Genomic DNA, 206641 nt, shown 5'->3' with positions numbered 1-206641 from the left:
TATTATTATTATTATTTGTATAGTACTTTTCTACAAAGTGCTTCACAGTGTCAGTAGAAGCCACAGATTAAAGTTAAGTATGCCTGTTCAACAACGATACTACTACTACTACTGATGATATTATTCGTATAGTACTTTTCTACAAAGTGCTTCACAGTGTCAATAGAAGCCACAGATTAAAGTTAAGTATGCCTGTTCAAACATACAGACACATTAATGGACATTAAATCAACAGTACGGTCAGAAATTCATTCCAACATACACACTTCCATACACGCAAATAGTTGTAAAGTATAGCCCAAAGCAAAGAGGGAAATTAAGGGAAAGCTTATAAAAATGTGTTTTCAGCAGTTGTTTTAAACAAATATCAGAATAGGTCGACCTGACAGAGGCTAAGCGAGGCTGTTCCAAAGGAGGACTCTGCTGACTCTGTCAAACAAGAACCTTGGATTTTGTTTATCATTATTAACCAAACCAGCAACATAAGATGTGCTCGCATATTTTATGAGTTAGTTTAGTGAGGAGGAAGTACAAAAGTTTCCAAGTATTTACGTTACAGAACATCGTAAAAAATAGCATTGACTTCCATCCAAATTCAGTCAGTGTAGAGTTTAATATTATTAGCACTAGCAAAGCCAAGCAAAGGCATGCCAGTAGAAAACAGATGGAAACATCAAGACATCAAAACACAAAATTCCACACTGACATACCTGTGAAAGGAACTTCCTTTTCAGTGGTTTTCATCATGCCCTTAACTGAAGAGATTTCTAAGGAAGAAAGTTTATTTGGGTTTGACGTGTATGTTATTTTTCCATAAAGTGCAAACAAAAATAAGAACGAGGAACAAGGAAAGAGGGCTGTTATCAGGAAGAAAAAATGGAAAATGTATTATTTCCCAGCTGTGTGTTTTTGGCTTTACACAATTAATTTCAAACAGATTTTATTTTAGAGAATTTAGACACTCAAGCAGATCAGAGGTTTTTTGTTTTGGCTTTTCTTGTCACATTTTGGAGCACTGCCACTGAAACCATGCATGACTTCACAACAACCTGTGTCACGTGCTTAAGAGAATTCTTAATGACACATAAACTAAATTCCCGATCAGGTAGCTTTATATTCTCATGTTTCTAAACCAGCAAGCAACTAGGCCATCTCACATGCCATAACATGCAGCCAACGACATTCTACTGAATCAGGCCTCCTGAGTTTTATGGAGTGTCATTTTCCAGAGAAGGGAGGAGCGTTATGTAATCAACTGCCTTCAAATGAAAGGACAAAAAAAAAAAACTAAGCCTTTAGCATTTATGCTCTTTATGTTTTGCTGTTTCTTTTTTGCTCCTTATGTGCTTCCTATGAAATCCCCTCGTTTGGGTTTGTTAGTACTTCTTTTGCTATAGCAGAGCTGATTGCACACATGTACAAGTGGCCAACAACCCTTTGATTTTTCACAATAAAAGAAAAACATTCGTTTAGCATATTATTCTCCACTTTCCACTATATATGTTTGCAATTTGTAATTCTCCATATATTTGATGTTTGGTTCATAAACACAGTGGGTCTTTTATACAACAGTATAGTCTTTCCTACCAGATTCCCAAATAATATAAGATGTCCTTCAGCCTAGCTTTTGCACCCAACTTTTGTTCACAAAATTAATTAAACATATTTACTTTCCATATTGCAAATGCTGCTGATTTCACTGTTTCATGAGAAAAGAAATAAAAGTTTGCTCACATTGTTCGACCATGCAGGAGCTGTTTTCTGGGAGTTAACAGGTTCATCAGTTCTTATTTCTTATGCAAGAAGAACCTACCTGTTTGTTCATAGTTGAAAACTTATTATGCAGGAGCCTATTATTGAAGCTGCTCTGTCAAGCCATATATCTTAGAAATGATCAAGTTTCACAGCTGTATCTACTTTCATGTAAAAAGGAAACAAAAAGTCCAAAGATATGCGTATTTGTTAGTCATTTTAATTCCATAGTTTCAAATGAACAAATAGATATCGGAAATCTTTAACTGTACAAAAAGGTTATTGTACATAAACTGAATAAAGGCAAGAGGTCCAGAGAGTTTACAGAAACAACAGCTTCAAGGTGGGTATGAAAAAGAAAAAAGTCCAAAATCATCAGTGTGAACGTGACATACATTTAAAAATAAATCTTAAAGAATGCTCAATTCTTTAAAATCCATAAATAATAAACAGGGCATAGACGATAATGTCAAATTCAAAACAGTTAAAAAAGTAAAAGTGTTTTAAGCACTTTATTTTACATCTGCCAATTTTGTGGTCCCAGTCATTTTCTCTTACATAAATGGCAATGATTCACACATTGGGTAGACAAAGGCCTCTGCCTTTTCATGACAAAACTGGAGCTCAATGCCAGGTCAAAGTAATTATATGGTTGATTTGTAAAATACCTTGTGACTCCAATGTGTCATAATTACGACTGTGATTCGTTTCTAAAGAAGTGGTTATTTATCTTCACATTTAGGGGATGGTGATGCTCAAACAAGACAATGTGGAAAATATTGAAAATTAAAACAAACTGGGTAACACGAGTCCATACTTTTACATTTACAAAATATATAAACTGCTCGCGGATCACCTATCGCAAGTATCTCGAGAAAAGGTCATTTTACTCTGAACTGTTACATTACAATAAAAACAAAACAAAAAAAATAAAGACTTTGAAATGCTGTTTTCAATCTGGAACTACACAGAAGCTGGAACGAAGCAATTTCAAAGCCTGACTTCATACGAAAGCTTTACATCCAGCTTCATCTGCATGCTTAATGACAAACATAATTGCTGTAGTTTTGTGGGTTTTATGTTACAATGTTCAAAATCCATTTTTACTTACCAAGAGGACCTTAAAGATCCTGGAGATCTTATTTTCTAATTTTGCAACTGATTTTTGGGAAGCTAGCGCCATCTGCTGAACAAAGAAGAAATTTCTCTTCTCAATGGGTACGCCGATTGTCTTAAAAAGCCACTCGAATCATTTTAACAGGTCACAAAACATCTTCAACAACAAATAAAATGTCAGTGATGAAGTTTTGTTTTTTTTCCTCAGAGGTGCGATTGGTACAAGCATCATGGCAATCAGATTTCAGCATAGTTAGTAAACTGTGCACTGCTCTCGAAACGGTAACATTGTCTCTGTGCAGTTGGCAACAAAGTAAAGACCAAGCATAACTTCAATTTCTTACACAAACAAAATCTTCAAAACACCTCTGAGATTACATGCTTGTAAATTTAAATAATTTATCAAAAGCAGCACATACTTAACAGACAACTCTTCCGTGAGCTCATAAACAGCATACATGGCACTAATGCATGTTACGGGCATACATAACGAACTCAGTTAATCACATTTTACCATCTAATGTTTAGATTTCGTGATTTCTAAACAGAGCTGAATATCTGTTAGTGTCATAAATTGGTTATAGACTTCATCATCATGGTCCCATACAAGCTTTTGCCATCTTATGAGCCTTTTGCACAGTTCAAAGGTCTAAGCATCTAGAATTCAAGATAAAGTGATTCCCAAACCCCAGTCTTCATGTTGTCTTTCCACATGTTGAATGCAGTCACACTGCTATCATAGATGCCCGTCTTCTTCACATAATACATCCAAACACTAACATGCTATAACTACTGTCTAGTGTTTTCCAGTAGCAATAGATCTGAGAGATTTGTCATTGCTCAGCAATCGTATCAAGCAAAAAGAGAACGTTTTAATCTGACTTTCATCTCAGAAATCTATTATTCAGAAGTGATCTCTTGCGACTCCAGTACTGAACATTTATCATCATTAAACTGTGAAAAACCACCCAGAGGCTTCCCACAAGAGGTCTTCTCAAGGAGCAGTCCATTTCATTTTGTGGGTAATGGGCTGAAACCCTTCATGTCCAGATCTCAGTTGGAACCATGGCTTCCTTTGTCCCAACAGAGGGCATGAGATTTTGCTCAGACAGGAAGTCCAGAGGAAATTGCACTAGGAAGCCACGGATTTTGCGCAGCTCCTCCTGAGCTCGGGCAAGATCAGTCTGGGCCAAACCTGGCTTGGACTGGTACTGCTCCAACTCCGACATATTTCTAACAAGGGATGAAGGAAGGCAGCGAAACACCTGCAACCAAACATATGCCTCATTAACTTAAGTCCAGGTTTGTGGCAGTCTATCTGAGTGGACCGTGAGATTATAGTTAACTGTTCTGTCCACGAGTTTCTCTCAGAGTGAAAGACAAACTCATGGGCAGTTACAAAATGGGCCGAGGTAGTGCTGTGTTCAGATAAAACTTTAGCTAAAATATGGTCTGTGCTGAGTTTAAAACATGGTTTATCTCTGAATTATCTCTTTCTTAAAGGCACAAACTCAAAATGATTACCTGCCATTCACTAAACTGAAAGTTTTGTTTCCACATGTGAAATTTTAACGTTCGCTCTACCTTCTCGTAAATGGTGGCGTTGCGGCCAGCTGTTGTCATCCACACCTCCTTGTAGAAACGGTCACTGATGGGGTCAGAAAGGTCAATGCTGGTGTCAGAGTGTCCTCCAAGAATAGTTCTGTTCAGAAGGGAAAGACAGATAGAGAAAATGTTTTAGTGATTACAGAAATCATCGGGCATAAAAAAAAAAGTACTTATCAGCCACTTTGTAGGGTCAATCTACTGAACTGCTTATTATCGCAAATATCTAATTGGGCAGTCACAGGGCAGCAACACTTTGTATTTAGGCATGTAAGCCTGCTGAAGCTCAAAATTAACATCAGAAAGGGAAGAAAGGTCATTTATGTGACTTTAAAAGTGGGATGGTTGTTGGCAACAGCCAGGCTGTTCTGAGTATTTCAGATGTTGCTAATCTACTGGGATTATTCCATAAAACCACATCTAGGGCTTACAGAGAATGGTCCAAAAAAGGAAAAATATACAGCTGACTGGCAGTTCTCTGGGGCTGTACATGCCAGAGGTCAGAGGAGTAAGGCAAGACTATTTAAAGCTGATAGCAAGGCAACCATCTCTCAGGCAATTCAAATAACCACTAGTTATAACCAAGGTATCTAGAAGAGCATCTCTGAACACACACAACACATCAAACCGTGAAACAGATGGGCTACAGTTCACACAGGCTCACCAAAATTGATTCATCTTGCCTTCTATCAACAACTCAAAAAACTACTGGTAGTGTAGTTATCTGTGTGATATTTTCGTGCCCCTCTTTGTGCCCCGTAGTATAAACTGGGCAGTGTTTCACTGAGCCTGACGGCTTCCACGAAGACCGTTCCCCATGTCACAAAGCTGAAATCATCTCAAACTGACTTAATTATACTTAAATGGCTTCCACAGTTACCAGATCTCAATCCTATGGGATTGGAATAGGATTAAAAAACAATTCTGGAAAAACTGAGTGATGTGATCATATTAATATAGACCAAAATCCATGATTAATACACCCAGCACCTTGTTAAATCTATGTCAGCTCTAAGGCGAAATTGAGTCCATCCCAGTACTAGCAATGTGTTCCTAACAAGGCAGCTGGTGAGTGTATTTCTTTTGCATTCATTCTTTCTTTGTTGTTTCAAAGCCACATGTACATTAGCTGTTATTTACATGTAAGCATGTAGTGGGATTTTCGGCATGATAAACAAAAATTTCAATATATAAAATGTCAAGCACTTAAAAAATAACAACATATCACAAAATAGCAATGTGCTTTTAACGTTGTCTTGCTATCTCACACACACATACAAACAGACAAGCACCTGAAGCATTCGAGGCGCAGTTGAAGAGCGTAATGCCCAGCTTCATACTCCTCTCCATCCATTACTGAGGGAACCTTTTCGGAGTCTTCAACGATCACTGCCACCTCGCTGTCACGTTTACCCAGCATACTTCTGTCATTGATGTTCGCAGAGCCTGCAACAGACACACAGAGCTGGTTAAATGTAGTCTATGACTTGAGCTAACTTCTGCTGTTGGTATGTAACCCTGTTTTTTTTATTATTTTGACAGAGTCAAAGTGGCGGTATCCTGCTAGGGACTGATTTACATATACTGTCATCAACAATAACTTTTCACCTTATTTACATTGATTTGTATATACAAGAGAACAGATTTAAAGAGAGAAAAGAAGAGGAATATTAATAAGAAGACATGAAGTCCTTTTCCTTTTGTCGAAATGGTGAGCTGCACTTTATACACCAGCAGGTGGCACAACAGAGCAACGTACCACTCCACACACATTGACACAACAGCATTATTATGCAAATTTATAAGCCATCCACATGGTGATAAAACGAGGAAATAGAACCAGATTTTTAGCATTATCACATTTTGATGGTGTCGAGCCAGAGAAGCCAGTTTCTTCAAATAGTAGCTGGTGAAAACAGCATAAGAAGCGAAAGTGACAGAAGGTGAGATGAGAGAAAGACTAACCAATGATGACTGTATTGTCGTCAGCGATGAGCATCTTGCTGTGGACGTAGATGAGCTCTGTGACGAGGCGTCCCGCTAGCTCAGCATGAGTCCGAAGTCCAGCAAAGGAGATGTAGTTCATCCACTGATCGCCCACTGGGAAATAGAAGAGATCAAAGCTAGAATTTAGATAATATTAAGGCGGCGGGTGAATCTGAATGAATATCAGAAGTTTGTCAGGTTTCAGAATACTTAATTTTATGGCTTATCTCTCAACTTACTCTCCTTTTTCAACTGGGAGATGATAGAGTACTCTCCTCTGATCATGGTTCTGTGGGAACAAGAGATTAAATCTCACCACAGCGCATGTAAACGTCACATGAGAAAATCCTAGTTTTGTGATGTGTTTTCTCATTTCCCTTCCCCCTTCCTCTTTCAATAAGTTCAATACAAAGTTCAATACAACATTCAATTCTTCTGAAAAAGTCATGTGATCTACCTGTAGTTAAAGTGCATGACAGCCTGGATGGCATTCCCTCCACCAGTGGTGATGTCTCCCTCAAACCCAGGCAGCAGAGGGGTGACCACATACACCCGGTATTTCTTACGCTCTCTGTACGCAAACATACATGATTTGTAGACTTAGGCCCAGAAGCATATGCATTACATTTTACATCTTCATTACAGTAAATGGAGTGGTTCTTATATGGCACTTTTCTACTCATCTGAGCACTCAAAGCACTTTACACAACTTGTGCATTCACCCATTCACACAAGCACATTTTTCTAAGTGCTTTATAGCTAACAGTCACACACATTCATACTCCGATGGATGCATCACCACCAACCTTCCGATCAGTAGATGACCTGCTCTACCACCTGAGCTACAGCCACCCTAGTACAATCAAAACCACTTCTTAAACAAACAAGCTGCTTCAGTAAAGGGAAGTACTTGTGTGCTCTGATGATCCTTTCAATGATAGCATCTCCAATCTTGTTGTAGACCGTCCTGTTGTCAGCACAACTAATGAAAAACTGATTCTGAGTGAGACAGAGAAAAGAAAGGGAGGAATGACACAAACCCAAAGTGCAAAAGCAACAACAGTTATAGCTCCCAGGTTTTGATTCCCCCTCAAATAATTATAGTTCTATGTTTCTGACTTAATAACTTTAATTTCACAATGTGAGAAAGCATTTTGGCTGACATATAATAAAAGGAGTCATCTCTGTACTGGGAATATTAACACATTTCAGAAGAGACGTGTTGTTTTGCATCAAAGTCAAACATCAATGCTTTGATAATAAAGTTTGAATATCAGCTTCAAAATGCAGCATTTCTCTTTTATTTTTATATCTGACTCTCTCTGTTATTTTACCTCTATGTAGATGTAGTGCTTGCTCTTGGCGATGACTTGGATGTAGGCATTGTGGATGGACTCCTCGTGGTATTTTATGCCTGCCGACCAGTCTGCAGATGACCGTAACACCTTTTACACACAGACACAGAGTACAAATGTGTGTGTTGATTCATTTAATGTTTCACACATACAGTTGTGTTTAGAAGTTTACACACACTAATCATAGCTGTGGATGTCATGGGCTTGTAAAAAATTGCAGCTACCCTCATGGACAAGCCAAATTCCTTCTAGAGAAAAGTTTTTTGGTTTTATGGACAGAGCAGACAAAGATTGAGCTGATGGACTACAATGGCAAGAGATCTGTTTGGGGGACTGCGCCAATTCTGCCAAAAAGACCACTTAAATATCCAATCAGAATTATGTCAGAAGTTTATTGACAGCTATCAAGTGTCTGGTAGAGGTGCAACTTGCTGAAGTGTCAGTGGGGATATATGCATATGTTTGAGTCTGTTTGTATATAGGGCTGTGCGATATGACCAAAATCTCAAATCCCGATATTAAGACATCTATCATCCGATAACGATATAAATCACAAAAATTTAACATTTTCTATAAATTCTGTGAATTTCGGTCAGCTCGACTTGCGTGAAGTGTTTCCAGCTGGGCGTCGCGTACCTGGAGTCAAGTGTTTTAACTGATGCGTGAAACATTTTTAGACATAAGTTGTAATGGCTGCCGTTTTCTTTGTGAGTATTTATTACACGGCGTGCTGCGGGGAAAAGCCTGTTCTAACGTTTGAGTCTAAGGTTTATTTTTTAGCACCTGACGGCTCTTTTTTGCTTCTCATCCGTAAACACTCTGCATCTTTCACGTGATTCAGTTTATTTTGAAAAGTCTCAACAGGATCTTGAGCTTTATTGTGAAAGGTTTATGTGGAACAAGCGGACACGCGGTGGTTTTACCGTCGTTGTTGCTAACGACAACGCATAAAAACAAACGCTTGTCTGTCTGTAGTGTGGTTATATTAAATATAAGAGAAAGTGAGAACTTTGAGAAATTAATATAGCCACTACAGTGACCATCAAAACAATGAAAAAATATTGCCGTAAACAGTTTATTTTGCGACACCACGAAACAAACGATAGTGTAAAATGAAACGATAGATGTTTTATCGTTATATCGAACAGCCCTATTTGTATACTTTTAACCCTGTGGGAATTACAAAAATCCAAAATAAATTCAAAATTGTGCAATCAAATTTTTTTAAAGTCATTGAAGATGTATGTTGTACAGTAATTCCACCCTGGAAAAGGAACTGTTCAAAGAAATCATTAAAAGCCATTATGATGGACAATGATGTGTTTGTAAACTTCTGACCGCAACTGAGAACTACATGCAAGAAAAATAATGGGATTTCCAACTGTGGTTCTCACAATATTCCTGATCAAGTACAGTTTACATATTTTGTCAATGGTTAAAATATATAGTTAAAGTTAACTAATTAAGCATATGAGTAAGTTAAATGTATACTAATAGACATAAATGGAAAGCTTGCACATTATGTTCTTAGAGATGTCCCTTCAGAAAAATGGCTAACAAAATAAACGACATAAACAAACACAAGTAATGGAGTCATGATGGTTTGTCCACTTCTTATGTTAGGCAACAATTTCTCTCAGAGGTCGGTTCCTTTTGGGTAAAAACCCTTGAGTATCAACCACAAGACAAGCTTTGTGGTTATATAACTTTCTGGCCCATAGACAGTTGATTTTTTTTTATCATTTGTTTGCATTATGTACATGTTTTGGCTTGTTTTTTTTTCAGTTTGTACTTCATATAAATATGACATTCACAATATGCTTTCTTTTATGCCTGAAATGTTGCCTTACCTGAACTTTAGCATTGACACATTCAGGAACTTGGTATCTGAGCTCATTGGCAGTGGAGTGAGATTTAGGCAGCAGGAATGGATAAGACAGGGAGCGATACTTTGGCTTCATGATCTGCAGAAAAGACATGTGGAGAATTTAGGCGGGAGAGGATAAATACAGTCTCTATGGAGGAAGCATTCTTTTTTGGAAAAGAGTATAAACAGGGGGAAAAAGTTGGTGGCATGGAAAGCCTGAGGACCACGATGAGGATTACATTATATTTTCCATCTCTCCTATGATTCAGTGAGGTTACTGTTTTATCCTGCTTTTTATGAAAGTGAGTCATGATTTGAAGTTAACACCATCTTTCCACAACTTATAATAATAATTAAAGTATTTAATTATTAACTAACAAACCACTAAACTCTGGCTATAAATTCCCAGTTAAAGAAGTTAAATTTTAAGCTTTGCTCCTGCTCTACAACTCTTTGTGTTTTTGGCCAAAGTACATTGCGTGCCTTAGTGAAGTTCCAACGCTGAATAAAGTGTCTTGCCACATCCCGGGCAGCTCTACCATGAACCACTGAGGCAATGTCATGCCAGGGCATTCTGGAAGTGGTGTACCTGTCGATGAAGTCTGCAAAAAGAGGAACACATCCAAAAAGGATTCTTTAGATTAAGGACTTAAAAATGTAAAAGAAAAGAATGGCTGCAAAAATATGGAGAAATATACAGTGATAAAAAATAAATAGTGAGACCAGCTGAAACAGTAAGAAGACATAATGTACAGTGAGGTCAGATATTTTAGTGGAGAGGGTTTGAGTGAAAAAAGTGGAACAAATGTTGCCAATGTGACTCAGATCGACTCTATTTAGTTTTCCAGATGATTATATGTTTCCATCAAACTGCTGGGTGTGTCCATGTGTGTGACCGACCATCAAAAGGTTTCTCCAGCTGGATCCAGTCCTTGTACACAAAGTTGCAGTAGTCCTTTCCATGCCAAAAGCGAGTGTTTCCTTGTAATTCTCCCACACCTGTCTTCAGGCTTCGTACCGAACCGCTTCCTACACATGTGCACATATACAGAATAAATGAATCTACAGCCTTTAAAATATCGACTTTTACTTTAAAAGTAAAACCTTTTACAACGCGCCTCTCATTCACTCACATTCACATTCTCACCCACACAAACACCCCCGCTGTCGTGAGAGGTGGGGTAACAGAGCATCTCACTGCCAAAATAGCAAAGCACGATTTTTTTTTTCTCTGCCTTAACATACCTGCGCTATCAACACTGCTGACACTGTCCACATGCTGCAGAGTGTGTTTGTGCCTCAGTGTGCGCAGACTGAAGCGAGCCATCCTGTTGCGACCGATTCCCTTCAGCTTAGGTAAATCCGCTGGATCACTGGGCGGTGTCCCTCGTCCATTGCTCCGAGAGACGCCATCAACAGAGGACAAGTCCTTACTGGATGGAGTGTTGGTGGAGCTAGCCTAGGAACATGAAAAGGATCTATAACTGCTGTTTTTTACCTTAAACTATAAGGTTATAATGGACACAGCAGTTTTAATAGGTGCTGTTGATTCATGCTCCATTACATTGCCTAGGGGTGTTGCTAATATTTAATAGAGCCAAATAAGGTTTATAAGAAAAGGTTGAAGTCACAAGCTAGAGAGACATTTGCTTTTATGTGGATATTTGCAATGTGTTTTTTTTTTTTTGTTTTTTTTTTGTCCAGCCAAAAGTGGAACAATTCAAAAGGTTTCATTTGCTTTCTGGTCTGAATGGCGTTCTCCAAAGTGGAAACTGTCATCACAGGTATTAACAACACATAAAGACTTATTCTCAATGATGTAAATCATGTGGAGAGTCCAAAGTGTCAATGCAGTTGGAAAGGTGATTAAAAAAAATAGATACTTGATATTATGAAACTTCTTGCTGGTAGCAGCTCTGTAGCTGTAATGCTGTATGAGAGTTACAGAGAATAAATATTTTATGGTCAGCAGAGCATAATGCGATTGAGTACTTGTGTATAGGAATTCAGTTCAATAAAATTAAGAGGTTGCCAGCTTGCATTGTTATACTTCATTCCCCACATGCAGCTGTGTGTAAATAGAGTACTTTTCTCAGTCTGCTGTCATCTGAACGTGTCACACTTCCCACATCCGTCAGCCGATGCTCTCTGTCGTCCCAGCGCCCATACGCCAGGTCAATACCGCCCACAAAGGCCACTGATTGGTCAATAACTACGATCTTCTCATGATGTGCCCACAGATAGACAGAGGAGGAGACGTGATCCGGATGACGCATCACCTGGAGCATAAACACACAGCACATATGCAGTACGCTTGTATACATTGTAATATGAACAAAAATCTATTATTTTATTTATTCTCACGGTTAATCTGGTCCTGGCTATGATATTGAATAATTTGGGAAATGTGGCACTGCATTGTTTATCACACCTTAATATCATGTCACTTACCTTAATATTCGGGTTCAGGTGCAAAAGAGTTCTTTTGCTGTAGCCTGAGTTGATGCCCAGAGCGAGCTCCACCTCTTTATACAACATTACAAAAATTCGGACTCCCTGTTGCTGTGGCAAAGGGCACATAAATGTGGTTATTCTCCAAAAGTCTGTTTCTATTCATCTATAAAAGCAATGGGAGCAGATAAGGATGTGGAATATGTGCACTTAAAGTCACAAATTCCAGTAACACTCATTTCTTTGGCTACGATAAAAAGGCCTTTAATTCATACCATATACAGATATAGACAGGATGTACTCTTATGTTCAGTTCATTATGAGAAGTTTAGTAAATATAAACCTTGTGAATACTGGTTTCTCTGGTCTGATGTGTATTTCTTAATGAATAATGCTGGCAGTCTAATGTGTACGTACTGCTTTGCGTTTGAGGATGCAGTCAAGCCTCCACCTGTTTCCTTCTACAACAGGTCTTTTAAGGAAGATCTCTGGACTCAGCCTGACAAAACAAGAGCGACAGAGAGGAATAAAATTCAACACTAAAGAAGGACAATAAGACAATAAGACGGGCGAACAGATGAATAAATGATGCATTCCCACTCATTAAGACAGATTAAAAGTAATGTTTGCCTTCACCAGTCAGAGCTCGCGGCACATGTCCTCATAGAGTATGACAGACATGACATAATGATATAGTCTCATGAGTCATTCACATTGGCATCCTGAGCTTACATGTCTACAATACCATTGGCTCATACTGCACAGGGTGACACCTCATTGGTTAAGACCATAAGCCTAGTGATTACTGCTTTGGAACACAGGGATTTCAGCCACGTCCAAACAGTGGTGCATTTGGCTGTGTGGGATCATAAACTATTATATTTTAAATTACAATGTCAAGAATATTACACCTCTGTTAGCAGAGACAAATAAGCTGGAAAACTTATTTGATTTGAAAAAATGTAACAGGTAATGGGCAATTTTTTTTCCATGCAAACTAACCAAGCTGGTTGAAACTGAGATAAGATTTCCATCTTTGTAGCATACGTTTCCAGGATACTGTAACACCCCTGGGATATAATGCAATATAGGATGTCATACTGACTAACGTATCACAAGAGAAAGAAAGAAAGATTTCAGTTTTATTTTCATATATTAATTTTCATATATTTTCATCTAATTATTTATCTATCTTTTTATAGAGTGCTGGGACAGACTGGCAATCTGTCCTGGATGTTCCATGTACCAGGGTGCCTCTAACGCCATGACATGGATGAATAGATGGATTTAGCTACACATATATTTGATAGCCGATAATAAAAATATAATATGTAATAATTTTTCAGGTGATGATAGACAAGACAGGGATAAAAGGGGTGGGGCAGAAGGATAAACTGATATGGAGATTGTATCTTTGTGTCACTGTATTTCTTTGCCCGAAGCAAGGAGATAATAATTAAAGTTAACAACATGTCATGGCTCTATATTACAGACTTGTTGGTTATACATAATGTAATGTTTAACTGCATTTATTACTCTCACAGGTACCAACTTATCAATCTGTTGTTTCGTTCCTTAGAAGCAGCTCAAAAAAACCATTACTATTAATCTGTATATTATCTTTATCTAGTTCAGAGCCATCAATTGCTATGGAAACATCACCCAGACCGGAGTTTCTTCATGTTCAGGAGACGTGGATATGCACTTTAAAATATATAGGTACTATTATTTTATAGATGTATTAACTGTGTTTCCAAGCAGCTAGGCAGCTGCTGAGGGCCTCAGTGAGGGCAAAACAAAGAATGTTGAGTAGTTGTGTCAATATGGTGCAAACATTTCCACTGGGCCTGACCTTTAAAGTTTAAAGCAAAACAAGAAGACTTCAGCATATAGTGGGAGTGGAAAATCTATGACATTACTCTGGTACTGATGCAAAAAAAATATGTTCTTTCCTCCAAAAATGTACCAGTTCTTAACCAAAATAACAACTTCAAAAAGTAATTCTCTAGCATGTTAGTAGGCTAACACAGAGAATGAAACATGAAGCTGTGGACTGACCTGTTTCTTGTGGCTTTTGTTATAACAATGTCTTTTTAGCAAGGTAGATGCCACAAACTATGCTAATCCAAGGTTCACTGCAGAGGGTCAAATCAGAATGTGTCAACGGCTTAATTACTAAGCAACAGACAAACCAATCAAATCAGGTCAATTAGGATTTTTCAGTAAAGGAACTCGAAACACCAAGAAACAGCTTTTTCCCCTCAGCTATGGCCTCCATCAACCTCACCCAACCTCACCACATGCTAAAAAACTTGCACTGATAACAACTTTCAAGGGTCTCATTCCACCCTATATAATATTATATATTATTATATTTATATTATCGTCTATTTGATGGTTTTTAGCATTTGTGTTGGGTTTTTGTTTTTTTCTGATCGACATAGAGAAATAACTTATTTTCTGTAAGAATTTAAAATAGTTTCGCTGTCCTTACTTTTCCTCCATAGTTTGCATACATCACACATTTTAACTGCTTGCATAAAAAAATCACTGCATTCAGTGTATCATGTGCATTCTTTAGAAGTACTGTTTACTCAGCTGTTTACTAACTTAATTTAAACAGTTTCCACAGTACTTCTCATAAAGTGCACCCATAATGTATACCTTTTTCTCCCTCACTGAATATCATTGATTGCTTTTCTGCATATTCATGGTTTTGTAGTTTCTCCATCTAGCTATAAACCTCGTCTCTCTCGCATGAACAGGCTCTTACTTGAATCAGAAATCTAGAGCCCCTTAAGCCAGTTTACATCTTTGTATTTCATTACCTAACAATGCCCGAGTTAAGCTCAGATTACTCACGGAGGGCTAGACTGAGATAAATATGGTTTGCAATAAACGGCCCCAGTAAAGGCCGTTCATAGCACTGGCACATTTTTCTCTGTTATTTTATGTCTGCGGGATTATTAGTCTATCAGGTTTGGATGTTACGGTTGTAAAGTGCATGCAAACGGGGCACACGTATAAGACTTTTACTGTTAACTTGTTTACTCTGGGCTTTCACACTTCAGTGCTGACAGCAAACACTACTTAATCACATAATTTGGCATCCTGTATGTTTACACAAAAGACACTAGAACTCACCACCAGTCAGTGATGAAGATTTCCTCTTTAGCCTCCTCCAAAGCATCAGCCACATCCTCCATGTAGGTCTTTCCATTCACATACCTGCAAAGATATATCGCAGTCACACTTGGGAGAACATTTTGTCACTTGAGCTTGGGATGATACACACATACATATGAAAAAATAAAATAGTTCACGTTGTGTGATATTTAAAAAACAAACAAACAAACACACACACAAGCTGAATGATGGCGCCTTTCAGTTCATTGACCCGACTGTCATTGCACTTTCACAGCCTTACAAACTTAAGTCTACACCCATAGACATGTCACCATGATGTAACCGTCTTTAAACATTCTCAGCTTTCACCTCCCAACACGTTTTATCCTTCCGACTGCATGCTGAGTACATAGACAATGTAATGACTTTATCACACTGATGATTCAGTCTCGCAGAAAGTGCCAGCTGAGGGGGAGAGAATGCAGATAAAGAACAGCACAGCCAGAAGAGAGCGAGTCCAATACATTTCCATAGTTACCAGTGAAAGACTAACAAATAGAATATGTCCTGAAGATTTGCCTAATTTGAGTTTTTCTTTTTAATTTACTGTATCTTTCCCCAGAATGTGTAGGTTTCTTGTAATAAGAAGCCATAAATCATTTTTCTAAATAACACATTTGGTTACAGTTGCATTTTTCCAAATCCAATATGTATAATAGATACAACACATCTTAAATGTATAACATTGCATTTGTCCGTTCCACAGACACAAATGTTTCAGTTTGAAACTGATGCAAACATTGTTGGAATCAAGCATTTCTAATCCCACACAAACTTCCCGACAAAACAAGCGCAGCCAGCTGTGTTCTCTCCCAGTGTAGTTACCATTTGGCAGGGATGTTTTCCTGTTCTTGTGCAAAAGATCCAAAGCGGTGATCTCGGAGGAAAGCCTTCCCATGATTCCTCACGAAGCTTTCAATGCTCTGACCCCACCAGCGTGCGTGTCTGTAACTGCTGCACTTAAACACAAGGGTCCTGCCGGTGGGATATTTATAGATACAAACATAACCAGAGGAAAACAACATTATACAAAGCCTAAGTGAGAGCGAGGCAGTCGTATCGTTTCATATGTATATATATGCACATTAGTTGATCAAGGCAGAGGTATCTGTTGTCTTTCTGAGCGATATGAGACCTAGTCAGTAATTCCTAAAATAAAAGCAGCACTGGTTAAGAGTCTTGGATTTGTGGTTTTTCGGCCCACCCATGATTGTTTTGGTTAATATTTTTCTTTTTGCTACGATCTGATGAAGAGTTCATCTTCTGGTCCAGGTATTATTCATCACACTGATTTTATCTTGAGAACGTCTCAGAGGGGATTCACTTTTTAACTTGTATCTAGATAGTTAAGCCTTGAAATTTCAGTAAGGCTTCATTCAAAACATAAGCAGTAGTATATGATCTCTCTGGGTAATCTGCTGCAAAGATCAACTGTTCAACCATAACAAACACAGATACACACACACACACCTGGAGAGGCTATCAATCCGGACTCCGTGTTTGGTCTCCGTGTCTTTGGAGTCCATCTTGATGGTGAACTCTTTATCCACCAGCAAGACGAAGGAGATGGCTCCCGTGTCTGGCTTCATGTACAGCAAGAATGAGTCTTTCACCACAAGCCAGCTACAACACACACAAAGGGGTGATCGCAATTAGCGACATGGACATTAATGACTTCTGTGTAGATGTAAAGTTTTGCAGCTTTCTGCTGACTGCTGTGGACCATTTCTTATGTTTCTCGTTTGGAGGAAAGGGTGTAGGAAGAAAATCATCATGAGGATGTAGGTGGACGGGCAGAGCGTTTTAAACGTGTGGGATTATTTTTGTGTTGCGTTTAAAGAAATAACAACAACATAAACTGATCACATCGTAATTTGGATGATGTAAAGTAAAAGAGAAAGACAAAGTCAGATGTGAGTTAATACCACTGCCGTCAGACTGAGACTTTCTTATGAATATAGAAAAAATGAAAAATGTCACATGACAGCAAAAATGAACGCCTATTATTATGTTTGTAAATGTGTAATGCACAGTTGTGTAATAGATGTTCACTATTCTTTGACACCCACACTCTGACAGCTCCCTGCCAGGAATTTGAGAATGAATGTTCAAGAAATCCTCCTTCTTGCGTTTACCATAAGACATTCTGCTGTTGATCAACAGCCTGAGCAACTCCTACATGTCACCATGTTTCTCGCCTTCCAAAATAAACTGCACGGTATATCCAAACTGCTGGCTTAGACAACTTAATTACAAGAAAAAAACAACTAGTTAACACTGCAGCTAAAGCAGTGGGATTGACTAGAAGATGCACAGAGAGAAATAAATTGGACAGACAGAGATAGCTGGAGAAAAACTGCAACATTCACACACCGTTTGGACCAGCGATAGCAGGCCTGGCTCTGACCACAGCAGTTCATTCCAGGGATACGATGTCCGCCTGAGCGTTTATAAATCATCCCTTCCCTGGAGGAGGGAGAATAACTGGTGAATATTTTCCAAAAACTGTATCATGGGGCTTAAGAAGAGTGTAATAGAAGATTGCAAGTTTAAAATAAATACACCTAAGGAAAGAACAACTTTGACATGGGATATTTGACCCTGATCCCCAGAGATATAGGCACTAAGAAAATGCTCACAGTCCTTTGGGCCCTAAGTCATGAATGAAACTCATCTGGCTGACGTCAATGAACTCCATCTGTGTAAAGAGGGCAAGCACAAACAAGAGACTTCACATGATGATTCTTGCATAGACAGACACACCACTCATTGTGTAATATATCATCATGGGAACTAGAAGCTGTTAGTCCACATACGTAGAGTTAATATGACTCATCTTAAATTGTGTGTTGTCATTTCTTATAATAACTTTAAATGCATAACAGCAAGTTTTCTGCCTAAAATATGTTTTAAGTATGAAGGAGTTATTTACGGCATAAAGACAATTTCACTTCACTTTATAAGAAAAAAGCAAAACAGGCTTTGCCAAATTCCACAATAAAGGTACTGAATTAAAACATGTAGAAAAAGACTAATAATTATTTGCTTTTATTGTACATTATCTACAGTGGCTAATAGAAATGAGGCATAAACACAAGTGGTATAACACTATGTTTAAGTGTGACCCTTTGGAGTGTTTCGTATTTACTCACAGTATGGTGATATTTTCGGTACATGGCCATCCTCAGCAGCTTGTTCAAATAGTCTTCTAGCTGTCTCTGTGGGAACACAAACACTATATTTGGACACTGACAAAGCCCATGCATATAAACACCGACATGTGCAAAACAATGTGAAACAGTAGTTTAGAGGATAGATTTGCTGGCAAGGAGTTAAGTGCCATGGCAACAAGTGAGTGCCAGGAGAGCTCCTTGCAATAAAGTTGAAATATCACAAGAATCAATTTCATGGCCCTGAAAACAAGGCCACAGGGGACAAAGACAGTGCTCCAACATACCTTCCTGCTGGAGACCTGCTCATCTCGCACTAGCTCCTCTCCTCCTCCCCTTGGCAGGGAGGGCATCTCTCTCACTTCACTCTTCCTCACCGTCTTTCTCCTCACGGTGTGGCTGAAAAACAGAATGTGGGAAATGTAATACTTTATCATTTAAATATAAACAAGTTTAAAGACAGAATATCCTTGGTCCTTAAAGTATAAGATAGAAGAAAGAACAAAGGTCCCGAGCTTTAAAAACACTGTTTAAGTGGCGGATCAGAAAAAAAAAATCTGTATATTTCACAGGTGTGTCAGACTTTAGAGAATGCCGAATTTTAAGCCTATTGTTTACTCCAAAAAATAATCTATGATTATAAGAGACTGCACCAAAAACGTGAATGTGAAAAGTTCATAAATTTCAGTTGCACTGAAGGACAGTATGTCAACACTTAGAATCAGAGTCAGAAAGGGTTTTATTGCCAAATGTTGAGCAGGTTTACAACATTAGGAAATTGCTGTGGTACTTAGTGCAAACATACTGTCATATAACGCTTAAATAGACATAAAAATAAGAATTAAAAGTGCTAAGTAGATAGATATATTATAGATAGATACTTAGCATTCAAGCTAAAAAAAAAAAACATCTCCCTGTTGGCAATAAATTTGTTGCTTTTACATCTGTGGTTATGAGAAGAAAAGTGCTGATTATATCCTCTACATAAAGTAAATACAATACTCTCTTGATCGATTAAGTATACTAGTATGACGATTGTGTCTATGCATTTGGTTAAGTATACTTTTGTCACATCATGGACATATATCTCCCATTTAAGGACAAAAAACTTAAGGTAAAACAAGCACTTAGGTCCATGTGAGACTGCAAATTTATCTTTTACTGTATAGAGTGCGTGCCAACCTGCGTGATGGCAGTGGTATCCTCATGAAGGTTTTGTACGTCCTCAGCTCTCTGTGCAGCTCCATGAAATGCTTCTCCTTCCTCTTAACCACCCAGGTAAATTCCCCATGTTTCAGCTCAATCTTAAAAACTGCTGGCAGAGACTACAGAAACATGCACATGCTTAACACCTGTAATCATGGCAATGTCACCAATAACATTAAAAATGTTCAACATTTAATAAAAAAGAAAAACAAGCGATACAATGGAAAATGGAAAAATCTGTGGCATAAGTAAACAGCAAACGCAACAATCAGAACCATATGGTTTATAGAGAGGTGTGTACAGTACCTTGTTGACACTCCTTTGGTGTGACGCATTGAAGCGGTCCTGTGCAGTGGTGAACCTCTCCACCTCCAGGATTCGGGCAGTAATGGGTACAGTGGGGAGGTACACTTTGGCATTGGCTTCTTTAAAGCCCACTGTGGCATACACTGCTGAAAATGGGATACGACAGTCCCCTGGGACAGAGACGAGGCGGGTGTTTAGTGTGATCTTTCTGCTTGTACATGTAGGAGTTGCTCAGGCTGTAGGAGCGAGTAGGATGCATCAGTGAAAACTCAGCCTTTGTTCAAGACCGTTGTAGTTCGTGAGTTTGCAGTGTTAGGGCAAATGTTACTGTATATTTTCTGGTAAAGTTTGCAAGACTTCAAAAGTGCAACCATCCACCCTCATGTGCTGGCACCATTAGATAGTGGTTTGGAACCTCCATGTAGTAAGTTGCTTTTTTGACTAATTGAATTATGTTAATACAATGTGATCCCACTTTGAATTAGTTTGACGGTCATTAAATTAGTAGAGGTCTTGAGAACAGGATCGTTACAGACTTTTTTTTTTGCGCATGTATATTTAAGCTCATATTCTGACTAATAACATTTAATAGTGAGGTAACTGACTTGACCACTTGCTTTTGAACTCTGCTACTTTGCTAGGTCTTCCTCCTCTTCAGCTCACTTTAAGGCAGTGGTTCTTAACCTTGTTGGAGGTACCGAACCCCACCAGTTTCATATGCGCAGTCACTGAACCCCTCTTTAGTGAAAAATAAAATGTGATTTTTTTCAAATTCAAGACATAGATATGTTTTTTACTGGTGCACAAAATGAGCCGTGCATGTCATGGCGGAGGCTCTGCCGAACCCCTAGGGTTTGATCGAACCCAGGTTAACCCCTTCTCTTCCTCTCCCGACTCCTACAGTATCTGCTATTTGCCACAGTTCTTCTCTTGGCACCCTATCATATATTTTCTGTGGATCCACAAACACACAGAGCAACTCCTTTGACCCTTCTCTGTACCTCTCCATCAACTCTCCATATAAAATAAATATTGCATATGTAGTGGTCTCTTTGCATGAACCCATAATCCTTGATTGGCATCTCTATTCTTAACCTAGCTTCATCAACTTTATCCCTCTGTAGTTGCCACAGCTCAGCACGGCACCCTTGTTTTTGAAAATCTGTATCAGTACACTTCTTCTCTGTTCTTTGGGCATCCTCTCACTCTGTGGTAAACAATCTGGCTAAAAAGTCCACCGCCCTCTCTCCTATACCTTTCCATACCTCCATAGATCTTCTCAACACACTCTTCACTCATTAGTAACCTTAATCATCCTAACCTGCTGCACATCCTTTCCAATCTCTTTGACACAGCCAATCAATACAAACATTTGTGCTTCCTTATTTTTCTTAGTACTTCAAATACAAGTAATATCAACCAGCCTCTGCCACCTCTCTCTTTCTCTGTTGTACTGCCAGTACCTGTGTCTACGTTCTTTATCTCCCTGACCCACTTTTTCTTAGCATACTTTGAACTTTTTCCTGTACTTCCTCATTCCACCACCAAGTCTCCTGGTTTTCTGAGGATACAACAAACACCTTCTCTTTTGAGTTTCTCTCACCACTTTAGCTAGCACTTCATTCGCTTCCTTCTACTTGATTTCCAGAGTCATCCTACAGACTACCATTCTATGCTGCCTAGCTACATTCTCATCTAACACCACCTACACCACATTTGCTGAGTGTCCATCAGACTAGCTGAGCCCACAATTAGTAGGTTATGTCAATATTTTCTTCTTGCTTTTGAGATTTCTTTACAAGAAATTATTGTAATACTGTAAATTTTGAGAGCAACAGGTACATAATAAGTAATTACAATAGGTAAGCACATATATTTCCTCATTTCCATAAACTTACCTATGTTGTTTCCATCATAATCCACATCTTCTCCCTCCCCTATGTCCAGCTCTCGGGTATCCAAGCTTTCCACCAGATCTGCCATCTTGATACCGTCGTGTATGTCTTGAGCAGCTCTGCTGTCAGAATCTACAGAGTTCACCAGGTTGAGGTTACTGGTAGCAGTCTGAGCCTTACTCCTCATGCTTAGCAGTCAAACCCTGGAGCAGGGCACACCTAGAAGAGAGATCGGATGTATGACCATTTCCTGGGAGTATATGTACTCCCACAGAGCAGGACAGTCTTGTGACATTTAATCTTCCAGTGACCTTACTGTGACTTTCCTTTTTATCATGTGAATCAGATAAGAACTGCAAGGAATACAAACTCTTTAACAAATATGCCCCAAAACAGACACATATAATGTAGATGTGTATTTCAGCTTGTGCTGAAAATCAACAGAAAGGTAAATAAATGTATTCTTATTTACCAACAGCTAAGCTTTAGAAGAAGCGTAAATCATGTCCAAGTGCACACCAATTTATCTTAGTGTCTTAGCAGCTTTTGAGCACCGCAGGTAGACATTTACTGTTCACTTCTCTCCTGAACTCCTCTGAATAAAATAATGATAATAAATAATTATTTAGACTCACTCTATAAGACCTGTGTCCACTAATTTTCAGTGCAGTTCTTGTGTTATTTGGCATACACCAGCCTCTTCTAAGCCCTTCATACCTAACCCTTTCCAATGAGCTTTCAGTGAACAACTGAGGGGTCAGAGGTTCCTTTTTCTTAAAGACATGATTTTCACATACTCTTAATCTACTAGAGAGTTTTTTTATTGTCTGTCACTTCATTTGTCCTCCACCCGTCCAGTTTCCTAGATTTTCTAAGAACACATCACACATGCAGTGTTATATGACTGACATGGCTAATATCTCTTTGGGAATCACATTATTGCTGCAGAAATACTCCTTTATTCCGGTCTAATTATGACATCCTTTGCATTTTTCATAGATTCAACTAAAATATGGGACCACATCATGTATTTTTGTGACATACTGGTAGTAAGAAAGTGCCAAACGATACAATTAAAAATATATAAATATAAAGAAATACAAAGAAATGAGAGGCAGACTTCTGCACAGTACCATATCTATACTTTTACTGTATGTGCATTCCTACTCACAGCACTATTTAGTCACCTCTAATGACCTTTTTGGAAGAGTCAACATTTGTGATGTTTCTCCATCTGTTTATTATACAACCTGCTGGTCACCTGCTGGTCACTACTCCTGGAGACTATAAAAAATGTCGTTTTTATATTTTAATGAAGCATACGCACAACAAATTACCTCATTTTTCAGCATACATAAGATTGTGTATTTTGAATGGGGGTTTTTTTTCAGGAAGGGGTATAGCACTTAAACTATTATTGTTTTTTCTTTAACCTCCTAAGACCCGAACTCTTCCACAGCATGCATTTTTAATTTCTCTTTGATATTTGGGCATATTGGGGCCCGATGAATGTAAAAAAAAAAAAAGAATTACCAGCTATGAGAGCCACATATGAGGATATTCGTTTAAAATTTTGATAGAACAGTAGCAGCATAATGTCCTCGTAAGTGTATATCAGGCCCTTGTAGAGCAAAATTGAGTATTTTGGTCTAAATAACCCAAAATGTGATGTCCACATATGTGGAACTTGTAAAGTTCTGCCTGAATTAGTTCAATGGGACCAATAAGTTAATGTAGAAAAAAAAAAAACACCCTTCCACTCCCTAAACCACTCCTTTAAAAAATTCATGCCAAATAAAACATGTGTAGTCATGTTGTGGTTTGTGACTTCAGAGACTTTGTGAGTACAAATCAACTTTGAATCAGACACAATCATCAAATGAAAAAAAATCAGCTGATGCCTTTCATTCTATCAAAATCAGAAAATATGCTCATATTTTTAAATTATTGGTCACTTATCATATATTGGTCATATATGATACACTTGCACACTACTCTGCGCAGAAAAAAAATATGTAATTCACTGAGTGGGCTACAAACAAATATTTTCTATTAAAATGTTCCTTAAATAAAGCGAAACAAAATACACTTAATTATCAAAAGCAGGCAAACCAGATTTTTATGTAAAAATTTGTGGAAATTGATGATTTTTGTGATAAATATACAAAAGCTCAAAATCTGCTGAAGTCAAAGGCAGTGCAGTTCAAAAACAGGTAGGTTTTGGTAGACTATAAAAATATAGTATAGAATAGTATTAAAGACTAATAAATAGTTTAGACTAATAATTATGTAGATATTGTGCTCAGGTCTCTCTTTTACTTTCAACTTTACCTCAATACAGAGAGTTCTGACACAGTTTTGTGTACCAAACAATTATTGAGACACCAAAACCTGCTAAACCCGTCACAAACATTATTTCTCACGTTTGCTACACTTTGCTTCACTGTAAATCCAATATTTGCTCTTAAGGTATAAAATATCTTCCTTTATATTTCTAGATAGAAACAAAAGTACTTGGTTGTTTTTAAAAATGATCTTCACTAGAATGTGATACAGTTTTCTCAAGAGCTTTGTAAGAAGGCCTGTTAGTTTCAGACAACAGATGCCCCTGCCATAAAAAAGACAAGAAAATGTGTTGACATTTTTTTTTTTTTTTTTTGATTAAGGGCAGGTAAAAAGTCATCATTAATCTGAAAAACATCCAGACAGAAAACCTGATTTGGTTTTACAGAAACAAAGAGACAGCAGTTAAACAACAATGACTGAAAAACAATCAAAATAAAATTTCAAACAGAAGAAAATAGGACAGAATCTGTTTTGCCTATGTCTTTTCATGATTCAGCAGTGTTGGTAACAACACTCAAAACACACACGCCCAGAGAAACAGAATAACGTCAACTGGTTCTTTAGAGCATGTGAGAAAAAAATGAAACCACTTCCTGCATTTCATTAAAAAAAAAGAAAAGAAAGAAACTGTGTATGCGTCTTTTTAATTTCCCACAATTAACTGCAGTTTAGCATTAGGCTGACACCTATGTGGTCAAGTTTGAAAGAGGAAATGATCTTCTGACTAGCACCAAATTCTTCCAGAGCAAAAACTACTTAAAATGACATGAGCACGTACGCTAAGAGATAAAGAGTTGACAGTAAACATTCCCACTCCAGAGAACAAGAGCCAACATGCTCGAAGCATCAAAAGAGTCACCAACTGCCTCAAATGACTGTTTGTCTGCTTGGTTTCTGTTGTCCTTGTGAACGTTTATTCGCTCCATTTATTCATAAAAGTGCATGAATGAGTTTTGATTAGTTTCCTATTTAAAATAAAGCTATTCCTATTAAAAATAATTTATTTGATATTTGGGTTTGATTTGGTTCAGTTTGGTTACTATAGCTACTTAAATTTTCATTGACTGTCACATTGTCACGTCTGCTGTGACAGATGTGTGGAGTGGAGAGAGAGTGTGGACCCAAATGCTGACGCAGAAAGTGATGGACTTAAAGTGAGCTTTTATTACAGCCAAGCAAAATACAAACAAAAGCAAAGGAGAGAATGACTAAGCTAAAAAAGAAAACTAAAAACAAGTATAAAGAAACTAAAGACCTGAGAACCTGGGGCTTGGAGAAGTGGAACATGGAGAACTGCGGTGAGTGACACACAGACGATCCAGCAGCAAAAAGAGGAAGACAAAGGGCTTAAATACACAGAGAGATAATGAAGGAATGAGACACAGGAGGAGAGCACAGCTGGTGTGTAATCCCATATGAGGCCAGGAGAAGGCAAAACTGAAAACACTAACATAGGACGCAAGATTGTCAAAGTCAAACAGGAAACAACAGACATTCACAAAGACACAGACTTGACACTGAGGCCTGGAGACACGAATGACTGGAGAGACACAGGAGATGCACAAACATAGATGACATTAAACGTGGAACACGGGAAGGCTTAGTAACAGAAACCTACAGACTAGAAACTAAGGATATAACACACACAGAGAACAATAAGAAGAACCAAACCCATGAATAACACTAACTCAAAGAATACAAATTAATCAAAAAACACAGCACTGGATCACAGACCCAGTATCTTGACACACATAGCCCCAATATTCATTTGAACGCACATTACTACGCAAAGCATGTTAACTGAGTCAGCACTGGCTATAAAAAGCTCACTTTGCATGGCTTCATTCTGCACAAAGCAACAGTGTGGAATGAGAAATAGCCCACCGACATGAATGGTTTTACATCTACAAAGCATCGACTATAGATAAGTGTATAGTGTAAACTGTGCCCACTGTTTCACGATTATTGTAAACACAATAAAATTCCTTGTTAAAAAGTAATTGCTCCCTGTGTTAAATCATGAATTAACCACATTTTTTTGGAAAGCTAGGTTCAGTTTCACTAACCACATCCAGCTATGGTTACTGTCAGTCCTGTTGAATTAAGAAATTACTTATATACAACTTGTCTGACCAAATGTAGTATGCTAAAAGATCAACACCAACAAATGGACAAAACTATGAACAATAATGAACCTTCCCAGGAAAGGCTGGCCAACCAAAATTATTCCAAGAGTGCATCAATGACTCATCCTGTAGGTCACAAATTGCCATATTTGATTAACCACAAATTCTGCTCTCTATCAGAAAATCCTGAAGGAGAATGTCCGGCCATCGGTTCATGCCCCGAAGCTATAGCATACTTGGGTTATACTGCAGAATAATATTCCTAAATACACCAGGAAGGAAAAAGAAAATAAAGGTTTTGGAATGGCCAAGTCAAACCCCAGACTTAAAGCTGATAAAACAGCACATTCACACTCATAAACCAGCGGGGATAAATGAAAGCATTTCTGTCAAGTAGAGTGGCCAAAATTCCTCAACTGTGAGGTGGAGGACTCATTGCCAGTTACAAAAATTTATGACCGTACTTCTTGCTACCAGGAATGGCACAACCAGCTATTCAATTTGAGAGACAAACTACATTTACTGGGTTATCTTTGTTTAACATTAAAATTTGTTTCATCACAAAACTTTAAGTGTGGGAAATGTACAAAACAAATGAATCAGGAAGGGGCAAATACCTTTTTCACAGCACTGTATATCTGTTAGAAAGTAGTACTTTTTTATGATTAAATATTTTATGCTGCCTATAGCTGTATTTCCTGCTCTGAGAATGCCCATGACTTCCCAAAAACCTTGACCCACAGAGAGATTAACGAGAATGTCAAAAAGTGTGTGTGTAGACTGAGATGTAAAAAGCACAGTCTGTGTTATCTGTGTCTACAATATGCAACCTGAGAGTTATCTCTCTACTCCATTGTAATAAAAAAAATTGCCAACTTCCTGCTTCCTGTCCTGTTGTCATGGTGATAGCTTGAGCAGCTAGAGCTGCTTATATATAAATATCAACAGAAGTGCACCCGCCTCTCCCTTCGTGTGCTAGCATCCCTCTTAAATGTCAATTAGTGGGAGTGTGTCAGAGAGTCAGAAAAAAAAGAGGAATTACAAGTAAAGTTGCCGCTCATCAATCTTTTCAATGAGACACATGGGAAATTTGATCTCTCACCATGTGACACAAAGTCATTAAATACATATCGCTTTACTTGCCATGGAAGAATCAGCTGTCTTGCATTCTAAAAGGGGCTAAATCCATTACTGGGGATGTGAAATTTAAAGTAATTTTTAACTAAAGATTTTCTGATATACGTGTATATCCCACATAGCAAAATTGGTATGGCCTGGATCTGTCAGAAGTGCCAACTTCATGCCAGATCCAGGCCAGACTTGTTTTCAATTAGCCTGGGCCACAAAAACCAAACCACAATCGGGCCAGATGTGGCATGCCATCACATAAACAGTGCCAGCATTGCGAGACCTGGCCATATCTGGATGACATACCACTTACCATGACACCAGTCAGCCAGCAGATCCAGGCCAGACCCGTCTGCTATGTGGGATTGTCAGCTACAGCTTGCTTGGTCTGTAATACTTCGTCAGATAAAGTTCTCCAATGAAGAATTTGTCTCACCTTCTGGAAAAGGGCTGCAGAGCATCTGAACCAACATATAGCAAAATTCTTCCCAGTTGTGTGGAATAAATAATTGGACATTTTTGGGGGAAAATACACTTGTTATTAGAGATATGATGCCACACTCGAGTCAGTCGTAATGATCCACAGAGGTGTTACATGCATGACAGTTTGCCTTTTTATAAGTGCCTCTATCCAACACTACCAACGCCGCCATGTCTAATGACCAATTTCAAGCTGAGACTTGGAGAGGTTACTACTCTAGCTAAAAGGCAGCCAAGACAACGCATGGTTCTGATAATCCAAGCTAAATGGCCAGCAGATTCATGTTCAATAAGTACCGTAATAGTTAGATTAATAATTTATTAAAATTAATAAATCGATAAGCTACAAACTGAGAGTGTTATGAGAAAGTGGTACTAATAGTTAGCTATTTAATCCGTTATCAATACTGTACTATTGATTCATTCACAGAGCAACAATGGTTCATTTTTCTCTACTGTGTGCACACGTTGCATTTACAATCCCTAATTTGGTCCCATAAAGTTTGCTCAAATATACAAATCTATGACTTACTTCTCTCTGTGGTTTTACAACAAGCAAAAATGAGATATTTATGAGCGTTTTTGCACCAGAGCCTCTGGCAGCCCTGTTCCTGTAACAGTGCAACGACCCAAGGGACACATGGGAAAGAAGACAAGGTCACAGCGGACGTGTATCTGCAACCAGAAAAAATATATATATCTGCATCCCATATCAGTTCTGTGGCTGCTGGTGTCCCAAATCAAGTTCAGCCAAGAAGTATATATTTTGTACATTTTGCAGCTAAAAGTTTGGCTCACACCTAAAATTTTGCGGAAAGACAAATCAACATAGATACTTGCCTTTTACATATAACTACAAATAAGATACTTTCGAGCAAATCGTGTTGAGTGCCCTTTTCAGATTACAGTTTTGAGGTCTATACAGTGCATAAGTTCTTATAAAAGAAACAGAAAGCAGCGAGACCTTATTTTCTAAGGTGTCTCACATCTGGAAACATGATTCTAATTTACACAGCAACGTGCTGTTTTGGATGGGAGCTCACACTGCAGTGGTTACTTCTGGGAAATGGGTTGTGTTCTCGGCATGAAGCTTAAACCAAATCCTAAATATTTTGAACAGAGCCGTCTGTTCAAATATGCTAAAAGGAAAATATTCTGCTGCTTCAGGGCATCCTGTTGGCAAAAGGGACTTAGATATGCAACACAAACATTTTTTAAACCATCAAAAGAGATTTCATGCACCAGTTCTAAAATCTTGTGTTTTCACTTCTCCATTGTATCTCAAAGTCATCACCTTTTAAGGTGTCTAACAGCTTTAAAGAAGCAAAAAGATGCTTTAATAATAGCTCATTAAACTTTAAATCTTCAACAGCGAATGCTACTTGCATTAGTGACTCTTAACTGCACTTTTTTTTACATTATAGGTCAAGCAAAGACAATATAAAGCCATTACACTGTGTTTTCAGGGCGGCCACATACACATACACTGCTAAACACATCAAAAGACAAAAATACAGTGCAGCACTTCTCTCTGACACATTCACTAATTACGCTCAGTGCAATCAATGCATCCTCTGTTTTTGCACAAAAAACAAAAATGTCATGCAAAAACACGTTCATCTAATGTCTACCAAATTTTAAAAAAGATTAATAATAATCATCATCATCATCATCATCATCATGATATAATTTTTTGCACATTTTTGTTGTATTTATGAAGATTTCTGAGCAGCATGAAATTAAAAATGAATAAAAGTTGCTATTCAACCCTTTGTTTAGACAGATTTCCCGTTTATGGTCTGTGCCATTGCATTGTGGTAGAAAACAGATTATTGTTTTGTAGATTACGATAAAGAAATAAAATAATCAGCATAAAAACATCAGTATATTATCTAGCCTCAAACACATTGGAGATTGTGGAAAATCACCTTCTCAGGCAGACTAAGATATGACATATGACACACGCTGATTATATGTTTTTGACACAATAACAAACTCTATGACTACGATCATCACTGCTTATTTACAATTTTACTGTAAAAACTTTTCTTAATCACCTCTAGAACAGACTCTGATGCCTGCATATATGTGTTGATAAAAAAAAATTCAATTGAATCCAGAAGCACTACTTAAAAACACATTTCTACCAGTTGACCTCAGCATATTTGTCCACCTTAAATTGGCATCCAGTACTCCTACTTTTCTCCCTCTATAATAAATCCGCTTGCAATACATGTTTTAAAGTGTCAAATCATTGAAAGGAACACTGGAGGCGGACTGAACATGTCAACCTCAGCAGAGGTGCTGTCACTGATTATCCATTAAGTGTGAGGAAAAATAGGTAGTTTGTGAAATGTACCGTCTATCCTGGATTCCTGTGCGATAGCCAGTCTGACATTTATGAAGTGCTGTGGCAAACACAGTGATCGACTGAAACTTTTTTAAACATACAATGCATGTAAACGGCATTTTTGCATTAGAGACTACAAGTCACACGCCATGGTACGTATATAGCAGCGCAACAAAGGTAACATAAATGTAGCTTGGCATTTATAGACTGAGCAGTGCCAAGCTCCTCGTGGCACAGATGGTACAAAGATAGAGAGAAGAAGGGAGGGAGGGAAGCAATGAGAGAGGTCTGTGACACCTCTTTTTCTCTGCCCACACTAAAGCTGCCTATTATCTAATCCTTCACACCATGGATAGGGGGATTGGGATGGTCAGAGCGGCAGAGAAAGCAAGACATACAGTAGATGCCAGAAAAAGAGAGCGAGCAATCGTCATCATTGCCAGAGTGTCGTTCGGCCGATGGTAACACAAGGCATCATTGTACTGAGGGAGTGAGAGAACTGCTCCCTCTCTGTTTCAGCCAAGCCTGATTCGGCTCGACCAGTGTGGCCAAGTCAGAGGCTGGAAACTACTAAAGTTTAACTTGCGCCAGACCACTGAAGTGACTCATGATTACAGCGGTAGGAAAAAAGTATAGAGGATCTCTGAGTTCTTGAATTGAAGGGTTGGTGCAAGCAAAATATAATTTAGTGCTTTAGAAAGGAAGCATTATGTTCAAAAATAGACACAATATGAATGCAAACATCTTAGGTGCAGATGTGCTGTACTGTATGATGTAGTATGAGTGTCAAATGGCCCAGTGAACGCGGGGAAATGTACACCGTGGAGAACAGCAGCGACAGGTTGGTCTCCTGGTTCATTTCAAATACATTGAAATAGCTCGTCTACAGACTTGCTCCTGAAAAGTCGATGAAAACTGATAATTTGGAAAATAATATACTCTATAATGCTTTAATTATACATATAGATATATTTTAAATCGTAGTTGGAAAGCCCAAAAGAATATTTGTGGGCTTTTTGATGGTGGCACATTGTCTGGCATTACACAAGCCAGAAGTTCACATCTGGATTTAATTTGTAGTACTAAATCTGAGAACCTTGCTAACAACACTGATCCCCCCCTGTCCCTTCTAGGCAGCAAACTGCAATGATGCAAAACTTATTATGCTACTTTTTTACTTTAAAGGAATGGTGGGTGGTTATAGCAAAGATCATACCCAAGAAATCTTCAGCTCAGTATTTTTCTTACTGTCCAACAAATACTTAATAACAAATATATCACACAGCAAGCGCAGCAAGAAAACACATAGACTTAGGTCGATAAACTTAAACGCATCCATTTAAAGCCTCAGGCAGGAATAACAGTAATAAGGTTTACTGTTTGATCATGCTGGCACCACAACAAAAAGTATTGAGGTCACTGAATCCCAGAGGTCAGTATCCAGTATATCTGTTGCAAAGACAACAGAAGAACTGCAGAGGGGAGGAGGCTGGTTTTCTATGGGCGAACAGCAGGAAAAAAAATATCTGCAGTCTTCCCATGACATTCCAGCTGCAGCAACCAGTTTTCCCACAAGGCATGAGAAAGGGGACATCAGGACAACACACAACCAGACATGCACACAGGCACACCTGTGAAGTCTTATGCAACAGGTAAAACATTATTTGTCACAGCATTACACTGGTACAAAGTAAACAACAAAAAGATCAGGAGATTCATCTTCACGCCTCACTATAGCACCCACTCTTTACATTTTACACTTTACTTGTGACTAAATCTTAGTACAGCATATATCATTTTGTGACAAGGAACAGAAACAGTCAAATGCACATTAACCACGTATTTGCTCTGCTGCAGCTCAAAAAGAACTAATCCAACTTGTTCAGCAGTACTCCAGTATAATCCACTGTACATTTCTTGTCCATGATTCCAGTGATAACCCAAAACCAAAGAGTGTCACAGATACTTATCTCCCAAAGCCCCTGGACGCAAATAGAACAGAGCAGACACAAAAACAAACAGAGAGTCAGAGGGACACATTACCAACCTGCTCTTTCTGTGGACGTGCAGTCCACATGTTGCTTAGTCTGATCCACTTGTCTTTACTCAATGTAGGGCAAAACTAAAGCAACTAAGACGCCTAAGCAGACAAAGAATTGCACAGCAGCAGCAGCGGCGGTGGCAGACAGCTCCTTCTAGTCTGCACTAATGTAAGTGTGGTTGGGAAAAAAAAACTAACAGTGAACTCTCTCCAACTCCTCAGGAAGGGAGGGGTCACACAAACTCTAGGCCAATCACAAAAAGAGACTCTTCTCATAGCCTTTTCTCATTGGATAAAAAATAGTGCTGGACTTGTGCTGAAGTAGGAGGAGTACACTTGGGAAATTATTTGACACTGACTCTGCCTATTATCTCATCACTTCTCACTTTTACTCATTCTCTGTTATTTGTTTATTTTTCTTGCTTTCCATTATTTATAGCTCATCTCTCTGTGTATCATTGCACATGTCACTTGGGTTTTATACTAAATATTTAAAAATAAGAAGAAGAAAAAAAGAAAAATAGTTAGGCGTTTGATTTGGCTGTGTCTTCACTTAAACTTGGTGTATAAATACAAATTATACTCCGTATATTTTGCCTTCAGACTAAAAGGAAAGCGATCTCTTCTTCCATCTAGTGGAATAATTGATGTACTGCACCTCTGTGCAGGCCGAGCACAGCCAGTAGTTATCGAGAGTGTATATTATGGGTTTGATAGGGACTTTAACCTGAAATCGACCACACCCTGGAAACACTTTCTCAGTTAACATTGCAGATTAAAATGTAACCACAAACCTTTACCACATTTACCACGTGCACTTGACACATGAAGGATGATAAATGTGCTTCATTTTCAAATAAAAATAGATGAGAACTGTCTTTTTCTAAATAAATAACACACATTTCAACACTACTAAAAAGAAACGCATCTGAGAAATTAAACCGATCCCGACACTAAAATAAAAACATGACATAACAGGTAATACAACCAGTTTTGCTGTTAACTCGTGTTGTCTTTGAAACAATCCAATTTTGTCCATGTAAATAGTGAGTCAGTCTGTTATTTGGCATTACTTCAGTTGTTATGGGCACACCAAACCACGACGTTTGACTGTGCAGTACAAATGTCTAAAGTTGTGCTTTAGACCATTGTACAAATACACACTTGCATATGTAAACACACGCATCCAATGGTCTGTACACACATCTATATCAAATGATGACAGATACATACCGGAAACCTTCAAAGCACGGCTGTCCCGAAAGCTAACGACAGCAAGATCAGTCTTTCTCAAGTCATTTCTAACTAACCGGCTTCGTCTCCTCGCTTAAACACACACACACATCATAATTCAGTGGTCATAAACGGTGTCAGCTGGTAAGCACTGAGCAAAGGGCAGAGAGATAACAGCAATTGAAACATGAGAATCTCATCTGTGCAGGAAAAACAGAACTATGCTGCCAGTCAAAGGTGTGATTTTTGCCATTTTATTTTTGTTTTCGCTTAAGACAACAGGAAAATAATCTGTTAAATCTTAATTATATGTCATTAAAATGGTGATAAGCCTCTCACTCTTATCGAGGCAATCCTAACCTACCCTAGTAGAGTAATTATGTAATTAGTTTAGAGCAACCAGTTCAATGGGGCCTGGGTCGGAAAAGCTGCACTGTGGTGATTGGTCTGCCTTCCATCCACCTTTTTGGGCGTTTGCACACATACATATACATACTCACTGCATTTCTTATACTGCTGACTTACACACTCCATTGTTAGTTAGTAGAGCAGAGATGACAGAACGTGCCCAGAAATTATCACATGGTGAAGGGGAAGTTATGTTGTTGGGCTTTTTGTGACAAGCCCCACAAGTTTGGAGGTCATTTTGGTTCCAATAGACAACTTATACAAATGTGATTTGGCAACTTGAAGTCCATTCATAGTGTATATTGATCTACAACCCAAAATAAATAAATAAAGACAGAATGCAATGGTTTACAATTTACTTGTTTCCTATATTTAACTGAATATAGTAAACTGAGAGATATTACTTATTTATCTATACATCTATTTTCTTAACCATTTAAGAAGTAGCAATTAAGTATAAGCTTTAAATTGTTTTTGCAAAGTAGGTTTGTAGGTGAGATTGTTGTAAAGTAACACATGTTTATTCAAATTCATGTATTCTTAGATTCTGAACATTTCAGTGAAGAAATAGGTGTTATTTTGTTGTGGGAAATGGTATAATGTACATTGTTGTCCAAACTAGAGAATGTTTATACAGCACTGAACATATCAGGGGGTATATTTTTAATGGCAATCTGAAAAGGCACAAGATCGTTATCAATTATTCTGTTAGTGTTACCTGCATTTTTGTTTTGTTTTTTGTATTTTAATTTAAGGCAGAATGGCCAATTATCGTGCCAGTTCTTAGGGCAACATATGATATATTGTGAAAGTTAAATAGGTAATGGGCAACCAGAAAAGAAAGTGTCTTTTTCTGCTTTGTGCAAAGGGGTCATTCATTATAATCCATATTTCTAGGGCGCATGACAATTTGAGACCTCAGCAGAAGCTGCTTCCAGGCCCTTGGTTGATGAGCTAAGAGGTGGAAAACGGGCGGAGCAAGCCTATGTGGAGACTTGAAAATTGGATCACGCGACAACTCTGGATCATGGGTGGGAAATGGAATTTATTATGTTAGTTTCAGTTAGGTTTTGGCGCGTTCTAACCCTTTTTGTGTCTTTGTGGGCTGATCAGCCACTATTTAAGTTTCCCTTTTGTCTCATTTAGGTAGGTCAGTGTTTGTTGCCAGCTTTTGAGTAGAGTTCTGTTACTTTGACCTCTTTTATGGGCCCAATATTTATTTTATTTTTATTTATTTTATTTTTTGTATAATTTAACCAAGTTTGTTTTATGGACTTTAACCTGTGCCTGACTTTCATTGTCTTCTCGGCCCATCACATCATAAAACAGAGAGAGTCGAATTATTCTCCAAATGCAAATGAGGGATACTCTTTCTCATTGGCTGGTGGTAAACACCAAAAGGCATAATTGCTTAAAATGCTGAAACCGCTACCAATCACTGTAACAGTACCGGTAGGTGGTGTTGCAGCATCACACTCAGAGCAGACCTCCACACCACAACCACTTCACTTGGGTAAGATGTTTTGCGCACCGGGAATCATGATCCACACACTGGATATGCACCATAACTACAGGAGCAGAACAGAAGTCTGGTGTTAAGGTGGATTTTTTCATCGGTCTTGACTGATATTTCTTCTTTGACCATTTGGACTCTTAGATTTATTATTCTATTGACAATGCATCGTTCTTTCGTGGTGTTTGTGAGTTTTATTAAACTGTCTCCCTTCTGTCAGACAGTGATTGTTTTCACGCTAGTTGTTATTTGCCCGTTTGTGTTTGGCTGAGTTTGAGCGCCACTGTCATTTGCAGGACAGATGTTTTTTTGCTGCTGCCGCATCATTATGACCCTGAGTCTGACTCACCATCACATGCTGCCAGATGCAACTCGTCAACCGATCCAATATTTTGCTTTTTATTTTGTGCAAACGCGGGGACTTGCTGCCGCTGATGGGGACTCTTTGGAGCTTCTTAGCGCATGAAGGACCTCAGGTTTCTGGTGGGTTTCACAAATTTTTTTTTTAAAGATGGAGAAGATAAGATGCGCTTAAATATTAGATTTTTAAATACTAGATCTGTTTTTATTTTCTGTCATATCCGTTTTTATTGGAGTACACATCCCCAAAAATTTCGGCTGGCGATTTATAACTTGCGAATATCCGGATGTAATGCATTTTGTAACCATCACTCCTACTCTTCAGGTACTTTTGGAACACTTTAGTGTGCGTTATGAAGATGGAGTGGATAATTCGGATCGATCTGAGATGGCCTCATATTTCTGTTATAGTCTGTTCAACACCGTCGATTTCGTATTTGATCTTCAAAGTAAAGAAGCGTTAGGCTACACAGGATTGCTTGCACCACTAAGGATATTACTTGTGTTCACGCCTGATCTCCTCCGTTACACGTTTTTCTTAACTCCGGAAATCAAACAATGAATAACGCAGGTGAGTGCGGCATCGAGGGGCATGAGGAGTCCCAGATCCAGGGTGACATCAGCAGTCAGGGTCAGGTGCGGCCGGGAGAATAACCCAGAGGCAACAATGCCCTCCTGGCCCAGCCAACTGGAGTCCCTCCACCATAACTGCACCTGGGAGGAGACCAACAATACCATAAGCAAAGCTGACCCTTCCCCGCCCCCTCTCAATTATTATTCAATTCCTCTCCTAACGGCCATCACCGTCGCCTGCACACTGCTGTTTCTGATAGGGGTGGCCGGGAATGTTATGACCATTTTGGTGGTCAGCAAGTACCGGGACATGCGCACGACCACCAATCTGTACCTGTGCAGCATGGCGGTATCAGATCTACTCATTTTCCTTTGCATGCCACTTGACCTCTACCGCATGTGGAGATACAGGCCCTGGCGCTTTGGAGACGCGCTCTGCAAACTCTTTCAGTTTGTGTCTGAATCAAGCACTTACTCCACCATCCTCAGCATCACCGCCCTGTCAGTAGAGCGCTACCTGGCGATCTGTTTCCCATTGCGCGCCAAGGCTCTGGTAACCAAAAGGCGCGTACGAGCCTTGATTTGTCTGTTATGGACAGTGTCCCTTTTGAGCGCAGGCCCTGTGTTTGTCATGGTGGGAGTAGAGCAGGACACCATGGGGCCACTAAACTTCAGTTCGTGGATGAATGAGTCTAACTTATTCCTGGAGGCTGAGGACACCCGAGAGTGTAAGATGACGCACTATGCTGTGCAATCCGGTCTGATGGGGGCCATGGTGTGGCTGAGCTCCGTTTTCTTCTTCATGCCCGTGTTCTGTCTGACAGTGCTCTACGGCCTGATAGGCCGTCGGCTGTGGCAAAGGCACCGAGAGACGAACATGAGCAACCGCGTGTCTCACAGGGACAAGAGCAACAGGCAGACCATAAAGATGCTGGGTAAGTTTCCAGAACGCGCAAATTATGCAAAAATTCTAAAGTTCTTACATGATTCGAGTTTGAGTTGTCGACACATGAAAGACACCTTAGGGCTTTAAACTGTGTTCATATTAAAGTGATATCAGTTCAAATTTCCAAATAAAGATATATATGTTTAGGAAAATGTTAATCAGCACCTCCTTTGACTAACCCCTGTCCCTTTTTATGTTTTTTTCTTCCAAAAGTGGTTGTTGTGCTGGCCTTTGTCCTGTGTTGGTTGCCTTTCCATGTGGGTCGCTACTTGCAGTTCCGCTCTCTGGATGCTCCTTCCCCGTTGCTGTCGTTGTTATCCGAGTACTGTAGCTTGGTGTCAGTGGTTCTCTTTTACTTGAGCGCTGCCATCAATCCCATCCTCTATAACACCATGTCGTGGAAATACCGGGGTGCAGCGGCGCGCCTCTTCGGCCTGACCGACAGCCTGCCGCCACGGGGTCGCACAGCGAGCACTGTGAAGGGAGATGGCTCAAACGGCTGGACAGAGTCTACAATCAGCTTTTGAATGCATGGCCTAAATGGCTGGCGTAATGAATAAAGCTATTAGTCGTGGATCTACATTACTCACGTAAAGGCCATAATTTCTGTCAGGGCGATGCGAAGTTGTGGTGAGCACTTGCCTTTATTTGACTGGAATCAAAAAGGATTATTAAAAAAGCACGAGCCATAAACGCTCCACATGCATAAAACACTTTCTTTTAAATACGATTTGCTCAGTTACTTGTCTTGTTCAGTTATTTCAGCAAGTGCCACACACTATTCAACACTATTATCACTGGTGAAGTGCAAAAGTCACTGGCCTGAAATGCTTACAGGATATAAATCAAAAACAGACACGAACGCCTGTGTGCTCACATATAAATGTCACGCACATCTACAAATGCCTTATACTGCATTTATATTCTGGATGACAAAGAAAGCACTGTAGAATTTGTGGCACAGCTCTGTACTCATTAAGACAGAGGCAGAGGTGCAGTGTGTATGTGCATGTGTGTGGAAGAGATTTTTGCATGTGCTATGCAGGCCAAGTGTCATGCTTTTGGGTATGCTTTTAGTCACGTTACATGAAGATGTTGTGGGCTACTGTTATAAGTTGTCAAAATTCCCAGTGGGCACTTTTATATTCAAATCAATGCTGTGTTTGGGATCAATGGGGTGAGTCAACAGTCCCTGTGAGTATTCTTGTGAATCTTTGTGGTGCACAGCCTTTGCTTATTTTTTTTTTTTTTTTTTTTTTTTGTGATTGTGAGACAATTTATATTTCCAAAATATGTATCAGTCTCTGATCTTGTCGAATGTATTTCACTGTTAAATGATCAGCACTGTTTAATCTGTAGGACCATCAGAAATGTGTATTAGGGGGTGTGTGTGGTGGGGGTCCTATAAGGAGGCATCTCAAAAGGTTTTTACAGGTCTCATGACTCTGCAAGTTTAGGTCTGGTGCATACACAAAGAAAGCTGCCTGTTAATGTATAAATAAACATGTTAGCAGTCACTTTCTGGGCCATGTGAACTGTGCACCATTTTCCAGCAGTGTTATCCACATGTTTTCAGTCACCAGCTATAGTTACATATGTTGCACTGATTGACCATACAATGCTATCTTTTGCTGTGGCTGTAAACACAAAACGTTATTATAAATTTGTCTAATTTACCAATAGCAATCATGCTTTTTGCAGCCATATTTATGGCAACAAAAACATTCATTTTCACTAGTCCTGCTTCTATACAAGTAGCCTCCACTGTAAGCTACCCCAAGGCTTCACAGTTATCTTTAGCAGACATGGTTTTCCACTGACAAATGAGAGAAGTGAGTTCTCACACGACGTAAACTGTATAATATGTGTCTTCTTTTTCTCATTTAACAACTTACTAAAGCCTGGAAGATGAAAAGTATTCATGGGTGATTAAACAGCAGATCATGGCATGTAAAGTGATTTTAAATGTTCTCCAGTCTGATGAAGTGCTACAACAATGTATAAGAAAGTTTTAAAATAGATTTTCCTTTGAGCTTGTGTAAGATAACGCAACAGGTGGAAATGTAAAAGTGGTACATTTTGTAAAGTGATTTGTAAAGAGCCTTGTCGAAAAGATCTTTGCTATAATTTGTATATAGATGCTTTGTAATGCAGTACACTCAGGTGGTTTACGCAGTCCAAATCACCACAGCAGCTTCCTTGATTTAAAACATGGCCTCATGACTTTGAAGAATGTATCTCTTAAATGAATGTTTATGACCATATACTGATAACATGACATGCTTTTATCAATCCATACTTATTAACAGTCAAAATTTATTGCTTTTTTTTTTTTTAAATCTATGTGACTATCTTCACTTAGTTAATGTGTATGTCTATGATAATGTCTTGTAAAAGAAACAAAAAGTTTCCTCCTCTTTTGTACACAGTATTCATATTCTTTGTGTAACCGACTCGACAGTCAGAAAGTTGTCCTCAGCAGATATGAGATGCAAACTGCAATTGGGGTTATTAAACCAACAAACACCAGTAAACACCTTCTCAGTCACATTAAAAAATAACAAAAGATAACAATAGGGTATGCAGTCGTTTCTCCATGTGGCCCAGCAGTACCCCACTATATAATGTTGCCTCAAAGAGGTTTAACAGTGGCCACAGGGACACTGCAATGTGCCTCTCCCATCTAAGCTGACAGGATTTTCTTGGTGCCACCAGGCTCCATTATATCACATTAGATAGCTTATAAGACAGCAGGTGCTGCCAATATGAAGCAGACCTCAAAAGAGCACTCATTCATCACTAAATTCACCTCAGGTACTTGATCAAAACACTTACAGGGGAGGGCAGCAAAAGCCTTTGAGTGCAAAAATGTTCAGCAGATTGAAAATTAGAATGACTATGAAAGGTAATGAAGGATTCACAGGGAATTAAAGCTCAAAGTTGAGTTGGTAACTCACAGGAGAAGTGGGTGGATGAAAGGTGGAGAGAAGAAGAGATCTGAAACACAAAAGTCCACATGAAATACATCAGTTGAAATGGACAATAAAACACAAGGTGAAAGAGAAGAGGCTCAAACAGTGAGTCAGAAATCATAAGAGCTTGTTTAAATGAAGGTTGTGAGTGTGGATAAATGAACATTACACAATTAGGATGAGAGTGGAATTAAATAAGTATTTTTAAAAATGCAGCACCTTTTTTTATTATTATTTTGATACCAGTTCAGACAAGCTAATGTTTGCTGGTATACCAACACGCTGACTGCTTACAAGTACACTCACAGGGGTGGACCAAAAATGAAGTCATCTGCGAATGGGATAGTGCAGATGGTTCAGACCAGGACAAACGCAGCTATATTTTTTCATCAGTCTCCTGATGATGACAAAAAGAATCCTCCAAGAAGCATTCGTTCAAATAAGATTAGGCATCTGTGTCCACACTAGTGGCGCCTAAAGTTATTGTCAATCTCCTTCATCCTGGTTGGGACAAGCACCCTGTGTCTGTGCTAAATTTTACATTTAATTCGATAGTCAAGTGAAAACATTAAAGGCATCATTATAAACATCAGTCTGTACAAAAAACCCCAGCCTGCACTGTTTTTTGTTTATACAAAAACAATTGCTTAAAAATTTAAGTCTAAATAGTTCAGTATAGACTTTTGAACATGAAATGAATATGAAATGAAATAGTACATAACCCTATCAGTGTATTAGCAGTCTGGACTGTTAATTATTAAGCTATCAATTTTGACCCAAACATTTGAAAGCCACAAAGTGACATTTTTGGTTTTGTTTCTCGGGAATCTTTGAAAAAAGGTTCCTGCATCAAAAATGTCAAAACTGGAACACCCGACAGTGAAATCCTACCACTTCCTGTCACTTGACTTATACCATATTAACCTATAAAACAGTATTGTTCAACAAAAGCTACTACAGTGCACTTAAAAAAAAGGATTTGTAGTTTGACTAGGAAAATAAATGTTTGATTTTCTTTCATAAATGTAATCTATGGTCAGTTTCTACCTCTTAAGACAAAAAGACTAATGTTCCTCTGATGGCCTTGGATTGCCTGTGATTGAGGAATATTGAGCTTGCAGTGCTGCAGTTTCTGTCCGGCTGCCTTCAGGGCCAGCAGGGCATAAAGTCTGTGATTTAGTCTTGTCACAGCTTTCTGGTTAAACAGTATCAAGGCCACCAGAGAGTAAATCTCAACATGACAAACCTTCACAGACACACATTTACACTCACCTCAAATCCTTGAACCCTAAGTGACGAATTAAAGGCAAAAACTATTATATTAATGATTTGCGGTGAAATTTCAAATGAATTACGGTGCTCTTAAGATGAGCTCTCCAGCTGAGTAATTCTAATTTAAACCCCAATATTATAAATATTGATTATCAGTCCTCTATGTTTACAACAGTACACAAAGATGATGCAGATGAAATGACAATAATGACCCTCTTATTAAATCTGAAAAATACAAATCAATACTGCCACAGAGAATGTCAGAAGTGTGTTTATACTTGTTTCTCCACCATATATTGATGTATTCAGCTGGTTTGGGAAGTCCTATCCAAAACAAGAACAAACCAACAAACTGCAGAGCATCATTGTGTTGAAGCGTAATGTTGACATTCAATAAACAGTGCAATTAAAGACAGAAAAAAATTAAAACATTTATTGGGCATAAATATATTATATATACGCTACCGATACAGTTACGTCTTACATACATAGGGTAGTATTTGCAAAATCTATACATTAAAATTGATATGGCAGTTTCTTTTATATAATGCATATGAAATTGTCTAACATTTACAATACAAGAAGAAATGCATGAATTTCTTTTTTTTCCTCAATTCGTAGACCATGACAACGTTGGAATGTTTATTTTTTTAATTGTGAGGTAAAAATATGTTTCTGTTTTTGTCTTACTTAAAAAATAGTTAAATACCTGTGAGTCTCTGCATGTTTGTCAAATCGCCAATCTCTCAGTCAAAATCTCTACATGTACAAAACATTAAAAAAAAAAAAAAACTGATCAGAAGGCACAGACGTGGGGTTGCTGGGCAAAACATTGTCTCTCACTCTTGACATACCCGCCAAATGTACAGGACCTGCAGGGTGGTGAGTAGGGAGGCTGGGGTTCTATAAAATCACCTGTATTTGGGGGGGGAAAACGCAAAAAAAACCAACAATGCACATCAAGGGAGTACCCTGCCCACAAACACAATGCCTTTTTGTTAACACTGTGCTAACCTTGGACTATTTAACACTAGCATAACTGGCCTGACAATGACCATACACAAAGCAAACCTCTGCTCTTCCACTGGGGAATTAAGGCTTAAAAATGGGTAGTGTTGGGCAACATAACATCAGGAGTTTAAGGAAAGGACACCTCACAAGTCACCTGTCAATTACAATGCAACAGGCAGACACAAAATGAACACATCAGACAAAGGCACCATACTCCCTATAAACTTTCCTTTCTTTGTGGCTGTACTGTGCATTCTGCAAAGCGCAGAACTGCGCCCCAGTAATGCCAATGTCACAGTGATGCCAATAACAGAATAATGCCAATAAAAGTAACAGACAGTGTTGGCAGTAGAGTTTGGAATAGAGCAAAGGATCGCGTTTCCTATCGCTCATATTTACCTCATCAAGCCTAATGCTTGGCATTAAAAAGTGCTTCAACTCTGTTAGTCATAATGAATTTACCATCTTCCTCTATAGCTCTATAGATATCTCTGTATATCATCTCTTAGCAATGTACGGACACAAAAAAGCTCACTACTGTTATACCAGCACAAGCCTGAAAAAGGATTTATCAATATTATTATTTTCATCATCTGCCGGAAACCATTGTATGATTGTTTTTGCTTTCTATACCTTTCAGTGTGAAATCAGGTTGTGTAAAAATTAAAAAAACGGAAAAAAAAACTCCACCGAAAGGGGCTACACATTTCATAATGGCACATTTTGCTTTACAAAACAAAACAATAAAAGATAATATGAAAAGAAGAAATATCACAGATCAAGTTAATGTTTTTTTTTTCCTTTAGAAAGAATAATGATAATAGTCGTAATGCTGTGTCGCTGCAGAAGAACATCACAGAACCCTTTAGACGATTCAAAACGCAACAACTAGTGGACATAAAAAGTTTGCACTTTGGCATTAAAACAGTAAAAATAGATATCAGAAGCTTCATTATAACACTAATCAGAACAAAAGCCAAAGGCAGCAACATTTATCCCAAAACAGATGACTTGAATTGACCATAAGACCTGGCTTGCTACATGTTTCTCTAAGCGTTTCAAGAACTGCTCGCCTGTGCACAGCCAAAACAGGAAATGTAAAAAATAAAATAAAATAAAATAAAAATACATAGGCAATTTGGTTAAATGTTTGAAACGGCAATGATAACTGCAATTCATGGACTGATGAGCTACAGGTTCCCAACAGCTGTAAGAAAAATACTTAAAGGGTTACTGAGATAAGGAATGCTGGCCTTAATCATACAATCTAACATACATCCATTAAAACAAAAGAAAAAAAAAAACATGCTACAAGAAAAAATTAGTATATAACTACACTTGTCTCTTAATCTTTTAACAATAAATAAATGAAGATTGCACTGTAATTGGCATGTAAAGTACTGTATGCAAATATATAGTATAAATAAAACCTAGAAAAGAACTCTACCTTTACTTTCCCACCAACTTTGGCAAAGGTTTTTTTAAGCTAGTAAACCACTTTACTTACTTACACATACAGGAGCAAGGCACAGCACAGACAGAGCACAAGATACAGCATCCAAAATGAGAGAACAAAGGGAAGGAAGAGAGAAAAGAAGAAGAAAAGAGGCTAAAATGATAAATTATCATGATGACAGCATAGGGATGACAAGATTAGATCTCCCCTCTGTGAGGCCTTATCCCTGAGGTACATTACAGGCTGCCAATCAGAGCTAATCATTACCTCCGTCTCCCATCCAATCCCTTTTACTCCCTGCACCCCATCCGACAAACGTGGACATGTCACACATTAATTACGCAGGTCAGGGTGATTTCTTTGGATTATCGGGGCATGTATTGGGTTGTACCTTGGCTTTGTTGGTTCGGGTTGGGGTTAAAAAGGGTTTTGGGGACTTTGGGTGGGAGGTGAGGGGCTGTTATGTGTGTTAGAATGCCCTGTTCTGATGAGTTGTGTCCTGTCAAAGGCTTGTTTGGTTAGTGAACATTAGTTCAAGTCCTCAGAGAACATGTCCGTCTGAGGAGAGACCACAGACTTGCTACTGCTCTGATTACATATCAATAAAGCACCTTTTAATAGAGAGAGAGAGAAGAGAGGGAAAGTGAGAGTGTTGCATGGGCAGACAGATGGGATGGATCGAAAGCAAGAGAAAAGTGGCCAGAGCAAAAAGGGTAATTACAGATAATCACGGGTGGGAAATGAGAAAAGAGGAGAATAGACTTTAAATGCATCAATTGACAGGCTAGCCGGAAGGAAAAACAGCTTTAGCATTGCTCTGGCTGGCTAATTCTTAGTGGGGGCTAAAGCACAAGCTAACTCCTAATGGCTTTCCTAGTTAACACCCATACAGCTCTGAGAAGGCCGGTTAGCTGGCAGACTGTTAGCACCTCTGGGTCTGTGGAGCTACGTACATATCGCTAGTAAAGCTACAGATAAATAGGCTGGAGCAATGGTATTTGAGATGGTAGAATAAAGAAGAACTGACCAATGGCCCAAAATATGCTCAGCCCAGCCCTTTCCTTGTCTGCTGCAGCTGATCACAATCACAGCCCGGCTCCCCAAAGCCAGTTTAAGCCTCACAAACCAATACCTTCAAGGGCTCATATTCTGAACCAAGACAAGTGTTTAAGGGCTCCTTCAACTAAATGTGCAAGCTGCTGAGCTGACCTCAGAGCTGCTGTCTATGAGCACCTAGAGTCCACTATTCCCCCTTTTACACTGTACTTCAGACCTTACATTGCCATCACTTATATTACATCAATTTATAGCATCATAGTATTTGCTATAATATACATATCTATATATAGAGTTCATATATTAGATTACTGGTTTTCCATTCTTTTGTAGATATAATAAAATCAAAGGATAGCAGCATCTTAAACCATACATGGATTGCATCACTTTGGTAGCTGAAAGAGTGAATGAGTGAATGTAAAAAGCTAAGCAGATATGTGATTTACTTCTTAGGATGAAATGTCTTTCTCATTGTCATTGCATGAGTGTAATTGGATATGTGTGCATGGTTATGCATGTAAGTCTGCACCTTTGTCTGTGCACTGGGTATTTGTCAGTCTGCATGTGAGAACGGGTGCAGATTATGTGAAATGTCTGACAGCCTGTAGAGTTGTAACAAACTGGGTAAGTAAGAACAACTAAAGCTTTGAAGGCCTACATTGGAATATGGCTGAATGAATAAAGACTACAGCAAAAAAAAATGCAAATTAAACACTGAAAAATAAACCAAAAAAGCAAGGCAATGACCATCAAGAAATATATGTTCTCTAAGTGAATATGTTTTAAAAGGATACAAAATAAAAACATGCAAGTCAGTCTGGAGAGCAACTGTTTTGCTCACAGCTATTTTAAGGCTTGATTATCAGCTTTCTTTCCCAAACGAGGTACAGCTCAGACAAGACTTCCCTCGACAGAAATCCTTAACAAATGAGACGGACAATGATATGAAGACAACAGAGACGGAGAGGGGAAAAAGTCCAAAGTGAGTGAAGGCAAAAGACAACAGGAACAAGGTGGGAAAAGCCTGAATCAAAAAATAACCAAAAAAAAATCATAGATAGCGTTGAATGTACATCTCAAGTGTTTGTTTTGATTTCATTCGGTTCTTTCATAGATGTTTTTTAAAGTTTTTTTTTCTGCGATTTTGCTTTCTCTTTCTATCCTATAATTAAAAATTCCCTCACTTCATGAAGAAGTACTGTAGCAAGCAGGCCATGAGGATGGAGAAGCCTGCAAACACACACACAATCAGCGCCGCAAAGCGCTCGTCGCTCGAGATCAGGCCCGCTCCTTTGCCTGCTTCCACGGCACACTGCTCTCCTGATGATGCTGCCTCCTGGCGACGCAGCGTGAACAAAGAGGAAGGGCTCAGTGGTCCACACAGCTCCTGGCACGTATCCTGGCAACGGCGGCAGGCACCCACACGGAAACGGTAGTCTGTGTTGCTCTGGAGACCGGAGATTTGAAACACACCCTCCTCTCCCTTGAAAACCTTTGAAGGGAGGAAAGAGGTGAAAAAAGTTTTACAGCTGACTTGGATAAGAAAGACATTTTAACAAAGTAATAAGATAAGCGCAAAGGACGCAGATTTTCATCCAACTAAAAAGCATAACATGCTCCTGAGTGAAATCCTTTTAGCTAGAAAACAGACATGCATGCTCACGTAAACTCATATTTTATTCAAAGAACACAGAAAAACACAAAATAAATTAGATGTTTAAACTGTGAAAAGTTTGAGAAATTTGGAATTTAATGGTAGCAACATTTAATCCTCTTTTACCAACTTAGTAGATTTGTTGCTCAATTTTTGGGAGAGGAATGTTCTTCTATCATTCTTATTTGATAAGTTTCTAGGTGTGCAACAGTCCTCATTAAGGTCTTCTTTGGCGTATTTTGTTTCTCATGATGTGCCAGACGTTTTCAGCTGGTGAAAGGTCTGGTGAAGAGGCAGGCCAGTTCAGCACCCGGACTCTTCTACAAGAAGCTGTCCAGGAGACATCTTTTTAATGACTACCCTTAAAAAGATGTCTCCTGGATGGGAGCACATGTTGCTCTAAAACCTATATATACACCTTTCAGCATTAATGTTGTCTTTCCAGATGAGCGAAGTGCCAGTTTCCCTAGGCATTATTGGGCTCCCATACCCTCAGGCATACAGGATTTTGAACTAAGCGCTGATAACAAGCCAAATGGTCCCCCTCTTCTGTAGTGTGGAGGACGTATCATTCAAGTTTCCCGAAAAGAATTTCAAATTTGTCCTCCCACAGAACAGTTTTCTACTTTCATGTTAACAACATTTTTACATTTTGCTTTTTCTTTACATGATAGAGTTTTAATCTGCATTGGAACTGTGTTCACAATGATTTCTGGAAGAGATCCTGAGCCCTTACAGTGTAATTGGTTTTACTGCAGGGCTGCTTGATAGCCGAAAGATCACAGGCATTCGATACTGATTTTTGGTGTTTTCCCATACACATCGAGATTCTCCAGATTCTCAGAATCATTTCAAGATATTACGTACTGTAGATGATGGGATACGATTTGATGATGCAGGGTTTTTTTGTTTTGTTTTGTTTTGTTTTGTTTTTTTTTTTTTGGGGGGGGGGGGGGGGGGGGGTACTCGCAGACTCCACCTAGCTTTGCTTCTGAGAAACTCTGCCCCTCTAAGATGTCATGTTACTGACATTTTGCCAATAAACCTAACTAGTTGCAAAATGTTCCTCCAGCTGTTTCTTTTTAGCACCACTTACTTTTTTCGGTCTTTTGCTATCTCCACCCAACTCTTTTGAGACCCGTTGCTGCCATCAACATCAAAATGAACTAATATTTTTTGATGAAATAGTAAAATGTCTCAGTTTAAAATTTCATGTCTCCTATGTTCTATTGTGATTAAAAAACATGTTTAGGACATTTAAATGACCGCCTTGTGTTTTTCTTTGCATTTTACAGGGTAGAGTTTCTTTGGATTTGAACTTGTAGAAAGGTAAGTGGTGTTTGTGTCAAGGGAGAAATGTGTGTAGACAAAAAACACCATTTTATTTTTAGTGCTGCAGTGGAAGAAATGTTTTGATAAAGGTGCACTGAACTGTGTTAGTGCTGTTAGACTCTCAAACTGACAAGAGGTAAATATAACTCTGAGTGCATTTACTGGTTTTCTCAGAAAGAAATAAAAAAACCCAACAAAAATAAGGAAAAACAACCCCTCCAAAAAAGAACACAAAATGTTAAAAGCAGCATCCGATAACATATGTCTGCAAACATAAAGCAGCATCACATATCCACACAGCACAGGTTTTATCTACTTATGAGAGTCTGCAGTTCTTCTCACCAACCATTCTGTAATTCAATAACAGAAGTTGAAATGGCCCTGAAGACAAATAACTTTTTGTCTGCCCGCCTGCCCACCGCTGCAGCTGTGAGCAATCAAATCCTATATTTCCAGGTGCAGCAGACTCTTCCTGAGATACTTCTGTTTTGTAATTTTTATTAAAAGTATTTAATACCTCTCAGCAGGGGGGATGTATATGAGAGAAGTGTTCACACATGGGTATTTTACTCTTCCATCAAATGTCAAAAGAAACTTGAATGAATTAATTCCAGCAGTTTTCTAGCGTTTAGATGAACTGGACAGCTCTTATGTCTACACATATAAGACCCGTTTACATGTGTGTGTTACAAACCTGTTTGTATTCTGACTCACGTCCCACCAGCACCTGGAGCACATAGCTCACAGGGTCCCCCCTCATTGGTGGAATAGTTTCCCATGTTATCTCACACATGTTCCCCTCCAGCTGGTGCACTCTGGGAGCTGTTGGAATTAATAATAACAAATCATTATCTCGTATACATGACAGGATATCGTTAAAAGACGCTTGCAAACAGATGAAGAGTATAATTAGAACACCATCTCTTCAAGTCAAGAAATGGTGGTTATCATTTTACAACATTTAAAATGTTGTAAACAGTAAAGTGTAGATAAACTCACAGTTCAGTGATTTGCCAAACACTTAAAGCCTATATTTAACTGAAAACATTAAGAAGATAACTTATCCAGAGCTGAAACTTGATTCAGCATATAGAAAAAGTTGGACAGGGGAAAATACTAATAAAACTGGGTATAAAAGAGCATACCCAAGAAGGTTCATTCTTCCGTGTAACAGTGCAGCAAAACACTTATGATTGAAGAACAACATTTTTCGATATGGAATTGCAACGACTTTGGGGATATTATAATGTATAATAGAAAAAATACATCATATAAATGTAAGGCTTATCTTAGGGCCAATGTTCATTTAGGATGAACTAAAACAAAGCAGAGGAAACAACTGAAATCTTGTATCAATCAAAAATAGGAAACCCGAGAAACATATGTATGAATATAAATAGTGAACATCAGCTACAACAAAGTGAGTCATGAAATTCATTTTGTTTTTCAGTTGTAACATTTGTTATGCACTGCAATCAAATCCTTGGGGATTAATGTCATTTTACACTGTAAATTATAGTTGTCATTTTGACTGCAATAAACTGCTGCATTAAATACAAAACATATTTTACTAACTGCTTTGATAACCAAGTATCTATATGTTGATTCATCTCAACATCGCCTGCTTTTTATAGTTTCAAATGAATGCCTGACCCTTTTAGATGGCGTACACTGCTATGAGCTTTACGGAAGCTATTCGGTCCCTCGAGTGGGTTTATGGATATATCAATGCTATGCGGCACAGCTACCATCATACTTTGTAGATATATCCAGAGAGGTTACCCCTTACTGCAATTATTGGAGCTGTAATAAGCCACCCCCTCTCTTACAGTAACAATCAGATGCTGGAGGCAATAATCAGGCAGGCGACAGTAAACATCATCACTAACAGCCAAAAACAGATGCATTTGTTGCATGTGTGAAGCTTGATTTAATCCACGTAGAAGTGGCAAACATTACTGTATGCATGGATACTCATGCACTGGTGTGTTTGCGTTGCTCTGCCATCATATGTGAAATTGAGCTGACACTGGTGGACTGGTAGGACATCTTCACATGATCTGACCCCTGAAGATATTTAAAGTTAGATTTACCTAAATAGAGGACTGTGTGTTTAAATGTATCTGATAATTCCCCACTAATACTCAAGAGTTGGGAATTGTAATCGGAAGATTGCCGGTTCGAGCCCTGGCTTGGACAGTCTCGGTCGTTGTGTCCTTGGGCGAGACACTTCACCCGTTGCCTACTGGTGGTGGTCAGAGGGCCCGGTGGCGCCAGTGTCCGGCAGCCTCGCCTCTGTCAGTGCGCCCCAGGGTGGCTGTGGCTACAATGTAGTTTGCCATCACCTGTGTGTGAATGTGTGGATGACTGGATGTGTAAAGCGCTTTGGGGTCCTTAGGGACTAGTAAAGCGCTATATAAAAACAGGCCATTTACCATTTACTAATATCCCTATGGCACAACTGTACGATCTGAAAAGGCAGTTGGTATATAGCTAGTGATAAAGACAGGACTTCTTTGTGTGAAATGTGTTTGTGCACAAAGACATTTTCTCCGCTTCGGTTTACCTTTCAGGGCAGGGGGTATAGACTTGGTGGTGCAGAAAGTATGCGTGTCAGAAAAAGGACCCTCCCCAGCATCACTGATGGCCTGTATTCTGAAGCTGTAGCTACTGGACTCGGTCAATCGCTGAACCTTGTAGGTGTGGCTGGGACCACGGTAGATTGTCACAAACCTAAACAGGGAACATAATGAAGAAGGAGAAATAAACAATAAGATGTAAATCTAAAAAAAATTTAAAAAAGGAAGGACGGTTCAATGTGACAGAGGGAGCACTGACAGGCCTAGGCATGAAGGATCACTCCATCAGAGATAAAGGAGAAATGGTGAAGGGAAGTGAAGGTGATGGTGTTATGAATGGGTATAAGAAGGGAAGAGTTGTGTTGAGAGAAAAACATGGTTAAACATCCATCCATCTAATTCAAGGTCGTTGGAGGCTGGAGCCGATCCCAGCTGTCAAGGCAGGTTACAGCCTGATCATGTTGCCATCTTATTGCAGAGCACGGTCAAACAAGAACAGTAAAAAATAAGGCACAAACACTTAGATACTCACTAATCACTAACTTAGTTATAAGGACTGATAGACCATGTTTGTGACTTGATATAGTTTAACTCAGCACAGCAGGCGTCACAAGAAAAATGATGAACAGCTCAGCGGTGAATGTGAATATTTTAACACAATTATATGTTAACCTGAGGTAAGATTAAGTTCAGAAATAAAATGTGGGGACCTTGAAAAGCAAGAGGAGCAGCAGAAGAAAAGAAAGCACCTTAAAAAAAAAGATAGAGATGATTGATGAACACGCAGGACAAACAGTGGCAGGCTATAGTCACAAATCTGATGAAAATGAGCACCAAAAGCATTCCTGGCTGGCTCGATGGACAGATTCATGGAGTGGGAGAGATAAAAGCAGGAAAAGTCTGGGAGATAAGTGAATGTGAGCCGAAGAGGGGTTATTTATCTCAGCAATCAGCTTTGCAGCAAAATAAGGTAGATGTCTAGGTGGCAAAGGAAGCCATGAAGCAGAGGAATGAGAAAAGACAGACAAAGGTAAATGGTTAATGAACAAGAGAAGAGGCAGTAATAGAAGAGTAAAGTCGCCAGAGGATGCAAGGGAGAGAGAAGTTAAAGCAGAAGGATAGGTGATTGAGAATTAAAGGAGATGATGATAACGTTGAAGAGAGAAAGGAGAGTGCAAGACAAAGAGGAGAGGAGAGAGGTCACGGTTTAGTAGAAAGCTATAACTCCAGATGAGCTCTTTATGTAGCTGCACTACAGAAGTGATGTGTTTCTCTCGCTGATATATGATGTTATTAAACCCTGGCCTTACTGGTGGGCCATACAGTTAACACGTGCAGCGATCAACTGCATGGCTTAAAAAAAAACAAAACAACTAATACATTAACTTTTCTATCATCAGGAGCTATGACCTCTTCGCAGTCGACCAGACATAAATGGTAAGATATCAAAATAATTAACATTTAGCACAGCACAAACAAGCAATAAATACCCTTGCACAAAAAAAAACACTAGGACATAGTTAATGAGATGAATTGCCCTGGTGCTGAGCCAAAAAGCTGACCAATTAACTACAACATGGCACAGCAGAGGGCAGGATGAGAGAGGTCAGAATGTAATGAAACAATCTGTTATTGTTCTACTGCAGGCGTCGTCGTGTAAGAAGAATAAAGCCCTTGAACTACACTGCCCCGTGTTGTCATGGCATTCTCGCAACTCTCAGATTTGACACAAGGCATGTCAGTGGGTAACATGGATGAGAAATGAATGGAGTACAGGAAACAAGTGAAAATAAAAAGCCCTGACTCAGGGAGGACAGCGCATGAGCAACAAGTCTGCAAACAGGGAGATAAGAAAAAGAAAAATTAGCCTGAGCAAGCAAGGGAAAGGAGGATGGGAAGGTACAAGGATGAAAAATAAATAATGGCAACAATAATGGGAACCGAAGAAAAACACTTTCTTTATCATCATAAAATAGAGAAATGCTTGGGTTTACTGAAAAATAAAGGAAGGGTAAAAAATGCCAATGCAGGGGAAATAATTCCTGAAAGGAAGCACACATTCATTGTCAGAATCTCCACATTCGCAGTCACCTGTCTGACAATAAAACCCGATTAATAAACATGAATTAAATCAGAGGACAGCAAGAGACAGAGGAGGGGAGGAGTCAATGTCAAAAACATAAGTGTAATATCAGAAATGAGATTTGCACAGATTATTGCTGGCTATTCAATATGTTTGTTTACAAAGCTAAATACTTCAAGATTTCATTAGTTCCCTGCTTTCAAAGTGCCCTTCCAATCTCGCTTATTATGTCAGCAGTGAAGCTTCTGGTTGCCATGGCTAACTCCTTCATACTAAAAAATAAAAACCCTTCTAATTCATTTTAACAGAGTGTGATGAGAAAGAAAAGAGGAAAGCGGAGCAGCGTAGGAAGAGTGCCCTGTAAATCTTCTACGTCCATTCTTAATTTTATATGCCTTTGCACACAAATACACAGTGTACAAGAAACTGGGATGCACCACTAACCACTTATACCACCTTTTTTAAAAACACTTTTAAAATATAAATGCCAGTGATCGCAAGGTACCGTCCCCACACTGCTCCCCGAGAGCTGCACTGGTGGCTGCCCACTGCCTCACTGGGTGAATGGGTCAAATGCAGAAGAGTATTTTCCCTACGGGTACTAACACATACACATTCTGTCATTTAAATGAGCCACTCCTCATCCCTAAGTCTATAGCATAAACACTTGGGGGGAAAAAAAGACAAATTAACCTTTAGTTTAGTTGCCAACTATGTTTAATACTCCAACTCCTATAACTTCATCGGGTGCATACAGACAAATGCATAATATACCTAACTGCATCCAAGCGTGATTACAAAGAAAGAAAAATGTACATAAATATGCACAAACATTACTGTGGCAGTTAGAAAAGGGTAAACAAAACTGTGAAAGCTGTTTGCATTTGGTATGGCAGAGAGCGATCGCATACCTCTATGTTTGTTTATGTGTATGTGTGTCACAGAAGCTAACAGACCACAGCCTGCCAGTTAGGGACCCATCTGTCAGTTGAGGTACCCATTCCAAGGGTGTCAAGGTGCCAGCTTGATACAGCCAAACCTTAATTCAAACACTGATAAGGGCCAACCAGAAGGATAAAGGAGGGAGTGAAACAAACTGACAGTTGGGCAGACGGGCTTGTGCGATGCATTGCAGATACTCTTAGCTCTAGCTACTTGCAAAAATTCCCTCCTCCTGAACTTTTTTTGCCCCCAGATGTGTATTTGACTCCCTGTCCATGATTATTTTCCATCCTCTCCTCCTCAGTCTGCTAACACTCTCTTTCCATTTCTCTTTTTATCACTGCTGTCTGACCAGTCAATTCAATGAAGGCTTGATTGTTGGGGGCTGCATCCCTGCTGTGTCCAGCTCCACTCAACATGACTACTCCCAGGTACATCTAGTTACTGCACACAGAGAAAAAGGCACAGATCCCCACAAGTACCTTTAATGTTAAATGCACACACTCCCTCGGCTCCCCTCAGCTGCTCTGGTTTTGTCCTCCTAGTATTTGTGTGTTCTTCTCAATGATGTGCATATTTTTAACCTGGGTTCTAATTTGATCAATTGACTAGTTATAGGGTGAGAAGTCCTCTGAGGGCAACATCATAGTTTCAATCCCTTGTTACACATGAGGTTCCATAGATAAACGCAGACTATCATTCGGTCTATTGCTGTCATAGAGACAGGATTAGTAGGTTAATTTGGTGTTCCACTTTTTGTTTATAAATGGGTAAATATGAGCTTCGAGTCCAAGATTTTAATGTGTTGTTTAAATAAGCTGGACTCAGCCTATTCCCTCAAGTAAACAATGATGATGGAGCAGTATAAACTGGTCCGTGTATACTCCACCTGTGGTTCTTGTCCTCCATCTGTAGTGTGTAGACCATGTCATCAGCAAGCAGAGCACGTGTGTGGCTGGTGTTTTCGCCCCACTTGAGCTTCAGGCTTTGAGGGCCAGCCGCTGAGCATTCGAGTGGGGGCGGCGGTGGCGGGAGAGGGCGTGTCCTCACGATCAGTGGTAAACTGTTGGGACTGGAGCCAATGGCATTCACTGCCTGGATCTGCACACTAAAAATCATGGGAGAGAGCGAGAAAGAGATAGAATTTATTTGTTGAATATTGCGCTGTAAAAATGTTTATTATTATTTTATTATTTATCATCTTATATTGATTGGATATTTGTGGAAATGTGTCTCAATCACAAGCCAAAGTACGCGACCGTGAAAGTGCTGTACCATGCAACCTTGAATGCTCTCTGTGTATTTGCAGACCTATCTGTCCAATGCTGGACACTAATGTGGTATATTAGTTTTGACCTTGGATGTTTGTGGATCCTTTTGCCTGTTACCATTCTCCTACGTACTCTGCATGATAAGCCTTAAATTTGTCAGACTTCCTGGTCCACATTTTCCCTAAATGTGTACCAAGTTAGGCAACTGCTATCACTGCTACAGGGTGTTTTAGAAGATTTGTGCTAAAGAGAGAACTTACATGCTACAATGTATTCCCTAAAACATAATTATAAAGATTATAAATGACAGAGAAACATCATTTTAAGCACATGCATTTGAACTCGTATGCCAAAAATATATGGACTCAACTGGACACACAGACACACACAGATCAGCTGCTAATTAAAGAGAATTGGGAGAAATGGATTTCTGTTTTTCAAACTCCCCTGCCGCCTTTCTTCCAGGAAGCCCCCTCTGTTCTTCGCGGTTTTCCTGTCAGTGTCTGATCAGCTTATTAGCATCAATATCAGAGGCCCTCAGCTAGTTGGTATCTTTCTTCTGACATTTAACCACTGATTCTTTGTAACTGCAACCTTTCATTATAATTCATGTAGCTTAGGTAAACATTTGTGTGTTTGTGTCTGTGAGGTAAAGGGCAACATGTATCTATCCAGTGGATAATTAAGGATATGGATAAAAGATAATAAGAGATTGTGAACAACGTAAAGATAAGGCTTAGCTTTTGATGATAGGTGGGGCTACATTTAGATATGATGAGAGTGAACGTGAATGTTTATTTGTTAGTCCTGTGATGGACAGGCAACCTCTCCATGTTGTACCATAACAAACTTTCATCTTAGGCCCAGAACAGATGCAGTTTATTTATTTATTTTTAATTTATGATTTTTTTTTTACACTGTCAAGAGAAAAAAACTAGGGGACAAGCAATTGAACAATCTTGAGACTATAATTTCACCAGAGCAAGAACCTCTGACTAGTAAATTATTTAAATCTCACCTCAATGACTCCAAGAAAATCACTAAAGTGAAAATACACATCTAATTTTAGAGGACAAATTGAACTCTCTCCTTTACTTGAAGTTCAGGTTGACATTGTTGATAATACAGAATGCACCTTCTTTGCACTGCAGCTTTACTTAATGTGTATTCTGTATTATAGCTATGTGGACACACAAAAGCTCCCACAGATTCTCTCAAATGCACACAAACACACGCACAGGCTCGCACATGTTCTGTCTCACTGGCAGCCATTATGCAACAGAGGACAGTGACACCGGGTCAAAAACAACCTCAGAATGAAAACAATGGTGGGAGATCACCCTGCCTCCCTGTTTGTCTTTTTTAATTAGAATTCAAAGAACTTGCTGCACAATCATATGCATGCTCACAAACACACTTACAAGCAATCACAGACAAGCGGGATCACAACAACGCTGGGCATAAAGATGATTAAGTGGCTGTTTACTGCTACTTGAGTACAACATGTTTGAAATCCAAGCTCATGCAATCATCAAACATTTTACCCCTATTTAAATACAGAATGTGTATAAAAAAAAATAGATGTAGCCTGCTTGTCTGTATGAAAAGAAGCCAATGCAGAAGCTGTAAAACCTGCATTCTCCAAATGGCCAAAGGAGACAGATTGTGTAAAATGAGCTAATGAACCCACTTCTTACACCCAATTTATGCTTCAGTGGGAAATTTACATCATAGCCTAAGACGTAACTGTAAACCCCTCTGAATCCAGTGCCGTAATCTCCAACATAACTTGACGTTAACCTCCCGACAAATCTAACTGTCCTCTATTCTCACTACTTTTCTGCTGTGATTTTTGAATTTATCAGTGATAAAATAGCAATCATCCCCCCAGTATAATAGATAATTATAGGATCACTATAACGAATTATAAATATTCGTAGAAGGATATCAATGAAACTATTGGAACTGATGTGAGGGAAGGTACAAAGAAGTGGAAAAATTAGAGCGCCAAATATGTTTGCACCAGCATTTTATTTCTTTTTATATGGGCTGGCACCGCATATGAAAAAATGGGACACAACCACACGGTAATTAACATGTAATGCACCACACACAAGCATAAATGCTTTGGTTTAGCTAGCATTACCTGTATTCACTGTCTGGCTGCAGGCCTGTGACAAGGTGACTTGTCCCTGAATCCACAGTGATGGTTTGGTCGTCCAGGGTGATGACGTAGGAGGTAATCTCGGCCCCGTTACAGTTTGGCTCCTCCCACTTCAGGTGGAGGCAGGTAGACGGGGAGTGGCCCGTCTCTGAGGAGCTCGGGAGATCCAGGGGGGTAAGGGATGATACCTGGTCAGGATTTGTAGCTGGGGTCTGGAAACTGCTCTGCTCACTATATGGACCAGCACCCGCCTGATTGACCGCCTGAGTGGGAGACACAGAAACACAGAGGGGATGAGAGAGATTGAAGAGGGGGGGAAACTGCTGTGATTGATAGTGCTGAGATAGATCCTGGTGATAGAACACAGGTGAGGAGAGGGATAAAAAGAAAGGGATAAGTGAGGACTAAAACCAAGACAGATGATGATTAACAATAATAAGGGAAGAAGATAAATATGAAGGGATTTATTAATAAGCACAGGACAAAGAGCAAGACAAAGTTAAATGGGAGCATTAATCCTTTACTTGTGCTGTCAAACACATTAATATTCAGCTCAAGTATCCACTATTAAATGCCTTTCAATCGCTCGTTGTAATAGTCTCCTTCATTGCCTCTTACAGACTTCAAGAGGAGGAAGGAAGGACAAAATTGGCATTTTATATACATCTTGTCCATTCGGAAAGCTTGAACTAAAAATAAAAAATGTAGATAAATTGCTTCCTTCCATCCATTTGTGAACCTTGTAATAGTTACATGTAAAAAGCAATATTAATGGATTAAATGTACTTAGCACATCCAAGCAGATGAGCAGTGTTTGTTTTCTTGTAAAAATGCACTGTAGCCACTTTCCAAAAACAACCAAGCACCATTCACGAGTAGATACCAAGGAGAAGGAATCTACAATTTGTACTTATATATAAATCATTGACGGTTTATCTCAGCATTAAACTATCTAGATAACTCTGGGTCCAGCAAGAAAAGTTATACTTCAGTAGTTTCTCGGATTTATTCTCAGCTGTCAAATTTATTTTGCAGAGGCTAGAAAAACACATAGAAACTGATTTAACTTATCCTTACATTGGCGTCCCCCCATTCAAAGCATTCTCATAAAACAACTGCGTGTCAGGTTGTGCAGATTTGAAACACTGCTACAGAAGATGAACCAGTACAAGTTCATTCAGGTATAGAACGTATGGAGTCACACAGAGTTCAACCAAGTCAGCGCCTCTGGTGTGATCCATTCCTGCAATCTTCTTAAGGTGTACAGATATGAACACACAGGCGTACACTTCTAGTGCACAGAGACAAAGAGAAATCACATACATGTAGAAAAGCAATTATTAGGACAGTAGGTTGACCTTGGATTGTCAACCTATGAACTATTAACCGATTATAAATAATCCTATAAAGATGTGAGCCATAAAGTATGTTGTTATTGGATTCATAGCTTCAGAGGGTACAAGACAGAAAGGGAGTAAGGGAGAGAGTTAGACAAACAGAAGGAGAAGGAGAAAGACGGCACTTATTTATGCACCACATTAAGGGTCAGAATACAAATTGAATCAATGACCATCAATCTTTCCCTGGAGTCTGAGTGTTTGTGTTGCAGCATCTTGGTTTCGTGTTTCCAGGCTGAATTTTTGTCACGCTCACAATTCAGTTATTTCTTTTGTTTCTGGAAGTGCTTATGTTCCATACACTAGTACGTCCTTCTTTTCTCATTGTCAGTTTAACTATGCATGGCTTCAACATAAGTGAATGTTGTATGCCTATGTTCATCTAAATCCACCGTAGGGATATCTAGTAGTGTGTGCACTACCTGTAGCCTGCAGCAGTAATTTGTGGCAGATGTCAAATCTGACAGTTCACACTGCGTGGCAGATCCGCAGTAGATGAGCTCCATGGGTTCATCTTCCCTCGCCCACTCCAAACGATATTCAGAGATGTCTGTACCCGAACCCTCGGGGCTCTGCAACAGAAACACAAAATCAGCTCAATGGAATTAACAGATACCTGAAAGTTAATGGATTCAGGTCTTGTTTTGCAAACCCAAAATGAAAAACAAGATTATTTTTTTTCCATCTAAACTTAAGTCTATTGAGGTAGGTAAGTATTTGGACCCACATTTATTGTCATTTAACCTTGGTAAATCACCACAGCAGATTTGAAATCAAATGGTCAAGATCTGATTAAAGTGCAGACTTAATTCAAAGGTTTTAACAAAAGTACAGCATTAACTGTTTAGAAATTACAGCCATTATAACCATGCATAGTCTGATAGTTATACCATGGTTGCATAGTTACTGGCCAGGTGAGGCCTGTTCCTTAATTTTCCAATGACAAATTAGGTATATAAATCAAAAGTGTGCAACCTTCATTTGGTATATTTTCAGTGGAATATGTGGAGTATGGGGACCAAAAAATGATGAATGTGACTATTAGACTGAAAAACAAAAAAAGATACCCTTTAAAGTGATAGGAAAAAAACTTTAGGAGTGGCCAAATCAGCAAGCTGGTATATTCTTATGAAGGAATGAGCCTGCTAAGCAACACCAAAAGATGACTTTTTATTTTAGAAAAAACAGTAAAAGGAATGCTAGAGCTCTTTAGCAGTGTTAAAAAATGTGACCTGTCTTTTTATATTTGCTTGTCTGTTTTTTGTTCCTTCCATACATTGTTTATTTCCTTTGATAAATGCAGCTGTGTTTTTGGTTTGCCTCACCTCCCAGTTGAGCGTTACACAGGTGTTACTGGTGAGTGTGATTATGGGAACTCCACACTGGGCAGGAGGACCCGCTGCAGTCGTCACCTCTGTAGGCTCAGAGTATGGTCCGTACTAAGGGAGACACAGATCGATTGACACAAAATAAATGAGAAAGTTGAATCATTTAGACAGTAAAAAAGTTTACAAAAGCTGAAAATCTAATTCTAATCCCAAACTGAAAAGCTGTGAAATATAGACACAGTCATCTTGTTCAATAAGCAACAGTGCTGAGGTTTTGGCGCCATCTAATTCACTTTCAGGTGACCGGATAATCAAAACAATCAAATCTTATAATATTAAGTTAATTTTCTAGGGCACACTGATCCAACTTCTCAGTGTCTGTGTCTACACCTACGGTTTTAAGTTGAATTTTCTGCTTGTTGCTTAATATTGGATGTGTATTAAGAGCTCCCAAGTTCGTGTGCTCAATATGCAGAGCAAATTTCAAAGCCATAAGTAAACAAACGCTATTTAATTCAATATTTCATGCTTATCTGTTATAAAACATCCCTTCTTTTATAGGCTGACCTATTGAAGTGGCTGGATCAAGCTTCAAAAGGTTTCAGCTACGATTTTCTGTTGTTCTTTAATGGATTTTATGGTGAATTACCAGATCGTCATGGCTTTCATTTATTTATTTTCATTTTTATTATTGATCACACTCTTGCTTTGAAAAGCCAGACAGTTTCTCACCCCAGCCTCATTGGCAGCCCTCAGTCTGAAGCTATATGTTGCACCAGGAAGCAAACTAGCGACAGTGCACTGTAGCTCCGAGCCATGATACACCTCCGTTGGCTTGGCGTCTCCCTCACTCATCTCCAGACTGTACACACACTCCTCACACACTCCCTCAGGGGAGTCTAAGAAGATCAAATAAGAGAGAGCGATAAGACGAAACATTTACAGTGAAACTAACCACAATACATGAATTGTGATGAAAATACACAATACATATGTCACGATATCTTGTTATACATAAATTCTTAATGATGTATTCAGTATTTCACAAGCTTTTTATACTGCTTACAGATTAATACACAGGATATATTTTGAATACTTTCTAGGGGTTTTTCCCCATAAACCTGGTGTTATTCTGTGCTTGCAGAAAGATGAAAGTAATAAATAATGGTGACAGTGGGGAAAACCCTCCAATATTTTATGCTTGACCTTCAGCTCGAGCCAGTAATTGCAGCTGCAGCAGTGCCTGAATGTGAGCTGATTAGAGACATGACCAGCTGTATTAAACTGGTAAAAGAAAGAACTTCCTCAGCATGGCAGGCTGGAAGACCTTTTCCTGCCAAGAGATAACAGTACTAATCTGCAATAATAGGCTGACATTAGGAGAGTTAAGTCAAATATGAGGCTAGGTTAGGCATTTAATGAGCTAAATTAGGGCTCAATTAGGTTGAAACGTGGTTGACTCAGCTTACATTAGAATTGGCCAGGGAAACATATTAAACGGCCAGAAGGTGATTTAGCTGCCTTATACGAAAATAATTCAAATATATTCTAGTAAATAAAAGTAAACAGCGTGCGCGTACGCCTGAACTCACCCCATTCTAACTGCACCTCCTTGTGTTTGGCTTTACCCACAATCCTTGGCGGCTGGCAGGGCCCTGGTGGGACACTTAATGTACGGACTGGAACAATAACAGTGCACTTAAAGAGCAAAAAATAAAAGGAACAAAAGACAATTACAGATAGGCTTAATTATTGGTGTACATGTATAATTTTAGGAAAGATTACTGAAAAGATTGTTTGACAACAACAACTATATTTTTCAGTGCAAAATATCTTTTGAAATTCCCATCATTATAGATTCCCATCACTTAGATTATAGAATATTGCTATTTTTGTATTATTGTTATGCAGATGACATACAACTGTACATATTAGTGTAACCTCAGACTGACAGTTTACAACACTCACTCAAATAAATTGACTAAAATTTATTATTGGACGTGCAAAAACTTCACACAACTGAACTTAGATGGGCCTGAAATTGGCCCCATTGCCTTAAAGAAAAAAGAAACATATGTATATATATATATATGTATATCTATGTGTGTGTGTGTATTGCTGAAATTTGTGTATGCATGCATGTATGTGACTCTTACTGGGCTGTGTCCTCCGGTGGTGATACTACACACACGTAGGCGATAAACAGTCCCTGGTCTCAGTCGCTCACACACACACTGTGTTGCCGGACCACTGTACGCTACTTCCCATTGGTTTGCTGCACACACACACACACACACACACACACACATACACACATAACAAGGAATTACACAACTTGTCATATTCATGAGCTAAAGCACATACACATAATCAGCTGCTGTTTTGTACGTATTTGTGCAGTTTCCAGAAACAGAATCCCACTGACAACGCTTTGTTTCTGTTCTGCTGTTGATGGATTGCGTATGCCTGTGAAATATAATACTCTCCCTGTGAAGCAGCACTATGCCGTGCAAATATAGGCCTTGTTTACATCACGGCGTAAATTTCCTAGCAGAAGTGTATTGTGATTCTGTAATGCATAATACTATGTTATCTTTAAAGACTGAATGTACCTAAAAGTGATGTTTGAATAAACCTAATATGGCAGAGTCATTCATTTCAATGACCACATTTCTTTAAGAAGAAAAAGGTTTTAAAAGGTCTGTCTTGATATCACAGGACAGTGTAAATACAAGCTAGATAAAATCATCCAGATGACTTTTTAGGTCAATTCTATTGACAAAAGAACAAAGGCTTTTGATATTCTCTTCTTTTGTACACTGACACTCAACAGCAATCTTTTACTATAGATTGAAAGGAACTAGACAAGATTAGGTTTCCTGTAGGGCAGGCGTGAGCAACGCTGTGTGCATCAATATCTTAATTTGATGCTAAGAAAGACTCAATTATGGCTATGGAAGAGAAAAAGGTCTGTCCTAAGGTGCTGGAAAATCTTTCATGGTATGTTTGAATAGATACAGTGACAGATAGATATAACACAGGTACCTTCAGAACATCCCTCTGAGATCTCAAGCAGGTACGTAAGAGCTTCTGATCCCCCATTGTCCATTGGAGGATCTGTCAAAACAATTGATGAACTGATTTTAGTTTGGAATATTATTGCACATAAACAATATTTCAATTCGCAGGAGACAACATGTAGAAAATAATTGTTATTATTTTTAGTTACTTTAGTTAGCTAAATTATTTTATCTGGGACATTAATATCAATACCAAAAATCTATCTGTTGCAGTCTTACGTATTTTTTGCAATTTTTCTGAAAGTGTGAAACACACTAACAGCAAACAGTGTCAGGATTCAGTTTGATCTTTGTTTCTGTACGAAGGTATGACTTTTTTGGTTTGGACTGTGGTCCAGGGAAGGTTGCACACATGTAGTCTTGGCTTGGATAATGCTGAAAAGTCTGTACCAAATCAATTTTGTATGAAAGCATCTCAATGAGTATCTGTATGTATATGATATGATATATGCGCATGCATGTGTGCCTCTTTACCCCATGTGACAGTAAATCCATAGGGTGTTGCCTCTGTGACACAGGGTGCAGATGGAGGGCCCGGTTTGTCTGGATTGGTGGTGCAAACCAAAACTTCACTTGGACTGCTCTTTCCCTCCATGTTTGATGCTATGAGCTGCAGGAAGAGAGGTGGACAAAAGGGACAATTAGAGACACAGCGCACGTAACAAAGGTACAAAGACAAAGAGTGTAGTGGGGGATCAGAAATCGAGAATAGGTTGATAGAAAGGCCTAAATTACGCTCAGTGACTGAACAGGCGACAACATGCTGCAAGGCCAAACTGTACTAGCCCAGGGCTCGCAAAATCGCTAGCCCGACGTCCCGGGGCTAGCGATTTCTCCAGTCGGGCTACCAAAATCTATCTCTGCCCTGCCCGTCGGGCTATCTTATGCCGGGCTCACACTGTGGGATTTTGTCAGTCGCGCGATTCAGCTCCTGCTCAAACTGTACGATTGACTCGCAGGGGTTAAAAGTTCGTAGGTCACGATGCAGGTCTCACACTATACCGCCCGATGCTCTGATGCGACCCGAGTGCTCACACTGTGCGTCCATAAAATGAAGGTTATAACAGAAATTCTGTCGCTCGCTCTCCCTCTCTGTCTTTCACTCACACAGACACACACCACCGCCATCAACTTTGCTAAATTGCTAATGAAAAACATGATCAGGCAGCTGTGATTGAGCAGCAATGTCTATCCAACTATTTTCACAGTTGTTGTGGTCGTGATAATTTTGTGAGGCCACATCGAAAAGGCTCGGATGAGCTTTCCAAAGTTCTACAAATGCCTCCATCGCTTGTGTCCAGATCACACGCTGCACTGCCGTGCTGCGCCGTCTTTTTCGCTGACATTTGTGTTTGCGCGTGCGCAGTGTGAGAAACTGCGGCGACACCCTCACGACCAAGCGATTGATGATCGGGAGCTGGTCGTGAGGTGTTAATCGCTTCTCGTTACCCCACGTATACTACACGATGCACGACGCACGACGAAGGCCAAAATCGGGCCGATCGCCAAAACGGTCGCACGACTCAAAAGTCGGCTCAAAATGGGCCAAAAATCGCACAGTGTGAGCCCGGCAATAGGAAGGAAAAAGATATGTCAATGCTTTTGCATTCTTTCAGAAATGTATCTGGGTAATTATGTCATTGGCATCGGTGAGCCAGAATTTGCGCTTGTTTTTTGCTTTCACTTTGCAATCGCGCGAACTGTGTATAGAGAGCGACAGTACTGATTGGTGAGTGATGATAATTTGCGCACCAATTCCTCTGACATCGTCTTATCAATCGTTAGCTTACTATGCAAACATGACAAGTGAAATCTCCCGCAGCTTAAACATGTGAGAGGTTGATCGCAGAGAATCGCTGAGTGTTATGTGTAAAAGCAGCAGGATATATATTTTAGTTCTGCTGAGCCAAATAAGACAGGTCAGGGTGAAGAAGTGACAGCCAAAGAAAAGCTTACCACAAAACGGAAAAGTTATGACAAATCAGACTATAAGGCAAAAAGAAAGTGCAGCTTTATGGTTTCATGGACAAAAGAATTTCTGTGGCTGCAATATGACGAGCTAAATAACCAGGGCTGCACATAAGTGGTCCGCAGGTGCGCATTCGCTGTCAAAATAAAAAACGTGCACAAGATAAGAAGTTGCAACGCGTGTTTGCGTACATAAGATTTTCTGGAGGAGGACAGACATTTGTTTAGAACTCTTAAAGATGTCGAAGAACCTCCTTTAAGCAATTACTTTGGTGTTCCTCCACCTCCAAAGAAATGTCAGAAGGAGTCCGAACCACAAAAGAAGCACGTATTCTCGGAAAAGTGGTTGCAGGAGGTGAGCTGGCTTCAAACAAATGATGAACGCACAGAGATGTGGTGCAGAATGTGCTGTGAAAATCCCACTCTAGCGGACAAAAACAGCCTTTTATATGGACGCAAACGCGCGTTGCAACTTCTTATCTTGTGCGCGTCTTTTATTTTGACAGCGAATGCGCACATGCGGACCACTTATGTGCACCCGTGTAAATGTTCTGCCGGGTGTGTTGTTGGTTTTCCCTCGATTTCTGAGTCGACAAGCGCCTTTGTTACTGGGACCAGTAATTTTAAGAAAGGCCCCCATTAGAACCCATGAGAAATGCATTATTGCTCAGTCTGCAATATCTTTCCCAGAACCAACACCAATTGCAAATAACATACTAAAAATAAACCTGAGACATCTGTTTAGATCAGCGTACTATGTTGCAAAGAGTGAACTACCACTGGCACAATTTAGCAGTCTTTGCAAACTTCAAAAAGCAAATGGCCTCGATCTTGGTTCCACTTGCCTCTTACCCGTGACTTCAGTGGAAATTTCAAATTCAGGATCTGACACAGACTGATTCATGTCCTACACAGTTCTTACAAGTTCATAGAAATTTCTGTTCAATTAGAACCAAGTATTTGAGTTGATGATTGTAATTTTTATACAATGTTGTAATTTGTGTTTTTTTGATTGTTTTATTTCCTTTACAATATTATACTTTAATGTATAATATTGTAAAGGAAACAAAACAGGAAACAAAGCATCAATGAAAAAAATTGCTCTCTTTTTTTATTCGGGCTACTTAAATTTATTTTGGGCTACCAAAAACTGAAGAGTCCCTGCCCGAAGGGCTACCAGGGATTTTGAAATTTTGCGAGCCCTGTAGCCTGGGTTCAATTCCAACCCAAGGCCCTTTGCTGCACATCATCACTGCTCCCATTCTCCCTGCTTTCCTTTCTCTTTTTACTTAAATTTGTCTAATACTGGTCAGAAAAATCCAAAAAATAGATAAAGGATGAAATGAAGGGGAAGAGAAAAAGAGGAAAGAAGAAAAGGCGAAAAGAATATAGACAGAGTGGAAAACCGAGAAAAGAGCCACAGCAAGCCAAGCAGAGACACACAAAAGAATTTCTGAAAACGTAAATCAATTGTCGTGATAAATAGGAGCCATTAGTCTCTGCCCCTTTACGTGTTGTTGTTTTGGCTTCTCTGCCTTCTTCTCTTTTCTATTATCTAATTCTGTCACTACATCCAATAGATAATTTTGCTTTGTTACATTATGTCTACACCAAATGGATAGCACAGGGAAAGCAGAAAGACTTGACTCTTTGTGTGTATTCATGTGTTTTGTGTTTTCGAAGATGCAAAGCTTTATCAAACAATGTGCATGAGGCAAGGTAGAAAAACCCAAAATAAACACAAACTCACCTGATGAGGTACGTGCAAGAGGATTTTGATAGATTTGTACAATTTCCTCAAATTATGAACAGGCACACAAACCACAGCTGAATGTTGTGTACTTGACAAATGGTTAGTGATTTGCAGTGTTTGACAACTCGTTAAACTATAGCCAAAATGACATATTTTGCATATTCTCTCTTAGTAAAAAAGCTTCTGATTTTCAATAAGTGGGACACAAGTGCAGAAACCAAAACACAAATGCTTACCCTGAATTTATACTGTGTACTCCTCTTCAGGCCTTGTACAGTACAGGTCAAGTTTTCTCCAGTGTACTTTGGATGAAAGTCTGTTCCCTGTGGGAGGTACAGTGTTTGATTCTCTCAGGGTGCATTAGGATCAGCATAAATTATTGAGTCTATGGACGCAATAAATGCTGACTTTTAGCTCACATTTTATTGTATATAGATATATATGGATACAGTAGAAAGAGAGCAGAGAACCTGTGGGAACATATAGTGTGGTTTCTTTTATATGTACAGTACTGTGGATTTTTAGGCAGGTGTGGAAAAATGCTGTAAACAAAGAATGCTGTACATCAGGGGTCCCCAATCCCAGTCCACGAGGGCCAGTGTCACTGCAGGTTTTAGATCTCACCCTGGGTCAACACACCTGAATCACATGATTAGTTCATTACCAGGCCTCTGGAGAACTTCAAGACATGTTGAGAAGGTAATTTATCCATTTAAATCAGCTGTGATGGATCAAGGACACATCTAAAACCTGCAGGGATACCGGCCCTCGTGGACTGGGATTGGGGACCCCTGCTGTACATGCTCAGAGTTTATGTCTGTATTGCATATTTGGATTTACGGCTGTGCATCAGTGGCACTTACCCTAAATCTTTTTCATGAGATTATGAATATAAGCTTCGATATTCCTTTATACTGTCTTTTTCATTTGTTATTTTCATGTGTATATCCGTAACTTTCAAACTGAGATTTTTTTAGTCTTCGGTTGACTGACTGCTGTACTACAACACACCCTGATGCTGATTTATAAAACTCGTAAACTGGGCACAAACTAACAAACAGACAAAAGATGTTCTAGTTTCTTCGAGGTCTGTTTTTAATGTAAAGAAAAATAAAAGTTACAAATGTTTTTGTACATGGACGGTACTCACGCTGTTGTCCTCCTGGATCTCAAGTGTGTATTTGAGCTGCTCCACATTGGGACTGCCCTCAGGACGCCCCCACTCCAGGGTCACCCAGGACACCCCTGCCCTGACAAGCCGTGGTGCCAGAGGCAGAGCAGGCAGGGTGCCCATGGTGATATACACCACCTCTGAACTGAAGCCACTGCCGGAAAAAGAAATTTCCAATTTAAGCTTTCCTTCAAAACGCTGAAGAAATGATTGTCATGGGTTTCAATTTCAGCTGAGATGGAAATGAAGTGAAAAGGACACTGACAGAAGTGCTTTGGTGATTAATCACAGAGGTGCGTGGGGTTGTGAGCGAAGACGTTACATGAGTTCTGAAGAGGATGTTAAACAGAGAAAAAAGGAGTGCATAGGGAGGATGGATGATTTGTAGCGGGGGGAAAAATATTCAAGTTAGAATAAAAGCAAGTAACCCAGCTTCAAATCTGCCAAACTGAAGGATGCATTAAAGCTGTTTTGAGTTCGTTCACAGAGCTAATATCTCCTCCCTCACTCTCAGTCCCCTCTATGACCTCTCTGCTCCCTTTCGCCCTAATAACTGCAGGCGAGATGGTCCACGCTATAATGACAAGAGGAGGCAAGAGAAGAGTGGAAATAGAGGGAAATGGGAAAAGAGGAAGTCTATTCTTCTGTATGTAACTGATGTTACATGGAGAATAGCAGTTCGGTGCATGCCTGCTGCCGTAGCGGTATACAATGAAGAACAACAACAAAAAAACATGCAATATGCCTCCCACAACACTGTATTCATGCAAGTGTGCGTATATAAAACGTATATATACATTCAATAACAGAACTTTACCTTCTGCCCATGTCGTTGTGTGCAGCCAACCTGAATGTGTAGTCACAGGCGGGGGAGAGTCGTGTGACCTTATAGTGCCTCTGGTTCCCAAAGTAACATTCTCTGAAAACGCTGTTCTTCTTTCCCTGCAGAGAAGACGTATACAGAAAAGACATAAAGACAAGAACGGACATTAGGATTGATAAGCTCACCTACAACAAAATGTTAAATGTGAAGAAAAAAAATAGCACGACAAAGTAAAGAAGTATAAATAGAAGATGGGAAGAAAAGCCAGATATTCATTGCAAGAGCATAATTCACAGTTTTATTCCATCTTGTCTGAAGAGCCCAATGTTGACATGTGTTTAGGGACACTGGTGATAGGTGTAAGGGCTGCTTTGAGGTAAGGGTAGAGCATGACAGATGACAGACTTACCTCATCCCACTCGAGCAGGTAGTTTGTAATTTTGGATCCGTTGTCACCCGGGGGCTACGGGTGACAGTGAAATGGACCGAGGGAAGCAGACAAGAGAGAAGAGAGAGATTGAGAGATTAGCTAAGGATAAAAGACTCTGACAATGAGACAGACAGAATACCGGCTGTGTTTTTATGATTGGCCTTATATCCTGTCTGGGTGACTGATGTCACTCTTTATGAATGACAGTGTGTAAGGATATAAAAAAAAATACTAAAATAACAGGTCAGAGAGGACACAGGGGTGCATTCTAGTTGTGCAACTACTTATGGCGATCGTGGCTCAAGAGCTGGGAGTTCGCCTTGTTATCGGAAGGTTGCCGGTTCGAGCCCTGGCTTGGACAGTCTCGGTCGTTGTGTCCTTGGACAAGACACTCTACCCGTTGCCTACTGGTGGTGGTCAGAGGGCCCGGTGGTGCCAATGTCCAGCAGCCTCGCCTCTGTCAGTGCGCCCCAGGGTGGCTGTGGCTACAACGTAGCTTGCCATCACCAGTGTGTGAATGGGTGGATGAATGGATGTGTAAAGTGCTTTGGGGTCCTTAGGGACTAATAAAGCGCTATATAAATACAGGCCATTTACTTGTCGGTGCTGCACGGCTGATGCACTCAAACTATTAACGCATCGGAGTTGTAATATACTTATACTACTATTTAAAAAATCATTAAATGTGTCACAATGACAAATCAATGTGATGTTTCTTTGGAGTGAAAATACTTCATGGAGGAGTATCTGGACAAGAAGATGTCTGTAGCTGTACCTTCCACTGTAGGGTGAGGCTGGTCTTGGCACGATTCGTGAGTTTTGGCGGTGACGGGACATCAGGGACCGTGGATTCTGTGGTAAACGAGCCGGCCTCTGAACACGAGCCTCGAACCAAATTGTACATTGCCGACACCCTGATACAGAAAGACAAATGAAACAAACAGTTAAAGGATGTTTTTATGCAACATTTCAGTGATTCCCGGACCCCCATATGCTGCAACACACAAGTAGTTAAATATTAAAAGGATTGAGGCCTTACCGTACGTGGTAGTCTGTAGCTGGCCTGAGATCTTTCAGATGATACTCCAATTCTTCACCACTGAAACATAGACAAGAGTCACCAGTGTCCTTTGGATGACCTTAAGGATTAAATTTGGACGCTGTATTTTTTTCCCCCCAACTTCTATGTTTCCTACCTGTATATGAGGCGATATTTCCCATCTCTTCCCTTATCTGAGAGAGATACCTCATAGGAGCAAGACACAGGTATCCCGTTACTATGCCTGTTCACCAGCCCTGCTGGGGGAGCCCAGGACAGCCGTGCAGTCCGTGCCTGAATATTGGAAACCTTCAGGACACAAAGGAATACACATAGTTATAGCCGCATTGCTAGTGAAGTCAATAACAGGTAGTTAAAAGCCGCTGTACAAATGACTGTTGGATTTGCATACAATGTTACCAATAGTAGTCATTAAAGGCAATATTTTAAACCACAACATCTTGTGGTTTAAATGCCTGTTTGAAAAGAAGCTGAATCCATCCATCCAGGTGAATTTATGCTGTTTATATAACTCTATGTGTACATTTGCAACAGACTACTGCATTCATCATAAACGCTTTAAGTTACAGGACATCGAACATGCATCATGCATCAGCACTGAAAAAATAGACAGTGTCACAAGGAAACCTCCGAATTATTTTACATTTCCTTTTTTTATTACTTCTCATTCTCAACTATAATAAACTTGATCAGTTTATAAGTCACCTGAGGTTTTAAGCATAGATAAATCACTACTACTGGACATCAATTAAAAGTCTATTTCATGTATTTCTCAGCATCTCCATCTGTAGTTATACTAAATTTCCTCTTTGTATCATCACTCAGTTCTCAGTCTCAAGCCGTGGCGTAAACTCAAAGATGTTAAATGGGCCGCTTGCACAGCATGCTGACCAAACTGTTTTAACTTGGAATGAGCAGTTCCTCTCTAGTAAACCACGTCTGCACGGAAGCAGCTCATTCATTCAATCACATTCCCCTCAGGGAAGGAAAAAAGCTATTACAGAGTGTGTAGCTTGGGTGAGCAGATGCTGCCCTCAGGTGGCCAGCATTAGCACAGCTTAAATTATAATTACTCTCCCTGCTGCTCAAGCCCCCCAAAAAACGTTGAAAATGAGGAATGCGCTGCATATACAAGTCAGTATAGATATTATTCTAAACGTAAGCATTTCATTTTCATGTGACTCAAAGAGACCAAATAAACATACGGAAAAGTCATCACTGCTTAAGCCAGCTGTGACTGCATCGGACAGGGAGGTGATTGATGAGAGCGGTTTGAATGTGTGTGTGCGTGCAGTTGTGGGAAGAGGTATGCCAACCTGTGGTTTTTCGATTGCAGACAGCATGTCTTGAACACGCTTCCCCTCTGAATCATGATCTGAAGAGAAAGACAGACAAAAAGACTTATTTATCAAGAATGACATAATAAATATTCCATCATAAAAGAGAGGCTCTGTGTATAAACTGAGGTGAGAATTCCCAAGGGCATTTTTCACCACGTGTCAGGCCATAATTACAATCTTTGAAAACTGTTTCTACCTTTCTTAATGGCAGTTTGATTGCCAGTGAAAATTCTAACTTTCAAATCAGATCCACATTGTCTCATTTTCAGCCATGCAGCCAATCAGAACATTTTCAGCTCCCAGATGTTACTGTCAAATGTAGAAATCGAGGGCTCATTATTACACAAGGTCGGCCAAGGTTTGCGTTTAAATGGGGGAATTAAGGTTGAAAATGTCACCAAAAACCATTTGCATTCCCTAATCAACTGTAATGTTTTCTGTGGCATTTTCAGTCCAGCAAATAATTCAACCATCTGTGGAAAAACGAAACAAAAATAGCCCAAAACACAATAAAAACCCCCATCAATTCTTTAGAAATTCTGTTGCCAAATGGTGTGTGATGCAACACTTGTTTTCTTCAGTAAGTGCCTATTTCATCTCATCAAGTCGTTACACAGCTGCCGGGGAGGAGGAGAGAAAAAACCTAAATGCATTCCACAGAAAGGATTACTCATAAATTTCTGACCTATGAAACAATATGGGGATCACCAAAACAAACAAACAAATAAATAAATAAACATGACTCATATTCCACAATGGCTACTCTGCTTTGTACATAAAAACTGATGATGGTTTTTAGATTAAACAGTTCATAGAAATAATAATTCTAATCATTATGATGCACCATTTTCACATCAACTACATCTACATCTGTGAGTAATTGTTCCCAGGAAGGTCTGACATCAGTTTGGCTGTTTTTGTAGCCCAGCTCGTTGACTTTATTGCGCGACTTCTGCTGAATACATGTGTATATGATGACTGTGTTTCGTGCATTTTTTAAAACGTAGTTAAACAGATTTAGCTCGGAAGTGACATATGTGGATATGAGATCGAGAAAAACTCTGATTCTCCATCTTGTCCATCAAGGACAAAAATAACGACTACATACGCTTATTTACATAGGAGAAAAAGGACATTAATCTGTATAAAAAAAACATGGCTCATGTGATATTAATATGAAAAGTAATTTTGAAGCTTAGAATTAGACAGTTCCCATGTAGCTATTTTGACAATCAATTATTCATTAAATCATTTATTAAGCAGAAATGACAAAAGCACATTTCCCATTTATTAGAACTGAGCTTTTGCAGTTTTTCCTCTATTACAAATCAAAGTTATTTAGATTTTCATGTAGAATATGAAGCTGTCTCTAACAGATAGCGGGAAACATTTTTCAATGACTTCTTTCATTTCTTAAATAAAATCTGTTCAAAATAATTATAATGAGAATATTTGTAACCCACAAGAAGATAAAGGCTACTTAGTAAGCATTTCAGGGTGTGAGTGGAGCAGTTGTTTTTACTGTCCCTTCTGAGTGTGTCACTGGTTCTGCACAGCCTCTTTGAAAGTGAGCAGCACAAACACATGCATGTAAAAAACTGGTCCACCGACACATGTAAAGGTGATTTAGTAGACGCTCGAGGTTGTTATGAGGGTGAGCGCAAGTGAATGTGTGCGCACACGTGTGGGAACTTCCCACTCCCCCACCGCTGCCGCCCACCCCCACCCCGTGTGATCCCCGAAGTTGAGGTTTTTCCTGATTGAAGGGGGATCTGCTTTCTCCATTTCAGTGTGACCACTCGAGATCACACAGGATGTCTCTATGAATCTTTGCGTGAAGGTAAGCAACAGCAAGACCTGCATGAAACCAAGATTGATTGATGCTCGTGCTACAGGAGCGAGGAAACTGTCAAACATGCGAGCATGCGTGCATGCACGTGAATGGAGACCTTACACACAAGCGCAGTATATTTGTGTAAAACGCAGTTTGGGTTTCAAAGATCGATGTATATTTGGCACAAATGATGGAGTGTGCATGTGCGTGTGTGCATGTATGTCAGTTCCTCTGACGGGTTATGGAGGAGAGCGCCCTAATGTGCCTGGGGTACACTTATGAGTCATGGCAACAGTGATGTCATGGAAGCACAACCTCTACTTGCCCTCCCTGTGTGTGAGAAAAAAAGGGCAAGAGCAAAAGAGAGACTGTGTGTGTGCGTCTCAGTATTAGGTCATGGGAGATTGCTGATGGGCAGTGGGGGGGAAGTTTAAGCTACTGTTTGTACATGTGTGTGTTGGGGCTGGCAGCACGGATAGAGTTCAACAGATGCACTGCTAGACACATTAGCTCATTAGTGCTCTTTTCTCTTCTTTTTTTATACATACACTTATCTTTCCATTCTTCCATTGGGACAAAACTGAACTTTTTCTCTTTTATGGAGTTACAGCACAGCTCCAGACATGAAGAGCTCCATCAAACAGGCTGACCCAGCTTATCGGATCAGCCGTTGAGTGAAAAAAAGACAGGGGTATGGCCTGCTCAGTGATTTTGCCCCACATTTACAGTACTGGTCTCATGTAACCAAGAGCATAACGTTAAGAGGTGGTCTCAACAAATTCAACTTCTGGCATAAGAAGAGAACTTTTTTAATATTTCAGAAAATGTGTAATAACGTTTGAAAAACACTACTTCTTTACCTCACCACTGAGTGTTATGACTGGCGGTCGTTGGCGAGTCCATCTGCTTAAGTGTTTAATACCGAGATGAACCAGGAGATGATGCTGACGGCTGAAATCTGAAACTGAACCTCTACTCTGTGTTACTCCACACCCTCCTGTGTCCTTACTGTTCCTCTCTCTTCTGTTTTTGGCGCTGCCCACGCACCATAACTTCCTATTCTCGTCTGACCTCACATCCCGTCTGTGTCTGACCGACTGTGTTTGATTACCGAGAACAGCCAGACGGAGCACAACGGACAGCAGGAAGAAGAGGAATAAGGGAAAATGATGGGGGGGGGGGGGGACCAGGCGACGGGCAGATTTTATAGGAAGAAAGTGAGACACTAAAAGACAGAGTGCAAAGAGAGGGGAAAGGATGGGAAAGATGAGTCTGGGTAAGAGATTAGGTATAAAAACACAAGGAAATTGAGAGACAAAGAGCAAGCCAGGGATCAACGGAGAGGAGGACAAAGGGGGGATGAAAGTTGAAAGAGGGAAAAAGGATTAGGATGATGTCAGGAAAGGATTACAGAAACTTTACTGACGTCATCAGTAGGTGCAGAGCAGATGCACACCACTGATCTCAACAGCCGGATAAATAAAGTAATGACTCACTCACAAATCCAGGTTGGCTTTTCCTAAAAGTTACAAAAATACAACAGGAGTATATAGTGTATGACATATTTTTATTTTGTTATAACAGCGCTCTGTAGTGGTATGAGACATTCTACAGAAACAATGATAATGTAGGTATGTTATTAAAATAACTAACTGTGATCATCGTCTGGATTTCTTTTGTTTGTTTGTTTGTTTTTGGTCCAATCTGAATATTTTCCCCCTTTATTAATAAGAATAGTAAAAAACAAAGAAACAGTTGAATCATTAATTGCATCATTTTTGCCTGTGAAGCAGACAAAAGGCATTGACAGTTTCTTCCAGATGCTGGCAATATGCCTCCTAGGGAGATTAATAACCACTCGCATACCTTCTTCTCATGGTGCAACATGTCTTTCTGGCACAACAGCAACTGCAAACTACTAGGAACGATGGAGACCTGGAGTAAATTGATGTAATAAACAGGAAACTATTTTAGCTTAAAAGGTCTGTTAAGTCATAAACGTAGGAGAGAAGACAGTCACGCTAAGAAAGTGACCACCAGAATTCCCACCTGGTGGAAATGGCCTAAATTCTTGGTTAGTCTCATCATTTTATTCTGACTAACAAAACCTCAGATTAGTCTAAGCAGTTCTAAGCTTCATGACTGGATGTTTCTTTCTTAAATATATTGAAGTCAACTTAAAAGCAAAGAGTAAGCTTGACTCTCTTCATTCCTGTCTTTGCGCTCTAAATTGTACCGGCTTTCTCCCTCCATGTTTACAGCATTTTCCTAAATGTTTAAATGTTACACATCCAGAGACTTCAAAATTAGTTATGTCACTTGCAAAGAGCGTTTCAATAAAGTGTGAGTCACTTTGACATTGAGGAGATTGCATTCCTCCTGCATGACGGCCTGTGGCTCGTAGACACAGTCTGTCTGCACTGGGACAGAAAAAGACCTTTAAGGCCCGGAGAAAAAAAATGTGAAAAATGTGGCAACGGCCGCTCACTCAGCCCCCACTCCACACAGTACTGGGCCACAGGGTGCGTGTGGTGTGTCGCCCAAAAGGAACAAAGTGAGCTATGATACCCATCTTTAGAAGCCTCTAATCAGAGAGAACAAAGCAAAGCGATGGACACTCAATCTGTAGCAGGGAGAGGTGTGGAAATCAGAGAAAGACCAGAAGGGAAGGAGTGGGTTCAGAAGTGAGAGAGGAGAGGAAAGAGGCAAATAGAGGTAGAGAGGGGCATAGACCTCAGATTCCACACTATTATCATCTACTGCATAGCAAGCATTCCATCTGTTCAACAGCTGGGCTACACACACTAGCACACACACACACACACACACACACAAAGTGGAGAAGTTGTTGGGACATGCCTGAATTTGTGGTTGTCATGGTGAAGTTTGGTTCTCATGGCCAGAGCCCTTATGGTTTATAAAAGGGATTAGAAAAGGACAGACGGACAGAGGGACTGGTCCAGAGTAACGTGGAAAAGTTGGAGAGTAAAAACGAAAAAGGCAGCAAATAAGGTGAGTTGAAAGGAAAGAAGCAGGAAGTATATTCAAGAATCAAATATCACAACACAGACGAAGTGACACTTGCAAATAAGAATCTTGATTATGACTCACTTTCTCTAGTAACCTGCTTAATGGACTTCACAAAAATAAGAATAGGATAAGGAGTCATCCTTGGGAAGAATTTGGTTACTACTGCTGGATGTCTGCATACACAACCTAATTTCTTGGTCATTAATAACTGTTTAGTAAGAGTGCATGTAAATGATAAAGGCTATGCAAATGAATGGTAAGCTACCAGACCATAAAAATCATATATAAAAGCTCATGTGTTGCAAATATTGGAATACAAAGGCCTTCTTATACTCTTATACTCAAAATTACTTTTTTTTGACTCCCTTTACTAACTTGTTATCTCTTAATATGCATGCATGCATGCCAATGTAGACACAGTGACCTTCTCCACTGCAACCCTCTCACTAAGGAAGAAAATGAACACTTCAACTGCCAGCTGACACAAAAAAGTCTATCCACGTTTTCATACCATTTGCACATGCATGCACATGTGTTTATAAAAGAATGTACGTGCTGTGAGTGACAAAGCAACCTGGCTAAACAGTGAGGGATTATGGGGGACGCGTTTCTCAGAACCCTGACCCCATTCGACCCTGCTCAGCCAAAAAAAAAAAAAAAAAAAAGTTTGAGGGAGTGAGTGCAGACTGGCAGACAGCGGGAAGGAATTATACAATCAACAGATAGCATGGCTGGTTAAAAACAGGAACAGTGACAAAAAGGCAAACAACAAAGTGGTAGAACATTAGGTGGATAAAAGAAGGGATAGTTGGAGACTAATCAATGTAATGTCTCCCTTACTGCAAAGGCAAATTAAAAACAAATAGCTCAATTTAAATTTAAATGCCTTAGGCTGTTGTTAGGCTCTTTTTAGTAATGACAAAAATTGTCTGTGCATACTGTGCATGCATTTGATGACACCAATAAGTACATTAATAAGGAAGGTGATAGCTGTCCATGCTCCAATATCAGTCATTTGTATAGTTTTACTTTAATCTGATGGTTTTCTGTGACTCATTTCCCAAAAGCAATTTGTGTAAACAAACTGGCAACATCCATTAAAAAAAAAAACAACAACAACAACAACTCACTAAATCCCAGTCTATTTGTGAATTACTGGAGGTTTCATGTGTGTGAAGTTCAAAAATGAAATTTTAGGTTATGATGAAACGTTAAAATTATCCCAAGATTCCCAAATGGCCTTTTTCATGTGTTTCATGTTGGTTTGTTAAATCATGCCTCTTCATCCACATATTTTTTTTAAAGAAGCCCTTTTAGATTTATTATTTCGTAAGACATGGTCGAAGAAATTCAAAACCTACCAAGCAAAACTACAGGTAGCCACACTGGCCTGCAGTTCCTCAACTGGCCACTTGAGGTCAAACACAAATCAATCCCTTAAGACAGGGGTGTCAAACTCAAATACACAGTGGGCCAAAATTCAAAACTGGAACAAAGTCGCGGGCTAACATTAATATTTATTGAAAAAAAATCTTCCTCCAGATATAAGAATGAATCTTTTCTTATGGACTCAAATACGTTTTGCTGGAAAACTGAATATGGAACAAGCAAAGCTTAATACTAAACAATATATATATTAGCTGTATAATACCAGTAGGCCAGCTCTAATAGTAATTTGGTATGGCTTCGCGGGCCAAATGTAATTAGGCTGCGGGCCAAATTTGGCCTGCGGGCCAGAGTTTGACACCTATGCCCTAAGACCAGGGGTCAAAGTTTACACAATTACAGACATGTCTGCTCTAACAGAGAGATGGAAGCCAACACAGGTGACTGTAATTGTGTGTCTTGTGTCTTGTGTGTCTTCTAACTGTGCTCATTTCAGAGCTCTTGAAAGTGTTTGTAGCGTTGGGACTTTTTGAAACAATTTTAAATGCATTTGTCTTATGAGTGGCTGATTGTACAAACACCTACAGTCTGGTCTTCAGTTTTGGTGGGTGAGATGCAGAGTTTGTATATTATTAAGTACTTAACAGCAGGTTTCTGTGTTTAACTAGTGCTGCCAGACGGTGTGTTCGCTTGCTAACCAACCTTGCTTTCATCGTATATGGATTGCTGCTTTATACTCTGCATTTTTAGCTTTAATTATTACGTTTAAGTTTCCTGGGTAAGTGGTATAAAGGCCACCTGAGTGACATAAAATGGAAAAAAACATCTAAAGGGAAGTAGCGCCAGGTCTTTTCCTTTTCTAAAACTGACGACCAAGGACACTAAATTACTTAGCAAGTTTAAATCAACTATAATTTCGTTTTTCTAAGCAAGACTTGCACAAGTCTGGTCAGTGTAGAATGACTAGGTGCTATAGTTTATCACCTGTATCACAAGATTCATTCAACTGAATGGTGAAATATCTGGTGTACCCATTGTGACTAACAAGAATACCCTCCCCTTCTAATCCCATTAGTCCTGTTACACGATATTAGCGGGAAAGACATTCCTCTGCTGGTAAAGCCATCCCACACTCGCTTTCTGTTTTCTGTACATATCTCCTTTTGACTCTTATTTCCAGTTTCCAGTTTCTGTCATTTATTTTTCAACTCTCTCATTTTTTTTTCTTGTGCATTTTCTGTTTTTATTATCTCAACTTTCACCTTCTAGTCTCTTTCTTCCACCTCTCTGGCCTCCAGGTTGCCCTACAAACATGGCCGTATTTGGGTTTGTGGGAAGGGGTAGGAGTTTTTCTGTGTGTCTGTGGGAGGGTGGGGGCCTGAGATTATTGCCATGGCAACTCACAAAAACAATCCAGTAAGGAAAGGCTGGGTGTGTTCACACATTTTCAGACCCACTTCTGCAATCACAGCAGGAGAAGCTGGAAGGAGCTGGATGGTTAACATACATAATTGATGATTCACGACTGGACTCGGTCAAAGGACACACAAGCTTATAAAACCTTACAAAACACTGCAGTACATGTCTCATTTTACCAGTACTAGTGCTATGAATTTCTCACTAATTGGCATTTTAACTTAATTAGATAGGATGGCTACATAGTGCAGTGGTTTATATTTGTCTAACAAGAGAAAGAGTCCTGGGACTTGCATCAGGGGTAAAATTCTGGTGAATGGAACAAGGAAAAAGTCAAAAGAAGCTTTTTATGTAAGAAAAAATTAGTTAAACGGAATTAAACACACTTTCATTCTATTCAGTGCTGTTAGATGATCTGTAACTTCTAGCTTATGGTGGAAATATTAATAAAAATAAGTTAAGTAAACTTTTGCAAAGGACATTGCTAATAGTTTGCCTTATTAACTCTCTCTACTAGTGTTTCTTGTAATAAATGTTTTATCATTTAAATTATGCTATAATTCTAACTTCTCGTACAGTTTACTTAAAAAATAGCCATGCTTTGACTTCGCCGAGACAGTAATATCTGAAGGTCAAGTGAAAATGCTTACTTGAGTGAATTTTCCATGCAAAGTGAAGTGGCCATGATAAATCTCAGTCGCTACTGTTGATACTTTTCTAACCTGAAAAATGCATGGCGAAAGTCTGAAAAAGGAGGCCACCGTAGAACATGTAAGGAGAATATTTTTCAAGTAAATATTTTAGAAATGTTCTTCAGTTATGAAGCAAAGAAATTGTTACACTCATGCTTTTTTGCTTTTAAAACATCTTTCTTGGAACACTGTCGTGATTGGTAGCCTATAAAAATCTCTAATAATCTTATATTTGTTAAGATAACTATGCCATGAAAGTCAACTTAAATCCCAATGCCACTCACATGTAATTTATTTTTAAAGTGAAAACAAATCACTCCACATCATAGAGAAGGTGGGTTTCCATACCTCTCATACCTTAAGATAACAGACCACTTCCATATCTATGACTGTGAACCCTTCTTATTTTCCACACCTCATTCACAGAGACGACATAGTGGACAAAGCAGCCACTGCACACATCTGGTTTCTCCTGCTTTCACAGTGCTCGGCAGTGACGTAGAAACAAAGATGGAGGAGCTGAGGGAACTGGTCCATCTGTTTCTGCTGAAATCCCAGTTTTTTTTTTTGAGTGAGAGACAGGATCTGTGGTGGTGATGATGCAGAAGCAAGATGGAGGAACAGAAGGGACGGAGCCCACATCTGTTTCTGCTCAGCAAGCAGCTCAGTTCTGAGGAAAAGGGCCTGTAGAGCTGGCTTTACTAGAGAATGGACGCTCTGCTGGCCAAGTAAGCCTGCTGCCTTGCTGGCACTGGGGCAACAGCCACACACACACACACACATAAAGCAAGGGCATCAAGGGCAAAGCGTAGGCGGCTATGTGTGGTGTGTGTGTGTGTGGTATTCTGGATTGGACTTGACTTGGATGCATCTGGCCAAGGAGCAACTTTGTCGGAATGTTTGTACTCTGCTCTTTAACTTTGCGCCTCTCTGTCTTTCCATCTCTGCCTTCTCTGCGATAAAGAGAACCTTGCATCCATCTCTGTCCTCTCTCATCTGTCCTTCAAATCCAGCATTCCACCCCCTTTCTCGCCGTTTGCCCCCCTATCCTCTGGAGCCTCGTGGTCTGATTGTTTTACAGGAAGCCCAGTCACGGGGTGTTTGAGCATATGTGTGGTTGTGTGTTGGTGTGCGAGTGTGTTGTGTGATATATCCAGCTGACTCAGCCTGATCTCCAGCCCTGTACTGAGACCCTGGTAGACCAAACAACAAATGACACGCTGACATGCTCCTATCTGTCAAGAGTGTTATGGTTGTTTGGGTTGTACAGTATGTGGCACATGAAACTATGAATCCCATAAGCTGAGATGTTGATCTCACTTCCCTTTTCATCCTGTGGCTGATTTTAGCTAATTCCCTCTAGTGTGTGCGCGCACACGTGTGTGTGTACTGTAAGCTGTGCAATCTCCCTTTGTTGCAGCGCAATAAGATGTTTGGTTTTGGTTTGCATTTGCAGGTGTCAACTTGCATGTGTACAGATGTGTTAGCTCTTTAGTGTGTACGTGTTTGAATGAGTTGAATTAAAATCTTTTTTTCTCCTTTTTTTTCCTTTTCTAAATTATTATAATGACTATTATTGTGAAAAAATGTTAAAAGGAATTGTTTCCATACTAATTAAGTCCAGTGTACACGTTTGATTGTGTTATGTGGACATTTTCCTGGATGGAGTTGGTGGTGCTGTTACATTTTTTTAAAGATCATTTTTCAGTGCTGTGAGCAACAAAAACAAAATTCCAGTCACCAACATTGCATGGATGTGGAAAACAAACTCAATATTCAATGCAATATTCTGACAGTAAATTTATATTCCTAACATGGTTCTTTGAAACACCGCACCTGCCTAATGCCGGGCTCACACTGTGCGATTTTTTCAGTCGCGCGATTCAGCTCCTGCTCAAACTGTACGATTGACTCGCAGGGGTTAGAAGTTCGTAGGTCACGATGCAGGGTCTCACACTATACGGCCCGATGCTCTGATGCGACCCGAGTGCTCACACTGTGCGTCCATAAAATGAAGGTTATAACAGAAATTCTGTCGCTCGCTCTCCCTCTCTGTCTTTCACTCACACAGACACGCACACCACCGCCATCAACTTTGCTAAATTGCTAATGAAAAACATTGATCAGGCAGCTGTGATTGAGCAGCAATGTCTATCCAACTATTTTCACGGTTGTTGTGGTCGTGATAATTTTGTGAGGCCACATCGAAAAGGCTCGGATGAGCTTTCCAAAGTTCTACAAGTGCCTCCATCGCTTGTGTCCAGATCACACTGCGCCGTCTTTTTCGCTGACATTTGTGTTTGCGCGTGCGCAGTGTGAGCAGCTGCGGTGACACCCTCGCGACCAAGCGATTGATGATCGGGAGCTGGTCGTAAGGTGTTAATCGCTTCTCGTTACCCCACGTATACTACACGATGCACGACGTACGATGAAGGCCAAAATCGGGCCGATCGCCAAAACGGTCGCACGACTCAAAAATAAGCATAAGCAATGCTGCAGATCTGTGTTTGTTAAATGAACTAACCAATGGTAGTGGTCACCTCAGCAGACAACGTCTCCCCCCCAAAAAAAATTGGCTCAGAAACACTAACAAAGGATTCAAGTTGTTGACCCAGCCTCTGAACTCCCCAATTCCCAATCTGATCAAGCATGTGTAGGATGTAACTTATCTGTCTAAAACAGGAGTGTCAAACATAAGGGCTTGGAGGCAAAATCATCCCCAGCAAAGACATCCAGTGTGGCCTGGTGGACGACTTTGGAAAAGCATACATTTTTGGACTCTGTTTTTAGAATTTGTACAGCTTTTTGTACTGATAAAGACCTATCCAAAGCCATTCATACTACATACCAAAGGAGCTAAGTAATAGATAAAAAATTTAATGAGAGCAACGTTCCTGTTTTTCATTGTCTACAATAGAAATTTGGTTTAAAAAAAAAAAAAATAAAGTCATCAATAAACAAAAACTTTTTTATAAATATGAGAAACTCTGGGCAGTGAGCTATCGGAACCTTCTCTGCAATTTCACACATGCAAATTGTAAAACTACACATTTAATTACAATACATGTGTAAAAAAAACACACTTGTAATAACAAATTGTAATTTACTTGTGTAGAAAAACTGAGATGTGCTGCTGAAATTGCACTTTCTCATTTTATGTTAAGATATCTCAAGGATTAAATGAGTATATAAATATCTTTACACTGACAGAAAGTGGAGTTTTGCTCATCTAGCCCACTTAAAATCAAAATGGATTACATGTGGCACAAAATGTAAAATAAATTCGACATCCCAGATCTGTTCTGAAGGCGCCCCCTTCCCTTTCCTTAAGTGATCCAGTGTTCACTCCCTGACAAGCCAGAGCTGTTTTGCCATGACAAAAGAAGCCCACATAATATTGGGCAAGTGGTTTTAATGTTGTGCCTGATCAGCATCTCCACACCAAACCCAGCTGGAAGATCCCTGTGATCCTGCACCATGCTGTGAGTGACTAAGCCAAAGTTTTATGGGGAGGGTAAATTTAAAAGAGCCTGACAAGTACAGTCAATCAATTTATGTCTCACTTTATGTTTCTGTCATCACCTTCACAAACATCACTTTGTGTGTGTGTGTGTGCATAAATGAAATATTCTGTCATTTTTAACAGCTCAGACATTCATCTTATGCCTCAAAAGACCTGCCATTAAAGAAGAACCGCATGTGTATGTGTGCCTTAATGTCTTTGCACATGTGCTGACGTTCATGTGTGTCTGAGCGATAAGGCTTAGCTGCGGTATCTAAATCTCAGCGCTCAAAGGTCTCCTTCATCTCAAGCAGGGCTCTGCAGGTATGTGACTCCACCCTCCCCCATCTCTCTCACCCCTCTCTCAACCATCCCCCCCACGGCTAAGCCTTCACCAACAAGGCCGGTATTGTAGCAAGGGTAAAATGATAGCGCTCAGAGACAGATTCAGCTATGTGCTTACCCAGACAACCCTTACCCCCTTTCTCCACCTCCCCGCCCACACTCCCCTATCCCTTCACCTCGGTGAGGCTGCATTCATCCATTCATTTCTTTCTGTGTGACAAAAAAAAGGGGACAGTGATAGAAAGAGAGGCGCAAAGGTTGTTTTATTTGATTTAATTGAATGCAGAGGGGCACTGAGGTTAAAGAGGACAAAGTAAGTCACACAGAGCAAGACAGAAATGTCACAGAGAACACTAATTATTCACATATAAAAGATGATCTTGTTGCATGGTGACATGTCTATTATTTGGAAAATAAAGAGACTGCAGTGACATTTTCTGTTGAGCAGATATTTAAACTTCAAAATGCTCACATTGAGACTGTCTCCTTTCTTTTGATTTGGAGTCTCGGATCTTGCCATAAGCGGATACACTGAAATATGATATTTTGATTTAACTCTTTTATACTTGTCTGTATGTCTGTGATGCAGGTTTGTGTCAGGGCTCATTCGTGTCAACATCTGTGTTTAATGTTACTTATTGAGTGTCATTTTTTTTTCTATTTGAAACTATTTGAACTATATCGATGTATACATTTAAGACAGAAAAATATTCATTGACAGTGGGTACTAGTCTCTCTCACGCCCTTGTGTTTGTGCAAGTCCTACCTTGTGTGTGTGTGTCTGGTTCACTGTTTCGCGGACTGCTGCGGAGCCGTCTCTCTGGCTTCTTCCCTCCTGGACTGCCAACTCCACCACCAGACCCCGCTGACCCGAGCGTTGGGCCGTGTGATTTGTTGCTGCATCCCAAAAAAACACAACAGAATTCGTTGTATTTACATAAAAGACATAAAACAAGAAGTATATAAATCATACACCCTTTGCTCAGTTGCAACCAAAAACTGCAGTGACCAAATGAGCTGTTCACCTTTCTCTTCAGTAAAAACACTAAACTAAATAAGGTGTGGAAAATAGAAAAAAAGAAAGAAAAAAATTCCTAGCAAAAGATTCCTTCACATGAGCTGTTTTCACACATGGGCAAAGTCTACAGAACAAGGTTGTGTTTGTGTTTATGGATTTTCACACTAATATTGGGTGTACTTTTTGCAGCTGAGGTTAACACATGATGCCTATGTAATCCCTTTGAATGCTTCAAATAACTGTGTGCTCTAACTTTGTATTATGAAAGGTGTGGGGTAGAGTTCACTTATTTGGACATTTGCAGCTGCAGCATGTAATTACTAGCACTCAGGCGTACATGTGAAAACAGGTCCATTCTTATTCCAAATGAACAGCTAACACATTAAAATTTTACACAGCTTAGTTAACAGATTTTTATATTACCTACATATAATGACATAAAAAATGAAATGAATATATAAATCATCAACATCGTGCCTTCAGAAGTCTAACCATTAATGAGTTGGCTAATCTTAAAGCGCATCTCATAAATGATGATCACCTGTATCCATTGTGTGCTGGCCCAAGGCTGCCCTTATAGGGAGTAGAGGGAGGAGAATTGACTCGATTCTGTCTCGGTTCCTTTAACTTTTTAGGTTGTGGCTTACTGTATGTATCCTCCCTCCCTATGAAGTTTGACATCCCATAAACTGGGATGATTTCTGCAAGGAAGAAGAGCGTAGAAAATATTTCATGTTAAATTTCGTACCGTGCAGATTGTGTGGCGCATATTCGTAACTGAATTTGAACTCAATGTCAAAATCTGATTTGTTTTTTTTGTTTTTTTGCTTTCTTTTTTGTTTTTGCAGATGGCCTGTGTTCAGTCAGCACGAGTACCTGGATCGCCGTACATGGGGGGAAGGTGGTGTTGGTAGTACTGATGGGGAGGCAGCTCCCCGGGGCTGACGGGAGGATAGAAAGAGTGAGAGTTGGGGATGAAGTGAGGGTGAGGCAGGTATGGCGGCAGGTGATGTGTGGGGGAGAGAGCTGGAGAGTAGGAGGGAGGGTAGCACTCCGGAGACTGGGGGGTCACAACCACTCGGCGGACCCCTGTGGTATCTTCCAGCACCTGTGGGAGAGAGGAGAAAAGCTAAGTATGGGTTCACAGAACATAAAATTTTTAAAAAGCCTAAAAGACTAAGAAATGTGCGTCTGTGCGCCTGAATTTTACTACCTACAAATCACGCAAGACTTGAAAAGTGCACACTGCCTTTGACTGCTTTATATACCGTTGAGTAAAGGTTCCTCAGATAGCGCTGGCTTTAATTTAAGTCAAGTGATTCAGAGAACTGAGTGAATTGCCCATCATGCCAAGAGTACTTCACTGCCCATTATTTTACAAGAGCAGGTGCTCTGTCTGTTAAATGGTGGATATTTAATAAAAGAATTAACTTCATGATTTATCTGACAGCTGAGCGTGTACCAACAGGATGTGCGGTCCCTTAAAGCAATGAAAAACAAATGCTGTAACGTGTCCTTAGATGGCCTGCACATTTTTCTGGCAACAAGCTTCAGAGAACTGCCTGAAATTAGCATAGATTCCAAACATGTATTCATTTTCACTCGGACACAGATACAGACACACACATTCCAACTATTCAGATACTTTCACAGGGCTGCATTCCAAGAAGAGAGCAAACACACACTCCCTGCAGCGAGGGGGAAGTCATCTGCTGGTCCCTAACAACAACAACACCGCACACTGTCTCTCACGCACACACATACACTAAATAACACCACCGTGAAATCCCCACACAAACTGAGAAGCAACAGACACCACACAAAAAAAGATGGTGCGGAATGAAAGAGGGTCGGGAGGGGAGGAAGAGAGTTACAAAACTAATCTGATGTGAGAATAACCTTGAGAGGGAGCAAATAGATGCAGAGGAGGAGGCCCGCTCTCTGCCCTTTCATCCCCTCTGCTGCACATGAAAAAACGATGTGTTTACAGAAAAACAAGGGCAAAGTCTCTGCAGGAGTATATGCAGACCAGGCCTACACGCACACATTTATTGGCAAGGACACGCACATTCCAAATATGAAACACCCACAAACACACATGGCATCACATTGCAGGCATTAGTGAAAACTCCCAGAGGACACACATACACATGAGCACTTTAGACACATAAGACACAACTACTTCAACACACTACTGTCCACCACAGCAGTGCTCTTTCTCCTTTCACCCCTTCGTGCAACCCTAATCCCCCCTTCCAAAAAAAATTTTGCCCAATGAATGCCTGTCTCCCGTATCATGCTTGTTTATCTAACAGTGACAGTGTTTCCCGCTCAGGCTTGGCTCAGTCCCTACTCACACACAACCACACACACACAAACACACACCCACGGTGAGCCAATGACCCGACCTCCGTTGGGTAAGAGCACAATCTTGCCAATAGACAAACCACAGGATTTTTTTGAAATCTTGTGAGGATAGTTTATTGACTTCTTTTCCCCTTCTTTTTCTCATTGTCCTGGTGTTGTTATCTAATAGAGAAAGTGCATACACTGTTCCTGTAGAGGACTCAAATATTAATTGAACCTAAAACTCCAAATTCAGCAAGTACTGCTTGGTGCTCTGTTGGGTCAAGAAGACCAGCGTGGTTGCTTCTCTACGACAGACAGAATAAGTGACTTTTGTGGGGGTCGAGCACAGGCTAAAAAAAAACATCATCTGCATCCTTTACTAATGACTACTAGACCCACTTCTGATAGCTGTTCAATAAAACACTATACAAGTACAAATTGCTTAGTCTATCAACCGGCCAGTGCATAGAAATATGCTATGCTGCTATATTCTCTAGTTTTGGACTCTAACGCAACTACTTTTTACTGTTAACGCATGAGTTTGATTTGATTTACTTCCATTTACAGCATCATAACAATTTTCCAGTGACAAGAACCAACATGCTGAAACAGTCTTCAGGCAGACTAATTGAGTGAACTGAAAAAAATAAATGAACACTGGGTAAATTTACCTTAAAATATATTAAATTAAGAAATATCTGCATTTTTATTACTTAAAGAAGCCTCTTTTTGGTGGAGAAATGAGAAACACTAGCTAATTTACTGTAGTCGTGCATGCTCATACTCCATGCACAAGTCTCCCCCTGAGTCCGTTTTTTTTTTTTCCTTTACTCAAACTCTCCCACACAACCCAAACACGATAAACATAAAAAATACGTCAAAGAGTATCAAACTGAGGAAAAATACACACACAAAATAAACTAACCTGTGAGATGTAGCCTGGGGGGACGTGGATGGGAGGGATCGACCCATTTGGGGACATCATGGGAACCTCAGCAGGACCTGTGAGGAAGGAGAAGAATTATTTACTCAACCAGGCAACTAATGCTTAGATAAATTCTCATTTACATTCATCAGTTGGCAGTTCACATGCGAGGACATAAAGTAGACAGATACGCTGAAGGTTGGGCTGTGTTATTTTATATTAAGCACTATAGTTACTTAGTCCCACAGTATGAAGATACTAGGAAATAAAGGTAATTAACCACTTAAAAATAAGAGTCTCTTCCCTTCAAATCTGCTTGTATAATCTCAAACAGCTCACACATAAATATAAGCAAGCCTTTTCCTTGTCACTGGCTATTCAGCAGTACTATTATGATAATTATAGGTATAAAAAATAAGGGTACATGGCTGCTTACTGAGAAATGAGGTTTCTACACTGAAGGAGAAGTATGCGAATCTAAATAGAATTAGCAGACTGAAAATGATGTTGACTTTTCCACTGTCTAAATACCCCCCTCCAAAAAAAAGTCTCCCCGTCTCCCTCTTCCTCTGTCTTTCTGTGATGGAGGTCTGCGCCTGTTAAAGTCATTGGGACCCCGTCGGGACAGCTGGAAGCAGACCTAGCCTCAGAATAAATCACACTGCACAGAGGCCTTCACTACCTCCAAGCACACATGCTACTATGAAGACACATTAACATTTTTTTCCCAAGTTGACAACACTTACATACTTGTTGACTATTCTAAAATCTAGTCTCCATTAAAGGGCTATTTTTTATCTTTTCAGCTGCTTTACCCTCTACCTCCATACTTCACAGACTGTTTTCAGGGATTTCTCCTCTTTCCCCAGCTTCTGTTATTACTCACATCCTTTCTTCCCTCCAATATTACTCATTTGATCCTTGCCTTCCTTACTAAGTTTATCCTTTCCATACTTCATCAATGTTCTTTATCATCTTTTCTCCGTCCTTCACATCAGCCCTCCATTACTCACCCACTTTACTGACCTCTCATCAGCCAAACAAACAGGTAACAGTACAGTAAACATACACCCACCTACACACAGAAATACAACCTGAGCAAAGTCTGAAATGTGGATTAATGTGTGTGTGTGTGTGTCTGTTTGTGTGTGCGGTGAGTAGGTCACAGGTATGAAGAGACAGGCCTCTTTCAGTCTAGTCTGCTCCCCTACCATGGAGACTAGAACTGCATATGAAAGTCTCCATTGAATAGAAGGTCATAGCACGGGGAAACACACACAGAGCTGCTCTACACCTCTTTCCACCACTGCTCATAGCACACTTTCCCCTCTTACTCACACACTGCCCCAATCACACACACACACTCTCAGGCATCGTCACTCAGACACGCACACACACTTGGCAAACAGACGTGTGTTTGGACAGTCTCTGCTGCCTCTGTGCTCTTCACTCAGCAAACAGCAGCATTCCTCCAGTCACACACACACTGAACATCCCATCCCTGGCCCCCAGGACTGGACCCAACAAGCCTAACTACCCCCCAAACCATTGGCAAAATACAAGACACTCTTTGTCCTGCTATTCAACACACACACACACACACACACACACAGAGCTGTCAAGTCATACAATATTAGACTGACTTTCATTCACAAAAGCCCGAGATAATCACACGTTTGTATGTGTCCATCAAAAGGCTTTCAATCGTGTTTGTTTGTGCGCAAATGTACAAATAACTCACTGTGGTCCTTGATTCGCACTGTGGTAACGTCACTCTCTGGTCTCACCCCCAGCTCTACCCTTTAAGCACCACGAATAGAGTCACAACTTCCTCTGCCTAATCCTACTGGAATCCTAGACAACACAGCTAACCAACCCCGCTCCCCTTTGCTTTTCCGCTTCTCATCTTCCATCTGTTGCTTCTTCCGCCTCTGAGTTAAAGAGAGGTCAGGGCAGAGATGAGATATCAAGTCATATCCTAGATGGCATGCAATGATATGACTCTACCTTCTAAATAGCACGTGTAATGAACCACAACAAGAGACAGTCAGAGCTGCAAAGACTAGTTTAATTCCTCTGAGGAAATATTGCTCTGTTGTGAGCCTACTGTTTTGAAAAACTCTCAAAAATCAGACATACACACATTTGCTATTTCTTGTTGTCAAAGGTATCGCTAGGCTTCTCTTTGCCCTAATGGACTCATTGACATTTACAAATTAAAAACACCTCCAGCTATGATATTATGGTTGCTAATAATCATTGATAACATGTTAACAAAGTTAAGGCAAAGCTTAACATTTTTGATGTATGCAAGGCAATCAGGAATGTGATATGTAACATTTCTGGCTCATTGACATAAATGTTACTATGCCCAACCTAGTCAGACTGCAGACCACTTTGTGACAATGGTCGTCATTCTGACATGAAGCCAACAAGTTCAGAAGCCATCACATAATGGAAAGCAGTGTCTGAGGGTAGGTTTATATCTTACTTATGTTTGCTGATAAAGAGCACTGCACACAAGTTGCTTCCACAGCAGGAACTAAGCAGTCCTGACTGGAAGGGTTAATGAAATAAATCTGAGGTCTGTGGTCTAATGTGGGGGTTCATCTGGTGGTCAATGACATATTCTAGTTTGACAGACTCTGCTTCAAGAAGAGGACCACAGGAATAAATACAAAGTATGTTTTGTATTGCACAGAACAGAGATAGAAATAGCACAACCATGACACACTCAGGGCAATACAGAGGAATGGTTAGAAAGGTGTCAAATAACAAAAAAAAAACCCAATGTCATCATGAGCAACAAGTGTAGTGAAGTGAAACACAAAATAATTACATTTAATGACACAGAAAAAAGCAATGAAAATAAAAAATTCATAGCAACAAAAAACTCAAGCTTACTGAAAAAGCAGAACATATTCAGATCACTAAATTAATTATGTCTAAAATACATTTAGAGCCTTTATTTTTAAAGTGCCACCTTCAAAAGTCTAGCATTTGTCCACATGCCCATAATAAGCATCCTGTCTCATCCACACACACACAACAAACAGTCTCATTCACAAAGACACACGTAGACAAACAAACACACACACACACAAACTTGTGTTTTTGTGCAGCTCCTCATACATACATTCATGTACACACACAGACACAGACTAAGAAGATGATGCAACACTTCAGATGTTACATGTTACAGCTGTCTTTAACAGCTGTGGCAGGGCCCCCTAAACACAACAAAAATGCTGCAAGACAAAAATGTGGCCTGACACACGATCAATTACTTACCTCTGTAGTAACGAAATAACTTGTACACACTGCATAAACACACATTTGTTGATGGGCCAACACTGCTGACAGTTAGTGTAACCCGACGGTGTGTATTAGCATCTTGCTTTTTCCAGCAGAATGAAGCAATAATCAGCTTCTAGAAATAAGCGAACCACTTTCTCTCTTTCCCTTCATTTCCTTCATCACTAAACATGAGGTTACCACATTGGAAGGAAACACAGACCCTCATGGGAAAGCATATGTGCACAAGTGTGTGTGTGTGTCTGTGATACTGGTATTAAACCGAAGGAGCCTGTTTGCAACATGACCTACATAGAGAACAACTAGCCACAAATGGATTTCCCGATAACAGACACACACACACACACAAAAATCATTTCTAGAAAGATTTCTAGAAATGATTTTCCTTTATCTTAAAAGCACATCACAGTCACAGACATACAACCTTTGTATCACACAATCAGAGCCTCGTGGAGGCAGCTGTTTTATCGACATAGGTACAAATGTACCAGTTTGTGTGTATGTTTATGTGGGAGCAACTGTGTATGTGTGTGTCTGGGTCACTTGTGACGTGGCGTTGCCTGGAAGTTATGTAAGCATCAGCGGGGTAATGTTATCTGTCCTAGGAGCTGCAAAAGACACTCCCACGACAGTTTCCTCTACTGCCTGGCCAATCCATGCGCACACAAAATACACACATGCATGAACACTAAAGAGCCAATTGTCATGTCAACGCTGAATGCTAATTTATGCATTAAAAAGGAAAAACACGCAAAAGCAAGCAGCAGCTGCCAAAAGATGTTTTGTAGTCAGCTGATTTGGGCACTAGAAGCTTCCACAGTGGAAAGGACTCAGAGAAAGATGGAACGAAACGTGGACCATGATGGGAAGTGTAATAAAAAATATAAGACAATAAGAAGAGTAAGAGAGAGATTGCTTAAGGTGGAAACATGGGAGAAAGATTCAGAACTACACAGTGTACTACATATACACTGTGTACAAAGATACACACTAATACACAAGTTACAGCCCTACAATAAATCTCCGGTGAGTCAACTCCACCGGACATCTTTGCCACGGGGAGGGCTTCTCAGTGATGGAGGAGGAAGTCAGAACTTCCTGTGCTGCTCTGCCCCAAGTCCTCTGCCCTCATGACACTTACACACTACAGTGTGACAGAAAAACTAGCTTTGCATGTCAAACCCCCCCCCCAAAAAAAGTCCTCTACAAACGAGTATAAAGAAGCACATATTCACACTTCTGATCCTGAGCCCATGTTCTGTGTTTGCAGTACAGACTGTAATTTAAGCAAGCTGCTGATTTGCTGTGGAATGTAAATCAAAAGTTGGGCAGTTTCTACATTTAAACACTGGGTCATATCTTAAGTACATACTGTAGTGTGTATGCAGGTACGTGTAAGCACATTCCTTAATATGACTGAGCTTCTTTGAACTTCTAAACTCAAAGTTGCATAATGGCATCATAAGAAAACAAGCAGAAAGTATTATCGCTTATGCCAGCTGATGAATATCGGTGCCATGATGACTTCATTAGGATCTGACATCAGCACATTATGAGCTAAAGTAGAAGCAATAAGGCTTGTAAAACCAGAACTATGTTTTATTAGTCCATTGGCTCAAGCTCATGTTTCTCCTGTCTGTACATATGAAAAATAAAATAATAACCCAATAAGTTTCCACCCCAACTTGCACACAAAAAAAAATCCTATCAAAGCTTTCATTTAAATGGTTTTGGAATCTGATGGCTTGAACATTTCCTGCGAAACAAAAGAGCCAGACTTGTGCACTGAGATTTTCAGCTCCACCTGTGGTTGCCTGCCCATAGGCACTAGCTGAGGTTGTCATCCTTGTCCCTATTTGTGACAATATTGAAGTCCAAGTATAACCTTCTTCTGCTTTTTCAGTTTTGTCTCTCCAGTTAATCGATCGTGGTTTAAGAGTTGGGAGTTCGCCTTGTAATCGGAAGGTTGCCGGTTCGAGCCCTGGCTCGGACAGTCTCGGTTGTTGTGTCCTTGGGCAAGACACTTCACCTACCGCCTACTGGTGTGGGCCAGAAGGGCCGATGGCGCGATATGGCAGCCTCACTTCTGTCAGTCTGTCCCAGGGCAGCTGTGGCTACAACTGTAGCTTGCCTCCACCAGTGTGTGAATGTGTGTGTGAATGGGTGGATGACTGGGTGTGTAAAGCACTTTGGGGTCCCTAGGGGGGGGCTAGTAAAAGCGCTATACAAATACAGGCCATTTACCATTTACCAGTTAACCCTGTGGCTGTGCTCATATCCAGCTTCAATTCTTAGATTTTTTTAAGATTAATGCTGCATCCGACTCAATAGATAAATGCTAATCTGACAGTAATAAGAATAACATACATGTCAAAAATATATTCACATATATCCACAGCTATATCTAAATAGTAATCTATGTATAATTTGTAAAAAAAAACAACAACATATATATCATGCATCTAATTAAAATATTCCATAGTGGTCAATCAATTTGCGACTGAAACTATTCTTTTCAGTCGCAACTTTGGCTTTTTTTGTTTTGTTTTTTTTACTTATGTAGCTTTTAGTTATGCAGATTAGTTTCAATGAGCTCAAGTGTGGGTGAGGACCTGCCAAGACAGCAGCAGCAATTTAAGTGTTTAACACCCAAAAGCCCCAAAGCAATAGAAAACATATGTGCGTTATTATAAATCAAATAGTCCTTTTTTTTTATTATTCCAACTTTCCAAAATTTCAGCTTTGTTATCAAATCTTATATACTGCTCCTGTGACATTTTTTTTTTTTTTTTAACATGAACAATAGCTCTGGGACAATTTTAACTTTTAAAGACCAAATCTTCTTGAGTGTGATAACATGTTGGGGGGGGGAACGGCCCCCAATTTATCCCAAGGGTTACATTTTTCAAAATAATGTTAACATCTACGTCTTATCCTGTCCTGATAACTGTGTAAACAGCCTCTAAGCATACAAGCCTAAATCTGTGTAGTGTTGAGTATGTAGCCTGTGTGCCAGCCCATACCTCCACCCAACCCAGATCTCTTGCCAGTTCTCTCCCACCTAGAGGAGGAGTGCCGTCGGCCGACCTACTTCTGCTGCTGGGTCTGCTCCAAAGGAGAGCAACGTAATGTCTGGAGGGACACTGAGCCCAGCCACGCTTTGTTCTCGAGATCTTAACATGTGCAAACACACACCCTTGCAGCTGTGCACACACTCACAGGCACCCAAATGTGCACGAACACGCAAAAGCCCTCATAAACTATGGCAAACACATCTTAACAACAGCGCGCAAGTGGCCAGATACCCACCTGGGCACTGCGCATAAAGACATGATTGCTCATACGCAACTAATTTGTAGAACACACTGACATTTGGATAGTGCACACTGACAAAACCACGGTCACCTTGGCACACGCAACAAACAACAAAATAAGACACACATGCATTAATTCAAAGCCAGACATAATAACAAACAAACACACACACCAATCTTGCTTTTTCCAGTTTTATCACGAGACATATTCACATGCCTTTAGATACAATTGTTTTGGGACTGGTAACCATGCAACACACATACACTGCATGGGTCCAGCATACTTCACTTATCACTTGTCTGGTCGTGCACGGAAGTATACATGCTTATAGACACGCACAAACACTTCGGATGTGCATAAGCAATAATACATGTGCACACACAAATATACACAATCCAGACACTGATGACTCATTATATCCATTCTCTAATCAACTCTACATGTCTGCTCTCTCTAAGGAGAGAGCGAGTGAGAGAGAAAGAGAAATGCAACAGCTGCTAGTGTGTAAACAGCGTCAAATAATCATTTCCTGCTCTGGTTCCCTGCTCCTTTCTTATTCTCACTCACTTGAATACTCAAGATGCATCAAAGCCTTAAACCTTGACCCACTAAGAGTCATATTTTTTTTCCATTTTTTCCCCTGCTGTACACAACCTGCTACGTTTGTACCCGGCTGTACTCCTCTCCCATCCTCCCCTCACTTTCCTCCTCCTATCTCTCCACATGTTAATGTCGGGCATTCCTACTGTATGAGTCACAGTCTGAACAGCACCAAGTTTGTGTCCACTACAGAGAGCAGAGAAAGTGTGGAAGGGAAGAGAAGAGAAGAGAAGAGAAGAGAAGAGAAGAGAAGAGAAGAGAAGAGAAGAGAAGAGAAGAGAAGAGAAGAGAAGAGAAGAGAAGAGAAGAGAAGAGAAGAGAAGAGAAGAGAAGAGAAGAGAAGAGAAGAGAAGAGAAGAGAAGAGAAGAGAAGAGAAGTTGTGTGAATGTCAATGGAAAGAAAGAAGGCGAGACTGGAAGGCCTAGATTAGCAGGGACTTTCCCCTGCTCTCCATCGCTGAATTCCACTGTTTCTGTGTTTGTGGTGCAAGGGTGGGTGTGCATGTCCCCTGGCTGTTAGTTGATCAAACAACCAAAGAGGTGAAGATATGGTTGGTACTTCACCTGTACATAGGAAAGAAAAATACTGAAAAGCATCTTTTAAAAAATAGTTATTACTTAACTGGTTATTCCTTATATTCCTAAATGGAAGTCCCACTAACTAACATGTACTTTTGCCCAATAACACCAGATCAAGGAGGGAAAAAAAGAGGGGTTTCCCTACAAAATCTAAAAAACCATGTCCATTCACATGTGGAATTTCCGCAGCTGTGCAGTGCTTTTCACACTAACTGAATCCAATATGAAAAACAGCATGTGCAACCCATGGAGAAGATGCAATATCTTTAATGTTGCTAATAGTGTTATGATTGGTTTTATTTACATTAAAAAAAAAACATGCAAATCAGCAAACTTGTGTCATTGTTGTGAAGATGAGACTAAAATTAAAAAGAAAATATAGAAACACAGCAAGAATCAGAGAGAGAGAAGGGAGGAAGTGAGTGAGCCTGAAAAGAGAGGGAAGAGGAGGAGAAGGAGGGAATACGGTTGGAGAGTGGGAGAAGTGCTCCAGCTGGACCCTGAGCTTCAAGAGAGCCAAGAATTTCATCCCTGGAAAAGATCTTTCTTTTTCTCCATTTCTCCGGAAAAATCTGTGAGTACTCAGCTGCTGTTTGCCCACGCATCAGCTTTCACAGTGTCTTACATATAAAGACAAACCAGTATTCTCAAGAGTTTTCGTCACCCTTCTCTTTCCCCTAATGCAGCCTTCTCCAGAGCTGGCAGACCAGACCAAGTCAGCAGCAGCACAGGGGTGGCTGGGGTCATAGAGGAAGTGGCCTCACCCAGAATGGATGGTAGCAGGCACGACCAAACATGCAGCATGTGATTCTCTCGGTCTCCCTCTGCGCCTCGTTTTCATTCTGCCTGTCTTCCTTTATTTACTTTGCTTCATTCTATTTTATTTCAGCAGTATCTCTCCCTCCCTCCTTTCCTCTGCCTTTTCATGCCCTACTGTATGAGGGCATTGAGTTTATAAGTGAGGACTGGGCAGGGCATACACAATTAAGTCTCTTTTTCTCTCTCCCTCTCTGCCTCTATCTAAACCACGCACAGAAAAGTCAAGCTTTTAGCCACCATGTATCAAATGAACCAAACCAATTATCTCTGTCCTTTTGATACTTACAAAGTACTTTGCAGTGCAAAATGCTGAAAAAAAGCAGGTATCCCACACACACACACACACACACACAGACACACAAATGTGATCTCTCTAGGCACATAGAGATCGCATTCCATTACACACCACCTGGAGGGAGAGTCCGTTCCCATGGCGACCAGATTCCCAAAACCAGGAGGACTTAACACCAAGTTAAGACATACACACACTAAAGACACCTCTAGAATTTGTTTTACACCTTGCCTAAGGGCATACAGTCTTGGAGGTAAAAAGGTCTTCCTTTGCCCAGCTGTCAAGGTAAAAATAATAAAATGAAACGCATACAAAGGCATGCACACACCCAAACACACAAGAGCTCTCTATTATTAGATCCCTCTGCACCATGGGGCCTTATGACCAAACCCATTATCCTTATTCTTTTCAGTGAAATATGAAGCATACTACAACAATACCGATTTAGTCGTTATTTAGTAAAAACATCTTTAAACAGAGGAGGAAGAAGAAGAATTAATTAGTGAAGCATATATTCAATTCCATTAAACGTTTTTCAACCACTGGGTTTTCCAGAAAAAGCATTCTTGCAATGTTGAACAGAAGCCATATCGCTCTACCCTGTGAGAAGCTGTGATCTTATATATAGATACTGTTTTCTTGGGACAGATTAACAATTCAAAAAAGTACATTAGGCAATTTAAAGCTGTGGATGCAAGTGTCTCGAAAGGCTGCACAGGCAGAGAAAATGGGAATTTAGGGCATTAATATACTGTACAGGAAATTGGCTATTGGATTAATTATACTTTGGGCAAAATGCAAGTGCAATATTAATTTAAAAAATGCATTCATTTGTCAAGTCACACACAGACAAAAAGAAGGCAAACAGATTGAGAAACACTTGCATGAACACTTTCCACAAAAATAAATCATAAAAACACAATAAATCCTTTTAGCTGACAGTTCAGCTAGATAACAGACATCAGTCAAACCTGTCATTGCACAGCAATTTTCATTCAGTCTACTGTCACAAAATTGAGTATTCCAATTTCAAGGAAGGCTTGTTAAAAGTTCCTCGAACAACCACCCCTGCTTACAAGCAGCACCAGGATGGTCCGAAACATTACCGTAAATTAAGGATTTCAGTGAAAAATGTATTTGTGTGTTCTCCACCAGCTTGTTTAGAACCATCTGGCAAGGTGTAAACACAGACTGAGACTTTCCACCGTATTTCTCTCAACCAGCTATTTCCATTTACATCAAAGGGTTTGCAGTGTAGAAGTGTGCACTCTGTGCAGAAGGCCGGCCAAAGAAAACCTTGATAACCCCATGTAGCGACACAGTGAAGCCAGTAAGAGACTGAGCAAAAAGCTGAAGTTGAAACTGAGGAAAATGGGGAGATAAATGAAGAGAGTAGTCAGACAAAGAACAAACAAAGAGGAGTTACACCTAAATTTCCTCCATCAACCCCTTTTTTCCATATAAGTTTAGGTTTGTTAAATTTGAGGACAAAACCATGTTTAAAATAACAATATGATCAATCGACATTTTTTCCACAAATATAATCATCGAATTTTACGAAACTGGATCCAAGACAACAGACAAAAGCAAGGAACAGGGGAAGAGAGTAATAATTGGGGGGATCCAAAAAGATTAGGTATGAGCAGAGCGCACACCTCTAATGGCAAAAGACAGCAGATCTTGCCATGATTCATACAGTACCCTGCTGTGTCCAGATGCAGAGAAACACTGGCAGGGTCCACCATAACCATTGTTTCTCAGAGAAAAAAATGCCTGGGCTAACAAGGCCTCAGCAGAGACCAGAACCACATTTTCCATTATGCCACTGCAATATAACAGCAATGAGAGTGGACTGCATGCAATTCATCCATTCCAAATTCAGAAATCAGCGTAAAAGGAGAAACATCAACCAATTCTTTGGGCTTAATATGAAGTCCCAACAGCCTGCATTTATATTTGATTATATTTCTTATATGAAGAATTGTTTCATTAATCTTTTCGTGGCCCATGAAAATTGGAAGAAAAAGCAATAAAGAAAAGAACATAATGTGTGATTTGAGCTTTCTCTACTCTCAAGGGACAAGACAAAATAAGAGCATGTGGAATCGCAGGATAATCTTTGGGTTCTATACCGTTAAGATAAAAAAATTCCACAAACCAAAAGTTGGAAGTGAAATATACTTTGCACATAGACCTCTCCGAATTGCATTATGTAACACAGACAGAAAAGAAATGTAATTGAAAACACAGAGAATGTTCTAAACCAGGGATGTCAAACTCACTTTACATCACGGGCCACATGCAGCCCAGTTTGTTCTAAAGTGGGTTGGACCAGTGAAACTCCACTTTCCTTCACTGTAAGAACACTTAACCGAACATTTGATCCCTGAGATGTCTTAATATCAGAAAACGAAGTGCAATTTCAGCAGTACGTCCCAGTTTTTCTACATGATCTGTGTGTAAATTAAAGAAAAGATTTTGGCAGCATTGTCCAGACTGTCCAGTATTTATAAAATATAAAGTTTTGGTTAATTCCTTTTATTTAACCAACATTTTTATAGTAGATTCTAAAAACAAGAACATTTCTGCCATTTAATTGTCATCCTATTGCTTAACTATTTTACTACTACTTAAATACTCATGTAGTATGAATGCCAATGGGGAAGTACTACTGCTACTACTGTAAAACACAGCCGAAAGTCCAAAATCTTTGTACACCTTCACATTTTCCAAAACTACACCAGATTCAAGTCTTCACCAGGCTGATTCTGGCCCACAGGCTTTTTATTTGACACCATTGCTCTAAACCAACCATTCTTGTGTTAAGGAAAGAATTTACCGATTGAAATCCCATCGTAGTACCAATGTGCCAAAAAAAAGTTTCTGTGGAAACAAGACATCCTGGATGTGGGGCTATTAGACTTTTTTCACAGATATTCCACTTTAAAGGCTTTCTTTATGATACATTTGCTTGTTTGTACTGCCACCAACCTGGTGAAATGGATCTTGAGTGCCTCATTCTGCAAAGCATGCCCAATCAGAGGAACGGTGTTCCATGGTGCTGGCCACTGTTCCCCCGTGTCAGCAGTGCGCGATTGCTCACGTGCTCAGCTTAGAGGGAACATTGGTGATGGCTCTGGCTTTTTAAGATGTTCGGTTTGGTTCTTTGGTAGCGGGTCATGCAGCAACACAACAAGCCTTAGCACACATGCTCCACCAAGCACAGTCAATTAAAAAAACCCAAAATCATAGCGTTAAGCAATACAAGAGGTGAAAGTTCTCCATTCACTGTGAAGGACACACTAACAGTTACTACTCATACTTCTCAGCCTCACATATACATTTATTATATTACAACAGAGAAGTATAGATAATTCCAAATGTCCACAGAAGACCAAGGCAAACAAACCCCATGTATTATATTGAAATGCATTTTAAAAACACTGCAGCCAGTAAACTGAGGACTTACAGAATTACTACTCATTAACTAGAAAACTAATCAACTAAACCTTGTGGTTATTATCAACTACGCCCTAAATTTCAGAAGAAATTAAGCTGGTGCCACCCAAACTTCATGATGTCATATTCTCCCAGGCAGGGCACAGCTTCCTGCTCTTCACCCTCTGGCCTCATCATCCCTCGTAAAAGTCCAACAAAGACCAAACAACACAGTAAACCAACACAGCCTTGTAAAACACACACAGACACACACGCGCACACAACGCATATTAACACACTCACATTCCAGAGCAGGGTGCTCTAACACACCCTCGAGAGTCTTGTCCTTTGATGTGAGTGTGGGAAAGCTCAGGGGAATTGTCTTAGTGGGGGAGGGGGACAGACGGGGGGACAGACGGGGGCGGGGGGCAAAAGGGAGGAGGGGGAAGGTGGGAACAGTGAGAGGGTAGGAGTGTGTGTGGGGGGTCAGATGAATCTGGCCCCTGGATCACTGAAGGGTCATGCTGTTTCAACAAGGGATGGAGACATGCAGTCATACACATGCAGAAATGATGCTAATAAGTTGCTGGAAAGGATTTCAGGTCAACATACAGTCTTTCACTGGATCAAGGAACACGCAGAAAGGGACACAAAAAAAGAGATGGTAAAGACAGATCTCTAACATATCTGAAAAGTGGTAAAAAAAAAAAAAATGGCTTTAAATATAAATTTTAGAGCATTGTGAATTATTTCAATATGCACAAAAAAAGCTCTGAAAGGATTTCATGCGCCCTGAGGTTATGGGATTCGTGGACTTTAGTAAGATTTTATGTAAGCTTTCAGCTAAAATAAAAGAACATAATTGAGCCTGTAGCAGTTAGCAGGGGTGTGGTTAATGAGCAGTACTTAACATCAATCCGGCAAATACAATAGCCTCTTCTCTGCTCCAGGTTTGCCTTAAGGTCAAGACAGATGAACGAGAGGAATAAAAAGGAAAAGGGAGGGAGGTAGCAGGAAAAGATGATGAGAGGAAGGAAGGGAAGAGAAGTGAGGAGAGGAGAAGGAAGGTCTTGTGGTTCATATGAAAGAATCTTTTCTGGCTGCTGCGTTGACGTCTTCAGGCTGGTCCTGCCTTGGCAGAGCATCCATGTCTGCGTGTGTACGTATATGCATGTTTGCATGCATGCACGTACCACACTGCAGCAGCTAAACAGAGGTTACTTTATATAAAAGCTGGTTCCTGGCTGTGCCCTGAGGTCTCTGTAATCTTGCTCTGTCGCACACACTTGCACACAAGTACACTGCAATGCAAACACACGAGCAGGGCCACAAATACACAAGCATGCGCGAACACGAACCTCTGAGGTCTCACTAATCACACCGAGTCTCTCTAAAGCGCAACTCAGTTATCCTTCGGAACACACTGCCACACTCCACCTTTCATTAAACTCAGTGACCTCTTGCCGACTAAGAAAGAGAGAAAGTTTGTGCGTATGTGTGTTTGTGCGTGTGTGGTCCTTCACATTAATAATATCTGCATTCAAAGAGGGCTCAAAGCCTGTAATGTTCCACCTAATTTGCTGTCTGCGACTGTAGTAAAAGGCACCAAAAAGGTGCACAAAGACACACGTTGTGCCTTCGATGCCAAATTTTCAAGTACAAACACGCAGCCACACAAACAAACAGAAAGCTGGCAGATCCCAGCTGCATCAGTACTGTGTCTTTTTGCAAATCACTGTCTGGTATCCCTCTCATATATCCACTTTCTGCATTAAACCATTCTTTCGTCTGTCGTTTAGCTGTTTTTCTACAAGTCACTAATTCACTTATCTTATCTGGCAACTGTATCTTCCCATCTTTGCATACATCCATTAAATCATGCACCGTTTCTATCTGGCTTTATCTGTGCCCATAGCTCTGCCTGGGGCAGTCTCTCTGATTTGAGGGGAAAATTGAATTACAAGGCGGGTGGAGGAAAAGGTGGTGGGATGCCATTTGTTACAACACAGTGTTGTGGTAATGCGTCTTTTCTGTTTCGTTTTTTTTTTTTTAATAAATGGGCGACAGTGACTGAGTCGAGACTGCTGTCTGTCTTTCTTTCTTACAGAAAAAAAAATTCAAAGGCTGGAAAAAAAAAGAAGGAGCGAGTGAAGAAGACGCAGATTGAAAAAGACTGAGAATTAAACAAAGATGTCCTTTCAAAGTTACATTTCTGACATCATCAAAGTGAGACACAATTTCAGCAGAGTTGTGTTACTGCCACCTCCTTCCGTCTTTGAGCGATCCTAAGTGGCTTATGTTTCCAGTCTTTTCATGCACTGCTATCAGATGCAACCACAGTGAAGCCATGGCTGCCCACTCTGTCTAAATCTGTCATTGTGTAGACTATGCTTTCAACTAGCTGTACTTCATTTGGAGATAACACCCTTAGATCCCATTCCACTTGCTTTCCTTTTCCTCTTCCAAAGTTCTTCCTGCATTATTGACCAGTCTACTAAAAGTTCTCACCGTTTCTGAAGTTTCTGCATTTGTAGTCCTATATATACACTCGGAATTTCAAAAGAGTTGAAATCCAGCTGGAAAACACTTCATTTCCTGGCTTTCTGATTAGAAAAATAAACCATTAAACCGTTAGCCATTGTGGTGGTTAATGATACAGTCACACTAATACGGACTGTCTAAAAATAAGTAACTTACTGGCCTGCATGTGCAAACACATGAGAACTGAAATGTCTGTCTCTCTGTGTTGGCTCTACCATGTACTGGCAGTCTGTCCGGGATTTAAGTCTGACCAGGTAGAAAGGAAGACTTTTGAAAACTCCCTGAGAATTTATTGGACAGCTACTCCTTTGACATTGCTATGGTTTTCTCTGATAATGGATAATACTCAAAGTAAAAGTCGAGTATTTGCTTTCACATTTACCAATCAAAGATTTCTAAGCATAGACTGCATTTACATTATTTGTTTTTCCGTAAATGTTTTTAACTTTTAGGAGTCAGCCCAAAGATCTCATTTAAATCTTGTTCAGCCAGGATATAATTAAAATGATGGGTAATACTCTGTCTCACAGTGACAAACATCAGAGCGGCCACCAGGCTACATGTTAATATGATAACGTAATAATATCGTAGAGGACTGACCCTGGATGCATTGCAGTGAGCCGTCCTCTGCCCGGATGGTAAACGTCTCCCCCGGGTTCACCTGCACCAGGATTACCTGCACGAACACATAAAAAAAACAAACAAAAAGAATCAATCAAACTTCGTGACAAAATATCTATAATTTAAGGGGAAAAACATTTTTCTTTAGCAATCACAGAACAGGACAGATACTCAGCTAGGCAGAGCTTGCAGCAGTGACATAACACAATAACCATCGGCTCTCATAGTTCGGCAGAGAGTTCACACATATGAATGAGGTGTTAGATAAGCTAATGGTGACACTATTGCTGCCATCTCACAGACTCTTATTTAAGAAAAACCTTCATCTTTTAACCACTCTTACAAGAATAAAACAAGTATGCACACAGACAGATGGAAGCACACACAGACAGGTGAGCGCACACAAATGAATTCAAAACACATGACACCGTTTCGATTTCTCAGCGCTTCTGCCTAATGTGCCTGAGGGGAGAACGCATGCACCTTACCGTCATATTTTCCGCATACAGATTGTTCAGAGTGTACACGTGGCTGTACACATGAAACAGGTGCCCCTCCATTGCACGCAAACACACACACACCCATACACGTATTCAGGCACACACGCATGCACACACAGGCACAGCCCTGTCTATGCTCTACAGGTGTGCTGCTGTAAAATCCTCATATCCTACGTTCCCTCTGTAGTGACTGCATCTTCTCCCATCTCAGCGCTAACCTGCTCCTCTCCCTCAGTCACACACACTCACACACTTCCTGCTCTGTCTGCTGCAGCGGCTGCTGTTGCTATGGGAACCCCCAGCACAGGGTGACCCATGTTTCCCAAGGATTGAGAAAACCCCTGCATTAGACCATGTAGGTGTGTATGTGTGTGTGTCTGTTATACCGTCACATGTCAAGATCACTCAATGCGCAAAATAATCATGAAGCACATTTGTTTTGATATTATGACTGATTAATAAGACTATAATGACTCAGTCAGTAGTGATTAAGTCAAAGTGACCCAATTTTTCTACCTTTAGTTAGGATTATAGAAAACAAGCATATTTAGTTTTAAGATTAAAACCAGAAAAGGCTTCTAAGTGTAACCACTTATGATTTATGATTTAAAAGCTCCTTTTAAAAGGCATCAATTACAAATGACATAAGTGCAAGAGCAGGGCTCTTTATTAAACACAGGAAGTTAAATTAGCAAACCCATACTGACATTATTCAACATTTTACATAAAAAGTGGCATATTGAAAACATTTCACTCAATGTTTCTATGGGCACTTTTGGACCACAGGATATCATTCACAGTTCTAGGTTTTAGGGTCTATTTTCACTTCCATAGACTTTCTCTGCAAAAGAGTAACTGAAACAGGATTACAACTAGTGCAATTATATCACCTTATAGTTTTGAATGCAAATGGCATTCTTTGGTCTGAAAGTGGTAGTGTGATGTAGTTGAGCTATATCATTAACTGCATGGGTTACCATCTTTGCTCTCATGTTCCTTAAGGTCTGAAGTGATTCTGAGGTGTTGTGAATATGTTCATTGAGATCTTGTACATTACACTGGTTTCACACCAACATGGTTGTCACTAAAGCTTTTATGTTTTGAACTGTCTTCGGTCCACTTTTAGTGTTTCTTTCTCTCTTTAGATATTTATCTGGAAAGGCACCTATAACAAGTACAGCAGAGAAGCTTTGCACCATTTCCTCACTACTATCACTGCCGTAGGTTAACAAGAAAATTCCTCAGAAATATTGAAGGGAAGCGTGTCCTTCCTTTTTACTCACTAGTCTCTGACCCATAATTCTGATGCACTGATCATAAACAAAAGAAGTAGATAGCCGAAACACAAATACATTTGTATTTAGGCTGTCAGATTTAAACAGACCCCTTCCACTATGGCTTACAAGTCTCATGCATAACAGTGGCCAGATATGAAAATGGATATGAATGCTCAAATATTGCAAATGTTTTGGACAGTACTTTACAGATAATAACTAAAATAAAGGTTTTTAATCAGAGTGCAGATGGATTTCATAGCTCAAGCAATAATAGTCAATAATAAATTAGCGTAGCTAAGTCCATTATGTGGTTATAAACTCTCAGAAGGATGAGAAGGCCAGCACTCCAATTGAAACTGAATAAAACGATTTACAGGCATTTCTTCGGCATGTAAAACTAACTGACCGTCCTACAACAAAGAAATGTGACCAATACAGTAGATCCCAATAATATAGCTAGAAGGTTGTAACTGGAGCCTCTCATTGACTACATTGATGTATGTTATTATGCAGCTATGTCAGGTTTCTATATATTTAAATACTATTACAATAGGACAATTAAAAGTATTTTGATATTTGTTTTAATCACAATAGATAATTAGATACCAACTAATTCTTCGAAAATATAACTAAGAATTTGAACACACTGTTGGATTTGATGTGATGAGAGAGTCTCCATAGTGAATTTTGTTTTTACAGACAAATTATGACAGAACGCTCTTATACAAAAACAGTCATGTATGTATACATGATCTCGTTGCATGTACCAAAGCCACTGACTGATAAACACAATCATAAACAGGTGAAGGTAGGTGGATAAAGAAACAAGGAAGCTGAAACTAAAGCAAGCCGACAAACACGTAAGTATGTATTCAGACTCAACACAGACACTTGCGTGCCCACACAGAAACGAATACACACACGTACACGCAGACAGACCAAGAAACAAACAAATAGACACACACACGCAGAGTCAAATCTATATAATCATCGGTCTAGATCACTGATTCCATACTGGGAACCAAGTTTTAAACTGCAGGGTGTTAGAATAAAAAGAGAGCCCTAACTGCTGTGTGCCGCAGCCAAAACCCCCCCATAACTGTTATGTGTTGCAGCCAAAACACTCCCACGATGCTTCCTCTGGGCTGTGAGGGAGCAGGCTGGGGATGGTGCATAAGCATCATTATCCTTCATATACCAAAAACACACAGTGTGGGGGAAAAAAAGAAAAAAGTGTGTGTGTGTGTGTGTGACAACAAGATTAGACCGAGGTGAATTAACTGTGATGCTTTTCATTACGCCGATCGCTTCCTTTTGCCTGTGGAAAGCCCGGGTGCGGTTTTGTACTTTGAAGGTGATCCAGTTGGCTCTACAGCACCTGATAAGATCGGTGTGTCACAGAGAAGCAGATGTCCGTGTGCAAACTATTGCAAGTTTGCACACGTAAAGGCTTGAAATCTATCAATAAAGCCATTCAGTGTTTTAAACATTGCCTTTAAAGCTGCGCCAAAGGAATAAGTAATGCATTTGAATATACCTGTATGTATTTAGTAGTTTATCTTCTGTGACACACGAGGGCTTTTCTCTAGCAATTTTTATGGCAACAATCTATGTGGTATGTGCTCAACTGACAACAGAGAAGTGTGCGCTGTACTGTTTGATGTACACTGTTACATTCGTCTGACTAACATGTTTGTTAAACAGGAAATGCACATTGCAGACATGCGTGCACGTTTCTTCGTGTCAGCGTGAGCGAGTATTTACCTGCTGTGTCGCATCGCCGTTAACCATGTGAGGCATGAGAGGGACCTCCCCGTTCAGGAGGGGGGGCGGAGCCAAGTCCAGCGGAATCTGGTCTGTCATCATCATTGTGACGTACATTCATGGAGAAATTGACTGAACTGCCCTACCTGGGAAAGTACAGAAATAAGAAATACATCACTTACGAGCATTCATTCATTTAAAAGTCTGAAACTTCCTTGTGCTGAATGATTTTCTTTGAAGCTACTGTTGGCTATATTTCAAACATTCAGCTAAAAGAAAAGGCACATTTCTTGTCTGACCAGATTTTTCATTTCAGACCATCAAACCTACTTTTTGGAAGGAATTGTTGGACGTTTTTGGGAAATATGCTTATGTCCATCTTGGCAAAATGTCTTTCCTTTTTATATTGACCTGGACCAAGAGGACAGCTAGCCTGACTTAGCCACAATGACTGGGAGCGGGTTGAAGCAGCTAGATAGGCTCCATTTTAATGTAACACAATCCACCGACAAAGCTCCCCAAGTCACAAATTAAGTCTAGTTTGTTTAATTTTCACATAAACTGAGTTATAAAAAAGGCTTTGAGTTTTTTATGTTAAAGTAAACTTATGAGCTGCTGGATGTAGCTTCATTCTGAATGGGAAAACACTAAAAAGACATTGACTTTCTACTAAACTCTCGGTAACAAATATTTAACCATTTTGCAATTAAATTTAAACCTAGACTGTGCCCCACCTGTATTTTGCCAGCCTCCCAGTGTGTTTGCATTAGTGTTTACTGTGCAGATTCCTGATTAACAAAGCAATTTTCCACTTCATGTGAGCGTGAAAACCTTCTTGAGGCACTTTTATTAAATTTGTCTGCTTTGTTTAACTGTAGCCAAAACAGTTTTTATTCCTATGTGGATAAGATCTTGGATTTTTTTTTAAGTGCTATATTTCTAATAACAGAGGTAGAGGTGAAAAATGATACAACGACATATACTCAAAGGAATAAAACTAGAATGAGCTACAACAAAGAATTTAAAAAGTTTGCAGACAAACGCAGAGATAAAGCAAGATTGATTTTAGCAAGTATAACACAAAAAATACAGTTTTGCATAAGAGAAAACAAAATAGACACATAGAAAAGGGGCATTATTCCACTGTTTCGGCTCACAATGAATTTGCACAGGCATATCAGCTTTCATAAAATACAACAAGTCATATCATGTCAATATAAAGGTAAAAGATTAAAGAGGCAAAGGAAAACGGAGATTAGAGTGAGAGACTAATTCAAAGCTCTTCACCATCAGCAATAGTCTGGTAAAATAGAGGAGAGATTATATCCTGTTTGGAGGATTAATTTTATGAAAGAAACACTAAATGAATATGGTCTGGCTCTTATAGGTGAATAAGAATAACTGCACCTGCTCGTAGCTTTGAAAATATAACACAGAAGGCGAGCATTACATGCAAACATGCAAAGAGGCTGCAGGAATGGGAAGTCTTTTGAGGTCTTCTGAGGTCAGCTGTGTTGGCACTCTTTGCAGAGTAACTGGGAGCTAAATCTGGAGATGGTTTCTTTGCTTGCATAATAAAGCGGTAGCAGTAAAACCAAAAAGCATAACTATGAAAAAAAATAAAAACAACAACCAGTGCCATTCATCTTAAGTGGAAAATAACATGGCATCACCTAAACGGCTACAGGGGGAGAATTTAAAGGAAGCCAAGCGACATGTGTCAGCCGCGCACGTGGTCTTCATTAGGGCTGAAAACCAAGTGGCAATCCCTAACCTTAACAGTCAAAATGTATGTACTTCTACGTACACACAGCGAAAACCACGTAGATAAACACGCAAGTGTACCACTGAGGTACAGTTACATCAACCATGTAACTCATGCAGATGGGGGAAATATATACACACCCACAACAGGTAAAGCCAGGAACCCCGGCCAAAATATTCTGCAAGAGCAACCGAAGCTCACACATAAACACATACATAAGCACACACCTAAGCACACACATACAGACGTGCACAGGTTCATTGCCAGAGGTGGATTTCTCAGTGACGTACGGGTTTAAATTTAAGGCTGCTGAGTGAAATCGCAGCTAAGGAGCTACTGACTAATGGCTCTAAGCTGCTATTAGCACACATATGATACACATACAGGATCAAATACTTTAAGTGAATGAAACCTATGAGATATCCATTGCACTCACTCACAAGATTGCTAAAAGGACTGTACAGAAAACAGCTGCATGTTATTGTGCGACTTCTCTTTCAGCTGGTCGTCTTCTAGCACAGACAAGGTCACTAGAAGGGTTAGTGGATCATACAGCTGTGGCTCATACTGTCGCATCATTAAAAACACACTCACACCACTCTTTGAATACAGTTTTAGCAGTTTTCAATCTTTCTCTTCTTATTATTCTCATTTTTTTTCTTTGTCTGTCTTTAACTGTCTTTCTGTCTCCATCTCAGCCCCGTTCCCAGCTCAGCCTGGCCATCCTGCGTTGAAAACACACACACACACACACACAGTTTTGTCCAGGACACATCACAGACAGATGGCAACACCACTGTCGGCTCTGCCAGGAAAAAGAAGAGCGAGACACAGAAGCTAGCAGAGGGGAAGAGAGGGGATAAGCAACTGCACAGATAATAAATAGAGAGCAAACTAGGTGAAGTACATTCCAGTACATGACCTTGTGTTCCTAAAACAAACTCAAAGTTCCCAAGGAAATTCATCGCATGCAGAAATGAGATTCTAATGTGCATTATGTGAACGATGCAAATAGAAACCTGGCGTTGGGTATCACTTGCAGGAAGTGTTTTCTGCATAATAGTAGAATTTTCAACTGGAAAATCCACATTCTTTAAAAAAAAAAATACAAACACAAAGAAAGTGTTTGAGAACTTTTTTAAAAAAATCTTCTTGAGATTAAGGTGAGAAGGTGAATACCAATTTCACGTTTCTGTCTCGATCTGGGGCCATAAGACTTATTAGCTTAGCATAAAAAACCGAAAGAAGGTGGAAACACAGAAACCAAATGTAACAAAAATTGACTAACAAAATTCCAAACTGACATATTTATTCCTTATAGACTATAAAACTAAAAAACAAAAGATCTTGTTATGGTTTATTATCAGCAATAACAGGATCCCTACATTAAGTCTATGTGAGGGTCATTTTTTAGACACCTTTGGAGGTAGAAATATGATATGAAAGGGATCAAATTCCTCCTCTTGCAAAAAGATGCAGTTAGTTTATTTTCCAAAATGTCAAATTATTACCTTTCGTTCACAGACCAGCCTGGAAACAAATACAATGGTGTTTTATCCAGCTTACAGATGTCTTATATCATTTCTTGGCATTGACGTTCGCCAAATTTAAACACAACCTTTTTGCTGCAATTTGGAGCAAGTGATGTGTGAAATTACATAGTATAGAAGCAACTTTATGAAAAAATAAAAAACTCAAATCTATTTCCACTGTGATGCAGGCTTCATTGTTGATTCTGTAAAAATCGCCTCAGACGCACAAGAGAGGGAATACGCACTTTGTTTTGCAACTGTTGCATGTTGTCGAACAAATCTCATGTACATATTTGGAAATCTAATGCAATGATGAATGAATAATACCCTTTGTTATACAGTGGAATCATTACCAGGCGCATTTAGCTGCTGACAGCTTCAGACATCACTGTGCTCACACTCACACAGTTATACAAACACAGTCGGTGGTTTCTGTTCCCCAAAGGAATGTAGGAGGAATAAGGTGTTGATTCCCAGCGGGGATAAAATGTTAAATTGAAAAATTCCATCTTGAATCCAGAAAACAATCAACCACTTGTCCGTGTGTATGCTTGTTTCTGTGCGCGTGTGTCAGTATGGCAGAAAGCCTTGTGTAAGCATGGAAACTGCCTCTCCAACATAAAGATGCATAGAGTAAAACATACTCTGAGCTGAGATATATACACACTCACACAGTAAAGCCCCAGATATTCAGGGGCAGCACTGACCTCATAACTTCAGTCATTACTCATACAGTCATTCATCATTCACACACACGCCCAATGACTCCAGTTTGTCCATCCTGATGAAGCATAATGGATATTCACAACCACCTAACAGACTGTCTGATTTACTTCCAGTCGTCTGCTTCACACCTCATTCTCCCTACCATCACTTACACAGCCAAGGAAATATAAACACACACACACACATTTGTGTAACAGACGCAGGTAAAATCTCCAGAGCCTGGCATTAAATCTTGTCTTGAAAACAGCTACTGAAGTCATCACATTAAGCAAAAAATAAACCCCATTCAAAGAGTCCAACGGAGAAATTTTCCTGTCAGCAGAAAGTAGACCACCAACTTCCACTTCTCTTTTTCCTTCTATGAATGAATTGCCTATAAACAAGAATTTAAAAAGGCACAATGAAACTGATCAGCTCTACTTCTCCATCTCCCCAAACCGCATTTGTTTGTGATGTAAAGAAAATAAAGCAGCGGGACTAAAAGGGGTTTCTCCAGGAAAGTAAAAGAAGCCACAGGACCTACATTCACTTCCTGACTGTAAATATCTACTACTTCTGCTGCACAAACTGACACTTTTATTCCTCCAGCTGGGGGAAGAGAATCAATGTCATCCTTGTCCTGGTAGTCATCTTGCACAGCAACGCTAAATCAGTGTGTCTGACTCGTCAGCTGTTAATGAAACTTACCAGACGCATCCCCAGCCTTATATAGTAAAAGAGGTTAATGTTGTAAAAACCTTTAGTCTTAATAAAAGCTGAGCTTTGTGTAACCAAAGAAATGAATATTTTGACTAACTGTAAGTAAATTTGCACATTACCTTGAGAAAACAACCTTGCTCTATACTCTTTTACACACTAAGATATAATCAGTCGGAAGTTCTGGCTTGTTATCTTTTTATTTGCCTTCAACTCAGTTCTGTCCCAAACATCCAGATTAATTTATCAAAAGTATAATCAGAAATTTGGCATTGGCCTCAGTGTAAGTCACAGCATACTGATAGATGTAATGCACTACAAATGGGTTTCTTCTAAAATTAACTAAAGGTTCAGCTTTTAGTCAGTCTTTTTAAAAGCACATGACGCGCAGTGACACATGACTGACACCACAAGTCTTTTTTAGACGTGAATGACAAAAAGAGATAAGTAGTGATTTCAGATGCAATCCCACAGTTCCCCAAACTACTATCATCAAGGGACAGGCAGTGGAGGAGAAGGCAATCTACAAGTCAAAAGACTTGGGCAGGAAGCAGGTTGACTTTTAAGAGCCGTTTCGCATGAACAGTTACAACGTGGCCAGAAAGAGATTTTCTATCATTCTTACGAGTGATCACAGTTTGTGCTGGTTACAAAACTTGTTACACTTCTGCTTATTTTTAGATGATCTCAGTTTAAACAATCATGGCCCAACAGCTATGATAAGAACACTGAAAGTAACCAGCATTTGTGCCGACCTGGATAACGGTTTGTCACACAAACTAGTTTTGCACAGTATTCCCCAAAAATAAAGAAAAACGGAATCTCAGCACTATTATCCAGAACAACTGTTTCAGGTTCTCAGACAGTTCAAGCTGGTTCAGGATTTTGGTTTTTTGATTATTTGTGCAAAAGGTGTCCTCCAGCCAAAGTAGCAGTTCTCACCAAACTGCAAAATACTGAGCAGGAATCTGAACTATGAAACTGTCTGACACACTTATCAAAAATACCAAATAACGAGAAAATGTACTGAACTGTCTGGGGGGATTTTTTTGAGATTTTGTTTTGTAATAATAGCTACGTTTTTGGAAATTCAGGTTTCAATTGCTTTCTCTTCTTCTATAGAACTTGACTCTTGACTGATTGGAATTAATATTTAGGTTTGCTATATTGAACTATGTTATTTATTTATTTATTTAAAATAAAGTCTTACAATATTCCACAGTACATTTATCATGTTCTAGTTGTGACAGAAAATAATATTTAAACCAAAATTCACCTTTTATATTCACATCTCATTTATATTGTGGTATATCCCAATATCAACCGATATTGAAAAAAATAAGGTGTTAGGCTTTTTTTCTCTCCATATCACTCTGCCCTACTATTGCGCACTTCATTCTGTAAGTCAGAGTTTCGAGGCAAAACAAACACAAACCAGGTTTTACAAATTTCAACTGATTTTCATGTTGCTGAAGTTTAAAAACCTCATCAAATCTTTTTTGATTTTTCTTCCTCGTGACAAAGGTGTTAAAATGAGGCATGCATATTTACTGTACATTCACAACAACAGTTCCGTTAACAACCAATGTCAGGTTTGCCCTTGCTGTGTGTGTATCTAAATATATAAATAGACATCATGTGACCTAACTTTCTAAACATCAGCTGCTGCCTCACTTCTGTGTTTCTATTAGGGATGGGAATTTTATTTAAGGTGGAGAGGACAACAACAAAAAAAACAAAAGTTGAACATGAAATATCGAGAGGAAGAACTGAAACTTAGCTGTGCTTGTTACATTTGGAAATGTTACATTTGCCGAAAGGTATCAGTGATGACCCAGAAATCAACCTGTGACAATAGTTTCATAGGAGGGTATAATACGTGAGCTCTAAACGTCTTGTATATGCTTTTTTCACAAGTTTCCTATATAAACAAAACATAGATTGTGTTATTCATTTGCTTAGTACAGCACGAGCATATCTACATCTAGATGTGTATGTAAATGTGATAATGAAGGATAGATAAGAGAGAAAAAGAGACGCGCAGACCTAGTATCTTCTTTCTCATGCTGGGTGTGTTAAACTGAGGAATGCACTCAGGTGTCAGTACTTAGAAACTAAATGAATGAGTGTTCACCGCAGTGCACACACAGGATCACACATGCACACAAAACAGCCACCACAACTGGGATTGGTCCAAGCCTTTTAAAACCAATCTTATCAGTTGAATCTGTGCTGGTTTTTAATACACACACGGATGCATTGATACACGTTTGTGCGTTTGGGCAAGGGGGGGGGGGACTTCTACATATGGTGGGAAACTGCCACAAACACCACTCCCATTCAACCCCAGCTCCTTTTACAAAAGGTATTCAGTCTAGGAGAAACCTGCTCTCTCTCTCTCTTTCACCCTCTTTCTAATACACACACACACACACACACACACACACACACACACACACAGAGCAAGAGAGAGAGGTGGAGTGAAGGGGGGTGCAGGGAAGGAGAGAAGCAGAGGGCAGAAAGAAAGAAAATGTGGAGAGGACGGCAAAAAGGAATGCTGCGATTGTGCTTACACACACAAACACACACACAGGAACACACACTTGGGAAGGACAGAGAGGGGATTTATAAAAGATGAAACCTCTTTTGGGTCCCACATTGGCCGACAGCTTGCTGCACATATGCAGACAGTGTGCTTATGTGAGGGAGGGAGTAGCAGAGAAACAAAATTCAGAGTTTCAGCTTGTTCTTCAATCTGCCTGCATGCATTTGGCTTGCATGTGTGCATGCCTTTGTGTGTGTGTGTGTGTGTGTGTGTGTGTGTGTGTGTGTGTGTGCGCGCTCTTATAGCTGAAGTCCTCTTGCCCTATAATTGCAGTAATGATATGTCATCCACGAAGACGAACTCTGAACGGGTGGATTGGAATGCAATGGACACATACAAGCGCACACACGTGCTGCACTTCATACCGTGTATGAACAAGCTCCTCTCCAAACTACCTAAACTTAAACCTTTAGGGCACCTTTTTTCCTTCAGAACAGACGAGATCCGGCACCTAGAGAAACCACATCTAATGGCAAGCTAAACCAGCCAGATGCTGCATTTCACTTTTAACGGGTCTCTTTTAAAACCCTAAATCAGGCAAAATTTACCTCAATGCCACAACATACGTAGACATTGCTATAAACAGTGTTGGCTTTAGAAATCATGACAAATAACAACGTTTTAGGTGAAAAAATGTGTCTGCTACACAACGCAACCCAATGAAAGTAGAGAGAAAGTAGCCATTTCCAAAATGTGTGCATTTAGCAGCAGTATTCCTTAACTACAAGAAATAAAATAAAACTAGGATTATCTGTAGAGAAGAACTTGAATTTTAATGCTGACCTGAAAGCTTTCTTCAGCTTCACCAGTCCAGGCTTTTACTGTCTCTACTGCGACAATTTTTCTTTGCAATTTCTGCAATTTTTCTTGCCACATCCCCAAAAAGGATGTGCATTTAAGCAGTCCTAGCGAATACCAAAAGAGTGTCCAAGGTTATACTGCGGTCACTGGGTTCAGATTGCTCATAACAAGAGGCAGATGAGAAACTATTAACAGTTTGCAGTTATTCATATGAAATGCAGGAATGCTGCTCCTCTTAATGTCAGTGTCTGAGGAAGTCTTGGACTTTATTACTATGTTGCATAAAAACATCACATGCTTGTCACCGTTTCAAACCTTCAATAAAATCATTCTTTCTCTTTCATTTTCTGTCTGCCTGTATTTATTTCTGTTTCCTCTGAATGCCAGGCATACTGCAGATCACCGTGCAGCCAGAGTGTAGGCAAGTCAAGACTTGGAGCCTGGTAAATGATGGCCTCAGCACTTCTTTCTCCATTCCCTCACTCGCACTCACACTCACACACACACACACTGAGCACCCTGAGCAAAGCCTTTCTCTTGTGTCATCCTCCCATCCATGTACCCAAATACCCAATGCACATATAAGGCCAGTAACATAGGCAGCAAACTAATGACTCAGTGACTTTAGGTTAGTCTACACTCTCCCCCCATGTGCCCTCATAAACTGAGGCTTTTTAACTCTTAATAAATTGCCAACTATAACACAAGATTTTTTAAACTTTTTTCATGGTCTTATGTTACAAACCAAGCAGCCATATATGGTTCCTCAATTCACCCAATAAAAGGGTTAATGGAAGGAGTTCTTACATGGTCACTCAAGTTGACAGTGTGCATGCTGACCAACTTCAGATAACTTGAATTGCAAGATATGTAATGTTTTTGCCTAAACTCATCTACTTCTTTTAAGAGCTAATGCACCACAAACTAAATCCTTACACCTTTAATCTGCATGTTGCCACACAGACTACTTGGGTTCCTAAGAAGTAGCTCAACCCAGGAGTCCAGGATTTGACTCTTTTGCTAGGCGCTTCCTGGAAAGACCCCGCCTTCCTCGCATTCCACGACCCTGTCAAAATACGACTGTTGTTTCCAACTGGCTGATGGGAAGCTATTAGCTCTCCTTATAGGCTGTTGCCGGAGCACTGGGCGGGGAAGTAAAAGCTGATCTCCAAGAAGCGGCAGCCCATTCCCAAGGAGAGAATTCAGTTACATAACTGTGCACATTAGCACACACAATGTTAGGAGAGCACCCTCAACACACAGTGGAACACAAAAAAGTGTCTAAGAGAAAGAGAGGTGAAGAAGCATAGGAGGTAGTGCCGAAAAAGACAGACAGGAGAGAAGCTGAGAATGACAAGAAGGGGGGAGAGGGAGGGTGTAGGTGAGGCATCATTTTTCCTTGGGAACAAAATCAAGAGGAAACGGCTATTTTACACTCAGGTCAGGAGCTGTGGGAGAGGACTTCCAGCCAGGGTGTGTGTGCGTGTGTGTTTGTGTGTCTCTGAGCAAGACAGAGAAAGGTTAATTGGTGGATGGTGGAACATCACTTGCATCGAGCCTTAAGTGGCAAAGCAGTGGAATGAAGAGGAGAACTGTGCCAAGAATAGAGCACACTGACAAACACACACACACACAGCTGAGACAGGCCTGGAGTTTAATGAAAAAAATAGCAATTTTGGTGTTATTAAATACATATAATCTGTTGCTTATTTACAAAGGGAGGTATTGATAGTAATCTGTTAAAGTAGAGAAAGGCAGTACAGGCGGTGTTAAAGAAGAAGGGGTGGGGGTAGTGATAAGACCAGAGAGGGGAGAGAAGAGGGGACTGAATGGGGATGGGTAAAAACAAGGAGAGACGAGGGCTGAGTGTGTGGTGAGAGAAATGTGTGGAATTCTAATTGTGTTATTGCTGCAGAACAAACATTAGTCCTGCCTGTCATTCCGCAGACAGCAGGCTGTGAGAGACTGTGTGAGTGAAAGAGATGGAGAGGGAGAGAAAATTGAATGAATCCGGCAAATTAAGGGTCAAGCCAAGAGTTTCAGACAGGCTCTCCACTTTTTCCCCGGCTATTTATGAAGGCAGAGTGTTTACAATCAGCTCTGTGTTGCTCTGGGAGTTATGTGTTTGCTGCTAGCTTTAGCACAGCACAGCCCGCTCCAGCAGATGTGTGCATCTGCCTGCAAGCCCTCCCTCTTGCAGCTGTACGGCTGTGAGTTGGCCTTGTGTGTGTGATTTTGTGTGTGTGTTTGTGTGCTTGGGCTAGGGGCCAGTAGGCAGTAAACCCACAGTAGAGGCCTGACAGTCCAACGCCTGCCACGTAGCACCGACGTAACTTCAGAGGAGAGAAGATCTATATCCAAAAACTCTCCTGTGTGTGAGAAAAAAGGTGTATGCATAAGAAAGGAACTAATAAATGAAATAATGTGGGTCATTGTCTGGGAGTCAGAGTATAAACAGAGGCACTGCAGATAGCCATACACAGAAAGACAAAGTGACTCTGTGATACCATTCATCCCAGTCAGATGTTTCCACCAATTACATCAGCCAAGACCGCCAATCTCTCGCTCTTGTCTTCCTGCTGAGAGCTCCTTCAACTTAAAGATGTTAGTGGCCTGAAACTGAAACTAAGAATTTTGAAACCCAGTGACAATATTTTTTTGAAAGCGCAGAAATGTAATTGGCCAGTGTTACATATGATCCATTTTCATAGCTGTATCCAAGCAGCCCTGCAGCCCTGAACTTGCGCCGGCATCCCTCGACAAATGAGAGCACAACAGTTAAATGCAAAAGTGACAGGACATTAGCTTGTACATATAGCCCATCGACTTATTAGTACAAACTAAAAGGGTGATGTTGTAATATATCACTGTGCAAATAGTGCATCTAATAAGTCTGATACACCCACCGCTATGGAGTGGGCATGAATGTATACCGCCTCCTTCACGCTCCCTGCAAACCCATTCGAAGCGAACTGTTCCAAGGAAAAGTGTGGAATATTTTCCAACCTGATTATCCCAAAATTGGCCAAAGTTCATGTGCCAAATTGTCATATGATGTCAAAAACAACCAGTTTCCCACTTATACTGAAAATACTTAATTAGCAGTTTCCTTTTTGCTTCAATATAAAATAAACACAATGAAATAATATGCTGACATATATAATAATTTACCAATAGCATAATTAAACCAGTTTTTTTTTTTTGTCCTAAATAATGACATTGAGATGTCAATGTAAATGTAGATCAGTTTAAAATACATCAGTCTCCTTGATTACAAATAATCATCACGAGCCCTGGAAAAATAAAACATATTGGCGGACGTCTTATAAGAACATTCTGTATTTTGTTGGTGTTTTTGTGTGTTACAGAGGAAGTGGCTATTCTCCCACAAGCACATGAACATGACTCACTCTTCTTCATGCCAGCGCTTCTAGATTTTTCTTCTCCATTTGTCCTTTTCTCCCCTTACTCCTCATCTCTCTTTCCCTCTATCATCCCTCCCTCTCTGCCGTCTTTCTCCCATCCCACAACAGTTAAGACATTTCCCCATCAGATCCAAAGAAGCTGAGGATTGAGCACTCAGCTCAAGGACAGCTCACAGCAATCTCTTTCCTAACACCTTGGATCTCCAAGGCTCAGTCTGGCCCCGCTGGGGAAGGCCAACCTACAGGCCAGGAGACTAAAGGCTGAATTGGTCTGACTGGTGGGCATGACAGGCGTCATACACACAGAGGCCGTCTGGGCGCTGGCTTAACACGGCTAACCTGCTAATGCCCAAGTTAAATGGAAATCAGCAGATTAAAGTCCACCTACTCCTAAAACCCAAAGATTATTAAAGGTTAAGAAATTCTTGTATGTCTTAAGTCTCAAGTCCAGGTTTTGCAAGCAAGTAATCACTAAACCTTATTGATCTTTACCTTTAGGTAAGACTGCATACCATTTTCAGAAGTGTTTTACTTTGTCAAACAGTTCTAAACGCAAAGACTACAAGAGAAAGACAAAGTCGAAAAAGCGACAGAATAATGAAACAAAGCAAGATAGCGCTGGAGTCAATAACCGACATGCGTTTTATAAAATTATCCACATTGCAGACTTTCAGCAAAACTGATAAACACACTATTTGCATTTCATTTACATCTCAGATCGGCCAAATATTATGCTAGCATGCCATTATAAGACACTAGCTCCACATTCTCATTCATCTCTCATCCACTACCTCTTCTCATTTTTCCAGGTTATTGCCATGTAATGCAGTTGGATCCGTGTAATACAGTGCTTTAGCATAGATCAGATTCTTTGCCTGCAGAGCTGGATCTTCTTCAAGTTGATGGATTAGATAGGGCTGGGTGTGTGTTGTATACAACTTGTGCGGTTGCATGCTTTTTGAGGTTCAGCTGCTGATTCGCACGAAAGAATCAGCAGCTAATGAACAACAGTTAAACTTTGATTTCCGTGCATCATGTACTCCCTCACTCATCTTCTCATCTCATCCTGAGCCCTACTTTCAGCTTTAACCTGTTGCAGCACTCCCCTGCCCCTGTTCCTCCCCCTCCATTCTTACCTCCCCACACTATTGGCTCAACTTCTCAAACAACCCCTAAGCCTTCAAAAGACAGCCGCCCATTCAGAAGGTTTTGGGTTAGAATGGGGGAGGAGAGCAGCACAGACTTGTGGAAGTTTGAATGGTGGGTGGGAGGGAGGTGTGGGGGGCGGGGTATAGGTCTCTGATTCCCGCTAAATTGTCCCACATGGCTGAGCGTGCTTAGTTTAAACAAACACAGCCACTTCCTCCTCACTGCACACATCGAGCACACAGACAAGCGAGCATGTACATACACACACACGCACAATACACACCAACAGGGTGCACAGGCATGCTTAAACTCCAGTATACACAGCATGGGCACACATGAACATAATACATTGTATACCCTAGCAAGCAGCAGACAATACTCTTATTCTAAAACTCCAGCCAGAAAAGACAGAAAAATTTTTTTTACATTAAAACCAGCACATTTGTGAATGCGTTAAAAACTGCTTTTAGAGCTCCTGTGCATATTTATACCTTATGACCAATATTACTAACTAAATATTACTTACTTGGCTACTTTGGCAATCAATTATTCAAAAGAGTTTTCCATTTTATTTCAATTCATATTTCACTCATATAGCAGTAGTTCACCATAACACTCGCCTCAAGGCTAAATCACACCAAAAATGTATTGATTTCTCAATTTTCCTTTCCCATGTTTTTCATATTTAGTGAGTTTGGTCTGGATGTCTGATGATGTCAATGGCAAAATACCTCAATTTTTAAAAAAATGAGTTAGTTGTGATATTTAAACACGCTGTCGAGTGTTTAAACATGAGTATTAACATAATTGTATTTAGACAAGTAAAAATCACTTTTTTTTCTTTTACCAAAGACCTAACTTCTCTGTCTTGAAGACCTCTTAAAGACAAAGTGACCTACAATCATTGTAATTAGCTCTGCATTACAAACGGCCTATGAAGAGAGGTGAAGGAGGACAACCGCAGAGTCTAGACAAAGAGCGCACATTCAATGCCAGTGGACCTGCTGCCATCCAGACCTGCACACACAGCATGTCTTAGCCACTAATGCTGATCTCCATCGAGGCTGGATGCCATGAGTCTTAATTAAGACAGCCATGCCAAGTCAAGAAGTGAATAATTCTACTCCCCACCAACCACCACCATCCCCCCTATTACACACACACACACACAGAAGCCTAAACTCTCATTTGCAGACGGATGAGTGTGTAGATGCAGACAAACCACCAAGAGAGACTCCGATTTTATGGGTCAGGAAAAGCTTGCTCAGTGAGTAGTGTGTAGATGCCTGTGTGGGCGCTGAGATAGAAAAATCATTTAGTCACACCTACACGAGAACCCTGTTGTGTACTTGTGTTTATGAATGTGCATGTGTGCGAGTGTGTGGAAGAGAGAGAGAGGAGGGAGCGAGTGCACGCATCAGTGTTAAATCCATTAGAGGAAAACTGAATTGGGCTGAAAAATGAGAGAAGACACTTCTGGGAATCGCAAGCCAGTTGAAGGTGTACATACAATCACTTGCTCCCTACGATCAAACACACACACACTTATAACACCCCTCCCTACAGCTTGGGGTCACAAGGTCACATTCCTTCTCTTCAATCAGCCTCAGGATTTCACACACTACTTTGGGGAGGGGAGAGAGGGGATGGAGGGGAGGGGGTGCTGTGTCTGTGGATTTCAGTATGGAATATTTTATTGATTTGTGTGTGATCCTGCTTGCAGGTAAGGGGAAGAAAAGTTAAAGAAAACAGAGGTCTGAGGCCATGTGTGCACAAAGCTTAAATAATTTGAAGATGCACTTTTCAATCTTTTTTTAAAAACACCCTCTTAATTAGACTTATAAGTTATTAAGGTAACTAGGTCAAGCAGTTAAGAATTTCTCTTTGTTACAGTTTACAGGTGCCATTTGTAACACATAATGAAAACTAGAGTTGTTTTCACGGATATGTCAATGGCCAATATGCTCTCCTCTGATCAGTTTTTCACTGGTCAGGCAGTAGCAGGTCTTACTGCTGCATCATCAGTAGCTTTCGAGGATTAATCTTTCACATTTGAAAGCAAGAGGAAGAGGCCTGCTATGAAAAATGGAAAGAGACATTCCCCTTCTCGTCCCCATTCACTAAACATTTAGTCAGATCGAGCTTCAAAATAACTGGTGCCATGTCAAATAAGTTGTCACGGTTATTCTAATTTATTAAAACAAACGGTCAAAAAGTCAAGTGTGCACCTTGGAGCAGGAAATATCACAGCTCAGCATTCAACATGACAGATCGTGTTAAAAAGACAGGCTAACCTGTGGGTGTTAGCAGGCTACGTTAGCATCCGTAGCTTGAGGCTTTGAGATTTATCATTTTTACATTTCGCTGATAAATCTAATATTCTTTACTGAGCATTTATTTCCTCCTTTTGCTGAGCCCCAAACTAATGGTGAGCAACATGGCCAAAAGATCACAATGATAACATCAGTGTTTTACAAGCAGTGTGGCCATTTAAGCTTACGTACGCTCAGGTGTTGATGAGCACCAGGATTTGCACTGATGTTAGGCGTTTTTACACATATAAATCGGCTTGAAAAAAAACTATAAAGAAGTTCAAAAACAGGGAATAAGGAGCCAGGAAAGTGTTATTAACTAATACTGATTTACGAGTTCAGCTTAAAATCGTTCATCGCCGTCTCTTTCCTTTTGCTGTTGTTGCACATATGCAGCTCCACTGTTCTGTCTGAAGTTTAAGGAACCGCCTGATCGAAAACTTTCCTGGCAGAAACCTTGCACACGATGACCTTTTGGGGTAAGATCACTCTCTAAGGTCACAATCTACAGTGTGCATATGGCTATTTGGATACAAAGCCTGGCATTTCTAGTCACACAAATCCCTGCTTCATGGTTTTGCTATGATTTCATTCTGCTGACTAAACATGTTATTTCACGATGCTTTCCACTTTCCATTACTCTTCAACCACAATGTTTTCTTCCGTTTAAAAAATAACTTCTGACACTTCCGATATAAATAATTCATCCAATGTGTCACAACCAATCAGTTTGCTTAGTTCATGTGATAGTTTGGACTATTGGGGCTGTTTCTTTGTTAGTTTTAATGACAGGATCCTCTAAGAAACGGATCGGAAGTCAAATTAAGATTCCTCCCCTTCACCCTTAAATCTGGCCCAAATATATCCTCCATGTGAAGTGACAACATGTGAAGCACTGCCACACACACACACACGCACAGTTGCATTAATCATACATACAAATAATGATGGTCACATACATAGAGAGACAGACATACTAAGAAGTCTTATATGAGTTCTAATTTTGGTTCACAACATAAAAGAAACTGAAAATAACTAGTTACAGATTCAGTTCCCCACTTCAGTGCACACACACACACACACACACAAGAGACTTACCAACTGCAGATTTAAGACACTTGAGATAAACACTCAAAATGCTCACAGCCAGGCATAAAAACAGCCATTAACGACTGGCGGAACTTTCCATGGGCCTGCCAACCAGCAACACCAACACGCCTGGCATGCTAATACAAGCACATAAAGTTAACTGAGTGTGTACATTTCATGCATATGTGTTAAATCAAGGCTGTGTCTGTGTCTTTGTGTGCATATATATATTTTATATATATATATATATATATATATATGCACAATTAATGTCTTTGGCCAGCTGACTGTGCATGCTCACACACAGGCATCTCTTCAACAAGCCATTTCTATGGATGATACCGCCTAGGGCCTGTGAAAGGGCAAAAGGAGGGCAAAAGGAGGGCAGGGTGACTGAGAGATACACACCTCATTTGAATCATTCAAACCTTTTTTTTTTTTTACCTCAGATACTAAGTTGATGATAAATTTGGCAGCCGGCCTTCTTGTCGTGAAACTTTTACCTCTTTGTCAAAATTCTTTGACTCTATCACGTTAACTATTAGTCTGTGTCTCAGCAGGTGAGATGTTTCAATAGCACCAGTTGGTAAAATCAAAGATTTAAGCGAGGCCACAAGTTGAATCATGTGCCAGTATTGCTGTGCATTGAAATGCACGTAAGGTATTCGAATATACGTGGCTCAAATTTCTGCTTGTGGCTTGACTGGACGTACTGTTCCAGCTTATGCGTCATCTACCCTCATATAGGAATATGGCTGCAACTAATGATTATATTCATTAGCTCTGCTTAAACAAAGAGAGAAGTGAATCATGTTTAACATTGTTCACGTGCAGTGATGCTGGGATATCAACAGAACAGGTCAAATTTGCTAAGTTACTAAAATGGTACATAAGCTTAATTAACCATTATAACTTTTTTTAAGTGACTGGTGTAAGGGTCAAGCTAGAGTGTATTCCATGCAGCACACTGGCAGACACCAACACACAACGTTCAGTGTGTAAAACATCATAACAAAGGGAAAATGACTTGTATAGTTTCCAGGTATATGCCTTGAAATAGCTTTTGCCTAACCAGGAGTCTAAAGGGGTTATGAAAATGACCCAGGTTAACCTATTATTTAAATTACTGACAAGAAAATAACCATCAATCATTTAATTCATTAACGAGCTCCTCGTTTCTTTTAACTGTCAAAATGTAATAAATGTGCTGCATAAGAACAGCAGTTTGTTTTCATTTTTTAAATGTCATATTAGGTTGTTTAGTTTAGTCATTATAAAGATGTTTACTTAAAAGTGAATGAACACTGTTACTATTTTCTTTGCAAAAAAGCATTAAGAGGAAGTTCAATGACCTTTCATGACAGTCTTTGTAAATATTTATTTCCAAAAATATTCATTCAGTTGCATCACATTTGAGAAATCCTGTCTGTCTTATTTTAGACTGAAACTCTGAGACTGAGATTGTTTGAATTATTTTATCAAACACTACGATTAGCAAAAGAAGAAGCCAAGAGAAGAGGAAAGAAAAATGCAATGGAAAAGGGGATGGGAGGGAGGAGATGGGGGGAAGAGAAGTTGAAAGGCTTCTTTCATCTACGTCTGAATCAACTGTCAACAATACAGGAAATTATCGAGGGAGACAAAAAAAGAAAGAAAGAAGGGAGACGGGATTCTGGAGAGCAAGAGGGGCAGGGAGGAAGGCAAGGAGGACGAAAGAAAGGGCCGAGAAGGGTAAACATTACAGTTCTATGCCAAGCAAACATCAGATGCTGGGATACTTCAACAAAAAGCCACCGTTCATTTGGGAGAGAAGAAGATGGAGCAAGAGAGAAAGAATGGGCAAAGATGCGAGTGTGTGGCAACAAGCAGAGACACCCAGTCAAAAGCTGGGAAATGGAAAGTGAAAGCATGGAGCGTCAGACAAACAGCTGCTGTTGTTAAATAGGACAAAGCGTTTTTTTCTCATAACACATCCATGCATCTCTTTCTCAGTGTCTGTTTGCACAATATCCTGCAGCAAACACAGGGTTTGACCTCATGAATCAGATGAGTCATCTGTAACTTAATGTAACTGTATATTTGCAAACACACTTCATGAAACAAATCGAGAGATGCAGGACACTAAACCTGCACTACAAATTCTTCCTGTAGGACATCATTACTCCACACTCGTACGTTATCTTGAACAGAAAGACAGTGTTACTTACAGTAATTAAAAAACACTTGTAGGTTTTGGATGGATGTTCGGTCTAGAGGTTTCCTGCAGTGGGTCACGTGACAGAGGCAAGGCAGTCTATATTACTGCATGTAGAGTCCATGGACTTTACTGGTCAAGAGACCAGAGAGGCAGCAAGGAGATAATCTACAGAAATCCTGCTTTTGCACTTTAGGTGTTGACCTTTTGACCTCACAGTAGAGGAACTCTTAATCACATCCAACTTACAAATAAGATAACCTCTCATCACTGTCAAGGAAATGCACCTCTGAAACAGTAACAGTGAAGGTAGCAATCTTTCTGGGAAGCACACCTGTTGCATCCGGAGAACCAGATGGCAGAAGAGACAGCAGGATACATAAAAACTGCAGACATACAGCAGAGCGGTGAAGCACAGTACACAGCAAACACACACCAGTTACTAGAAGGAAATATTCAGAGCAAATTGATGTATTTAAATGGTCGGAATCAGTACTATAAATAATAATTGCTACTGATTATATGCAGACATGACAAGAACTGCAGATCATAAATGTAACAAATTTAAAAGCAACAATTATTTTCAAATCTAATCTTGCTTATTTGGTCTATAAAATGTCTACAACTATATAAAAACTATTTAAAAAAACTACAGTAACAGGAATTCATGAGGAGTTTTATCATAACTTTCTTCATGTTTGCCTCTGTTTCACATGCTCACACACACACACACACACACACACACACACACACACACACACACACATTCCAGGGCAGCATTGTTTTGTCTATGTAACTCTATAGCTGCATCTGCCTGTGTTCCTGAAAAACAAGAGCTACTTGGTAACACTACCCATTTGATAGCGTGTTCTAGGTTACCAGTCAGACACATAAGTACACACATACAATGGCTAGCATCATCCAAGCTGCCCATTCCCTGACCCCATTTCAACCAGGCATACCAAAGAGTTTTATTAGGCCAGTAGCGAACCAGAGTACTAAGACAAAGAGAATCCTCCTGGCATCCTGAAATCACATGTAACATGACAGTAACTTCCTTATTGTTCTTAGAATAACCACATTCTGAATATTGGACCCAAAGCTTCTTATTTTAATATCATGTATGCTTTCTGTGTAGATGCTGGAGAAGTAGAGAAGAAAAATGTATGCCACATAAAAAGAACTTACCAGTGAATTGACATATAAGATATTTTAGCCTCCCTTTTCCTCATTATTTTGGTTATCACTCATGCAAAAACTAATTAATTGGATCACAGAAGCTGCAATGTTAAAAATCACCCCATGTGTAGGCAGTGACGCACCATCACAGTTAGTGGCACAAAGGTGTGGGCTGCACCTGTGTGACAAATTTAAAACTTACATAAAGTGTTATTCAACCTCTGGGCAAAATACATGGAAAGCTAAAGCAACAATGGTTACCCTCCTTCAATGTGACTCCAGTATAACCCCAATCTGACTGTGTCTGCTTAAAGACGCACAGAGAAAATGTGAAAATGAGAAGATAAGGATCATTTGATATAAAGTTGCATCAGTTTTAAGGCAATTCCTTGCTACATATATCCTAGGAGTTTCAGCTGTGTACAATGTTGCACATTTAATACAAGCTTCAGGCAAGAAGCTGTGCTGAATCTGACACCAATGAAACCCAAAGAATAATGGTGGAGCTGTAAAGCAGGATGGTCCCAAATCTGAAAGCCTATCTTACCTTTTAACCTGATTCCTCTTGGGATCTGAGTTAGAGCCAACAGATGCTACTTTCAGCAGAAAAGGCTTTTAATCATGTTAGAGTGCCACACTTTGATTAAAGCTTTACCTGCATCCAGCTGTCCACCTCTCAGCTTACTGTCCACAACTTAACTGTCTGATGCTAAAAGTTTTTGATGCTCTCGTGGAAGCAAGATAAATTGCTCATTGAAGCAGCACAGGGAGAATTCCTTCACACTCTAAACCCAAATACACCTTTTCAGCTGGAAGCCGACCTCATTCATCCCACTCAAAGAAAAGTCAGATATCTTTTTCTCTTTTTTTCGGGGGGGTAAAGAAAGGGGGGAAAAAAATCATGGCCACATCAGCCTTTCACCAAAGGAATGTCACGTGACGTCATCTATTTGGGATCGGATTTCTCCGTCTCCCTTTCCTTCACTTTCTCCCATGAAAAAGTAGAAGAAGCGTACATGTGTGTGATGCGTTGGGTAATCCCCCCCAAGCCCGTAACCAATATCATCCGACGTGGACCTGAAGCGCACAACACGGGGAGATATGCAACCCCCAAATCAATGCTCCGATTACACCTCACCAATACTGCCACCACCAGTAATGACATTTTAATGACAACTATTGAGTCCCGTTATTAAACAGGGGGAGAAAAAAAGAAAAACCTGACAAGCTACCAACGATCCTGCAGCCCAACTCATCTCAAGTTTTCTCCTAATGCGGTGGGCCAAGGGCCTATAGTCTTTCTGTAACTACGTGGAAGTCAGATAATCGATCGTGTCGAGCAGAAGACCAATGTTTGATTTCCACGTCTGCATCAGAGAGGCTGAGAGAAAAATTTGTCTCCTGCATAAACAGACACGTAGTCGTTTCTGGGGGGGAGAGAGGGTGAGAGAGAGAGACTGGCTGGCTGGCTGGAAGGAATGCTAGGATATGCTGGAGTTGGGATTTTTTTTTCCTCCTCCAAAGCTTTTCACTGCATTCTGCAACCGCACACAAAGTCAACGGAAAGTCGATCTTAAACGGCCCCTTCAACGCTTCTCGACAGTTATCCAACACAACAGAATCCCCTATAGTGTCAATTCAATGATTTCGCAACCCCCTCTGTCAAATCTGACTGCCTCAGCATCTTCCTTTCCAAGTTATTTTCCAGCTATAAAAGTGCTCATTTCCTGATTTTAAGCAGCAACAACAAAAACGACAATTTCCACAATGCAAGTCGCAGCGCACCAGCACTTGATTATTAGAAACAAGCCACGGAGACAACGGTTTTCTTCTGTTGCGCACTCACTCCATCTGAAGTCCTCGGAGACAAAAACACATTCTTTGGTGAAAGCTGAGAAATCGGGACCACAAAGAGCAGACTCCAAAACGCACAGTCCGACACATTCACGCGACTAGTGTGATGAATTAGCACGACTATCCCCTCTGCTTTGCTTTTCCTTATTGTTTCAAAATAAAAGGAATTTTTGAGCAACAAAAAAAAAAGTTTCGTTTCACCCTCCTCCGCAGTGGTAAAGCAGTTTTCCTTTTTCCTTTGCGTTGGCCAAGTGGCCCAGACTGCCGGCGTCAGCGCTCAGCTCTCCAAACTCACACACAGGCACACGCACTTCTAAAACTTTTTCAACATCCACTCCAGTTGCCTCGATTCCCCCACTTTGTGGGGAATGCTGCTTAAAAACTGTAAAAGGACTCACCTCGCTGCAATAAAATAATCTTCAAACAGACGTGGCTGCGCGATTTTTAATTCCCTGGGCCGGGTCTTGCCTGTCTGCTGGCTCGACGCTACGAGTACTGGGAGACTCCGCCATGTCAATCATAGCCGACCCACATGGAGCGAGATCCCGCCTCTACCGTAATGCACAGTGCGCAGTGAGAAAGCCAAAACAGAACGCTATAGCACGCTTCTCTCACAGAATAGAATAAATGAGGGAGAACAGCTGTTTACAGTCATGAAGAGAAAGAAAAGAAAAACAAAACTAGGGCACGATCATTTTTTAAAGAAATAAAAGTTTTAAAGGAATATTTTAGTTACTTTAAAGCTATTAAATGCCAAATTTGCCTATTTAAATTCCCGATATTATCAAGTAGACTACAATTTTGAAGAGCCTTTAATGAATTATTTATTCCGATAGAGCGCAGTAATGAGAACAAAGCCGTGTATACAAAATTCAAATACTGAGTTATAGTTTATTCTCTTGGTGATTCCACGAAAAAGATCCAAACTAAACACAGAACATGAAAAAAATAATATACGCATAAAATATGAGATCCTTTTATGCTTTTTATTGGTTGTTGACTGCTAAGACATCTGCGTTAAAAGGTTATGTAAGCCCAAACAGGTGGGTGAACTCTAAGGCAAACAAACCCAAGGCTGAATTGATTTTATGTGTCATAATGCTACAGAATATATTCATTCCAGTACCCAGTACCTGTGTCATGTTTCTTGTAATTTCACATTTTTTAAGTTTAAAATAAATTAAAAAAAACTATAATTAAAAAATGTTTTAAAAAAATCACCAAGAACTCAACAATAAATGTAAGTAAATAAATAAGTAAAATAAACTTCTCAAGTAATATACAATACAATAATTTCTTATACCATACATTCAAACTAATGTAACCCATAGCAGATTTTTTGAGAGTGTCAAGTGGGTCAAAACTCTGTTCCAGCGCCTCTAAAACATCTTTAACCACAGACCAAAGTCCCTCTGGTGGCTGAACTCGGCATCATTTAGCCCACCAAGAGCCCACAGTTTCAAGGGTTTTAGGTTCAGCATTGATACCTGAAAAACGGACGTCGATTAATGGTCGGATTTATTTTCTAAAACATATGTGGTGAATTTGCTACAAGTTTTAAAAAGAATAAGACTTTTCCAATACTGATCAGTGTATGATATGCTACACAATACCATATTGCATCTGTGCATGCATTCACCTTCTTCCCCCGGGATTCATTATAGCAGACTTCCACACATATACAAATGTGCATGTTAGCGCTTGAAATTAAGACATCATTGCCAACAAGTGCATGTCACAATTAGAACACAAAACGTGTCTCAGGGCCAAAAACGTAATTTGTATAGATTCAATACAAACCTATAAATCCATCATTTGATGAAAACAGTAACTTTACTTTCACAATAAAAAAAATGGGAGTAAAATCACAGATCAGAAATTGTTGTTAAATTGAAATCCACAACAATTTTTTACTGCACTTTGAGCCCCTCATTGGCTTCAATCACAGAAAATTCAACACTGCAGAAAAACAGAATGACATTGTTTCATTTAATCCTGGCAAGTGCAACGACAAAAAACAGGCCGTTCAATTCGTTACGCCTGTGTTTTGTATATCTTTGTCCACATTGATAATTCTTACTGTATTTTCAAACAGGCACTCGGAGCCAAATACACTCGTTGCCCCTGAGCTCTCCATTTCTCTCAGCTGGCACAGACAAACACATTCCAGCAACTGCACTAAGAAAACAGTCACCGGTGTAATTCGAAGCCAGTAAAAGAAATATGGTCCTTTACCAGGACAATGTGCCTGTGAGGAATTAAATGGGGTTCAATTCAGTGAACACAAATCAACCCAAGGGGGCAACTGATATGGCAAAAAAGACAAATCATACTTGCCCACCAAAAATACCACTGAGGATCAATGTAGTGAGAGAACTCCTCTCCTTATAAGATGTCGGCTCAGCTTTTTCTGCTTTCATGTAGGTTATTTCCACAAAAACACTTTAGATTTCACAGTGTTCCCTAAACACTCGACACCCTTTTGACTATTATGCCTTGTATACACAAAATTCTTTGCCTCATATACCTTATTAGATGTTTGGATACAAATATTGTTATGTAGCTCCTATAGTAAATCCCCCACAAAAAATAATGTCCTAAATGTACAAGCCATAATGCAATATAAAATAATACTTAAACTGTGTAAAGCCATGTCAAGATAAATATTTGTGTGTTCTTTTCAAATTCAAATTTTTATTCAAATTCAAATTTTTATTTGTCACATACACTTTTAGGTATTAAATCCTTCCCAGAAACCATCAAGAACACATTAAATGGTCTTCTTGACATTTTGATCACATCAGGTTCTTTTTCAAAGCAGACCAAGTTGGCTCAGTTGTCATGGAAATATGGATGCTTCTTTCTGAGCCCATTAAGCATATCTTGTTCTCGCTTCTCTTGTGCCTTTTAAATATAATAGCAAATGCCATACAATTTTATGAACACCAATGACTTATGAGTTTACGTCCTTACACCACACTAAGCTCCTCTGTCTTAAATGCGTCCTCACAAGGGGGGATGTAGATAAAGAGAAGCAGATGAGTTAGGGAAGGGCTTAGCTTTAAAACAAGAGAGAAATGAATTGTGCAACAGCAGCCCCAACTCAGAATCAAGAAGCTGTTCCCACAATTTTGAGCTGTGGAAACAATGTATAGTAGTCAGAGACAATCAGTCTGTAAATTTGAAAAAAATACCTTCTTGATTTAAATAATTCTGCTAACAAAGCCAAAGTAGGCCAACCTCGAGTGACGTGTTGGACCTTTACAGACATTTAGTCACATTAGATTAGATCTGTGGAGGAGAGCGGATGAGGAAAGACTGGAGGGAACAGATCTTGGAACAGCAATGCAACTATTTCCCCTGTATGTCAGGGCCAGGCCTCCACAACTGCCAGATGTTTACCACCAACCCAGCTGCTTTCTCTCTTGCCTTCTTTCTCCTCATCTCTCCTCCTCAGATTTTTTTTTCTCTCTGATTCTCTTTAAACCAAGCCCACCCTGTAATCATGCACACTCACCAAAGGGCTTTGAAGTAAGTGGAATGTGTCCAGCCATATGATAATATGCACTCTATATTCTTATAACAGATAGAAAGTAAAGAAGGGAAAGCAGGAAATGAGATTATTGGACAGCAGCCAGCTCTTCAGTGTGGTTTTCTAGATGTTAATTATGCCCTTACTCCACTCTTAGATCTTGCACGTGTGTGTGTTTATGTATGCATTTATGGGTGTATGTTGTGTGTACATATGTAGCGTTTCTGTACACATTATCAGAAATGCTGGTCTAAGAGCGGGTAATGGGCTGATAATCGGCGCCTTGGAACAGAGAGGTGCAATATGATGGCGCGTGCATGAGTGTGTGCATGTAAGGTACTTCTTTCCAAAGATGTGAGGATGGAATTTACCTCATCATGAGTTCAACCCAAGGCTCTCAGCAAACCAGCAAGTGCAGACATGTCTCCCACCTCTCTGCCCCCTCCGAACCTTTTTTTCCTCCTTTTTCAGTATGCAGGGCAGCTGGTCGGACCGTTATATACTAAAATGATTTCTCTGACATGTGTTTGTACCTCCATGACCTAAATTGTGCATTTAATTGGAATACAGTACTGTGCAAAAGTCTTGAGCTACCTCTGAGCTCTTCATATTTTGCAAGGCGAATGAGTAATAGTTGTAGTGATTTATTAAAAGATGTGAAAAAATACATGGAAATATAGTATACAAGGCAAAAACAGACTTTTTAGACTTCTAATGACCTTTAAAAATCAATATTTGATATTGCCACCTTTATTCTTCAGCCAATCGTGTTCCATTGTGTATGCTTTTGCTGCACTGGCCTTTTTGTTTGCGATCATTCTTTTCAGATGGTATTCCATGATCAGTCAAAAGCCTCCTGACCTTGTCCATACACACAGATGACAATTTTATGACACTGATTATCATTGCAGTTCTTGTGTAACTTGGCATACCTCAGTCTTTCCCTCCTGCTTCCCGTCCTTAAGGATGACTTCCTGACAGCCACCCTTCCACTGAGACCATTCCTGATGAGGTTTGAGTGAAGAGTATGTGGATAAATGGAATGATGAGATGCATCTCCCAGGTCACGTGTTAGGTGTTTGCTGGATTTCTTTGTCCTGTTTTTTTAAGGACATGACGTTCATCTCCTTTTGTTTTTCACTTGTCCAGTCTCCTCAATGTTTTAAGGAGACAATGCATGCCATGGTGAGATATAACATTTTTTTGGCTAATACCTGTGTGTCAAACTGCATAATCTTTGGCATTATTTATAATTTCAACTAAAGAAACGCAGCTGGTTCTACAATTGGTTCTTTGCTAACTTCTTATTTGTACACATGACACTGTTTAATCTATGGTTTTTAATTCACTGCATTACATCAGGATATATATGTAATGCAGTGAGAATTTAAATACAAATTTACCAACATGATATGCTAGAAAGAGAAACTAATGTTAAAACAAATTATATCTTTTCTCTTATTTGGACTCTTTTACCATTTTAGGCTTGTTTTGGGGGTCTTTTGGCTTGAAATAGATAGTATTAATATTCTATTTAGTATCTCTGGAACATCTGGAACAAGAAGCAATTTCAAAGGCTTTCTTTGCCCAAGCTCATCTCTTTGTCTCGCTTTGATAAGACGAATTGCTTCCAGTTGTTTCCTTCCTCTTTTCAGGACTTTCTCAGACAGCTTTATCCAAAGCTTATGTTTCTGGCATCACTGGTATGCATGGAACAAGTACCGCACTCTACATTAATCAAGGCCTTACAGTGCCCATGCACTTCTCGTCGATGAGATCAATTGGTTCCAGTTGTCGCCTCACCATTTTGTGGGTTTCCCAGTCAGCTTTATCCCCGCACAGTGTTTAGATGAGATTTGTATTTGTTCCATCTTTGCCAATCATGTCATATGTTCCATCTTAAAGAATACCTTCCAGTCATGACATCACGGTGGGGATTTCACACTGGCTGGGTCACCCCACCATAGGGTGGTGGGCGTTGGCAATCACAGCCATGGAATGTCTGTGACTCAAGAAGGTGGGCCAGTGATCTGGTTGGCTAATTTCTTTGTCCCTGACATTTGTGGAAAACAAACAGAGTGCCATTTTAAACAATGACCAGTCCACTCTGACCTTTGCTGGGAGGCCAATTGCTCATGAACAAATCACAATGTGACACCGTGCCAGCTATTACACCATTGTTTGAACAATCAGTGCATTCAGAACAATAAACCCCCAGAAGAAACGGTGCCTGCAATCACCCTCATTTTGCCAGGAATTACATCCCCACAGAAATATATAACATACGTTTTCTTAAGTGCTATTTACACAAATCAGTTTTATCAAGATGGGTGAAAACACAGGGGTGGAACTAAAACGCTGTAAAAACAGTTTCATCTAAAAGCACAGTTAGCTGAAGCAATTAATTTGTGTGATCACAACTTTCGAAGTAAAACAATATTATAATTAAAAGTTATGGTCCCCACAAAATGAAGCCTCCTGACATTTTCACAAACTTTTAAAAACATTAGAAGAATTGGGTTCATGGAATAGTCCAAAAATGTCTTTATGTTTTAGGCAACCTAGCTGGATAGGTAGGATGTCCAGGAGATACAACTCCATCTTTTTCACACAAGGTTGCAATCAGATATCAGTCTGTGTAGTAGGAAGTTGGCAGGGTAAAGACCCTTCAATGTTCAGTGGGATGCATGAAATACTTGCATTCTCAAATGCATCTTCATCTTCAGGCACTTTGCTGATTTCTCCAATATCATGACAACTTGAGAGCCATTGGATGGATTGTGCCATGAAGAGACCTGGTACAGACCTATATAGCACAAAGGATGACAAAATAACCTTGCTGACCTCATTTTTCGACAGTGCCATCAACAAAAAAAAAAACAAAAACATGGCAGATCCATCGATATTTGCTAAGGAGCTGGTTACCATTGTAACTCAAACACTGTGATTGGCATCACTGTAGAAACTTTAGAGTTTATTAAATTTTTAATTGATGAAAATATAACTGTCAAAATGGCATTCAAGGGGTTCAAAGCCTATGTCATTTATACATGTCATTTTCCATCCATCCATCTTTGTAACCACTTATCCAGTTCAGTGTTGCTGGGGGCCACCATAGCACCAACATAGAAAGAGAGAGACCCATATTCTTTTCATACTCATTTGCACACCCATATTCATCTAATACACTGTAAACAATGCAATACCTACACACGTGCTACTGTAAAATAGCAAATGACAAAGTTCACAGGTTAGAGTCAAATGTCAATCATATATATTCCACCCCGTAATATTCTTTATATTTTTAGTTGAGCGATTTGTATATATTAATGCCATTTCTTAAATTTGCAAACTCTGTAACATATTGTATTATTTAAATAGTTTAGTCTGTTACTGTTACTGTCTTGGAGTAACTGTAAGTCACATAATTTCCCAAGGGATTAATAAAGTATTCTAATTTTGATTCATGGTATGCATTTTTACCATTGTTCTATTGTATAAAATTAGGTATTGTTTACAGTATTTTAGATACATTTGAGCCAATGCAACACTCGCTGAGAGCAGGAACAATGACACTGTAAGCTCAATGGAGATTGTCTTTGCTACTACAGATTAAAAAAAGGTTGTGTAGCTCATTGGCTTACTTGTCACCTGTATAATCATGCCTCTAAGCTGGGGCAGCAAAAATAATTTGCTTGGAAAACAGCTCAGCTGATGTAATCTACAATCACAATAAACCCTAGATTTTTGGTTGTTGCCAATTTGGGAATCTCCTAAATATCCAAAAAGAAAAAAACAAAACAAAAAAAAAAACTTAATAATGTGACTCATTGACCACAGACTTCATGTTTAGCTCCTGCTCTTGTCATGGAGGCTCCGATGCTAGCATATTGATTCACTGCAGCGTCATAAAAGCCATATAGGGTCAAATGTGAATTTGTTAAAAATAACTACAACAGATGAAATTAAACAACAACATAGAAAATCTTAAGCTTTAAGAATGAAAATAGCCAGTATCCGAGACGGGCTATTGATCACCAGTGCATGCAAACACGTTAAGATCACAAAGTGTGTGTACACAGGAGAGAATAACGATGTCTGAATGTGACACGTGTGTCATGGAATAAGACCATAAAGAGCAAAGAGGAAATTTTTTTTTTTAAACATCTTTATTTAAACTTTTAAACTTAAAATGAAAGCAACAAATAACAGGAGACAGGACAGAAAAAAGAAAGAAAGATTGAAAGACTAAAAGAAAGAATTGATGGATGTAAAGAGGGAAAACCATGCCAATACAATAACCACCAGACTTTGCATCACATCTCAGCCTACCCAAGTTTTCTGTGCACAGATCAAAAATAAACTCTTTTTCTCTACCTTTAAAAGTAAAGTAAAAGTCCTGCATGGCTTTGCTCCTTGCCTGATGCTTGGAGTGTGAGCACCAGGATACTTTGCATAGAACCAAAAAGTCGTCGTCCAGACTTTATGTCCCATCACCATAATTAGTTCTTTCTTGTATACCGTATAGGCGAAGAAATCTCTTTAAGAGTGAATGAATGTGATCACAGCAGTGAAAAATCTGTCTCAACCGTTTCTATATTAGATGATATCTTGTATCTACAAATTTTGTGATTGTCAGGTTGGGTAGAAAAGAGGATTTCACCCACTTCTGCTGATAAAATCCACTGCACGTCTAACACAAGCATACACACAGCTAACATAATTTACCCCCCATCCCAAAGCCACACAGTGGCACAGTAATACAAACCATCATATTACAGTTGTTATGTCCATAATGGCTCATTATTACTGTTAATAATATTATAATATTGCTTATTACAAAGCTAGAGAGATTTACAACAAATATAAAGCAGAAGTGGGGTGATCAAGGTCCTTAAAACCTCGCAGCATCCGCAAGCTGTCTTTTTTACCCTTCAACTGCAACTATACTATGGTGAGTCTGTACAGCAAATGCCAGAAAAGGATGTATATATATCGGTGAATTTAAAGCCACTGAGGACTACTACTAATTAAAGAGTTATACAAGGGCACACACATCCACCGATCCTGGAGCACAATCCCCATGGCAACAAAACGGCTTGAAACAGAGCTACACAACACAGGCTCCTAAAGCACACTCTTCTATCAGTGCAAACACACACTCCTAGCTATTACAGTAAATAAAGGAGTTAAAGGGTTCACAGACCAAACTCACATAGTGGCATCAAACCATAAACATTGATTGGGTTGTACTATAACAACTGGTTTTAAGAGATTTTAAGAAAAATGTGCCTGAAAAAAAATAAGGCTTCATCTCAGTACAATGAATGGACATTTCTGAATAACTATACAGCAATTGAGCAGTGATACATCTATGCATCTTAGTCTCTATAAAGCACAAACTGTAGTGTCAGGACAATGTACACTACAGAGAGTTCTACTGGAAACTCTTCAGCGTGTCTTCTGTTGTTTGAATAACAGGGACACGTGTTCAGAGAATCCTTTTTCTAAAAGCCACAAACACTGTAGTGAAGTGTTGTTTGAAATCTCAAACGTATCTACGTAATGGTTTGCCGGCATGATACCACTACATATGTGAGTTTCAAATTTGCTTTAGGCAACCTATTTATTAAAAGGCATCTTTAGTGGTGTGTTTTTGTGTGTTACAGGTAGAGTGGACTTCAGAAACGCTGATAAACAAATGATCAATAGTGATGAGATGTAAACAGGTATGTAAAAAGGGGATACTTTTGCAGAGACTAAACGACAGTAACAGTTCACATGAATTAGAAGGCAGTGTACAAATTCAAAAAAGGATGTGAGAGAATAAACGGGGAAGATAACTCTGATGATGAAATGACAGAATGACTTTTCCCAATTCTCTCTTTTTAACTTAAAACAATAAAGCTCAGCTTTCTGTGTAATGTACTGTATCGGTGCCCAATGTTTTTGTTCTACACTTCTGCTTGTCAAATTGAAAATTCCATAAAAAATAAAGGTTTAACAAAGAAAAGAAAAGAAAAGAAAAGAAAAGAAAAGAAAAGAAAAGAAAAGAAAAGAAAAGAAAAGAAAAGAAAAGAAAAGCAGGATGTGGGAAAACATACAGTGAGATGTTGCATGAGACTGGCAGGAACAACTTACAAATCGTAGGCACATCTATTGTTTCATTACAAATGTTACAGGTGGAAATGTTTGGGCAACTCTACCGGAGAGTTTGATATGACTGGCATTGTGCATCACTTGATGTGCATATCCCATATCTTTCACCATTATCTGATTGAGAATTAATACATTGAAATTGTAGAGCTTAAAAATAACTGTCCATGACTCCGGAGAGCGTCCAGAGGTGGAGCGCTGATAGTGCTGCAACAATAAAGAACAGCTCAGGCTGTGCGGTGAACTAAACGCCTTCACAGAAAAATGACAGCCAGCCATCAAGCACTGTGCAGGCCACGGATGGCATGCAGTACCACATACTGGCCACTAAGTGGAGGTGCTGATATAACCGCTCAAGCTGTTCTATGACCTCTAATTAAAGGGACTAACAGCTTCCTTTACGAGAAACATGGTGACAAGATGCTCACACAGCAGGTTTCTCAAGGCAGTGTGTGTCATATTTTTAAGCAGTGGACTGTTGCTCTTCAATGGCAGTGTCTATTATTGTCATTATTTTTTTCTACCTGCCAGTTTCTCCCACTAGATGCCTACTTGTGTGCATGGCAGGCTTCCTGTCAGTCTAACTTGAGCTTAGCAAAATTCTTAAAAAGATTGTCCTTTGGCAGGATTGTCAGTAGAGAATTCACAATAATTACATTATTTTACAGTTAAGTGTTTTTCTTTGAGTCCTTCTTGAGCTTACCAAACTTCTGTCTTTGGCTTCTGTGGAGCAAAAAGCTGGAGGCAGGGACATTCTTTTTTGTGTGAATACAGATGCATTATTGCACCAGACACCAGAACAATACTGGTTTACGGCCATACTCACACACACATACAATACAATAACTCCACAGAGAAATCATGAGACAGGAGCCAGAATTCCTTTCTCTGTCTGTCTTTCGATCCATGTATGGATGCATATATCCAGAGTGGCCCTCCATCACCTTGCTGTTTTCTGTTTACCAGAAAGAGAAGCCCAAGAATTCCAAATTTTATGCAGACAGGTCTGATATGACCAGTTTTTCCATTTTCCCAATTTCTCCAGGAACTTGAAGCTCCTCAGATTCATAGTCATCATCAAATGACCTGGAAACACAACAGAGATAACCGATTAACACCTTTATTCTTAATAAAAATGATAAACTTTTAGTTAATAACGTGAATGAGTGTGAACGTGTCTACGCCGTACCCCTCGTGCAGCTGTTCATTTGCAGTCTCCTCTGCCACTAGTATCTCATACTCCTCTGAGGCATATTTATCCCAGTCAGATGGTTCTGGACCTTCACTATCAATGTCCTGGAGCACCACAAACACAATACATATTGGTGTTTTATAGCTTTAGATAAAATACACAAAACTAAAAAAAATAATAAGAAGAAGAAGCGAAGACGCTATATGGAACTAGAAAAAAATCCAGCCAGATTATACACTGTGGGGAGTCACAATTTCAAATCACTAATAACCTAACATGCATGCCTTCGAGTGGATCATCACAATATCAAGAAGATCCACAGTTATAGTTGAATATTCTAAATACATTTTGAAGATTTGCACCTTTTGCACAGCAAATGGGTCTCTCTGTTCATGGTCCAGGTACTTCTCCAGGTTGAAGAAAGTGTCAAAGAATATGTGAGCCATCCGGCAGCGTTTCAAGTCACTCAGAGTTATCTTACCTAAAGGAAATAAAACAAACACAAATGCAGGTGTAACGTCTCAAAAGCACAATGGGTTGTGTTTGGCCGTGTACTGATTAAAACGTAATCGTGAAATAAGAAAAAAAAAAAGACTAAGGGCAAGAAAGTTTGAGCACTAACCTGGGTTCTCAGGTTTGACCAGGTCGAGCATCTGGCAGAGCAAATCCTGAAAGGGTAGAGGCTCGATGCCCATTCTTTCCATCCTCTCACACTGTTCTTCATAAAAATACTCCAACTCAAACATGGAAAGGACACCATCACCATCCACGTCCATGCAGCGGAACCAGTACTCTATACTGGAAAGACAGGTAACAAATGTGTTACGCACAGACTCAGATTATTTGTTGCATACCTGCAGTGTACTAATCTAAACAATCACACACATATCAGAACAACTTTTGAAATACCTGGTGGGATTTTTTTTGTCTTCCTCAGATATCAGAAACCAGACAAACTCAGCGTAGCTCATCCTGCCTTCTCTCTGCACAGCGTTACCCCTGGAAAGAAAAGAGACAGAACCATTTAGATGCTCTACAGTTATTACAGTAAAGTAATTGGCTACGTATGCTCGTTCACGTGCGGGTTTTTACTCACCGAGTAACAGCCCCTGAAAATAATCTCTCAATGATTCTGTTTGAGGATGCTGTTAAAATGGGAGAATAAAAAGAGGAAGTAAATACACAGAAACAAGATGACGCTGTTTGTAAATCAGTGAAAGCACATTAAAGTCAAACACTTAAGTACTGATTCAGACAATTCGATTTTTGGCTCAGTGCTCATATAAAGGATTAGAAAAACCCCAATTGAACTGCTATGGAGCTCTTTCAGCTGGGGGAAGTAAATCCTTAACTGAGATTTGTTTTCTTACCGTGGTTGTTGTATCTCCCCAGATCTTTGGGGTCAATGTACAGATCATGATCAGTGTCCAGCTCCCAAAACTTGCAGTAGATGACGTAAAAGTGTTCGTAGGAGAAGTAGTCAGTGATCTGGTTGATGTCGTCCTCTTCTTCCAGCAGGGCGAGAGTTTGAAGGAAATTACTCCGGCGTAGCTCCATCATTGTGATACGACCTTTCCATGACCGGTTCACTACATAGTATATCCGCTGGATCACCTGTGATAACATTATAGTAGAATAGCGACAAAGACAATTTTATTATATAATAGTTTTCATAAAATGCGCTAATAAAACGAAAGTAAAGCCTCATGATTAATGTAAAAACTTTTCATGATTAATCCTATAATTCAATATCTTCCAAATAACAAGACCTCACTATGTTTTTAAAGGGGGTGAGTTTATTAAATTATGAGGGACATCTTTCATAATTTCTGAAATTTTTAACATTACATTACCTTTTAACCAAAAAATGATTAATATAGCCTTAACAGTGGAGTAGAAAATTATTAATTCTTGATAAGGCTTTTAATAGAATTATTAATAATCCTATTCAGTAATTACAATCGCCTTTGCTGTCTTCAATTAATCATACAAACTTTTTTGTCCAATTTAATTTATGTATTTGACATCTGGTGGTTTATGTATTGGTGATTCTAAAAAGTTAAAATCAAGGCAAGGTCTAAAACTGAAACTGTCAAACTAAAAAAAACCATGATGACATTTTCACGAGGTCTGTACAAGCCCCGTCATCCAGATATATTAAAAATATTCCTCATCTAGCCAAGAGGAAGACCCACAACACTGGATTATCATCCATTTTCTGGTACATGGACCTCCATGGGTTACTAGCGTCTCATACAGTAGCACGTCAGTTGGTCTAAACTGAATAGGAAGTGTCATAAAATGGGAATGCAGGGGGTGTCTCTATGGAAAGGGATGGTAGGGAATGCATCAGTGTTTCCGTGAAGTCACCGTAGGCTGACGCATCGGTGCAGTGAAATCTCAGTACTTTTAAAAAGCAAACCCTCACCTTGCACAGCTGTACCCGTCTACATTCAAAGACTCACATGCTCTACTGTTAATATTACACAGCTGAGGCACACAGAAGCTGTTTCGCTGACAACTTAAGAGGAGATTATGAATACTGCTCTATAGTGAGAGTAGGAAGCAGGTGGAAGAGAGTGTGGAGAGGTGGAGGTATGTTCTAGAGATAAGAGAAATGAAAGCCAGTAGAAGCAAGACAGAAGAGGGAGGCAGGTGGAACAGTGAACCTGCAAGGAGCAGAGATTGTGAAGACAGATGAGTTCAAATACCACGGCTCAAATACCTAAGATTTTGGCTGAGAGTCACCAGAATGGATAGGACTATAATGCTAATCAGATTGAGTGGTTAGGAGACAAAATTAGACAGACAAGGCTGATATGGTCGGGACATGTACAGAGGAGGGTTAGTGGATATATTAGTCAAAGGATGTTGAAGATGGAGACAAAAACCACAGAAAAGATCAAGGTCATGCAGAGGGTTGACATAATGAAGGAGGATGCTAAGGCTAGTGGGAGTTGGAGGCAAATGTTCACTGTGGCAACCCCTATATGGGCTGCTCAGAGGCATAAGAATAAGGAAAAGGAGCAGGTTAAGGAAGAATATATGATTTGTTGGGTTTTTGTTGTTTTTTATAACCTCATTAAGTGATTTTTTTGGGATAATTGGATCATTTTTAGACCAAATGGTAGTTATGGAAAAATATTATTTTATTTGGGGCATGTTTTAGCTTTTATTTGGCATGAAAGAGGAGGCTAGATAGTAAGGTGGGAAGAATAGTATTCACAGCAGAGTCTGGCACAGACGTGAATTCAGGCTGCTGCAGGAAGGACTTTAGCCTTCAGTATAAGGGTCATTATAACTCAATCAGGTGAACTATAATGGTACCCCTAGGACAGAATATTAAAGTGTCATTAAACAGAAAAGATCTTGGGAGAGTTGATTGCTGTTCACTGTTACAGTCACGTTTTAAATGTTTCTGTTGTTCACTGGTAATGTGCTTGTACTTGTGAAGTTTTCTCATCCTGAAGCCAGTTAATCTAGTTTCCATTACTTGCCTTTGGTCACGAGCTTTGGACATTTATTGAACAAACAAGGTCATTGATACATGTGGCCATAAAGAGCTTCCTCATTACTGTGGCGCTTAGTCTAGAACTGCTATTCCTTTTCAGTTAACAGAGCTTGTGAGATACGCTAAAATACAATCTTACAAAGAAATATATTTTAAAAAACACGGCTGATCTCATTGGTTTTTGCCATTTACCGTTGTTATGTAGCGTGAATGGAATTCAGGTGCATCCTTCAGAAACGTGAGCCCAGGATGTGTATCTACAATGTCCTAATAAGGCAAACAGGAAAAAATTAGTACATAGAGTTGTCATAAAAATATAGTGTAGCACAGAAATAACAGAGTTGCTTATTTCATTTATATTGGGATGATATTTACCTGCAGTAGAGGAATAAAGTCTTCCTGCTCCAAGTAGTTACAGCCAGGTTTAGCCAGCAAGTAAACAAACTTTGAGGCATCGTCATGGCAACTGTGCAACAACCTGCAAGAAAGGAGAGGAGAGACATATGATATCAAAGCCCAGTTGCATCTGTTTTATTCTATTTGTAAGGCTTTAAAGAACATGCGCGTCTTACTTCCTCCAAGTTGCAATGAACGAGTGAACAGACGCAAAGCCCGTCCTCTCACCACCTGCTGCGTAGAACATGGGTGCTTTCCAGTAAAGTGGACACCCGCATGCCTGAATGGAAACACAACAACTGCCTGTATGACCTTACTCTGAACAACATGTTTGTTTCCTAGAGTTGCATTGCTTAGAAAGAGCACTGTTTTAACAAGGCCACTACGTGCAGTGATTTCTCAGGAAAAACAAAAGCCTTCTGGGAAATGTAAAGAAGTCTCAAGTCTCAATATGGATGTTGGCATTTCAACTGCCCTACTGGAATTAAATGTAGATGCTTGCCTTTGTCTTAATAAAGTTTGTTCTATTCTGAAAAACAGGTTAGGGGAAAGGTGTGATTTTACCTTCGCGACCTTGCCCATTTCATAAATATCAGCCTTCTCCTCCTCAAACTCGGTGAAGACCGTCTCAATGGCATGAATTTCTGCATCGTGGTTGGCAACTGGGCCCAGGGCAGGAAGCCCACGAGGGTAGTAGAACCTGGGAATGTTAACGGCAGGAGGAGGAGGGGTGACAATCACCGGAGCTGGAGGAGGGCTGGGTGAGCGTGGCGTGGGGGCTGGTGTGGCTGTGGTTGCAACTGGAGCGGGAGGAGGTGTTCCGGGTTTCTTTTCTGGTTTCGACTGGACCTGAAAAGAGAGAAGGGAGATCATGTGTGGGAAAGGACAAGCATGGATGGGTGTTAATTAGCTGTTTGTAGTCCTAACTTTAAACATCATATTTCAGCTTTTTTTGAGACAATGTTCCAATGACTGAAACACTGCAGTCTTGGTGGCTTACTGATTCAAACTACCTGCCTTAGTCTAGATGTAAAACGTACCTTGCTTCCCTAACTTTGTACGCATTTTTAATGAAAAGCACAAATAAGAATGAAGAATTTAATCACTGTCATTGATAACTTTCCCCTGAGCTGTAGATAAGATACAACTTCACTGTAGTATGATAGAGAAACTACGTAAAAGGTTGAACTGGAAACTCAAAGTGACTCATAAACAACACACAAGAGACTATTTTTCCTGCCATTCTGTTAGTCATAGATGAGTAAAAAGCGGTCATAAGTGCACTTTTATTTTAACCTTTGGCAAGAAAAGTTCCAGGTGGCAGAAGACACATCCATACAGTCAGTCCTCAGAAAAATCTCAGAAAAAAATGTATTACCAAATAACTTACATGGTCAAATTTACCCCAAGACCCCAATATTAGACTACATCCTAATGTGATAATTGGAAAACCAATTTTCCAGCGCTACTTATTAAAATATGAAGACCAAAACTGGAGCTTAATCAACACTGCATCTTAAATCAAAAGTCATTGTGTTCCCATAGGGACTTCTTGGTCTCTTCTCTTGGGCCTTCATACACTGTGTATTGAGCAGGACAGCTGTAGCAGTCCTCTCCTTCACACCGTTCATTCTGTCACTCTATTCCTGCACCTCCTGGCCTATTAATACCCAGCTGGTATCTGCCTCAGAATAGTTTGTCTTCCCTGGCATGTCACTCTGTGTGTGTTAGAGCAACCAGATGCATCTAATGTATGTGTGTGTACACAGATATACATTTGCATCTGCACATCTTTATGCGCTTATAATTATTATTTATTATTATTGCATGCACACTTGCACCCTGCCTGTCTTGCTTGTTGAACTGACTGACCTGTTGTTGCTGGAAAGACTTGATTCTTTTCTTGAACCGTGAGGGGAGGACAAAGTCACACCCCTTGGCCAGAAAGGCCAGCTCCCCCCTGAGGTCAGGGTCCCTCCGTAACGATGCCTCCTTGATCATCATGGTGGAGGCTGAGGCTCACAACACCCCACCAGACACGGACACTGATGTGGCTAACGACAGGGCGACTACAGATTCACCAGCTTGCCCAGCGAGTGATAAGAAAAGGGATGGACTATGATAGGTTTACCCAACAGCTCAGATATCCAGGAGCCAAAACTGGAAAACCACTTCAGGAAAGCAAAGAATATCCAGCACGTGTGGCATTTCATGCAAAGTGTCCCTTAGGAATTATTTGCACTCAAAATCGGTCTCCTTCAAACTTCACATTTATACTCATGCTCCCAACACTTTGTCCTGTGGGGCAGTAATCCAGCAGTGTTTCTATGTAAAAAGATGATCCTTAGACGTCCTGTGCTACAGTGCAGGACGGGAGGCAAAAACATGGTACCGGGCTGTTTTATGGCCCAATGCAATCCCAAATCGTAGCTTCTTTCTGGGGAAGAAACATTGTGGTGTCCCCCTGTCAGCTCTGAATGTATGTATTTAATGTAGCCTCACTGGTGCCTGCTGTTCCAAGCTGGGCTCTGACAAACTGCACTGAGAAACATGAGCCATGCCTGGCAATGCACACACATATAACAAACCGGCTGTCCTGAGCATTAGGGTGGTGGGAGGCGGGGAAGTGCAACCATGTCGCATATCTTGGCGTAGTGCTTTGCAGGATATGAGCCCTCCTCTGTTCCTGCCTCCTCCTGCCGACTAAAGTTAGCCAGTGGGAAGTTACAACTCAAAGTGACTGTGATTGAAATGATTTTACTGCAGACAGGAAGCTTAAGTTGGTGCTTCAGGGTGAGTGGGTTGGACAAGCAAGCTGAAATATTTTCATAGCGGTAATTTGGGAGGCAGTGTTGAATCAGCGAGCGAGACACCTGTCGTTATATCTGTTGACAGAATTTCCACTGGGCTGCTCAAAGACTCAATGCAGCATTCCCTTTTGAACATACTGAAAATCCACAAGTGTCACCCTGCTTTAGAGCCAGTCAGTGTGTTTTTTAAATAAAAAGAGTTTAAATTATTCATCCAGCCATTTGTCAGTAAAACAAAATCACAAATCCAAAGCGACTACTGACAATCTTCCATAATACAAGGTGATGTGGTTATCCCGCTAAGTTTCTCAAACAAAATCATCAGCTTACTGTCACATGAAAGAAAGAACAAACAGCAGCTTCTCTTAAGAACAGAGGATGAAAAAGGAACCGTTCGGCATTTTTTACTCGACTTACAGATTCTCAGAATAGATGAATTATTAATATATATATATATAAAAAAAACAACAGTAAATCCTTACATTTGAGAAGTAGTAAAAACAAGGAACCATGATTTCAGTTATCAAATTTTATTAAAGTAATCACCTCTGCATCTAGTTTTCTGCAAAATCAACAATGCAGAAGTAGCAGTTGAATTTTTGGAAGTAATAGATTTACTGCTGTCTGTTTCTATGCTCTTTAATGTATGGACACCAACGGTTAGTAGCAATATCCAAATGTGAAATATCAAACCACATTACTGCTCCTGAATGGCAAATGAATAGATACATGGACAGTACTGACAAATTTCCACGGATGGTGATAGCTAATTAACAGTGAGAATAAAAAGAGCATAAACTGTCAGCAGTGTGACCTCGAATGCTCCCTGAAAGGCTTCCCTTAAATTTACCGAGGTTGAGCTAAAAGCCTTTCGATGCCAAGCAACACCAATCTCAAGCTGAACAGAGAGGGGATCCCTCAGGATGTACAGGGTGACCCATTTTAAATCTGTCCAGCTCAAATACCTAGAAGTCTAGGACAGTACACAAGATATCCGCACATACTGTACTTGATACATCATGACTGCCACTAACAACTTTATTTAATACACTGCGTTACTTTCATCTTGGTCCAATGGTTCGTTTTATAGCTTGAACAATTCCCCCCGTTTTTCTACTACTGTATTTTTTCCATTTGTGACACTATTGTTTCTTCCAGTTTGAGCCATACTGCATACAGAAAGGTTCAGTGTGCATGCATGTGTGTGAGCAGCTTTCCAGAAAAATAAATGAGTCACCTTGTATTTTAGGGTAACTCCTCTCAGATCCCTGTGTGCCTTGCTGAATTCTTTGGAACAGCTGGGATCCATACTGAAGCCAGGGTTGCATACCAATCCCACACACAGATACAGATACTGTCACATGCACACATTGTCTAATGTTAGCTACCTATTACCTCCATGCTTCAGAGGGAAACATTATACAGGAAATATATTGTATCACTCAACAAATGTGCACTAGAGTCTCACCAGCCTATTATTTCATGTGAAATCCCACCCTGCTTTTTGACCCTTTTTTTTCTAATTTCTTTCATCCTGGTCAATGAAAGGGAGTTCATTCTCTCCACTTCCTCTGCACAACCTCTTCAGCTGTAGCAATGAGCTTGTGATATCATAAATCTCTGTATAAAGAGTTACAGTACTTGTGTGAGAGTGTAATGGGAGCCAGAAAGGAATGCCACCAGGCAGCTGTGTGCTCTTTTCCTGTGACTGACAGTCAGTGTAACCCTGCCCTGTCAAAATTGCTCCGTTTGGTCCTAAAACCCTTGTTCTTAAATCTTAAATCTTAAATTTTCCTCCTTGAATCTTGAATGTTCTGTGATGATTAGCCTGCTATTAAAGATTTAAAAAAAAAATAACAGAAAAAATGAATAAAAACAACCAATTTACTAAGCTCTACAAACTGTAAAACTCCAGAGACGGTCCATGACAGTATGTAAGAAGTTAGTGAGCTCAGGTGACACGAGAACACCCACTGGGACAAACTGTTCCTACAAGAAGGGACACATGAGGCCAACAGAAATGCAACGTCAAGGCAGAATTTTGACTAGTTAATTACTCAACTTAAATTAAATAATTAAATAGCGAAGAATAATCAGCTTAAATATGAAAATCTATATGAAATGGATCTGATAACTGAGCATAGACAAGACAATGTGCTTGTGTAGTTTCTCTGCGGTCTACCAAGCATGTCAACATCTTTTAATTTAGTTGTTTTAATTAAAAAAGGAACAGCTAAATTGTATTCATTACACCACAATGTTCTAAACAAATAGCTGGTGAACTTAATTGAGTATTAAGGAGCTAAACAAACAAATGTTTCCCTCATGTTGGACCAAAACATCTGATACCGACTCATTATCAGATGTATCCTTCTGACACTGACTCAATATCAGATGAATACAATAACAGAGAATGTATCCACCTGGTCCTGACTCAAACAGTGGGACCAGTTAGATCAGACAGACTGCTCTGACAACAGGATGATCTATTGGGAAAGACTATTTGGTCATCTTATCAAGTATGTTGCACATCAGCAATCTACTCATAGCCCCTTACATGTCACTTTGAATATGTTCTAAGCTGTAAAAAAAAAAAGGATTTGTTGTTGTTGAGCATCCTGCTTCCTTCCTGAATATATTTGGTTTGAACCTACTTTTTCTTACACAGACAGGAGACAAGAAGCATAACAGTGAAGAGAAACTCTGGCGGCTGATGGAAGCTTAACAGGAACAAAAGGCAACATAACAGGTGTGTGTGTGTGTGTGTTATGTCTGCAAGCTTTTCTCTGCCCACCCCTCAGATCTAATCCAGCCTCACAGCCACAGAAACAGGTGAGTCAGCAGCCTTCACAGCACTGATCAAATAAATGCACGATGGGAAGCACAGCAGGTCAGCTGTCGAACAACAACTGCCGCCTTCATCCAACTGTTGGCACACTTGACACGCACACGTGTGCTCCTGCAGTCTTTACTAGTGCATTGATACATGTCTCTAATTTGTCGGGGCATATTACACATGTGGCTGTGTGCGAGTGTGGACGAGCGCCTTGATGTGTTCACTTAACAGGAACCAAGTCTTTCAGAGCAGCTTAATAGTGTGAACATGACAACTTCCTAAACACACACACGCACCTGCTCTATGAAACTGCCTGTCCGCTGTGTAAAATTATCTGTGTAAATATAGCCACCGATTTCACGTTTATTTCTGCTTCAGGCACCAGGCAGACTTAAAACACACACACACACACACACAGAGATAGATGCACAGATGACAACAAACATTGAGAAAGACATGTTTGTCAAGTCAAAATTAAATTTGCTTGTAAAGCTATAGCCAACCATTTACTGTTTAACTGGACTGTTTAGATATTCTAATATGGAAATGTTCTGACACAATTTACTACTATCATAATAATAATAATAATAATAATAATAATGTGATAATGACCTTATAGTTCTTTATACAGTATTTTAAAAAAGGCTTAAATTACTGAAATATCCATGCACACTTTTAAGTACATAGGAGAATTACTGCAAATATTTTATCATTGGCAAGTGTGCACAGTTATGCATGCCAGTCTCATAATTTTATGTAATGTTATTTCTAATTCTTGCAATGAAACCAACTAGGACAAATAAAGTTTCAACTTGAACCCGATACACATGGAACAGGCTACTATCGCCTCTCCATCCATCTGATTATACACACACACTCACTTTAGACCAGGCCTGCCAAATGCCATCTCCATGGTGATAACCCTTTCCCTGGATCGAGTGTAGGGAGGAATGCTCCCAGGGTTCCCGTGCCAACAGTGGAAAGCAGAGTTCACATCGCTGCTCTATTCTAGTATTATTCTAGTAGTATTCTTTACACCCATTCTCTCTTCCTCTCAAGAAGAACACACACGCATGCATACAAACACACTGATACGTACGCGCCCACACACACAGTTACCTTGGGAACCTCCTCTCTAAACTTGGAAGAATGAACCGAGTTAAATTCCTGCTTCTGTGATAGACAAAGTTAATCAGTGCTGGCTACGGTCTAACTCACATCCGAATCACAGGAAGCCAACATGGGAGCAGTTAAAAACACAGCTGCTCTAATTGTCTGACTGGAATCAGACACTGACCTATAATATGACACAGCTAAAAGTCCAGTTATTCTTTTGTCAACGAAAAAAATAATAAATCCTAATACGTACATAACAGCGACTTGTATTTATACGATTTGGATATGTCTGAGATTACCTATAAACTAAATAGAGCCCTATATTTTCTATTCTGAGTGTCTACAAACCTTCATAAACAGATATTAAAGAAGATACAAAGAGATAATTTTCCACGTGTTAGATCTGTGATGCTCATATGCACTTTCCTGCTAAATGGTTACATGGCATGGAAATGTAAAACATTAGCATGCAATTTTAACTCAATATAAACTGCCCGAGTGGTCACAGAAGGGGACTCCTAATGTTACAAAAATATTTATAGAAGTTTAGTGTCAACTTTTTTACTTATTTCTGGGAAACTTGCCAGACAAGCTACATCTGAAAAATTACACAATGAACCATTTCCCTTATCTGGGAAAACCGCCTGTCAGCAACTAATGCTTAATAACAACAAACTCCAGTCCTTCACTGGCATTTATTTTTATACATATGGCTAACAGGGCAGGTTTTGCATTACATTTCCCATGGCTATCTTAGGATTTAGAGCAAGTGAGCTAATCCTACATCAGCAATAGTTTTGGTCCTCAGCATGGAGCTACAGTGAGGGAGCTGTCACTAGAGTGCAGCAAGAGACCTCAAACCACCAATACCAGAGAAGATCAGTCCTGCTTCCTCTATTTTTTCCAGAACAGAACAGAAAACATAAAAGGTAGACTGGAATGTTGCAAGGCATAATTATTTAAATATATAATCTTTTGGAATATTAAAAACAAAACTCTGTACATGACACTCAGATAGCACTATAGCATGCACACAACGGATATAATCCTAAATTGCAGCTCATTTAAAAACCAACAAAGAAACATTAGCGAAAAGGAAACTCCTTTCTTCTAACATGCAACATAAGAAAATATATATCAGTCTGTGTCGACATAATATCAGACAAAAGGTAACATTTCTCTCATACCAAGTATATTGCACCACTGTCCTTCCAACTGTATAACTGTGAAAATGTCGCAATCAGTGGAGATTATGTTTAAACACGGAGCAGTTTTCTCTAAAAAAGAAGCAATATTGCAACAAAAATAGTTAAGTGAAAAGTTTCATTGGTAAATTAATTTTCTAGTTTTATATATCAGTTAGTTCACAGATCCTCCTGTAGATGATGCTATAGGCCTTATTAATTTCAACAAACCAGGGTGAAATCAGACTGCAAGCTTACAAAGTACTTTATGGTATGGTTGGGCCTTACAGTCACTAGGGGGTAGCAGCTGTCTAACGGTTATCACTTGTGAGCAGACCATGCACCTGACAGAAGATGCTTGTTTCTGCTGCCATTGACCTTCTTGGCTCTGCTCCAAAATGTGTGAAATGACCCGATGGAGTTAGGGGTCAGGATGAAGAAAAAGGAGTCCAATAACTCAGTTATACTACACATCTCTGGGTTGCATTCCACTCTTTCTGAATTCCTTCTGTGCCTCCTGACTTAACAAGCACACATACATTTTCAGTGAAGACATCCAAACATGTTTGTTTTGGCCAAGCGGTGAGAGTATTTTAGCGCTGAGGGAGTTTTCTGGAGAAATCCCACAGGACATTCTGGGTGGAATTGGGTGAAGGGTGAGTTCAAAGGAAAATGAGGGAGGGGAAGAGTGGGGGCTAAATAGGTAGACTGGAAGTAGATGGGTGGGGGTAGGTGACACCCAAGCTCCCAGCGAGTCATGGTGTTCTGGAACACTGGCAAACTCTTTCACGTGGAAAGAAACACACACTCACACACACACACACACACACACACACACACACACACAGTCGGTCACACCCACATCAACACAGTCACATAAACCTAAATCTCCCCTTGGTGCCATGATTCTAAGAGGGAGTCCCCATTAGCCAATCGCACTGCAGAACTGATATTCTGGGGTAGGGGAATCCCACCGCCTACCTAATGCTTATAAACATGTTGTGCTGGTTTTCATGGTGACCCGGCAGGAGGCCCAAAAACTTGCACACCGGTGACTCTTGCTGAGATTAAAACTTTTCAGATGAATAAGTACAGTTCCTTATAAAAGTCAGGCGTGTGGATTGGTGCGTATGTGTGCAAATGCACACGCACACTGCAGCTGAGGACATCACACTGACAAAAGCACTTGGATCACAGCCAACCTTGCACTAGGGAGTGGTGAATTATGATGTCAGATGTTTAAAAGTGCTCTCTGTGCAAGTGTGTGTATGCCTGTGCATATGTACGCACTAAAAAAAAGGATCATCCAGCCAAATGAGCTCCACCAAGTTGATAGTATGAACATGATCTGTTAAACTGTAAGAAAAAAAAAGGCTGACTGTTGAATATTCCATTGTCTATGCTAACCTTGGTGGTATGAAGTGTATTGGGAAAACTCTTCCCACACATAGCAACCTATTATCCCGTCTTTCAAGAGCACTGTATGTGTGCTTAAATGAAAGCATTCAACTGTGTGCTTGTGCACCTTGGCCAAGGTCCCCGCTGTGACCTTATTTCCTGTGGAAGAAGCTGAGGAATGATGTCACTCTCTGCTGACCCAGAGTCAACAACTGGGAGCTGCAGATCCCCCCCCCTCCCCCCCACTTTAGATGCACTTTGCATTTCTCCTTCCCTAAGCCAACTGCTCAAGAAACCAAAAAATAATTTACTTTATATCTCCATGCTTCTTCTTATTGTTCCTTCCATACTCTTTCAAAACTGTCTGAACCAAAAGAAGTTGCCGAATTCTGTTTTAAAAGGTCAACAGTGCACTTTCCTCTTCTGGCTAAAAAGTCAGATAGGAACACTCAGCCATCTCTTTATAATAAGCTGACATATGGTGAATCACCCTTGAGCGGTATTCTGATGAATACTTTCACAAAGGCTCTGAATAGCAGGCAATATTGCATTTTTACTTTCCATCTGCATACACTGAGCCGAGTACTCATAACACCAGTCTAATCACAAGCCTATTTTAAGTATGTTAACTGTGCTGTCAGCGAATGAGTTTATATACAACCCCCAATTCCAAAAACACATTTTACATTCCTCTCCGTGAATCGCTACCTTATCGTGGTGGAGGGGTTTGTGTGTCCCAGGGATCCCAGGAGCTATGTTGTCTGGGGGCTTTTGCCCCCTGGTAGGGTCTCCCATGGCAAATTAGTCCTGGGTGAGGGACCAGACAAAGAGCGATTCAGAAGACCTATATGAAGAAAACATCGAGGGAACAGTTTACCCTGCCCGGGATAGGGTTACCGGGGCCCCGCCCTGGAGCCAGGCCCGGAGAGGGTGCCTGAGGGCGAGCGTCTGGTGGCCGGGCCTTAGTCAATGGGGCCCGGCCGGGCACAGCCCAAAAAGGGGACATGGGCCCATCCTCCCGCAGGCCCACCACCCGCAGGAGGCGCCATAGGGGTCGGGTGCATTGTGTGCCGGCGGCCAGAGGCGGAGGCCTTGGCGGACTGATCCCTGGCTGCCAAGACTGGCAATTGGGACATGGAATGTCAGCTCTCTGATGGGGAAGGAGCCTGAGGTTGAGAGGTACTGGCTAGATATAGTCGGGCTCACCTCTACGCGTGGCTTGGGCTCTGGAACCAGTCTCCTGGAGAGAGGCTGGAGTTGCCCCTGGTGAGAGGCGCCGGGCTGGGGTGGGTATTCTAATATCCCCTCGGCTTGCTGCCGGTACATTGGGGAGTCCGAGTGGACCATGTTCAGCGTCTCCATTGCCGAAGCTGCTGCATTGAGCTGTGGCCGCAAGGTGGTTGGTGCCTGCCGTGGTGGTAATCACCGAACCAAATGGTGGACACCAGAGGTGAGGGGAGCCACCAGGCTAAAGAAGGAGTCCTATCGGGCTTGGTTAGCCTGTGGGACTCCGGAGGCAGCCGACAGGTATCGACAGGCTAAGCGGAATGCGGCTCGGGCAGTGGCTGAAGCAAAAACTCGGGTGTGGGATGAGTTCAGAGAGGCCATGGAAAAAGACTTTCGGACTGCCTCAAAGAGATTCTGGCAAACTGTCAGGCGTCTCAGGAGGGGAAAGCGGTGCTCTACCTGCACTGTGTATAGTGCTGGCGGAGCGCTGCTGACTTCCATCCATCCATCCATTCGCTTCCGCTTATCCTTTTCAGGGTCGTGGGGGGCGCTGGAGCCTATCCCAGCTGTCATAGGGCGAGAGGCGGGGTACACCCTGGACAGGTCGCCAGTCTGTCGCAGGGCTAACACACAGGGACAGACAACCATTCGCACTCACATTCACTCGCACATTCACACCTAGTGTGAATTTGGATTATCCAATTAACCTATCCCCACAAGCTGCATGTCTTTGGACGGTGGGAGGAAGCCGGAGTACCCAGAGAGAACCCATGCAAACACGGGGAGAACATGCAAACTCCACATAGAAAGACCCCGGCCTGATGGTGGAATTGAATTCAGGACCTTCTTGCTGTGCGGCAACAGTGCTAACCACCTTGCTGCCCCCGCTGCTGACTTTGACTGAGAAAATTGTCAGGCGGTGGAAGGAATACTTCGAGGACCTCCTTAATCCCACTGACATGTCTTCCGAGGAGGAAGCAGAGTCTGGGGATGAGGGGAATGACCCGCCAATTTCCGGAGGCAAGGTCACTGAGGCAGTTAAACAACTCCTTAGTGGCAGAGCACCTGGTGTTGATGAGGTCCTGAAGGCTCTGGACGTTGTAGGGCTGTCCTGGTTGACACGCCTCTACAATGTTGCGTGGAGATCAGGGGCAGTACCCCTGGACTGGCAGACCGGGGTGGTGGTCCCCATCTTTAGGAAGGGGGACCGGAGGGTGTGTTCCAACTACAGGGGGATCACACTCCTCAGCCTCCCTGGGAAACTCTATGCCAGGGTGCTGGAAAGGAGAGTTCATCTGCTAGTCGAACCTCGGATACAGGAGGAACAATGCGGTTTTCGTCCTGGTCGCGGAACACTGGACCAGCTCTTTATCCTCTCAAGGATATATGAGGGTGCATGGGAGTTTGCCCAACCAGTCTACATGTGTTTTGTGGACTTGGAGGAGGCATTCGACCGTGTCCCTCGGGGTGTCCTGTGGGAGGTGCTGCGGGAGTATGGGGTGTCTGGCCCATTGCTACGGGCCATTCGATCCCTATCCAACCGTTGCAAGAGCTTGGTTCGCATTGCCGGCAATAAGTCGGACTCATTCCCAGTGGGTGATGGGCTCCGCCAGGGCTGCCCTTTGTCACCGATTCTGTTCATAATTTTTATGGACAGGATTTCTAGGCGCAGCCAAGTGACAGAGGGCTTTCACTTCGGTGGTCTCAGAATCTCATCTCTGCTTTTCGCGGATGATGTGGTTCTGTTGGCTTCATCGGGTGCAGGCCTCCAGCTCGCACTGGAATGGTTCACAGCTGAGTGTGAAGCAGCGGGAATGAGGCTCAGCACCGGAAAAGGGTGGAGTACCCACTCCGGGTCGGGGATGAGTTTCTGCCCCAAGTGGAGGAGTTCAAGTACCTCGGGGTCTTGTTCGCGAGTGATGGGAGAAGGGAGCCGGAGATCAACAGACGGATTGGGGCTGCAGCTGCAGTAATGCAGAAGCTGCCTCTTCACCGTCGTGGTGAAGAGGGAGCTGAGTGTAAAAGCGAAGCTCTCAATTTACCGGTCGATCTACGTCCCTACCCTCACCTATGGCCACGAGCTGTGGGTAGTGACTGAAAGAACGAGATCGCGGATGCAAACGGCGAAAATGAGCTTCCTCCGAAGGGTGGCTGGCCTCTCCCTTAGAGATAGGGTGAGAAGTTCAGCCATCCGGGAGGGGCTCAGAGTAGAGCCGCTGCTCCTCCACATTGAAAGGAGCCAACTGAGGTGGTTCGGGCATCTGACAAGGATGCCTCCTGGGCGCCTCCTGGGGTTGGTGTTCTGGACATGTCCAACCGGGAGGAGGCCCCGGGGCAGACCCAGGACACGCTGGAGAGATTATATCTCTCGGCTGGCCTGGGAACGCCTTGGTGTTCCCCCGGATAAGCTGGAGGAGGTGTCTGGGGAGAGGGAGGTCGGGGCTTCTCTGCTTAGGCTGCTGCCCCCGCGACCCGGCCTCGGATAAAGCGGATGAAGATGGATGGATGGATGGACATTTTACATTTTATGTATAATGTAAATTAAAACAGAATGCAAGGATTCACAAGTGTCATAAAGCCATATTTTATCCACAATAGAATCAAATGTTTAAAGACACATTTTACTCTTCCATTTAAAATGTTAGCTCATTTTGACAGGAGTGAGGCAATTCAAAAAGTTGGGATGGAGGCAACTATTGTCTGGAAATGTAAGAGATACTAAAAAGAAACAGCTGGAGGAACATCGTGCGACTATTAGCTTAATTGGCAACAGATTAGTAACATGACTGGGTATGAAACGAGCATCTTAGAGAGTTAAGCCGAAGTTCACAAATCTGAAAAATCTGCATTTCTAAATTGTGAAACTGATTGTGAAACTGATTCATTCAGATAAGACGTTTTGCAATTCAAGTCATAAAGAACGTCAGTAAATGGTAAGTAAAAATCCCAAAGAATATAGATTATAAATGAAACCATGCAAAACATTGCAAATATTAAGGGAAAATGACTAAATTCGACAAAGTATGGGAAGAGGTGTGTACAATCTGACATAGAGAAAGTAATAGTCTACTATGGAAAGAATTTGACTTTAAACTAAAAATGTGGTATTTAAATACACCTCTCATAATCTCGTCATATGTGAAAGAAATTAATGTGGAACCGTGTTGGGAGAAAATGTGGGAAAACCAGACCACTCACACATCTTTTGAGACTGTCCAGTAATCAAAGGACTCTCAAAAAGGGCCAAGAAGAAACCGATCAAATCTTACCCCATTAGACCCACTGATTTTTCTTTTGGGAACTATACATAGGGAGACAGATAGCTCAGACCAAAGGTGCATTAAAAAAATTAAAAAACTGTGAAGACTTTGAATATTTCTACCGTATGTAATATTTTCAAAAGATACCAAGTATTGAAAGAAAACTCTGCGATGAGGGCAAAAATCAGTCTTGGATGCCTGGGATGTTCAGGCCCTCACACAATACTGCACGGAAAAACAAGAATGATTCTGTCATGGAAATTACTGCATGGGCTCAGGAACACTTCCAGAATTCACTGTCTGTGAACACAGTTCACTGTGCCATAAGGAAATCCAGGTTAAAGCTCCATTAGCAAAGAAATGTCCCGTCTTTTCCAAAGTATATTTAAAATGAACTGAGGAAAAGTGGAAAACTGTTCTGTGGTCAGACTAATCGATTTTTAATATTCCTTTTGGATCCAGCATCCTCCATACTCAGGAAAGGGACCACCCAGCTTGTTATCAGTGCCTAGTTCAAAAGCCTGCATCTGTGATGATATGAGGATGTATTAATGGCTATGGAAATGGCAGCATGCCAATCCTGAAATACTGGAATTCCATCCAGATGATGCCTTTCTCGGGGAAGGCCTTGCAAATTTCAGCAAGACAATGCTAAACCAGATAATGCACTATTACAGCAATAAGGCTTTGCGGTAGAAGAGTCCAGGTGCTGTCCAGACCATGTTGAAAAATTCTGCACATCATGAAACAAAAAATAGGACAAAGAAGATCTAGGACTGTTGAGCAGCCAAAATCCTATAGCAGAGTGGGACAATGGGACAATATTCCTATTTAAAAAGTCTAGCAGCTGATCTCAGTTCCCAGAAGTCTGAACTGAATGGGGAAGCTACACAGTGGTAAATGGCTCTGTCCCAACTCTTTTGAGACATATTGTTGCCATCAAATTTAAAATGAGCTAAAGACCAATGTTAATCTTGCCCTGTGACAGATCTGCAGAAGTAAAACTACTTAAACCAGCAGTGTGTTAATTAAACTATCAGAGTGGCAGCTATAGATCCAGTCAGTGTCTGCAAGCAATTCCACCATTAACTGTATTGAAGCAATGCCACTAGAACAAAAGTTAGGTTACATTTACCCACCAGTGAATGTTGTCTCATTTTAAAATACATCTTACTATGTTACCTAAAATGTGGCTCCATACTGTAGTGGTTTACTTATATGCCTAACAAGCGAAAGACGTCTGGTTTAAATATGGGTGGAGAAACAAAGGGCCTCCAGTGTAAAAATCTGCCGAATCAAACGTTCACTGTGGCCAACCCATTGTGAACAAGGGAGGAGCCGAAAGCAGCTTTTATTATATTACCTAAAAACAGAGAGACAGGAATAGAAAGAAAGCCCATTCAAAGCCCATTGCCCTTAAAGTTAATTGACTCTCACCATCACATCTCCCCACTATGAGTGTTACGGCTTTGCCTCTGATTTATATCAGTCAGCTTTCCTGTCATGATGGAGATTAATGGGTGTGTTCTGACAGGTGCAGAAAGCCCTGTATTAGTCTGTCAGCAGCAGAATCAACAATAAACATGCGTAAAGCAGAGATGAAGATACTACTGCCTGGGGCCTGCGTCACCATAGAGGGCTTAGCAGAAGTTCCCAGTGAAGCTATGGCAGTGCCAAGCGAAACAAAGCTACAAATGTTCAACGTGGAGTGTGTGGTTCAGTGCAGTTGTGCGAGGGCATTTTCTCACTTGTGCATGAGGGGGCTTGTCTTGTTTACAGTTTGATTGGCAGTTTAATGCATTGCAGGGCGGGGTTGGCGCTGAGGAATATTAACATAATTCCCAGAGTGCCAGAATCGGTATTGGGTGTCGAAGAGCTATTCCAAACTCAGCTGTGACCCACAGTAGCACCGGGTCATCTTACCCATGGGCCAACAAACAGACAGCCAGACAGATGCACACACGCACAGTTCATCAGACTCCGATATTCATCACGTTTAACTCATACAAATTTAATGCATGCATGAACACACATGTAAATGCACACGTGTATGAACATCTGGACATGTAATAAAGCCTAGGTGTGCATAACACATGCTCAATTGCTTACACACACACACACACACACACACACACAAACATGCACACACATGCACGTATGCCGGTCCATTTACACTGTGGCGACAGTGAGTCTGTTAGCGGGATGCCATAGTACAGAGGGGTGGACAGATTTAGGTCTCCCTCACACCTAGCTGTGCCAGGGGTGGAGGGGGTTGTAGGGTAATGATACCATTAACACTTGCTGTGCCAACAACCCAAACCTCCCCCCGCTTCCTCCAGTGCTCCAATGAGCACCTCCCATTGGGTTTCTCTGCTCTCCACGCAGCAACAACAGTTATTCACCTCTCCCAAAATAAAACAACAGCCAATCACAGGGTTGGAAGACAAGAAGTGATCAGTACGGACATAATCCTTGACCGCAGGTGAAAGAAGGACACTGAGAAGAGAAACAAAAGTAGACCTATAAGCCAGAAAAATTAAAAACGGAGAGAGTGGAACTGCAAGAAATGTGGGAGCAGATAAGCAGAAAAGACAAAAACAGTAGAGGAAAGAGAAAAAAGGGATGGATAGGGACACAGAAGATGGAGGAGGAAGGAGATTGTGTAATGATGTGTTCGGGTGCTGGCTGTTCCGTTCTTACTGTGGCAGCTACCATGGTAACCTCATAAATAGGTGCCCTACATATCAGCAGGGCATAAGGTTACACAGCTCAGTAAATAAACACACATAAACAGCAGAGGAAGCGTGATGAGGAGAAGGGTGGTTGGAGCGAGAGAGGAAAAATAAATTAGTAAGAGAAAAATGTCAAATATAGAGGGGAATAAATGACAACAACAATGATTTGATTCCTCTGTGTTGATGATAATGTGTGTTTGTCTGGCATGCATAATTACCTAAATCTACAATTTGCAGTAGAACATCCACATTAGGGACTGGCTGAGGTAACACTGCCTTTTTATCATCATTAACTCAAGCTTACGCGCAGACACAGACAAAAAAATAATCAAGTTCTAGTTCCCTTCTCTTTTCCTCTGTAGCACAACTGCAATTTACCGTTACATTTTCCACAGTAAGAAAAACAAAGTCTACACACATGCATACGCCTGCACACACATACAATTACAGAACAAAACACGAGTTCAAAACCAGGAAAAGCCAATAAAGAGCCACTCCACAACAATGAGCTATTCTGTTCCGTGATCCAAAGCCTCAACTTTTTTGATTCAAGCCAAGATTGAGTAACTGTAACAGCATGTTAATTAGAGCTAATTAATACTACCAATTACAGCAGCATCAGTCCGGTTGTGCCACAGCAATGAAATCCTCAGTTTATTTTCAGTCTAATGCTAATCAGCCTGTGTGGTCCCTCTATGTCTATCCCTCAGTCAGGCGCCCTCATACTGCACCTAAATGGATCAACAGTAACATTTAAAAGCACAGATGGCTCCTTTTTATATACATCAATGAACACAAATTAACCCAGAGTTGCACTGCATGTAGCAATCTTTCTAACATGATAAATTCCTAATCAGTGGACTGCAACTGTAATGGCACCGTCTTGGAATAAGTACTTCATATTACTCAAGCCCTTGAAACACCCATTTCTTTATTTCCTAGCAGCAGCTTGAAATGCAATGAAAAAAATCACACAGCACCAATAAACTATTTTCTGAAATGTTCATGTCTTTGATTGTCTGTTAGATTATGCATTTGTGAGTGTGACTTTGGAACACTTACTTTAATGACCTCTGGAGTCTGCTGGATAAGAAGGGTTGAGCCAGCATCTCTCAAAGCAGTATGTTCACCAACAGCAACGGTAGCACTTGCTGTGGTTGGCGTAGCAACAGGAGCTGGAGCTTCAGGTGCGGCCACAGGTATGGTTTCATCGGAAAGCGTAGAGGAATGCAAGTTTGCAGGTGCAGAGGATATCGGGGCAGAGACTGGTTTTGAGTCATCCTCATCTGTAGACGCTTCTGGAATTTTATCCACAGACTCGACTGGAGGGTCAGGTGTAGGTGTAGGCAAAGGTTGGGAAGCACTTTCAGGTGTAGATTTAGGTGCTTGTTCAACTGAAGCACTGCTTTCAGATTCAGATACTGTAGGTGTTGGGGCAGGTGAAACTTCAGGTGTATTTGCCAAGGTGTGTTTTATCAGTGTATCTGAGATTGCATCTGTATGTACAGTTGGAGCGGTGGGAGCAGCTGGTGTGTTTGTGCTCTCCAGAGGTGTATCAGCCCTGCCAGCGGTGGCCAGTGTATCCTGCAGGAGCCTCATCACCTCCCGCTCCTTTCCACTGTTCCTCTCAGCACTCCCTGTGCTCCCTGCTCCGGAATCCACCAGTTCTTGGGCGAAACTCTCAATGCTCTCAAGGATTCTCAGCAACAATGCCCCATCCTCCTCCTCTCCTGCCACATTTTCACTCCTCTCTTCTTTAGGAGGAGTGAAACTCTGGGGAGTTCTGGAGCTAATGCCGTTCATGGTTAAGTGGCTGTCTGGCTTTGAGACTTGGAACTGAGCCATTTTGGGTTGAGTGAAGGACTCACTGGAGGTGATCCCCTGGCTCCCATCTCTCTTCCTGGTTTTGGCAGGAAGTGGAGGCTCTGTCTTTCTGGGATGAGTCATACTTTGAGAGAGATTCTCCAAGTCCATGAGCAGCTTGTCAATGTCATCATTCCTGTGTGCAGCAGCTTTGGGTGCAGAGACTGTTAGTGACGCAGAGGAAGGCCAATTTGAGCCATAGCCAGAGCTGACTGGCAAAGTATTTGAAGAGTTATAGAGCGTGTGTGTTTGGGACAGGTGCATGTGTTGCCCCATCATAGTCCCACTTTTGCTCTGGCTGCTGTTCATCCCTCTAGATGGAGTGTGTGTCTGCTGTGAGATTTGTTCTGGTGTCTTTCCCATATCTGCTTCCTCCTCCTCAATATAAAGAGCCTCCATGGGAGATGCTGGGGGAGTGTGTGTATAAGCTGGGGTCGGGGAGTTACGAAGAGGGGAGGAGGAGTGTGTTGGAGAGGAGCTGGATGAAGAGGATATAATGGTTGGAGGAGAGAGAGTATGTTGTGTATAAGAAGAAGTATGTGGATGTTGGATAACTCCATTAGTAAGTGGGGTAGCTCTAAGCTGGGCTGAGCTCTGAACTGGTTTGGTATGGATGGAATCTGATTTTAGAGATAAAGAAGTAGATGAGACAGAGGATGGAGCAGAAACAGAATGTGGAACAGTCTTTGGGATTGGAGGAGAGAGCACCACATCTTCATAGCGAGGAGGTTGTTCATTGCCAAATATCGGCGAATAAGGTCCCTGCTGGATGGAGTGAAGAGTGTTAACCAGTTCAGCCAAATCACTGTGCCCGCTTCCAGGTGCACCCTGTCCACTGCCTCCCAAACCCCCGATTCCTTCCAGCTCCAGAGGCAATCTCTTAAGATAGGAACTGAGACGAGTCATCACAGCCCGATACACACTGTCAGGGCTTGCTTCCCCATCCTCTGGGCCTCCACCAGCTTTGCGTTTGATGCACTGTTTGATTATGTCAGTGCATTTCTTAAGGTCTTCAGAACATTTAAGCAGAATATCAAGGCAGGCACGTATGTCTTCGCCACCTGCTCCGCCAGTAGCTGCCTCCGCTCGCGTCTTCTCCAGCAGACGGGCAATTAAGTTCTCTTCTCCTAGGGTGTTGCGGTACAGGGAGGCCACTGTGTTCAGACTTTGGTCTAATGACCCAATACTCGTGAGGCTGTTTGTTGAGCCACCAGCAACTTTGGTGATGGATGACATGGTGCCTGGGCTGCCCTTAATCTTCGTTTCCTCTAGCACCGTTCCTTTCCCTTGCACAAATGGTGGCAGGTTCTCATCGTTAGAAGAAGCCGTGCCATTTGTCATACCGTTAGTAGTTGCATTTGTGGTAAGGTTGGAGCTGAAGTGGCCATAAATAATCTCCAGGTCGGTGGAGCGACGACTAAAAGAGTCAGGACGGACTTTACGGCCTTTCCGGAAGGTGATGTGGCTGGAGGATGAGAGGCGGAGCTTATCAAATGAAAACTCCTTGAGTTTACCACTGGCCAGGTTGATGGCTTCTTCGGTAATATCCTTCAGACTGCCAGAGGAGGTCATACTCCCAGTCGATGCTCCACCACCAGAGGTCTTCTTACCACGCCATGTGAGGCTCTCTTCTCCTAAAGATAAATTGCCACTGCTGCCTGCCCTCTCTAGGCTCCCATTATGAGTACTATCCATGGCAAGACAAACTTTAGCATGGTTAGGAAGCTGCTGAGCAATAATGTTGCGGGAGTGTATGGGTGAGCTGTTAAGGTCATTGTATTGAGGGTCAGGTGCAACAAGGAGCTCAGAACAGGTGCCACGGTGTGCAACAGTGCAGTCCAAGCCCTGGGACAGTGCTCCACATGGCCCTGAGCAGTAGTGTACTGCATGGGAGTGAGTGCGTCGGTCTACTACCACACTGTTGTAACAGCTCACGCTGCTCACAACAACACGATAGGCTGCTGCCATGGTGACCAATGATCTTCAGGGCATAGGAAGGTCAAAATTATCGGGAAGAGTAAAACAAAAACAATCTACCAAAATTCCTCCTGAATAAAAATATATTTTTGAAACTGCTTCATGAGAAAAATAATTTATGTCCAAACACTGAACCATCTTCCTGGGAAAAAAAGTCTTTCAACTTCTAGGTGACATTTTTATGCTGTAACAAAAAAGGCTATCAAAATATATAAAGAAATGCCTACAATAATAAATGGCAAAGTCATGCTAGTCAAAGCTTTAAATAGGCAAAGAATTCTCTGTGGGCCTCTTAATAAGAGCTGTAAGGTTTCACCTCTCTCCGCAGGCACCTTCCCCGTTTCCTCTCTAGCAGCAGCTCATTAGCCACTAATGATAGCTGTGGAGAATAGTGACAGCAGAGGATCCAGCTGGGGTATCATCCATCCCTACACAAAATAGCCCAAGGGGCTTAATCCAAGGCCAGCGAGGCTTTAACATTGCCCTAGCCTGGGCTCATCCCCTGGGCAACGTTGGAGAAAAACCTCTTTTTCTTATCAGCGCTTAGGACCATTCGCTGACTCCAACGCAGCTGCAAAATAGCAGGGGACTGACCACAGATGGCCAATGGCCCCTTTCTCTTTATGAGTGTGCGTCTGGGAGATCTCTCTTTCCCGTACTCCCTTACCCCGTCCGTCTTGTTCTGTCAGCAATTTGTTAGGATGAGCATGTGTTTTGGATAGGAGGACACCACCTGTGAGTAAACAAAGAGAAGAGGGGGAAGAGGGAGGAGAAAGGAGTCAGGGTGAGAAAGGGAAAACACAAGAAAAAGTAAATTATTAAGACAATAATCAAGAAGTAGACAACTGTGTATTTGAGTGTTTTGCATACATGTACACATATTAGGTGTTTTGTGTGTGCAAGATGCTACAATTTCCAGTTAGTATCCAGCTGCAGCGTCTTTGCTTTAAAATAAGGTAACATAATAATTCTTGTCGTAAATTGGCTATATCAGTAAAATCTAAACTGAGGCGCCATTCGAAAATAACGGTGCAGAAAGGTACCAGACATATCCAAGTTAAAAGTAGGGCAGAATGTTAAAGCAGACAGTCGTGACTCCCCGTTTCGTCAGAGAAGATCAACAAAGACTTTACTATGACCCTGCTGAGAAATCACAACTCAGCTAAAGAGAAGCAGGTGTTGTACGGGGGAGAAAACACCTGGCGCTTTCATGTTTCCATTGCTGTTTTTCTCCATTCTTGGGCACAAATTGCATGTTTGTCAAGGAAATAAAGACGTACCACTGCATTTCCAGAGGATATTTACAATTAATAAGGAGTTTAAAATGGAAAAAAAAAAACAGGACAGACTGATTTATTTTAGTGAATATAACTGTTTATTTAAACCTTACAGTGAAATATTAAATATTAAATAATAATAAAGGTTGAATTCTTTAACCTAAGATATACATCTTGGTAATCTTAATTATGCATGTATATATCCACACATATATCTGTATGCACCATTTCTTCTCCTTAAATAATATGAGCAAATGTTTGTATGGTCACACATACAGAAACTATTAACACTTATATGTTTTTAAAAACATTTATTTTATAGTCAGATATCTCTACAGATATCTCTACAGATAGCTAGATAGCTAGCTCGATAGATAGATATAGATATATATAGATATACAGTGGGGCAAAAAAGTATTTAGTCAGCCACCGATTGTGCAAGTTCCCCCACTTAAAATGATGACAGAGGTCAGTAATTTGCACCAGAGGTACACTTCAACTGTGAGAGACAGAATGTGAAAAAAAAATCCATGAATTCACATGGTAGGATTTGTAAAGAATTTATTCGTAAATCAGGGTGGAAAATAAGTATTTGGTCACCTCAAACAAGGAAAATCCCTGGCTCTCACAGACCTGTAACGTCTTCTGTAAGAAGCTTTTCTGTCCCCCACTCGTTACCTGTATGAATGACACCTGTTTGACCTCATCATCTGTATAAAAGACACCTGTCCACAGCCTCAACCAGTCAGACTCCAAACTCCGCCATGGCCAAGACCAAAGAGCTTTAGAAGGACACCAGGAAAAGAATTGTAGACCTGCACCAGACTGGGATAAGTGAATCTACAATAGGCAAGCAGCTTGGTGTGAAAAAATCAACTGTGGGAGCAATCATCAGAAAATGGAAGACATACAAGACCACTGATAATCTCCCTCGATCTGGGGCTCCACGCAAGATCTCATCCCGTGGGGTCAAAATGATCATGAGAACGGTGAGCAAAGATCCCAGAACCACACGGGGGGACCTGGTGAATGACCTGCAGAGAGCTGGGACCAAAGTAACAAAGGTCACCATCAATAACACACTACAACGGCAGGGAATCAAATCCCGCAGTGCCAGACGTGTTCCGCTGCTGAAGCCAGTGCATGTCCAGGCCCGTCTGAAGTTTGCCAGAGAGCACATGGATGATACAGCAGAGGATTGGGAGAATGTCATGTGGTCAGATGAAACCAAAGTAGAACTTTTTGGTATAAACTCAACTCGTCGTGTTTGGAGGAAGAAGAATACTGAGTTGCATCCCAAGAACACCATACCTACTGTGAAGCATGGGGGTGGAAACATCATGCTATGGGGCTGTTTTTCTGCCAAGGGGACAGGACGACTGATCCGTGTTAAGGACAGAATGAATGGGGCCAAGTATCGTGAGATTTTGAGCCAAAACCTCCTTCCATCAGTGAGAACTTTGAAGATGAAACGAGGCTGGGTCTTCCAACATGACAATGATCCAAAACACACCGCCCGGGCAACAAAGGAGTGGCTCCGTAAGAAGCATTTGAAAGTCCTGGAGTGGTCTAGCCAGTCTCCAGACCTCAACCCCATAGAAAATCTGTGGCGGGAGTTGAAAGTCCGTGTTGCTCGGCGACAGCCCCAAAACATCACTGCTCTTGAGAAGATCTGCATGGAGGAATGGGCCAAAATACCAGCTACTGTGTGTGCAAACCTGGTAAAGACCTATAGTAAACGTTTGACCTCTGTTATTGCCAACAAAGGTTATGTTACAAAGTATTGAGTTGTATTTTTGTTATTGACCAAATACTTATTTTCCACCCTGATTTACGAATAAATTCTTTACAAATCCTACCATGTGAATTCATGGATTTTTTTTTCACATTCTGTCTCTCACAGTTGAAGTGTACCTCTGGTGCAAATTACTGACCTCTGTCATCATTTTAAGTGGGGGAACTTGCACAATCGGTGGCTGACTAAATACTTTTTTGCCCCACTGTATATACACCAATTTTTTTTTATTTTCACGTATATTTTACATGATATGTTCATTTCATCATCTTCCTGAAAATGGGATGTTATGTTCTCCGTTTTCCTGCTTCATATTCAACATATGGGCTCAGGAACAAAACAAAAAGCTCATCTCTGCATTTCAAAACTACTGAGAGCTACTGGAGACAATGATCCGTACAGTAAAGGAAGTCAAGCAATAAATACCAGTCTCAGAAAGCAAACATACTGTGTAGTACGATGGCAAACAAGGCTGATTGTTAAAATCATTTGAAGACTATGCACAAGAGTGAAAATAACTTGGCATGTGAAGACCCAGCTCAGTATTATTTCTGTCTCTCCACTCCATTTTCTACATCCTCTTTTCTAGTTTTAGATGTCTTAGTTTCTGTATTTAATGCACAGACTTCTATTTCTCCATTTTCTTTCCCGTGCTAGAAGAACATCGCTTAGAGGCATTGCATCTTACACATATGTACCCATACATATTGTATGGTCCGGACATACAATTTAATAGTAGTATAGTGCTACTGCAGTCACAACCACAAGCATTCGTGGCATACATGAAAAAAGTGTCTCAAAACCCAAAAAAACTCAAACACAGAAAGGCAAGTTTATGAATTCAAGACTACATACTTGTGGGATTCAAGATTTTCAGAATGACCACAGGAGGGGAAAAGCACAGAAAGGTTAGAATAACTTAGACTGAGTGTGCAGACACATGATATTTAGTGGGTTCTTAAGGAGATGGAGTTTCCTACTTAAATCTGTCAAAAAAAACAAAACAACTGAAAGAGAAGGAGGTGGGCTTCTGCGCAGGGGAGAGTGGGGGAGGAGGCGTTCGGTGTCTGGGTAAACAACAATTAAGAAACTGTATGGGAAAAACAAAAAACAAAACAGGCAATCCCCTTCCACCCCTTTCCACACACACATATACACGCACACACACCTCTGTCTTACTTTTTCTCTCCTGTGTTTCTAACCAAACACATGCAACAGCTGGATGCTGCTGAATCAGTCTCTTGGGCAGGAAGTTACATTTCCTGGCAAGCTGCTCTTGAAATGTGGACAGTCAGTTAGAAAAACATGATTACAGGATGACAATCGCACACACACACCCACACACATCCACACAAACATGTCCACTCACACTCCTTACTGTGCACACTGTGTTAAATATCTGTGTGTATAGCTTGGTAAATGACAGCTTCCCAAACTGATACTGAGCATGTAAACAAACTCCGCTGGTGTTTATAACACTGACCAGCCTACGCGCACACATACATGGATGTGAATACACCCACCCACAAGTGTCCTCACATGCCTCACTGACACATATTTCAGAAAAAGAGGATTCACACACACACACACACACACACGCACACACACACACACACACACACACACACACACACACACACATACATACATACATACACACTGTGTTAGTTTTTTCAAGGCCTGCTCTGATTTATCACTAGCTAAATATTTTTTTTCTGCTGCACATATTTTAGAGGCAAGGTAGCAGAGAATGCACAGAGGTACACTGCCAGCTTCCAGCTCAAAATCAACAAGCCAAAGCTCCGAGTCAAAATCTGTACGTGGGTTTGTTTTTAAAGTGTCTTGAACATCTTGAGGGGGAAAAAAACAAGATTACACAATATTAACCAAATGCAAGTAGGTGCTTTATTTTTCCATGCTAAATCTATAAATAGAGAAATATCTTAGTCCGGATGATGTTTTCAGTTGAGGGTAAGAACAACCCTCAAGTTTAAGTTTTCTGAGATTAGATTGTTGTGTTTGTTTGGCCTATGCATTAAAAAGCACAACAAGTAGAAAGTAATGAACTTGAGTCCTTATGTTTGTGGTAACAAAACATAAGTTTTCCCACTTTTCTCTCTCCCATCTTCTCTGACTTTCTTTGGCTCTTCCTCCCATCTCCTTCTTCCACCTAACAAAGTTATTTTTTCAACTTGACCTTCACCAGGAAGCATTAAATCTCTTGTCACACTCTCTAATCCTCATTTGTTATCCCATGTGTAATATACCACTGTTTTCTGTCTGTGTGGGTGCATGTGCTGTCATTGGCTGTCACAGCAATAGGCCCGAGGGGCCTCCTGGGGGAGCTGGTCTTTGCGGATGAGAACATTCCCCCAGAGAGTTAGATTATATATATATATCTTAACTTTCTCTCTATATATGAACTAACTCACTGCACACGCACACAAACACAGACACACGTACACATCCTGAGGAACAATTTTAGTGTTGTTATTGAGATCACACAGCGAGAACAGACCTCTGGTATGCCACACTCATACTAAACACAAGAGAGAGAGACAGATTAGTGTGGGTACTGACTTCTGCCCCATGAGGAACAACAGTTGCCTAATAAAGAGGAGTTACTGGAATTTTTTAAAATATAACTTCCCTATGAGATACACAGAAACATAAACACACAAAGATGACAAACACATGCATAAATACATGTGATTAATTGTTCAAAGTGTCAGTTTTAAACACCCCCTGCTCCACTCCCCGTTCTGTAATTTCTGTCTCCATCTATTTCACTCACTGTTTGATCTTTGCACATGTCTAATGAACTAAATGCAGTTCTGACCCACTTCTTTGCCTCCCTCTGTAATCCTCACATAAATCATTTACTCTAACTCTTTGAATCCACACACACAAGTTACAGAGTCATGTCTTTGAAAAGAGAATCAAACTTATTCTGTATCCACATTTGTTCATCAGCTCTGCGTCAGTCAACTGTTGAACTGTAATGTTCTGGCAAGAGCACAAAGGTGTAGACAAATAGATACTCTGGCAGACAGCAGTGCCCATGTAAAGTCTGTGCTACATTTTCAGTTATCATTTTCTGTGTCAGCTGCAAAGAATGGGACATCATGTATTAATTAAAGCTGAAATAAACTTTAAACTCTTTTCTCTAATAAGAAAATCTAAAGTAACTTATACTGCATGTTTTAAATGTGACATATAGATATGTAAAACACAGCAGGAGATTTCTGCTGATTGTGCCAGAAGCATAAGACCATTAGCTTGAGAAAAGCTGGTGTTTTGATGGTCTAGAGCATGGAGAAAAAAATTGATCCAGTTCGTTGCTGTAAAGAAAAAAAAAAAAAGATATACTATGTAAACCAGATGTCTGTAAACAAGCCAAAACACAGGGAAAGAATCAGAGGATATCTGAGACAATAAACGATCAAGGGACAGTTAAGGTATTTGTGTCCAAAGCCCTCAAGTATCTGACATATCTGCTTGTTTAAATTGTATAAAGAATAAATAAAAGATAGTGTTTTCATACATTTATGTATAAGGAATAACTCAGACAAACACAGAGATGCTTTTTAATTTGTGGAGAAAGTTTGTGAAATTTCCTAACGCTCCTACACAACACAGTTAAGGCTCTTAAAGGAGAAAATGGAAAAGGAACCACGTAAAGAGCATGTGTTCATTTTCAACATTGTATATAATTAATTTGAAGGAGTAAAGTGGTATGTGCTATCTGGCAGAGACTTGATGGTTCTCTTGTTATGTCTGCCGAAATTATTGTCTGGATGGGAACCAGGCTTACAGCACAAATCACTGCACTCTAGACATAAAAACAAACACGCACATACAGCTGTCAATACGAAATCGCATCTGCAGGCTTGATACAGCATGTCACAGAATAATAGCATTGTTTTTTTACAGGTCAAAACAGCGGCTAGAGCTGAAAAGAAGTAAGCTGCATGCAAGAAGGTCCTGCTCAGGTTCAGGTAGGGGGAGTTTCCACTGTGAAGGCGTATTTTTTCCTCAACGGGGAGCGGAAATGGAGCACAAAGAAAGGCTTATAGTTTGGTTATACTTTGGTTTATAGTTACATAATGCCATTCATCTTAATAATATGACAAAAGTTGATCAATTTGCTTTCTATTACTTTACCCTACTAGGCAACAAATTCTAAGGAACAAATATTTACCGAGATAACTTTTTTCAACACTTGTTAGTGTATCTAGTATATATATAATGTTTGCTTGTGTAGACAAGGAGCAAGACTAAGGAAAAAAGTAGATCGTTCCAGAGTATACTACTGTGCAAAACGTGAGCCACCCCTCATTTCTTTACTTTTTCCAAGGAAAAAAGGTAGCTTTCTTGTAATTGCTTCACATAGTTTTCAGAAATAGTTCTCCAGGCATCTCGAAGAAAATTTCTTCTATGGCTGTTGGCTGTCTTTTGTTCTGTTCTATATTAAGATTACAGTCAATTCCTTCAGTAACGTTGAGTTCGGGGCTCTGGGGAGGCCGATCGATGACTTTTTGTTCTCCACTGTTTTCTATCAAGGTATGCTTTTACCTCATTAGCAGTGTGTTTGCGATAAGTCATGCTGAAAAATGAATCCACTGCCAATCAGATGCTTTCCAGATGGTTTTGCATGCTGGATTAAAATCTGATGATATGTTTCTGCATTTACAAATCCACCAACTTTGACAAGATCTTCCACACCATTGGCATGCAGACGTGACAGAGCCTCCACAGTGTTTTACAGATGGCTGCATGCACTCGCTGTTTTACCTCCCTCCTGACCTCCTCTGTAAATATTAATGATTCAAACAAAAGAATTTCTCACTCTCTTCCACTCCATAAGACCTGTTGCCACTTATTTTCAGTCAGTTCTTGCGTAATTTGGCATACCTCCACCTCTTCTCCCCATTTCCCTTTCTTAAGAATGGCTTTTTGGTAGCCACCCCTACACTGAGACCATTTCTGGTTAAGTTTCAGTGAACAGTAGATGGATCAACTGAAGGGATGTCTGGATTTGTTGGATCCCAACAGCTGCCTAAAGTCACTTTATATTGTAAGGTAAAGGCACAGAATAAACCCACACTCAATAAGAGCTGGGATAGGCTCCAGCCACCCCTTACCACCCTGAATGAGATAAGCAGTTAAGAGAATGGACGGCTGCGAGAGGGTCTTACTTGGTGTTCTTACCATAGACGCACAGCTTTAAGTCCTGGCATGAGCTTGAAATAGCAAATATTAGCCGTTCAATAACCAGCTGACTCATAGGTTTGAATAATATCATGGCAGTATGTACTCCAACATCTTTCTTTTGTGAAGCATGTTTGTATAGTTAATGCAGATTAAATAAGATTTAACGAACATGTAAAGGTTGGATAGTTTTCTCTGCAGAGTCATTGCTGATTGTCTGAGACCACTAAAGACAAGATTTTGGCCAGTTCCTTATAGAAGCACGCACATAGGTACACAGAGTCATACAATCTGATTTTACTTAAGACATTAGTTATTCTAATATTCATTAAATAATAAATAAATTATCTGAATAACATTATTTGAAACGTAACTATTTTTTCTGATCAATCCACCATATACAACTAAGGAGATAAATACTCAATCAAGTCCAACAGTACTGCAAGGTTCACTCCACTCCAGTCTTCCACTGACTCTTCCAGTGCTGCACCGGCTGTTGCCCCGGCCCTTTTCACATCTCTCATGAAAGGGGGATATGTGAATAGCTTGACGCCTCATTAGGAACAAAACAGAAATGACTAGGACCCCAGGACATGCGGACACACACACACACGCACTGTATAGCCCCTTAGGGAAGGTGTTGAGGGCAGAGGAGAGGATGTTTTTGTGCTTCTGAGCAGATGAAGGAAAACGGTGACTCACATCTTCTCTTATCCTTACATGTTTCCTGGTTAAAACAGCTTGACCTTATAAGGCTAAGACACACAGTCTTGATCTCTCTCTCACACAAACACACACACACACACACACACACACAAGAACACCTTACTGTTCCACTGCAGAGGGCAGAAAAAACAAGCTGTAAATATTCAACACTGTAGCCCACATGAGAAGATGATGAAAGCTGGCATCAGCTTCAAAACACCAAAAACTGCAGATACCAACAAACACAGTCAAATATACCTGTGTAAAATAGATGCAAACAAACAAATACATCCATGCATAGATGCACATAGACCCCAGTCAACACACACACATGCACGCACCTGTCCATTATGCCTTGCCTGTAGCCCATAATGACCCAGTCCTTGTATAGCCACTTATTTAACAAACACATTTGTAGTGATGTCACGCTTTTGGCTGGATTGCACAAGGAGTCACATAAATCAGACATTAGGCATGCATGCATACACACACACACACACACACACACACACGCTGGATAAAAAGACAAAGGACACATAAATAAATCTAATGTAATGTGCCAAGACAGCTGACCTGGATTTCACTAGTCGTCAGTTTATTCCTGCTACCACCTGCAGCCCAAGACCCAACGGCAACTAGCTTACACCACCTACTTCCAACAAGAAATCTGGCAGCTGAACACAAACATCAATCACACACAAACCAAAGGAAATAATAAGAAAAGGAAAATGTTTTGTGTTTGGAGCAACAGGACTTAAAATCACTTACTTAAAACATGAATATATCCTAACCAAACTGCACATTTTACCCTTATTACTACTAATAATACAGTAATACACAACACACTGTAATGTATCTCTGGCTTATTCCTTACACATGAAGCGACTTCTCAAACCAAATTCATTCCATCTGTGTAGGAGTGTCGGTGTAAAGTGGGAAAACAGCATCCAAGTGAAGTAGTTTGTTTATTACAATCTCACACACAGCTGGATCACTGTTTTTGCTTTTTTTCTCCTTTTTCCTTTTGTCTCTGTGTCCCTTTTTTTCCTTCTTTCTTTTGCAAAGCTTTGAAACGTTGCCAGTGAACGTAACGCCAGAATCGCCCAGGTTCCTCTTGTCATTGATTATTGATATACTCCCCAATAATACAAAAAAGTAAGCTTAATGTAAAATTAGAAAACCCAATGCATTTGCACTGCAGTTTTATGTGTCATTAAAATTTGTTAAGCAACACTTAGTGAACATATTTAGTTATTTCAGTTTGCGACTTTTTAACTTTTTAGAGCCCAAATGGTCCAAAGAATAGGCTTATATATACCAAATATATCAAGTTTACAAATTCAGTATCAATGTTTAAATGTTTTGTAGTTAAACTCAGTACTCTTGTACTGGCTCAAGGATATCCAGCATGAATATTCTGTGTTCAGGAAGTTATGAACAGTTAACTGGCCTCAAACAATCTTTATTTGCTTACAGAGGCTTTAGCCGACCTTGATGGAGACTGTGTTACTATGCAGTAAAGCATTATCAAAGCTAGACCACTACAAAAATAGCCAGTCATTAAGAGGAGCTGAGTGTTCATATATATTTGGAGCAGTCCAAAACTACACATCATGGAGCCAGTCCCAAGCCAATTCCCAGACCCAACGCTGGTTGGATAAAAATTTCTTGTTCAAGAAACATCTGAACTCAGACATTCCCCAAATACCAGAGTGTTTCTACAATAACAAATATCATTCAACAACGACACGATGACCAAATCTCTCCAAATAAGTCACAGCAGGCACACACAGCTCAAAACCATCATATGAGAGTCCAAAGCTTAAACTGCAAACTGGCTAATTGTGACGAGGTCAGCATCACCCATTGCTGAGTATAGACTTACAGTGATAGGTGTGTTGTGGAAAAGTGTGCCTTTAGTGCTTCTGAAATGACATGTTGGTACATAAGCACACACATTAGTGAGTGTGAATCAGACTTGAGAGAGGAGAAAGTGAGGGAGAGGCAAAAGCAGACTTTCAAATCCTGCCAGGTATTCGATTTCCAATCATTTTCGCCATTATTCAGTGAACAAAAGGCAATAGAGTCCAAATCAAAGCTACAAACCACATAAAACCACCTTTCAGGGAGAGGCAAGAGGTATGACTTTATTTTTCCCCCTTTACATAAGTGTCTTCTCTTTTATATTCACCTAAAACTTAGTAAAAAAACATACTATCAATAGTGTTAGATGTTCTAATTCACTGAAATCAGTTGGCTTTTAAAAAATGTGGATTTATTAGCCAATGAAATAAAAATGTTATGTTTTCATTTTAAAGCTCACCCCACAGCTTTTTAAAAATCACAAAATATTAAATGTTATTTGCAAATCTCTTTAAAAAGCCTTACGGATGTACAGAGTTCACATCTGTCATTATGACTTTCATGGAAATATAGTATAGACTCAAAAAAAGGATCTTAAAGGCATAAAATCAGTGGTGTAAAGAATATATAATTTCACAGGCAGACATAAAAAATAATTTAAAAACAAAACAAAACAATTAATTCTCACTTTCCTCAAGACATCTTCTGGATGTCCAAACATAATGTCTTTGAGACATTTGTGCGCTCATCTAGGTCGATACATGCAGGCAGCACGACTGTGTTTATAATGAGAGAAAGAGTAGAGATCTCCAGATTTTAACAGAAATCCATATAAGTGCATGTTTAGACTGAAGAGCCAGAGCTAGACTAACTAGTCTGAGGGTTGTCTATGTGTGTAGGTATGTGCGCTTATGTGTGTGTATGTGTGTGTTGACTGCTGTCCCTGTCCATCAGAGGGTCATATGAGGAGCAGATTAGGGTTTCTAACCGCAAACCCCTGTCGCCACAACCCCGACGTCACGAGTCAGCGAGGAGTCATCGTGTTCTGAACCACCGGTGACTCACCCCTCCTCATCTCGCTACATGCACACCAATACGCACACACAGAATACCCCACATCTAAATCAGGACTTAGTGGTACAACCCATGTTCGTCAACCATTCGGCAAGATCAACATTTCAACAAGTCGATTTGAGCCAGAACTGATGACTGCCATTAGTTAAAGTATGACTACAACTAAAACTGTTTTCACGCATGCATTGCAGCCCTTTGCTATGTCCACTCTAGAGTAAAAAGCCTGTACAATGCCCGATTGTGCTCATGGGAACTGTCTAGTGAATTCACATCAAGCGAGTGGCCAATATGTCTCCTGTACTAGCCAGCTAATACCCTCTCTTAAATCAAACAGAGTATTCCCAATGGTGAGATCGCATCGGATGTGGACTTTCTCCTGCACTGCGCTACATGTGAGAAAGGAGCACCTCGAACAGAAATCCTGGCCCGATTCTCCCATTTTTATCATTCTGTATAGGCATTGTTTCATTTGTTTAAAGTTATTCACCATTTAGTAAGTGACCAACTCTGTAGAAAGAACCATCAGACACATTAGTAATTAAATACACAAATAAATAATTAAATTATGATGTAGTCTAATTTTCTAAAAATTTATAATTATATGTCTGAAGGGAATTTGGTATCTTACTGTGAAGCCTTCCAAATACTATGAGCCCAAGATGAAAACTCAAATGAGTCTTTGGCTTGAACAGGATGGCTAAGGTTTCCTTTTAAAACACACCTCACAATACTTTACCAAACCTATAATCAAGATTTCCATGATGCATACTTGGAAGGAAAACTTGGTATAAATTATATAAATGATCCTCTAATTTATCCTTTAGTGGATTATGTCAGCTGGTAGGACCCTGACTAACCGCCCTACATAAGAGTCATTAATAAACTGACCTATTAGCTAAAGGGAAAGCTGTTCTTTGGATTAATAAAAAAAAAAATCTTCAGACTTACAGTAAATCCTCCACAAAGATGTAACGTCCAGCTGTTTTTCCCCATCGATGGTGTGCCAAAAAGTGTTTAGCTGCACATTTTCAGCACAACCAGAATCTAGCACCAAGTGGCAAGCTGTCACTTTAAGCCTGTTAGGAGGGAGGGGGGTATTTACAACCCGACACACAAGCGAGACTATAAAACTGGACTCTCTTCACCTCTCTCTCAACCCTTCTCCCTCCTTTCTATTAAACCAGCGGTTGTGCAAAACCTCAACAGACAGAAAAAAGAAATTAGTGCATGTAGTGGGAGCAATAAAGACACTACATGAGGAATTAACAGATATTAAACAGCTTACAGGATTCATTACAGCTGGAGATGAAAGTAGGACCAAAGCAACTGAACTGCTCTTTTATAAGGAATTAACCCTAAAAATAAGTGCTTTGGCACAAACACACATAAAAAAATCCAATTCTGCCTCTGTCTCACACACAGACACACAGCCACACACGCGCACGCCACATCCGCTGTTACCAGGTTATTTTCTTCCCTAGTGTTTAGAGTCTATTCTTGGAGTCATGTTTGTGTATGTGACCCCTCCGAATGCCTTTTCATCTCAAGAGCGCATGTTTGTGAGTTTTTCTGTACGTAAGTGCATAAAGCAAAAACAAGGCCATGTTTATGGATTTAAATCCATATAAATTTTCAAAATCGTCATTCACAGTTATATAAAAATGATCTTTCCCTTTTTCTTCCCAGCGCCTGCTTACTATCTCCACTTCCTTCTCGCTCCTTCTCCTTTACTTGTCATATAAACATCTCTTTAGTTTTATCTATCCTTCAAAGTCCTTAAAGACAAACTTAAAAAATCTAAAGTATCTTTCCATTTCTGTCCACTCTTCCTTCATGTTTTTCTGGGGCCTTACTTGATATTTTATTTCATCTGCTTGGAAGCCACACACCAGCAGCAGGGCTTTTCAGTCACTTACCCCTGAACCCTCAGTGGCTGCCAAGTGGAACACATGCTGGCTGGAATATGGCTTTATCTGAGCATGTGGTTGAGCTGCTGAGGCAAAGCTCAGGGTTTAGGTCTAGACTTCAGAAGCAGCTCCTCCTTCACTGTACATTGCATTTGCCACGGTATGAATATACAACTCAGTTTGAATCATGCTGGGCATAGACGCCACCACAGTGGGTTTTACATTAAACAATCAAGATGTGATTGAAATGCAGACTTTAAGCTGTAATTCAGGGGGTTTTACAAAAACTGTTTACAAATAGCATCCATTTTTATACATAGATCCCCATTTTAGACAGTGAAATGGACATATTAACTGTACTTCCATTTATGCAGAGAGAACACATAGAGGGACATATACTGCACATTCATTCAAAATGAAGATTAAAAAAATTATTTTTGCCACTTTTTTTTGCAATTTTTGGCAATCATCAGCAGAAATTGCAAAATATAAGCACGTATCACGTTTTTGCTTTTCATTAGATCATTTCCTCAACGTCTCATAAACATTTCTTTACTTTCAAGGAAAATTAATGTTATAAGTACTGTGATTTTTCTTAGATATAGAATAGAAACAGAGAATAAAACCCCAACACCCACCCACCCACCCAAAGAAAACACACAAAGATAATATAATAACACACAATGAGCTTGTTTGTCCAACCAGTTTAGAAAACTGGGTTGGTCACAGCAAAGATTCAGAGTAAACATAAGAAAAGGAGAGGCTGACAGCGCTATTTTTCCTGTCTTCCAAATATAGCTGCAGACTGCATTTATGTGTATCAATAGTGTATGTGTGTGTGTACGGGTGCACACATGTGTGCGTAGGTTTGTGCATGTGTGTGCATGCAAGTGCATATCTAGTTGTGATATGGCTGCACAATAAGCAAAGATTTACTACATGAGCTGACTTGAGTATGGCTTATTACACCTCAATAATGTCAAACCAGGACTTAAAATAGAGCTAAGGAGGGACGCTACCTACCTCTGCTGTCGTCACGCACACATACACACACGCACGGACATACAAGTGTTCACAAACACAATTTTTTGACAGGCTACCCAGTCCTGCAGACAAAGGCTCACAAAGTTGAGGTCATTTCATGTGAGACTACTCTGTACATGAGAAAAGTTTAGCATCAAGGGGAACGCACACACACTCACACACACTTCCTGTTTCTTACTGTCACCTGGAGGCTGAAGAAAACAACAAAGCCTCTGGTTATGGGCCAGCAAGATATAAAGACAATGGCTACAGCATGTGTGACTCACATGCACACACACACACACACACACAACCTCCCTTGGGTTAGGCTCAGAAAAGAAAATTCCCTCATTACAGCAGCATAGCAGCAGTTCAAAGGCAAAGTGGGAACGCTGTCCTGTTACTATGGCTCTAACTGGCTTAAAGCCTGTATCATCACAGTGACTACTGTCACAATTCATCATACTTATACGCTGACCAACAGCCCAGCAACACAGTCATGCACACAGTCACATTGCCTGCCAACAGTGATGTCAATTATAGAATAGCCTCGGTGGATCATCAGCAAGCGACTGTGTCAAGTCATGAGCTTAGTGAGCTCAGATAAAAAAGTTGATTTGCAGATCTTTTTAGACAAAAAAAACATAAGAGATGAAAATAACATTAAACTGCAGACAAAAAGCTAATGCAAAAAATATATACATACATGTAAATTAGCTTCTCTTGAGCTGATTCTTTTAAGTGAAGTAGGAGTGAGTTACCGACCTCAAAAGCTCACCGACTCTATTTTCAAGTCTATAAAGTTAAACCTCCTGCAAACCTTTCTCAGAGCACTGTACCACAATAGAGCTGTAGTAACGAGGTAACATGCAGTAAAATGTAGCACCAGCACGTACAGCTCTGAAAGTGACAGACAGGATTTTTAATTGAATTTAGAATTAGACTGGGTATGGAGAAAGGTGTGAGCTTACCAGACCTCTGTAGCCCCTCGCTTGAGGGAGCAGCTAGAGGCTACATTAGCATTTACTGGCGTAACACACTTGAATCCCCGGCTGAACTGTCAGTGCTGGTCCATCCTATCCATCCAAGAGTCTTTCAGCAGGGCTGTGGATAATCATAGGCAACGGATGAATCCTAATCATTTTAATGATCTCCTTGACCGATCTTCCAGCAACTAGGACACTAAGATTAAATTATATATAGAGACCTCACATTCCCCAAAGGAAGAAGCCTTCCAGTCTCTGTGAAACTTAAAACTCTGATGATTAACCAACCACAGACTAAAATGTGAGTATGTAATGTGTAACGCCAGAGGTTACACGTGCAGTACTTTATTGCGCTATTGTACCAATTATTTATGAATTAAATCAATAGATTTTACCATTAAATTCTTAACATTATACAAAAAGAAGGACTGAAATATAAACCTCAAAGAGTATGAAGTGAGTGTCACTATTTGGAATCACTATGAGGAATGACGTGCTCTGCAGTGTGTGGCTGCTGTGTGAGGTAGGTCAGAGAACGACTAACCACACTAAAGACTTGTTAACTCTCTCTTATCTGGAGTAGTGCAGCACACACAAGTAGCAAATGTCTCTAACAGCTAAGTCAAGTCCTCTCCTCGTGCCCTACTACCAAGACGTGTTGTTGGTTTATGCCTCAATGCTTCAACATGTGCAAGTGTGTGCGCATATTCCCATAAAAGTTGAGAAGGCAGTAAATGCAATATGTCAAGTAGGCGTATGCCTGTCTTTCCCAAAATATTAGCTGCCAGTAAATGCTATAAATGTAAATGAGTCCGTGTTACCTTTCCATATGACATGAACAGGCAGTGAGAACTATGATTCCGAAATTTCCAGTCAGTGTTCCTAAGCTCCAGACAGACACTGGAGGCAGACACACAGTCATCCTGTGAGTATACTGCCAAGTCTTCCAAGTGCATGCTTCACATCTGTTTGCTGTTACACGTACGCAGATAAAGTAGTGGACCGTACGAAAGGCACAAGCACACACTGACACCTACACTTGCAGTTTGTTGCAAGAGAGGTCTGCAAACCCCATTTAAACCGCCCGCACAAGTTCATGGACCAAAGCTGCAAGTACTGAAAAGAGCGTGAATATTTACAAATAAATATAATAAGGAGTTTGAAAATGAATTTTGAACACTTAAAATCGAGGAGAAGACTCGACCTCGCAGCTGAAGTTGTGTCTACTTCTGAGTTTTAGAAGTATAAAAAAGAAAATTATAGAGAATGACAAGTTTTATATATATTTCTTTGTATTCAAATTCATGTAAACAGGAAACAAAGGTATACACTCTACACATTTTCCCTTATACATTAATGGTCTTGAGGTGTAATTTCTCACTACTGGAAATGCCTAGTCACAAACGCACACTTCTGGTCCCTCAGGATTTGGCTCTTTGAGCAACAGTTACAGTGTGACTGTTTTAGCCTTTGAAGTCAGGAGTCAGTAAACCTCTGGGAAACTGGCTTCGATTCTCGCTCAGTCTCCACCCCTCACTTTGCAACTACAGAGAAGCTTTCCAAAAAGCCTCATTATAAAGTCAAGAGGGGAAGTTCTAGTTAAAGTGATCTATTCAAAAAGGCCTTGGGCCTTTGTGTCAAGTTAAGTCCAGAGATTTCATCTTCTTTTAGGAAATACTGGCTCATTTCAAAAGCATCAGTCATTCGTTTCAGTCCATAAAAGCTTCCCGTCATTTCAGCTCTCTTTCTCCCTATGACACACTGCACTGTTTGGGATTAAGACTGGGTTTTAGCAAAATGAGATATTCCGACTGCGAAATAGAGGAAGTCCATCATGCTTAGAGAAACAGAAAGGAAAGGAGAGGTACTCTGACATTTTGAGGGGGAAAAAACGACACATGCAGTTCTTTTTGTCATAGCTACTCAGGTCCTAATGTATTCATATATCCCTTCAGAAACAGCTGCAAATGCTAAAAGGAAAGAAAGAAATGCAGTTTATTTTTCTTTACCTCTAAAGATTGCAAAATTAGAAGGGATGAAAAGAGAACCCACTGGCTAAACAGAGGCAATCTATAATCATTCATCTTGACTAAAAAGGGAAGGTTTTGGATTCCCGGAGACAGTCAACAACAAAGACAGAAGACTTTGCGTGCAAGCCACTATAACATGACTTATGAGAAAAGAGTCTGACAGTGCGCTAGGGTGTGATTAATATGCTCTAAGTTTATGTCACATCCATAGGAGGCTGAGGAAAAGGAGGGCATCCAGAGGGCAGCATTGGCATCCTCAAGTGCTCAGCCTATATATATATATAAGCTGTGATGCCTGAGGGTAAAGTGGTCTGCATTCCACTGATGCAGCTTAAATGATGGATATCTTAGATACCTACACTCAATGTCATGGTCTCTAGTTCTTAACAGCTTGCCTTGCCAGAGGGGGAATCTTAACACTCAACTTCTATCCTCACCTCCTTTGACCCTTCAAACCCATGCAAGCCAGAAAATATACAGTTCGATTCCCATTCTTCTACACATGCAACAGAAACATAGAGCTACAATGGATTTTCCCCATTGCACAGACTGTCAATTCTTTTCTTCAATTATTTAAAAAAAAAAAAAAAAAAGGAAAAATAAGAATATTTTCTTGTTCATCTTGTTTATTTTCTAGTTTGCGTCATATTCACGACGTGTTACACAGCTGGGTACACAAATCAGGATTGAAACTAATAACTGCTCTTGCTGTAAGTTTATCCGTCGATGATTTTCTCGACCAGCAACAATGACTACGGCAAGTTTTAGCTGCTCTGTGTCCTCAGCACTGCATGCAAAATTGATCTCTAGCTGGTAGTTTTTTTTTTTCACCATTAAAATCCACTCTGATGATTTCACAGCATCAAAGACACGCACATTAAATATAAAAACAGTCTGCCTCTGCAGTTATTGTTCACCTGTCTTTTGAAAATTCCGTGTGGGTTTGAAGTGTATTACTGTGAATCGAGGACTATGTATTGGCATGCAAGGTAGCAGGTAGCAAGTCTGCCAAAGGCATTAACCTGGCCTCAAGGCTCCACAGATCCCAATCTGATCGAGGATCCTGGATGTGCTGGAGAAAGTCTGATCAAAGATATGCTACATCCTAGTGCCAGACACCGCTGGGCCCCCCAGACGACTTGTGTACAGACTCCAGTGGGTTTGACTAGTTAGGCTGCAGTTTTAATGTTGTCTCTGGGCTTAATTAATTGTCCTTGTAAGTGGTAAATGCACTGGTTCTTATATAGCTCTTTTCTACTCTGAGTACTCAAAGCACTTTCGCAACTTGCCTCATTCACCCATTCACACACATTTATACTATGGATTAGAAACACATACAAATTCACCCAGATAGTTTTGAGTAATCTTACAAAAATTCAACATACAACACTGAGAAAACACCTTCAACCTGCAGAGCAAAAGAAATTCCCTTTTCAACTGAAAATGATGATCTGAAAGTTGATGGAGACGAGCCGGAAAATGAGAAGGCTGTATCGTCTGTTTCGACTGTTTCTGCGCTCCGACCCCTAACAATAAAGTTCAGCTTTCATTTGTTTGGCTGTATTTATATATGCATGCGTGTGCTTAAACATACACTGTCTGAACTCCAGGGCATGTGAACCCAAACTGTACGAATTATGTGAAGAAGCCTGAATTTTCAACGTCGAAACTATTTTTAAGCATCTTTACAGTTTACATTATGATGAGTCGTCTTGTATGAGTACAGTGCATGAGAGTGAAAGTAGGAACTTTCTTTCTTTGTGTATTTGTGTGTTTTGGCCTTGAACTATGGGAATGAGTTTATCAACAACAACAACAACGACGCAATCCAAGCCCTCCCTGAGGAAATGAATGTTAAAAGCCGCTCTGGTTCCCATGAGCGCTCTGCCCACGCATACTGTCACTAGATTGTGTTGGTTTCTATTGTGAAACTCTATACAATGTTGCTACAAATAAACCCATATATCACTGCTTAATCACAACGTTACCATGAAGAAATTGCAGAGTAATTACACACACGGGCCACATCAATGTAGTCAACATGCACTTCAGTGTTTCTGAGATGAACGCTTCAGAACTCAGTCTTTAATTAGGTTGCAATGAGAAAGTAGAGACTGGGAAAGCCAGTACATGGGGTTGTATTATTATTCTAATTGTAGGTCATTTTAATGTTTAGTATGTATGCATGCCACACTCTCTGTGACTTATAAACATACTTTTGCGATCTAGTTTTACAAATTACCACAGTGGGTCTGTGCACTAAACTAAAAGGCACTCAACATGACTGATCAAGAACAGAGCCATTTTATGTGCACACTATTGCATAAAACAAGTACGGCTAAAACTATATCTAGATGTTTTCAATCAAGAAGCTTTTGCTAATTAACCACAAACACAAAACCTTTGCTAGCCTTAAAGAACTATTTCGCTGCAGCCATGCTGGCATGAAAAATTGGTAAACACAGGTGTTACTAATGACATAAATGTAGGATCTGTTCCATTTAGGTACAAAACACTGCTAATGTGATTAGTAACATCTGTCTTTACCTATAATTTCATGCTGTGAAATAGGTCTATTGTTCCTAAAAGATCAGTGTGCACATTTGTACAACATTAAAAGCCTCTGTAAATGCCAGTAATTCCCTTTATTAATGGCTACAAACAGCTGCGAGGGACAGCAAGCTTTTAGTGCCACAAAACGTGGCAGAAATATTTAAAATTAGGGTAAATTAGAGCCCTCGCTTTGGATTAGTATTTAATACCAGGTGATACACTGACAGGTTGATAACAACAGAGAAAACACTTAGTGTACATTACTGCTGTAACCTTCATGCTCCATGAATATTGTGAGCACATATAAATTAATTATCAACATGCGAAAAAGAAAGTTTTCATATGCTTCTCTACACCTCTGCTGCTTCTACGGGAATTAAAAGGGTAAGTGGGATCCAGAAAAACGTCATCAGCAATACAGATTTGGCGTTTTGCTGGTCTGAAGCATTCATGTGTGTGTTAACACAATGTCACACTCTTCCCAGGAGTCACAGGAAGTTTACGCCAAGGTCAGTCTGTGCAATGCTCAAAGAAACTGATCAAGAACTACATCTTAGACTCTACAGGCCTGAGTTCACATGTTAAATGTAAAAGCTAATGACAGTGCTTACAGAAAAAGCTTGAATAACTATGGTTTGATTGGAAGGAACAGATGACCATTAAAATAGAGATGTTTGGCCATGATGCAAAGTGCCATGTTTGGTGAAAACCAAACACAGCATATCGGCATAAAAACCTCATACCAATCAACAACTGACTGTTTGTTTTGCAGCCACGGTACTTGAGCATCTTGCAGTCATTGAGTCAATCATGAATTTCTCTGTAAACCAAAGTATTCTAGAATAAAATGTGAAGGCATCTGTCTGACAGCTTAAAAGCTTTGTCCAAACCGGGTCATAACAGGCCAGGAAATCTACAAAAGACTGGCTGAAAAAGAAAATAATCAAGGTGTTGCAACAGCCCAGTCAAAGTCCAGACCTCAGCCTGACTGAAATGCTGTAATGGGACCTTAAGAGAGCCGTGTATAAACGAATGCCCACTGTAAGGAATGAAGCAGTGCTGTAAAGACGAGTGGGCCAAAATTCCTTGACAATGATGTGAGAAACTGATAAAGTCAGGTCTTGTGTGGAAAAAGCTCAGTTAGACATCTCCAGTGGTTATCTTCCAAATAACAGACGTGGATACAAAATCTTCCCTTTGTGTTAATATGCCTCCCCTATGAGTCAGCAAGCAAACACTAAGCAAAGAGGGAGTTTGCAAAACTCTCTGTTGCACATTGCAGCTGGGACTGGATATATTACAAGCTGTACTGTTAACTGTGCAAAGAGTGACAATGGCTGACTACAGATAAAAGGGTGATCTGCTTGAATTTGGCTTCCACATCATGCGTCCTAAAAAGAAAAAAAAAAAAGAAAGAACAAAGCCAATGAAGCTACAAAGAAATCAAAAAAAATGAAAGAAAGATGGGCAGCAAAGAAAGATTGTGCAGGCTGTACGTTGAGTGTGCAGGTGATACAGCCACAGCTGCAGATGTACAACAAGCTTTGATTCACTGCAGTTCAAACACATAGCAGAAGAATCACCTCACTGATGAAAGAGTGCCAGTGATATCAAACTACCACATCTTGGCTCTCCCAGGCATGGTGCACACACACACGCACACACACACAGAAATTATAAACAGAGAGTTCTTAGAGAAAAAAAAGTGAGAGCATGGAGATATTTACACCAGCATTAAGAGAATGGGTGCAGGTATGTGCAGCAGTTCTTACATCCCCTACTGTACATGGACAAGTATTGTATAGACATACACACATACCATTATTCAGCTTGGATCAAAGACAGTGACTGTAAGGTCTCTGCTGTTTATCTCCCTAAGGGGATTGTGCCTAGACAGATGAGAAGTCAAAAGGAAGAAGATATGGGGTGAATTTTTTTTTTAAAAAAATGGACTAACAGTGTACAGTCAGAAAACACATGATGGAGATGTGGGAGACAGAATAAAAAAGCAGGAGGAAGCACAGAAAGAGGGGAAACAGACAGAATGAGAGCAAAAGAGTGAGAGAGCAAAGGGCGTAGCAGACATGGTTACTCATATAAAATTAGTCGAAATCAGTTAAACTTGTGTGTCCTCTTTCCTTTTATCTGTTAAGTCTGCTTCAAGACCAGTAAACCAACTAGAAAAATGGGAGTGACAAGGTATCATCCAGCTGCCAAGAGAATTTTAAGTAGACCGTAAGGCTAAAATGCCTCATTCCCAACAGATGGACTTCAGCGAATAAACAGGCTCCCTGAATGTAAAAAAGGACAGTTAAAAGGAAAAACCAAGCTGAGATTGTGTTTTATTGTCGGTAAATGTCGCTCATTATTTCAGGCAAAAAGGTTTAAGAATCAAAGAAACACCAGGGCATATTTCCAGCCACACTTACAGAAGCAAGCAACGACAGGTGTGACCCATCTCAGAGTTTTTTGTAATAGTCTGAAAGGCAAAAATCACAAGAAATTTCGGGGCTTTTGCAAAACGGAGCCTTACCGCGCTACCCATCACACCAAACCCATCTCATTTTTAAAATGAATCCACTTAAAGTCAGAAAAATATTTTCCACCACTGGTAAGATTTTATCCAAATTGTAGCTCTGCTTAACAGAGTCGGGGAAGCGCTTCTGGTGGCTTTCCAATACATTAGAAAGAAAGAGGAAGACGGAAAACAAAAAAAAAGGATTTGAGGATTTTGTGGGTCTCAGCTCCCAGCACGACACAGCTCTAACTATCAGTTGAAGTTGCTCTCATCTGTCTGGTGTCTGTGCAAGTCTGTCTCACAGTGGGGATGCAGCACTGTCTGTAGCCATGGAAACCACAAGGATGTAGCTCTGACAGTCATAGCACTATTATACAGATGCCCCCCTCCCTCCAACCACGTACGCACACTCACAAGGAAAATCCAATGATCAAAGTAACAGCGAAGTCACATTTTGTGTCCTTGAGAGTCTGCTGCGACTTTGCCGCTTTACTTGTTGTATTAAAAGAAACTTTAGAACCATATTTGTTTTGGATGACAGGATGATGTCTCGTGCTTCTGCTGCAGCTCTGCTTCATATTGATGCAAGTACTGAGTCCTCCGCTGCTGGCAAAGAAGCAACTCCACAAGGGTTGTTCAAGTTCAACGAGTAGCTCAAGGGCATCTTGACCTGTTTACTTTATGGCTGTTTACTCTGCTCACCCAGCCTTCCCCTTTTCTAAAACCAGCTCACTTTTAGTTATGTACCCACAGCAACAGCTACAGCCACCCAACCTTAAAAACTTCTCCCCGGGAACTCCAGCCAAGAAAAATGAGCCACAGAGGTAATAACCTTCTACCTCACGGAGCAGAAATGCTGTGGCAACACAGTTCTGTTAGTAGCAAACAAACCATTTTGTACAACATACTGTATAAGAGTCAATCAGTCAAATTAAAATAGCTACAGGGTTTTATGAAGGTGGGAAAATGATTTGGTTAAGAGTCAGTCGGTTGCTCAGAGGACAATAAGAGCAGTGAAAACGACAGGGAAGACAGAAGTGTGAGAAGTGAGACAGAAAGGAAGAAAAGGAGGCACCAAATTAAGTGCTGAAGTTGCAAAGAGGTGGTCAGAGTAGATAGCGGGCATAGAAAGGCCAGGAAATGAGTGGTACACTTTAAGCAACAAATGTGATGTATGGCTTACATAAATGAGTCACTATTAGCTTTTTTGTATTGTGAAATAAGACGGAAAAGATGATGCTATAGTTGAATTATATATACGCAAAAATTCCAGCAGATGGAAATTATGCAAGCGCTGTCTAGAAATGAAGGTTTACCCTTTCCTCACAGAAACGCAGCTGCTGCAAATCATGTCACGTAAAATATTCTCTAAATGCCATAAAATCAGCAGATCTACATGAGTTTATCTAATGTTTGCTAAAGATTACTTTGTTGTGAAGCTGTTTCACACACACACACACACACACACACACACACTTAAAGCCACTAGTGGTCAGACTGGCAGGCAGGAAAGAAGCTTGAATGCGCTGGGATTTGACCAGTTTATCGTATACAGGCTGCCAAAAATCCACCACACACACACGTACACTAAAACACATACCACTGCTTCATCCAACCACAACCTCAAAGTGTGTGTGCCTGTACATGTCTGTCTATGCGCTCCTACTGTATATGCGACCCCGTACTTATGTGTGTATGCAGGCCTGGATATCTATATTTACTGTGTGTGTCTCTGACTGAGTGACTGTGCTGGCATCCTAAGTGTCTATGTACGGGAGTGGAGCGTTAGAGACACACTATAAACAATATAGGGACTCCCTTGGCTTGTGTTTACTGACCGGGATAAAGGCTGTCATTCCTCTCTCAGCACCAACCTACTTCCGCCTCCGTACAACTAGAAAGAGGGAGAGGTGCACTTAAGCCTTGGCAATGTCAGAGCAATCTTATCTTGCCAATAAAGCTTCTTGAATGGATTTAGATTAAACTGAGCGGAAAAAACAAGAGCGGGCACTGGTGCATTTGGGTCGTCTCTTCCTCAGAAAGACTGCCACCCTTCTCCTCCTCCCCTTCTTCTCTTCCAAACTTGCATGTTAATGTACTTACAGCTTGCAGGACCTTAACTCTGTCCCGAGACACAGGCTGGCATAATAAACAAGAGCCTGAAATAATCTCTCCCCCTAGTTCCCTGGCGGTATTTTAGTGGGGAAGCAAATTCCCAATGGTGGATCGAATTATTTACCCACATTTCTGTCTTTCCAATTCCCTCACCCTGTGAGTTTTTCTGGCAGCCTTTCCTTAACGTCTCTGTGCTTCTCTTTCTAACTCGCCATTTCTCCATTTTTTCCCTCTTGTCTTTGTCCATCTGTGGTAGCCAGTGAGACGCATGGTCTACCCACACTGACCAGTTAAACACCCCTTTGCCTCTGTCACTTAGTCAGCCTGTCTGCTATACAGCTCAGGGTACTGCAGGCCAAGCCATCGCACTGAATGAAGGGGCAAAGGTGCACAAAGTCTCCTCATGATGTCACGGCCGCGGATGTGCCTCATGACATTTTGACAGTCTTTTCCTGCTCTGTCTTGTTTACCTTCCAAGACTGTTATTTCAACAAATTTACACCTCGAATGAGTGCAACCACTCTATAAACTCAAAACAATTCTCATAAATGCACCTTAATGCAGCACAGGCTTCAATTGTTTCCACTGTGAGAGAACCTAAAAGAGGGGAGGTAATGAAAAGAGCAGGAGAATCAAAACAAGCATAAAAAGCTGCAATAAAATATTTTTAGCCTCAAACCCATTCATGTCTGGAACTAGGGCCAAGAAGAACCACACCACCATGACTATGAATGGTCCTGTTAGTCTCTCTCTTTTACTTTCTCGCTTGGCAAGTGCCCTGCCACTGGAGGAATGCCTGGTTTGTATTCAGATGTGCATGTAAATGCACGTATGTGTGACAGTGCGTAGAGTCTGGACAAAGAGCTCCAGTGTGGACAACAGGACACAATCAACCACTCAATGGATAGCCATTAACTCATCACACACAAACGCACACAAACGCACACACAAATTCCAGAGTTCACAGATGAGAAGCAGCGACATTCAGAACCAACCAGCCAATGAGCACGAGCGCGCTTTACTGCGGCTACAATGGAGCCAGTCAATGGGGCTGTAGAGGGATTGTGGGAGATCTCCGAATTACCGTGTCAGGATCTTCATCACTTTCTCACTAATCTTCATCCTCTCTCCCTCAACCTCTTTTTATTTTGTCCTACTTCCTTTTTCCCAGGGTGGATCTCTCAGTGGTTAAAGGTAGCTAGGAGAGGCCACTGGGCACAGTCCACCTCCCACTCGCTTGTGTATGAATCACTCCATTGTGGCTGTGCTCTATTCCGAACGCTGTTGTTTTCAATTTTAGAACTCTTCTGTTTGGCCTTATTTTGACAACCACATGCTAATTATGTTTTTGTTTTTATTGTTGTTCCCTGTTTGAACAGTCATAAGAAACAGGTAAATAATGCATATCACCATGTGTATCGCAAGATTGACCAAGTTAAAAAGGATTTAAATCGATTTGCATGCATATAGGACTTTTTTTTAGTCACACAAAAGTTTACCGAGTATTGTTATCAACTTTGTAATTATACTGTTGTCTAATTATAACGACCACTGTCATGGAAACACTACACCATAACACAAACCTGCCAGTAGCCAGAATAACCCTACCTTTACCCCTTTGATTGCAATCTCCTCAGTTGCTTCTATCTGGATTTCTCTTTCCTCATTTCTCTGAGTTGCTAGCTTTCAGACATCAAGCCATAAAATAATTGTATGCCTTCCAAAAAAAAACCCAGAAAAACAATTAACTATTAGGACGGCACTTGAGCACCTGAAGGCAAAAGGCTGTGGTTACTAAACTGAGTAACTTCAGCTTATTGACATGCAGCTTCCCCAAAACACCCACACCCACTTCTCACTATCACACTCACACTTTCCCTGTCATGTCTTAATTTTTAGCAGCCGGCAGTGTTACACGGAATATGAGACGACCACCCACCTACCCACACACACACTAGACACATGTTTCTGGGAAATGTGAATGAATGTGTCACAAAAAAAGGCCATGAAGACACTCAATACAATACGGCCTTGTGCTACAATGATGAGTTACACAGCTTTGTGTGTGCACGTGGGTGTGTGTGCTTGCACAACCAAGGGCAGGCAAGTGCATGTGGGTGCAGAGAGCTACATAAATCACACTCTGAATCAATTAGAAAGCATAAATGTGAGAAGGCCAACAGCAGTCGGTGTCCTGGTACTCGGTTTAATGTTGGCTTGACTACAGACACACCACACCCTCACCATCCCACCACGTGCGCGCACACACACTCACACACACATCCAGACTCAAAGCCAGACACAAACACTCAGAGAGTTTGGGTGTGGATGTGATGTAACTGATAATTTTGCATGAAAGTAATCCAAAAATGAAATGTGATTAACATTTTCATGCCACTGGATTCTTTCTCCTCTTTATATGGCTTAAAAACTGTGATTCGCACACAGCAGCTGTCTGACAGAGAGCTGAACACTGGATGAGGATCTCGTTTTTAAAAAAGTTTTTGCGTGCCTATGTTAGTTCAAACACAGTTTTCTTTTGTATTTCTTTCCTGTTACATAACCAACTAGACTCCTATTATATACCATCTTGCATGTTTGTGAGGATTTAGCATTCACAAAGTCACCAAACAAATGCATTTACTGAGTGTATGTTGTTAAGAGAACAGTGTCTACTATTGGAGGTAATTTCACTATTTAACAATACAAAACACTAATTAAAAAGAGATGTAGGTTTACAGAATTCTGCATGAGAAGAAACAACAAAAGTGAAAAACTGCAATGTGCAATATACATTTTTTATGTCCATCAGTGTTACTGTTACTTTTTAAAAAATATGCTTTAACGTGTTGTATTTTCACAAAGTTATAAAAAACAGATTAAAGAACAGGCGCGTCCTGATTCTGCCCCCAGGGTCTCCACCCAGTTGGACTCACCTCAGTCAGGAGGCAACCTGGAGAATAAATCCCTAGGGTGGTTTGGGAATAACTCTGACTCAAACCCCACACCCTGTCCATGGATAGATGGATGAATGCACGGATGGATGGGTTATAGAACCAGTGGTCAAAACAGAGTCAAAAGACTGACTCACTTCTACTTTGTCTTTTTAAAACACAGGATACAAAGGCTTCCCCAAACTGCAGGAGCACCTTTATTTAGACCTTTCTGATTACTAAATGCCTTGAGCTACTCGAACTCCACAATCTTACTTTGCAGCAGAGGCCTCCAAATCCTAATTCAGTTAAATCTTGATGAAATTAGTAAGGTTAGTTTCTCAGAGCTCTAAAATCTCCCTCTTGAGCTGAAAGAGGCAAAAATAGCACTAGAGTAATAGCACAAGAACAGCGCATGACACCCAATGAAGGTTTAATGGACATTCCCTCTGAATGCATTGTTAAAAAAGTCAAATGAAAAGAAAGCTTTTTAAAAAAACAAAACAAAACACACACACATATAGGTAATATAACACCCCACTCACATCCCACACCTCTGAAAATAAATAATCCTAAAATCCAATCTAGCCCCGGAGACAAGTTTAATCAAATAAAGTTGCATATTTTTATATAGCGCAAATCCCCAAATGCAAATCTGAGTTTTCAACAAATTTCAAAAATAGCACCTTCCATCCTCAGCTTGGATAATGACGAGTTCCTCAAAAATCCTCTCTAACAATGGAAAAAAACAAGGTACTGTAAAAAATAATAATAATTGCATCGCTCCTAAAGCACAGACATAATCAATGAAAGTAGAGGAATTCACACAATTAGTAGTCATATTTGTGGCTTTTCAGACATATGGAATATTAGCATCATATATAAACATCATATGCTCACATCAAACTCTCTTTGTCAAATTCCCACAGGTGATTTATATTCAGAGTTAATTTGTTATTTGTTGCCTTTGCCTTGGTAACAAGAGATGTTGTACTTAATACCTAAAACACCTATAAATAGACCAAACATGAACAAGAATCAAACAGGACAGTGTGAGTCTGCAGTTTGTGACTCAGCCCACTGAGCCAAGCTACATCTGTCTGTGTGAACCCACCACAACCACATTCATTACTAAATTACATCAGGACACTCCCAAAGTACTCCAATGGGGATATTGTTGCTAGGCACTTACTGTCCTTCTACGCCTATGTGAGAACTGGACGAAAACCAGATTAATATCACACACACTTAGTAGTGCACACAAAAATACATACACACACACGGGCAAAGATCCACACACACAGGCACCTGCGAAAAGACACACATCTGTGAGGGGAGAAATCACATAAATACAGTTCCAAACTCTCTCTCGCCTATCCGCCCACCGTTCCACTCAAAGTAGGTGATCAACTTACCGAGAAGTTAAAAGAATTAATAGTTAGAATAATAACAAACCAATCTCCTTTGCAATATGCAGGTGAAAGAAAAGGAAAGGAAGGGACGAAGACTGTATTCACTTGAATAATCATCAAATGTACACTTTCAAATGATGGATTAAGATAGAATAGGACAGGAAATCTCAGCTTCTCAGTATCAAGAACTGTAACACTTTGGAATCATTTAATATAAAAGGAAACAACCGTCGCTAATCAGTGAAGAGAGAAGAACCCAAACTGCTCGGCCTCTCTCACGCTCTCACACTTACTTTATACTAGTGGTGAATATATGTAGAGCCTGCGATGCAGTTTACTCTGATGCCATACCTGTGCAGGCTTTGACGCTAACATATAGCTACATTTCTAGGGAGGTACATGTCAGGTTATAGTGCAGGGTTTCAAAAGGGTCTGCGGTTACAAAGTACCTGTTGTATATACAGTATAATTCCCCTGTTAAGTGTGAATGTACTAATTATCCTCCTGTGGGTTGAGACTCAGACACACTATTTGAAAAGTATTTGACCACACCTCTTAATCTTCCAATGTTGGTGTTTTCAGGCCCATTGCCTCAGTAGTATAAAATCATAAATGTCTTTACAAACATTTGTGAAAGAAGGGCCATTCTAAAGAGATTGCATGAAATTTCTTCCCTCCGAGATATTTTATGATCAACAATAAGCGGTATTACAAGGTGGAAGTGATTAGAAGCCTGATCAACTTAATCACAAAGTGGCAGCCCATGTAAAGTTGCAGAGCAGGTTCAGAGTGAGTGGTGTGGCATATAGTGTCTAAAAGTCATTAAATCACTGCTGACCCAACAACTGCAGAGCTCCAAATCTCCGGGTTTTCAAGACCAAACAGCTCATGTACATGTAATGTGTAGGTGGCCCAGTTCTTTTGTGCATGTAGTGTAAGTTTACCCATTGATTCAGGCCGTGAGCTAACTTAACATCACATTTCACAAGGGGAAAGCATTGCTCAGCCCACTGGTGACAAGAAGCTGGCTCTAAAAATGAACTCAACAATTATTTGAAATGAATGAAAAACATTGTTTATTAAATCAACAAAGTGATGCGTTGTTGCAGTCCCAGTTAGACCTAAATTAATACACTGGTCTGTCACAGATATATAGTATTGATGTATATGCTGTCCAATGCATGCTGATATAAAAACTGTTTGTGAACCTTTTCAACAAAAGAAGATGCAGGAAAAGACACTAGAAGTCTCAGTCTCAGTCGTTGTGTCCTTGGGGAAGACACTTCACCTACCGCCTACTGGTGATGGCCAGAAGGGCCGATGGCGCGATATGGCAGCCTCGCTTCTGTCAGTCTGCCCCAGGGCAGCTGTGGCTACAACTGTAGCTTGCCTCCACCAGTGTGTGAATGTGAAAGTGAATGAATAGTGGAATTGTAAAGCGCTTTGGGTGCCTAGAAAAGCACTATATAAATCCAATCCATTATCATTATTAAGTCATTTACGTTATTGCACAATGTTTCCAGTCTGCACAGCTTCACAATCTCAGTGTGTACAGCTGCTAATTAGTATGACAAAGAAACTACTGTAAAGTAATAGAATGACTCCACAATTTTCTCTCTCACATATAACTATAACAACGTGCATGCATGTTTCAAAGGTACATCAGCCAATGTGTCGATAAACTTTAACTCCCTAAAAAATAGTCAGGCTGTTCTTTTCTGAAACAGATCAAGTATCAGATGAGAACAATTCATATTTAAAATAAAAAATATCAATGTCCTTTCTGAATTTGCTAGTTCCCGGTCTGCTTAGTTACAGTTATGCCCACTAAATTTGAACACAAAAGGAATCTCGTGCATATACTGCACATTTTTTTTGCCAAACGTTATGAGTCCAACATTGCTGTGCGGTTCTGTTTTGAATTTACTGCGGACGGCTAGTGTTTCTTCACCTTAACTTACTAAATCATTAAAGGAGTTTCGAAATCAGCTTGAGCATAGAAAGGAAAAGCTGAATTTGTGCCTCCTTTCCATTCACAACACACACAAAAAACAGGAAATCTTTACATTTGAAAAGCCAAGCCCTGAGACTCTTAATGAGTCAATTACTTACTGAATACAATAACTTAAATTAAAAAGATATACATGAAAAACAAATATTTTACGTCTGTCACTGATGATTAGAACAAGATAAGTGTGTGAAAATGTGACAAGGTCTGGTGATGCAACACACATACACACACACAAACATCCACATTCCCAAGAGTTCAAGCAGAGCAGTCTTTGTGGCCTTTAAAGAGTCAGTGTGTCCAGCCAGGCTCGAGTTACGGCAGACAAGATCCTCTCATTCCTTCTCCCTCTCTCTTTCTCTCTCTAACACACACACACACACACAGACACAAACACAAATTCTTACATCCATCATCTTACATACACATCCAGTGAACAGGCCAGGGAGCCACAAGAAAGAATTGGTTTGTTGCTCCCCTCTCTGACTCATTCCTACCACTCTCCACTCTACAATAAAAGGAATAGCTATACAACTGACAGGCTATATGTCAAGCCCTGGACTGTGTTGATTGCTTATATGGTCCCATCAGAAATCCCTATGAGCATCTCCATGCTCATAGGGAGCTTCATCCCTATGAGCATGGAGATGCTCATAGGGATGAAGAAATAATAATTTTCAAAGCCTGGAATAAGGAATATAACAATAAAAGCTTTTCTGTTGCAACTAATGGACTTTTATATCTAAGCTGTTCACTTCCAGCAATAATTTGAATCAGTATTTTGATAAACACCTATAGAACTACTTAGAAAACAAGATAATACAATTACACACGTGTGCATAGCCAGGACTGAAATCAAATGGTGAAGTAGATGCAAGGAGATGACGCATGTACTGCAAAGCATCAATGAGAAAAAACACACTCTGACAATGTCACAGGTGGGAAAGTGCTATTTGTGGGTTTTTAAAATAAAGTGTCTTTCAGGGGTGTAAGCTACAGCGGGCTTCAAAGGGCACAAAACTCAAAGAACTGAGGTCATTACGGGTCATCACTAAAAGAAAAGGCAGGAATTATAACAGAAGATGCCTCTCATAGTGTGTGTGCTTATGTGCATGTGTGTGTGTGTCACATCTATTCTAGGAGAATACCGGGGGAGAGACCCTGTGACTGACCCCCACCTCACAGGATATGACAGGATATCGCCGCAGTGGCACGGACACACAAACATATATGCGCACAAACAAACACATTATGGGAGTGTCGTTTCCATATTGGAGACACATTATAGTAATAAACAGCAATTTTTGGTTAAAAAATGTTTCACGCGTGTATTGCCGCGTGGAAGGTGCTATAGGAGTAAACATTTATTTAACAATTATCCACTGTGCACTCAGAAAAAAGGCATTTTACATAAATCCTTGAATTAGTCGTTCTCTGTGAGGCTCTTGGACTCCCAACGTGGGGGAAATCGTTTATAGTACCCAGAGCATCATAAATACAATCAAAATAACTTACAGAATTGCTTTTAAATCCAGAAGTTAAGTTCACTTACGCCACAAAGTCAAGTTACCTGGGCGCTTCAGCAGCTTTCCCGCAAGGTTTCACTCACAGCTTCCGTGCTGTTTGCAGCGGGCAGGTTCAAAGATCCGCTACAATCTGCGCGTCCAATCTCCAAACTTCCTTTCACACGACTGGAGGATCCCCCCACTGAAGTGAAAGGGCACTTGTGCGAATTTGCACGGACCATTACGCGCGCGCAAAGACAAATACCCCAATAAACACGCCCCAGTTATGAAAAACCCCGCAGCTGATGGTACAGGCGACCCCCTCCCCTCCGCCCCCCCTCACCACCCTTACAATGCAGCGGGGACGGCGGTAATCGCACGGTAAAGTTTTCCAAACAGGGACAAGGGAAAGCGCTCATTCTGACCGCATCGCTTACCTTCGTCTCCCCTCCTTAACTCCTTCAGCCGTTTCCAAACTCTGTCACGACAAGGCTCGACGCAGACTGCGAAACCGAACAGCCGCTTTTCGGGTAGCCGGGGAAGAGCGGAGAAAGCATACGGAGGTTTACTTCAACACGCAGAGGCTCCGTGTGTGTGACAGAGAGGGATTGTGTGTATGCGTGTGTGAACGCTCATGGAGAGAATGAGCAGAGAGAAGAGAGCCGGGGGAACTTAGGGGGGAGTTCCCGTGAACATACCGGCGGGGCGGGGGCTCCGGCAGAGTGACGGCTGGCTTACGTTTGCAGCTCTTTAGCAGCCTGGATAGGATATTAGTAACCCAGGTTACCAGCGTTCAAAAGTAACCAGGATACGTGTATTTACCCAAGTATACGCAGTATTCATGCATCTGCTTTTGACGTGGGCTGTTTTACGTGGTATTTATTTTTCTTCTGTATTTTTTCACCTTTCTGCATATCTAATGTGCATCTATAGTTAAAACATGTGAGATTACAAATTATTATTATAATACCCATTTTTAATCAGGGCTGAAACCACACTGTATTTTTATGATCAATATGCTGATGAGGTTTCTTAGCTGATTAATGCTTTGGGCTAGCACAGGAAAGTCAAACATAAGCCCAGAGGGCTAGAATGAGCCAGGCAACGATTCCAATTCGGTCCACTGGACAGCTTTAGAAAATGCGAGGGAGTGCATAGATTTTTAACTTTTAAACAAAGTAATTAACTAACACATAAACAATTAAATAACAGGTAAATTCTGTGTTTTTCCACTATTACAGTGAGACTGCAGTTTTTTTGTTTTTTGTTTCATTAAGGATATTATCTGTGAATTAATGAGAACTTTATAGTTTATAATTACAGGTCAGTCATTACAGTGTCATTTTGCACATTTATTATATAGTTTCACTGGTCTGGCCCACATAATTTCAGAGTTGGCCCCTATATGTGGCCCACAATTTTAAATGAGTTTGACATCACTGGTCTAGCATATAAAATTTCAAGATACATTTAATAACGCATTAGGCTGGGTAGGGTTTCAAGTCAATACCCCACTTGTTAGACATAATATGACAATATTAGTGCCTACATTCTATGAAAAAACAGTTTCCTTAAGATGTTTTTAACCTATTGAACAGACCAAGATAGACATTAGAATGAAGTGTAGAGTCGCCACACAAGAAATTAGCCCCACCCACCTTTCTTTTTACAAATAGGAGTCTAAATTCCCAGGCTTGCAGTCACAGAGGGCGACTTCACAGTGAATCCACAAAGAATTATAATCATATACTAGATTTAAAGATCCCTTTCTCTTTGTTATCCCTCACAAGTGCAGGGAAGGTAGTTTTTCCATTTTACAATATATCGGCATTATTTGTGTGTATGAGCTCTAATGTGGAGCCTTTAGGGCCCCTTTTCATGAATAATTTGGGGAAAGTGTTGTTCAGCCTGAGTCTAAATGTATAAGAATGTTTTTTCTGTGGGCCTCTTTTAATAATACATTTCATTATGAATAATTCATAAGTGATAAAACTGAAATATAGTGTTTACATAAGGCAGCAGGTATTAACCACACAGTTAATTTGGTGAAGTGCAAGATTAATATGCTCAAAATCTGTGTTTCTATGGAGACCAGGTAGTCGGCTTCGGTGACGAACTGCAGATTATGACACAATTCGAGTTTATAAATGCAGACAAGAAGATTTTTTTTAGTTAGTCAGATGGCTGGCAGTAACACCCATGCAGAAAATTTAAGTGGAGAACTCTCCCCACAGCCCTTCCACTTCTCCTTGTTTTTTTTTATAACAAGTGACCCTTCCCCCAGCTCCACATATAAAAACCTCTATTAGAGCCACATGGTCAAAGCAGCTGATGGGACTTCAGTGTCCTCCATTGCTGTTAAAAGAGCTGATAAGGCTGCAGACGCTAGTTGATAGTGGAAACCACAATTTTAGCTCATTTAGATGACTCAAAGGGGCAAAAATAGCAGTAATAGGATGTATTCTGTGGTTTTGCTGCTGAAGGTGTGAAGTTATGCTAGTGAGACCTGCTGATGGACAAACTGGTTTAAAGGAGCTCAGCTTTTTGCATACACACACAAAAACACACGCTCACACCTAAGATCTCCCAACAAGTCCTACTGGAATGTGTCTCCTGTAACAACATCAGCTATCACAAGGTTTGCATCACATGACAAGTGGAGCCACTTTGTGTGTCCATGTGTGCGTACAGCTATATATTTCCGAGTCTTTGTGTGTGTGACAGCACCTTGTTTGGCCAACAGGATACTCTCACTCAATTAGTGAAGGAGCCAGTCCAGAATTACAGCAGGAGAAGAACAGCCAGAGAGACAACAGTAAGTCACTTAAACGTGTCAGGAAACTTGGGCAGTAAGTCCCTGATAAAAGAATAGAGCAGAATGTAGCTTTAGCGGCAGACTATGTTTTTTTTTAATGCTTTTTATTTTGTTTACTGTGTTTGGAAATCTGGGTAAACAAATATTTTCTGCTCCGTGAGCAACAAAAAATAATATGAAATATAAAAATCTCAATTCACCCAAATTACAAATAAGAAAAAGAGTAGGAAACAGCTTTTTAGCAGTATATGCAGTGCTATACAAAAGCTTCTATTTATTGAGAAATAGGTACGGCAGGGTTTTTTTTTACACATATCAAAAATGGAGATGCAGGATAAAAGCAAAAAAAATGAATTTGTACAAATCTAATGAGGTTGAATGTTATTATTTGGTATGTCCACATTTAACTCTTACTCAGCTTTCTTGTCATTTCTTTAAGAAGTCTTCAGGAAAAGTTCTCCAGGCTTCTTGAATGACATTCAAAGCTCTTCTTTGGATGTTGGCTGCCTTTTGTTCTGTTCTCTGTCAAGATGATCTCATACTGTTTCAGTAATGTGGAGGCCAGTCAGTGACTGATGGTGTTCCATTATGTGTTCTTCTAGCCAGGTATGCTTTTACTGCATTGGCAGTGTGTTTGAATTAGGCTGCTGACAATCAGATTCTTTCTAGAAGATATTTCATGGTGGATCGAAAGCTGATGGTACTTGTTTTTGTTCATAATTCCACCAATTTCGACAAGATCTCCAACACCACTGGCTAGAATGCAGCCCCAAATCAGGACAGCGCCTTCACCATGTTTTACAGATGTTGAACATGTTGGGCTGGATGTTGCCCAGAGTATTGGCATCCCTGAGACTCACTTTAATTAAAAAAAATTCCAAATTGGATTCATCACTCCATAAGACGTCATGCTACTGATTTTCAGTCCATTTCTTGTGTAATTTCTATAGTTTGCATGTGCAGACTATTCTCTGTTTTCCATTTTTTGAAAATTTATTGCAGCTATATTCCTGTTTTGCACTTTAAATGTTAGAGATAATTAGTGAAGGGGCCAATGGATTTGTGATAAATGAAATCATACCCATACTGTATTTCCCTGTGACTGAATGATCTGAAATGTTTGCAACGGATGAATGTGTTGCAGTTGCACTAAAAGTGTCTGAGGCATATGTGTTGCTTCAGTGATTTATAAAACTACTTTGTAAAAAAGATATTTTCTCAGGATTTGTGCATCTGTTTCATGTAGTTTGGATGCATTTACTTCAGCACCACTCCTTACCACTAAAACGAGAAAGAAATAGATGGCTATAATTTATTTAATCTTATCATGTTTTCAACAATGGATCCAAAAGGGTTTGGGTACAGGGCATCAAAATGTTGCATGCCATCTCTCACACATGAAGGAATCTATTTTGTATGAGTGCATGTAACTTGACCATTTAGGCCTTTACCCACTTTGAAGTCTTGTGTTCTCCATGAAATTCACTCAACTCATTCTCAGAGTGGTTGCCTTCGCCTTGAAGATAGAATAACACCTTGACTAAGAAAAGAGAAAAAAATACGTTTCATCCTTGTGAGAGCTGCAACACACATCTAAAAAAGAGTCAGGAGGGAGAGGTGTAGAGGGATAAAAAGTAGAGGCAATGAGGGTGTTGACACATCCTGACAAAATGGAACAGGGAGTGTCACTCAGCACCTCATACACCAGCATAGATAAACTACAAATACGTGCTGCACATGAGAACTTTGCCTTAAGGACAAGACACCTGGATCTGAGCTTCTGCTGAAAGCAACAGATGCCAGAAATACAGCGTCACATATAAAGCCAGGGACAGTGGGGTCACCCCGGCACATACATGTTACGTTCAGCTATTAATCATTATTACCAAGGAGAGTTTGGGAAAAAAAAAGATATTGTAGATATTTTACTCTGTGAGCCTACCTGTCTCCATATTACTTCTGGCCGTGTGTGTGTGTGTGTCCTTATTATCAGCAAGCTTGCCAAACTCTCGGTCTCAGTTTGGGTCTTGTCTCCACGGGGAAAAATTAGTAAAAAGGGAAGAGTTTTATTAGAGCGTTACAAGATACCAGTTGTCTAAACTGGCTCCCTGCTCTCGACCCAGACACCCCCTTCCTGTCTTTTAAGGCAGGCTCCTCAGCTTGTGTGCAGACGTTCTGCAGCTTCTCAACATGTCAGGGTCTTTAGCTGCAGCTCCTGTTTCCAAATGTTCTCATCCTCGTATGTTAATTTGCTAATAGATTCCCCACAAGCCGCAACCGCAGACCTATGTGCCGATAAAAAGGCAATCGCTCACATATTTAATACCCGCACGCTGAAGGTGACCCCGGCCATATGTCTGGTTATCTGCAGGTTTATCTATGTATCTCCTCTGGTTGCTGCCTGCTGCATCACTCGCACCCTCTCACCACAACAACAGCTGCCTCTTGTCAACATCGCTCGGCAGCAGCTGAGAACGAGGGGAGGAGTGCAAAACCGCATTTAACAGCCTTGATTCTGGCTAAAGGGAACGCAAGGCAGGGAGTGGGTGTGGGGGTTTCTTTAACAGAACATCAGGATCCCATTTAGACCAGAGACAGGCTCGTGGGAGTCTGATGGGGCGTTGGCTGGATATGGCAGGGAGGAAGTGGGAGGTCATGTGTGTGCTCATGTTGATCTGCATGTTCTAATGGTTGTTTAATCATAGATGCTATGTTAATCCCTGCTGCCTTGTTGCTCTGCTGTATTGTCTCTAATGTGGTTGCTTATATTCACCGCTGTTTCCATCAAAGAGCCATGCTGAGGTGGTTTGTTTGGTTACACAGCTGCATTTCTCCTCTACATAACAGTACAGGGCTGTCCACGTGCAGGCCTAGGTTAAAGGTCAGGGCTGAGCCATGCAGTTGCCCACATCAGTGTGACACTTGACCCTTGACTCATCTCTGCCCAGGACAGCTGCCAGCCTGATGCTTTTTCCAAACTGTGGGAAGCATAAATCGAGGAAACTGATGTGCTGTCTCCTGCTGACTGCAGTGGAAGGACTATACCATCTGCCTTCTTTGGTCCAAGATCCCCAGGAGACCAGGGGAAAACTTGAGTCTGACAGGAACAAGAAATGAGCTGGCTATTAATGGGTGGAAAGACTTGCTTGAAAATGAAAGGAGGGGGTCTGAGAAAAAAAAACAAAAAACGATGAGTAATCATAAACTAGTGTGAGTATCTAATCTCTTTTCCTCCAATTTAATAAATCAACAAATGCCTACCTGGCAGGGATCAGATGAACAATCATTTACAGTTTACTAAGATTTTAATTAAATCCTTAGTTCATAATTTTTGTGTGGCAGTACATTAAACTATGACTAAGACATAAGTGAGGTAAGAAATTAGTAAGGCAAAATTTTATTTTCATACAAAAATTACTTATGTTTGTTAACTTGTCAATGTGTTTTAAATACCTTTATATATGTGTTTGGATCTTGTTAAAGTATATAAGCATATGAAGAAAAAGGTTTACACAGTTTGTGAAAAACTTACTATTTTCGTAGCAGTTCACAAAGTAAGTAGCACCCAAATACTGCTTATCAAATGCATTTATTTCAGGGATCAACAGCAAGTGTGTGAACATATCTATTAAAGCAGACGTTTTTGCAGTTTACTGGTCTGGAGCATTCAGGTTGTGTGGTAGAGCAGGCCGTCTATGAAGGTAGGCAGTAGTTCTTGAGCAACATATCAAACCCTGACTTATCTCTGATGTGTCTGTTGTGTGTTCATGTTAGATAAAGGTACTTAGGTATAGGTAAAAGTACTATATAAATGTGTGTTTGATTGGTAGAATGACTAAAAAGTTTGAGTAGAGAGGTTCTGTATAAGTGACAATCTACTACAATGCCACAGTCTTCCCAGCAAATTCATCCTAAGGTTGTAAGAGCTACTTCTCCGACTCTCCAGGGCTCAGTTAGCAAGTTCATGGCAATACAATTAGAAAAAGACTAAATACATATGGCTTGTTTGGAAGAGTTGCCAGAAGAAATCCTCTTCTCTCTAAGCAGATACCAGTTGCACAGTTTAGGTTTGCAAAGTTGCATTTGAGCAAACCCCAAGACTTCTGAAAGAATATCCTTTGGACAGACAAGACCAAGTGTTTGACAAGATGTTCTGCCATAAAGCATAGCACCATGAGTGGCAGAAACCAAACAGCATGTCAGCACAAACACCTCACACCAACTGTCAGGCACGGTGGTGGAGGGGTGATGATTTATTTTTCAGTCAAAGGACCTGTGCACCTTGCAGTCCTTGAGTTGACCATGAACGTCTCCAAATACCAAAATATTCTAGAGTCAAATGTGAGTCCTTTTGTCTGACGTTTAATGCTTAGTCCATGTTGGGTCATGCAACATAACGGTGATCCCAAGCACACCAGCAAATCTACAAAGGAATGGCCTAAAATGATTCAAGTTGTTGCAATGGGCTCTGCCAGTCAAAACCTCAACCTAACAGCAATGCTGTAGTAGGACCTTAAAACAAATAAATAAATGCCAGCAAACCTCAATGAACTGAAGCAACGCTGTAAAAAAGAGTGGTCAAAATTCCTCCACTGATATAGTACAATACAAAAAACTTCAAGTTATACACTCTCTAAAGGTGGTTCTGATATCTATCTATCTGCAGCAGGGATTGCAGCTGTTCTAAATATACTCTAAAGCTACAACAATAATACCCAAGTAGCAGAACATGTCAAAGACCACGCTACTGCTTCATGTAGCTGAAAACCCAGATAAACCCAATTTCAAGTCATGTGCCGATAAGAGCAGAAGCACAGCAACAGATGAATAATTATAATAAGTGATTGAAATGATTCCAGCATTTCATCACCAGCAGAGCAAAATAGTCAGTTATTCAGCCAATTAAGAACACTGTGAACTGTACTTAAACGCCTAATGTCAACGACAGCATGCCACCCAACAAAAACACGAGCCTGCTGTTTCTGTTGCCATTCTTTCTGATATGACGCCTTGCTTTGGGGAAGACATCATAACAACAGATTGTTGTTTGTCATTTCAGAAATAGTCTGTGTTGCAACTGAAGCATCACGACCACCAACTGGCCCCATGACATTCCTAAATACCATACAATGACATTGCATGTAAGTGTGTTTGCCCAGTCACACACTTCATTGTCTCCTTATGTGAGATAATTGAAATTAAAAAGTATGGAAAGTTTTTTGATGACAAATTAAAATGGGTTACTGTCTAAATATTTTTGAAGTTGTTCAACATCATTTCCTTTAAACTGCTTATAAACGTTTCCACTCGTGGCAGGTTACCCTGTTTGGAAATCCTCAGTTCTTATCGATCCATCCAAATTTCAGCTTTCATAGCAGATGATCTGACTTATCTTAGCAGAAAGAGCACAGGTGTCAACAATGACAGTTTCTCAGATACATGGAATTCAGTTTTCATTCACTGTAATATTTGTTTGTCTCAAGAGAAACTGAAATACACTCCACCCGAGTTCAATGTGAAAAGAGCTATATTCAGAGAAATTTTGGTGTATTCCCTTGCTATCAATGAACGATACGATACGATACGATACGATACGATACGATACGATACGATACGATACGATACGATACGATTCGATGCGATGTGATGCGATGCGATGCGATGCGATGCGATGCGACACGATGCGATACGACACGATGCGATACGACACGATGCGATACGACACGATGCGATTCGACACGATGTGATTCGACACGATGCGATACTTTATTGCCCGCTTGGGAAAATTTCTCATGGACTCAAGTGCTTTCACAGAAGGTGTTTATTTATATTTTTTACCTGGATTCTGATGGGCGTTGTATGTTTTACTCATTACTGCAATGCACACATGCACACTCACACAGAAACAGTTTTCAAATCCTACATATGTGCGTCCATTCACTTGTGTCATCCGGATCTCCTCAGCGTCACTGCTGAACTGTTTCTCTTTCTGGCATATCAAAGGGACAACATTCCTGATTTCAAACACACAGCCACATCCTGTAAATTACCTTTGCAGGAGTGCTTAAGCCTCTTTTGAATCATGAAAGAAAACAAAAGTAGTGAAGTTAAAAATATCCTGTTCAAGATGATGCATGCATCTCTGCTTCAGACAGACTCAAAATCACTGCCTGCTCACTTTCTTAATATGAGTTTCAAGAACCTGTAGCAGATTGCTTCAAAAACATCTCTGTTTTAAAACACAACTTGTTAAACAAAGCAATTAAATTTTAACTCCTACACTTTAAGTATATTAGATCCAGCGCTCAAGTACCATAATTTCTACACATATCTAAAGGCAATGTCAGACGCAGACTGAGCAATGAGGCGGCATTGCCTGAAATGGAAAACCTCAATTTCTGCCTCGTGCATTTAGTCTTGTTATATGACCATAAGTGTAATTCCAGTCAGTGACATGAGAGAGGGGCCCTCTCTCTGCCCTCCATACCACAGACTGGTGGGAGACGCCAAGCCAACACATAGGAGGGAGGAAGGGGGCAGTAAAAGGGAATTTTAATGTACACGCTTTATACCACACACGTTTGTGTGCACGCACACACACACACACGCACACACACACACACACACAAAAGTGCATATGTCACACATACAATTTAAGCCTTCTGCTGACAGTCTCATTCAGAGGGATTTTTGAAAAGTAAGCAAGCGTGGCATCTGTGTCTGGCTTAAGTGATCTTTTGAGTGTGAAACACTGACACCGCAGGATTTAGGATGTCAAGATGACTGCAAAAAAAAGTGCATCACAAGTAACAGTAGAAGCATTTACACTTAACTAGGTGCAAAGGTATCAAATTACCATGATGTCCAAAAAAATATATATGCAACTGATTTTGCTGTATAATCTGCTTTCTGCTGCTCATCCATATATTTGGCGTGATGGTTCAACGAAATCTGCATTAAAAGCATCACATTTTGTGCTCTGGCTATACCTTCCGTTAGGCAGGCTTGTAAAGCACAGATGAAGCGGTTTGCATAAGGTAGTGATTTCATTATGCACCAGTTGCTCAAATTATCATTTGGAACAAAAACATGAGTACAATGTGTACAATGTGAGAAAGAGGTCATAATTAGCACTGTAGAATGAAAATATGCTGAGGCAATAAAACCACAACCTGTCGTTTTCTCACTTTGTTCCGACAGCGTGTTAATTAATGAGCTTTGGAGGAACAAGCAGGCTGATCTGCTGTGTCCCTGTTTACTAATCAGCTTTTCTGTATCACCTCCTGCAGCCA

The 206641-nt window shown here is 40.4% G+C and overlaps 4 protein-coding genes across 6 annotated transcripts; 1 reads left to right on the top strand and 3 right to left on the bottom strand.

Annotated features, from left to right (window-relative positions):
- Positions 1-1956: 1956 nt before the first annotated feature.
- pld1a (phospholipase D1a) lies at positions 1957-32534 on the bottom strand. Its single transcript, XM_087832775.1, has 26 exons — positions 32373-32534; positions 21899-22114; positions 20001-20170; positions 19671-19813; positions 18776-18887; positions 18471-18536; positions 17958-18016; positions 17692-17784; positions 16789-16941; positions 16144-16293; positions 15277-15360; positions 12550-12631; positions 12133-12243; positions 11769-11960; positions 10927-11140; positions 10582-10710; positions 10165-10283; positions 9665-9778; positions 7794-7904; positions 7370-7458; positions 6917-7030; positions 6699-6748; positions 6439-6573; positions 5766-5919; positions 4453-4570; positions 1957-4133 (listed from the first exon to the last, which is right to left on the bottom strand). Exons 2-26 carry the CDS (start codon positions 22080-22082, stop codon positions 3909-3911), a joined length of 3171 nt encoding a protein of 1056 aa, XP_087688901.1. The 5' UTR covers positions 22083-22114; positions 32373-32534; the 3' UTR covers positions 1957-3908.
- A 3938-nt stretch (positions 32535-36472) lies between these two features.
- On the top strand, positions 36473-38008 carry ghsra (growth hormone secretagogue receptor a). The gene is made up of 2 exons (XM_006810057.3): positions 36473-37388; positions 37613-38008. Exons 1-2 carry the CDS (start codon positions 36473-36475, stop codon positions 37924-37926), a joined length of 1230 nt encoding a protein of 409 aa, XP_006810120.2. The 3' UTR covers positions 37927-38008.
- A 4053-nt stretch (positions 38009-42061) lies between these two features.
- Positions 42062-128939, bottom strand: fndc3ba (fibronectin type III domain containing 3Ba). Its single transcript, XM_087833039.1, has 27 exons — positions 128825-128939; positions 107100-107245; positions 103538-103613; positions 88039-88115; positions 85641-85872; positions 85306-85465; positions 84513-84643; positions 71518-71576; positions 70338-70489; positions 70181-70240; positions 69917-70055; positions 69121-69174; positions 68706-68830; positions 67868-68042; positions 66954-67040; positions 63471-63606; positions 62962-63033; positions 62073-62191; positions 61509-61614; positions 60649-60815; positions 59914-60027; positions 59011-59160; positions 57174-57454; positions 54646-54864; positions 50719-50885; positions 48847-48974; positions 42062-46658 (listed from the first exon to the last, which is right to left on the bottom strand). The coding sequence occupies exons 2-27, from the start codon at positions 107214-107216 to the stop codon at positions 46347-46349; spliced, it is 3615 nt and encodes a 1204-aa protein (XP_087689165.1). The 5' UTR covers positions 107217-107245; positions 128825-128939; the 3' UTR covers positions 42062-46346.
- Positions 128940-136131: 7192 nt separating this feature from the next.
- On the bottom strand, positions 136132-197187 carry ppp2r3a (protein phosphatase 2, regulatory subunit B'', alpha). Of its 3 annotated transcripts, none has more exons than XM_006798739.3 (13): positions 196972-197187; positions 160842-164352; positions 143778-144062; positions 143390-143493; positions 143193-143295; positions 143010-143084; positions 140677-140920; positions 140403-140451; positions 140216-140305; positions 139929-140104; positions 139669-139787; positions 139304-139410; positions 136132-139200 (listed from the first exon to the last, which is right to left on the bottom strand). In XM_006798739.3, exons 2-13 carry the CDS (start codon positions 163608-163610, stop codon positions 139107-139109), a joined length of 4215 nt encoding a protein of 1404 aa, XP_006798802.2. In that variant the 5' UTR covers positions 163611-164352; positions 196972-197187; the 3' UTR covers positions 136132-139106. The 3 variants fall into 3 exon arrangements, with proteins under 3 accessions (XP_006798802.2, XP_006798803.2, XP_035766982.2); XM_006798740.3 differs by lacking the exon at positions 196972-197187 and adding an exon at positions 196600-196813; XM_035911089.2 differs by lacking the exon at positions 196972-197187 and adding an exon at positions 176493-177855.
- Between the last annotated feature and the right edge of the window lie 9454 nt (positions 197188-206641).

Source organism: Neolamprologus brichardi, chromosome 19 (genome assembly GCF_056152115.1).
Source record: "Neolamprologus brichardi isolate AB-2024 chromosome 19, ASM5615211v1, whole genome shotgun sequence".
In the NCBI taxonomy this organism is placed as follows: Eukaryota; Metazoa; Chordata; class Actinopteri; order Cichliformes; family Cichlidae; genus Neolamprologus; species Neolamprologus brichardi.
This window is presented reverse-complemented; position numbering and strand designations above follow the sequence as displayed.

What these genes read in the sequence shown, in the direction of transcription:
- pld1a (XM_087832775.1), bottom strand. Translation starts at nt 22,082, where the DNA reads ATGAGGAGTAAGGCTCAGACTGCTACCAGTAACCTCAACCTGGTGAAC. An exon ending in ACCGAAAATATCACCATACT is followed by an intron (nt 18,017 to 18,470) that starts GTGAGTAAATAC and finishes CTCTTTACACAG; the next exon opens with ATGGAGTTCATTGACGTCAG. An exon ending in GAAAACATCCCTGCCAAATG is followed by an intron (nt 15,361 to 16,143) that starts GTAACTACACTG and finishes ATATCTTTGCAG; the next exon opens with GTATGTGAATGGAAAGACCT.
- ghsra (XM_006810057.3), top strand. Translation starts at nt 36,473, where the DNA reads ATGAGGAGTCCCAGATCCAGGGTGACATCAGCAGTCAGGGTCAGGTGC. An exon ending in GCAGACCATAAAGATGCTGG is followed by an intron (nt 37,389 to 37,612) that starts GTAAGTTTCCAG and finishes TTCTTCCAAAAG; the next exon opens with TGGTTGTTGTGCTGGCCTTT.
- fndc3ba (XM_087833039.1), bottom strand. Translation starts at nt 107,216, where the DNA reads ATGTACGTCACAATGATGATGACAGACCAGATTCCGCTGGACTTGGCT. An exon ending in AGATCCAGGAGGACAACAGC is followed by an intron (nt 67,041 to 67,867) that starts GTGAGTACCGTC and finishes TACCTCCCACAG; the next exon opens with GGAACAGACTTTCATCCAAA. An exon ending in ATGGAGGACAAGAACCACAG is followed by an intron (nt 50,886 to 54,645) that starts GTGGAGTATACA and finishes TTCCCTGTTTAG; the next exon opens with GTTTGTGACAATCTACCGTG.
- ppp2r3a (XM_006798739.3), bottom strand. Translation starts at nt 163,610, where the DNA reads ATGGCAGCAGCCTATCGTGTTGTTGTGAGCAGCGTGAGCTGTTACAAC. An exon ending in AGACTCCAGAGGTCATTAAA is followed by an intron (nt 144,063 to 160,841) that starts GTAAGTGTTCCA and finishes CTCTCTTTTCAG; the next exon opens with GTCCAGTCGAAACCAGAAAA. An exon ending in ATTCACGCTACATAACAACG is followed by an intron (nt 140,921 to 143,009) that starts GTAAATGGCAAA and finishes ATGTTATCACAG; the next exon opens with GTGATCCAGCGGATATACTA.